The sequence below is a fragment of the Cryptomeria japonica genome, chromosome 7 (genome assembly GCF_030272615.1).
Source record: "Cryptomeria japonica chromosome 7, Sugi_1.0, whole genome shotgun sequence".
Lineage (NCBI taxonomy): Eukaryota > Viridiplantae > Streptophyta > Pinopsida > Cupressales > Cupressaceae > Cryptomeria > Cryptomeria japonica.
In genome coordinates this window covers 500,400,072-500,688,429 of record NC_081411.1, presented here as the reverse complement: position 1 = coordinate 500,688,429, position 288,358 = coordinate 500,400,072, and the positions used below count along the sequence as shown (strand labels likewise).

General features: G+C 39.0%; 1 protein-coding gene across 3 annotated transcripts; it reads right to left on the bottom strand.

Annotated features, from left to right (window-relative positions):
- Nucleotides 1-49,931: 49,931 nt before the first annotated feature.
- LOC131060178 (putative WEB family protein At1g65010, chloroplastic) lies at nt 49,932-284,943 on the bottom strand. Of its 3 annotated transcripts, XM_057993316.2 has the most exons (10): nt 284,641-284,939; nt 284,148-284,445; nt 246,295-246,357; nt 243,942-244,004; nt 216,794-216,856; nt 187,282-187,344; nt 186,957-187,016; nt 98,531-98,695; nt 97,951-98,088; nt 49,932-51,072 (listed from the first exon to the last, which is right to left on the bottom strand). In XM_057993316.2, exons 2-10 carry the CDS (start codon nt 284,403-284,405, stop codon nt 50,476-50,478), a joined length of 1,470 nt encoding a protein of 489 aa, XP_057849299.2. In that variant the 5' UTR covers nt 284,406-284,445; nt 284,641-284,939; the 3' UTR covers nt 49,932-50,475. The 3 variants fall into 3 exon arrangements, with proteins under 3 accessions (XP_057849299.2, XP_057849302.2, XP_057849300.2); XM_057993319.2 differs by lacking the exon at nt 97,951-98,088 and having other exon boundaries at nt 284,641-284,943; XM_057993317.2 differs by lacking the exon at nt 246,295-246,357 and having other exon boundaries at nt 284,641-284,941.
- Nucleotides 284,944-288,358: the final 3,415 nt, after the last annotated feature.

Genomic DNA, 288,358 nt, shown 5'->3' with positions numbered 1-288,358 from the left:
ATGAATGAGCTCACTGCTTCAGACTTTCAAACTAAGGTTAACTACTCTTGGGGCAAGATTGAAAAGAGGACTTGCAAACCTGATGCTAATTACAACATGGTGAGATACAAAAAAATATTTGAAAAGAAGGATATCCTAATCATGAAGTTGTCCTTGAACTTTGCATCAAACGACCAACATCAACACACACAACTCATACCTCATCTATCAATACTTTGTTTCGTACTTTTGCCACAGTCTCAAATAGCTCGCATATCATTTGAACACAACTCTTTTTCTCTTCTCTAAATTTGGCTGACTGTCTTCACATCACATACTTCCTCTCATCCTCTTACTTTATATCCATACAACTTAATCACATACATTCTTTATATACAAGATAGATCATCAAAACTTGAATCAAGTCAGCCTGAAACACAATACACCTTCTAGACCAAAAATACACACACTAATAAACTCCAAGAGAAAGAGGGGACCAAAAAACATCTTCCAAAGATCAATCCACCGATCCACAATCATGGGAACAAAAAATTCAACATCCCAACATGCAATGCACCCATATAGACAATTAACAGTCAAAACAAACTCTAGAATGCAAATTATTCTTATCCAGATCTCCACACACTATGGTGAGACCCATAACATATGAAATAAACTGTCACAAATCATATCCGAACCCAAAGATAGGTTTAAAATAAAATATCACAACCTACTATGAAATATACCACAACTTCCAGAGAACACAAATATATTTATGAAACAAAAAACTAACTTATCCATAATGCCAAAAACATAACCAAAGAAGATAACATCAAACAACATTAGCAACACTTTCCAGACCCAAACACTTTCGGATTAACCAATAGAATATTGCAACATCAACACAGGAAGATATCTCTGCACCATAGACATTCCAAACCAACAACTATCTGAAACAAAAAGTTTGGCATGAAGAACAGCCACATCAACACATACTTCCAACAATAGAGGCATAGTAGTAGATCCTGCAAAAGTGAAAGAAATAATGGATTTGCCCATCCTTCAAATTTAACACAACTAAGAAGTCTTCAGGGAAAATTACATCCATCAGGAGATTCATTACACAATTGCTAGACAAATGTCACCCCTTTCAATGTTTTCTTCATAAGAGGGTGACATTGAGATGGAACAATCAATGTCAACAAGCATTTCAATAGCTTAAGAATTATTTTCTATCTCTACTAGTCCTGATGCCTCCAATTGAAGGCAAACCATTCATCTTGTATATCTCTGCAACAATTGTTATGACTCGGAGGCAACTGAGAGGGCTGGGGGTGGGGGGGGTGAATCAGTTGTCAATTAATTTCAACCCAAATATAACTTAATCAAACTTGATACTTAATACCGGTAAACCAAACTTAATGCTGATAGACAGATTAGCAGGAAATATTAATACCGGTGAAACTTAATGCATAGAACAGAAAGAGAAACAACATCCACAACACATAACACAAAGATTTGTACGTGGAAACCCTATAAGGGGAAAAACCATGATGGGAAACCTTACCCACAATTAGATGATACTACTGTAGATAGTATGTGTATACAAATGGGGTCTGCACATGCAGAAAGGCCAACCGCTTAGAGCTCACTGCTCAATCACAAAATAGGAGTCACACTGACTACAATTGGATGATTAAATCCAATGATAATGTATTGCTCAAAGTAGCATCTCCAATGTTGGATTCAGTACTGGTTAAGCTCTGATAATGACCTTCAAACCTTCCTTGAACCTTCTCTATGGTATTCTCATATGATCTTCAATATTTGCACATACCATGTTACGATACTATAACCATATACCGTCACATTCCTATTACATTATCTCACAAATGAGATCTTACATATATACCAAAACCTAAGACCAAATGTGTAGGTCGGCTCACTAAGAATATTACAATTAAATCAATTACAAATAAGTCAAGATGTGATGCATCATGTTGGCTCAATACATTTACAACAATATCCAATTAATTAAATCATCTCCATAACGTGTCGTGCTGATCTAGAATAGATAATGCATGTTAGTCCATAACCTAGACCAATTTCCCGATAACAACAAATATGCCAACCCGATTAGACCAATAACCAAAATACCAAAACCAAGTGTCCAAACCATGTCTTCGACATAGCCAAGTGATCTCCAGATGATAACAAGTCATCCTCAATGCCGATGAACAATATAACCCATCAGTGAACAATATACCAGTGACTGTGCATAAGTCACTGAACATGCCGGTGAACATAATGTGCCAATTCAACATAACCAAAGATCTCCAGAAGGATACATGTTGACATCAATGACAAAACCAATGCAACATATCCATAATACCAACAATAACAACAATACTAGGAGCTCTCTTAGCACAAAAAAATGAAGAAGGAAAAGAGAGAGCCATTTATTAAATTAGTCAAACACTTGTCAACTATGAATTGAATTATACCTTATTAAGCGTGCATGTCTAGTAGTTGCCTTTGCTGCCTAGAAGCTTAGTCATTACATGTTGAATTATAAGACATTGCTTGTGGCAAAAATAGATCCATTGAAATAAGTACTCACTAAAGAAACCCCTATAGGGTGATTAGCTAAGTGGGTCATGATTTTGAGCAAGTTTGATATTGAGTATGTGGATCTGAAAGCAATAAAAGGGCAAGTCATAGTGGATCAACTAACAGATGCCCTGGTTCAGGATGATCACCCATTGTTGTTTGACTTTCCAGATGAGTCAGTGCCCACTATCGCACCTTCTACCAAGTTGCAACTTTCCTTTGATGGTTCAAACACAAGACATGGATCGGGGGTATGTATTTTGTTTATCACTCCACAGGGAGATGCAATTCCCAAGTCTTATAGAATAAATTTTGAATGCACAAATAGTATTGTTGAAGATGGGGCTTGGTCACATGAATAAGGATTGCAGTTAATGGAATATCACAAACCTTCAGGTATATGGAGTTTCTTAGCTAGTCATCCGTCAAGTGAATGATGACTATGAAACAAAGCATGAAAAATTTCCCCCGTATGAGAAATTGGTTGACTTATTTAAGACCAAGTTTGATATAATCAAGTTCAATTAAGTACCATAGCTATAAAATAAACCATCTAATGATATGGCTATAATTGCATCCATGCTTGATATGGCACAAAATGTTGACAAATGTCAGTTCTTAGTGGAACAAATGCTAGTACCTTCTTTTGAATATTTCCATTCCGAGCTTGTGTGTGAAATTGTTGGTCCCAATTCTCCTTGGTACCAAGACATTTATAATTACTTGAAGACCCAAACCCTAACCCCCAAACCTGTCCAATAATCAACGTCAATCTGTCATTTGCGAAGCCTCTAGATACAATATTATCAGTGACACCATTTACCAATGTTCTTTTGACTAAACCCTCCTCAGGTGCCTTGACTCGAAAGAGGCACAAATGGATTTACATGAGGTACACAATTGTATTTGTGTGGGTCATTTCAATGGTTTGAATCTGGAAAATAAACTTATCAGTGCTAGATACTATTGGCCTACAATGGAGAAAGAGGCTCATAACTTCACAAAGGAATGTTACAAGTGTCAGATGCATGGGGACCTAATTCATGCATCAAAACAAGAGCTACAACCTGTTATATCACCATGGCCTTTCTCTCAATGGGGACTTGAACTCATAGGAAATATACATCCTACTTCTACAAATTCCATAAGTTTATAATGTTGGCATATGTGCAGAGTATGTTGACATGATGATATTGTATGTTGTCATTGATGTCAATATGATGAAGAGTGAACCGGTATATTGAAGTAAGCACTTGCAAGAGAACCAGTATATGTGAAAAAGTGAAGCGGTATGAATGTCCAAGTGAACCGGTATGTTGGAATGTGAACTGGTATATGAAATGTTTTGTATCAAGGTTTCATATGGTATGACTACCGGTTGGTAGTCTTAGCTTCAGGGTTTCTGGTTGAAGTTTTCTATACCTATGTGATTCAACCGATAATATTGCGTGATGTGTTAGCATTGTAATGAAGAACAGATTGTGTTGCCACGTCAGCCTTGTGCGCGTGAAGGATATTGCATGAAGGAGATTGATCCTATCTACCTCAGGAATGTGCGAAGTCTCTGTAAATAGTGGAGAACGCGTGATAGGTTATCAACCTCCTAGAAGCGGTGAAGAACGAACGATGGAGAATGTCTTGAGAACTGTTCAAGACTGTTGTAATCAATGCAATATGATCAATGGTTAGGATTGAACCGACTGAATTGCTTAACCTAAATGTTTAGGGTTTAGGGTTTATGATACCAACCTATCTGTTTCCTATAAGGTCAATGTTGTTTTTCATGTTGAGGTTGTTGGAAAATGTTGTGTGTGTATCTAAGTGCAAAGATATGTGATTCTTGCCAGACCAGATATGAGAATAGATACCTGCAGAGTGTGAGTGCAGAAGGAAGGAACTGAAGTGGATCTGCATTGGTATTGAGTGTTGTTACCAGATCATTGTAATACATGTTGACCTCTAACCACTTCAACAGTTGGAAAATCCCTTAACAGGGTAGCTTTAGCCGGCTTGCTATAAATCCTTTAACAAGGTGACTCAAAATCATTGAGTTCTAAAAATCCTCTAACAAGGTAACCTTTAACAGGGTTTAACCCTTAACCGGGTATGTTAGCCATCCCTTAACTGGGTGATCCCTAGTAGGATCGGTTCCTAACAGAACCTATTGTAAATTCTTTAACCGGACTAGGCTCCTAACAGAGCGGACTTCAAAAGGGTTCAAAGAACAGCTTGTGGGTATTAATACCCACCGTGGTTTTTCCCAGTTGGGTTTCCACGTGAAAAATATGTGTGTTATGTGTGATGCTTTTCATATGATGCTTTGTTATTCTCTGTTAAGCGGTAAAGCATGTTGAACCTGTAAGCCTTTACATTTCTGTTAAAGTATTACTAGTGTATGCATATGGGTGAAGTGGAAATAAGATGTTAGATTGTGTGGAAAGTTGAGTTACCGGTTTATGTCTTTCACTATGCTTAACTGGTAGCAATCTGGTTTAGACCGGTGTTATTGCTTGCCAGTCAAAGTGCAAGGTTCTCAGTCTAACCGGTTCAAGGAAAAGCATTTTTATCAGTACTGATTCACCCCCCCTCTTAGTACCGGTTTGGTACTAACTATTCATCATTGATTCATCATATAATAACTACCACTAAATACTTCACCAAGTAGATTGAGACCTTTCCTATGACATACATCACTAGCACACAAATTTCCAAGTTCATTCTAAATTACATCATATGCCAGTATGGGATCTTGTTAGCCACTGTTACCAATAATGGGCGCCCATTTAAAATGAAAGATGCTAGAGAACTTTGTGAAAAATTCCACATCGAGCACTGATTTTCCACCCCACACTATCCATAGAGTAATGGTCATGCTGAGGCATCTAATAAGACAATTAACAAAATACTAAAAAAGAATATCAATGATGTTGACCGAGATTGGCATATGCAACTAAGTCCTACATTGTGGGCATATCACACTAGCATTTTCACCCCTACTAATGCCACTCCCTATTCCCTATTCTATGGTGATGAGGCCATACTTCATATTGAGGTTGAGATCCCATCATTGAGAGTCTCTTTGCATAACCTGATAGATAAAGAGAACTTAAGAGTATCAAGACTCAATCAGTTGGAGATGTTGGATGAGAGACACCGGGCTGCTCTAGTCCACTTGTAAGCATATCCAAATTATCTTCGTCAAAATTACAACAAGAAAGTCAAAGGTCAACACTTTGACTTTGGAGACTTGCTCCTTAGAGAAAATCCAAAGAATTAGCAAGTCAAGGAAAAGCCATGAAAATTTGAGCCTAATTGGCTAGGATGCTTTATAGTGATTGCAACATATGGGTCTAGGGCATATCAACTTGCCACACTAGAGGGAGAACCACTATTAGATCCAGTGAACAACATGCACTTCCACAAGTATTTCACCTAAAATTCAAAAATATGAAAAAAATTGAAAAGGGATCCTTAAAAAAAAAATCATTGCCTTGATGAAAACCTGGCAAACATGCATCTTGTGAGACAAAAATAATTTGCCCTATAATGAAAACCTGGCAAACATGCACCATGTGTAGCAAGTCATTACTTTTCCATCTTCACTCTATCTACAACACATCTACATTTATCATGCACTTCACATCCACTTTCCTATCTGACCCTATTGTCCTCTTGTGGCCTGAGACTAGTCGATTTTTAGTGTCATTCCTTTTTTAATCCAGTTTGTACATACATAGGTTTTCTTCTGCTTGGTGACTGTATATAGATTTGAACTTGACTAGGGGAAATTTATTGACCATGGTTGATAGATAGAGTCATTCTCACCAATAGATAAGAGGATGCAACATGTACATAGTCTTAAAGTCCTTAAAAACCCTAAAATTTGCATAAAGTCTTGTAAAAAACCCTAAAAATCAAATAAAGTCTTTAAAAAGTCATAAATTTTTTAAATTGTCCAAGAAAAAATCCAAAGACATTAATAAAATGTCATAAAAAAAATATCATTTCATTTCATCAATAAATTGTCTCTTTCAAAGACAAATATTTGAGCAGACAAAAGCAAAATCATGTAAATCATTATTCTTAACAAATCAAGCAACAATAGATAAACTATCCAATCATGTCAACAATCAAACTGATCAACTTGTCAATCAATCAACATTATCAGTCCTCTATCAACTATTATCTATGTTATACATGGTGCGATATGCTCAAAACTAGATTGTCCGTCTTAGATGGGGTACTTCATTCCTAAAAACAAACATCATGATTGTCCTATCCAACACAAACTATAAACTTTGACAATAAGATTAGAATGGTTGTTGACACACTTGGTCCAGTGAGTCTTATCTTTCATTGATTTATCCTTGATCGTGTTCCTATGCTACTCAAGGATATCCACAAGTGATGAGAATGACTGAGATGGTTCATGGTCTTTTGTTAGTGTACAAACATATCATAATCATGCATCTAATAAATTCATAGCATATAAGGAAAAAATCATCTCATCTTTCATATACATGTTAATATCATAATCCATCCAATACATGACATCATTACATCATATCATTGCATCACATCACAACATAATAAAGCATAACATAGCATAAACATCATCATATAGGAAAAATAAAACATGCATGTAACATAATAATCTCATATAGTCACCATCCAATAGTATTCGTATCATATATCAAAAAATGTATCAAAGTAAAAAAATCAGAGTATCCGTATCAAGTGGAGCTCATAGGTTCAATACAAAGCAAAAAGTATAACTGTAACTATTGGGATCACCCAGTGCTACCTCGATTCTCCTGGCTCCTATCTTGTCTTTAGGATGAAGCTCCTCTTGTTCATGGTCCTTCTTGTCCTAACCCAAGTGGTCTCAATGGTCCTATCACTCCCACACTACTTAGTGTCCTTCGGGTGTGTCCTGCTACATGACCTACTTTGTGTTTGATATGATGGTGCCCTCTACTCTGGTGGTACCATGCCCTCATATAAGTCCCTCCAATAGCTGGCCTCCTTCCCTGTCTCTGATAGGGTCCGTGACATCTATCATATGCTGACATTTGTGATACTACCATTGAACTTCTAGATAGCTTCATCTGCTCTCTATGCCCTGGACAAAGTTGTGTTTGAAGAGGCTATAAGAATAGCCCTCTCTACTATAAAGATGTTCCTCTCTACTATCACTAATGCTCTTTGTATCTTAGGCTACCAAGTTCATTGTCAGTTGATCCCTCTCCGCAATCTGATATGCTTTCTCTACCTCCTAGGCTATCTTGTCTACTATGCCTCAATAGGCTATCTGAGTATCCCTCACTGCTGTTAATCTTTCCATATTTGCAATCATAGATGCTTTCTCTACATCCCAAGCTATCTCGGCTGCCTCTAAAGTTGCTACATATCTTTATAGCACTATGATATGCTCCCTCGAAGTCATCACTATGGTTCTCAACGTACCCTCATCTGGGATATCCTCAACCTCCTCACCCATAAATATATCCTGCATAGGCTCATCTTGTGGAGCTTGTGCATCGTCTGCATGATCCATGAACATTGGAATGACACCATGATAGCCTCCATACTCATCATCATCCTCATCTATCTCATCACGTGTCTCCTCATCACCTCCCTCCTTGGCCTTCACCTCTATCTCAATCTGTCCTCTCCTCTGACCCCATCGTGGTGCCACCCTCAGAACTAGTATCTTTGGATTTGTCAATGGTATGGGCCTATTCTCTGCAAAACATCTATCATGCTCTGTTGTGAGTCCTACATCTATCACATCTAGGCCTGCTCCCCACTATCTAGGTTGTAGCTGATCAAACTTTGCATATGCAACATGAGGTCTGATAACTAGTCTCCATGCTCCAACCTCTCTCAAAGATCGAGAAAAATATGTTGTACCTGTTAGGACATCTTGTCGCTCCTTGAACTATCTCCTAACTTTCTCTATCAATTATACCTCTACGATCCTCTGACTGCCTATGGTCTTATTGGTTAAATTTTTTGTAAACTTGAGGAGGTTTACAAAATTGTGTTTTCAAGTACAGTGTGTGAGATAAATCTCTGCTAATTATAAGGGAAGGCTCCCCCTTTACTTGCTATTACTATTCTACAACAAACTCTAATTATGGATCCTAAACTAGACTTCAGTGATACATCATTTCATTCTCTTTTTTCAAAATAAATGTTATTCTTTCTCTCTTTTTAGAAAAGAAGTTACAACCATGAGCAATATTAACCTATGAAACAACTCAAAAGTACATTAACAAAATAAATAGATGAAAGAAGCGAAGTTTCTATGAAAGTAAAAAGTCTCCATCGCTTCTCTGGGACGAGAAAATAGCAATGAAGTTCAAAGTCTTTACTGCTCTCCTATCAACCTTTTTTACAAATAACTCTTTTTGAACCAATATTTTTTGAAATAACAAATAAAGTGCAAAGTCTTTATGTTGTTAATTACATACAATTAATAAAATTTCTCTAAAGATAATAGAGTATGTTGGATATTGCTGAAGAGTTTGTTGGAATGATGTGTTTTCATTGATGTCAACATATTCTTCTGTGTATTCTAGTGTTGTAGTTAGATTGGATGAGTTGGTTTGGCTAGTGTGTTGTAGTTGAGTTGTTGCAGTTTAATGGGTTTAAATATATTTATCTCTAGTTGATTTAGCAGAAGTTTCAGAGGTTCGCATGATGTTGTGATCGAGTTGTGTGATCCGGTATTAAGGATTTTATTTAGTTGTTCGCGTTATTCAGTATTCTGGTTTGTGCTCTGTATTGCTCCGGAATTGCAATATCTTGTAGTGCAAATTTGGCCGAGTGTTTGGACATTCAGGTGTGTCCTCAATTCAGATGGTTCGTGATTTGGAAGTCCACAAGTGAATCTTTTAGTTTGATAGTCAATTTAGCATTTGTTCTTGAGGTTCGGTATATTGATGAAGGAAATTATAGTAAGTGGTGATGTTACGGTTGTTTTTGTGGTGATTGACATTGGTTGTGGATGTTTCTATATCAGGTCCTATTTGTGTTGATGGTCTGCATTGATCGTTGTGCATGTTATTTATCATTTTCTTGATTTGGTGGTGTTCTTCATGTTATGCAACATTCATGATGATTGTAGCGTGTTGAAGATGTTTGAGGCGTAATTGTTGGAGGTGTTGCATGGTTGCGGTATTAATTTAGGTCCAGATTATGTCTTAGCCGATATTGTTTTGGTCCGCATGTATTGTTGTAGTGTGTGAGGTTATTATTTTGTAATTTGCATTAAATTTTTAGCCGACCTTGAAATATAGGTTGATGATTTGTATAAATATATGTAATATTCATTTGTGAGATGTATCTGCTCGGTATTTGCATTGTCTCTGCGAGTGTGTAATTGAGAAAGTGTGCGAACAAGTGTTATGATCTTTCAGAAGTGTGAAGAGAAGTGTGTGGCAAAGCAGATTAGACTGTTCTTAACCAGAACTATAATCAGGCATTAAGAGATGCTATTATTTCAGTTCGTGTAATCCAGATTGTTGTCCGATAGTTGTAAGACAGTGAGTCTTCCTCAAGGTTGTAGCCCTTCTTGTATTTGAGATGTGAGCTCTAGGTAGTGTGCTTGAATGCATGTGCATTCCCCATTGTAATATTCACACTTACTCCTAATAGGGTATTATCTCATTGTGGGTAGGTTCCCATCATGGTTTTTGCCTTAACCAGGTTTTCCACGTCAAAAATCTTGGTGTTATGTGTGTTATTGATGTGGTGTTGATTGAGATTTCACTATTTGTTATCAGATCTAAATTTAAGTTTGAGTTGTGTAGAATTTGTCAGCAAACTGATTCACCCCCCCTCTTAGTTTGCTGCATTGTTGCCAACAAAGTAAAGCTCAAAGTCTTTAATTTATTATCCACATGCAGTTCTTACTTCCAAATTCTCAAAGTAACACAATTTACTTAGCATATCTGAACAACTTCTATTTCACACAACTCACACCAATCAACTCAATCTCTCAAGAATATATAACAAAAATGAACATAAGAACATCTATATCATAAACAAAGATGATTTAACCACAATGTTTGAAAGCCAAAATTTGTCTTATTCTTATTTGACTGAGCTTGCAAAATCACAATTTAAATGCAAAGTCTCAGATTTCTTTACACTCTGGTAGAGTTTAGCTGCATAAAATAAAAGATACCAATTAGAAAGAGCACCCTCATATATATAGGTGAGGTGAAATGAGAAAAAATAGGAAATTTGCAACTAATTTAAGACTAAGTCAAAGAAAGAGTTCGATTTGACTTAGGACTTATGCACCCCTAAATGCAAAACTATATATGCAAAATGACACTAGAAGTGTCAATTGAAATTACAAAATGACACTAGATTAAGAATGCATAAAACTGACTAAGTTGTTAGAGCTTCATCTTGTGTATCATCATCTTCATCTTTCTTTAGAAATTCATCATACTTTTGGAGAGAAGATTTGATCTCTGCATCATTAGGTTCATCTTCATAGCTGAAGATAACTTGTATCTTGGCAACTAAATTTTCTAATAAAGTACATTATTTCTTGGACTTCTTCAAGATAGTCTCCAGATCATTCAAAATGGATTGAATTTCTATAAACTTATCAAGTGAGGAAAGTGAGAAATCTCCTCACTCTACTTCATCCTAGATGAACAAACTGAATACCCGAATAATTGAATCCAGGGGAGATAGATTATGTTCTTCATTGAACATTTTGCAAGGGAATTCTATGATCTTGGCCAAGATTTCTTTGATAGTATTCTCAGTTATTTTAGAAGTTCCTTATGTTGCACATAGAATTTTCTTGAAGGAAAAACACCAATGTCAATTAGACCATCTAAGGAGAAATCCCTCAACTTGATTAAGGATTCAAAGTTATTTTCATGTGTTTCAATCCCTTGTGCTAAAGAATCAAGTGTTATATCAAATTGAGAATCAACACCTTGAATACTATCGATCAACGTGATCACTGAAGTCAAAAGATGTGTCCCTTGAATTTGCATTTTGTCCATCCTCTCTCCTATTTATTTTCCTCTTGAGGTGAGCATCTTAGCTTGTTTGATGGCTCCTTCGTTAGTAGATGAAGTCACTGGCTCAACTATCTCAATAGACTTAGTGATTTTGATGAAAACATTTGTGATCAATTCTACTTGAGCTTTGAGATTATCCTTCTTAACTTTACCCTCATCATATCTGACAATGAGCGATTGGAGGGCCTCTTGAGAATCTTTCTTGGATTCATCATGGGTTTTCTTGCCAAGATCTATTCTTTTTATAGTGTAATCCTCTGTGCAAACTTTATCTACATTTTTATCCAAAGGAGGCTTTGTAACTTCAACATACTTATTTCTGGCCTGATCAATTTTTATCCTTGAGATAGTTTTGGCTTTCTTGGTAGTTTTTGGCTTAACAAGAACTAATTGACCAAAATCAAAATCATCAGAAGAAATTGCTCGTTTCTTTCTTTTGGGATCATTTCAAAGTAACCATGATGGGAGTGTAGAAACAGTTTTAGAACTAGAAACCAGTGTTTGGTAAGTTGTCCCTTGACTTTGAGCTACAGTGGCCACTATAGGTGAAGTAGAAGTTGTAATAACAACAACAAGAGGATTTTCAATGGATGACTCATTAAGCTTAGAACTAGTTTCTACCAAGAATTTGTCAAAGTCATCCAACATGATGAAAGTTAATTATGGTAGAGAGGATATAACATATTAACAATATTGTCCTGGGGATTTTCTAATGCAGTCTCATTAGAAATAATAGAAGGCACATGAGTAACATCACTAGGAGTAACATAAAAATAATAACTCTTGTTGGTAATGATTCAATAGTAGTAGTTGTTACATATGAAATTATAGATCCAAATGGCACAAAAGTAGGAATAGAAACTTGTGAAGATGAAATGACTGTTACCAGATTAGGTGCTTAAGAAAATTGCCCTTGAATATTCTTTGGTTCTTCATCCTTTTAAGTTTCTAGTAATATTTACTCATCAAATTATTCCTCTTTCTCTCCATCATGCTCTCTCTCTATAGGTTGATCCTCATATGGACCTTAATTATCTATTGGTTCATTGTCTAAATCAGGTGGTTAATAATCCAAGTGTTCTCCTAGTACCTCTAGCTCCTTCTCCTCCTAAGCACTTGGAGTAGATGATTCACCTTGATCCTTTCCTTTACACTTCCCCACTATAAATTTGAATGTAGGAACATTAGTTGAGGTAATAGGATATTGTCTGTTCTTTGTTCTCAACTTTTATTTCTTCCCAATAGGTCCCACAATATCTTCTTCTGAACCTGTGGTGAATTCCTTAAGCTGAATACCTTTTGAAGCGAGACACACATTAGTGTTTGCAAGAATCCTTTGGAACTAGGTTTTTATAGAAACAACCTCCTTTTGTGACCATTGAATCAAAGAAAGGGGAGCACTATTAATTTTCTTAGCCTTATACACAGGCTCAACAACATTACCATCATCATGAAGGTCTTCAGGCACATCTGCCAAGTTGAGATTAGTTATTTGTTCTTTGGTAAGACAACAATAGTCAAGTTTTCTAATATCCTTTTCTTTTCTATAGTCTATCCAAATATCTTCAATCCTATGAACATGAGTATATGATCTTTTCAACTTGTTCTTCATACCTCTGTAATCAAAATCCTTTCGAGCTCTAATTTTTTTTATTGTAACTCTTCTCATTTATTCATCCATGGCTCTATCTTTGAAAACTGAATTAATTGAATATCTCTCAATAACTTGAACCTTGGTCTATGTGAGCCTAATTGTTTCTCATGAACATCTACCATTTTCCATGCCAATTCTATCAAAACAATTTTTTGAGATGGATACCTGGGAAGCATGAATGGTTGGTCATCAAAACAACCAACTCTTAGGAAAGTGAAGGTGGGAAATTGGAAGAACATGCATCCATACTTATTAACCATTTCCCAGGCTTGATCTAAAACTCTTTTTCTTTCTAAACTCTTGTCAAACAAATAGAAAAAGTGACCAAAGAAGGCATGATTGATTCTTCTAAAATAATATTGAGTCTGCTTTAAAGTCAACTGAGGATAGTACTTCCAAACAAGAATAGATCTTTTGTCACCTTCTGTAGATAGACCTGGAAAATTCCTCATAGTTTCTGTAGCATATACCAAGTATGAAGTCATGTAGAACTTTAGAGTGGTAGGAACCTTGGTAAACCGATCACAAAGTGCATCACTTATTTTCCTTCCCCAAAAGATTCTTTTGTCATTTTGCCTTACAACATAAATGCATTGATGCAACCATTCATAATATGTATCTAAGGTTGGTAAACCCTTTAACCTACTAAGAAAAGTGATTAGGTCATTCACTTCTTCTTTGAAATCACTCCAGTGAATAGTCTTGGGCCACCTGGAAATGGTTGGCATAGGAGTTTTTATCCAATTATCATTAATGTTCCTCCTATGCTTGTCAAAATTATTCTCATAATAAACTTCAACCAGGACTCTATATTTATGTTGGTAAAAGAATCTATATCTAGACATTTGAACAACGTGTCAAAGAAATCTTCATCCAAAACCAACACCTTATTCCCATCATCATCTTTGACACTTCTAATCGCTGGATAAAAATGGTTTGCCACTGCAAGCACAAAATCAAGATTTTGAACTGATATGGGGAAAGATGCGACCAAATGTATACTAGTATTGATAGTGGCTTCCATTAAATAGTAGTTAAGAGGATTTTCAACCCTTTTGACTGTAGAGGGTGGGATGTCACCCTCAAGGTGATGAACCTAAAGGGACAAACCTACCTTCGCTCTACCTCACTCATACTAGCACTAAAGGTGAGCCAGGGGATGCTAAGCACAAAATGAGATAAATTACCAACAAAAAAAATTCCTGAATGACTTTGTTAAGCCTCTGTCTTGAGGATGAGCACACAAAACTGGGACACTAGCGTGACATATTGTAGTCATGTATGGACAAAGTACAGAGACCTTACAAAAATGACAGATGGGGCTATATTATTAAGTAAATGATGTAACTAATAAATTAAGCTAAGAGTATGAGGTACATGACACTGAAATAAAATAAGAAAGTGGTAGGGGGAGCTTAGAACCGGTCCATGATTGAATCCTCCAACAAGATGATTGCCTTCCCACAACTATAAACCTATACACAAGTAAGAAGGAAAATATTGGGGGTTGTGTTTATAGGCTTGCCTCAGTCAGACCCCCATTTTGGTGTTTCAACCTCCACAAACAACCTAGAAAATGGCAACGATGGAAAGATAAAATGATAAAGAAAGAGAATAAATTAATGAAGATTTACAATGAGAAGATGATGGATGAAATGAAAGATAAATAAAAGTAGGAGAGCACTCTCCTTCAACAACCAAGAAGTTGATGCCTGAAGGATTGAAACTAAGCTCTCATGAAGTTCTTGAAGATGCAACACGGTGGACAATAATCACCAGAGAAACCTATAAATGATGTAGAAAAATCTACCAATAGCTTAGAAACTTGCCAAAATGATCCAAAAGTCCTTAGAAAGTGTCAAAATGCAAGTGATATAGGTGTTGGAAGGAATCTTGATGTAGGCATAAATGTAATGCTCAAACAACCACCCGCGGGCTGACAAATTCTCTAGATGCTAGCGCAGTGCATGGGTGTCTCCACAATGCGCTAGTGTCCATAAGTCAACTGGTCAATATGCTCAATAAAAGACAAGTTCCAAGCTGACAAGGCGATCCATGTGGACAAAAGGACAAACAAGCAATGAATGTTCCCAATCGGCTTGTAGTGAAGATGTGTATGGGACGTGGAATTGCATGGGGTGCAATTTACGATATTACGTTTTACCCCCACTTTAGCGAGCATAACGTTATTGAGAAATGTGAAGCTAAAGTAGAGAGATGATATTCAGATTTGCGAAGAGCAAGCAAAATTCATTGATCAGACATAATTGCCCCCAACTACACGAACTTGAGATAGAGGGATTTTTCTTAGTCTATTTCATGATAAAAATGTCGGCTTTAGTCCAATGTGTTAGACGAAAAAGAAATCAGACATTGAATAGATAAGGTATATAAGATAGCGTGATAGAAAGAAACCCTTCTTAATGGAGGAAAACCCCTATTACAAAAGATATAGGATAGCAGCTGCTGAGATAAAAAGAGATGGCACCAGTATGGGTAGAAAAGTATGTTATGCTAGATAGCCATACGATAGGGCAACGATTTGCAAGATTTCATCGGTATGGGTAGAAAGTTGTGTTATGCTAGATAGCCATGCGATAGGGTGAGACTTCACTGATATGAATAGTAAAATGACAGATAGTCATGCGATTGGGCGAGGTTTTGCTGGCGTGAATAGAAAAATGCTAGATAGTCATGTGATTGGGTGATCATAGATTGATTTGATAAGTAGTGGATTGGCCCATATAAAAGGTGACAAGATAAAAAAGAATAGATCGAGTGGTTTGGCCCCCACCAAGGCAAACAAGATAGATCGAATAGATCAAGTGGTTTAGCCCCCACCAAGGCAAACAAAAATGTTAAGCTAAACAAATACAAACGTTAAATGCAGATTTTGCAAATATGATAGCCCCCCCTTAGAATGGTATGCATGAAAGGCATGCCAATCTAAGGAGAAAAGATGTTGTGTCACATCAACATGACGAGACGTTTTTCATGAAATGTCATATTTGAAAGATGACACATAGGACCCACAACATCGACAAAAATGTAAGAGTATAGGGGGATCCGATTATTTGGTGTCAAAACCCGTAACAAAGAGATAAAATATGTAATAGAAAAGTAGATGGGTGTTTCATCATAAGGCCAAAGTTCTCAGATCAGAAGAAGAGCACATGCAGACAAAGATAAAATAAAAAAATTGGGTCAACATGGAAGAAGGCCTAAATATCTCCAATGCTTTACATCATCCCCGAATTTCAAAAAGCAAGATATGACAAAGAGTAGAAGTAGATAACAAATAGAAGAATTTTTATGATAGAAAATTTCCTATAGTCGAGCACCTACAGAGTAACTCAGGTCCTCCAAGAGAGCACAACAAATAAAGATAGTCAACCTCCCATTTCCAAGCACCAACGGAGTGACTTGGGTCCTCCAGGAGGGAACAAACATGCAAAGAAAGCACAGGGAAACAAAATCATGCTCACATGCTATGCTACAAGATAAAGAGGGTATTGTCCTATAACCCCTCAATTATTAGGTCATCATGTCCCAATATTGATCATATGGGGAAGGTGGGCGATATCAAAGAGGTACGATCACAAGGGAAGCACCAGTTGCCTCATGAGTAGCGAGGGAAAGGGCGAGATTGTGGCAACATTCACATCCACGAGCTTGGAGGAGGGAAGAATCAACAATCGTGTGAAGATCGTAGACAATGTCAAGATATACTCGAGAGAGTTGAACAAACATGCCTCGGTAGAGGAAGCAGGTGACTTAGGCCAAGGAGATGAAATGGGAGCTGGACTGCTGACCTCGACAAGAGGGGCAATGACGAACTCAGGAGAAGGAAGGGACTTCTCAACCACACAAATAGAAACAGGCACAAAAAAAGGCACTAAAGTAGATAGAGAGATAGGAGAGGAGCATATGAGTCAATTTCCACCAACGAAACTCCAAAATGGGGCCCTGCTAAAACTTGCATTTAGATTGGGTAGGAGACATAGGTCGCTTGTCAACCATAGTAGGTTAGATGACCTTTGAAAAGCTTTGATGAAGAAACAATTGCGAAACAAAAGTGTCAAACAAAGCTACGCTAGACACCAGCTACGTGTGCAACATATCCAAAGGATGGGACAATGAAGGAACATCTAACAGCTAGGTGATAAGGGGAGGCTCGAAGGAAGGAGCAATGAAGATCTGCACTCGTTTAGGGGGAGGTTCATCGATAGGCCCAAAAATAGCTAGAAGAAATACCAAAGATGATGCAAAATATGGAACAATCAAAGAGATAAGAGCTAGTGTTACAAGAGTAGGTGTCGAAGGTGCACCATTAGACTATAAAGAAACATCATGCTCTCGAGCCATGGCTCACTAATAGTGTTTATGGTTGCACATAAGTTGATTGTGATGAAGATGAGGACTAGGAGCTGAAGTGCAGGAGGGATCAGGAGCATCGTACTTCATAGGAGAGGCCACTGATACCTTGTTGGGGATAGGAAAAATCCCAACCGATGAAATAGAAGGTGCATCTGAGATAGGTGCTACATTCACAACAATGGGCGCCCTTCCCCACTTCACTCAAGGAGAAACTAGATAGATAGAAGGTGCCAATATGGGCTGTGAAGCAGGAGAAAGTGGTGATAGATCATGAGAGGAATTCTTCCCCTTCTAATATCAAGAAGGCCAAGGTATATCGGCCATGATCGAGAGCTTAAAGGGAGGGTGGGTTGCAGACTTTGATAGCATAAGTGTCTTTCCCTTGTCTACACTAGGTGAAGTTATAGGAACAAAAGACACCACTAGAGGCTGTGTTGTCTTGGGAAAATGAGGAGGTCTATTCAAAGGAATGGGCTTAGCCTCATACCTCGATGATGAGGAAACATGAGGCACTACACGCTCCAACATGTGAATATATAAAGAAAAAGTCAATGTAGGAAGAGGTAGTGAATAACTAGGATAAATCAATTTAGGGGCTGAATCCCCCATCTTGTATTGATAATATGCATGGTACATCAAGTCACCATAGGGAAGTATGGGCCCCACTAGAGTAGGCCAAAAATGATCTAGTAAAAAATCCCCACGAGCTACCAGGGGTCAATATCTAGTATCTTGGACGATATGCACCGAACCATCATGAGGAAACTTCAAGAACTTATGAATCATTGAAGGGACTTCATCCATAGCAATAAAACCAAGAATACCTAGTTTAAATCAAAATAGGTCCGATACATGAATGATGACAAACATGGATGATATAGCCTTGGGTCCCACGAGGACCATCAAGGTGATATTGCCCAAATGATAAAGAGATAACCCATGATGTGTCCTCAAGGTTGCACGACACTCATCATATGTCGGCCTATGCCATCCATTTACAAATAAATTCTCCTTTGTGATGACATCAACTCTGCACGAAGGGTCAACCATCACACTTGTAACAATTTGACCATTTAGCTTTGCAGGGATGTACAAAGGAGCAGGCTCTCCAGAATATGGGGCATCCAGAAGGGTAAATGATATATCAGATACTTTCACCTTTTGACTAGGAGGTGAGATTAGAGTGATAGTAACCATATTAACATAAGGACCATCATCCGACACTGAATTTGATGCAGAGATAAAATTAGATGAATGTGGAGGGAACGAATCTGTGTATATCTGCAACTCACTATTTGTTATTAGATTTTTTTTTTATCACCAACCTTTATAACTCCATTGTCAATGTGGTCTTGGACTATTTCTAAGATGATAACATCTCTCCGTGTCATGACCAGGCACATGGTGATATTGGTAAAACTTTGAACCACCATACCAACGAGGGTATGACCTGTTGTCTAATAGAGGTCTAATCTCAAGAAGAGTGATGATATTGTGTTTCAACAATATTTGCAATATGCTTAGATAAGAGTCATTCAACTTGGTGAAGACCCTACTGTGTTGTGGTTCTTGTGTAGTATCTATTGAAGGAGTAGCTATGACATTAGCCATAGCTTTGTTCTTTCGAGGTCCTTTCAAGGACATTCCTATGAAAGTACCAGTACGAGGGTTCGAAGAGGATTCTCCAAACCGAGTCAACGTATGTTGGTAGTCAATAAGTGCAAAACATAGATTGGCAAAGTTTTGATAGCAATTAAGGGATAGTTTCTCTCTCAATGTCGACTACAAATTTTTTATGAACATCCTTTGCAAATCACTATCTGGTAGGGAAAATGGGATACTAGTAGAGATAGATTGACATTGCGAGATAAAATCTCCAATCTTCTCATTCAGCCTTTTCTTACAATGAACAAGGTTAGCGATGGTGACCCTGTTGCCAATGTTAGCATAGAACTGTCTGAGGAAGAGATCCATAAGCTGATCAAATGTTTGGATATAGTGATTAGATAATTTATCATACCATTCTAACACGGTCCTGTTAAGAGAACGTGAGAATAGTTTAAGCAAGACAAAATCCAGACCGTGGTAGTCACTACACATGGTCATAAATGAGTAGATATGCACATTGGGATCTCCATCACCATTGACCTGATCAAAATTCAATGATTCAACCCCTAGGGAAGGATGGTATTGAGGATGGTGATGTCAAGCGGTCTCTCATGATAATAGGCAAACATCAAAGACTGGCTAGAGGTGTATGCCAAATTCATGAGATGCAATTGCAATTATCCCATGTTCTGTAGAATGGTGTTCAAGACAAAATTAGAGGTTGGTGGAGGAGGAGCACCATGTGTGCCACCACCTCCACCAACACTGACTTGAGGACTAGTACTACCACTAGGGATAACACTAACACCTGGACATACACTAATAGAGGTAGTGTGCACTGTAGAAGAAGTGGTAGTGAAACTACCATACTAATATAACGTACGGGAGTGGTAGAAGCATTGATGCTGAGGATGGTGGGTCTGGGATCAACCATGTGTATCTTCAAACTGAGTATGTGAACATGTACCAAGTTGAGAGCCACAAGTGTCGGACTGGCTATCTTGGGGAGAGGTTCCAGCCAAAGGCACATGACTCTTGACGATCATAGATAATACCCTCAACATCTCTAGGCCTTTTCTGTCTAAAATCAACATGTCTCTCAATGTGATTACAACATTTCCATCCTGGAGGAGGACATTCTCCTAATTTAAGAAAATTTCAAAGTCTCTTAGATTCTTCTCTAACATGTTAATCTATTCAAAGTCAATGGTAACAACATAATCATGATCAACAATAGGAGGAGAAGATAGAGGAGAATTCCTTGGAGAATTACTCCAAGAGTTTGGTTGTGAATCAGGTGGAGAGGGCCCCCAAGTCAAGATAGTCTTAATAGGGTGAGAGGCCATGAAGTCATTAGGATTAGGAAGTAGATCTTTGAACATTGGATTCGGCCTAGGAGGGCTATAACAATTTGTAGGAACACGCTTCCTAGAACTCCTTCTCACAACTCCTGCGACAGTTTGGGTCATAAAGCTCATGGGCAAGCTCCATAACACTTCAAGCACACTATGAGGATGTTGTAAGCCTACAACACTATGTGATAAAGAAAGTTGTTTTAAGGTTTGTTTCAAAGTTGTAATGTGATTATGTTCATCTTTTTATTTTCGCTTTTTACTTTACTTTAAAATTTAAATGGAACTATTAAATGAAGACTAGAAACAAAACGTTGATGGAACTGGTTTACGTCAAATTCACCAAAATGTAGAGGACAGGATTTGTCACCCTCAAGGTGATGAACCTCAAGGGACAAACCTACCTTTTCTCTACCTCACCTATACTGGCGCTAAAGGTGAGCCACGAGATGCTAAGAATAGAATGATATAAATTACCAGCAAACAAAATTCTTGAATGACCTTGTTAAGCCTCTGTCCCAAGGACGAGCATGCCAAATTGGGACACCAACATAGTATGTTGTCATTCTATACGGATGAAGTACAGCCACCATAAAAAAATGATAGATGTGACTATATTATTAAGTAAATAATGTAAATGACAAAGTAAGCTAAGAGTATGAGTTACATGACACTGAAATAAAATAAGAAAGGGGTAGGGGGAGCTTACAACCGGTCCATGATTGAAGCCTCCAACAAGATGATTGCCTTCTCATGACTATAAAACTACACATAAGAAAGAAGGAAAATGTTGGGGGTTGTGTTTAGAGGCCTAGCTCAGTCAAACCCTCGTTTCAGTGTTTCCACCTCCACGAACAACCTAGATAATGGCAACAATGGAAATATAAAATGATAAAGTAAGAGAATAAAGTAATGAAGACTGACAATGAGAAGATGATGGATGCAATGAAAGATAAATAAAATTAGGAGAGCACTCCCCTTCAACACCTAGGAAGTTGATTCTTGAAGGATTGAAACTAAGTGCTCGTGAAGGTCTTGAAGCTGCAACAATTATGGACGATAATCACTAGAGAAACCTACAAATGATGTAGAAAAACCTACCAGTAGCTTAGAAACTTGCTAAAATGATCGAGAAGTCCTTATAAAGTGTCAAAATGCAAGTGGTATAGGTGATGGAAGGAATGGAAACATCGGTAGCCATGGACAAAGGCATTATAGACTCTTCTGTGCATAGGCGTAATGCTCAAACGACCACTTGTAGGCTAACAGATTTGTGGGGTGCTAGCATAGCACACAAAAATCTCCACAACAGACTAGTGTCCATAAGTCAACCGATCAATATGCTCGATAAAAGACAAGTTCCAAGTTGACAAGGCAATCAATGTGGACAAAAGGATAACTAAGTGACGAATGTCCAATCGACTTGTAGTGAAGATGCGTATGTGACGTGAAATTGCATGAGGTGCAATTTATGATGTTACATTGACAAAATCTTCCAAGTCTATATGACCAATCTTAGTATCCTTGATATTATCAATTTTGGACGCCACTGAGCATGATGGAAAGGTAGGATGAGGATATTGCTTTTTGAACTTCATCTTTTTCTAACTTGGAGAAGGTGAAATCATTTGGTAGAAACTATGAATGCAATATATTTGAGAAACACCTCCTGAGTTAGCCAAAACATCTTCATTGGAACAAGAAGACTAAAAAGGCCTTGTGCAAGATGTCTTCAAAGGTCTTCCAAGAGTAAAAATTCCTCTTCATACTTAGAAAAATTCTAAGTAAAAATTGTATCTTATGTTTTCTACACTTAGAAAAATTTCTGAGTGCACTTGTCAATTGGCCCTGTAGGCCTGATTTTCACCTAGGGTAATGCTTAGAAAACATGAGATGCAAATAGACTCTACAGATTTGATTTACACCTTGACAAGGTAAATCAAAATTTAGTGTAAGTCAAGTTCATAGGCTCGACTTACACCAAAAAAGATAACATTGGTGGTGTAGGTTGAGTCTATGAACCCAACTTATACGATGCAAAAGACATGGTGGTGTTGTTTGAGTTCATAGAACCGAACGATACCCTTTATTTGGTGTAGTTTGGATCTATGGATCCGAACAACACCATCTTGGGTGTTTTAACTAATATGATTCAACATTGCTAGGGTTATGGTGTTGTTCGGGCTATTAGATCTGAACAACACCATTGCTAGGTATAGAACGGTGGGGTTCAAGTCTAAGGCCCCAAATGTCATCGTTATTACAGTGTTTCATGCAGATTTCAAAACAAAGGAAAACCCAACTCAAAAAACCTAAATGCAAAATGAAGAACAAAAAAAATGAAAAATGTACTTGAAGAGACCGATGATGATGGTAACGTTTTGCCCAAGAGGTCGTAATAAAGATCAAGGCATGAATGAAGAAAAAGAAATGAAAATAAAACCGAAAAAAAAGATAAATAAAAGGATACAGAGTTTGATTTTAAAATGGACTCAAACACATTAAATGTGAAGTGTGAGAAATAAATGATGTAAATCGGGCTTATAGACCCAATTTGCATAGTTAGGTATGTTTCAGGTCTACGGACATGATTTACACCAAAAATAATAACCCAAGTGCATAATCGGGTTTAAGACCCGATTTGACACCAAAATTAATAAAAGGGAAATAAAACTAACTTAAAAATGAAAGATAAAAAATTTCAAAGAAAATACTTTAAACAAAAATGACTTAAGGACCAAGTCGAGAGAGGGAATTTAGATGAAATTCACCTCTATTGACGAGCTTAGAGTATATAGGCCACAATTCAGAGAAAAATTGTGGGGGGATATCCTATTCTTTCAAATTTAAAAGCCTGATTTGAAAACAAGATAACGATAAGCTCTGATTGGGGAAACATTTTGAATCACTCTTTGAAACGATTAAGAGTGATAGAATAGAACTCTAAGTGCTTTTATCTGCTCCACTGGGCTATAGAGTTGAGTGACAAAAAGACAAAAAACTATAAGACTCAAAATAAACAATTATTTACAAGATGCTATAAATTTCATTGAGTGAACAATTTTAGATATTGTCCACTACATGGTAGTGAGAAAGGAGTCTTGTCATTGTATGCAAGAAAATAGCTTCCTTCTCCACATATTTGATAGATGGTGAATGGCCCTATATATAGGGAATCAAACTTGCCATGCATTCCCTTAGGTTCACACCTCTTATTTCAAAGTAGGACAAGATCTCCAACTTTGAACTCTTGCTTGCTTTCCCTTTTATCAAAAAGAGTCTTGACCCTATTTTGATGCTCTAAAATATGATCCACCATCTCTATGTGCTTCTCTTCAAGTTCTGAAAGGAACATGATGCATTTATCAAAGGAGTCCTCATATGTTTCATCTTCTACAACTTTAGATAATTTCAGAGTTGATAGTTCCAAGATAATTGGAATCTTTGCATTAACACCATAAAGAAGCTAAAATGGAGACATACCAATAGCTCTCTTAGGGGTAACTCAATCTTCCCACAAAGCATCAAATAATGCCTTATGCCATAGCTGCTGATTTTCATCAACTAACTTTTTAATAATAGTCACCAAGTTCTTGTGGCTAGATTCTTCCTTACCATTCCCCTGTGGGTAGTCTGACGAATGGGAAAGAATAATGTGATACTCAAACCAAAATTGAGTTATCTCATATAATGAAAAATAAGTAGCATTATCAACTACTATCTTACTAGGTACACCAAATCAACACACAATGTTCTCTTTGATAAAATTGTATACTACCTTAGATGTAGCCTTCTTGACAGGTATTACCTTTACCCAATTGGTGAAGTAATCTATTTTTGTAAGAGCATAGTGATGGCCAACACTAGAAGGAGGATTAACCGGACCAATGAAGTAAATGCCCCACTTCTAGAATGGTTCTTCAATCAACACTGGCTTTAGGGGAAATCCTGCAAGCTTGGGTTTGCCAACGAACCGCTGACACAATTCACATTTTTGAACCCAATCATATGCATCCTAAAAGAGGGTAGGCCAATAATAATTTTCTCATAGAATTTTATGAGTAGTCATAGGAGCTGAGAAATGTCCACCACAGGCCAAATTATGAAATGACTCCAACAACTTAACTTGTTGAGCCTTGTTTATCCACCTCAAGAAACTTCCATCTATGTTCATCTTGTATAAACCATTATTCTAAAGGACATAATTTACCAATTTCAACTTTAAAAGTCTTCTCTTCCTTGTACATGAGATGGTCAGGACACCTTCCATATGTGAGAAAATAAGTAATATTTCCACACCACTCATCTGTAGCGTTGACAAACAATATTGCGGGAACATCTTCTTGAGATTCCTTTTCAAGAGAAACTGTTTCTTCAGGCTTGTTATCTACTATCACCTGACACAAACCTCTCCCCCCAAACTAATTTTATGGGCCAAAGTTCTATGTCATATTCCTAGATTTTTTCTATCAGTTTCCCCTCTTTGGTCCAAAATCTTGCTGTGTAAAAATCGATTTGACTGCAATGTTTGGAACTAAGCATATGACATGAGAGTTCAAAATGTAGAAACAAAAATGATTCACTGCCTTGATGACAACAAAATCATGTTTATACATTTGAGAATACTCGAGTTCATGATATTTGAGGGGACAACTCATTAATTCTATTGGTGATTCTATTCCCTCTAAATTATTTTGAACTAGAATTACAAAGAGTATATGATTAGAAGCATAAATATACATTATAAAATCTTTGGTATAATCAAGACATACCAATACTGGAGCATGAGCTATTGCTTCCTTGATTTCATCAAAGGTTGTTTTACCTTCTGAACTCCAATGGAAAGAGGACTTTCCTTTCATCATATTCACAATATGATGAGTCTTCTCAACAAAATCTGGGACAAACCTTCTCAAGAAGTTAAATTTACCAAAAAAGGAGTGTACAACAGTCTTGCTTGTTGGCAGAGTTAAACTTTGAATTGCTTTGACTCTATTAGGATCAATTTTAATAACTTACTTGGAAACTATATGCCCAAGAATATTTTTGTTTGTTACCCCAAAAATAGATTTCTTGGGATTGAAGGAAATTCCATGCTTATGACATCTTTGCAACACATCCTCAAGATGAAAAAGATGATTTTCACGATCTTTTGAGAAGACAATTAAATCATCTAAGTACACAACAAGCTACCTACCAATGATACCTTGAAAATATATGTCCATAGCCCTCTAAAATGTTGCACCAACATTTATCAACCCAAATGACATCCTTTGATAAGAAAAGGTGCCCCAAGGTGTTGTAAAAGCAGTTTTATGCTGATCTTCCTCACTAACCTTGATTTGATTATAGCCCAAGAAACCATCAAGTGTAGAAAACATTAGAGATCTTATTACTGATTGTAAAACCTGATCCATGACTAGTAGAGGATACTTATCTTTTAAAGATGCCTAATTCAAATTACGAAAATCCACACATATGAGAATTTCACCATTCTTCTTCCGCACATGCACGATATTAGTGATCCAGGTAGAATGATGAACTGGAAAGATAATCCTTGCATTCAACATTTTTTGGATCTTAGAAAAGATAGTACTTGATATTTTGGGATTATATTTCCCTTTCTTCTATTTGAAAGGTGTTGCTCCCAACTTGAGAGAAATATCATGTTGTATCTCCTTCGACAGAAAGGACTTCAGATCATCATATGAATATGCCAATTTATCAATGTATTGATGTAATAATTTAATAAACCGACCTCTCTCCTCCAGAGTACAACTATTACCAATATGAAAATATTTCAAATCATCATTTGATCCAAGATTATACTTCTCACATCCCATTATAGAATTTGAAGTTACCTGTTGTTGCCCTTTGACGTAGTGGTCATGCTTGTCGAACAATTTCTCAAGTGACACCAGACCTTTAGGGATTTTGTTACCTTTCAATTGCGAGAATTTTGTATCTTATGAAGAATATTTGTCTAACACCGAATCAAAACAATTACTGCCTTCAAAGTACAAATTATTGAAATTATCACTAGTTTCCAAAAAAAATGATGATTTGCTTGTCATCATTGAAAATTTGCCAATGATCCCAGTTATCTAGAACACTTGGCTTGAAAACTAGCTCTATAGTGTACACTTGTCTTGGCAAAAATCCTTAAGAGGGACTAAAAGGGTGGCAGATTATGCAAGAGAATCTTCCCTATCATTAAATTCTCTGGAGACCATCGAAATATTGAAGGCCCCAAAATATTCGATGTTTTCCCATACCAAATTTTGGTAGTGCTTCAACTTGTCATTTTTGGTTTGGTAGATATTCCTGACTTGGCATACCACCAACTCAACATCTCCCTATGCATGAAGGTTCTTGATACCCCACTTACATGAAACATTAATTCCCAACAATAACGATTCATATTTAGCCGTATTGTTAGTGTTTGGAAACTCTAACTTAAAAGAGCATGGGAAAACTTCACTGTGTGGAGAAATTAGAACATCTCTTGCACTAGATCTATTTGAAGTATGACTACCATCAAATTCTAAAGTCCATACTTTATTTGAGTCATCTGAATTGGCATCTTGTGAACTTAAAGCCTCATCACTTGAAAAAAACCGATTTAAAATCCTCAGTTGACTGACTATCATTGTCCAGGTCATTTGAAGAACTTGAATATTCCTCCATTTGTAATATATAAGTGTCAAAGTTGGATGACTCAAAAAGAATTTGAGATTTAAGATCATCTGTTTTGACCACTGAGTACTTCACTTCCTTTTCTTGAAGTAACGTCTGCATTTCACCCTTTACAAGTATCCTGACCTTGTTAGTGTAGCTTTTTTATATTTATTTTTCGTACACATTATTAAGCATACTTAGTTTATATTAGGATAGTTAGTAGGAGGACACGTGGCATAATCCTACAATCACATGTGCCATTCACACCCACATTTGGGTAGTTTAATGCCCCACCCTCTTTTGGATTTATTAGCCACTTCTCCATAATCATTTGTTTGTCTTAACCTGAGTTGGTTTGCCACATGTTTGGCATTTTATAAGTAGGCACAAATCCCACCTAATTTGGTTATTTGGGAGTTATTGTCCTTCTTGGAATTATATGCTCGTATTTTCCTATATAACAAACACTCACCTCTCCCTTATGAGCTAATTCATTTGAGCACATATCAGATCAGTCAGTACAAGGGAGTGTTGATCCATATTGTATAATTTGGAGTGTGATAATATCATTATTCTATTATTGTACCGTATTCCAACATTTCATCCTCTATGTTGCTCTTGTGTAGAAGGTTGACCTTGGTTTTGCAATTGATCCTGGGAGATTGAGTCCATTAGTGACTCTAACAATGGTATCAGAGCTCCCAGATCTGCAAGCCCCTTCTCAAATTTGGGAGAAATTCAATGTTGAGCTTTTCCTAGGAGCATTTTCAGTCAAAAAGGACATCACCATTGAGTCTAGAGGATTGAACAAACAAATTTTGATATAAGATACTCTCTATTTTGCTGAAAGTCAAATTCGAGGCAAAATTTTTATAGAGGCAAAAATTTTTTAGAGGCGAAGCCATTGGCTCCACCTCCATTTAATAAGGTACAAATTTAAAAAATATATATAGATTTTCCCTGCATTGAAAATATATTTATTATCAATCAACTATTATTATTAAAAATGCAGGTTTATTATATTGTAAAAAGTGTATTATAAACTATTAAAAATAAAGTTTTTTTTGAACAAAAAAAATTAAAAATTAAAAAGGCCCCAAAGGACCTGCACAAGCCTTGGGTCGTGTGTACCAAAGGAGGTGTGTAGGTACCCCTTTGGAGCTTGCATCATCCAACCATGTGGGGAACCTTCACAGGGCTCGGGTGAGGTTATGGCCCAATTTTTTTTTTTTTTTGTAAACTTTCAAAAATAAAAACCTCCTCGACCTCGGCCTTGGCCAACATGCAACACCTCCTGCGAACTACAATCTTGACCTTCGTGCTTGTACCAAGCACTACATTTAGTAGTACTGTCAATTTTGGTAGTTAAATAGATTTAGTAGTGTTTTGCAGAGCAATTATTTTTGATTTGGGGTATAATTTTGTGGGCTTGATAGTGGCGGAATCAATTTTTACTCAAGTGATCAAAATTTTCTAGAAATTAAGTTTTTTTCAGAAGATTTGAAGGACAATCCTAATTTTTTCAACTTCAAATGGATGTAACTTTCACATATAACCTCAAATCAAGGTGCTTCTTTTTTTTAAAGTTAATATTTTTTTCAAGAACTACACATTGGTGCTATTTTAAGGTTCTCATTCTAAGATTTTATTGTATCTTCAATATTTGAGTCCACATTTGGACATCGTAAAACTCTAGAAAATAACTATAGCATTGTAAACACAATAATTTATAAAGTGCCACAATCATTTTTTGTTGGGGGGATTCTTGATTAAGTGAAAGGGGTGGGGGGGGGGGGTGGTTTCTCTCTTGGTGTTTGTGTTCCTGATCTACCCGCTTGTGCTCTATCATTTTCAATTATGGGTTCTCCTAAATTTCCACTCTTAACTTCACATAATTATGCAACTTGGAAAGTCAATGCATGGAGTAAACTAATGGAAAAATGCCTAAATCATTATGTTGATGTCACAATTTTAGAACCCACATATTTTAATGATCCTAATCTGAAAATGGAATGGCTCATCAAAAGTTCTATGACTCTTGGAACATTGAGAAAATATATATCTCCTAATCTTATTTTCACATTGATAAGTGCAAGACAATCAAGGAATATTGGGATAAACTTGACAAATCACATGGTCAAGTTGATAAGATTAGAGATTACACACTGAAAAGTAATCTTCTAAATTTGGATCTTAAAAATATTTTAATACAATCCAAGACTATGCCACTAGAGAAAATGAGCTAAGAGCACAATGTAAAGAATGTGGCATTGAGAAGGAGGATACACAGTTGGTTTTCAACTTGTTGGGAAAACTTTCTTCTGAGTATGCATATTTTGTTTCTAGCTTCCAAACCCATCAGTTGACAATGGGTAATTCTTACACTACACCTTCATTTGATTAATTTATAGAATTGTTGATGCTTGAGCAATCAAAGTTGATCACCATGGTGATTCTCAAGTCTTCCACGCCACATGCTTTGGTTGCTAAACAAGGGAATCTAGGAAAGGGTTCTAACAAGAAGCGAAAGCAATCAAAGCCAAAGCCACATATATATCAAGCACAAAATAATTCATCTAAGAAGGAGAATCTTACTTGTGCATATTGCAAGAGGACTAGACATGAAGAACATTCTTGTTATAAAAAGAATATTGATGAGCTAAAACATCATCTTAAGAAGAACAACATTGATCTTCTTTCTAGAATGTCCGAGTCAACTTCTCTCAATTTAAAATATTCAGGATCTACTAAGCTAAAAGGTCATGCGGGAGTTTCTTCTAAAGCAACAAAGAATAAAGGTAAATCCCTTTGCGCTACTACAAGTTGTGGATCAGGGAGATGGCTTCTAGATTTTAGAGCTTCTCATCATATGGATTGTACAAAGTCTATATTCTCTTCATTTGAGCCTTGTGTTATGCCACCTTTTATGATGGGCAACAATGATAGTGATTGGGAAAGGTTCTATTGATATTAGGGATGACACTTTTAATGATGTTTTGTGTGTACCTCATTTGTCAAACAATCTTGTTTCCATCTATCGATCATCCATGAAGGAATAGGGAAGACTGTGGAATTCACACTTGATTCAGTTATCATTCAAGAATTGGAAAGAAGAGAGATAATTGCTACTGGGATGGTTGATCATGCATCTCTACTGTATACCTTTTCAAACTTTTCACCTGAGGATGGTTTTGATCCTTTGTCTATTGATCACACTCCTAGTGTGAAACTTGATTTTGAGGAGACATTGGTTACTTGAATCTAGGTGTTTTGACATCAGACCCGAACCTTGCATTCCTTTTCCTCAATCTATTGTTTCTTCTGAGGATGCTTGTGTTGTTGCATCCATGGTTAATTGTGATTCAGTGCAACAAGATATACATCATCTTCCAGATACAACTACATGGGATGACTACTTGACATACGTTGCAGGTTTGTTTGTGGAGTCTCATATTTCAGACTTGGGAGACACTATTCATGACATTCATCTTCTCTTTGATGAAGTTGATTCTTCTTCAGTTGTTGTGGAGGAACCTTTGGATCCTCTTGTTCATTATCCACATGATCATTCATCACATTTTTACATGAGTGTGGATACTTTTGGGTAGCATTTGGGGGAGGCATATTTATCTTCAGAGGAGATATTGGAGTCTTTGGATCTTGTTCGACATAAATGTCTACAAGGTTCTGGATTGTCATCTTTTGCAGTGTGGCCTTGAAAACCTAATTTGATGATTACAAATTTTGGCATCAACATGGGGACACCTGAGTAGTATTTAGAGACTTCATACATTTTACACTTTCTTCTTGAATCTTCCTTTCAGGAATGGGAAGACAGTCTTCATACACCTTTGGTTTTTCCTAAGGGGAGGAATGTTGTTCAATGATCATGGTCCATCTTATACATTCAATTTTGAGCATCAACCATTGCTATAGTTGGCTACATCGAGGAAGGATACATAGTCTTTCTTATCCTTTCTATTTTAGAGAGCGCTTCTTCCTTCCATGCGATTCTTTCTTGTGTTGGAAAACTTTTTTTCTTTTCTGTCTTTTCGGGAGGAGTTTTATCCCACTGGGTTTTCTCCTTTACTCCATTTGTGAGAGATTGTTTTGTACATGGGTACCTAACATGGCCTAGTAACCGAGACCCATCTTTGTGTGTTTTCACCCACCTTAACTATGCTTAAGGGGGGGTGTTAGTGTAGGTTTCTTATATTTATTTTTCCTACACATTAGTAAGCATACTTAGGTTATATGAGGATGGTTAGTATGAGGACACATGGCATAATCCTACAATCATATGTGTCATTCACAACCACATTTGGGTAGTTGAATGTCACACCCTCTTTTGGATTTATTAGCCACCTCACCATAACCATTTTTTTGTCTTTACCTGAGTTGGTTTGCCACATGTTTGGCATTTTCCAAGTAGGAACAACTCCCACCTAATTTGGTTATTTGGGAGTTATTATCCCTCTTGGAATTATATTCTCATATTTTCCTATATAATCAACACCCACCTCTCCCTTATGAGCTAATTCAAATGAGAACATATTAGCTCATTCAATACAAGGGAGAGTTGATCCATATTGTATCATTTGGAGTGTGATAATATCATTATTCTATTATTGCAATGTATTCTATAATTTCATCCTCTTTGTTGCTCTTGTGTAGAAGGTTGATCTTGGTTTTGTAGGTGATCATGGCAGATTGAGTCCATTAATACTGTAACAAGCCTCTAACCAATCCATATTGATTTCACCACCAAAATCTTTGTAAAAATTCCTTCCTAGAGGCATTCTGTAAGAAGATGGAACAATGGCCACTAAGATGGTCATTTTAATCCTCTTGTCTGGAAAAGAAGCAAAGGCAAATTGAGCATATTTAATCTGGCTGATTAAGGGGACTTTTTTTTCCATTGAAAAACATTTACCAAAAGTTTTGGTAAGGGTAAGACCCAAGGCATTAGCTACCTTGGTTGACATTATATTATCAGAAGCTCAAAAGTCAATAACACAGTTTCTAAGTTTATATCCATTAATCAAAAGGGAAATATAAAAAAGGTTCTATCCTACCTAACACCAAGGATGGAACTGCAACTAAGTCATTTTGGGAAGATGTAGAAGCTTGGGGTATTTCTTTTTCCTTAGCAAATTTAGCCAGTCTATCAAACTGGTCAGGATTAGCTTGTAAATATTCTACTTTTGACATCTTTATTTTGGTTCTCTTGGCATCATGGCCAATGATGTCAAAATACTGATATGGAAATGCTAAAGAGGATGGTAAAATATCGCTAGATGACTTAGAAGAAGTAAGGACTTGGATACATTTGAAATAGAGGGATCAAGGGTACTTACTGGTTTACTTGCACCAGAATCCTTAGGCAAAGTAGGAAGAGGAGTACCTCTTAGCGAGAGTTACCAGTAGTTGTGGAGTATCCTTTGCCTTCAACTTGTCACTTGACTGCTGGTTAGACTGATTTTGTGCATGAGAATGAGTGAATACTGCAAAATCATCACTCTAATTTCCTTCTTTAGGCTCTTGGTATTGTATGAACCGAATGCTAGAGTCGCCAACTAACTCTTGACACAACCAAATGTATACTACTATTGATAGTGGGTTTCATAAAATAGTAGTTAGGAGTATTTTCAACCCTTTTGACAAACTCTTCCAAGTCTATATGACCAATCTCTGTATCCCTGATATTCTCAATGTTGGACGCCACCGAGGACGAGGATCTTGCTTTTTGAACTTCATATTTTTCTGACTTGGTGAAGATGAAGTCATCTGGTAGAAACTATGACTGCAATACATTTGAGAAAGACCTCTTGAGTTATCCAAAACATCTTCATTGGAACAAGAAGACTGAAAAGGCCTTATGCAAGATATCTTCAAAGGTCCTCAAAGACTAAATATTCCTCTTCATACTTAGAATTTTTCTAAGTAAAAATTGCATCTTATGTTTTCTACACTTAGAAAAATTTCTAAGTGCAAGTGTCAATCAGGCCTGTAGGCTCGATTTTCACCTAGGGTAATGCTTAGGAAATGTGATATGCAAATCGGGTCTATAAACCTAATTTACACCTTGAGAAGGTAAATCAAAATTTAGTATAATTCGGGTCTATGGAACCGCCATACACCTAAGGGAAGAACAACTTGTGCAAGTCAGGTTCAAAGGCCTGACTTACACCAAAAAAGATAACAGTGGCAGTGTAGGTTAGGTCTATGAACCTGAGTTACATGGTGGGAAAGACATGGTGTTGTTGTTCAAGTTTGTAGACCTGAACAATACCCTTGTTTGGTGTAGTTTGGATCTATAGATTCGAACAACACCATGTTGGTCCTTTCAAGTAATATGATTTGGCATTGCCAGGGTTACAGTGTCGTTCGGGCTGTTAGATCCAAACAACACCATTATCAGGTATATATTGATGGGGTTCGGGTCTAAGGCCCCGAATGAAACCATTATTATAGTGTTTTATGTGGACTTAAAAATGAAGGAAAACACAATTCAAAAACTGTAAAATTAAAATGGAACAAATGAAACACAAAACATACCTAGAAAGATCGATGATGATGGTAACATTTTGTACAAGAGGTCATAATGAAGATTAGAGCACAAATGAAGAAAAAGAAATGAAAAGAAATCTGAAAAGAAAAGATAAATAAAAGGATAAAGAGTCCAATTTTAAATCAAACTGAAATGCATTGAATGTGAAGTGTGAGAAATAAATGATGTAATTCGGGCCCGTAGATCCGATTTGCATAGTTAGGTGTGCTTCAGGTCTATGGACTCGATTTACACCAAAATTGACAACCCAAGTTCATAACCAGGTTTAAGATCCATTTTGACACCAAAATTAATAAAAGGGAAATAAAAATAACTTAAAAATGAAAGATAAAAAACTAAGAAAGAGAAGAATTTAAACAAAAATGACTTAAGGAACAAATTGAGAGAGGGAATTTACATGAAATTAACCTCTGTTGATGATCTTAGAGTATGTAGGCCACAATTTGGACAAAAATTATGGGGAGTAATCCTATTTTTTTCAGATTTAAAAGCCTAATATGAAAACATGATAACACGTCCATCTAATGAGGTATCTCTCTTGTCCATAGTAAGGGAGATGATCAACATCATCTACCCAACTGGGGCAACCTCTATAATGTCTCCATGTAAAGTCCTTGAGTCAGTCTAGCTTATGTCTCCAATATAATCTATACCATAGTAGTGCTTGTGATGGTGTGTCACTGTAACAATATACATAGGGTAAATCTAGATGCACCTGTCTATTTAGGATAGGTCAACACACTACTATATGCACAAATGCTCAGACCTGTAGTAAAGTCAATTCGTAGTTGATGGCCAACCGACATTTGTAAGTTACCTGATGTAGATGAAAGTATAGCATACCAAGCATACATGGCCCCCATGTGAACACTATCTTGTGCATTACCATGCGCTCCAACACTTGACCTCATCCAATAGGAAACTCGTGGTCTTGTCTGTCTAGCGCCACTGAACTTGCAATGACTATGCTAATGATGGTCACTAATTGTGAATGTTGTATTTCTATTGTTTCCCATCGAATCTCATAATCCATAATCCATAACTTGTCTATATCACACTCAAACATCTTTCTCAAAAACACCCTCCTTGTCAACGGATCATGTATAGCTAGCTCGCTGCAAATCAAAATGCTCAGAATGTGCCATACATCCTAGAGTGTGATTGTTGCCTTGACGATTGGCAAATGAAATGATCATGTCTCTGAATGCCACAGCCCAACTAACACAATGATGAGTCCCCTATTCACCCTTATCTCGGGCATGTAAGTAATGTAATGTAATGCTAGGGCTAGGAGACAATCCCTCTCATGTCTCCTCAACTAGTGGTGCAATAACATACATGTGATCCTACTCTCTTGAGACTGTAATGTAGGGAGCTGGACCTAAATAGAATGGGACAAATGTGACAAGGATTTATTTTCAAGTTACGAGTTCATTAATATTATGAACATGTTATGACATTGCTAAATTGTATCCTATCAGACAAACAAACATGTAAATGCAAAAACCTAGCTATCAACCCTAACTAAGCATCCTTATCAAGTGATTGAGCATCCATATCAGGAAAATTTCACTCCAATACAATAAGATGTACAAGAAAACCCTGACAACCACATAGGGAAACCCTGACAAGTGCAGAGGCAAATCTTGACAACTATGTAGGAAAACCCTGACAACTATGTAGGAAAACCCTGACAACTACGCAAGAAATGCCTAACAACTATGCAGGGAAACCCTGCCAACTACACAACTAAACCCATCAATTACACAATCAAACCCTGCAACTGCGTAGTCAGAGCTACAACTACACACTTTTGCAATCAACTATGTAACATGTGTAGTCAACTACATAAAATGCGTAGTCGATTGCACAACTACATAAGGCCACCAAAAATGCATAAAAAACTGAACAAAAAATCCTATAATTATGTGCATAAATCACAAATTGACAAGTGGGCATATGAGTACATACCTTTAGTCCCACATCCTCTAGTCACCTATAGGTCCGCACAGGCTTTCCACAATGATTTTATCTTAAAATTCGCACCATCCTCGCATAGTCTTCCTTTCTTTAGAGCTCCAAATTTTCTGAAAGAGTGAAAATGAACTCTTTTACCCCACCCAAGCCCTTTTATACTCCTTTGGAGTGCCTAGATGGATATGCATGCTCTCCTCTTTGCGTTGGTAGCGGTCTTTTTTGTCTAAATTGCTTTCTTGTTGATTTCTTGTCATTTTGACCTAGATTCCTCTTATTGTCCATCTGATTTAATGATTTTGTCGATTGCTCAATTTCTATTTCTTTGGCATCAATTTGACCTAATTCCTTTCCTAGGGTTAGAAATTTTTTTAATTATCAATTCCCTCCTAGGGCTAAACAGTCATTTAATTATTTGACCCCCCTTTATGCTAACATATCCCTGTTAGGATATCTATCCCTATTTCTTTGTCACAATTAAATGAAGATTTAATTGGCTAATTAATTTTGGAGAAAATTTATTAATTCCACCTCCATTTTGATCTCGACTTCTAACTCCCCTTTATCTCTTCCACTTTCCCAACTCGCTCCACTTAACTTCATTAACCTTATATTTCACTCTCCACTTGGAAATGACACCTTTCCCATTTGTTTTCACTTAACTCAATCTCTTAATCGATCTTGTCCATTGATTGAAATTGATCTTGTCCATCCATTTGGTCTTCAAATTCTATAAATTGAGGTCTCAATTCTCACCTTCATAACCACGATCCTTCGAATATCCTCACGATCATGTTGTCAAATCATCCTTGATTTCCATAGATGTGCACTCACCCTATTTGAGAGCTACATCATATTAGACGAGAAAGAAGAAATGATGAAGAAACATAAAGCGAATGTGATGGTTTGATTCAAGTTTGAATTCAATGTTGTTTATTTCGATTTACATTTTGTCTTGTTAGCTCTATTGGTTTGATTGGGGTTAGTTTGTTCATGATGTTTGCTTTCATTGTGGTTTATGATATCATGTGTTTGTTCTAACCTCTTTTCCTAGTCAATAGATGGCTTTAGGGTGATGGTTGTGGATGGATTGATTATTACATATAGTAGGATGATCTAATAGATAAGGCTATATTTGGGTAATTAGGAAGTCAAGGATGAATTCTATGTGTATAGCTCAAAATTCTACATGCATAAATAATCAAAGGAAAACCACCAATTCCTTTAATGTATGCTAAAATCAAACTATCCTATGAAGAGCATGAAGATGAGAGTGCATAATGAAGATAAAACAAATCGAAACAAAACACCATAAAACAAATACTCCCCTAATCTCTCCATAATCCTTGAGTCTGTTTCCAAATTGCAATGATAATGACCCTTAGAAATCTACAAGCACAAACAATTAAATAAAAATAAAGCTCAAGAGTAGTTGTTAAAGAGAGCATGGAAGCAAAGATTCTAATTTATAAATTGGGAGATAGATAAATCAATGGTTGAGTTTGAATTCATCCCAGAAGGGATGGATAGTTGAGATCGCACAAGAGAAATTTTCCCAAAGATATGGAGAGAGTGTGAAGATGCTTGGAAGGAATCCAAAGGCAAGTGGAAAGGTTAGAAGAAGAAGGACAAGTGGAAAAGGTTGTAAGAGAGTGGAAAAATGGAGAATTTGGTAAAAGGAATCGAAAGAGAAGTGGCAACGATAGTAAGAAAGTGGAGAGAGTGGGAAAATAGGATTAAAATAAAAATAAAAATTAATTTTATGAGCAAAGGGGTAAGAGTAAACATATATTCATCTTTTAACCGGATTGATGGGTGAAAGAATAAATGAAAGGATAAATGGATTTATTTATTTGACCATAGAGGAATAGTTAGTTAGTTAAATAATAAAAAATATTAAATTACAAAAGGACTTTAGAAGAAAATGAAGGGAATAATTAATTAATTATGGGATAAATGATAATTAATTAAAAATATAAAACTACTTAATTAATATGGAGAGGGGGGATGATTAGTGGGTTGATTAAATAAAATTTATTTAATTATGGAAGAAGATCGATGGTTAGAGGAACGTTAATTTTTGGTCTCTACACCGTGTTTAGTATTGGGGGCACAAATGCATTGTTGGTCATTCAATGGTTGTGTTCCTTGGTAGAGATCACACTTAATTTTTAGACCACGGAGTTGAAATAAAATAAAAAAGGAAGAATGTTGTATTAAGGAAAATGTCCAATGGGTAGCCATCAGTTGTCTCTCTCAAATGCATGGAGAGAATTTTCATTCATGATTAAGTTGAGTGGGTAGCAGAGTTTGTGATTATGCCTACAGTTATAGAGGAGAAGACATCCTATCACCTAGAGATTCGAGCTTTTCTATCCAAGAAAAACAAGGGTTTTAGTAGCATAAATATTGGTAGGACTTCTAATAAATACATTGAGAATGTGATAGACTTAGAGGAGGTGCTAAACCCATCATTACCACTCTCTACAGGCGCCCTAAGTGGCATAAAAATGAGATTGAAAAGGCAATTAAGGAGTTATTGGAGAAGGGACACATTAGACCAAGTAAAAGTCTATTTTCTTCTTTAATTGTTTTGGTAAAGGAGGGAACCATGCATTCACGCATTGATTACATGGCCTTGAATAAGAAGACAATAAAAAATAGGTATCCCATCCCACAAATTGATGAACTTATTGATAAGATGCGTGGAAGAATCTAGATTTCTCTAAGACAGACTTGAGATCAAGGTATCACAAAATTCAAGTTAGTGAGGAGGACATTGACAAGACAACCTTTAAGTGCCATTATGTACACTTTGAGTATTTGGTTTCCTTTTGGGTTGACCAATGACCCTACAAGTTTTTAGTCTTGCATGAATTAGGTTATTCACAAGTAATTAAGGAAGTTTGTTTTGATATTATTTTATGACAATTTTATTTTCAGCATGACATGGGAGGAACATTTAAAGCATCTTAAGGTTTAATCCCTTTTTGCTAAGGATTCTAAATGTGAGTTTGGGATGATGTAGATGTTGTACCTTGGTCATATAATCAGCTCTAAGGGATCTATTGTTGACCCTAAAAGACCAAAGCAATCCTTGATTGGCCTCCACCCACAAATCTTAAACAATTGAAGGGTATCTTGGGGTTTTGTGGTTTCTACAAAACTTTTGTCAAAGGTTTTTCATATTTGGTTGATCCACTCACATATTTGACCAAGTGGGCCTTTACATGGTCCAATCAGTGCAAAAATCATTTGATAATTTCAAACAATTGATGAGAACGTCCTATTTTAGCTATTCCAAACTTCTACAAGCGTTTTGAGCTTGAATGTGATGCTTTAGGTGATGGTTTTAGTGTCATTTTAATTTAAAATAAGCACCCAATTTCTTATGAAAGAAGGAAGATAAGAGGGGGAAAGAAGAGTTATTTGATTAATGGCAAGGAGTGTGTGTCATTATGCATGCATTAGCTAAATTCAGGAAATAGCTTTTGTGAGGTAAGTTTATTATTGAAATAAATAATAACAACCTTAAATACTTCCTAAATCAACAGGATCTCAATGATAGGCAAAAAAATTGGGTAAGTTTCAAGCTTACAATTTTGACATTGGGTATGTCAAATGAAAAGGAATACAGTAGTTTATGCATTGTCAAGAAGGGCACATTTGTGTTCATTAACTGAGATTGTAGATAATTCAAAGGATCAAATCCTTGTTGAGTATTCCAAGAACACCCTTGCCAACAATATTTTGGATATCTCCTTACATGATGACATGTATAAGGTAAGGGATGAGCTAATATTTATAAGGAAAGAATCTTGTTGGTTCTTGAATCAAGACTCAAGATGAAGGTTTTAAAGACATTTCATGATGTTCCTATGACTAGTCACCCAATTTTCTATAAGACATACATGTAGATTCATGAAATATTTTTGTGGAAAAGGCTTAAGAATGAAGTCCTTAAGTATGTTTAGGAGTCTTCTACATGCCAACAAAACAAAAATGAGCATAGTTATCATGTTGGTTTGTTGTTTTCCCTATTCATTCTCAATCAAAATGAGAAAGTATCTAAATGGATTTCAATACAAGGCTTCATAGGGTGCAAGGGAAGGATTGCATATACCTAGTGGTAGATAGATTGACCAAATTTTCTCATTTTTATGTTACTTTAGTAGTATTTACAATGGTGCAAGTGGCATATTTGTTCTTTAGGGAGGTATTCAAGTTACATGGGCTGCCAAAAAACATTGTTAGTAATAGGGACATTAACTTTATGAGTTGGTTTTGGTAAGAGTTGTTCAAATTGAGTGGTACAGAATTAACTCCTAGCACTAGTTACAAAGCACAAACAAATGGACAAACTGAAATTGTCAACAAATGGGTGGAAGGGTACCTACACAACTATGTTTTAGGGCAACAAAAAGCATGAGTTAAATGGTTGCATAATTTGGGTGAGTACTTCTATAATTCCACCTTACATGTGACTATTAAGATGTTTCCTTTCATGGCGTTGTATGGATATGAGGCTCCTATCTTCATTGATTTTCTATTTGGTGATAGTAGTGCCTCAGACCAAAGACTTATTACAATAGATTTTTTAATTTGGTGATAGTAGTGCCTTAGACCAAAGACTTATTACAATAGATTAAGGATATCATGAGGTCTTTAAGAGACAATATTCAATATGCACAAAATCAACATAATTTGTATGTAGACTAGCACCATGTCGAGTGTGTATTTGAGGTGAGGGACGTGGTTTAATTATGTTTACAACTTTACAATTAGTCCACTCTCAAAAATGGTGAGTCAGAGAAGTTGAAGCCATGGTTTTATGGGCCATTCAAGATCTCCAAGAGGATTGGAAAGGTGGCACAAGTTAGAGCTACACATGAGAAAGGCAAATTGGTGTTGATTAAAAGGTAGTGATTAATTACAATGAGTGTACTCAATGGGAGAGAACTATTAGGGAATATTTGGTGAAGTGGAAGAACTTGGCAAAGGATGCTACTAGGTGAGCAAATTTTACAACATCAAAATTTGTAATTGCTTGGAACAAGCAATTTTGGGGAGGGATAATTATAATGTCCCCTTCTCGGACCTAGTCAAATTGTGTTTCCCATCATCCTATTCCTAGGTTTCCATAGGCTATTCGTTGGTGGTTAGGTTAATCCTTTTTCCTTAGAGAGCTCAATTTTCTTGTTTTTTGATAGATGTGTTGGTATTTCTATGGTGACAATTCTTGTAGCATTTTGAGCCTTCTAGGCTATTCTCCATAGTTGTTGGAGAACACTGCTATTTATGGTGAGTGCTCATTTTGACCCCACGCATCTTTCCTTAGCTTTAGTTATGCCTTGTCATGATTATATTTTGTTTCCAATGTATTAGAAGTTTGTTGCAGGTGGTTGTTATTATTTTAACATTTGCGTTAAAATAATAAAGTTATTGTTTGTTATTTACTCTAGTGTTAAATATTATAAAGTGAAGTTGTTCTCCAATTTGGACACGTAGGGAAATGAAATATGGACACTTAGGTTATTTTAAAATATTAAAAGAGCCTTTTTGAGGGAAAATGAGATATCTTAACATTTTAAATTGTCTTATTTCCCTCTAAGTCTATATAAGGGGATTTTTTTCTTTCATTCTCTCATTTAGAGTTTGCACACTTAAGGAGATTATGTCAGAAAGAATGAAGTTCTTACAAGAGTTGATGAGGATGAAAACCATCTTCAATCATACTAATTTGGGTGGTGGGAAATCTACCCTAGTTGGTTTGGTATTTTTACTCACTTCACAAAGTTTTTGGTGATTTAGGGTTTCAAAAAGATGAGGATCTACATGGTGTTTTGATTCTACATTTTGTGGATTTCATTCCTAATACAAATGTAGATAATTTTGGGTGTTTGTGGTGTGAGTTTTGTTGGAGTTTGTCTAGGCCAATTTAGGTTGCATGGGAAGAGTTTGACCCTCTTGTTTTGAAAAAGACCTATTATTATTTGTTATTCCATGAAACCTTGTTAAGTTTGTTCATTCTTGTTTGTGCAACCAATTTAAAATAGGTTTGAAGTTGTTTTCCTGCAAGTTTAATTATACTTTGACTAAGACATTCCTCACTCATTGGCCAAACTGTGCCTTGATCATGGCATGACACCTAAAGGACAAGCAATTGGGTTTTTTGAAGGATTTTTGCTTTTTTAATTAGTGTCTAACCTCTTTATAGGGACTGCAAGTTTTTGGGTCTAATATTTCAAGTTTACAAAGTTTTTGTGGTACTTCTAAATCTTCCCTACTCAAGAACTTAGGGGTGTTGAATGTTCAACGCACTTTCTAAGCTTAAGCAAACTTGAAAGATTGTTAATTATTGGCATTTGGAAGAGTTTAACATTTAAAGTATTGGAAACTTGTCCTTGTCTCCTATTACGATTGGGGTGCCTAAACAAGCTTGAAGGAGGTTCAAAGGCATGTGGAGGTTTCTCATTCTTTTCTATCACGGTACATCAACTCACTTCAATTTTTCCCTGGTTGTCTTGTTCTGGTATGCTCTTCCATAGAATGTTTATCAAGGTACATTCCATATGAACAATTGTATTATGATAACTCAAAGATATGGAGCTTCAAATGTGCATATTTATTGGCAATCTATGGGAATTAAATGATTAATTGGAGAGATAATATAGTATGCATCTCAATAGCATAATCTTCTTACATCGGTGGTATGAGAATAATACTCTAATTCACATGTTTACATGGTGAAATGAAACTTTCTTGGAATGCATTAATGCCACTCAAAATCGAACCAACAGATGAGACATAATGAAAATTAGTACAAATGCATGTCATGGATTAGTAAACAATTTCCAAAAAAAAGGGGGTATTACAAAATTCCATATTTTGTATTATCACCTTTCTATGTTCACATCCTTTAGAAAAATGCATAGCCATGGATGTGTCATAGCCTTTCAATTTATGAATGGAATAAGGCATCCCTTCTGTATAATTCTCCAAACACTAGAGTTAAGCTTTAATAACACTATTTCTATCCTTGCCCATTTTCACCAAGTGACTTTTAGAGACACAACTATCCAATATTTGAACAAGAGAACCTCACAAACTATTTACATAAATCTTTGAAGTAAAATTCAAATCCACAACATCAAAGAACTTACTATAAGCCACCTCTAAGTATTTTTTATTAATAAAATTGACGTGACTAGTCATGGAAATTCAAACATCAAGTCTAATGCTTGAACTATTCATTGAGCAACCACCAAGCATAACAGATTCAAACCCACAAGGCAAGTTACTTTAGATGATTATTAACATCATTAGCAATAAGCATAACCATCTCCTTAGGAAAATAATCATTCATCCAAGTTGAGATCCCTTGATGTTGAACCCATCAATTAGCAAGAAAACCTACCACTTGATTGGCCTCCCTAATGACATGACCCATATTTATACTTCTCATCTTATTCATAATGTCCATAGAGTCTTTTATAAGATTACTAGTCTTGGTTTCTTATTTAGGCAATTTATTATATTCATGGAGTTACTTTGAAGAATATTATTTTGTACACCAATAGGGTTAGCCATTTTTAACATATTATAAGCAATCCCAACTTCAACATATTGGTGTTATTGGACCCCAAGATTGATTGCACAAGCTGAAATCAAATTACCTCTATCATTTGTTAGTTTCCCTTGACCATCCACAAGTCTTTGGTTCACTTTAGCCGTAACATCAAAGTCTAACTTGAACCACTTGGTAGCACAAGAGATTAGAAAATATTGTCTCTATGTTTTACTCCCTTTGAACAGAAGTGAGATGTCAAATTTCAACTTCCAAGTGGTAGCAACATCAAGTTCCACTTTTGAGACAACAATCTTGGAAGATGAGACCACCTTCTCACAAATAATCCCAAGGAATTTTTCTTTGATGGTTGGGAAAATTTATGATCCCTAAAAATTCTATTATTTCTCTTCAAAGCCCCATTGGCTTGACGTAATACCAATCCATAAAAATCCTAAGAAAAAGCTGATAAATGGAGCCTTCCAAAGTTCATACTCTAAATCTTCTTGAGAAAATACAAACTTTGAGTAGGGAAAGAATCCTACCCTACACCTCTTAAGAGAAAGAGCATTAAATTAACAAGTGAGCAATTGATTCTTCTATTAATTCACATAAATAGTATTTATTATGCATAACGAAATCCCTCCTAACCAAATTATTAGTCATTAAAACCTTATTATAGGCTAGTAACCAGAAAAAATCTTGATTTTGGGGATTAGATGACACTACCAAAGATTTGACTAGTAAGGGGTAGGGCCTTGATCAACAAGAGAAACTTAAAGAATTAGAAAGCATCCCAAAGGAAGAAGTTGCCCAAATGAACTCGTCTCTTGCAAGGAATTGAGGGATGTGATAGGAACTCAACAAAGAATCCAATTGAGAGAGCTTCTCAAACCAAGTTAGAGATGAAATCCACATTCTTCCACATTTGAGTCCCATTCATCACTTGAATGTAACCAACCACTTTGATGCCCACAATAGATTTGCAGATTTTTGTTGAAGGGTTCATCTATTCTAAGTCATTCAAGGGGATGCCAAGAATCCAAACATCTTCCCAAAACTCTATGCTTGTTCCATCTCCCAATTTTCACCCCATTCCTTTATTAAGGATAAACTTGCTATTCATCACGTTTTTCTAAATGAAATAACCTTGACGCATCTTATTACTCAAGATAATATCCCCATTTCTCCCCTATAAATACTTAATTGGATATTTGGGAACCCATTCCTTTTTCTCAATGAGTAATCTTCGAGTGATTTTGGCATTCAAGACCATATTAAGCTCTTTAATCCTTCCCAATCCAAAATCCCCTTTATTTTTGGGTTTACAAACCAAATACCAAGTTGAGGATGAAACTTTTTTTCATTGACATATAGAACAAGCTCATGCAATACATGTGAATATTTTGTGAAGAAGCTTAAATATTTAGCACCTTATTAGCTTGACTAAGAAGTGATCCTTTCCAACTAGCCAGCTTGCATTAGAACCAATCCAACAAACCACTCAATAAGGCATCAGGAACACTACCCACAAGTAGTGGTAAACCAAGGTAAGAATGAAGAGATCTATTTTGATGACCTTGAATAGAAGCTATTTTTTATTTCCTAACCTCAAAATTACCAAGAAAGAAAAAAGTGCTCTTTAGAAGGCTAATTTTCTAGCCCAAAGCTCCTATATATGTTATTTATCTCTTAGTATGATTTCAACATCCTCAATGTTGGCCTATCATAATAGAGCAAATCCAAACATCTTCCCAAAACTCTATGCTTCTTCCATCTCCCAATTTCCACCCCATTCCTTTATTAAGGATAAACTTGCTATGCATCATGTGTTTCTAGATGAAATAACCTTGAGGCATCTTATTACTCAAGAGAATATCCCCATTTCTCCCCTCTAAATACTTAATTGGATACTTGGGATCCCATTCCTTTTTCTCAATGAGTAATCTCCAAGTGATTTTGGCATTCAAGACCATATTAAGCTCTTTAATCCTTCCCAATCCAAAACCCCCTTTATTTTTGGGTTTACACACTAAATCCCAAGTTGAGGAAGAAACTTTTTTCCAATACCCAACCACAAAAACTTCTTTTGAACTTTCTAAAAAATTCCCATAAATTTCATTGTCATATAGAACAAGCTCATGCAATACATGTGAATATTTTGTGAAGAAGCTTAAATTTTTAGCACCTTATTAGCTTGACTAAGAAGTGATCCTTTCCAACTAGCCAACTCGCATTAGAACCAATCCAACAAACCACTCAATAAGGCATCAAGAACACCACCCACAAGTAGTGGTAAACCAAGGTAAGAATGAAGAGATCTAATTTGACAACCTTGAATAGAAGCAATTTTTTATTTCCTAACCTCAAAAATTACTGAGAAAGAAAAAAAGTACTCTTTAGGAGGCTAATTTTCTAGCCTAAAGCTCCTATAAATGTTATTTATCTCTTACTATCATTTCAACATCCTCAATGATTGGCCTATCATAATACAGTAACCTTAACCATGATCAATTCCATTCACATTCACATACCAAGAAACTAAAAAATAATATCTTAAGTAGATCACCTCATACAACATAGCAAGGATAAAATGATAAGGACTTGGACCAATTTAGATAGCTCCCACAAATTAGTCTCTTAAAGTAGAGTACATCATATAATGTAGCAAGGATAAAATGATAATGACTTAGAGCATTTTACACAATACACCTTTGATGAATGACAAGAATGAGTTTGACGATTAGAACCACAACTCATCTACCACAAATCAAAACTAATCCTAACTATACAAAAAAATTGCTCACAACAACACATAATTATCATGTCTCTAATTAGACTCTTTTAAGACCTAGCAAGTGCATGTGCACATGATGGTAACTCTTAATTCCTATGCTCCCCAGGGACACGTCCCTTGGCTTGGGACTCCTATCCCCATACAAAAAACGTTTTGGGGATGTCTCGGAAACATCCCCTCCCAATCTCACTTTCTAGCAAAAAAATTTAAAAAATGTTTCAGGTATGCTAACAAAATTGACAGGGGACATAGGGGGGCCAACTCTATTTTGGATGCCATTTAAACAAAAAACATATTTTTAATTGAATAAAAAGGGGTGGATCAAAACCTGAACCTAATCCCTTTAAATAAAATATGAACCTAATCTATCCATCAAAACAAAAAAAACAGAAAAAAAAAAAAAAAAACTCATTCATTTTAACATTTGCAAACAAAGAGCAACAAGTGGTCAATGAGAGAAAATCAGTTCAAAGAGGAGACTAGGGAATCAAATCCACTATACTAGAGGTAAGTTACTCATCTTAATTTGTTTTGGATATTTTCATCTTTTTTTCTAAGTTTTTCAACACAGGGAAGGCATTGTGAGTTTATTTATCTATTTTATTTGAACTTGCAACTCTCTTTGAAATTCTTATAAAGAAAAATCGTGTACAATAGTGGCAGTAGTGATAGTGAGGATGTTGAAGTTCAGTTGCAAGAAAGAAGTAGACCTAGAAGAATAACGACCATTGGGGGGTCTTTAGAAGTGGGAGTGTAATAGGTCCAACAAGCTCAAACCCATTTCAATTTCCTTCCCAACTCCTTAGAACCTATGCAAAATGCCCACTCAATGCCAAACAACCTTTATTACAATTTGCTTCAAGAGTTGATAAAGATAAGAAAAATACTTCAAGGGCTAGTAAAGTATGGGAGTAACATTTGTGCCACAAACAATATAGGGGCAGCTATATGAGAGTTTATTGATATCTTTTGTGGATAGGTTGTCAAGGGGTAGTTGAGAAAAATGAGGTAACTAGATTGCATATGGAGAGGGAGGCATTAAGTAAAGAGATTCCAATGGAGAGTTTGCAACTTAGTGTGCCCATGCCTACATGATACGTGAATGTTGCTTCACATGTGGGAGAGAGTTCTATTTCTACTAGGGAAAAGAAGAGAAGTGCGAATGTTGTAAATTTGTTTAACATACAATCATGAGATGTGGTTGAATCCTCCATTGCTCATGCCATAACATTTCATATCTCATGTTCACCATATTTTAAACAAATGATCAAAGTTGTTCAAGTTGTCGGTCCCTCATTTGCTCCACATGGAGAGATTAAACTATGCACCACCCTTCTTGAGAGAGAGTACTCCAACGTGTCTTGATGGAAGATATGAGATAAACATGGATAAGAGATGGATGCTCCATAATCACGGATGAGAGACCAATATCAAACATTGACTACTCATCAATCTTATTGTCACTAATTCAATGAACTCTTACTTTCTTAGAGCTATGGATTGTTTGGGGAAAAAGGAAGGATGCCACCTTCCAATTTTAGATTTTGAGTGATGCCATAGAGGAGGTTGGAGCCTCTAATGTTGTGTAGGTAGTGACTGATTTAGCATGTGTGTGTAAGTTAATTGGATTGATGGTGGAGGGTGTTTATAAGCACATCTTTTGAATCCCATGTTGTGTGCATGCATTGAACAATACCTTGAAAGACACTGGGAGGATAGATTAGGCAAAGGCAATGGTGTTAGATGCTAGAGAAGTGCAGATGTTCATTTGCAATCATCACAATTCACTTGCTTTATTTAGAACATTTTCAAGGAAGGAATTCCTCAAGATAGAGGAGAGTAGATATGCCAGCTACTTCATTTTATTAGAGCGGATGCTTGAGGTGTAAGAGGCTCTACAATGAATGGTGGTCAATGTACGGTGGGGTAGATGGCACGAGGAAAGCACACCAGACAAAAGAAGTGTGAAACAAAAAATCTTGATGATGATTGGTGTTCCACAAGAAGGTAAGAAAATTGGCATTGCTGATTTTATTGTTTAATTTTTAAAATGTTAATTTAATATATGTTTCTAACTTGTGAAACATGTCCAATGATTGTAAGAAAATTGGCATTGTTAATTTTATTGTTTATGATTTTAATTTTTGTAACTTGTGCGTACTTGCATATATGTTTGCTCCTTCATTGAGCCTATTATGCGAGTGATCAAATATGTTGATACAACCTTGGAGAGATTTATGAGACCTTTGATAGCATGCTTGGACAAATCAAGCAAGAAATTCATAGTAGGGACTCTACTTTGGGATTTTATGAGGAGCATCTTAGGCCCATTGTGATGCAACGATGGAGCATTATTAACACTCCGCTACATATGGCAGTCTATGATCTAAACATGCACTGAGACCTCAGAGAGTGCCTCCATCTGATGATGAAGAGGTGAAAGGCAACTTCATGAGGGCCCTTGCAAGAATGTATACTGAAGAGGAATCTATTATACTTCACACACAATGACTTGCATTTGCCAATCTCTATGGTTTAACCTTCAACAAAATAAGGTCGAGGTCAGATAGAGCTAAGTTAGCTCAAATCAACCTTATTGGATGGTGAGTGTTGCATGGCAAAGATGCCTCAAGTTGAGAGTACTTGTCGTTCATCTTCTTTCATAGGTTTATAGTTCCTCTACTACATAGAGGAATTGGTCCACATATAGCTTCATCCAATCAGTCAAGAGGAACAACCTTACCGTTGGACAATTGAAGAAGTTGGTGGATGTACATAGTGCTTTGTGGCTATAGGATCCCTAGACTCCCGAGTATCATCAAACTCTAACCTTACATTGGGATGCTAATCCTAAAGATCCTATGCAGCTTGATGAAGGGACACTAGAGGGATTGGTTGGGGTTCCACTACTTGAGTCAGCCCCTTATATTGGTAGTGACTCAGACTTGAGCTCCAATTTTGATTTAGATTTACTATCTAGTGACTAGAGACGGCCATATATTTTCTTATTTCTATGTTTATGTCATTTCATAGTTGAAACTTGCCACCTTTGGACATTTTTGTTATAATTTTTATATGATATGTATGCACATTGACAATGGAAACATTTGAATTTTGTTAATTTGTTTGTCAGTTCTCATGTGAAATCTCAATTGAAGCCTAATGTTATGTATTAAGACTCTACAATGTCTATGATGAATGCTTTATCAATGTTATGATAGAGTATTTGAAATTTCTCTATATGTTTAAAATTTCCTTTTTTTTTACAACCATCCCCTAAAAAATGGCTTGAAAGTACCCTATACCCGAAACAAGTTCCACTGCCCTATCCTGTCCCTGTCCCAGAAACGCCATGTGGCATAGTTTAATTCTGAATTAAAAAACCTATTAATGTATTCCCAATAGCTTTTCAATAACTTCACGTTCATTAATCACATCCTCCCATTATAGATTGCCCTTTTTATTTAAACTGGTTTTCAAGTTCCATCTTGGATTTGGTATGTAGCGTTTATTCTCTACCACAAAGTGATGTATGCATAACATATTGTTCTCTATCTGGACCAGATGATCAAAACTTAGGAAAATCGAACATTTTATACTGCAGCAACACAATCACCAATATCCGTTGATTTCTGATCGTATATTCACTATTGAGTGAGTAAACAAAAAAAATAAAATAGGATATAGAATGTTAACTAAGATCTAACATAGATCAAACTAACTTTATATTCCTTGATATCATTTTCACCGTGTAGCTCAAGTTGAGGAAACGATCATTTCATCTGCACATGCCTATAAAGAACACTAGCATTTCCTCGAGATGCACGATTAACGTAAGTTACAGGTTACATAATCTTTTTGGTCAAATTCTGACCAGATTCACGCTTAGAATTAGCTTGCAAGTCAACAAGAAGCGTTCTTCCTACAAAGTCTAACTTTGAGGTATGACCTGAAATATTTAACTAATATTTCAGCCAGGTCAGAAAAAGCTGCATTGGCTGAATAGCAGAAAGAATATTATCTGAATAAGAAATGCCTTGTTGAAAAGTAACACCAATGAAATATGGAGAATGCTTGAATTGATCTATTATCCTCTCAACCACTCTATTTGATCATGTATTAATTCAGCAGGCTAGAAAAGCCCGTGTAACGAACACCAAAGAATCAATTGAAGGAATAATGAAAGAGATGGAATATCAGATCTGTACATATACCCATGATATAGATCCTCTAGAAATTTATTTCATCACCCTCAGGAAATTCCTCTGCTAGAAACTGAATTCTTGGACTTCACCAAATCAGCACCACTCACATAATTTTTGAAAAACGAAAATAAGCGTAGTGGAGCTCCCATGAGTGGAGCATCTGAAAAGGGCACAGTTTCTTCATTATGAATAATAGTCTCTGCAGATTCCCTAACAGCATCTGAGGCAGTTTGTTTAGCTTCCCCAATAACTGCAGCAGAATCAGGCATTGAGAGGCAATTTTGTACATCAGTCATCGTCACAAGATCTTTGCTTAGTGTGCTCACTTCTGTTTCCGAATCAATGTAGAAAGTATCATCATTGTTAGTACTTATAATAGCAGGCTGATCAGTCTCAGTTCCAACATCTTTAGTAACACTGATAAAAGGCTGATCAGTCTCAATCCCACCACTGTTAGCAATACTGATAAAAGTGTCATTAGTCTCTACTAAACTGTTAATCTGTTTTTCATTTTCACTTTTTTCCTTGAATTCCAACTGCAATGGTGTGGTGGCATTTTCTTCAGTATTTGCATGTGGTCTAGATTCTCTAACATTATAGCACTTCTGATTGAGTTGATCAATAGTTGTATGTAGTTGATTGACCTGAAAATATCCACAACACAGATCAGAAAAAACTATTTTCATCGACCTCTATGGGAATCAAAACTAAAAATAATTGAAACTGTTAACAAGTTAAGAATACTCTCTGCATTGATTTTTCACCTAACCTATACATAATAATTAGCACAGGTGCTGAAAAACCTTTCGAACAGAACATGGAATTTTGAATAAGAGCACAAGTCGTTCTATGACAGATGACATTATATCACAAGGATATCACAAGATTTGACAATGTTTATGTGGGTTTGAAAATGGTTCTGTTAGATATTAGGATTAAAATGTAAAGCAAAATTTAAAGAGCATAAAATTGGTTGTATGAATAAAGTCGTAGGGTTGCAATATGTCAAGACTTTTTATAAATTTTAGACAAATAAGAAGTTTTATTGTGTATTGTGAGTGTTCTATAATATGAAAATTCACAGTTGGCTCTAATTTGAAAATCAAGTGCATTGACTTGTTTTGTTTGTCTGTTCGAGAAGGACACACCTCAGATACCTGACTTGTTGATCATCTCATATTGCATATGCATGGTAGAATCATAATTTGTGAATTTTACTTTTCAATTCGTTGTTGTATATTTTATGGTTATAACTTATGCATCAAAAGCTTAAATCCAGCCACTAAACAATATCTGTGCTTGAAGCTTGAGCATGATTCATGAATAAAGAAGATTGTATTCATGGTTAAATTGTATATTGTTTGGCAAATCTGAATCATATCTCAAGTTTTATATTTTTTTCTTTGATGCTAGATTGTCTACTCCCTTACCATTTTCTATTTTATTGCACTCATATGAAGCTTTTCGTATAGGGGTCCTTTTGGCACGATTTAACAACTTTTCTTGTAAATCTGACATGGAAAGTTACTGAATGCCGTTGCTGTTCATCACTTTTGCATGTCATAGGCGAAGTCCATTATCCTAGGAAGTTATTGATTGTTTTGTTAAGCCATTGTACAAGTGTGAAGTTGAGAAGTCAAGATTGAAAGCAGAAAAGTTTGGGGTACACTATGTGAGACATGAATATTGACTGAGCATCAAAAACTAAGTGTAACTCCAAAACAATGTGCTTGTGAGAGTCTTGTCATGGTTAAGTATCTCCAAGAGTGCACTTTGTGTGCCTTTACCAAAATGAAGAGAAAAATAAACAAAGTCAGGAAAAGTAGCTCTAACACAAAAGCATGTGCTTTTCCAATTGAAGTCAAATTAAAGTAGCAAAGGACTCAAAAGATGGCACTTTTGCTTGACAATCAATCTCCAAATGAGTTCTTTTGGCCAAACTGACTAAGCGAAGTGGCAAAAGATTCCCAAGCATGAGATTTTCATGTTGTGACCAAAAGTAAGTGGATGATCTTGCTAAGGCACACAATGTTCATCTCAATGACGAGACTCCCAAAGCATGTGCTCAGGCATGATGTGCCAAAAGACAGAAAAAGCATTAAAAAAAAAAAAAAAGGATTTGGTTATCATTATTGCAAACAGCATGCAAGCAGAAGGGTTTGTGGTGAGGTGTTGAAGGCGAGGGTTGAAGATTCCAGAGTTTGTTTAGGATTTACAGGCATCGTCATAGCAGATTTCAGCAAATTTCAGCATCTTCATTGGAGTCTGAGTTTGGTATTGTTTTCTATGCAAAATAAGTTAAGTTATTCATCCAGTCCAAGTAAAGTTGCTAGGGTTTGAAAGGCAGAAATTTTCAGATTTTTAAGAGCTTTGTGAAATCTTGAATCTTGTTAGGGTTGTTCAAAACTGCAATTTCAGATTGCTATTTGAAAAAAACAGATAGGGTTTATTTGGAGATGGATTTCCAAGAGCAGGTTTGTTAGGATCTCACCTGCAAAATATTATCAAACAAAAAAATAACATGTGAAAAAAGCACAGTGCTCAGAAAATAGCTAGAAATATACTTATATTAATAAATAAAGAACAAGTATGCTGGCTTTTTGAAGGGATAACCTCCTTGAAAGAAAAGCATTCAAGATAATCTTCTCTTTATTACAACATCAATATAAATTCCCGCAAGAAGTGACTTACGAGGTACAGCCAAGGTAAAATTAAATCCATCCACTTAATATGGACTCACTACCTTATTGTAACTTCATGTGATGCATGTGGGATAAGCCCACACAATGTAATATTAACAAATAGCTATTAAATGATTATTACAATGCTTGGAATAGTAAAAAGTCCTAACATGCCTTTTCCCTTGATAAATATTTATCCTCAAGGTTTTAACCATGGAGATTAGTACTAAATTTGGTGGAGAGGTTCCCAAGTGGCATCTCTCAGCTGCAATCCTTCACCACTATACCAAAACCTTGATGTTTGTGTAGTTATAGAGTAAGCACAATCACTGGGACAGAATAGCCTTCAGCATGACAGATCCTCCTTCAACCAATTTTGAAAGTGCTTACATTATATGAATATGTCAACCAAAGACCACCTTTCAACATGAAACATGGAAAATAGCATACATTTTGGAGGATAGAGAAAGATCTAACTTGTAGGCCACTTCACCCACCCGCAATAGTATCCAAAAGATTCCATAAAATATGGGCGCTAGCTTTTGTCTGCTTGTGAGGTTGAGGGACATTGCTTATATGTCTAATGACACAGGAAAACCATGTCCCCTTCAATGAATGTGCACTCAAAACGTTGTTGATAGGCTTTTTGTTTCATACAATTTTGAGCCAAGGCCATTGATAATTTGAAGGAGATGCTTATGGGTGCTAAGAGTGGAATCAATAGCTTGTACCTTGGAACTACTTGGCAAGAAGGAAGTGAGGGAGGGAAAAGGTTGGCCAAGCACAACTTTATATGGTGTCATCTTGGTGGAAGAATGATAGGTATTATACCACCATTCCACAAGGGGTAGCTAGTTATCCCAGTGAGTCTATTGTTCTAAGAATCTAAAGCAAAGCAATGTAAGCAAGTCTCCAAACATTTATTGACTATCACTATATGACCAATTTGTGAATGATATGCTAATTTCATTTTCAATTTTGTTACTTGCACTGGTGAATGTGTCGACATGGTTATAGATAATGAAAGCAGGCATACCATGGAGGTGGAATATCTGATCAAGGAAGACTTGGGCAACAATAGATTTGTGGCATGGATGGGCTAGCAAACAGAAGTGGGCATACTTGGAGAGATGATCAACCACCACAAAATGATTGCTTTGTTGCCTTGGGTGATTCTTCAATAAAATCTATGGAAATGTTAATGCATATTTCTGTCAAAATTGGCAATGGTTGTAGATTGCCTAGAGTCTAGACAGCCTCTCCTTTTTGACATTGGCATGTACCACAACCTACAACAAATTTTTTGATGTAACTTTTCATACCAAACCAAAAAAAAGTGTGTTTTAGTCTTTCACATATCTGTAAGAAACCTAAATGCCATACAGAAGAACATGCATGTAATTTTTGTAACAGTTGGGCCCAAAGAACAAAATTTGTAGAAAGAACAATTAGTCCTCTATAACACAAGTAGCTGCCATCCCAAGTGTATCCAAGCTTAGTTGTGGAATCATTTGCTAGCTGATGAAGAAGTTATTGAATTTGTGCATCCTGCTACCACTACTATTGAGCTGTTGACAACCAATCTAGCATCAATAAGGGTAAAACATATAAGGTTCCCTAGTTATCGAACTTCTATGAAAGGGCATCTACTACCACATTCTCGTTCCCCTTCTTGTAGATAATTTCATAATCATAGCCTAATAATTTTGTGACCCACTTTTGTTGTTGAGAAGAGAAGATGCAGTGCTCTAAGAATTACTTTAGTTAGTGATGATATGTTTTTATATTAACATGTCATCCTACAAGATATGGCCTCCATTTATTGACAACAAGAAAAATTGGCTGGCATCTCCTTCTCATAAGTTGATTTGGCAAGCTTCCACCCAGTTCCTTGCTAATAAAAGCTAGTGGTCTCTTTTCCTATAGTAATATGGCTCAATGCCACTACTTGAAACATCATTTTGATGGTAAATGGTTTAGAAAAGACCAATAGTGCAAGTATGGGCATGGTGCACATTACATTCTTGAGGAAATCAAAGGTCTTCTCTATTGCTTCTAACCACATGAATGCTTTTTCTTTAACATGGAAGCCAACAGGACGACAATTTACCAGTCCTTAACAAATTCCCTATAATGTACAATGGGATCTAAGAATCCCTGAATACTTTTGAGAGTTTTGGGTTTGGGCCAAGTCTTCATATTTTCGATTTCTTTAGGGCCAACTTTAACTCCCTTTACTGATACAATTATGCCCCAAATATTTGACCTCTATCTGGTGACAAGAACACTTGGAATGCTTTGCACATAACTGGTTTGTTGAAAGAAGTCAAAAGGGTTTGATCAATGTGAAAGAGGTTCTCTGCCCAAGTGGATGAGAATGTCATAAAAGAATATCCAAATGAATATTCCTAAGAAATAGCCAAAAAATCTAGTTCAACAAGCTTTAAAAATGTAGATGGGGCATTAGTAAGGCGAAACAACATACTCAAAAACTCAAGTGAATCTCATGAGTTCAGAAGGTTTGAGGAATATCCTCTTTATCCAAATGGAGTTGGTGATATCCACACTGTAAATCTATTTTGGAAAAGAAGTGAGCCCCATGCAATTCCTCAAGCAACACATCAACCATTGATATTGGGAACTTATAATTGATTGTAATGTTGTTTAGTTACCAAAAATCTACACAAACACTAGGGATCCATTATTTACTCAGACAACAAGTGTTAGAGAAGAGTATGAGCTAACACTAATCAAATGACCGTTGCCTAAAACAATTCTTGCATTATTTATTCAATTACAGTCTTCTATACAAAAAGGCATTAGTATAGTTGAATGTTAGGTGGCATGCTACCAAGAATCAACTAAATTGCATGATTATGGGAACGTAAAGGGGTAATCCACATTGCTCCACAAAGATTGAGGTGTGTTGGTGAGAAATTTATGCACCACCTTGGCCAGGGTGGGTGCGCACCTGGGCCATGGTGCGCACCCACCCTGGCCAAGGTGCTTGATGATTGATTTGAGGCACCCAATTCTGTGATCAGCAGAGAACAAAGCTAGGCTGTCAGCCATGAGCTATTTTTTAATAACATTTCCATCCAATGGAAGCTAATGAGGTTTGTGGGAATTGCTTCTAGCCCTATGAGAGTGTATTTTCGGATCATAAATTGTATCCATGTTTCTAAGTAATCCCACAAGAGGGGTTCGAGTGTGCATAATCATTATGCTCTTAGAACCATATCTCAAGCTCCTAAAGGAAGGACAAACATATCTGATTTCAAATTGCAGTCACCCATTGAAATTCAAACCCTCCTAAATTTCCCCTTGCATGCCAATGTCATCCATTAGCTATCATGTCCTTAAAACTAAATTGTACGCTAGTGTCCCCCATTAGCTATCATGCACTCGAAACTAAAGTATGGGTAAAGGTAACAATATGTTTGTTTAGCTACTTAAGGGTGAAAGAAATTATGGTTGTTGTTTGAATCGATGAAGATTGTTAAAGGCTTCTTATTAAAGTAACCCTTAACCTTCATTTTGTAGGGTGTGGTTATTTCTGTCAAGGCATGCATCAAAATCTCTAGGACAAGATCATATTGGGAGTTTGGCATATGCTCTTTGTCCTCAATGGAAGTGACTTCCACTTGCTCCAATTCTTCAAGGATAGGAGATGACTCCACATCCAAGAGTTATAATATATGTTTCAAGCATTTGTGACATGGGTACTACTTTTCATCATAATTGTAGCATAACCCCTTACCACAACAATCTTTCATCTCAACATTGCTTAAATGCTTGATCGATGTCCCTTGTGGGGTATAAGGTATCGGGGACCAAGCAAGCAATGGACTTCGGAATTGTAGAGGCTTACATCATAGATATAAGACTCAGTGACACTCACCCAAACTCAGCAACTCTCAAGCCAAGCCGACCGAATTAAGGCTTCAGGACTCATGAACTAAGTACTTGGGAAGTCTAGTCAAACTCACCAAGTCTACCAAACTGGTCAAACTCAAAATATCTTGATAGGTAGATTTGACCAAGTCTATGAAAATCAAGGGAAAAAAAGAATAAAAAACTGAAAATGCTTAAACATAAAAGCATGAAAGTCGATTTTTTTCGAAGGGTTTAAACTTTAAAGGACTTTTGGAGGATGATTAAAAGTGATAAATTATGAAAAATAGCATGGGCCATGAAGGTTTGTGTGGTTTCAAAGGCTTTAGTTTGGGCTTGGTTCTAGTAGATGTTGCTGCTTTGGTTGTGTGTGGAGTTGTTTTCAGCAGCCCCTACATGTACAAGGGAAGTGATGTTCACTACAAATAGGAAAACAAATACCTCTTAGTCAACGATGGTCACCATTTCATTTTGCATGCCCACAAGGGCAAGTCCAAGTGATCCCAAGTTAACCTTCAAGCAAGGAGGATGCTCGATGGAAGCACCCAAATCATTCCCCTTGAGTGGAGGAAAAGGAAGTTGATACAGCAACTCCATCTAGTTCAAACACTTTGACAGTTCAAACATCTTTGAACTATTTGAGGCAAAGATTTTCAAGTTCTTGGTTAAAGTGTTGGAAGTTCAATGGCATCCATGCCATCTGTTGGGGGTTCATCCCTCATTATCTAAGTCTTCATAGCTTTTGGGGAAAATAAATCTTCGTATAGAGCTGATGTGATCTATAAAACAATCAGAAAATGTGTTTGGTTCTCTATGAGACCATGATGGAGTTACACTTTCGATGAAGTGGGTAGGTGGTGTAGGATAGAGAACAAAAGAGTTTCAAGTATCAATATGAAATTATCAGTTCTGAAAGGGACAATTGTGCAACCACCAGTTCCAAAAAGTATCACTTTTGAAAGCACAGGGGTGATTATGAAACCACCACGGTTGCAAAACTGCTAGTCTACTTCAAGTGGCAGTTTTGTCCCATGTCTAGAATTGTCCTGTGGATTTTAAATTATACACTTCCCATCTTCCTGGTGTCTTTCATCTTCTTTTTGGGGTTGTAAAAGCATAAAAAGACAGTTGTGACTGTAAAGGAAAGAATGAAAACTTTTGATTGATGTTAGGAGCAGAAAATTGGTTGTTCTTGCATGTTGTTGCCCAAGAACCCTAAGATTGCAATGGAATTGGAGATTGTAGTCAAGAATTTCATTATACCTCAACCCTTGATGGAGATTTCTCCCAAAATTTGGCTTCTCCATGGTGAATCTTTGTGACTTTGTTTATTGCTATATTTGATAAATTAAGTACAGGAAATAATAATACAAATGATAATGCATACCTAGCACAGCAGTAAAATATATCTTTATTCGCACATGGAATTAATTGTAGAGAAGAAGACCATAGATGGTCAGCCAAGGATTACAATTAATCCGACTATACCATACTACCTTCCTTGGCGGTACATAACATATTTAAAGGACCGACTGTTGCCAAGAGGAACACAACCATCAACCAATCGACACATTAACTACCCGAGAGTGACAACCCACTTAATACAAACAATTAATACATTGGTGGATAACAAATATTATCAAAAATAACAATAGGCATTTTATGTTGACTACATCATCCCCCCCCCCCCCCCCAAAAAAGTCCTCTTCCAGATGACAAGTAAACATCAAGAAATATTTGGAAAGACTAATGACAAACAATGACTTGGACCGAAACGACCTGTTGTGACGTTTTCACACATCGCCTCATTGCAAATGGGGACCCCCTTGTTTTGGCTTTTAGGGTAGTGTTTTGAGTCGCCAATCTTTGCAAGTCTAGAGTTGGGGGTTTTCAAGAGATTTTCTAAATTTATCAGGTCAATTGGATCAATCATAATCAAATGAGAATTTTGACATCTTAAAAGTGCTAAGATAAGCCAAAGGACAAAAAACACAACAACTTAGGGTCAATTCTGACAGCTTCCCATTTTTTGTGGAATTTTGCTTTTTTGCTTTTTGCTTTTTCATTTTTGGCACTTTGGGACCAATCTGGGAAGCAACTTTTCCCCTTCTTTTTTTGCTTTTTGCTTTTTTCAGCTTTTTTGAAAGTTGACCTAGGATTGAGTCACTCAGGTCATGGTGTTGATGTGTTTTTCAGGCACATGCGAACACAAAATAAAATACCAAGGTATTTTATCCTCTCTTGAACAAAGTCTCAAATGCTGAAGATTAGCTTAAGGATCACTCGAGACAACTACAAGGTTCATGAATGTCGGGTCACGACGTGTGGATAAGCTCAATGGTTGATGTGATTATGCTGGAATCACGAGGGGACTTACGTTGAATTGTTGAATGCTTGAATCGTTGTAACTTGATCATCTGATGTTACAATTTTATGATGCTTTTTATCCTAAAGTAGCTTGAGTTGAAAAAAAAGCAAAAGGGAAAGGGTTGAAGAATTTATCCTAAAGCCTAGAACGCAAGAAGATAGATGAATGATAAGATGGAATCCTACTGGGCAAGGTCTCACCATCAAATTGAATGATTCAACACAAGTACAGTGCAATCTTCTAAGGTGCAATTCAAAAAAGTTCAAATCATTACCATCAAGCATTGATTATCATTCAAGTTAATGCATAAACAATGGATATATAACAATCTGAAGTTAAGCTCATATAATTCCAGTTGACCATGCAAGGCACACTTACAATCAGCAAGAGGCTAGTGGTATGGACTAATGGATTCCACACAAATGCATTCAACAAATTTGTCCATTCAATCTAATCAACATGAAAGCAAATGAATTGAGAAGTAGAGACCATGCAACTTGTTGAAATAACACATTAATTCACCATAACTTCAATGAAATCATATGCTCTTTACAACAAGATTTTAGCAACAATCTTTGCCTTCTCCTAATCTTACTTCTACTCTAATTACTATTTGCTATTAAACTATTCTTGAACTACCAACTATTCTATTATTATTAACCTTTACAAATGAAGAGCTTGAGCTTTATAGAGAGAGCTCATTACAAGAAATGGCCAGGATCAAACCCCATCAACGACCAAGATTTTACAATGAAACCCTAATTAGGGTTTGTTACAACAAACCTTATTTTGGCCAATGAAATAATTACAATGCTTTGACACATGTCCTCTTTAGAATATTCGACCAATAGACAATGGGGGTAGGTACATCAAAGTTTGTGCCCCCATGTGTGAGTTAGGTGCACTAAATCTGGACATGTTGATGTAGGTCTCCTTTGATCGGTGGAGTAGTGACTAGGACGCCATCTCATCTTGCACTTGTAGATTTGGTAGATCATCATGAAAGAATGTTGAGCGACATCTCTTGATACTCAACATTGTCCGGTTTGCTCAATGTGATGATGATGAAAAGCATTGTCATGATCTAACAAACTTTGATTAACTCTTCTGAAACTATCTGCTTCCTTGATCATGTCCGATATAGGCTTTGTGTGATGACCTTGATTGATCCTCCCTTGTTCATGATACATTTGATGAATTGTGCACCTGGTGGGATTAACTCCTTAATGCATTGACTTTGATTCTTGGATTCTCGGAGAGAATTCAAGATTGTAAAACTTTCCTTCATCATCATGCTCCAAGATCTTAACTTTGATCTTTGCATTGCAAGTCTCGAACTTGATCTTGATGTTGAATTGTCTTTGATTCCTTAATCACCTCTTTATAGCGCGAACCTTGTTTTGATATTGTCTTCTTATTGAATCCAAGTCTTTCATCTTTGCGATGTCTTGAATCTTTCTCCATACTCTTGAATTGTTCTTGATGTTGTTTGCAGTTCGTATCTTCATCCTTTGTTACCTGCAAAATAAACGAAGATAGTATTAATCACACATGGATAGGAACCTACAATTTGGTATGTCTTCAAAATGATGATGAAATGGTGATTCTATCTTTCACTCCCATAACTGATTTTGAAGTGCTCCAAGGGCTGAGTCATATGTTTGGAATTCTCATTCCACCTTTTATATGCAGATGCAGGGTTAATCACACTCAGATTTTGATCTAAAAATGTTCTTCAAATCAGAATATTGATCTTCAAAATGGTTCCACTCTCCTTGTGAATGAGTATTTGATCAATGAAATGATCAAATCTATCAAAATCGCTACTTGAAGGTGAATTCGCCTCCCTTGTAGATGAATGTTTGATCAATGTAATGATCAAGCTCTTCTATTAAAATCGCTGTTGCAGAGAGAAAATCGTGATTTTCAGAGGTGTAGATCTGAATATTGAATTGATTTCACCCTTCTTACAAATGTGTGTTTGAAATCACCATCGCTGTTGTGGAGAGAATTCGCCTTCCTTGGTGCTATAAATCAGAAAATTCACCTTAAATTCGCTGATCTCCCTGATTTGCAGAGCTGCTTGTAGGTGAATTTGCCCTTCTTGATTAGATTCTGAATGTTGTCTTATGAAGTTCGCTATCTTCTTGAAATTGCCGAGCAGATTGCTTTGAGTGATGACCTTTGAGTGAAAATTAGAAACTTCTTATCTAGGCGTTGGAGGCAATGAAGATGTGTCTCTTTATCTCAAACCCCTTAGGCCGACTTTTCATCTTATCAAAAAAAACTTTTACTTGTTCTTTGGAGGCCGACTTTGTATAGCCTTGGCGGATTTTTTGCAAGACCTTTGCCCTTCTAACCTTAGTCGGCTTTTAGGGAAGCTTTGCCCTTCACTTAGGATCGGCTTTTGCAATGACCTTTGCCACATTTGCTAGAGGGCGGCTTTTGAAGGAGGCTTTGCCATCTAAGCATCAAATCGGAAATTTAGAAGACCTTTGCCATCATTACTCAAGGCGGAAATTTGGAAGGGCTTTGCTATCTTTGCTTCATGGCGGAAATTTGAGATAGCTTTGCCATCTTAACACCAAGTCGGATTTTTCAAGGACCTTTGCCACTTGACACCATGGTGGATTTTAAGAGTACCTTTGCCAGTCATGATCTTAGGCAGCCTTTTGGAGGAGCTTTGCCACATTTGCTCTAGGCGGAAATTCAAGGTACCATTGCCATCATGGCGGAATTTTGAATGACCTTTGCCATCATGACTCCAAATCGGATTTTGCAATGACCTTTGCCATTCAACATCAAGGCGGCAATTTGAGACCCCTTTGTCATGTTGATCAAGGCGGCTTTTTAAGACCCCTTTGCCATAATGACACTAAATCGGATTTTTGAGGGGGGGCTTTGCCGTGTCATTGCTTGATCAGATTTCTCAGCCACCTTTGCAACTTAACACTTTGATCAGCTAGTTTGAATGTCTTTGTGTCTCTCCATTTAATCAGCTAACTTAGGCAGCTTTGCAAACATGATAGGCCAGATTAAGGGACCTTTGCAACATAGATTGAGGGCCAAATTAACTCCTTTTGCACCTCTCCACTTAGTCAAACTTTTAACTACATTGGGCAGATTTTTGAGCTTCGTTTGCATTTCAGGGATGCTAGGTAGTCTTTTGGAGTCTCTTTGCATTCTCTGACTTAGGTGGCCATTTGATGTTGCTTTGTAGTTGATGATATGAGCAACTTTATTGCCCTCCTTTGCAATTGATGGTGTGATCGGTCAGATTGCTTTTTGTTTGTATCTCTTGATATAATCGGCTTTCTAAGAGGCTTTGCAACATAACATCGAGGCAGAAATTTGGAAGGGCTTTGCCATCTTTTCTCTATGGTGGAAATTTGAGATAGCTTTGCCACTTCATGATTGGGGTGACATTTTAGGAGACCATTGCAAACCAAAACATGATCGGTGAAGAAGATCTTTGCATTGCAAAGCTTTGTCAACTAGCTGGCCTGGTATGTCACACTTCCAAAGGCACAAAATCGTTACAGATGAAGACACCTTGATTGGACTTGGATAATCACTGAAACGATTCAAGTCTCAGACCTGAACTTTATATTGCCACCTTGGGGGTCAAACTTGCTGAAGAGCGACAAATTCACTGCCCTTTCAATCACTGTTTAAGTATCAAAACTCAATATCGTGGTCCTCCAAGCCTGAGTTCAAAACTCAATATAATGCCAAGGTGTATTTATTGAAGTAAAAGATCAAGATTGCTGCCTCAAAATGATCAGAATTTGATCAATATCACAGTTGCTTCTGTATGCACTAGCTGGGCGATCCTCATTAAATGTCCCCAAAAAATGATTTCACCACCTTTGAAACGAATCTTCCATTGTGAACTTGGAGATTTGGATTGTATTTACAGTGAAATGTGCTTTATAAACTCCATCCTAAAGTTTTAGTGGAGCCCAAATATGCCACGGGTGTGAATAGGGAGTGGAAAGGTGTAATAGAAAAGAGGATATTGTGGCAAAGAAGATGGAGTGATGTGGTAAAGAAGTGCCACGGAGGGGATAAGGTGGAAGGGATGAAGGGGTAGGGTGAGGTGGATGTGGCAAGGATGGATAAAGAAATGTGAAGTGTTGTGGGGAAGGGAAGAGTGGTAGGGGAAATGCCACGTGAGGAAGGGAAGGAGAGGATGTTTGGGGAAAGGGAGACATAAGGGGTATGGATGATGAAGGTAGGAGATACGTGGGGTAAGGAGGTTTAGGATGTGGGAGGAGTTAGGAGATGTTGGGGAGTAAAGTGGAGTGGGAGGTAAAAGGGGGTAATGGAAGGGTAAAGGGGGTGTAGGCTATAATAGGATGGGGTTTAGGCTAGGGGAAGGAAGGTGGGTTAGGATAGGATAGGATAGGGGTAGCGGTAGGGTAGTGTGGGTAGTGAATGGGTAGGTTAATGGGTGTGAGGTGGAGGTAAGCTTAGGGAAATAAGGGAGGTTAAGGGCTATGATATGTGGGTTAGGATAGGCGACTTTAGGGGAATAAAGGTAGTAGATGAGGGTAGGTAGATGGGTAAGGAGGTTAGGATGGGGTATATGGGGATAGTGAATGAAGTTTTAGGATATGATAGGACAAATGGAAAGGTAGGGAGTAAGATAGTGGATGGGTGGAAGGAAGGGTGGATGGAGTATAGAAAGGTAGGTAGGGGATGAGATGGAAGGAGAGGTTAATGGATGAAATGTTAGGAACGTGAGGTGGAGAGGGATGAATGATGGAGGTGGAAATGGGTGTGATCGGGTTTGGGCACCCACTGACAGTGTTGAGAGAAGTGGAAGTGATTATGCCTTGGCTGGGCAAAGGGAGTGTTGAACCTCACTTCATCCTTAAGAGAGAAACTTGATCAGCTTTTTGAGCAACTACAAATAAGAGGCTAATAGCAAAGACTTGACAACGACCAACAACTAATCTAAGACAACCAACCTAGAAAGCGAAAAAGAGTGGAGGTCCCCATTTGCAATGGCGCGATGTGTGAATACATCACAACACATTGCAGTAAGGTTCCTGTCTTCAAAATGAAAAGTTTGTATCTCCAAGTATGAAAAGCAAGGGGAAATCTCCAAAAAATGCATTGATCCAGAAAGTTCCAAATGAACATGACGATGAGCAAGAAAATCCACTAAGTGTTTATGGCAAAGAGAAAGTTTCTAAATGAAGAAGGCAATGTCATGTGCCAAAGAGAGTTTCTAAATGGAGAAGGCAATGTCTTGTTAAGTGGTTAAAGAAAGTGGTTAAGTGTTGGCATTTTTGAAGGGAAAAGTCAGAATTTTGGCTAAGTATAAAGAGATGAGAAAAAATTATAAAGTCAAGATGAAGTTCGCCTTGGAAAATTTAAAAGTTTCTTATCCACACTTGAAGTCTGCCCTAGGTGGATAAATGATAAGTTTGGCTAAGGGTGAAAGCAAATGTGAATAGCATGAGGAAATTCGCCTAAGGAAAAGAGTTAGAGAATTTTGACAAAGTAAATCAAAAAGAAATTCGCCTAAGTCTTGGAAGGGAAAGAATTTGAGAAAATTTGGCTAAGCGTTGAAAAAGTTCAAAATTGCAAGTTTCCAAGACATCTTCCGAGAGAATTTCAAAGCCAATTTCCATGCTTGAGGTCAAAGTTGCAATGATTTAATAAAGAATTTTCCAAACTTACAAAACAGATTTCACTTCAAATTGTCTTGCTTTTTTATACTTTTTAGGGGCAAATGCTTCAATTTCTAAAACTTTCATGTTAAAATTAACCTTTGAAAATTTCTTCAAAATTTGCACTCCAGGATGGGAACAAACATCCAACCCCCTTATTGTATTTTAACTTAGAAAGTTTTCATGATTTTTAGGAGGTAGATGACAGCTCAGGAAGGGATTTCCAGAAAGGTGCAAATGAAGTTTGCCAACAAGGGAGCACAACCAAAATCCAAAATCACTTCAAAGTGGAAAAGGGTTGGTGATACCAATCTTGGTCATGTTGACTTCAAAGACAATCAAGGAAAGATTGAAGAGATAAGTAGAAAAGAAAGAAGAATTAAAGAAAGAGAATGAGCAACTGAGAAATTATCTCCAACACTTGATCAATCCTATTGCTCAAGGAAATGCAGCGGTTCCCTTGCCTTTGGCTCTTCCACAGGAAACAGTTGGAGACTTTGAAGATGACAGCTAAAGAAACTAAGGAATGGATGGCAAACATCAATAAAGAAGTTGTCACGTTAGTGGAAGAATTGATATTAATTAGCATATTGGCAAACTTCTTTGTTACTATCTAGAATTCAAGACATCGCGGATTGTGGCACTTGATGGAAGGATATTGGCCTACCTCGAAGAAGTTGCTATCAAAGGAAGCAATTCAAGAAAATGAAATGAACATGGAAAATCTGAAGGTCAAAGCTCAAGAGAATTTCTTTACTTTCACAAGACCGATCCTTAGGCAAAATTTGACTAAGGCATCCACCTTCTTTTCCATCAAGGATGCCCTTCAGAAACAGGAACTAGATTGGGAGAATGTTTTTGCCACTTATGTTGATGACTTGGACATAATCAAATTCAAGATAAACATGGTGCCCCATGTCACAATGGAGGAGGTTAATCCTCTTGTGTCCAAGTTCATCGCATATGCTGCCACAAAGAGAGGATAAGGATGCATTCTTCTAGAAGAAAGCTCCTTGTGCCACATGTCTTTCTTTTGTTTTCTCTTATTGGATAACTCTTGTAAACCCTATTCAGGGTGTATGTGTTTTGATCACGGCCGTTGATCTATGGTTGATCTGGGCTTTTTGTTCATTTTCAAAACTCTATATAAACCCCACTACTCTCATTTGTATGGGAGAGATTGGTGAAATTGTTGCTTAAGATTACTAAAATAATAAAGTTCATTTACATTGCTTTGAATTTCTATGTTATCTTGTGGCTGCATGGTTTCATATTTTCTTCAACTTAGAGTAGCATTTTCTTTACAAAGTTGTTAAATGAATGCAAGATTTGATAGTATTGATTGGTGAAATTGTTGCTCATACTTTTGATGAACATATGATTTTTGTTCATTGTGTAAAGTTAGCCTGAGTGCATTTTGTGGATGTTTAACTTTTGTTTTGGATAAATATTGTTCATTTTGATGGTATTATTCATAGTATGAAAACCTTAAGCACAACCCTAGAAGATTACACCTACTTTGTGTAGTTATCCTAGTGTGGCAAAGCAAAGCATGGTTATTAGTTTCACCCAATCATTGTCGTCTCTTAAATTCCTAGGAGTAGTATAGAATTCCTAAAACCCTTTCTCTTTTTACCTTTTTTAAAGTCCAAAATCGAAAATCCCCAAAAATAGTCTTTATAGCAAAAAGTTTTCATTGTGAACGAGATTCCCAAGTCCCCTTGGATTACTAGCATACATCACCAAACAAGCTATATCCAACATTAAAGTCCTTAGTTCGCAGTGTAAACCTTGGAATCGCCATATGATCTTCTTTGCAATCTTAGCATATGTGGTGATTTTATTCAAGAGAGGATAGAGTGTCTTTTGGGCATCTTTATTTTGTGTTCGATGTGTGTCATAAAACACGCACCAACACAACCCCAACTTGTAGTGTACCTGCCAAATCAAATGGAGGTTTGGGGGCAATACCCCCTTCGAGGGTCTAGGAGTAGTGCCCCCAGAAGGGTCAACGAGTAGTGCCCCTTGCGAGGTCAAGGGGTAGCACCCCTCGTAGGGTCCATGGCGCACATCATTTTTTTGATTTTTTAAGATGCTAGAAGCAATACTGATGAAGCCAAAGAAGAGCTTTAACCAACGTATGCAACATGTTGTGAAGAACCCACTTTGTTGTACGAAACGATGGCATTGTGGGGATTGTACGACCTTAAGCAGTACGAAAGGATGGCACTACGAGGATCATATGAACGACACGATGAGAACTCCACACGCTGGCTAAGGCTGATGACATATGGCTGATTTGCATGCCCGTACAGGGTGCAAACATTGTTGTACGATGCTAAAGAAATACTTTGGCCGTACGAGATGAAGTATCTGACATACGGTGTGGACAATATGCTCGGCCCATACAGGATGAAGTATCCATCATACGGTATGGACAATATGCTGTGTTCATACGAGATAAAGTATCCTTCGTACGGTGTGGACAATATGCTCTGTCCATACGTGATGAAATTGACATACAATAATGACCCCTTGGAATTTCGAAATTCGCACTAGCAGTACGGAACAATGCATTGGCTGTCGTACGAGAAGGAGAAACCGCACAAGGGTCCGTACGTGAGGATGAATGAACTGTTGTATGAGAGAATGAAAATGTCGTACGTGAGAGTATGTCAAGCAGTGTTGTATGGTATTGCCGAGCTGTACAGAAGGAGCATCAAGGTGTCGTACGAGAAACATAAAGGACTATCGTACGATATGAAATGGAGACCACACATGAGCAAGACGATGTCGCCGTATGGTGCAAAATGTGAAGTGACACTTTCATACCCGAGGTGTCGTACGGTAATGAGCAGAAGTTGTACAGACTTTAGAAGCTATCGTACGGTCTGGAAGTACTCCCTACATGGCACGAACAATACATGTTGAAACTATTGTCATTTTATGACACCCTTGGTCCATCAATGAGAACCGATCAGAGATATGTTCCATGGACCAGCGCTACCCCAGTTGATCGAGGACAAAACCAATGGAATCATGAAGTGTTATGTGTTGTCTTGTCAGGAGGCCAGTTCCCAAGCCTTTTCCTTCTTGATCCTGAAATTCCTAGTTCCCAAGCCTTTTCCTTCTTGAACCCAGAATTCCTAGTTCCCAAGCCTTTTCCTTCTTGAACCCAGAATCTTGGAATTCCCAATTTCTAAGCCTTTTCCTTCTTGAACTTGAAATCCTGAAATTCCCAGTTCCCAAGCCTTTTCCTTCTTGAACCTGTAATCGCGAAATTCCCAGTTCCCAAGCGTTTTCCTTCTTGAACTCGGAATTCCGAAATTCCTAGTTCCCAAGCCTTTTCTTTCTTGAACACAGAATCTCGGAATTCCCACTTCCCAAGCCTTTTCCTTCTTGAACCCGGAATCCTGAAATCCCATAATTCCTTGTTCCCAAGCCTTTTCCTTCTTGAACACAGAATCCTAGAATCTTGGAATTCCTAGTTCCCAATCCTTTTCCTTCTTGAATCCAAAATCCTAGAATCCCGAAATTCCTAGTTCCCCAGCCTTTTCCTCCTTGAACCCGAAATCCTAGAACTCTGGGGTTCCCATTTCCTCTCCCCTTGTAGCAGGGCTTGATGTCCGACTTTCGATGACTTGCAACACTTCCAGATGATGTGATCAACACTCAAGGCTCTTAATGCTCCACCAACCCTTGTGACTTGTCTACTTTCATTGATGGAGCTACAGGGGCGCATTTAATGCTTTTTGCAAAATTGACATCAAGTGGAGTCCAGGGCCATGCTTATTTATGGTTACTTGATGGTCTTCATGTCAAGACTGCATGCTTTGACTTTCGAATGTTAGGCAATCCATCTTCTACAAGTACTTTTCTTCTTGGGATTGCCTTGTCAGAGTATGGCCAGGTTTGCTTGCATACACACCATGTCAGTTCTGTGCACCTCCCTGTCTTCCCCGACTGACATTTCTCTATGCACGCCAGGGTCAAGGCTTCCTCTCCTTGACCATTGGTCTCTCCTTTACGACCATTTTGCTATATATAGGCCGTTAAGCCTCATTGTAAAGGGTTTTCTCCCGATTGGCTTGAGCTACTATCTGCTCTTTCACTTCTCTTGAAGATTTGTTTTATTTCTTGCATTTCTGCAACTGTAAGTTTGGCCATTGACTTGAGAATGAATTGAAATCATCATTCTTGCCTCTATTCAACTTATGCATGTTGTGTATGTTTTCTTACCTTCATTATAAGTATATGTTTTGTGGCTTTCTCTCACGTATATGCTATGTTAAGTTGTTTATGAGTGTGACTTGTGGGAAACCTTCTCCCCTTTTGATATTCAGCAATTTCTAACATCCATAAATGTGTTTGGGGTCATTCATGCAACTAAAGTTTGTGCATCTCCAAGGTATTTTGATTGATTCTTTGTGTCATCTCAGGATGGGGAGAGGAACATCTCTTATCTTGGTGCATCACCTCCTTTCATTTTAGCATTTCCTTTTTCCCTTTTCCTCTGTGGGCTATTAGGATAGGTTTAGAAGTAGAATTTGGAGTGTTGAGTTGGTTCAACATTTGCACTTGGATTGAGAAGGAAGTCGGCTTTCTCCGGAGATTCAACCCCTTTGTGCAGCGTCCGATACTTCGGGGTTGTTTCCATGTTTCAAGAAGTTGTTGAGTTGATAGCTCAACAAGGGTGCAAACTTTTGTGACAATAGTTTCTGGCACGCCCAGTGGGACTGACTTTCAACTTACATGCTAAGGATTCAATGTCGTTCTTAGTATCTCAGCCTTTGGAGGTAGTCATCATTCAAGCACATGGCAACTCTGTTCACAAATCCAATCTCTTGTTCATGACCTATTGCTGATTTCATGCCCGGAATTCATACAAGGGTATCTTCTAGAGGTAATTTCCAATTTTCAGAACTCTTATTTTCAAGTTCTAGAAGACGGAGAGGTAGACCTTCATTGTCACTAGTCAGGGGTGTTAAGGTTGTAAGCACTCCATCACCCAGGTCTCGTTCTACCCCTCCATTTACAAGACCATTATAGTCTAGGTCTCCCACCACTCATATCAATAGACCATTGTTTCACATGGCTAGAAATTAAGTTTTGTTACTTTCAATGGGGGATGTCGTCTCATTTTAGCCCAAAGAAATGATATACCAACGGTTGCATTATAGAATTTACCCTATTTCATTGGTGAAACAACTACTACTCCCATAGAGCACATTCAAGACATTGCAAGCATATGCTATGTCCATAATGTCACTGAGGATGATGTTGCTATTAGGCTCTTGGCCACTTCCTTGAAAGGAAAAGCCTTGCAATGGTATAGAGGGTTACAACCTAACTCCATTCACAATTGGGACGAATTGGAGGAGATATTGTGTGACCATTTTGAAGACAAAAGTCATCACCTCACTTGTTGAACAATTAACTACAACCTCATGAATTCATGGGAGACTTCAATTTCAGATTCCAAAAGACATGGAATAGAATCCCTGCTCTAGTGAAGCCATCTCGAAAAACATGCTTTCTTCTATCTCTAAGAGCTCTCAATAGTGATGTAATTGCCATGATACAATCAATGGGCGAAACTTCTCTACCAAATGCATATGACATAGCCATAAAGGCAGAAAATTGTTTGATACAAGCTAGGAAGATAGCTCCAAGGCCGCCAATGCCTCTATTCCCAGAAGCTCCTATCAACAATCCACCTTGGCTCCTATCCCCATGGTGCCCACAAGCCATCCATCCACATCCACTTCATCCTCAAATGAGCTCCACGAGGGCAAGGCTTTGTTGCAAAACTTTGGCAATGAGCTGGTGACACTAAAGAGGCATCAAGCTCAGCATAGCATGCCTTATCAAGCAGAAAATTAGAATTACCAACAAAATAGGCCACCTTTTCAAGGGCAAAACCAATGGAGTAATGCCAGGTCCTTGAATAGTTTGAATCCTACAGCTGCAAATAACTCAAAGACAATAGTTCTAATGCAAAACAATCTCGCCCACGAGCAAGATTGGTGTAAACCATGCAATCAGCCACACAACCAAGGTGCATGCCAAAATGGACTATTTGTCCAAACTCTAGTAGTGCAGAATGAGCAAACCACCTCCGGCCAACAGTATGATCCAAATCAGCCAAGTGTTGGTGATCAGAGTCACATACAAGGAGATTCTACTTTCATCAATTGGCAAGAGGCAAAATTTTGTGGTATAAACCAGACAAATGGTGATAGTATGCTACAATACACAAGGTCAAAAAGGAAAGCGGTAGAAAATGGCTCACCTTCAACATTAGCCCAAGCTCCAACGACCAAAGTAGCTGTCTAGGATACAAATCAAAATACCATTCAAGGGAGGAGGACGCAAGAGGAGGCCCAGGTCACCCCAAGAACAAAGATAGACCTTATAGCTTCAAAGGCGCCTTCAAAATCAGCTGGTGTTCCTTTGAATATAGTTGACCAAATGAAGAAGGCCAATCTCAATGTCACTATGTGAGAGGCCCTTTCCATCCCATCTCAAAGGGATTTGCTTAAGGAGGCATTGAAGGACATGAACCAATCAAGTGATGAGGCAACGGTCAACAAGAAGACAATTCCAACTAGTTTGGTACAGCCTGGGGAGGAAGGAGATTCAAGCAAAATCAGTAAACCTCCCCCCTTGTATCTCTCTTTAATCATAGGAGATAACTTAGTTCACAATTGCATGATAGATTCAGGAGCTAACAGTTTAGTCATGTCCAAGAAGGTAGCTGACCTTCTTGGTATAAAATATGAACCTGTGACTAAGGATGTTGTCCAATTGGATGGCACTTCTATTAAGATAGTAGGGGTTGTTAAAAATTTGAAGCTAACCTTGCATGCATGCATGCCCGGGTTGCACTGTCTTACAAGACATATCAATCATTGACCTCCCTACCTTCTTTGCCATCTGTCTGTCTAGAAACTTCACCCCCAGATAGGTGGATACTTGTCTTCTGATTGGTCCCACATGCTATTTCGAACAAGGTATGGTACCAAGGTTACCATAAAGGCATAACCCATTGTACAAAACCACATTGAGCCCTACACCCCCAACCCTATAAACATGAATTGCACCTTGCGTGAAGAGAGGGAGGAGTGTATTGTCCGTGGGCCTGCTACTCTTCTATAAGAGGTTCCTGATTGCTTGCTAGATGAGTGGGGCAACACTTTCCAGTTTGATCCATTAGGTGAGAGTGAGGAGACTAGGCTTGGTACCTATTGTATTCAAGAGGAGGATACTCCTATTCCTAACCTCATCAAGACTCAAGAAGATCCGAAAGGGTTATGGAGCATGTTTTTTGATGCTTCAAGAAATAGGAATTGTGTAGGTGCTGGTGTGATGCTTGTTTCCCCTGAGAAGGAGAAATATTTCTTCTCTTTTAGGCTTTATTTTGGTTGCACTGACAATGTGGCTGAGTACGAAGCCCTAGTCCAAGGTCTCCAGCTTGCACAAAAAGAAAGATCAGATCTTTTCAAGTATTTGGAAATAGTGAGTTAGTTAATCATATCAGAGCTCAAAGCATAACAAAGAACAACTTAAATCATACAAACAACGGGTTTGGGACTTGATTGAAAGATTTGAGGTCTTCACAATTCAAAGCATTCCTATGAGTTAGAATAAGCATGTTGATAGGCTTGTAGCGGTTGGTGCTCAGTTTGACATACCAATGCATGTTGCAAACAAGAAGGAACAACACATCAGGCTTGTTGTGAGGCTTGTTGTCCTAGACAATCAAGCAAATTGGCCAGTATACGAAAGTAATCAGCAAATTGTCAATTTCTTGCAAAATGAAAAAGAATCTTTTGCTAAAAAATAGTCTATGCTGCAAGACCAATATGGAGATTAGATCATGCAACTCAACTCCAACAAGTTGCCTAAAGGTCTAGTTACCTTGGAAGGCATTTTCAACTCGAAAGATCAATTGAAGAAGAGGATGAACTTGGTTGCAAAGAGGGGTGATTATAAGCCAATTGTTGTTGCCAAGGGCAGGTCACTAAATTTGGGAAAGGTATGTTCCTCAATGGAACAAGAGGCTTTTGTTAAGCTTTGTCAAAGATATGAGGACATAGTTGCTTGGACCTATGAAGATTTAAAGGGTTTTGACCCTAGCTTAGCCCAACATACTATAGAACTAAACCCAGATGGAAAACCAGTTAGACAAAAGCAAAGGCCAATAAACCCCAAAATTGGGCCACTAATGAGGAAGGTGTTAACCAAACTCATAAAAGCCAATATCATCTTTCTTGTCAAACACTCCTCTTGGGTGGCTAACCTTGTCCCTGTAAGGAAGAAGAATGGGGAAATCAAACTATGTGTAGACTTTAGGGACCTCAATAGAGCCTCCCTTAAGTCATTATCCCCTTCCCTCCATGGAGCGAATTCTCCAAAAGGTCGGTGGCTCAAAAAGATTTTCATTCTTGGATGGGTATTCAAGCTACAATCAGATTTTAGTCCAAGAGTCGGACCAATACAAGACTGCATTTACTACTAAGTGGGGTACTTATGCTTATTGTGAGATGCCTTTTGGGCTAACCAATGCAGGTGCCACATTTCAAAGAGCAATGGACATGGCTTTCAAGGGTGTATTAGCAAACTTGGTGCTTATATACCTTGATGATATAACCGTATATTCAAAGCATGTAGTTGATCATTTTGATCAGCTTGAGCAGGTATTCATGAAATGCAGGGAATATGGTGTCCTTGAACCCAAGCAAATGTGTATTTCCTACTAATCAAAGGAGATTGTTAGGACATGTATCTAAAGAAGGCTTAGCCATTGATCCAGAGTGAGTGGGGGCTATTCTTTCTCTCCCACTCCCCAGTCACAAGAAAGGATTACAGAGTTTCCTTGGTAGGATCAACTTTGTGAGGAGGTTCATTCCCAACCTTGCCACCATGGTAAAACCCCTCACCTCCATGCTAAAGAAAAATTTGGCTTTCAGTTGGACCAAGGAAGGGAAGGCCGGATTTGAAGAAATTAAGCAAGCAATTTCTCAAGCCCCTAATCTTGCCAATCCTAACTATGAAAAGGATTTTATCCTCTATACCTTCAGAGGAGAATCCAGCATCTCAGTTGTCTAACACAACTGAACAATGATAATTTGGAGCAACCTATTGCCTTCTTCGGTAAGGGATTAAAGGATTATGAACTTAGGTATAGCTATGTAGAGAAGTAGGTCCTCACTATTGTAAGAGCATTGAAAAAGTTTAGACACATGTTGTCTAACAACAAGATCCATCTATTAGTTCCACATGCAAGTGCTAAGGATTTCCTTCTAAGCAAGGACATCAACGAGAAGAGGGTTGGGTGGATAACAAAGGTCATGGAATACGACATCAATATCAAGATCACCAAGCTTGTAAGAGGCAAGGGCCTATGTGAACAACTTGTCTCATCTTCTGAGACTACTTCAGAGGTCGCCCTTGTGTTACAAGAGGATCAACCAACTAGCAACGACACTCAGGTCAGTTGGGTGAGCGACATGACCATCTTCTTAATGGAAGGTAGATACCCCCAAGGCGTAGATAGGACCAAAAGAAGACACTTCGGGTTGTAGTCCATCCCCTATGTTTTAGTGGATGGCACCCTTTTCTGAAGAGACTCTAATGGAGTCTTGTTAAGATGTATTGAGCAAAATCAAGTCAACATATTATTAGAAGAATTTCATGATGGCTCTTCAGGGGGCCACTTCTCTGCAAGGACTACAACTATCAAAATAATGAGGGCTGGATATTACTGGCCAACCTTATTCAATGACTCACTAGATGGGTGAAGAATTGCAAGAAGTATGGTTTCTTTTCTGGAAAGCAAAGGTTAGTTGCACTTCATCTCCATCCTATTCAAGCGGACCAGCCATTCGCACAATGGTTTAGACTTCATTGGCATGATAAATCCACCTTCTAGTGCTGGACACGAGTGGATCTTGGACGCTATAGACTACTTCACCAGGTGGACAGAGGTAGTTGCATTGAAGGACACCACAAAGGCCTCAGTGTTGGAATTCCTTGATGGAATTGTGACAAGATTTGATGTCCCCTCCACCATCATATCAGATAATGCCAAGGCATTTGTTGGAACCCAAATCAGTTCTTGAGCAATTAAGCATGGTATATACTTAAAGACATCATCCAATTTTTACCCTTAGGGTAATGGCTTAGCTGAATCTTCCACCAAAAACTTCATCAGGATAATCAAAAGGACAATTGAAGACAAACAGAGGTCATGACATACTAAGTTGAGGACAGCCATATGGCCTGACAGGATCACACCCAAGAGGGCAATTGGTAGCTCCTCTTTCATGCTAGTATATGGGAAGGAAGCAAAACTTCCATCTTCCCTAGAGTTACTCTCTCTTGAACCAGCACATCAGCTAGAATTGACAAAGAATGATGCCATGACAATAAGGCTAGTTGAGCTAATGGAGTTGGAAAAGGTTAGAAGTCAAACTATGCATATGCTTGAGGCTCATCAAGAACAAGTCAAAAGAAGTTTTGCCAAAAAGGCTACTAATAGGGTTTTCAAAGAGTTAGATCTAGTTCTCAAGTGGGATGCCGGCAGAGCCAAAGCCGGACGTGTTGATGTGTATTTTGTACACGACCAAACACAGAATAAAATACCGAAGTATCTTATCCTCTCTTGAACAAAGTTCCCGACTGCTGAAGATTTCATTGAAGGATCAATCGGAGTCGGGAACTTTGTTCAAGAGTGGATAAGATAATTCGGTATTTTATTCTGTGTTTGGTTGTGTATAAAATACACATCAACAGAATTGGCGCTAGAAGGAGGGCTTGATCGCAATGAATGCGTAAACAGTTGGATTTCGAAATTTTATCAATTTATGTTTGCAAGAGTTACCCAGGACTTTTGTCCCTCCTCCCGTGCTCAACAGAATTGGCGCTAGGAGGGCCTGATCACGATGAATGCCTAAACAGCTAGACTTCAGACTCTATCAATTCATGTTTGCGGGAGTAATCTTAAAGACTTTTTTTCACCCTCCTCCCGTGCTCAACAGAATTGGCACTAGAAGGAGGGCTGATCATTGTCAAGCCGCAATCATTGGAACTTATCAAGTCACATTTAGAAAAGATATACAGAGCTTTTTACCCTCCTCCACGCTCGACAGAATTGAAACAAAAGAAAGGTGAGCGAATACGAACTCTTGAATCCAAGGAAGATCAGTGGAAAGCCTTTTGTCAAACACTCGACAGAAGTGATACAAAGGAAGGTGATCGCTGGGTCGTCAGTTGGACTTGCGAAAACAAGGAAGCAAGCTGGAACCAGTTGAATGTTCAAGTTGAATCCGACATATTCAAGATCTCTCTTATTCCAAAAAAGACAACAAAAAAAAAAAAAATAAATAAAAAAATAAAAAAGAAAAGATTTCTCATGGAGCAACAACAGTTTCACGATGAGCAACAAGTTGATTTTCCTCAACTTTGGTGGAGATTGGATACACAACTTTATCCACGAAGATTGTCTGAGTTTGCAAGACCAGGGCAGTGTCGAGTCCATGAGACAAAAAAACATGATGAAATGCATTGCTTGAAGTACTTGTCAAGAATGGAATCGGCAGCACAAGGAAAGATCTTTTTTTGGGACGTCCCCAGACCAGAGGCAGAAGAAAGCAATTTCAGTATCCCAGAGAGCAAGGATCCTCTTCTAAGCTTCTTGTGGATGATCGAGAGTCAGCTCATTTTGAATGGTGAAATGCGTTTAGAGAACACATTACTACTATTGTGGTGTAGAATTCACAACTCACCTCACTCTGAGTTTACTTGCTCAGTATGTGAAATGGCTATCAATCAAGTCAGAAACCAGTTTGGAATGCCAACTTTGTCTGAGGAAGAATGTATTATGAACAGATCTTGGGGTGCACATCTTGCAGTTGAATTCAGGAGAACCTATGAAAAGGACATTGCTCCAGCATCTGATTATGAGAAGGACCAGTTGCAGGTTGACGATACAAATACACCTGATGATCAATGTATGGATAGCTCGCCATGCCTTGCACCTGAAAAGGAATACCATGAAACAAAAGTTGGAGAATCAGTTGAGAATACTCAAGCAGTGATAAAGGAAGATCCGAGAGTTGAACAAGCAATCAAAGAAGAAGATGACTCATTCCTTGAAGAATTCTCATTTATACTACAAAACGAGATCCTTGAGAGTGAAATACAAGAGGTTTCAAATAGCATCCTTCAAGAGGACAATCAAGTTGACATATTGAACAGAGAGCTACAAATTATCATAAGTGAGCTCAAATATGAAGGACAATTTGAGGAGGCACTCAAGGACATCCTCACTCTCATGATATTTGAAGGAGCACTGAAGGACCATATAGAGGAAGCACAAGTGGAATCACTGCCAAAAATTTTTCAAGATAAACAAGCTATGGTGAGTGATGCAATCCATCATCAATTGCAACCTCCCGAGACATTGCTCGAGAATGAAACATCACCTGAGATTATCTTTGATCAACTAGAGGAAATGTTTGAGGCTCAATCCATCAGGGAGTGCTTGGTTTTTGAGGATATGCTAACAAAATTTCATGAAGATACCTGGTTTATGCAAGATATTTCAATGAAAACAAAGAATGTTGAGCTATTCAAAGGGGCGCTAAGCTTGTTTCAAGAGGAACTTCCTAATCAAGATCAACACACTGTGAATGCTCATGGAATAGTTCATCATCAATGGCGAGCTCCTGAAGCAGCTGGTGACCTCGCTTTCGACAATACAGTTCCGTCTGAACCAGAAATGTGTCAAGTTGTCTCTTTCCTTAATCCTAGCCTTGAAAGTTATTATGATTTTGATTAAGGGGATTTTGGGAAAACAACTTGCATCTGGATTGATCATGGTCCTAACGAATTACCTTAGTTGATCATTTTAAGTGAAAACTTGCTTGAGTATGAGAGATGCATGGTGAGATTTTGCTTTTCTGTGTTTAAGGATGAATTTGCTCGGTTGAGAACCATCACGTTTGCCATGCTCCTGTTGCACAACCTAAGAAATCATGTGAAGGCATGTACATATTTTGCTTCTTTGAGTCGTGTTGAGTCTAGGAGTCTTGTATATAGGTTTGGAGTAGGTTTTCTTTTCGTGTCTTTAGTTAGAAGTTTTTGAGCCTTGTTCTTAATTTGCCTTGAGTCATTTGACTCATGATCTAGTGTAGCTCAGGTAGTTTAGTTGTTTGCTTTCTTTAGTTAGCTTTTGGTGTGCGCTTTAGCTTGGTTTGCCTTGGGTTAGTCTGTCGGTCGTTTGCTTTAGTTTAGGTGTCTTGAGTGGGAGCCTCCATCTTGTGAGAAAGGCGCCTATGTTGTTTCTCGCGCACTGGCTACATCTTGGATCTTATGTTAGACTCATTTCTTAGATATCTATTCATGAAGTGCTTGGAATCCGAGGTTGTTCCTCTCCAGCTTTATCATCTGATCAAGACCTGTATTTGACTTGGAAGGGAATCATTTTTTTTGTATCTCGATGCTGACATTTGTTGATTACTATATCTTCACACATTAATAGACTCCGAGTCATTATAGTTTTCAGGCAAAGCTGTGGTTGGTGAAAAATCTAAAATTTGACTTCAGCGCCACCGCAATCCTCAAACCCTAGTAAGCTTCACTGCTTACGAGCCAAAGGAATTGACGGAATGAAAAAAGCAATATCAAAAGGAAAGAATGAGAAAATGAAAGAGAAAAATCAAGAAAAAATGAAATGAAATACCAAAATTGGCTAACGAGAATATACGGATAACTCCATCGGGGCTATGGACGCCTGGCTGGCAATGGAGCAATGTTCGTGAGCTTGCGGCGATAACCTCGTCGGGACTATGGACATCTGACTGGCAGTGAGGCTCTATCCAGGATGCTTTTGAAGTTCAGATAAACTACGTAGCTAATCACAGGGGAACTCAGAGATCGTAATTGTCTTGTCGGGAGGAATGAATACACTTGCACACACATGCGTAATCAAAGACTAAGCATTTTGATCTGGTTAAGGATTCTTCTTCTTCTTTGAGTATACTTTCTAGTCACCTGATAAGTTGGGTTGAATCTTATGGAGCTTCTATGTGTCAATTGAGTCTTTATCTCTGAAATGTTCAGGAACATTTATTCAAGGTGGCGCTAGATGTTGTGACGTATTCACACATCGCCCCATTGCAAATAGGGACCCCTACTTTTTTCGCTTTGTGGGGTGTGTTTTCTAGGTCTTTTAGGGTTTTTGTCTTTTAGCCTTTGCTTTTCGAGTGTCGCCAGGGGGATCACTAGGATGGCAGGCTCTACTTGAGCCGAGGTGAGTCTTTGGGGCCCCAGAATTAGGGTTTCTTTGAGAGTCTTACTTAGGGCCTGGTTTTGCTCTTGTTGCTAATTGAGTCTTGCTTGGTGAGTGAGTGCCATTCTTGAAGGTCCGAGCTAGGTCAAGTTGGTGAGTGATGAAGTCTGGAATGTCATCAAAATCTTCAAATGCCCTGAAATTTGGCTAAGTTTGGAATGCCCTGATCCTGAAATTTGGCTAAGTCTGGAATGTCCTGATCTTGAAATTTGACTAAGTCTGGAAAATTGAAGAATCCTCCAAAAACTAGATTTTGCAATATAACTCCTGGAGGTCCGAAACCACTCTCAAACATCCTGACAGTATATATGGAATATAACTTAAAGTATAAGAAAGAAGAAAGATATAAGGAAATGTCACTTATAACTAAATGTTATATTCCATAAAATGATCCTCACGAAGAGTCCAAAATGTCAAATTTCGCTCTTGACCCTTCCAAAGGGTCTAGAGCGAAATTCTCCATAAGACATTCTACTTTGACCAAAACCTAGAACTAACGCATTCCCAGGCTTGAATGAAGGTAAAAATGCTTGTTTGAATGAAGAAATGTGAAAATGAAGTCAGGATCTTGGCCAAGAATAGGGATTTCGCTCCTGACCCTTCCAAAGGGTCCAGAGCGAAAATCCTTGAAGACCTCAAATTCTCACTTATCAAGGCCAAATTTCTAGGTCCTAAGGCATGTTTGGAGGTATTTTTGAATGTTCTAGCCTTGTCAAGATTGAAAGATGAAGTATTTTAGTCAAGAAGATGAATTTTGCTCCTGACCCTTCCAAAGGGTCCAGAGCGAAATTCTTGAAAACACTCATTCGTCCTTTAGCAAGAGTCAAGACCAAGGTGGAGATGCATGAGGAAGGATCTATGTTTGCCTCCAAAAGAGGATGAAAATAGGAAAAGTCAAGGATCCAACGCAAAACATGATTTTCGCTCCTGACCCCTCCAAAGGGTCCAGAGAGAAAATCTTTGTAGCTCTCATTTCCTTTCAAATTTTGACTAAGTGTTGGTTTCTAGGGCATGTTGGGGAATGAATTGGTATGTTCTTGCCTTGAGATGGAGTTGGATGATTTTGAAGAGCAAGATTTTAGCCTAAAAGAGAATTTTGCTCTTGACCCTTCCAAAGGGTCCAGAGCGAAATTCATCATAAACTTCATTTGCTACCTTGTTTGAGCTTGAAACCTTGTCCCTTAGGTGGAAAATGATCTAAGTTTGCTTCTTGAGATGGTTTGAAGTTGGAAAAGTGAGTGATCAAGCCTAGAATGAGATTTTCACTCCTGACCCTTCCAAAGGGTCCAGAGCAAAAATCTTCCTAAAGCTCATTTCCTCCCTAGTTTGACCAAATTTTGATTTGCAGAGCATCTTGAAAGGAAGGATGGACGTGTTTGGACTTTGGAAATGTGTGAGAGCTTTGAAAAAATGAAGGATTCTAGCCAAGAAGGTGAATTTCGCTCCTGACCCTTCCAAAGGGTCCAGAGCGAAATTCCTTGGAAGCCTATTCTTTGGATCTTGTTTTGGCTTAAGACCTTATCCCTTGGGTGAAGAATGATGTCTAGTTGTCTTCTAGAGTGGATTGGAGTTGAAGAAATGGAGAATCAAGCCAAGAATGAGATTTTCGCTCCTGACCCTTCCAAAGGGTCCAGAGTGAAAATCCTCCTAGACCTCATTTCCTTCCCTATTTGACCAAATTGTGATGTCCAAATCATGTTGAAAGGGAAAATGAACATGATCTTGCCTTTGAGAGTGTTTGATAGCATTGAGGAATGAGGGTTTTAGCCAAGAAAGGAATTTTCGCTCCTGACCCTTCCAAAGGGTCCAAGGCGAAATTCCTTACAAGCCTACTTTTTGACCTTTCTTAGGCTTAAAACCTTGTTCCTAGGGCGAAGAGAGATGAGATTTTACTTGCAATGAAGTTTCAAGTTGAAAGAATGGCGATTTTTGGTCAAGAAAGAGATTTTCGCTCTTGACCCTTCCAAAGGGTCCAGAGCGAATTTTCTCAAAACCTATCTTTTCCCTCAAATTTATGCCAAGTCTAGTGTGGGTCAAGATTAGAGGTGTCTTTAGGCATGTCCTTGAATGGTCAATAATTATCAAGTTTGAAGGAATTAAGCCAAATGATGAAAATCACTCCTAACCCTTCCAAAGGGTCTAGGGCGAAAATTCTTCAACCACCTATTTCCCCTTGCAAAATCATGTCAAACTTGGGTTGGATGTGAGAGGAGAAGTGTTTTCTAGCCTTTTGAGGTGAATTCAACTTGAAATGATGGAGGGATAAGCCTAAATTAAGAAATTCACTCCTGACCCTTCCAAAGGGTCCAGAGCGAATTTTCTCTAAATCACCTTTTTTTACCAATTTTGTGCCAAGCCAAGTGCTGACTAGGGCAAGTTTTGATGGGAGAGGTCCTCAGGAATGACTTTGACTCAGCAACGATTATCAAACTTGAAGGAATTGAGCCAAAAAGTGATTTTCGCTCCTGACTCTTCCAAAGGGTCCAGAGCGAAAATCTTAAAACCACCCATTTTCTTTGCAAGTCTAGTCAAACGTTAGGTTTTCATGGCTTGGATGGGTGCGAGGAGACATGTTCTTGCCTTTTGAAGTTAATTGGTGTTGAAAAATGATAGAAATTAGCCCAAACCAAGGATTTCGCTCCTGACCCTTCCAAAGGGTCCGGAGCGAAAATCCTAGGATCACCTACTTTCTTTGCAAGACAAGTTAAAATTTTGATTTTTATGGCCTAGATAGGAGTGAGGCAATGTGTCCTTAGTCTTGGAGGTGAATTGAAGTTGAAAGGATGGAGGAACATGCTCAAAACTTGAAAATTGCTCCTGACCCTTCCAAAGGGTCCAGAGCGAAAAACACTAAAACTATCCTTTTCTCCAAATTTTGTGCTAAGTCAAGCCTAGACTAGGGTGAGAGAAGCTATTGGAATGCCTTGGAAAGATGTTTGACCATCAAAAGTGTGAATTTTGAGCTAGAATGAGAATTTCGCTCTTGACCCTTCCAAAGGGTCCAGAGCGAAATTCTGGATAGGTCATGTCCCTGGCTAGTTTTTTTGAGCGAATTCTCCTTTTTGGACCTTGTGAAGATCAAACCAATGTTGCCAAGTTGAGAAGTGGATTCAATATGAGGGAGTCCAGATGGAGTGAAGTGAAGAAAGTGAAATTTAGTGTGAATAGGCAAGCAAAAAGTGAATTTCGTTCCTGACCCTTCCAAAGGGTCCATAGCGAAATTCTTCAAAATCACTATTTCCCCTTTGTGTCAAGACAAAATTTTGATTCCTAAGGCATGAAAAGACTAGAGGGAGGTTATTTAAGCCTTGCAAGATAAATTGTAAGTGAAGAAGATGGAGGAATAAGCCTAAAACAGGAATTTCGCTCTTGACCCTTCCAGAGGGTCCAGAGCGAAATTCCCAATTTCACTCAAATTGCTCATGATAGAGGTCAAGGCGTGGATCCCTGGGCTCTGGAGGAAGGAAAACTAGTGTGTGCTTTCCTTGGAAGGTATTTTGGAGTGGAAACATGATAGATTTTGTCCTAAAAGCTGAATTTCGCTCCTGACCCTTCCAAAGGGTCCAGAGCGAAATTCTTAAAAACCTCTCTTTTGCCCCAAATTTGCATCAAGATTGGTGTTGGTTGAGAATGAGGGTGTCCTTGGGCATGTATCTAAGCAAGTACGGTTGCAAAGTGAGAACAATTTGAGCTAAAATGAGAATTTCGCTCCTGACCCTTCCAAAGGGTCCAGAGCGAAATTCTGGATAGGTCCTGTCCTTGGGGAGAACCTTGAGCAAACTTCATTTTGATATCTTCTTGTTGATGATTTAAGGTGTAAAATACTATGTTGAAATGAATTTATTATATGTCCTTAATCATCTTATGGTTTGTCTTGCAGATGAAAGAAGACCAAGCCAGATCAAGGACGACCTCCACAGGACCAAGCCAAGACAAGGACAACCTTCTCCAGTCCAGCATCATCAGGGACGACATCTTCCAGTCCAGCATTCCAAGGAAAGGTACATCATCCATCCTGCACATCAAAGACAAAGGAGGTTAAAGCAAGGGTTCATTGAAGAAGCAGACAGTTCTAGAAGAGTTAATTAAAGTTAGCTTCTCAGCATCATCAAATTGAGCATCTACCAAGTTACAAGTGTCAGACAAGGTGCCATCCCAGTCATCACTCCTCCAGTTGGATTGGTCCACCTCAGCATGTCCAGATTCAATGCACCTGACTCATCAAAGATGGCACTAACTTCGATTTACCTACCCTGGTTATCCATTGGTCAAATATTCCAAAGAAGACATGTGTCTAAATAATGCAATTATTTCATTGGTCAGAATTGAGTTTGTTGTAACAAACCCTAATTAGGATTTTCATTGTAAAATCTTGGCCATTGATCTCAAGTTGATCTGAGCCATTGAATTGTATTGAGGGCACTATATAAGCCCTGACTCCTCATTTGTAAAAGCTAATAGACAATAAGGAGAAAATAGTTGATAGTCTGTGAATAGGTAGTAGAATAGCAATTAGAGTAGACTAGGAAGAGAAGACAAGACATTCTTGCCTCAATTATAAAGACTTCTTTTTCATTGAAGATATGGTGAAATATGTCGTTTTGTTGCAATATGCATGGTCTCTTGTTGAATCTTCATTTTAGATGATAGATAATTAAATTGAATGAAAGAAGTTGTTGAATGCACTTGTGTGGAATCTGTCTAATCCATACCACTAGCCTCTTACTGATTGTAAGTGCCCCCTCCGTGGTCAACAGGCATAAAATGAGCTTAATCTCAAGTCGTTACACGTCTATCGTTCATGCATTAACTTGAATGATGATCAGTATCTGATGGTGTCCGATTTGAATATATTTGAAGCATCCCCCAGAAGATCGCACTGAGTTGGTGTTGAATTGTTCAACTTGATGGTGAGACCCAGCCCAGTAGGACTCCACCTAGTCATTCATCCATCTTCTCGCGTTCTAGGTAGTAGAGTAGACTTCCTGAACCCTGCATCTTTTGCCATTTGTTTGTCTTCCAGTTAGTTAATAGGACTTGTGATTCCAACAAATCAGACGTTTAGGTCATTGAGTGTAAGTCCCCTTGTGATTCCAGCAAATCACATCATACCGCGAAGAGCTTATCCACACGTAGAGATCCTACATAACAGAACCTTGGAGTTACTCTGATTGATCCTTCAATGAGATCTTCAGCAGTCGAGAACTTTGTTCAAGAGAGGATAAGATACTTCGGTATTTTATTCTGTGTTTGGTCGTGTACAAAATACACATCAACAGGACGACACTCCAAATTTGATGCTATCTGAAGTGGTTTGTATGTCATCACCAATTGCAAGGAGGCTAATGCATTTAATCTCTCTAGGCTTAATGGTGATGTTCTCAATCCCAGTAAATGGGATTCATCTCAAGCCTTGCTTCTAAGCAAGGTCTTGATGACAATGTAAATATTAGATCAGAGGTTGTTTTTCCTTTATAAGTGCTTTTGCACTTGCTGCATTCTCAGAGAATGTATGCTCTAGTTTCCAACTTCCCTCCAAGTGTTGGCACACACATGCTTTGGGTCCTTCCAGAGACTCAATGCCCAATGGATGCTTAAGGCTTTTGGGATTCATGCTTAGCAGGCAAGCATCCCACAGAGGTCGCCAAAATTTTGTCATTTTATGACATCCTTGGTCCATCAGTAAGAACTGATCAAAGATATGTTCCATGGACCAAAGCTGCCCCAATTGATCAAGAACAAGACCAATGGAATCATGAAATGTTAAGTGTTGTCTTGTCAGGAGACCAGTTCCCAAGCCTTTTCCTTCTTGAACCTGGAATCTCGGAATTCCCAATTCCCAAGCCTTTTCCTTGTTGAACCCAGAATCCCAAAATTCTCAATTTCAAAGCCTTTTCCTCCTTGAACCTGGAATCCCAGAACTCTGAGGCTCCCGTTTCCTTTCCCCTTGCAGTAGGGCTCGACATTCGACTTTCGACGACTTGCAACACTTCCAAATGACATGACCAACACTCAAGGCTCTTAATGCTCCACCAACCCCTGTGACTTGTCTACTTTCATTCATGGAGCTACAAGGGCGCATTTAATGCTTTTTGTAGTATTACCATCAAGTGGCGTCTAGGGCCATGGTTATTTATGGTTACTTGATGGCCTTCATGTCAAGATTGCATGCTCTGACTTTGGAATGTCAGACAATCCACCTTCTAGAGGTACTTTTCTTCTTGGGATTACCTTGTCAGGGTATGGCTAGATTGCTTGAATACACACCATGTCAGCTCTTTGCACCTCCCTACCTTCCCTGATTGACATTCCTCTGTGCACACCACAGTCAAGGCTTCCTCTCCTTGACCATTGGTCTCTCCTCTGCGACCAATTTTCTATATATAGGTTTTTAAGCCTCATTGTAAAGGGTTCTCTCACTACTAGCTTGAGCTACTCTCTGCTCTTTCACTTCTCTTGAAGATTTGTATTATTTCTTGCATTTTTGCAACTGTAAGTTTGGCCATTTTCCTACGAATGAATTGAAATCATTATTCTTGCCTCTCTTCAACTTATGCATGTTGTGTATGTTTTCTTACCTTCATTGTAAGTGTATTTTTTGTGGCTCTCTCATGTACATGTTGTGTTAACTTGTTTATGAGTGTGACTTGTGGGAAACTTTCTCCCTTTTTGACATTCAGCAATTTCTAACCTCCATAAATGCGTTTGGGGTCATTCATGCAACTGAAGTTTGTGCATCTCTAGGGTATTTCGATTGACCCTTTATGTCATCTCAGGATGGGGAGAGGAACATCTCTTATCTTGGTGCATCACCTCCTTTCATTTTAGCATTTCCTTCTTCCCTTTTCCTCTACAGGCTGTTAGGATAGGTTTAAAAGTAGAATTTGGATTGTTGAGTTGGTTCAACACCTGCACTTGGATTAAGAAGGAAGTCGGCCTTCTCCGGAGATTCAACCCCTTTGCACAAGGTCCCACACTTCAAGGTTGTTTCCATGTTTCACGAGGTTGCTAAGTTGATAACTCAGCAAGGGTGCAAACTTTTGTGACAACAGAAACCATGTTTGCAACTGTGGAGTCCGTACGGGATAGCATACCTCAGGTCGTACGATGGAGATTGGAAGTCGTACGAAAAGAAGAATAGGCTTCCTTGGCAATGATATTGTCATACAAATAGGAGGAGAACCCGTCGTAAACCATGTGCATTATTTTTCTCACTCGCTAGCTCCCCTTTAAATTTGATAATTTTTTTGGACTCCATTGTTTTTTGTGTTCTCTTTCCCATCCCTCTTAATTCCTTCTTCCTTTTCCTGTGAATTGCCAATGAAGTTGATTTCCCTTGACAATTATCTATATGCTCCACATTACACATTTTGTTCTCTGTACTGTCGGATGTATCGTTCGTAACTTTACATGCTTCCATCGGTTGCTCTTGATGCAAGGGCATCAAGAGCATCATAAAATGCATTTTTGTCATTTTGGTTTTTAGATTGTTTTGGTTGTGTTTGGGTCAAATAAGGTCATTTAAGACCATTTGGTATCATTTTGATCCATTTTGAAATGATTATATGTCAAGTTGTCAAAAATTGTAACAATTGTCAAAAGTTGTCAATGTTGTCATGACAAAAACTTGTCAAAGTTGTATTTTTGGTTATGGGCAGTTGGTGGTCAGTTTTAATAGTTGGAAATGATTGTAAATGCATAGATATGTTCTTCCAACTCAAATTTGAAGGTTGGAGAAGGATTGAATGATAAAAACTTCATTGTAGCATACTTTAACTTGCATTTTCTGTGTGTTACAGTCTGCAAAAACCTTTGGTACAGCCTTGTACATTACAATATGGCCCTTAAACCAATGGGAAAAAATGAAGAAATGAATCTAGTTTCACATGCTTTTTGTTTGATCAAATTTCACTAAGTTTTGAAGGAGTTAAGCCATTTTTGGTGAGTGCAGGTCTGTTCAGAAACTAGGATTTTCATCAAGCATTAAAACATCATATCTTTGTTTCCCACCATTGAAATTTGTTAAAAATTGGTGGGAAGTTCTGTTTTCATGTTATCTACAATCCCTCCAAAGGAAATGGCCTAATATTTTGTTTTGTAGAAGTTATCCTTGACAGAAGATCTGAAATTGCTGGTGTAACAGTCAAGAACCCAGTTCATGAGGGTTTTAATGCAAATATTGATGTTTTGGGGTTAAGATAATGGTAGTATTGTTGTGAGAAGTTCTTGGCGTGACTGTAGAAGGACTTACAAGCCTATTATTTGAAAGGTTGAATCAAGTGGTTGGTTTGCACTTATATTAGGCCTGAAAGGACATGTTTGGCTTAAGAAATGAAGGAGCATCCAAGTGGGAAAGGTGTTATTGTGTTGTTTTCTTGAAGTGAATGTTTGTAAACCATTAAAATATGTTGAGAGGGAATTAGAACAGTCCAAGGTTGGGTGTGTTGCATTGAACTTGAAGCACATGTGCTCACTACACTTGTCTAGGGTGTATTAGGATGAACCTAGTTGCGGCCATTGTTGAACCTGTATATGAGATGTGTCCATTTAAAAACTGATTAAAGTTCTTTTCTTTGCATCAGCTCTTCACCAAGAGTTGCAGCTTCACGAAAATTACACATCGAGGAAAATACCTCATAGTCCTCCATTTGCCAATGGAATAGTCCATTCAGGGACCTCATCTCATCTTCAAAGCAGTCTTCAACTCAAGCACCCCTTCATTGTTGGGTTCCATGCCTTTCCTCCCTTCATTTGTACTTAACTCTCCCCCCTCAAACTCTTAGTCGAAGTATGCTAGTTCTTTACTCACTGCCAGGTTCCTCAAGTCAATGATGTAGTTCCTTCCTTGACTCTCCATAGAGAGTGTGTTCCGCTTCCAATTCTAATTTGCCTTCGCATTGATTAACCACCCTCCCGAGGAAAGCCAGGAATGCCTTCTTCTATGGTGGGATGACAACGAAATCTAGGAAGAAGGGCTGTGTGCCAATTGTTACCTTCTGTGCTATCAAAGTCCCTAATGGTTTAATGCCATGTTGGTCAGCAACCATGAAGTTGAAGGTTGCCGGCCAGAGCATAGGTTTTCCAAGGCTCTTCCAAGTTTCCTCCGGTAGTAAATTGACACTTGAGCCTCCATCAACAATAGTGTTTGTTAATTTCATTCCCATAATTTCCATCTCGACGATAGGTGGCTTCCTACCAATGCTCATTGTCAACAACATTTGGTCACTCGCCCCGTCCCCTTCACATGGTCATTTCTCTGTTGGTTTCTCTTGTGGCTTTAACTGTTTGTAATGACTAGAGTTGTCGTCGCCGACCATGTTGGTAATTGCCCTTCCTAGTTGCGACATAGTTTGAAGAAGGCCTACCACCTTGATGGGTACGGTTGTTTGTAACACTTGCCAAATTATGTTTGACTCCAATTGCAATGACGTACTTGCAGTTCTGTTGCAAGTTTATTCCTTCCTTCGCTAGCACTTGTTCTACTTCTGCTCTGGCTTCTTGAAGTCATTCCTTCTCTGTACATGGGTCCAAGTACACCGCCTTCTTCGTTTGTGCTCTCGTGATTGCCAGAACTGCCTTGTCTTGTTCCTCTATGTCCAGCATATTAATACCCTTTTGCTTCGGGCAGTCAGTGTCTTCATGATTCCCTGGTCCACACCATTTGCACAATAGTTGTACATTGTCCTTATTTTGGCAATATCTCGCAAAGTGTCCCCATTCGCTACATTGTTGGCATTGTATGATAGGATGTCCTGTGGAGTCATACTATATTTGATTTTGCCCTTGTTGGCTTTGATAATTGCCCAGCGGTGCATTTTGTGGTTTCGATGGAGTAGATTCTCCCTATGTGAAGAGTACTTGTGTACTTCTCGTCTTCAAATTGTATGGGCACTCATTGCTTGAATGACCCATCACTTGGCAAATCTCACAAAAAGTCTTTTTAGGATAATTATCTTTCGTGTGCCCATCAATTTTGAACTTAGTACACCATCGTTCATTACTTTCTTTATTGGTCCCTTTCTCGGCCTTCAATTCTTTCATCATTCTCAACATATCTCGTCGAAGGACCTAAATCATTTTGGATTCTTCATCACTGCTACCTTCGATGCTCTTGTCATTGTCGATATTCCCTTTCCCTCGGGAGGATGTTTTGTTTTCACTCTCGATGTCAATCGCCCGATTATAAGTATCGACGTACGAGGACAGAGGCACTACTTTCATCTTCATGTGTAGCGAAGGGATCAACCCCTTAATGAACCACCTCTTCTTCAACTTGTCAACTGGCTGGTTCTACATCTTGTTTAGTAGTTCTTTGATCCTATGATTGTATGCTCGCACGTTCTCGTTCTTCCCTTGCCTAGTGTTGTAAATTTCTGCAACAATCTCATTGTCATCTCTCAACAGATTGAATTCTTCTTGAAATGCCTTCTTTAGTTTAGTCCATCTCGCCTTGTGCTTAGCCTCTAGGTCTCTATACCAATCGATGTCAATTCCCCGTAGGGTAGTGAGAAATGCCTTCAGCTAGTAATCCTAGTCATCCTGACCATTTGCCTCCCATATAAATTTAGGGAGTTTTTGCTTCTCTTGGGTGTTCATCATTGTTTTCACTCAAAAGGTATCGTGTGTATTCGACCAAATTGGACTACCTCACTCTCGCCCACGTTCCTGTGCCTCTCTTGTACTCTTGGCCATTGAAAGATCCCAAATGGATCCTTTTGTTGTTGCTGCTGTAAATTCTTAATTAAACATACTATATTTTTGTAATTTTCCAGTGATCTTATAGAATAGACAGAAGTTGCAGAAAGGGATTGTTTCTTTTTGGGTTTTGATGTTATAAGTAAAGTATGTGATAAATAGCGACAACTATGAAATAAAACAATAAAGAATGTTCATATGTAAGAACACTTAAGCAATCTGAAAATATTGCAAATCATACCAGGCAAATAACCTAGTTTTGTATTCAGCAAGAATCCATACATTTATTTGGAGTTGTTCTCAATTTGGATTGATGCCAGATGGAGGAATATTACTGGCAACGAACAAGGAAGACCAAATAAGCTGAATACAACCCTTAAGCCAACATACAAACAAGGCGTGGTTGCAAAGGAGGCGTGGAAGCTGCTGCAAATCACGTGCCAGCTGAAATAGACCAGCCGCCCTGTTGAAACCCCCAAATATGCACGCTGAATCTTTAGGCCAAGAAGATGTGTCTTCTACCTCTGACAATCTCTGTGCAATCCTGGATAAATCCACTGTCAACTCCTACTGAGGGCTACGTCCCAGCAAGCTCAGACCTGGGGTTTGCGTCCCAGACCAAAATCACTCTTCCAGAGCAATTCCCAAATTCGCAAGTTTCAAAATGATCAAAGATGCTATCAATTAGGTTTTCATCTCCTTATAACTCCTTTCCCTTTGCAAGTCGAACCCTAAAGAATAATAAAGCTTGCGCTTTATAATTAAAGTGAAACTTTCCCAATTATGGCATCAAACTATAGAAAAATATCACTTTATTGCGAATAAATAGCTTCAAGCATCCAAAAAGACTCCGAGAGGTGAGAATCATGTAGCAAAGTTCAAGACCTTTCCAATGAGCTATAACACATAGGCATATCAAACCAGATGAAGCCAAAAACCCCTTATTACTCCAAAATGGCTATATACATAGCTTTATTTTAATTTATTTAATCGCTAACTTAGGAAATATTTAAATATATTAAAACATTTCCATAGATCCAATAATAGCCCAAAATAACCAACCAAACATGAATCTGACTTTGTCACCTGTTTGTGACTAATGCCGGACAAGATGGGCCAACTGGCAGTCCCATCCCTAAAATCTAGGGATACTCCTAGAAACTAGGAAACACACCCAATCTTCCTGAAACTGAAACCATGGTATGGTCCCATGGAACCTCAAATATGGAAACTGCCACAACCTCCTAAAAAGTAGGAACCTCTCTCCAAACACCTGTAACTGCTCAAAAGGATCCTGCTCTACTCCTTGGTCACCTAGGTGGTCATTCAGTCAACTGCCAATTCTCCCTAAAAAATAGGAACTGTCGTCTGAAGGTCCAAAATGGCTCACAGAGCCCCTGCAAAGCTCCATGACCCTCAGAATGAGTCCCCTAACCATGTCTTTGACCTACGAGAACTCGAATGGTAGGTCAACCCCTGCTCATCTCATGTCACCTAGAAAAGGGGACATTACAGCCATGCACGAGTTCTCTACTTGTCCACCTTCTGCGTCTTCTACACCTTGGTCACCTTCTTCGTTTCTATACTCTCTCCTCCCTGGAGTCTTCAACTCATGCCCCCCTATTCTCGGTTCCTCGACGAGAGACAAGTTCTCGATATAGTGCAAATTGGTTTCTCGTTACTCCCTTGTGTGCAGGACCTGGGTGGACTATTCTGACCGCTATGTTCCGGTGCTTTCCCTGCACTCTCCGTCATGTGCGTGTGCTCTACATGTCCACCTCCAATGTCCCCAACAGTCTGGATACTTTTAGGTGTGTTGGACCTGGGTGGACTCTTCTAACCGCTACGTTCCAGTGCTTTCCTTGCACTCTCGACCACACATGCGTCCTCTACGCGTCCACCTCGAGCGTCCCCAACACTCCAGGTACTTTTAGGCTCTAACTCGTCCCTATGCTCCCTTTGGTTGAGGGTCGACGGATCACCTAATCGCTTGGTCTTGACCACCCTATGGCCTCTTCTCATCTTTATTAGGGTCTAAAGGCACGAATCACTCAAGGCTGACCCGATTTCTTTTAAGGCAACAACACCAAATGTTTATTGCTATATCTGATAAATTAAGTATAGGAAATAATAATACAAATGCTAATGCATACCAAATACAATATAGTAAAATATATATTTATTTGCACATGAAATTATTACAGAGAAGAAGACCAGAGATGGTCGGCCAAGGATTACAATTAATCCGACTATACCATACTACCTTCCTTGGCGGTACACAACATATTTAAAGGACCCAATGATTCCGAGAAGAACACAACCGTCAACCAACCGACTGTTGACGTGTATTTTGTACACAATCATACACAGAATAAAATACCAATAGGTATCTTATCCTCTCTTGAGAAAATAGTCTCTAACTGCTGAAGATCTGCAAAAAGGATCAGTTAGATGGACTCCAAGGTTCTTTTAGTGGGGTCTCCACGTGTGGACAAGCTCCAGTGGTATGATGTGATTTGCTGGGATCACAAGGGGACTTACATGTGATGATTGAACTTCCGATCTGCTTTGCTAGAACACAAGCTCTTACTAACTTAGATTAAAAAATGGAAAAAGGATGGGGGGTGAAGAGAGGATCTAATCCTAATACTAAGAATGTAGGAGCAATGATTGATTTTTGATGAAACTCTAACTAGGTCTTGTTTTGACATCAATGGAACATCTACACAAGACTAGTGCGATCTTCTAAGGGAAGCTTTATGATGTTCAAATCATCACCGCAGGCATAGATACCATCCAAGTTGATGCATATCAATGAAGAGGCGACAAATTGAAATTGAGCTTAAGCTGAACGATTCCAGTCGACTACACAAGGCAAGTTTGCAATCAACAAACTGCTAGTAGTATGGATGTACGAATTCCACCATCAATCAATCACATTCCCTCCATTCATTTAATCATCTACCATCTAAGATTGAAGACTCAACAAGAAACCATGCAAATTGCAAGAAAAACGACATATTTCACCATTACTTCAATGAAAATGGAGTTTGTTTACAATCAATGGCAACAATTTCTTGCCTTGTCCTCCTATTCTACTCTAATTGCTTCCAACTATTCTCTAACTATTCTAACTATTTACAAACTATCTCTAACAATTGCTAATTTATTGCTAATCTTTTTTTACAAATGAAATGTCTGGGCTTATATAGTGCCCACAATACAATTTGATGGCTTTGATCAATTCAAGATCAATGGCCAAGATTTTACAATGAAAACCCTAATTAGGGTTTGTTACAACCATTACATAACATTTAATGCTTGACCAATGATAAAATTGTATTGCTTGGACACATGTCCCTTCTAGAAAAATCGACCAATGGATAGCCGGGGTAGGTACATCGGAGTTTGTGCCACCTTCCATGAGTTAAGTACATTGAATCTGGACATGCTGAAGTGGACCACACTGACTGGAGGAGCGATGACTAGGATGCCACCTCATCTGACACTTGTAGCTTGCTAGATATTCAATTTGATGTCGTTGAGAGGCTATCTTTAATTAACTCTTGTTCTAACTCCTTTTGTCCTTGATGTGCAAGATGATGATGTACCTCGCCTTGGAATGCTGGATTGAAAAAGGTCACCCTTGTCCTGGCTTGATCGTCCTGGCGAAGACCGTCCTTGATCCGGCTTGATTTCCCTTGATGAGATCTCCATTTGATGCCTACACAACATTTCAAAATTAGTAATATGATTTAGCAATACATAGCGTAAATTAGAGAGCAAATTTTAGGAAACTTAATGATAAGTCCTTTATTAATCATTTCCTAAAAACGATTGAGCTTAGAAATTCAAAATTCAAAACTTCAAAATTAAGGAAATGACGACGATCAACAAAATAAAGCAATAATAATTAAATCGCCATACCTCGATAGAGAGCTAACTCTAAAATGCAAAAAGGAAAAGATCGCCTAGGCAAAATTGGAGGAATAAACTAGTCTTCAATATGATCTCCTCAAAATTGACTTCGCCACCTTTGGAGTGAACGTGATCTTCAAGTATTGCCTTAGACGTGGTCTTAAATGATCTTCAAATTTGCCCTTGACAAATCGCTCAAACAAATCCTCCAAGTCTTTAGCAAATTCGCCTTAATGTATCCTCAAGTTCGCATTTGGTGTGGTCTTCAAATTCGCACCACCCTTGAACACACTTCGCACTATATTCGCCTCTCCTCAATTCGCATGAAGAAAGGTAAAAATGATTATGTGAAAATGAAAATTTCCACTCCCCTTATATAGCGCTTCACACCTTTTACCCACTTTGGCCGACTTGAATAAATAAAACCATTTTTTAAATGATTTTCAATAAAATAACAAGGCCGACTTGCTTAATTGAGCGCTCCAAATCGATTTTTATTAATTAATTAATTAATTATAAATGCCTTGCGTTTTTTAAATGTGAATTTCGATTTTTAAATAAAGGCAAAAAATAATTAATAAAAGATAACGCCATATTAAATGCTAAATAAAATGGATATTCAATTTTTAAATCGATTTAGCATTTGAGGAAAAATCGAATTGTTTATTTTGACGCCAAAACTGGAAAACAAAGGGACGTACCTCATCGCTCTGGTCCCTTGGAGAGGGACAGGAGCGATCCATGACTTTGGTCTCGATTTTTGCATTTCTTACGTCCAACTCCTTCATCTCCACGTTGAAAATCGATCATCTCGATGGTCTTTCGAATTTGATTGCCTTGTGTGCGCATATGGGTGTCTTTTAAGTGCATATCGCCCTGGTCCTTGTCCAAAGGACAGGAGCGATCCATGTTTTTCACGTTCATCTTGCATCTTTTAATTTCGATCTTTCATTGTTGGCGAATAACATACTTTACTTGTTCCTTTTGCGCTTGATTCATTTGTCTTCATTATGTGTTTGGTCATTTTAAGGGGTCATCGCCCTTGTCCCTTGGAGAGGGACAGGAGCGATCCATGTCCTTTTCCTTGACCTTGGCAACTTTACACTTTGATCTCCTTTGCAATGTCTTCTAGACGCCGTCCTTCGCTCTTCCTAACCTCGCTTTGCTTTGATCTTGAAGGAACGTAAGTGTTTTGATAAGATCGCCCTGGTCCTTATCCAAAGGACAGGAGCGATGTGAGGTTTTTACATTGTTTGGCGATGTTTGGACGTTGAAAACCCTTGCGAATTATCTTCATATGATGCCTTGGACCCTCTAAAACATTGCGAAGTCTTGTCCTTACGTAAATTTTGCACGAAATGGCCAATGCATTCAACATCGCCCTGGTCCCTTCCTGAGGGACAGGAGCGATCTAGGCTATAGGGTGCGAATTTCATCATTGCGACGACCTTTGAATGTTTGTGCTTGCTAAAAAAAAGTCTTGAAGTGTCCCTCGCCACCTTGACTTAACTTGGATCGTCCTTGAACTTGCGTAGGAAGCAACATCATCCTTGTATCGCCCTTGTCCCTTGGAGAGGGACAGGAGCGATCCTCCTTTTGTAGCCTTTATCTCACCTTGCCAGGTTCCGAGTTTATATTCAACGAACTCGTCCTTCTTCACTCTATTCGTTCATGCCTTGACATTGTTTGTAACTTTGCAAGAAAATCAATTATATCAAAAATCGCTCTGGTCCCTTCCTGAGGGATAGGAGCGAACTAGGCATTTAGCACTGTTATGGACGTCCCAAAAATCTTCAATTTATATTCAACGCATTTATCTCATGTTTTTCCTTGTTTTTGAACGTAAACTTGCCTTGACCTTTGTCTGGATTTTGCATAATGAAGGAAATCGCTCTGGTCCCTGGGAGAGGGACGAGAGCTACAAGGTACCTCGCCCTGGTCCCTTGGAGAGGGACAGGAGCGATTTGGGCATTCTAGGTCATTCTCCTTCATTTTTGCATCTCAAATTATATTCATTTGGCAAAGCATCTTCCTTTGGACCCTTTCAAATTGCTAAGTCATCAAAATCTTGCAAGGACAAGGCGAAATTGAATTTGTAGCTCCGGTCCTTCACTGAGGGACAGGAGCGATTTTCCTCCTGGAGGCATTTCTGTGCTCATGAAAATCTTCAATTTATATTCAATGGAAAGATCTCGCCTTTCTCCATCACTTCCAACTCGAAATTTGTCTGGACTCTGCAGGGACGATGAGATATTTGAAAATGGGCTCCCGTCCTTCACTGAGGGACAGGAGCGATTTTGCTCCTACAGGCCAAAATAACATGATTTTACACATTTTAACACTTCACAAGGCGAAAACAAATCATTTGAGATGCCTAGGATCAAAAATCAAAAAAGTCAAAATTTGGTCAAAATTACTCAATTGGACAAAATTCATGTTTCATCATCAACACTTAGACAAATTTAGACTCTGCGTCAACATTCCAATTGAAAATTAGACCATTCTGGCGAATTCATTGCATTCAAAATTTGCATTCTAGAAAAGGAAATTCAAAAAGCTCTCAAAAACGACTGGATTCTGGCCTGAAAAGACAAAATTTAAAACCCTAAGGCTTGACCCTAAATCCAGACGACTAACTGACTAACAAAACCCTAAAAAAAAGCAAAGCGAAAACGAACAAAACGAGCAAAAAAACATGGGTCCCCATTTGCAATGGGGCGATGTGTGAAAACGTCACAACACCGACACATTAACTACCCGAGAGTAACAACCCACTTAATACAATCAATTAATACATTGGCAGATAACAAATATTATCAAACATAACACTACATCCTTCCATTTCTTGTGTTGCCAGTTCTAGTTCCTTTCTGTTCAATTGATAGATAGAACATTACAATAATTCAATTCTTCTTATTAAATTTGTAATTTGCAGACTATACAATAGACTAAACATATCCAGCTAATTATGTTTCTGGCTTCTATCAATGCCCTCATATGCTTTAATGTTATGCTCTATAATGACTTTGGATCACTCTAATCATAGACTGCCGTATAATTATCCTTAGAAAGCATAATGTTTGATTAAGGAATTCCATTAAGTTCCAAATTTATTGAAAAAAGTAGCAACAAAAGAAATCTCATCAAATACTTATGATGAAGTAGTAAGTCGAGAAGTACAAGTCAAAAGGCAAATGATATGGTAATCTGATTTTTGAAGAAAATGAGAGGTAAAATAATAGTATAAAAATCTAATCAGTGATTTCTAGGAAACTCCATTTTTGTTGAATATACATGATTCCTCCAATAGGGCAAATTGCATTCAAATTGTTGGCACCATTGGAACACTGTTAAGTTAACAATGCCCTCCTTGGAGAAGAAGGATCCTAGTATATCATTCAAAAGAAAATCAAAATTAGACAAGGCCAGACTTAAGAACAGACATTTTGTTTGTGATACAAGCTTAATCTTTACGTTGCCACCTGAAGCTATGATGTCCTTCCATCCAATGGGCTGTAATAAATACACTCACATGAAGTCTAGCACTGGACTCTACCTCTTCCTATGCCTAGGGTTTTATGGTATGGAAATGTAGTCAACTGTCAAGCATCATTATCTGTTGAGAAAATGACACTAATAATATGACCACTTGGCAATAAAGAAAGGAATATGTCAGAGGTTTAGTTGGCCATAGCATGTCATTACGAGCATGTCCCTTAGTATATTAGTGCTAGATGATAGTTCATTATTTACTTTTGTTGCTTGAGGAGGTTTCTGTTCTTGCTTACTCTATAATAGCATGTAGTTGTCATGCTCCAAGAATCAAGTGAGAACTAATTATTAACGAATTTCAATATATACACATTTTTGTCGAAGTGTACTATTTTAGAGAATCTAGAGACAATTCATTTTGAAAAGGCCTTCTATACCTTTTCCATAAGTTCTGCATTTTCACAGACAAGCTTCTCAACTATTGCAGCAGCAGCCTCCTTCTGCATGCATGACTCCTCAGCAATAACAACTGCCTCAGCTACTGGATCCTTAGAAGAACCCCAGACAAGCCATCGCTGCAAAAATAGTGAAATACCAATAACTAGAAAATGTTAAAGAGTTTCAGCAATATAAGAAAAACATTGACAATTTTGTCATTTCACTGATGACTCAATAGGTTAGAGTGCACATTAGTCTTATCTATTTGCATGCTTCTCAACCTTTATACACAATCATTTCCAAAGTTTAATTATTCAGTAATTTACAAAAAGAAATAAGAGTTAAATAACTAAAAATATTCCATATATAAAACAGCATTTCCACATCCCAGTTAAGAATTTCAGTAATAAAATTGCAAATTAAGTCATGGCATGTGTAAAGTGATATCCCTAATCAAGAGAAAGCCTCAAAGAGAATAAATATGCACAATTATCACTCTTTAAGAAAATAAGTATGCACATGGAGCCAAGCATGAGATGGAATTTCATAGAATGAAAGATAAACAAGAAGAAAATGAACCTTTGAAACTCCTTTAGTGGCCACAGAAACGTCCTGCTCAACTCGAGCACGGACTCTAGCTTCCATCTCAAGCTGTTGAAAGCCAGTTTGAACTGCAATCAATTTTGTAGATAACTGTCGATGATCTTGTGAAAGATTTTCCAAAGATTCCCTCAACTGCTCAACCTGTCAGTTTTGCATTAAATCCTTCAATGATAATCATTATCAATTAAAAACAAATCTATATTTTCCAAAACAAATAATATCTAACTACAAATTACATCAAAAATCATTAGAGCTCAACACTGATTTCAGGAAAATCCCCTTTTCCACCCAGACTTTTGAGGGGAGAAACTTACAGTTCATTTAAACAAGTACATTTACCAAGCTTATTGATATAATACTATAGTTCTCCAGAACCGTCATAACCCCTCCCAAGATATTGATTATTTTGAATGATGATACATGTTGAAAATATTGTCATTGATGTCATGAATGTCACAATATTGTCATTAATGTCAAAGGAGAGAGTATTATCAGTCCAAGTTTGAAAGGGACTACTCACTTGATGAAGTTTATGAATACAAGGTTTTTGCTAGACATTTGAAGATCTTGATCAAGTCATAGATAGGTATGTGGATCTGCTCATTAGCAGTTGGCAAGCAATCATATAAATATATGTATCAGATAACCCAAGAATAATATATATATGTAAGAAAGATGTGAATCATTAAGAAGGAAGCAATTACATTATGATTGAATATAGCAGCGGTTAAATACATGGTGAGGAGAAGATTTCCAAGATGAAGAAGCAATTCAAACAAGGCAGCTATGAATAGATGAGGAAGGATCACTTTATATGGAGCAGTGACTACATTGTGATTATATAGAGCAATGATAAATGACTATAAAGGCAGTGACTATCATTTAACAAGGGTAGAAATAATAATTCATTTAGAAACAGAAATTTTAATCTATTTAAAAGATCGACTTCCCTTGCATTATGGAAAAAAAGAATTAAATTAACTTCATATTTCTGGCTGACCACCTTTGCCAAGACAAATACAAAAATTCTTTATGCTGGCTGACCCTTATGTTTGGCGCCTCATTCTTGGTGATATCAAAGACAAATAAATCACTTTATTTATGGGGCCAACCCCTTAATGAAGCACCCCATAATAAGGACAAAATGGTCCCATTAAATTGTGAAAATAAAAAAGTGTATATTTAAAATCTATTGCCTCCTTTGTGATTGGTTGTCTTTCGAGTGAAATCGCCTCCCTCAACGAATATAGAATAAACTTAAGATAATTAATTGAGGCTGACTTAACTTGAGCAGCTGCCACATGGTTTAAAGTTATCTCTTTTTATAATTGGTGCGATGGGTATAGAAGCAAGGTGAGATGGGAATTAGAAATGCAAGCCAAAAAATGAAATGTCATTCCTAGTTTGAGCAATATTAAGAGCAGACCTTTAAGGGAGAATTGGAGCAGATTTGTGAAGCAATTATTGTGATATACTCCACAATAAGAGCAGTTTTAGAGCAGACCTTTAAGAGAGAATTTGAGCAGATTTGTAGAGACATATTGGGGTAGATTTGTGAAGTAATTAAGGCAATATCCTTCACTATAAGAGAAGATTTAGAGTAGAAATAAATATGAAGAATGTTGCAGATTCGTGAAGCAGAAAACAATGATTTATCAGTCCAATAAAGAGCAGACCTATAACAAAAAATATGAAGGGTGTTGAAGAGTTATATTGAAAGAATTTATGCATAGAGTATGAGAATGAGACTTATGTAAGCTTCAAAGATGTTGTGTGGGTGAGAGAATCTGTATAATCAGATCTTGTGTATGCATAGAAAGAGTTTGTCATCCATTGAAGAAGACATAATTTGAGAAGGAGAATGGTCATTCATATGGAAGTTGGTGCTTCCATAAAGTGGAGATCGGTGTCTCTCATTAAGTTGGTGCTTAGCTGTGGACGTTCGTGCCCCCAATTGGTTGGTGTCTACAATTGAGGGGATTGGTGTCTCTTGTTGGTTGGTGCCTACGGAGTTTGTAAAGGAGAATTTATATATGCAATATTTTCCTGTGATTTTCTCCTGTAAGGGTTTCCACATAAATTGAGTGTTCTACTTCTGTTGCATAATTTTTTGCATCTTATGTTGTTGATATTGTGCAATTGATATGCTTATGGTATTAAGTTTGAAAACATAGAAAATAGTATTATAATGATTCGGCTTTCCTCTCCATATAATTGTGTGCTCATCACTCCCACGCTAGTTGGTGGAACAAAAACATTTGCGAGGGGTTCAAGACAGTTTTGAGTTAGTTTTCGGTAGTTCGGGTGAGATTTAAGGGGTCATATAGTCCAATGTACATACTGATTTGACTTCTGTTCATCATTCTAAGACCTCCAACTTCATTTCACAAGGCTATGATGATTATGGAGTGAATATAGAGGCGTTATCAAAGTTCTATCTGCTTTGGACAAAGTCGGGTGTGTTGGCTATGACATGGGTGAGTTAGCTGGGCGAAATTCATAGCTGTTCTGATTATTACAGTGTGTTCACAATCTATTTCAGACCTGCATGATGTCATTCAGATCATCCATTCAAGGTAAATCATCATGATTTCCTGTTGGGCGTTGCATTTTGTAATGTCCCCTCTTTCTAGTCAGGATCAGTAATCAAGAGGTAGTCTATCAACGAGTCCTCGTAGACTAACGAGATGGCTAGAGGACATTTATGATGGTGTTTTCCTTGGGATTCAGGTGCCATTTCAGAGTATTTTGGGATTGAGCCAGTTCTTGATTATGTCACGGCCTTCAGGATGCCAACTTGAAACTACATTAAACATCATCAAAAAGTGACAAATCCTAGAAAGAGAGTGAGGTGCCTCCTTGCCAGGTATCCATGAGGAGAGAGAGAAAAGAACAAATTAAAAGAGATAATAAAGTTCATGCATAGATGAATTATAAAAGGCGAGTGAAACAAGAGCTTATCTAGAGGTTTCATTAAACTTGTTAGGGCATTAAGCATGATCACCTTAGTCAAGTATGCATAGAACTTCATAATTTCCCCTTTGAGTCACTTAAAACACATTTATAATATAAAGTTTTCACTCGTCCTAAGTACCTATTCTAGTGAGAGAGTGAAAGGGGAAGTGAGAGATAAAAGGTTGGATTAAGTGGAAATGCATATAACATAAAGTGAGTGCTCCTAAGTGGAAGAGTTGTTAAGTGGGGAAAGTAATCATTAATTAATGTATTTATAAAATCTTATTGAGGTGTTAGGGTTTCAGCACTAATTAGGGCGTAGCTTTGGAGATTGATGAAAGGGCAAACTTGGAAGCTAAGAGGCATGTTATGTTGGATTTTATTTTCATTCTTGCCTCCCTAGAGGAGCTTGTCTAAACCTTAGGGTTTGAGGACTTTGGAGATGAAAACCTCCATTGCTTTGCACATCTGCAGCTGTGTGAGGAAAAACTCCATTTTCAAGGGTTTCCATTGAGCATCAAAGTTGAAATTTTTTTTTGTAGCAAATCTGAAGTCTGCTACTTGTTGTGTGTCTGTACCATTCTTGGATTGGAAAGGCTTGGTAAATACGTGTTTTGGATCATCTTTGCAAAAGGATTGTAATCACACATGAACACAAGCTGTTTGAAGATCTTGCAGCAATTTTGAAGGGTTTCTTTGGACCAGTGGAAGATATTTTTACAGTGGCTATAGTGAGGTGGCTTCTTGGCAGGACGACCCCCTTTACAGCTCTTTTGGAGGTCATTTCAGTCTCAAACTTCGCTCTAGGTAGCTGTTAACTACCGTACTGTCATCTCCAACACAACAGTTCAGTCTACAAGGGTTGCAGTAGTCAAAAAGGGTTTAATACTCATAAAATCATACCCATATCAGGCCGTACCAGCTGTGGGATGTGGAGTCTCTAAGCATCCAAACATTGAAGGTTGGCCATAGCATGTTTTCCCAATATGAGCACCTACATCAGACCCCTGTGTGACACCAGTTTGGAGAGGAAAGAAGCAGATTTCTAATCACTGTGAATCATTTTCTGAGTGTGCACCTTGGCTGTTTGCTTACCTTCAAAGTTCAACTCATTAACTACTCAAGCTACTGGGTATGTTTGGTACTGATTCGAAAGACATTGTTTGCTCTGTAATAGCACCTTTATCATAAGATTCATGTACCCGTCTACAATAGAAATCTGATAGAAATAAAAGCTTGACTGTGATTTCCAAAACAGTTTTCAGTTTACTTCATTTATTACAACAAGAAAGCATTTGTCTTTTCTCTATCAAAACTTCAAAACAAATAAAAAAAAATATCTTCTGCAACTTCTGTCTAGCTCTGAAAGACCACCAAATAAATAAGGAAAAATATAGTTTATTAAATTAAAATTTACAAGCAGGTTACTCAGTGGCAGATTCTACTGTTCCACCCAGGGTGGGACATTACACATTTAGCATGGTCGTCAAACATGAGAAGTGCATTATATTTAGTGCCATTGGATCAGCACTTGAAAACAACATTGTAATTCTTATCAGCATTTGAAACTCATTAATACCATTATTTGTTTGGTTTTATGTCAAGCTCAATACATTGTCAAAGAATTAGAAAAAAATTGGAGGGTGCTTATTATAGTGGTATTAGACCTGGATCTTGCCAGACCGTGCCTTTGATCCATTTTGCAACTCCAGCTCTCTCCATGAGTGACAAAGAACTTCATTATTACACTAGAGAATAGAAAAAATCAATTCACAAAACCCACAAACCCTAGTTCAAAATCCCTTTTCAACAGTCAGAAAGTGCAAGGGGGTTTTGTTGACTTGGCAGTCAGCACCTCCTTGGGGACTCGTGACATGGCTTAACCACCTCCCATGGGTCGGGTTCAATCTGGAGTTTGTATCGAGCGTTGATAGTTTGAGCTCTTGGCGCAATAGCAAACAATTCCAACAATTGGTATCAGAGCCTTGGGTCATGGGTTTGAGTCTTCCTTCAGTGGGTGTTGAAGGCTCAATTGGTGCTGAGGGGGAAATTGTTGACTTGGTGGTCAGCACCTCCTTGGGGACTTGTGACAAGGCTTAACTGCCTCCAATAGGTCGAGTTAAATCTAGTGTTTGTATCGGGCGTTGATAGTTCGAGCTTTTGGCACAACGGCAAACAATTCCAACAGGTTTGACTACGGAAAGCGACGATCTTTACACTCCACAAACACGGACCATCTAGAAAATTGACAAACAGAGATAAGGGACAAGCTGGTTCAGTTAGTCCAAATACCAAAGCAGAGAGGAAATTTGATACTATGTTAGATATGATGTCGCAGATATTAGCTAAGTTGAATCAAGGTAGGCGTCAAGTTACTTAGATGCAGAGTAGTGAAACAAGATCATCAAATCAGCATAACACTAATGGACATATTGTTGCAACAATAATAGGGTTTGTTCATAGACCATTTCAGCCTACCTTTACTTGTAGGGAGCAGACTCCAGTTATTCTGAAGGCCCAGATTCCTTTGGTGGATAAAGTGAGGGTTGGCTATAAAGGGTATGCAACATTTCCAGCTGAGATTTGTGACAATTTTCCTCTGCATCAGTTTTTGAATCAAAGGAAGAAGAGGGGTGGTGGAAGAGTAGAGAATGCCGAATTGTAGGGCGAGCCCATTTAGAATAGTAGGGGGCTAGAGTAACAATTCCCCCCTACAATTCTATGGGCGATTCTAGAACTATTTTAGGGTTTCTCGCCCTACAATTTTATGGTACCCCTACAATAATTCTATGGCCCTAAAATTCTATGGTAATGCAGTCAAGCCCTAAAATTCTATGGGCCGGCCAATTGTGTAGAGAGACTACTAGTATGCATTGCAAAAGGTCACTCTAGCACACTTTAATAAGTGTACTGCTAGAGTTTAGGTACAAAAGTTGGATAATTATTCATTCAGACCCATGCTAGAGGAGGATGGCATTAAGTTTCCTATGCTACATTTGGATGGAGTAGCACATGAGTTGTGGCACCATGGCTTGGTGACACTAGGCCACAATTTGATAACCACCTATGATGGGTTTACTAACAAGCTCATCAAGAGATTTGACAAGAAAGACCTTGAGATGTAGTTCAAAGAGCTCGCCAAGTTGAGACAACATTGTACTTTGGATGCTTATATCTCAAAATTTCATAGACTTTCCATTATGATTCCAAACATAACAAAGAGGACGCTTGTGGTCCTTTTCAGTAAGGACTAGTGGAGCCAATCAGCTGATCAGATCTTGTGTTGGATTGGAATTCAACCACCAAACAGTTGTTGTTTCTTACCTTCAGCTTGTATTTGTGGTTTGGGCAGAAGACTATTGTTCAGTTGTGACTACAATGGTGGAGTTCAAGAGGTTAAATATGAGAGAGATGATAGTAACTTTCTAGAAACTATCTAAATGGTGCAATGGAATTAGATTAATGAGAAGCCAATCTCCAAGGGGCTTGCTGATGACTTGCAAAGAGTTGTTGCTTCTGGGTCAAGAAGAGTGACGGAGGTTTTCATTGATAGTGAGTTGCAGCCAAAAACATCAAGCACAAGGAGTTACAAAATTTAGGTTGGTTTGGGATCCAAGAATCTTATTAATGATTTAGGATTGATTCGTTGATTGAGACTAGCAATTGCTTGAGGGAAAACAATTCTAAGGAGGGAGGATTGTAATGTCTCCATTTTTAGCAATATTGTTTTATGCACTTTTGGACAGTTTATGAGTTTTCCCATAAGCTTTTAGATGTGTTGGGAGAAATCCAAACTTCTTGGAGGATGAAGATTCAATATTTCAGGATTCCATTTTCGGCAATGAGCACAGTTGGCAGTGTGGATTATTATGACTCTTTAAAAAGAGTTTTCGGACTCTTGGGATGTTCTCCAAGCTTCTTGGAGATCTCATCTATTTTTAGTAAGTCACCTTATTGGCTCTGATCATCATCCTACATCTTCAGTATCATCCCTAAGTAATCAGAGTTTGATTCCAATTCAAATTCAGTTTTTTCTGCAACTTGTGTGAGATTGAATAATTAACTAATATTAAACTAATGTTGTCTAAATTTGAGAAATAATTAAAAAGACAACTTCGTGTAATTGCTCGTTGGAAAGGCAATAAAGTGTTTTAAAAGTTGGATGCCTAGTTAAGGGGGCTTTTGCACATGAAATATTATTATTTCAAAAAGGGTCATTTTTGAGGGAAACGGAATTATTATAATTTTAAGATTACAAATTCCCTCCAAGAAAAGCTATAAAAGGAGGTGTTGGAGCTCACTTGTGCATATGCTGAAAATTACACATACTGTTATAATGTCGGATTGAACCTACATGTTCTTCCTTCCTTGAATCTTTTGAGGACAAAAACACTCATTGGATTTCTAATTTTGGATTTGGAAGACAATCCCTAGGTGTTTGAATGATTCTATTCAGGAATCACCATGGTTCTTCATCAAGTATTCAGTTTTAGGGTTTCAGCATGAAGATTTTTTAGGTGTTCTGAGTTTGCAAATATTTTGGAGGTTTGTTGTGGATTTGCAGTGTTGATGGTGAGTTTGGTAGGCAATTCTAAAAGTTTGCTGGCTGTACCATTCCCAATTTATTTGATATCCGTACAAATTTAAGGATTTTTTTGGTGCCCTAATTACTAGTCGTACCTGTACTTAGCTGCACCAAGTTGACCTCTACTGGGCATGAGAATTCAGGGTCAAAGTGCTTCTTGTTTGGTGGTCCTCCCATGCTGGTTAATACAGTCGAATATACCTGGTTTGGTGATTTGGATGAGATTTAAGGGGTCGTACAGTCCAATATACGTGCTGATTTGACTGCTGATGATCATATTCAGACCTGCAATTTCATTTGATAGACCTAAGATGCTTATGGAGTAAGTATAGAGGTGTTACAAGAGTTATATCTGCTTTGGACAATGTCAGGTGTTTTGGCTATGACATGGGTGAGTTAGCTGGGTGAAATCCATAGCTGTTCAGATCGTTACAGTATGTTAAGAGTCTGTTTCAGACCTACATGATGTCATTCAGATCATCTATTCAAGGTAAATCAACATCATTTCATGTTGGGAGTTGCATTTTGCATGGCAGTCAAACATGAGAAGTGTGTTATATTTAGTGCAATTGTATCAGCACTTGAAAACAGCATTGTAATTCTTATCAGTGTTTGTAACAGCAGTAATATCATTGTTTGTTTGGTTTTATGTTAAGCTCAATACATTGTCAAAAAAATAAAATAAAAATTGGAGGGTGGTTATTACAATCAACACATCAATTGAAAGTCTGAGAAAACACCAAATTTACTTAGAAGCAACATCAATTTGTGTTGTTTAGGTAGGCCCTTTAGATACATGAGTTGGCCTAGAGACGAAAAGGATAGATTTACCTCCAAACAAACAATTGTGATCCATTATGTAGGTACATCTAAGCAAGGGAATTCTAGTAGATTATTGAGGCCACAACTTGTACTCACACCAAAAGAAATTCCAGCAGCTGAACCAAACTTGCTAAAGTGTGTGATAGAACCTCTTAAGGTGCCCTTTGAATCAGGTGGGTAACAAACTAAGAGCCACAGTCTGTAGCACGTGACTTAACCATTTGTGGAAGATGAAGATAGTGAAGCTGAAATACTAATTGATCCATGGATGAAACCATTAAGTCCTTTAGATCCTGATATTCAGGCTTCCTTTTGAGCCTCTTATGCATTATGAAGGGAAATTTTCGATGGATATGACCGAGACAGTATAAGCATCAGTCCTCTTCATTCACTATTCATTATAATCCTTTTGGAAAACTGCAGAATCAAGTACAGCAGCAGATCGAGCAACAAAAAAATGAAGAAAAATGAGCATTAACCAATAATGCTCCTATTAGCTTGGAATTTTCCATTGAATTTCCTAGTGGGGATCCACCCATGCAAAATATTTTGCATTCAACTCTTCCAAACTTTCATGGACTTTCAATAGAAGATCCTAGTATACTTTTATTTGAATTTGAAGTTTTGTGCCACACAAATGACTATCAATCTGATGCCCAGAAACTAAAATGGTTTCCTACAAAATTATGTTGGTGCATGGGACTTGGTCGATGCACTATTTTGTAATGTCCCGATTTTGAGCAAAATTGATTTGTGAGCATTTAGCTTAATTTCCAAGTTTTCCTATAAGCTTCTTAGTGAGTTGGGGATAACTCCAAACATTTTGAAGTGCTCAAGGTTGGTTAGCAACTTAGTAGTGACTCTGGTTCTTGGCAATGAGCTCAGTTGATGGTGTGGATCATCATGACACTTTCAAAAGTGATTTCCAACTTTTGGTAGGCCCTCTAAACTTCTTGGACGAGTAATTTATTTTTAGTAAGTCATCAATTTGCTTCAGTTCATCATCCTATGACTCGAGTATCCCAGTGATACAATCAAAATTGCATAATTATTTCATTTGGATACTTTCTACAATTTGGGTAAGCTATTGAGTTATTTATTTAATTAATTGGCTTAAGATGTGTTTTAAATTGGATGCCTAGGCTTGGAGTACTTTGCACATGAAAAATAATATCAATTCTCCTAAAAAGTCTTTTTGAGGGAAAAAAGAAATTATTATATTTTAAAATTGGTTACTTCCCTCCAAAAAAGATATAAAAGAAAGTTGTGGGCACATTTAGGAAGATATTCTTATCAATGATATTGCTATGCTATTAGAATGAACTTGTTACTTCAAATCTTTTGAGAACAAAAACCCTCTCAAGTTTACTAGTTTTGGAGATAAAAACTCTCCTAACTGGTCTGGTAATTCCATCTAGGGATTACAGTTGTGCTACAATTTGGAGTTTCAGCTTGAATGGTAAATTTTAATGTGGCTTGAATTAGTTTTGAGTGTTGTTGGAGTTGTGATAGGTGGGCAATTGGAGGAGATTTACCTCTGTTGGGTTGTGCCTTTCCCATTTAAGGTTCTAAAACTTGCTGATTATTTCATGTGGTAATATATTATGTGTTTGGTTTCTCTTACATGATTGTTTGGAATCACCCTTTCTCCCCTTCCAGGCCATTCAATATCGAAGAGAACTACTGCTAAATAAGCAGGCCATACCAATTGACTTGCTAGGCCATACACCACTTGGAGGGGTGTGGGAATTATTGGTTAAAGCACTTGGTCTTTGAGGTAGATATTACTTGATGTTGAGTCGCCTAGGCCTACTTGGAAGTCTACATGGTTGCTTTCGGTGGAGAAATGTTTATATCAGGTGTTTTCTGTTATTCCTTGCTGCTGTACCTGCTGAACCAGCAAAGGAAGATCTTGTTTCAGACTTGCGTATATCTGATTTCTATATCAGACTATTATATCTATCTTGTATTCATGTTCGGCACATGTTTTGGGGTCATTTTGAAGTGATTTTAGTGAATTTTCAGCTTGTGTGCATGTTTGAAGTGTGTTGGTGAGGTTTCTGGGTGATATATTTGCGGTTCATTCCTGTAACAGCATGTCATCAGTGCATTTGCAGACCTGCACCAGGGTTCTAATTCTTATATTCAAGGTATTTCATTCTTGTTTCATTGCTGGGTTGTTGGATACATGTTATTTGACATCATTTTGAGGTGTAACAGCAATTTGTTTTACATCAGCTCTTATCATCACCAACTAATTCTCTTATGATGATATTTATGATGCAAATATACTAACATTGTAATGCTTTGGATGCTCAAACCACCGAAAGTTATATTTCCACGCATTATAAATTGTAATATCAGATGGTATGTTAGTTTTATATTAAACTTAGCAATCAGATTGACAGTAAAGAACAAGAAAACACAAATGCACACATAACACAGTGATACTCTGGGAAAACCTCCCTCTTGGAGGAAAGACCCAGCAACAATAATCTCACATCTGATTTGATTAAGCAGATTACAAGTTTACCCTTCTAGGGTATAAATCAACTATAACAAAACTTATCTTAATCTGCAAGTCAGGGTGATGTGCAGATTGCTGTCAAACTTAGACAGCCTTTGGGCAGCCTTGACCAGCTCCAGCAGACCTAAGGCAAATTCGGCAGCCCGGAGGATCTTCGCCCAGCCTAGTAGACAAATCGCTGACTGATAAGCATTCACTGCCCTAGAGTGCAGCTCCAGATTTGCTGATCACGGATGCTGATCAATGAAGGAAATTGCAGATCACATACAATAGAAGTTTGCTAACCATGCAGAGGTGGTTCACTAACTGTGTATATGTTATGTTAATGCTTGCATTGCCTTGAATATATATGAGCTTTTACATCTTATTTGACTTAGGTCAGCCTTTACAGTAAATTTATAAGGCATCTAAAATTGGCGCACAAAACAATGTCTGACCCATTATAATTACAAGTTACACATTATAGGGTCAGCCCTATCACATCAACAAGTTACATTATATCACCCATTTAGGGCCCAGCATGAATCACAAGTTACAATGCCCATTTAGGGCCAGACCCAATTACATGTTACACAAGTTGAGCGCCCAAATAGGGCCTGCCCTTTAACATTCACAAGCTAAATAATATAATCACATAAGTAGGCCCATAAAAAATTTACCAAGCTAGGTCGGCCCAATCAAGGGATACGACCTAGCTATATTTCAAAACTTCCTCTTAGCTAGGGAGGATCCCTTGAATAATCAAGTTACATCGTGACCATGCATCATGGACTCGTTCCATGATATCCATCATGCATTCCCATAGAAGATGGTTCCAAGATGCATCATGGATTCCTTCCATGATATTCACCATGCATGCCCGCAGAGGATGAATTCAATATACATCATGAACTCTTTCATGATACCCATCATGCACACCCGCAGAGGATGGATACACCTTGCATTGCCTGCAGAGGGTGGAAGAGGTCTTACACCTCAAAGAAACTACAACCTTGCACTCCGCAGAGGGTGAGTCCACCATGCCTACTTGCAGAGCGTGGAACAAGGGCTCAAACCTCAGACTTCTCCCAGAGAAGAATGCCTTAACCGAGGGCTTTCACCTCAATCTTCTCCTGGAAGGTTGCCTTAACCGAGGGCTTTCACCTGAATCTTCTCCCGGAAGATTGCCTTAACCGAGGGCTTTCCCCTCAATCTTCTCCCGGAAGATTGCCTTAACCAAGGATATGGCTTCCCCTGAAGCTGAATCAACAAACAAGCTCCCTCTGAAGCTAAATGCAACAAGCTCCCTCTGAAGCTGAACACACCAAGCTCCCTCTGAAGCTGAACCTGATCCTAGTATCACCAACTAAGCTATGTCTCTTAGTCTTCAGCCTGTGATGCTTCCTCACAGGATGCCTCAAAACCTTCCTCTCTTGAACACAATCATCATCTTTATGCTCCTCAGTCCATCCTGAAAGCATTTATGAGAGGTTACTAATAGTTCAAGACTATCATACATGATTCACTATCCAATGAATTGATAACAACATGAAAAATTCAAAAAATACTTCTCTTATAAGTTAGTTTTCAACATAACAATCCACTTAGATCACACTGAATCATCTGATGATGGTTGTGTGGCCTTCGGCCCTCGCCATCACTCAAAATCCATTCTCATCCATAAGCACTTCATAAATACCCTGGCCACAGGAGCATGTTGATTCGATTTGAAGTCTGGACACTGCATGACATTAGCAATCAGTTGTTGTGAATCGTTTCCCAGTATGTATGAGTAGAGAGATAAGCCTGATAGAATTGCATTCATGCTAGTCTTCTTCAACAGTTCTCTGTGCTACCTGCTCTAATCTCTCAGTTTGCAAAAAAACAATACAGGATCTAACTTCAAGCTAATAGGCTTTATAAAAGGAACCCTCTCTGATACCATGTTAGTTTTATGTTAAACTTAGCAATCAGATTGACAGTAAAGAACAAGAAAACACAAATGGACACATAACAAAGCGATACCCTGGGAAAACCTCCCTCTTGGACGAAAAACCCAGCAACAATAATCTCAGATCTGATTTGATTAAGCAGATTACAAGTTTACCCTTCTAGGGCAAAAATCAACTATAGTAAAACTTATCTTAATGTGGAAGTCACGGTGATGTGCAGATCGCTGTCAAACTTAGACAACCTTTGGGCTGCCTTGACACGCTCCAGCAGACCTAAGGCAAATTCGACAGCCCGAAAGATCTTCGCCTAGCCTAGTAGACGATCGTTGACTGATAAGCACTCACTGCCCTAGAGTACAGCTCTAGATTTGCTGATCACGGATGTTGATCAATGAAGGAAATTGCAGATCACATACAATAGAAGTTCGCTGACCATGCAAAGGTTATTCGCTAAGTGTGTATATGCTATGTTGATGCTTGCATTGCCTTGAATATATATGAGCTTTTACATCTTATTTGACTTAGGTGGGCCTTTACAGTAAATTTATAAGGCATCTAAAGTTGCTGCACAAAATAGGGTCTGACCCATAATAATTACAAGTTACACATTATAGGGTCAGCCCTATGACATCTATATCACCCATTCAGGGCCCAACATGAATCACAAGTTACAATGCCCATTTAGGGCCAGACCCAATTACAAGTTACACAAGTTGAGCGCCCAAATAGGGTCTGCCCTTTAACATTCACAAGCTACATAATATAATCACATAAGTAGGCCCATCAAACATTTACCATGCTAGGTCGGCCAAAACAAGGGATACAACCTAGCTATATTTCAACACTTCGTCTTAGCTAGGGAGGATCCCTTGAATAATCAAGTTACATCGTGACCATGCATCATGGACTCTTTCCACGATATCCATCATGCATTCCCACAGAGGATGGTTCCAAGATGCATCATGGATTCCTTCCATGATATTCACCATGCATGCCCGCAGAGGATGAATTCAATATACATCATGAACTCTTTCATGATACCCATCATGCACACCCGCAGAGGATGGATCCACCTTGCATTGCCCGTAGAGGGTGGAAGAGGTCTTACACCTCAAAGAAACTACCACCTTGCACTCCGCAGAGGGTGGGTCTACTATGCCTACTTGCAAAGGGTGGAACGAGGGCTCAAACCTCAGACTTCTCCCAGAGAAGAATGCCTTAACCGAGGGCTTTCACCTCAATCTTCTCCCGAAAGATTGCTTTAAACAAGGATATGGCTTCCTCTGAAGCTGAAACAACAAACAAGCTCCCTTTGAAGCTGAATACAACAAGCTCCCTCTGAAGCTAAACACAACAATCTCCCTCTGAAGCTGAACACAACAAGCTCCCTCTGAAGCTGAACCTGATCGTAGTATCACTAACTAAGCTATGTCTCTTAGTCTTCAACTTGTGATGCTTCCTCACAAGATGTCTTAAAACCTTCCTCTCTTGAATACAATCATCATCTTTATGCTCCTCAGTCCGTCCTGAAAGCATTTATGAGAGGTTACTAATAGTTCAAGACTATCATATATGATTCACTATCTAATGAATTGATAACAGCATGAAAAATTCAAAAAATACTTCTCTTATAAGTTAGTTTTCAACATAACCATCCACTTAGATCACATTGAATCATCTAATGATGGCTACGTTGCCTTCGGCCCTCGCCATCACTCAGAATCCATTCTCATCCATAAGCACTTCATAAATACCCTTGCCATAGCAGCATGTTGATTCGGTTTGAAGTTTGGACACTGCATAACATTAGCAATCAATAGTTGTGAATTGTTTCCCAGTCTGTATGAGTAGAGCGATAAGCCTGATAGAATTGCATTCATGCTAGTCTTCTTCAACACTTCTTTGATTTTGCAGTCTGCAAAAAAAAGGATACAGGATCTACCTTCAAGCTGTTAGGCTTTATAGAAGGAACCCGCTCTGATACCATGTTAATTTTATGTTAAACTTAGCAATCAGATTGACAGTAAAAAACAAGAAAACAACAAATGCACACATAGCACAGTGATACCCCGGGAAAACCTCCCTCTTGGAGGAAAAACCCAGCAACATTAATCTCAAATCTGATTTGATTAAGCAGATTACAAGTTTACCCTTCTAGGGCATATAAATCAACTATAGCAAAACTTATCTTAATCTAGAAGTCAAGGTGATGTGCAGATCGTTGTCAAACTTAGACAGCCTTGACACGCTCGAGCAGACCTAAGGCAAATTCGGTAGCTTGGAAGATCTTCGCCCAACCTAGTCGACAAATCGTTGATTGATAAGCATTCACTGCCCTAGAGTGCAGCTCCAGATTTGTTGATCACGGATGCTGATCAATGAAGGAAATTGCAGATCACATACAATAGAAGTTCGCTAACCATGCAGAGGTAATCGTTAAGTGTGTATATGTTATGTTGATGCTTGCATTGCCTTGAATATATATGAGCTTTTACGTCTTATTTTACTTAGGTCGGCCTTTACAGTAAATTTATAAGGCAACTAAAGTTGGCGCACAAAATAGGGTCTGACCCATAATAATTACAAGTTACACATTATAGGGTCAGCCCTATCACATCAGCAAGTTACATTATATCACCCATTTAGGGCCCAGCATGAATCACAAGTGACAATGCCCATTTAGAGCCAAACCCAATTACAAGTTACACAAGTTGAGCGCCCCAATAGGGCCTGCCCTTTAACATTCACAAGCTTCATAATATAATCACATAAGTAGGCCCATTAAACATTTACCAAGCTAGGTCGGCCCAATCAAGGGATACCTAGCTATATTTCAACAGGTAGCACTACCAGTGAGTTGCTCTTGTTATTTGTTGATACTTACCCCACTAAACAATTGGTAATTTGTAATAACTCGCCACAAAATAAGTGGAAGAGTTGTTTATATTTGTACTTCCTCACCGTTGGATGAGTGGAAGAAGCTGTGTTTTAATTTCAGTAATGTATAACTTTTCCCACTTTAAAGTGGAAGTATCCTTGTAAATCCCACTGACTAAGTGGATGTTTACTTCTTTCAATATTGCACATGCACCCCACTGAATAAGTGGTATTCGCCGGCTTTGCTACCCAGTGTTTTCCTTTAGTTGCTGTATTTCAGTTCATTTCAATCTTGACACCGTATGTTCTTACCTTGTCCACTCTGAGATTTGGGTGATCAAAAAGTGGGAAGGAAATTACTTTGCATTTCAATTTCAGTTGATAATATTATTCAAAAAAAAACTAGGGGTGTATGTTACAAATTCATTCATGGAATGACATGAAAGACAAGTTCCTCAAGAGATTTCATGACTTTGGAATGTCAAAGAAGTGTGGGACAAAATTTTCAAGTGACACAAAAAGATGCTGAGTCATTGAAAGGCTTCTTGCGACAGTTTTTTTTACTGGAACCAATGACATTCAAGAAGCTCTTTCTTTAAGGAGTTCGTGATGATTGTATCAAAGCCTTAAATCTCATTGGGGGAGGTAATATTTCTTTACTAACCTTTGAGAAAGTCTATGACATTCACAAGAGCTATTCCAAATCTGGGAATGTCGCATATACAAGAAAACAAAGACATAATTCATCTATAGGGTTCACTAAATAGGAGTTAGGTAATCTAATGGATGAATGTAAAACTAATCTTTTGAATCATATAGTAAAACAATAGACACTTTGTACACACATAAGAAGCACGAACTTGTGGAGAAAGCTCTTGCAATCTTTTGTCCCACTTATTGGAAGTGATTTTTTCTAAGGAATCTTCTTTCAATAGGAGAAAAATATCCTACCTTGATGAGATCAATCAAACAGCTAGTTTAAAGCCTTTAAATTATTTGGATGGTCTGGATTGTAATGATGAGCATGTGTGCTACATGGCCAAAAGACTTTCTTGGAAGCACCATTAAGCACCTCAAGCTAAGCCTCTTAATGCCTTTAATTGGAACAATATGCACCCCAATCAAATGGGTATGGAAGTTGGCAACAGCCTCCTTATTATCAACAATGATCAAGTCAATACGTGCAACCTCAATCTCAACCATGACAACATCCATGGCAAACTGGATCACAATCTTATCCATCCTATCCACTTTATCCACCACAACAACCTGATATATATCCAGACCCACAGCAACAACCACAAGTTGTTTTTTAACTACCACCATTTCAACCTAACCATCCGCCATCTACATCTACACAACCACCTCAACCAATAGAAATGCCTAATCAACCAACTCCCTGTCCTAATAATAAACTAGCTCAGCCAGTTTACAACAATGAAACTAGGGAATATCAATAGTATCTATCCACATTACCATACAACTAGATGAGCATGCCACCCAACTTGTTGACCCTCAACCTCCTATTTCAAAAACAATTCATGTTCAACCCTCAACACCTCCATATTGAGAAAGGTTAAGTATTCAAAAGATTGAACACAAAATTGAATTTGATTTTTTGGATGACTTACAAATGTACATGTTAAGATCCCACTCTTTCGAACTTTCAAGCAGTCAAAGATGTTCCTATTTATAAGAAAACAACTAAAGAGATTTGTTCTAAGAAACAATCAAAGAAACATGATCCGCAAACTATAATGGTGGTTGATCAATTGGCTGAACTCGAGCTAGGGAATGTTGTCCTTCCTAAATATTTTGAGCCCAAGTCCTATTGTCAGTGTTTGTATTGGAGAAACTTTAATACAAAAATTTTGGTTGATTTGGGAGCTGCAATAATTGTAATGACCAAAGAAACAATGGAAAATTGTGTTTGTAAGGATTATGTCAAACTCCAATAATTCTTCAAATAGCTAGTTGGTTTACCGTTGAAACAGAAGGGATCATTGAAGGCATTATCATTTTCCATATACTCATGGGAGTAGCCTATGAAATTTATGGTGTTTGAACCGAAAATAAACTTGGGGAGGCAGGGCGGGCAGGTTACCTCTTAATACTTTGGCAACCATAGTTGGCAACAACTGATGCAAATATTAATTGCAGGTCTGGTAAAATGGTGATTTCTGATGGTAATCAACCTAAGAAGCTTAGACTATATCCTCCAATCCATTGGAAATGCAAGAGCCTTTGTGGATTGATGCAGAGAATTGGAATCACCTTCTAATACTCATTATTGATAGAGAATTGGTTTGAAAGAAGTATTTGAGAGCATTATTACTTCCAACTACTATCAAAACATTTATTCTTTTAGTGATACATTGGAAACACCGAGTTCATGAATATAAAGAGGATCCATATCCATTTTCTGAATTCTCTTTATTTGCCATTTGGTGATTCTAACCATGTTAATATTTTATAACTTTCCATCAGTTACCTTCCCATGATTGTTAGTATAGTTCATTAATTTCTAATGAACCAACCACCTCATTTTAACTCTAGGTTCATCAAGGTCTTACTTCGTAAAACATTAAACATTAACCCACACCTTAATTGTTCTCAATTTGGAAGAATTACTGTCCATATTTCAACATCATCACGATGCATTAACATGGGCGTATACAGATAGAGAGGGATACATCCTAACATCTGTATTCATCACATTTACGTAAGGGATGGTTATTTACCAACATAAAAACCTCAACAATGGATAAATCCAATCATCCACAGGATTGTCAAAACATACTTGCAAAATTTTTAAAACATTAATTTTATCTATCCCATTTCGGATAGTCAATGGGTTTCCCCTTTAGTAACTATCCCAAAGAAAAATGGTAAATGGAAAGTTGTGTAGATTATTGAGATTTGAATAGTGCTACTTGTGAAAACCATTTTCCTTTAACATTTATTGAACAAGTACTGGATACTCTTGCAAGCAAGAAATTCTACTCCTATTCGGATGGGTTCAACGAGTACAATCAAATCCAAATTGCCCTAAAAAGTTAGGACAAAACTACTTTTACATGTCCTTTGGGAACATTTGCCGACAATGTTCTCCCTTTTGAACTTTGTAATTCTCCAGCAACATTTCAACAAGTACTAAATATTTTTTTTTGTCTAATCCATCATTGTGTTGAAATATAGATGATTTCAAATTCATTTGAAGAGGCAAAAATTAACATAACAGAATCCTCCAAAGATGTCAAGATACAAATTTATCCCTTGGTCATAAAAAGTGGCACATGCTCACGACTAAAGGAATTGTTCAAGGGCACTACATCTCTGAAAATGGTATTAAGGTGTACCCAACTAAAGTACATTTAATCAAGGAACTTCCTACACCACAAAAGGGATAAAGATGTGATTTTTCTAGGACGTGCAGCATATAGCTATTACTTTATGCAGCATTTCAGCAATATTGCCTCACCTCTCTTTTCTTTGTTAACAAAAGATGCAAAGTTCATTTGAACAACAAAATATCAACATGCCTTTGATTTTATACAACAAAAGCTTGCATCTAGACCTATTCTACAAGGACCTAACTAGACATTACCTTTCCATATTTACACTTATGTGTCAAGTACAACTATGTGAGCTCCCATTGTTCAAAAGGAAGGTAAGGATTCTTAGAATATTTACCACATAAGTAAAAATTTGACTCATATTGAACTCACCTAAACTATAACAAAAAAAGAATTATTAGTAGTTGTTTATTCCATCAACAATTCCAATATTGTATTACAAGCTATCCAATTTATGTTAACATGGATAATTCTACCATACGATTCCTAATGAATATGCCAATCATCACAATTTAGACTATGAAAAGACTTTTGACCCAAATGCAAAGATGGTGACCTTTTAGTTGGTTATTTCAGTTATTGCTTAGCTGGATGGAAGGTATATCAAATGGATACGAAAAGTGCCTTTCCAAATACAAACTTGGCAAAAGAGGTCTACATGGTTAAATCAAAAGGTTTCCAAATTTCTTGGAAAGAACATTTGATTTTTAAGTCATTTAGGTACAGGTATGAACTTAAGGAAGCTTCTTGAGAATGGTCTATTAAAATTGATAAGCAGCTTGGATATCCAACATTCAAAGAAGTTATTATGATCCCAATATCTACATAAAAGTCAATAATGATAACATAGTGATTGCAATTAAAAAGGATGGGATTAGTTGCTCACTAGTCTAAAAATGCAAACTAGGAATCATTTCCAATCCTTCACAATTCATTAGACAATAATCAATTCGGCCCAACATTTCAATCCCTTAGGAGAGTTGGGCATTGTGGTTGCTTGTTCTCTTTTCATATTGATAAGATTGGAAATGATAAAGACAAGCAATGATGCAAGAACTCAGTTAAATGATACGAAATTGGCAATATTTGGCATAAACAAATAGATACAGAACTAAAGGTCAACTTAAAGGTATAGATTTGGAAATGGTGCGCAGAGAGAAACCTATCATTGTAATCTGAGCCTAAAAGTGTCGATCTATGGAGCCAGGTGCCCTAGACCTAGGGGTATTGTTGTGCGTAGTCCCCCTTCCTTTTTCGGGCCTTTCTGTCTTCGCCTTGTTGAGTTCCGCGAAGAGCCTCTCGCGTCCTTTCAAGCGAGCCTGCGATCAGTCTGTGAGAGGATGATGTTGAGCGAAGGAGCCGGTGATCCGTATGGTCAGTTGAACCCTCGGGCATGAATTCCAAGAGATTGTTCAAGCTTGTGAAATAGACTTAAATAGGCGTGGGATGATAGAAACTAGCTAAGTCCGCCAAGTAAGGGATAAAGCATTTGAAGGTCGCATGAGGACCCAAAGATGCCAATTTTCGCATAAGAATAATGGGAGAGATTACATGATGTTTTTAGAAGTTTGCACGATTTGTATGAATGTCGATTTTCGCCATCCGAAAGGTAAAGGAGGGGAGAAAGCCTTAAACACGCCCAAGTGCCAAAGCTCGCACCTTTCAGCCAAAAGGGCCGAAATTCGGACCTTAAGACCGAAATGAAAGAAAATGAGAAAGTTGACAAAATGGCCAAAAGGGCCGAAATTCAGACCTTTAGGCTGAAATGTCAAAAGGAGAAAGTTTGCAAAATGGCCAAAAGGGCCGAAATTAGCAAAACGTGAGAAAGGTCCGAAGTTGCCAAAACGCGCCCAATCGCCGAACTTCGTGCAATGGAGGAAAATCGCAAGGATTTAAAAGGTTGAAAGGAATCATCAAAACCCCGAAGTTTGCCATGGAAGGGTAAACGGCGAAGTTTTAAAGTTTGCAGGTAACTTAGAAATGCCGAAATTCGCCATCCACGAAAATCACGATTTTTCATTAACTGGCGAAATCAACCTAAGTGTCGAAAATGCGTGGTAGGAGAAATCGAGTGAAAGTGTGACCTTGCAAAGCAGCTTCAACTGCCGAAAATAGCAATTTTGAGGCAAATTGCGCAATAAATGTTTCCCACAGACTCCTTTCTCCTTCGCTGAAACTTCGCGTAGGGTCGAAACCACGATTTCTAGAAGAGTAAACTTGCAAAGACGCCTCGTCCTCCGAAATTCGCCATTTGAAGGTACCACCGTAATTCTTCTTTAAAGTATTGAAAGTCAAAATCACCAGAATCGCCAAGGTAAAAATCGCTATGTCCAAGTGTTTAAATCTGCATTTACCTTTCAAACCATGGACGCGAAAATTTGGATTAAAAGTTAACTGTTAAAATTCAAAAAATTGCAGAGCTCTCCCATTCAAATTTGCAAATCGTGCAATTTTTCGCCATTCATTTTCACCAGGTAAGTACGCTTTACCTCTCTCGATCATCTGAAATATTTACAAATTGGATGGATGTCTATGCAAAAAATTGATTAAAATGCTTAAGCCTTCAAAATCGCATCTTTTTCCGTTTGTAAGGCATCATGCAAAGTGATTGAAATCAGAACTTACTCCTAAGAATCAGTTAGAAAATGCATTTTCAAACTTAGGAAAATTTCTCAAGCTTTATCCATTTTGAAATTAATGCCTAAGTGTAAGTCTGCAATTGAAAAGCTTCATAAATATTCATGTTTAAATCAATCAAGCTTTCGGATAACAATATCATGTTGTTCTTTCAATTCAATTTTTGAATTGATCCTGGTATGCTGGTATATCCTTTATCTAACCCGCTTTACTTCTTTTTTATTGCCTCGTAATCCATGTCCGACTGTGTAGGATAAATGCCTAAATCGGCGATAGAATCATCAAAGACGCCTGCTACAACCGAGACATCACGAGCATCCAAATCAGATATCCCTCGCAGAGTCGAAAGGATGAAATACCAGTATCAAAGAGGGGGACTAAGGGAGTCAAAAGTTCAGAGTGTCTGGGACAATGTCGATGATACTGACCTAGGCCATATCGATATCCCAGATTTCAGAAGCCGAGTCTTCTCCCCTGATGCCTATGGTAGGCCTAGGCAAATGATAGAAAGTGGCATCGCCCAAGCAGCGGCATTTCCCCCAGCAGTGCAAAACTATGAGTTAGTAGTGGAGGCTGCCCGACATTACCAACCAGGTTCCAGATTGGTGCTCCCCGAGGACATGGTCCTCGCTAACTTCACTCCTGAGGCCATTGGCGACGCATTTAATATTCCCTTCCCAAACAATCCCACAACCACGACTATAGATGAAGCGCAGGGGGCGTATGATATGAATCCTGCAAGATGCAGAACACTGATCAATGAAGAGTGGTACAGGGAGAGAAGACCTCCAAGCATCAGAATTGGTAAAAAGACCCCAAGAAGTGACTTTCACAATGAGCATGGGGACATGGTCACATTGCTCAGCAGGGTTATGGGACTCCCCAAATCCAACTACTTTGAAGAATGGATGTTTTACTTCACAGAACATGTCTTCGTTGGGAAATCCAAGTTTGACTGGGCCCAGATCATAAGCGACAATATCCACACCCAGCTGATCGAACTTGAGGCAAAGAAGTACTTCACTATGACATCCTATTTAGTCTACATGTTTGCCAGGAACCAGCCGTTGCCAGGTTTGATAATGAAAGGTCAAATCGGGAATGGACCTGATCAAGTAAAAGTATACGATTGTTACCCACAGCTACACTATCAGGATATAGCTCAGAGGGAAAAGAACAGCCCGGCCTATGCAGTTGGCCAGTATGAGAGCGTCAATGATGCGTTCACAATGCGCTTAGTCAAGCTTATGCAGGGAGGATTACACATAAGGCTCTCAGAGCAAGCTACTATTCTAGTACAGAGATACGGAGCCTGGTTCATCCAGTTCCCAAGGTTCTCCTACATCTGAATAGCTGGCTTCGATGGTGCCCCTCTCCGGCTTCCACGGTACCCAACCGACAAGATAGTTCTCATGGAGGTCGCAAGGCAATCATGTCCGGCCGGTAGCTTACTCAGAGACAGCAAGCAAGTTGGATTCGCATTCCCCATGATTATAGGCAACCAAGATGTCCATCTAAAGACCCCATCCCAGGCGGAGGAATCCTTTGCAGAGCTGGCCTCCTATGGTCTACAGGAGCATTTTCCAAGGAAATGCTTCGATCACGACAATCTGGCGAAGAGAGCCTATGGCAGGTGGTACAGAGCAAAAGAATCAATTGAAGATTATTGGAAAAACTGCTCTGATGACTATGAGGTCCGAAGGCGTGAATATTCAAGGCTGAGTGTGTAGCAAATGCGACTCTATGAATATCGTCGGGTCCCAGATCAACTCGCAGATTCAGGAAATTGCCTGCAAGTCCGGGAATTTGAGGCAGTAAGGCATCTTTTGCCAGCCGTTGATTGGTCGCAGGACCTGATCACTGATTTTGGGGCAGTCATGGCAGCCCCGGGAAGATATACTGACCAATGGTTGCATCAGCAGATTGAGGGACTAATTCATGAAGGAGTCCAATTCACTTACCACTTAATGGGTAACCTTGATTCTCAGTCCTCCGAAGATGAGGGAACTTCTAGTGCACCTAAGGAAGAGATTGAAAAGCCTGAGAAAAGGAAGAAGGCTAAGGCCAGCAGAGGAACTCGGGCGTCCAAGAGAACAAGAAGGGAAAAGATTCCCATTAAGAGACCAAAGGTCACTTCATCGTCAAAGGACCCCAGTTCGTCCGACGATGTAGTAGAATTGGATTATATACCTGCTCCTCCTTCCCAGAGTGACATCGATGTATTTGGAGTTGATGATCCTCTCGCACCCGACATGCTAGACGCCAAGCTAAGAGTAATTGGATCAGCTGAACCACATGACCAAATTGAGGAAGGAGAGATTCCATCCAATCAGGGGATCGAAGTACATGAACCCACCCAACATAGCCGCTATGAATTGCTGCTCCATAACACTACCAAGGATGACTCCAATGTTGAAGGAGAGCAAAAGACAGATAATACCCGCGGGCCTGAAAAGACTAAAGAGCAACCGTCACACGACGGCACCGGGCAATTGTTCAGTGAAGTGGGGGAAACTCAACTGCAAGCAAAGAACTCGGCACCTCCTCTACTCCTCCTATAGCGGAACAGCTGCAAATTTGTGATGAGATGGCTGAAAACGTCAAAGAACAGAGTGCAAACTTAACCATAGCATCAACCCAGACTGTACCTCAAGAATGGTTAATTGTCTGAGCCGAGCGCAAGGCCGCCACAAAGCCACCCATTGATTTGGAAGACATCTTCTCACGTATAGATCAAGCTAAAGCCAAGGGGAAGAAAAAGCCCAAGGCATATTCTAGAATAAGCAAAGATGAGCAAAGGAACCGTATTCTTCACATCGCCACCCCGCTTGTCGACAAACCAGTAGATCAAATCACACTGGCAGATTATAGCATCACAACCGTCCCCATCGGACGAGCCACTAAGGAACAGGAAAAGGAGGAATTCAAGGATTCAGTACAGAACATACTCAGGCAACTTGAAGAAATAACAACTGAAAAGGACATGTATCGAGCTCGTGCTGAGCAGGCCGAGGGATACATCGATCAACTCCTAAGACCATTACACAATGCTTCCGAATCCCACATTCCCCCAACGACATTGGCATAGAGGACCACAACAAAATTTGAAGGAGTACGGGATACTGCAAGGGCCGTCAGAGAATGGATACAAGGTATCAAAGGGAGGGGAGAACGAATCCTCGAAGAAGTAAAAGAGATGGCCCACCATCGAGAGACCACCCTGGTCAGGCTATTAGAGGTGAAAAGGGAATCCCTTAGAATGCATGAAGTGGTTGCCACTACTCTTCCCCTCATAAGAGCTCTCTTTTGGACCCAGGCACAGATCCCCACACTCTCCGACATCCTTCATCCCCATGAGATTGGCATTTTCAAAGAATGGTACTGGACTATCACCATGAAGAATGACACAAGAGAAATCATTGATAAAGAACACGATGCATGCGAGACAATTATGAAAACCATGCAAGAACTCGGCAAGACGATCCTCCGATCAATGGTCTCGGGATGGTAAAATGACCTGTCCGATGAAGTGATACAGCCAAACTGGGAGGAAAGACTAGGGACGGATGGGATCACATATTCCGCCAGGGACCTGAGTTTTGTTGGTCAATTCCATTCAGACATGTTGTGCTTCGAGCATAATCGTTCTAGCTGGAAGGATGGTTTGAAGCACGTAGACCAGTACCTTGAAAGCATGCAGTATAAAATTTGTCATCCTACTATGCCTCCATTCAGTTTGCTATTCCAATTGTGCCTCAGGTTCTAGGAATATGTTCGTGAGGAACGTACAGCAGGTCGGGACCTTTGGCAAGAATATTTCCATAGCGAGGATGAATTCCTAGAAAAGGGATATGAAGCTGAAAAGGAAAAAGTGCTATCCTAAAGTGCCTTTTTCCTTTTGATTTTGAAAAGTGCACTTTTTGGCCAGAGGGTCATATTTGACTTCCAAGTCAACTAAATGTAAACTTTGTGTGTGCACCTTTTTGGATTATTTTGGATAACTTTCAATTATCTTTTTTGGGTAGTTATTACTCCCTTTGGGGTAGTTGCTGATATTTACCCTCCATTTATGGGTATGGGTACTCTTTTGTAAGGATGAATCTGGGCCTCTTGTTTAGATTAGATCTTGGCCATTCATCCATTTTTGAAGCCTATTTAAGAGACTAGTTTTCCCTCATTTTGTAAGAAGTTCATGGATTGTTGCTGAAGCTCTGGCGAAATTTACAAGATTTAATGCAAAGTTAAGACTGTTTCAAGTTTCCTTGTGAGTGCATGGTCTCCTTCTTCATTAATTTAGAATTTTCAGTTATGTTTCCTTCCTTAATATAGCATTTTCTAAGTAAACATCTGATAGAATCCTCGCTGTTCATACCATTAGGGAATGGCTGATTGTCTTTCCTTCTGCATGGTTAATCTGAACCCTTCATATGCTTAGTTTGGTTATTGAATGCTTACTGAATGAATGTTAAAGTTCTGATGTTGTATTTAATAGCATGAAAAGTCAGTTTTCCCTTGAAGATCGCACTAGATTGATGCAAGTATTGTGCTTAAATGGTTGGTAATGCTTAATCTAATTATTTGGAGGTGTCTGTCTGTTTACTGAATCTGCTATCTTAGTTAAATAAGTTATATTTTTTGTACCTCTCTCTCTCTCCCTATGTCTCCTTTTCCTCCTTTTTTTTACCAAGAGAATCCACAGTCCTACTGAAAACAGTATCAACCCAACTTAAACCATTCGATAAGCAAGACCATTAAAGTCCTAGGGAACTCATCCAACAATTATTCATATCACTATAAGTCCCCTCGTGTTTCCAGCAAAAACACATCAAACCACTGAGTAATCCCGCAGTCAAGACCTGACAAACAAAACCTTGAGGTTGTCCCCTTTGATCAAACGTGAGAAACAGCATTAGGGATTTCCTTATCTCAAGAGAGGATAGGATACTCAGCGAGTGCATTCTATTCTGCGTTGGCCATATGGAGTTTGCAGCAATGCGATTTCAGACACGTCAACAGAATTGGCGCTAGAAGGAGGGCTATGATGAATGTATAAAAAGCTAAATCCGCATCATATCAGTCTATATTTGTGAAGAGTAACCTTATAGCTTTTTCTTTTTTTACCCTTCTCCGCGCGCAACAGAATTGGCGCTAGAAGGAGGGCGTAACAATGCAGTATGGTTTTGCTGCATGAATTCTCGCTCGACCTTCCCCTTGAACAGCCTGGTCAAGGACTGAATCAGTCATACATTGCAAAGCAGTTACAAACATTTGCTTGGAAATCAGAAGCAAATCACCCTCATTTTAGACAAGTAAGTCGCCCTATTAATCAAGAAGAAGAAAGGGGTTTGCAAATAGAAATTGTGATCAAGAAAAATTTAGATAGACAAAGGATCGCTGCCCTTCACAAGCAAGTTCTTAAAGAGGTCCGGTAGTTTTCCCTCCAGTCTGCAAACATGGTAAGTGATGGACCTACCCATTAATCCTCCTCAGCCAAGAAGAGACCCCGAAGCAGTGATACAGGCAGATTTGGATTTCAGCGACGAACAAGAGAACCTCATCACAGAGCTGTACAGTTTGGCCTGGTCCGTGAAGAAATTATCCAAGCTAGTCTCGGATGCATTTTATCCTTGAGGAAGAATAGGAGATCGATGATTCCATCAACGCACAGAATCGAAGAGATCAGGAAGAGGCTAATTTAGCTCCTGCACTGCATCAGCGGAATTGACATTGGAAATAACTCACGCTAGAACGAATTGGATCTTTGTCTCCGGAGAGATTCGAAAGAGTCCTAAAATCTAGCTCGGTTCGGGAAAGATTTGCTGGATTTCACTTTTACAAGCGCAGAAATTATCGTCAAGTTGCAGACCCCAGTGAGCCCAGTTCTTCAAATCAGCAATTTGTTGTCCCAGCAAGTGCAGCCTTCACAGCTCCAATTCAAGAAATCAGCCACAGATGGCGCACAACCCACTTGCTCCAAACGGTGCTACTTGGTTGGTGGACAATCCGTCACACATCATTTTCCCAGCTTACCATGATATGCCCAAGAGCCCAAATAGGTTCTGCTCTATTTTTCATGTAAAAGATCCAAATAGAACAGCAGAAGAGCATATTAAAATATTTGAGGATGCATTACGCAATAGACAAAATGAGTATGCAGACTTTTCCCTTATTCCTTGGGGGAAGACGCATTTTACTGGTTTATCCACTTGCCGGTATCTTCTATTGACTCATGGGAGAAGCTAAAGACAGCTTTTACGGGAAAGTATGGTATTCCTATAACCCCCACAGAGCTATACCAACAGTTTGTAGAAGTCAAAAGACAAGGACATGAGCCAATCAGTTCCTTCAACAACAGGTTTCATAAAGCCTTCACCCGATTGCAAGACCCGTATCTGGTAAGTGATGCTTCAGCAAGGGAAATCTACTATTCAGCTCTAGACTATTTGACAGCCATGTTTGTCAGATAGTCGCAACCCGCACCGACCACGTTAACTGAAGCCTATGCCAAGGCTATGGAGATTAGTAAAGGATTAGGCCAAAACATCGTCGGACCATTGGTGCAATTAGGACCTCCCGCTATGCCTAACCAAATTCAAGAAATCAGTCAGGCTTTGGCTCACCAAACGCCTATCATGAACCCGATTCCTCAATTGGCATATCAGCCCCAGCAGCCTACAAATCAATTGGTGCTCCACCCAGGACCGCCTATATCTCAAATCCCTCCTAAACAACCCATCTATCTGCAAAATACTATAGTATCATCTAGAACTCAAGAGGAGAAGGATGAGATGCGGGAATTGACCGAGCAAATGAAGAAACTTTCCTCTGAAGTCACTTATCTGCGAAATCAGAATAACCAATTGCAGAGTAATCAAAGAAATCAGCAGCAGGGTCAGCACCAAAGTCAGTACCGAAACCAAGGATATCAACGGCCCACAAGGACATGGAACACCCGTCCTAACAACGGAGGAGTCCCCACTCCGCTAGATAACCCACCAGCATCCGAAAACAGGCCGACAGATAGGGTATTTTTGGGAAAGGCAGCCCTATCTAATTGGTGCAGGTTGCATAATACTAACCAGCACTCAGAGCTGCAATGTGACGAGTTTCAGGTGGCAGCAAATATATTCCAGCGAGAAGTTGAGAACACAATGCCCCAACCAGTGCTTCCTCCCACCGGGTTTGAAATAGTTCCATCACCGAGGTGCGATACAGCACTCGTCTTAGAGACCTACATTCCCCCATTTTTCTTCCCTAATCAGGATGAAAATGAGGTGGCAGACCCAAACTAGCCCACTAATGTGAATGCATTTCAGCAGTACCAACGTGGCAATCGGGGGTATTACAACAATAATAACCAGAACAACAATAGTGGCCCTTATACTACTTCCACGCCTCCCACGGATATTCAAGTCCCTCCAGATCAGAATGCCAACAACAACCCAAGTTATCCTAAGGCATCACAACAGTATGCGAGCCAAAGTCAGCCGCAAAAGACGCAAGCCCCTCCAAGAGTACTTCTTCCTCAAAATCAGCCGACTGTTGCCACAAATCAGGGCTCCGGCGATAAGCCATCTAGCAATGTAGAAATTACTAAACTAGGCCAGTTGGTAGCAAATGAATTCAAGTAGATTAAAATCAGTTTATCCCTTGCTGAACTAATGAAAGTTTCCGAGGTTAGGGACATGGTCTTGGGCAGCCTTAAGGAACCCTCGCCGATTTAGTCTAAAGGGACTGATGAGAACTCCGGATAGAGAATGCCACCAGGGCAACCCCAGAAGGTCAGCAATGAGGTAAGAGGACCAACAAATCCCAAGGGTGCAACAGTAAATTACGCCGCACCGCTTGAGTTCTCAAATGATTAGCCCATGGAAGCTGGTTTTGGAGTACGTGCACAAGGAAGAACTCATGATATCTCAATCATGAACAATGACACCCTCATCCGAACCTACTATCAATTTGTTTGCTGAGAAGCTAGAACCCCCACCTTTCCTATTAACTCTCAGAATCTTTGGTAAGAACTTGCACAATGTCTAATAGATTTAGGAGCTTCAGCTAATGTTATGCCTCTATCGGTATGCACTGCTCTAGGCCTAACCCCCACCAAGACTAACCGAAAAGTTACTCAATTAGATAAATCTGAAGTGACCGTAGTGGGAGAGTTAAATAATATCCACATGCAGTTGACAGCAGATCCGCGTATCCAGATGTATATTGACATTGAGGTAGTAGATATCCCAGGAGCATATGGCATGTTGCTTAGCCGAGACTGGACCCGTGTCCTTAACGGTTGGCTGCATTCCAGTTTCACTCATATGTGGTTACCATGGAGGGGTGTAGCAAATCAAATCCCGATTGAGTCCGAACCTAGACTCAAATTGATGATTACAGAATATAACCAGGCCAATGAGGCCCTGTTTCTAGAGTCAGACATGGGCACATATAGGGCTGACATAAGCTCAACAAACAAAGTTTTGTTGGTACAATGTTCAAATCTAGTTCAGACCCTGGAAGGAATCACAAAAAATTATAATAAAATGATGCCATCCCACGAAGAAAATGAGTTGTTCAGCAGTTTTAAAAACTTTTTCTGCAAATACACAGAGCAAATGCAGCATCTAGACCACCAAGATTCTGTTAAAGATTTACTTTTAACCAACTGGTGCGAGTTCACAATGCCGCCCATTCAGAAATAACATGTTCATTATGCAAAACAACATTAAATCAAGTGTGGAAGAGACACTCAGAGGTGCTGGAAGCCCACACTCGTAGGCCAGAAGGTACCACTTTCCCCGAGATTCCTGAAAAAAGGCCTCCTGAGCACGAAAAGAATGAAATAGTGAGCCTAACAGTCACGACCAATAAGGCTGTCGGCCTAAATCAGACTTGGCCTTTAAGGTTTGATGGTTCGAAATCCAAGCGAGGAGCCGGAGCTGGGGTAGAGCTTATAAGTCCCACCGGCGAAACCTATTTGGCTTCCTACCGACTACAGTTTCACTGTACTAACAACATAGCAAAGTATGAATCTTTGATTCACGGTTTGCTGCTAGCCATCAAGAAGGGAGCTCAAATCCTACACTATTTCGAAGATTTAGAGGTGGTAGTCCGGCAAGTTCGAAAGCAATATACATGCCATAATAAAAGACTCATCGTTTATCGCAACCGCGTGTTGGATATAATTGAGAGTTTTGATGCTTTCAACATCAAAGCCATCTTCAGATCACAGAATCAGGTTGCTGATTCACTGGCACAGGCTGCAAGTTCGCTCGAGCCTCGGTCGATGCAAAGTTTGAAGAAATTTACAGTGGAGTTGACATCAGTCCCATCTGTTCCGGACAATGTCATTAATTTTCAGGTGTTCGATGATGATAAGCATATCATTGACTTCATTACAAGCTCAAATGTGTTCGCAACACAGATTATTGATGAAGAAGAACCTCAAGAAGCCGAGATCGACATAGAAGGAGTCTTAAATCTCAGGACAAATACTATTCCCAGAGGTATGGTCCAGTTAGAAAGGATCTTCGACTGGGACCAGCTCAAATCTCACAAGGAAGGTACTTTCGAAGGAGGCGCCTACGATAAGATCAACATTGGCACGCAAGAAAATCAAAAGAACGTGCTGATTGGCAAGGTATGTACATCTTAGGAAAGAGATGGAATTCTCAAGAACATGAGGGAATTCCCAGATATCATCGCTTGGGGGTATGAGGATCTCAAGACTTATGACACTTCAGTAATAACTAATACCATACCCCTTAAGCCAGACTCAAAACCTTTCAGACAGAGGCAGCGGCCAGTGAATGCCCTCCTCGAACCTTTGATCTATCAAGAAGTAAAGAAATTACTAGCTGCTCGCATCATCTTTCCAATACGACATTCTACCTGGGTCGCTAACCTAGTTCCTGTGAGGAAAAAGAGCGGTGAAATCAGATTGTGTGTCGATTTCCACAATTTGAACAGAGCATCAGAGAAAGATAACTACCCGCTACCTTCACTTGATGAAGTCTTGCAAATGGTCAATGGATCCCAGATGATGTCTTTCCTAGGCGGTTATTCCGGGTACAATCAGGTAATGGTCGAGTATGAAGATCGGCTGAAGACCGCATTCACCACCAAGTGGGGGGAGTTTGCTTATAGAAGGATGCCCTTTGGCTTGATCAACGCAGGAGCCACATTTCAGCGCGCCATGGATATCGCCTTTAAGGATCTTGTAGTCCGGTACATCATTATCTATATGGATGACTTGACAGTTTTCTCCAAGCAAAGAGCAGACCATGTGCTTGATCTGCGGAAAGTTTTTCAGCGCTGCCACCAGTTCGGGATATCTTTGAATCCCAAGAAGTGTATGTTTGGCGTGACCGAAGGTAAGCTTCTCGGTCATGTGATTTCAGGAAGGGGCATTTCAATCGACCCCGATAGAATAAAAGCCATATTGCAAATCAATCTCCCCGCAAGCAAAAAGGAACTCAAGTCATACTTCAAGAAGATAAATTTTGTCAGAAAATTTATAACTGGATTTGCTGAAATAGTTCGCCCGCTCAATGACATGCTCAAGAAAGATGCTAAGATAGAGTGGACCCCAATAACCAAGAAGGCGTTTGAGGAGATCAAACAAGCCATTGTCCAGGCGCCGGTTTTGGTCAACCCAGACTATCTAAGGCCATTCTACATATATTCTTTCGCTTCTAAACACACCTGTGCAACAATTTTAACTCAGCGAAAGGAAGAGGAGGGAGAGCACCCGATAGCATTCATGAGCACTCCGCTGAAAGAGGCTGAATTGAGATATCCAAATATTGAGAAGCAAGCTTATGCGCTAGTCAAAGCTATTAGGAAATTTCGACATTATATACTAAGGAGTAAGATATATGCCATAGTGTCGAATGTCACAGTAAAGACATTGTTGATGCAGAATGAGCTAGGGGAAAGGAGAGGAAAATGGGTAACCATTATTCAAGAGTATGACATTGAAATTCAGCCCATGAAGCTAGTACGAGGTCAAGCTTTGATGCAGACTCTCGCATCTGAATGCTCAGGAATTGTACACCAGCAATACCTGATTGAACAAGTCTCGCCAGACGAGTGGTATGATGACATAACTTTCTATCTTCTTAATCAAAAATGTCCATCACACCTTAACCCAATACAGAAGAGGGCTTTGAGAATGAAGAGCAGTCGTTTCATGTTGCAAGGTGTTGTCTTGTATCGAAGAAACCACGAAGGCATCTTCCTAAGATGCGTAAATAGAGATGAAGAGCGCCAAATTATAGAGCAGTTCCATACTAAGTTTGGGACAGGTCATGGGTCAGGCTTAGCAACAGCCCACCAAATCCTCAGGGCAGGCTATTATTGGCCTACCTTATTCCGAGACACCCATGAACATGTGAAGACCTGCCATGTTTGCCAAGTAGCCGCAACTAAGGAGCGAACCCCAGCCATGCCACTCTGACCAGTCATTAGAGGTAAAACCATTCGGCCAGTGGGCTCTCGACTTCATAGGTACAATCAACCCGCCCTCCTCTGCGCAGCACAGGTACATTCTAACCGCTTCTAATTATTGTACGAGGTGGTTTGAAGCACAATCTTTAAAACAATGCAATGCTGATGCTGTTATTAAATTTTTATAAGAGAACATTATTACACGCTTTGGTTGTCCTCATGCTTTGGTTTGTGATAACGGTTCTGAATTTGCATCATTAAAATTTTCTAATTGGGCATTCAATTATGGGATAACATTAAATTTTTCATCTAACTACTATCCCCAAGGTAACGGTTTGGCAGAATCCACTAACAAAAACCTACTGCAAGTAATTAAAAAACTTCTGGACAAGAATCTGAAAGGTGATTAAGGACACATAATAAATTCATTCTAACATAGCATTTTCTACCTTAAATCTTCAACAAAAGGCATTAGAATGAAATTCGCTCAAGATCCTCCCCAAGGACAAGCCCTATAAGAATTTCGCTCTGGACCCTTTGGAAGGGTCAGGAGCGAAATTTGCATTTTAGCTCAAATTTCATCATCTCCTTGCCTTGAACTTCACTTGACCTTTGAATTGCTTTCTCCTGAAGACATCATTGATTTGACCCCCAAAAAACCAAAAAAGAGGATTTCGCTTAGGACCTTGGCCAAGGACAGGACCTATAGGGAATTTCGCTCAGGCTTGAGTGCTTCTTTGTTAGTCTTGCTCCTAGTTGCTCTCTTTGTCTCTCTCTCTCTCTCTTTCCCTCTCTCTACTTTACCATGAAGTATGAGTGTAAGTTCATACTCCTTCCAATGATCCAAGATATTGTCAGCGTGCGAGAAACAACACAGACGCCTTTCTCACAAGATGGAGACTCCCACTCAAGACACCTAAACTAAACAGACAACTGACCCAAAAGCAAACTAAGCTAAAGCGCACACCACAAGCAAACTAAAAAAAGCAAACAACTAAACTACCTGAGCCACTAAAGGTCATGAGTCAAATGACTCAAGGCAAAATAAGAACAAGATTCAAAAGACCTCTAATCTAAAACACACGAAAGGAAAATCTACTCTAAACCTATATACAAGACTCCTAGACTCAACACGACTCACATGACTTTACTTGATTTCTCAGGTTGTGCAACAGGAGCATGGCAAACGTGATGGTTGAAGATCAAAGAAGCACTCAAGAAAAAATTGAATCAATTGTTGAACAAGCTAACACCAATATACAACAATAGCAACAAAGGAGGCAATAGAAATTCATTCATTCAAACTCCAACTAAACACAGGCCTACAACAGATTCAAGTCAACACCACCATTTCTATCTAAGGGAGGACATCAACAAAGCAATGAACACATAGTCTATCTACATGAGCAAATTCGACAAGATTGGGTAAAAGGTGGATTACATCATGATATGTCCCTAGAAGACTACAGAGAGCTAAGGATTAAGTTTTCACCTAGGGAACGAAGAAGTCACCACTTGGAAGGTATAAACACTTTAATGAACAAAGGATGGATGATCATGATCCAAAGGTTGCATCAAGAAATTCACCCATGTGCTCCTCACAACAAGTGTTATTAAAGACATAAGAAATGATCACACCAAAAGAAGAAAGTGCAATTGCAAAACATGAAACCATAGAAAAGGCCAAAGCAATAAATGATCATCAAGCATCACAAAAAGCAGTAGGTTCCTAATGTGACTCCTCTATCACAAATAAAGTGAATACTTGGATTCATGAAGATCATAAGATTATACTTACTCCACCTCAAAGGTCATGTGTTCAAGATAACCTATCTAGTGAATTCAGAAGGCACAATGGCATTCATGATTCTTCCCTACATCCTCATGAGTACATGGCATCCACTACTAAGTCAAGGATTATAGAAGAGACTTCACCATCAAGAAGACAAGGCATGATAACTAGAAACTTCATGGAACATAGTAACAACAAAAGAGATAAGGATGACATGAAATACTGTCCGAAGAAATCAGAGAGGAAGGTTGGAAGAAGATAAGATTGATTTTAGAAGCAAAAACAATCTTCAGCTTATTCATAACTCCTTGTTTGAAATTAAAGCGGACAAAATTTATGACAACCCACTATGTGAATTGAATGAAGAGACTATGTTGAACTCACACAACAATGAAGATGAACATAAAACTTGGGACCCCAATGTAACTCCTTTAAGTAAAATGAGGAAACAAGTTTGGACCAAAAGGACAAACCTGTCCCTGAGACAAAAATTGAGGTTCATGAGATCACATTTTAGGACAGGATTCCCTCCTTCGTAAATGTTTGAGCTTGGTAGAGACAAGGGGTAACCTTTCCAATATGCATCCTACACGAAGCAGTTATTGTTGCACAATAATGACATTGATTGATGAATAAATGGTTATTGGATCACAGCACACTTTAGGGAAGATAATTAATCCTGCAAGTACCGTTCCGATATCCACCTCCATCACAATGAATGATCATTCATATCAACATTCTAAGAGATTGATATACAATTCCTTCTACAACATTGTGGTGGATACAATAGCTTGGACAATTCAAAATTCTTCTCGACATCTTGAGAGTAAATTCAAGGCCTTGGGGTCTATAGTTGAACAATGTTCTTTTATCATCAATAAGGGTTGAGTCCCTGAGTTTAGACATTAAACACTCCCTAATATTTCCAAAGATGCATTTAGAGTCCAGGCATGAGAATCAGATTCTTAAAATTAGAGTAGCGCAGCATCAGCTTGCTGATTGGCTCCCAAGATTAATTCGGAAACCGGGAATCAAGGAGTATAGTAAAAGTAATCTTATAAGCCTTGAGGTTTTTGACGGACAATCTTCTAAAGGGTGTATACAGCATCATTTAACCCTAGAGACTACTCAACAAAACTATGTTATGCATAGGGGGCACTACCAAGTTTGGGATCCAGGAATCATGGTTTGAGAATGCTCGTGGGCAAACATTTTCGAGGGGAGACTGTAATGTCCCCATCCTTTTCATATAAGGGCAACCAAGTAACTCGATTTTGTTAAGTCTCTGGAGAGACAAAATTATGATAATGAATAAAAAGAACATACAGGAGTCAAGTTAGAGTTGATATAAGATAACTATAATCCATTAACATCATCATGGTCAATATATGGATGGTCCACCTTCAGTTGCCTACAACCATCTCAAGGAAGGGCATCAATATCTTAGATCGATATTGACCCACATGGTGTGGAAAATATCTTCTGAAGACAAACATTAATATTTTTAGAAAGTAATAAGGGAACCACTCGAAAGAACCCATCGATACTTCATAGCAATCATCATCGATATTTTCAAGACAACTCTAGTGTTGAAGTAAGTACGAAGTCTATGATCAGCAAAGACAATGCAATCAAGAATGCACTCTCGAATAGTAATCGACAAGACAACTAGTCTAATATCAATATGGTTCGCAGCAGTTTGATAATATCGAACAGATTAAAATATTGATTATAATGGATCGACGTGCAAAGTACAACTATAATTAGCGACTATCTCATTGCAGACAATGTTTAATAACATCGATTGCAATATCGATTTAGACAAGGAGATGAACCAACATCTAGTCGATATCATCATGAAGAGCCAAACAGCGGCGGTAGTCCATGCGAAGGCAGCTATCGATTATTAGTAAGAATCAGTAACTAACCGATTAAACGGTGCAATTAAAGGATCGGATACCAATTAGGAGGACAGCGATTAAGACAGGTAACGGTGTGCATTGAATAAATTAAACTGGTCGTTATCAAGCAATACAATTTGCGTAAGGGAGGCATAGTTATGAAGAAAGCAATCAAGAAGAGATGTGACTAGTCAAACCTCAAAGGATGCCAACCCTTTGGTTTTGCAGATATAAGAACAAGATCAAAATCATTCTAATTCATCATCGATTTGCATTTTATCTCTTTTACTTATCCCTTGTGGATCTGCTCTATATTGAGTGCTTGCCTTTGGCATTGTTGGTTGCATACACTTAAAGGAAGATCAAAGACAACACCCTTGTTGCAAGCATTATTCGATCATATCATACATCACAGCATTTCAGAATTGCATAAGTATATCAGCATATCAGGTACAACAATTATTGTTATAAGCAATAAGTAGAATTGTTTGCATGGCTTGAAGGATTGCATTAGAAAGAGCAATTATATCGCTATAAGCGATAATTAAGGATCAGACTTGCATGTGATAAGAGCTATACCAAAGACAGCAATTCGTATTTTGTAATGTCCCCTTTCTAGCACATGCTGTATGAGGTTGTCGTTAGCCTATTTCTACATGGTCTCGTAGGCTAACCAAGACATTTAAGGGATCTTGAGGATATTTGGCCTATGCAATTTCAGTTGTGAGCAATTCTGATGTGTTTTGATGCGTTTTCGAGATACTTACTATTTATAGTAAGTCAACGGCCAGGTCGGTGATTTAGTATTTTTAGTGAATTCTTGGACGGCTCTTATGTCAGTGGTAATGGTTAATTACCGACTAGAGATTTAATAGTTATTTGGTGCATACTTGCAAAACTCGGCGAGCAATTCAAAAACTCGCGAGTAATCGCGATCCATAATGCCGCACGAGTTAATCGCGGAAATACTCGGGGCGATTTTTTTATATACTCGCCGCGATTTTTTTGGCAAATACTCGTCGTTAATGGCCAAAACCTACCCGAAACGCGGCACAAAATGCGAGAAAAATGCGACTTAAGTCGCAGGCAAAAAAAAAAACCGAAGTCTTTATTCCATTTCGCGGCTCGCGCGACTCCGGAAGGCAAAAAACGCCACGCGATTTGCAGTAGGGTTTGCATTTGCACGCGCGACCAGGTTTTTACTTGTTTATTCGTGATCTTTTTGTATTGTTTTATTTTGAATACATAGTCATCTTGACTGTGTAATACACAGTCATTTGAAATGACTGTGTATTACATAGTCAAAATGACTGTGTATTGTTTGCATTTGCACGCACGACCAGGTATCTTTTTGTATTGTTTTATTTTGAATGACTAAGACTGTGTAATACACAGTCATTTGAAAATGACTGTGTATTACACAGTCTTAGTCATTTCAAATGACTGTGTAATACACAATCATTAGTAATTACAGTCATTTCAAATGACTGTGTATTACACAGTCATCAATCATTTGAAATGACTGTGTAATACACAGTCATTTGAAAATGACTATGTATTACACAGTCACAGTCATTTCAAATGACTGTGTAATACACAGTCATTTCAAATTTTCAAATGACTGTGTATTACACAGTCATCATTACACAATCACAGTCATTTCAATTTTCAAATGACTGTGTAATACACAGTCATTTCAAATTTTCAAATGACTGTGTATTACACAGTCATCATTACACAGTCACAGTCATTTCAAATGACTGTGTATTACACAGTCATCATTACACAGTCACAGTCATTTCAAATGACTGTGTAATACACATTCATTTTCAAATGACTGTGTATTACACAGTCATCAGTCATTTGAAATGACTGTGTAATACACAGTCATTTCCAAATGACTGTGTATTACACAGTCATCAGTCATTTGAAATGACTGTGTAATACACAGTCATTACAGTCATTTCAAAATTTCAAATGACTGATGACTGTGTAATACACAGTCATTTTCAAATGACTGATGACTGTGTAATACACGGTCATTTGAAATTTTGAAATGACTGTGTAATACATAGTCATTTTCAAATGACTGATGACTGTGTAATACATTAATCATTAATGTACATTGTAATTAATGACTGTGTATTACACAGTCAATTGTGAAATACTCATAGTCATTTCACTCATAGTCATTTGAAATGACTGTCAACTGTGTAATGTCAATGTGTATTAAAGTATTTCATTTAAATTTAAATTTGAAGTTAAAAACTTAAAAAAATACAAAACCAATTAAAAATTTTTATTTTAGAGAGTCATCTATTAATAGATGACTGTAAATAAAATACAGTTATACAGTCATTGTAATTTTTGGATGTTTGTGATTTTTTTTGGTAACAATGTTATTTATCTCTAAATGTTGCCTCTCTTTTGCTAGGTTCTTTTCCACATCTTTTTGAAAGAAAATGGATTCAGCTTCTACAGTTAAAGTTGGTGGCAAAAAGAGAGACCCTTGTTGGAAACATGGGAGACCAGGTCCAAAACGAGATGTTTTTTGCAACCATTGCAAAAAAATTGTAAAAGGTGGCATTAATAGGTTCAAATATCACCTTGCAAAAATTCAATGCCGAGATACCACAAGCTGTACGGAATGTACTGAAGAGGCTACGAGAGATGCAATAGCAACGCTTGAAGCATATGATCAAAGGAAGGCAACAAAAAAGAGAACAGCAGAGGCAATGGCAGCCCCAAGGGCAGATTTGAGTTCCATGGGGTCACATACAGATGTGGGGACATCTGGTTCTTCCCTTGGGCCACGGATACGAGCAAAGGGAACTTTGGACAGCAACATGGAAAACTTCTTTATTCCACGTAACACTCCTGGTGCACAACCTGGATTGCTTGGCACTGCATGGAATAAAGAGGCTCACCAACAAGCCAAGGTGGTGTGTGCTAGATTTTTTATCTACAACGATGTTCCGTTCAATGCTATTTCTAGTCCATCTTGGGACCAATTGGTCACCGCGTTGACTGTGGCAGGTAAGGGGTTCAAATCCCCAAGCCGTTACGAGGTAAGTGGACCGTTATTGCAGGATGAGGTCCAAAACACTCATGCATTAGTGGAAGAGCCAAGGACTATTTGGGAAAAGAATGGCTACACCATTCTTTCTGATGGATGGACAGATGGTAGGAACAGGACACTCATCAACTTTCTAGTTGCTTCAGGAGGACAGTTAGTATTTTTAAAATCAATTGATGCCTCCAATGAAGTGAAGAATGCGGAGACCTTGTGCAACATGTTGGATGAAGTGGTGATGGATGTGGGAGTGCAGAATGTCATCCAAGTTGTGACTGATAATGCAGCTGCATATGTGGCAGCCGGCAAACTTCTAATGGCTAGACATCCGACATTATTTTGGAGCCCTTGTGCTGCCCATTGTCTTGACTTGCTCCTTGAGGACATAGGGAAACTAAGTTGGGTAAAGAAAGTGGTTGAAGATGGAAGGAATATCACCAAATACATCTACAATCACACATGGGTCCTGAATCTTATGAGAGAGCACACTGAAGGTAAGGATCTTGTGCGGTCGGGGGTCACACGCTTTGCTACCAATTTCCTCACCTTGCAGAGCATACTTGCTACATTGCCCAACCTGAAGCGGATGTTCGTGAGTGAAAGATGGTTGGGGAGTCCTTATGCTACAAAGCCTGAAGCAGAGAAGGTTGTGATTGCCATTTTTGATACTAATTTTGCCAAGATAGTGGAGGAGATCATCAATGTAAGTTTTGAAACTTTAATTGATGATTTATTATTTAATTTTCTAATATTTCAATCTGCTGATTTTGTTAGATTTTTTATATCTAGGTGTCGGAACCGTTGGTGAGGGTGCTACGAATGGTGGATGGGGATCATAACTCCATGGGGTATCTATATGAGGCCATGGATAAGGCCAAAGAGGCGATTCAACACTTGTATGGGTCAAACAAGACCAAGTATGAACCCATATGGCGCATAATTGATCGGAGGTGGAACCATCAACTCCACCAACATATTCATGCTGCTGCCTACTTCTTGAATCCCAAGTTTTTTTACTCTCCGAGTTTCAGAGCAGATGCAGAGGTTAGAATTGGCCTTGACACATGCATTCGGAGATTAGTTGATGATGAGATCCTTCGAGACCTGATACTTGATGAGTTGCAGAGTTATAAGAAGGCCTTAGGGGAATTGTTTTCTTCACCTGATTGCAAACGTAGGAGAGCCACCTTACGACCAGGTAAAAAAAAACATATGTTTAATTTTTACCATTTATTTCTCTCTTTAAGATTATTGAAATCTTTACAAGTTATAAATCACATTTTGTATCCTTGCAGATTTGTGGTGGGAAGATTATGGTGCCACAACGCCTAATCTTCAAAAGCTTGCCATCCGCATATTATCACAGCCTTGTAGTGCTTCTGGTTGTGAGCGCAACTGGAGTGTTTTTGAGAACATCCACACAAAAAAGCGCAATAGGTTGACTCAACAACGCTTGAATGATCTTGTCTATGTGCGGTACAACATTCGATTACATGAGAAGAAGGTGCTAGGGCAAGATTCACATGAAGCACTTGACTTGGATGACATTGATCCATATGCAGCAGAATGGGTTGCTTCTCCTGATGATGTTGATAATGATTTGGATCCATTCCTTACTAATGAGCAGCTGAGTGAGTTGGAGAGGGCAGGAGAGGAATGGGATGCGGAAGTGGCAGCACGTGAGGAGGAGCAGGAGGTTGATCATGCAGCAGAGGCACCTGTTAGTGTTGAGGATGTTCCCACCCAGCGGCCACAATCTGTTTTGAGCTTTAGTCGTAGACGCAATTTATGATTTCTTATTTTCATTGATACCAAACTTTGAACTTGATATGTAATCAGAATTTCAGAGGTTCTTGTTTTGTGGTCTATGACTCTATAACTCTATGAGACTATCACTATGATACGTTGATATGTATTGAACTCTTATACATATGTTGCACTTGGTTTTTGGTTTATGCTATGATACTTGCATTTGTTGCTATGTATTACCAAAAAAATTTGATTTATATATCATGGAAATCATATATGTTATACAAATTTGGTGTAAATGTGTGCTTTTGAATTATATATAAAAAAAAAATGTATTTTCAAATGTTCGATAAAGTTGCCGAGTTTTGCCGAGTTTTTTGCCGAGTTTTGGCGAGTCCCGAGTTTTTAAAATTTTTTTGCCTTGCCGAGTTATTGCAAAATCCGAGTTTTTCAAGCTTGATTTGGTGTTATTTATTATTTAACAATAAAGTTGAATTATAAAGTTAAAATTAAGTTATTAACTTTATGGTTATTTAATACCTTTAGTGGGGCACATAAAGTTATGTGTTTTAAATATTAAATGTTCCCTTTCACTTAAAGTACATGGCTGTCCATAAAGACGAGATTAAAATATTTGAATAAAACGGAGCTTCATTTATCCCACATTTGCTAGGCAAGATGAGTCGACCTCTTGAGGAAAGAATATAAGGGCTTTTTGTATGCTTTTTCCAGCATGCTTGGTTGAATGGATAATTGGTGAATTAACTAGAGAGTTCATCTTCAGAGGTTTGTGAGGACGAAATCCCTCATGAATGACATTCTTCTCGCTGTTGCCAGACATAGTCAGGAGGATTAATGGTGTTTTCATTCAGGGAAAAACATTGGGCTTACAAAGTATTAGATTTTTCAAATTGAGAAGGGCAGATTTAAAGAAGATTGATAGAGCAGATTTGAGGGCATTTGTGGCAGCCAAAAAGGAAAAGAAAAAGAAGTTGCTACAGTAATGCAGCTACAGTGTCGCTGCTACAGTGATTTTGAAGATTTCAGTTCAAAATCAAATTTATGTATTTCCAAATGAATATTTTGGGGTATGCGATTCCAACTTCTTGATGTATTCAGTTTTGAAGAGACATTTCTATATTCCAATCTGAATCAATTTAAAAGAATAAGTTGTGTTCCTATATTGTCTTTGTTATCTATTTTTGTTGTATTTATCTTCCTTTCAAAGGAAAAACATTGCACAATACCATAAACTTCTGAAACAGAAAAAACAAAATCAGAAATCAGTCTAAAAAATGAATGCATACCAAGTGTTTGACATAATGTCAAACCACACAAACTGAAAAAACAAGCGCAGAAAGGACAGGGATCTTTACATATTTCTATAAACCATACCATTACATCTCAATTGCAAAGTTATATTGCCCTATTTGACTTCGAATCTGCATCCCTTATCAATATAGGTGAAAGGGAAAGTTTATTGACATATCGTTCACTTAGCATATATTAATTGTATAAATCAGAGATAGCAAGTGGCATTAATGAGTGTCATTTAAAATATATTTGTCTGTATATTATCAATTTTATAAGTTAATACGAAAATCAGATATTGAAATTCATATAAGGAATTCAAATAACTGTCCCATAATACCAAATTATTAAATAAAGGGATATTACACAAAACACGTAGAAAATGTCAGAATGATAGAGCGTAGCCCAATATATATACTGTAATGTCCATATTCTCGACCCAGACATTTGGAGAGAATAATTTTATTAATTAAATAAAGTTTTCTAAAGTAAGGTTTTCGAAGCAACTTGTAATCAAGTAATTATGTTTTTAAGTTGAATTTTTTATTTTTATAAAGTGACTTTACCTAGAGCCAAGGTAAAATAAAATACAGTGCTCCCTGGGGATGTGTCACCTACCCAGGAAGCCTCGTTTCCTACAGGGAAATTTTGGGGATGCATAGATGCCTAGGAAACGTCCCCTCCCCGTCCCCATTTCATGTTAGTTTTAGGAAACATTTCAGAAACAACATTGAGTGTGCAGGGGACATTAGGGGATAGCTAGCCCTCCCCAAGACTACTAAGGGACATCAAGGCATCTCTCGACCATCCGAAGGATGGCTAGCAATCCCCTACAGCCCAGCATATTTTGACATTACTTTTTAAAAAGAGAAAAACACATTTTTATATGAAGTGATTGAAATAAATTATCTAAAGCATGAGAAATTGGTTGTATTATCAGAAGATCCACAAGCAACAACAAAGACAATAGTTATACTTTCTAAAATGGACTGATCTTCCATGATAATACTGTAATCCTTAGCTCGAAAAAGAGTTCAAATCTGAAGTCGCAGCTGCAAGCCACTCTATGTCATCAATGTGAAGCATAGGATTTATCAAAACCTACTCAACGGTCAGAAAGACATACAAATGGAAGGATTTAAAGGAGTACGATAGTTCATGTCATCATGTGAACAGTGCCAACAGAACAAGGATGAAACTGTATGTAACCCTGTACTACTTCATCTTCTTCATATTCCAAGTGAAAATGGAAGGCCTTCAGTATGGATTTCATTACTAGTTTATTGAAAGTCAATTGTAAGGATTGTATTTATGTTACAGTCAATAGAATAACCAAATACTCTTACTTTGTTGACATTGATTCTACTTAGAAGACATATCAGAGTATACTAACAATTTTTCGGGGAAATTATTTCAGCTTACTAGTACCATATTATCCTTCAGCAACAGTTGTCATCCTTGAACAGGTGATATAATTACAAGGTATAACAGTTAGCAATTATTTTTATAGAGAACACTTACAACTTGAATGAGTTACTGTTATCACAAAAGCTTGCACCCTTGCTGAGCTATCAACTCAGCAACCTTGTGAAACATGGAAACAACCCCAAAGTGTGGAACCTTGCGCAAGGGGGTTGAATCTCCGGAGAAGGCCGACTTCCTTCTCAATCCTAAAAACTAACTCCTAGGTTTATCCTAACAAATTGCAGAGGTAAAGGGAAGAGAGAAATGCTTGAAATAAAAGGAGGTGATGCACCAAGAAGAGATTGTTCATCTCCCTACCCGAAATGGAACAAAAATCAACTGAAACACCCAGGAGATGCACAAACTTCACTTGTATGAGTGACCCCAATGCATGTATGAAAGTTAGAATTCACTGAATGCCAAGAGGGGAGAAGGTTTCCCACAAGTCACACTCAGAAATAAATTTAACACAGCATATATAAGAGAAGAACCACAAAACATACACCTATGATGAAGGTAAGGAAACATACACAGCATACATAGGTTGAAAGTAGGCAAGAATGGTGATTTCAATTAATTATAAGGCCAATGGCCAAACTTACAGTTGCACAAATGCAAGATAAATACAAGAGAAGTGGAACAGCGTGGAATAACTCAAGCCAATAGGGAGAGAACCTGTTACAATGAGGCTTAACAGCCTTTATATAGAAAAATGGTTACAAGAGTGATCATGACCCCTGTATGTTAGTCTGGGAGTGCAGGGAAGTGCATGCACTTGACTTGTACATGCAAGCAACCTAGCCATACCTACAAAAGGCAATTCAAAGAAGGGTGGATTGACTGACCTTCCAAAGTAAGAGTATGCAAACATGACATAAGTCACCACAACAAGCATGGCCTCGTACCTCCCTTGATGGAAATCCTGCGAAAAACATTAAATGCACCCCTATGGCTCCACAAAAGAAGGTGCATAAGTCACCAAAGTTGTCAAAGCATTTAAAGCTTTCAGTGTCGATCACTCCATCCGGAAGTGTTGCAAGCCAGAAGTAGTTTGGAAAATTTCAGAGACCTGCGTCACCGAAGTTGGGGAAACTTCGGAGACTTGGGTCACCGAAGTTGGGAAGACTTAGCAGCTTGGGAACTTCGGGGTTGCGGAGTTCCGGGGTAGAAGAACTACGAACTTGGGAACGTGGGGGTTCCGGAGTTCCGAGGTAGAAGAACTAGGAACTTGGAAACATGGGGGTTCCAGAGTTCCGGGGTTGAAGACTTAGGAACTTGGGAACCTGGGGGTTCTGTTGTTCCGAGGTTGAAGAACTAGGAACTTGGGAACTTGGGGGTTCTAGAGTTCCGAGGTTGAAGAACTTAGGAACTTGGGAACCTGGGGGTTCCGGAGTTTCGGGGTTGAAGAACTAGGAACTTGGGAACCTGGGGGTTTCAGAGTTCTGCGGTTGAAGAACTAGGAACTTGGGAACCTGGGGATTACGGAGTTCCGGGGTAGAAGAACTAGGAACTTGGGAACCTGGGGGTTCCGGAGTTCCAGGGTTGAACAACTTAGGAACTTGGGAACCTGGGCGTTCCGGAGTTCCGGGGTTGAAGAACTAGGAACTTGGGAACTTGAGGGTTCCGGAGTTCCAGGGTTGAAGAACTAGTAACTTGGGAATCTGGGGGTTCCGGAGTTTCGGGGTAGAAGAACTACGAACTTGGTAACCTGGTGGTTCCGGAGTTCCAGGTTTGAAGAACTTAGGAACCTGGGAACCTGGGGGTTCTAGAGTTCCAGGGTTGAAGAACTTAGGAACTTGGGAACCTGGGGGTTCCAGAGTTCTGGGGTTGAAGAACTAGGAACTTGGGAACCTGGGGGTTCTAGAGTTCCGGGGTAGAAGAACTTAGAAACTTGGGAACCTGAGGTTCTGTGGTTGAAGACTTAGGAACTTTCTTCTAACAAGACAACACTTCACACTTCATAATTCCATTGCTTTTCTCCTTGATCAACTAGGGCAGCGCTGGTCCATGGAACATATCTTTGATCGGTTCTCACTGATGGACAAAGGGTGTCATAAAATGAGAACATTTTTGGCGCTTTCTGCGGGATGCTTTCCTGCTAAGCATGAAGTCCAAAAGCCTTAAGCATCCATTGGGCACCGAGTCATTGAAAAGACCCAAAACATGTGTGCGTCATCACTTAGAGGAAAACTGAAAACTAGAGCGCACACCCTCTTAAGGAGAATGCGGAATGTGCATAAGCACTTGTGAAAGCAAAACAACCTCTAGTCTAATATTTACATACCCTCTTTAGAAGCAGGGCTTGAGATGAATCCCATTCACTTGGATTGGAAGAACTTCGCCATCAAGCTTGGAGAGATGAAATGCATTGGCCTTCTTGCAACTAGTGATGACATATGGACCGCTCTAGATAGCATCAATTTTGGAGTGTCGCCCAACTTTGCCTCTATCTGCATCCCACTTGAGAACTAGATATCCCTCTTTGAAAACCCTATTAGTAGCCCTTTTGTCAGAAACCTTCTTGACCTGCTCTTGATGAGTCTCAAGTGTATGCATAGCCTGCCTTCTAACCTCCTCCAGCTCCATCAGCTCAGCTAGTCTTACTGTCATGGCATCATTCTCTATCAATTCCAGTCAATGTGCTAGTTCAAGAGAGGGTAACTCTAGGGAAGTTCGAAGTCTTGTTTCCTTCCCATATACTAGCATGAAAGGGGAGTTACCAATCGCCCTCTTGGGTGTGATCATGTCAGCCCAAAAGGTTGTCCTCAACTTAGTGTGCCATGCCCTCTGATTGTCCTCAATTGTCCTTTTAATTATCCTGATGAGGTTCTTGTTGGAAGATTCAACTAAGTCGTTACCCTGAGGGTAATAGTTGGATGATGTCTTCAAGTATACACCATGCTTAACTGCCCAAGAACTAGTTTGGGTTCTGTTGACGTGTATTTTGTAAACAATCATACACAGAATAAAATACCAATAGGCATCTTATCCTCTCTTGAGAAAATAGTCTCTAACTGCTGAAGATTCGCATAAAGGATCAGTTAGGTAGACTCCAAGGTTCTTTTAGTAGGGTCTCTACGTGTGGACAAGCTTTTTAGTGGTATGATGTGATTTGCTGTTTCCTCCAAGGGGTCTTACGCATTCTAAAGCTCGAAGATTTTACTAAACTAAAAGGAACTTTCAAAAAAAAGAAAAAGAGATAGGGTTTAAAGAGGTCTAATCTAGCCTAACCCTATGAATGACTTAGTATGGACGAGATTTGGCAAGACTCAACCAACTTCAATTTTGCCATAAGCTAACAACTCAATTGAAATTAGTGCGATCTTCTAAGGTAATATAATGGTATTCAATGCATCAAAAGATCAAGGACACTACTACGAAGGTACATATCCAAGACACAATGATAATTGAAGATTAAGGACTCAAAGTGTTCTCCAGTCGACCACAGAAGGCGTTCCTACAATCAGCAAGAAGCTAGTGGTTTGGATTACGAATCCTACCAAATATCAAATCTCACACTTAGTCTTTCAAATTAACAAACTACTTCGATTAAGCACGATTCAAGTGTATCAAACAACCATGAAGATAACTCAAGAAATTTGCAACAAAACACCATAACTTCAATATTTTATTGATTTCCAAATCATCATGTACAACAATTGCTTGAATTTCTCTCTTCAAGACTCAATCTTGCTACAAAATAAAATTGCTTACAACTCTAATCAACTATTGACTCTCTATTACACTATTAACTATTTCCAAATGAAATGAAAAATGGGGGTATAAATAGCATCCCCAGTTACAATGAAAGGTCCAGATTGAAAGTAAATCAACGGACAAGATCATGACACCTAAACCCTAATTAGGGTTTGTTACAAATGACCTCCTTTTTACTGAACAATATTAAATACATAGCCAAATATTAAATTTGGCACAAAAACCTAGGAGGTATCAACCAATGAGAAATAAGATGTCATGTCATCTGTAACAACCTTTCATCTAGAATCTTATTCCCTTTCCAATTCTCCTTCTTAGCATATGCAATGAATTTTGTCACGATTCCTTCGATTTCTGTGATTGGAATCTCGAGAAGATTCTTGATACTCTCTTCTAAGTGGATGATCTGATCGAATGCATCTAGAAGAGCTGCGTCCCAAGTAGGTTCAAGTTCCTTCGTTCTATCAATCAGGAGCATGGTGGCGTACATCTGATCATACTGTTCATCTGTAACATCTGCGTCCTTGCGAAAGATGATCTTGATTCTATCCTCAAATTCTTGTATATCTACATCTGTCTCGACCTCGATCCTTCTGCCAAGAATGGTACGAAGTACCTCAAATACTCTATCCTGGATCGGATTGATCACCTCCTCAACTTGACCACATCTAACACTGATGTCCTCGAAGAGAACACTCTTTATATGGAGTAAGGTTGACCACTGAAATAAACTGTGAGAATCACCTTCCAAGATCCTCTCCTGCGCTAAAATTCTTCTGGATGTATGTCTTATTACTTTCAAGACAGGGATGATAACGTCCTTGGTATGAGCAAATGCAGCTACTGTTACCATCAATCTGTGGATTATCTCAAGAACTTGGATAGCCTGATGAATAACCTTCGTCATCCTTGAAACAAACTCTATGGCCACTGTATGAGATCTATCCATCCAACTACATGTACGCTGGACCAGGTTCCTGAATCTTTCTGCTTCATTGATCGATTGAAGGGGCAATGCCTGCACTGGTGATCTAACTGGATCCTGACGTCCCAAAGGTTCATTGATGTGACTGAAATATGTCCTCCATGCACCGACCTCTCTCTCAAGCTTTCTATTCTTTTCAACTTCTTCTCTAAGCTTGTCCTTCAATGCCTCAAATGTGTCGGTGGCATCATCTAAAGTCTGCTCTGCTGTGGATGGTCCTAACTCAAAAGTCTGTATATCATATTCCTCTGCTAGGATCTCACCCTCATATTTGTCTGCTGCCGGTGTAGCTATCTGCAGTTTTCTGGATCCAGTCTCATCTCGAATCATCTTGGACATCTTGGTAGCCTTCTTCCTTTCTGTTACTTCATGTGAGCGTCCAACAAGGCTCTCTAAATCAATTGCATTGTCCTCGTCCTCTACTACGATCACCTTAGTCAATCTTTCCTTCAACCAATCTGGGATATTCGATCTTGTTTCTTGAACTTGAATCTCTTTATGCACTATTTCTTCTTGTCTGGGAGGAGATGTCATTTCATTGTCTTCTTTGTCTTCATCCAACTCATAGTCTTGGAGAGATCCATCTGACGAAACATGCTGTGCCTGTCCTTCCTCCTGTCTGTCATTCTGTACCATAGACTCCATGGACTCTTCCACTTGAATTGTTCTATTCTCTGATCTAGAAGAAGTACCTGGTACTTGATCTTTGTTGGCCCCCTGCTTTTTCTTGGAAGACTCTTTCTTTTCTGTTCTTTCCTTTCTCTTCGAACCTCTCGGATGGAGATTGCCCTCACTGGCACATCGAAGGTTACCTTCACCTGAATTCCTAGGATTGGGATTGCCTTCACTCACACTGGCTCCACCTTCGGCTGGTTTCTCTTCCAAAGTAAAAGACATAGCTATGCCTTGTTCTCTCAACTTCTGATGCTGAACGTCTACCCATCTGCGAGTACAAGACAAGACTGGTGCCATCAAAGCATCTAAATCCACGACCTCGGGCTCATTCCAGTCCAACCTTATTGTTTTGCTTTCTCTATCATAGGAAGACTGGACGTGCCTGCCATTGTCCTGAGCTTGGTCGGCCACTCTGTAAATCCTGCATTTCCTGATGAAATCCAAAGGCAATCTAGAATGTATCTTTCGTTTCACTTCAAGATCATCTAGGAGGTTCATCATAAAATCCTCAATCTGATGCTCATGTCTAAATCTTCTACCGACCGTCTCCTCTAAATGTCCATGTGGATCAAAGCTATTTCTCCAAGCAAAATATGAAAAAGAATACAAGGCTAACTCCTTCTCTGCGTCATCCATGGCTAAGACATTAGGACATACCTCAACTGAATTACCCAAAATAATAGGTACTTGGACTCCATTCTGATGTCTGTGTCTGAATGCCTTCACATATGCTGCCAACTGCCTTGTTACCTCAAGTAACACAATTCTGTCTGTCGGATACCTCGGCAACATGTATGGAGGTAAAGGACATCCATGCACTCTAATGTAAGTGAATTTGGGAAACTGAATGAACCAAGCACCGTACCTTTTGATGAATTCCTGGGCATCCTGAGATAATCTGTTGTGAATCCCACCTTGCAACGTCCTTGTGATGTTCATCGTGAAAGTATCATTAACTAACTTGTAGTTTTTCCCTGGCGGATGATGCAAGTAGGTATAGGATTCACAAGCTCTGACCTCGCCGGGTCCTCTTCCAATCACTCCTCTGTGAGGTAGTCCTGCGTACTCAACACTCCTGATCAAAGCATAGATGACGTATGAACTCATGTGGAAGGACTTAGTAGCCCTGAGTCTCCTCAACTGTACGTCTAAGCAATGGCTAATTATCCTAGCCCAATGTATCGTACCCTTTCCTTGAACAATCACCTGGATGAAGTAAAACATCCACTTCTCAAAATAGAAGGCATGAGGTGCTCCTGTAACTCTGTTGAGCATAGTAATCAAATCTCTGTACTCCTCCTGGAAATCAATCCTGTGCGGTGTGTTCGGTACCTTGCTTAGACGGGGACGACTCTTGAGTAGCCAGTTCTTATTGATTATGCTTAGGCAAGCATCTGGATCATCATCGTACACTGACCTGGCTCCTTCAATGCTCTTATATATCATGTCCCTGTGCTCTGGAAGATGGAAAGCTTCACTTATAGCTTCCTCTGAAAGGTATGCCAAAGTGTTTCCCTCATTGGACACAATTGTCCTAGACTGTGGATTGTAGTGACGAGCACACTCGATCATCAACTCGTGGCACTGAATAGCTGGAGGAAAACCGGCCGCCTTGATGATGCCACTCTCTATTATTCTCCGGGCGACAGGTGATGGCTTGCCAATGTAAGGGACCTCTCGAAACTTCTTCGTGCTAAAGTTCCCCAAGTTGGTATCTCCAATGTTGCTCCACTTCGACACGATCTTGGTCTCCACTTCTTCGGTCCCCTGATCTTCTTTCATGAGAGCTGAGCGACTGGTGGATGCTCCCGCCTTCGGGGTCGCCATACCTACACAACATTTCATTATGAGGACTAGATTTTGCAATAAATAATATAGATAAGAGAGAGAATATTTTTTAGGAAACGTCATGATAAGTCTCTAGAGTTATCATTTCCTAAAAAAAAAGCAACGATTGAGCCAAGAAAATCAAAATTCAAAACTTCAAAATTTAAAATATGACGATGAATGAATAAAGCAATAAAATCAAATCGCCATACCTCAATAGAGAGCTAACTCTAGAATGCAAAAAGACAAAATTCGCCTAGGCAAAATTGATGTATAAATGGTCTTCAATGTTATCTCCTCAAGAAGTCAACTTCGCCACCTTTGGATTGAACGTGATCTTCAATTGCACCTTTGACGTAGTCTTCAAATGGATCTTCAAGTTCGCCCAAACAAATCTTCCAAGTTTCGCCCCTTTGACGTGGTCTTCAATCCTTGGCAAACTCGCTCCAATGAAGTCTTCAAATATCGCACCACCCTTTGATAGACTAGCGCCACCTTTGGTTTGAATTCGCACCATACATGAAATACTTCGCACTATCTTCGCTTCTCCTTAATATCGCATGTAGAAGGCTAAAAATGATTATGTGAAAATGATAGTTTTCACCCTCTATATATAGCGCTTGCATTGCATTCATCCCTTAGGCCGACTTGAGGATATAAAACAATTTTTTAATGATTTTAAATGATTTAAATAAAACAAAAAGGCCGACCTCCCTTAAATGAGCGCTCCATGCGATTTTTATTAATTAATTAATTAATTATTAAATGCCTTACGTTTTTTAATTTGCAAATTTCGATTTTAATAAAGGCAAAAATAATTAATAAAGGATCAACGCCATATTAAATGCTAGTTTAAATTAGATTTTCAATTTTATCGAACTTAGCATTTTAAGGAAATTCGAATTGTTTATTTGGCGCCAATATTATGAAAATGAAAGGGACGTACCTCATCGCTCTGGTCCCTTGGAGAGGGACAGGAGCGATCCATGATTTTGTCATGTTTCTTGCAATTTTAAAGTTCATCTCCTTCCTTTCCACGTTCAATATTGATCATTGATGAGTCATTCGAATTTGATTGCCTTGTGTGCGTTCATAGGTGCCTTTTGGATGTTTATCGCCCTGGTCCCTGTCCAAAGGACAGGAGCGATCTCCATGTTTTCACGTTCAATATGCATCTTTGATCTTCGATCTTTGATTGTAAAGCAAATAGTATCTTTGCTCGTTCCTTTTACGCTTGCTCCATTTGTTTTCATGACGTGTTTGGACGTTCTAGAGGGATCATCGCCCTTGTCCCTTGGAGAGGGACAGGAGCGATCCATGTTTTTCTCCTTAACTTGGTAACTTTAAACTTTGATCTTCGTTGTGATGTCTTCCAAACGCCGTCCTTTACCATGCCCATCCTTGCTTTGCCTCGGCTTTGAAGGAATATGAGTGTTTTTGATGGGATCGCCTTGGTCCTTGTCCAAAGGACAGGAGCGACGTGAGCCTTTAGCTTGACTAGCAACGTTTGGACGTTCAAAACTTCGGCATGTGGTCTTCAAAGAACGCCTCGAACCTTGCATAACCTTGTGAAGTCTTAACTTAGTTTGAACTTGAAGCAAAATAAAGAGTCCAAAGCAAATCGCCCTGGTCCCTTGGAGAGGGACAGGAGCGATAGGGTCTCCATGTTCAAAATGATGATCATTTTACGTTCAAAATCTCTATATACCATCTTCAAAAGGCACCATGGACCCTCTAAGACCCTGCAAAATCTTGTCCTTATGTAAAACTTGCATGAAGTGGCCAATATATCCAACATCGCTCTGGTCCCTTCCTGAGGGACAGGAGCGATCTAGGTCTTAGAGTGCAAATCTCTTCATTATAACGACCTTCGAGTGCTTGTGCTTGATGAAGATGCCTTGAAATGTCCTTTGCCACCTTGTCTTGACTCGGATCGGTTTTAACTTGAGTGAGGAGCAAAATAATCATTGTATCGCCCTGGTCCCTTGGAGAGGGACAGGAGCGATCCTCCTTTTGTGGCTCTTATTTCACTTTGTCAGGTTCCAAGTTTATATTCAACAGACTCGTCATGCTCTACTCCATTCGTCCATGCCTTAACATTGCTTGTAACTTGGCCAGAAAATCAATTATAACAAAAATCGCTCTGGTCCCTTCCTGAGGGACAGGAGCGAACTAGGTCTTTTGGGACCCTTGTGGACATTTAAAAATATTCAATTTATATTCAATGAGTTCATCTCACCGTCTTCCTTGCCTTTGAACGTAAACTTGTCTTGATTTTTGCCTGGATCTTGCTCAATGAAGGACATCGCTCTGGTCCCTGGGAGAGGGACGGGAGCTATAAGGTACTTCGCCCTGGTCCCTTGGAGAGGGACAGGAGCGAACTTTGCATTCTGGACCATTCTCCTTCATTTTTGCATCTCAAATTATATTCATTTGGTAAAGCATCTCCTTTTGGACGTCTTCAAATCATCGAGTCAACGAAATCTCGCAAGGATAAGGCAAAATTTGATTTGTAGCTCCGGTCCTTCACTGAGGGACAGGAGCGATTTTCCTCCTGGAGGCGTTTCGGTGCTCATGAAAATCTTTAATTTATATTCAATGGAAAGATCTCGCCGTTCTTCATCACTTACAATTCGAAATTTGTCTGGACTCTGCAAGAATAATGAGATATTTGGAAAAGAGCTCCCGTCCTTCACTGAGGGACAGGAGCGATTTTGCTCCTACAGGGCAAAATAACATGATTTTTCACAATTTAACACTTCACAAAGCAAAAACAAATCATTCCCAATGCCCAGGATCAAAAATCAAAAAAGTCAAAATTTGGTCAAAAATATTCAATCGGACAAAAATTCACATTTCTCTCTCAACACTTAGACAAATTTAAGCTCTGCATCAACATTCCAATTGAACATTAAACCATTCTGGCGAATTCATTGCATTCAAAATTTGCATCCTAGAAAAGGAAGCTCAAAAGCTCTCAAAAACGACTGGATTTTGGCCTGAAAAGACAAAAATAAAAACCCTAAGGCTTGACCCTAAATCCAGACAACTAACTGACTAACAAAATCCTAAAAACGAAGGCGAAAAACGAGGGGAAAACAAGCAAAAAGAGGGGGTCCCCATTTGCGATGGGGCGATGTGTGAAATGGTCACAACATCTGGCGACACCACTGAGAAATGTTGCAAAACATTTGGGAATCAATCCTTCTAAAAGAAAACTCAGAAAACCTCCCTCAACAAAACCAGGAGTTAAGAAACACTTACAAGAAGAGACCATCATATTGAGACAAAAGTATCAAGTCCACAGTTACCCATGTGTGTGCAAATGCGTTAATTCCCCTCAACAAGACAATCATGGTCTTCAAGTTCCCCTGTGATAAGCTACATAGTTCGTCTGAACTTCAAAGCATCCTGGATAGAGCCTCGCTGCCAGTCAGACGTCCATAGTCCCGACGAGGTTATCGCCACAAGCTCACGAACATTGCTCCATTGCCAGTCAGGCGTCTATAGCCCCGATGGAGTTACTCGTAAATTCCCTTTAGCCAATTTGATATTTCCTTTTAGCTCATTTCTTACTTTTGATTTTTCTCATTTTTTCATCTTTTCTTTTGATACTGCTTTTCAGTTCCGTCGATTCTTTGGCTCGTGAGTATTGAAAACTCACTAGGGTTTGAGGATTGCGGTGGCGCTGAAGCTAGACTTTAGATTTTTCACTGATCACAGCTTCGCCTTGTTGACGTGTCTGAAATCGCATTGCTGCAAACTCCATACGGCCAACGCAGAATAGAATAGCCGACTGATTATCCTACTCTCTCTTGAGATAAGGAAGTCTCTAATGCTGTTTTCTAAGTTTGATCAAAGGAGACTACCTCAAGGTTTCTTTTGTCAGGTCTTGACTGCGGGATCTCTCAGTGGCTTGATGTGTTTATGCTGGAAACACAAGGGGACTTACGATTTGTAACAAGCTAGTCTGCTGTGATTCTCGAATTACGCAATAAAGAGCAAAAGGAAACGTTTAGGAGATCTAAAACTAACAACACGGGTATGCGGGTAGACAGATTCAACATAACCAATTCCTGCTTGGCCAGAATGGCTCACAACCTTGCAGGAACGATGCAATTTTCAAAGGAACTTGGAAGATTTTCAGATTGGAGACGCACGGCTAAGCACCCAATTCTGGCGCAGCTCGGACGGACACCTGCAATTGAACTAAGCAAAATCGAAGGCTCAAGTTAACCACACAAAAGGATATACAATCAGCATATCCTCAGTGGTATGAGCCCGAATCTATCAAATACCTGCACACCCAAAACATAAAGATCTATCTAAAATGCTGAAAGAAACCATGCAAACAGGATGAAAACAAGACAATAAACACCAAATCAATGTTTATATATTGATCTCATCTGCCTATTACAACAATTTCTGCAGCATCTCTATGCTACTGCTAAGATCTAACCTATTCCAACTCTAAAATCTAACTATCTAACAATCTCTCAATCTCTAACAATCTAACCCTTTACAAAAGAAAGGCCTCTGCCTTTTATAGGTATTACAATTTTGAACTGAAGGCCAGGATGGACTGCATCCAAGGGCCCTGATTTGTCTTCCAGAAGCTGACAGCTTTGACCCATGCCGAATTAATTCTCAGTTATCCAACTAGCAACTATCTCCACTACCTGCCACTATTTGGCTTTAATTCAAGCCTATCCAATTTTCTTGCTGGTTGGGAATAGTTATCCACAAAAATATCTTGCATGGGACCCATAGGCAGTTTACAATAAAGCAATTTCAGCTTTAAAACTGAATTTCTGGACTTAAATCCAACTGTGTGCCTTCTGAGAATGCATAAACTTGCAGCATTCAGAGTGTTCTTTTGCCTTTTGCCTCCAATTCTGCCAGTGGACTTCATCTTTGTTCAACGGCACGGTTCCCAATGCTCGGTTGTTCTTGCGCTCCTGCATCTTTTCTTTTCCAATCTTCAGCGCCTGGCCTTGAATTGCAATCCTTCCTCGATTTGCGTTTCAGGTCTTTCTCCTGGTTCTTCGATGACGTCCTGCGATCAATCAATTTCACTTAATTAAATCAATTTGAAAAATTAAATAATTTAATTTAACAAACATTAAATTTAATTACGATGTCTGGCTTGAGAAGCTCTTTGCGGGATGTATCTTGAAAATGCTTCTCTTTCTCTTCGATTGTGAAATCTGATCCTTGGTTTTTTATTTCTGCGTATTTTACCTTTGGAGTCTTGGACGTTTTAAATGGGTTTATGGCATGATTTTGGAGGTTTGAAGAACTTCTGCAGATTCTAAAACTCTAACTCTCATGCTTTCTGGTGAATTTTGGAGAACGGAGGGCACCTTTTGAAATTTGCAAAAACTTCGGACCCTTGCCATCCTTTTGCAAATTTCGGAGCTTACATATATTTCGCAAAATTGCGATTTTCAAACATTTCGCCCCTAGGGTACGAAAATGGACACTTAAGTGTATTTTAAGAGCTTTTCACGTTTTTGGCGAACTCTCATTTTCGGAGCTAAACCACCTTTGCGATATAAGTGAACTTCGGACCTTCGGACGTTAAACGTCTTTGGCGAATTTACCCAGATTTCGGACCCGAAAGCGAGTTTGGAAATTTCGCGATTTTAAAATGAACTTCGGAGGTAGGGTCCGAAATTGGGCGTTTAAGTGTTTTTCGGGGCTTGAAGCGCTTTCGTCAGTTTTCGGACCTAGTGTGTCCTTTTATATTTCGCGTTTTTTAAACCCAGGGGTCCGAAAATAAATATTTCTGGTTTTGGGACCTGAAGCGTCCGTTTTAAAACTTCGCGCTTTCTTTATTTTCTTCCAAGGGTCCGAAAAGAGGGACTTAAGTGATTTCGGACGTGGAGGCGCTTTTGCAAAATCGCGTTTTTAAACATTTCACCCCAGGGTCCGAAAATGGACACTTAAAGTGTTTTTCGGACCTTGAAACACTTTTTGCGATTTCGTCATATTTAGAGATTTCGGCCCCAGGGTCCGAAAATGATGTTTAAAGCGAATCTCGGACCTTGAAGGTCGTTTGGCAACTTTTAACCTTTTCAACTTTTTGGCTTCTGGGTCCGAAATTAAGCATATGGAATATAACATTAAAGTATAAGTGACATTTCCATATGTCTTTCTCCTTTCTTATACTTTAAGTTATATTCCATATATACTTTCAGGATGTTTGAGAGTGGTTTCAGACCTCCAGGAGTTATATTGCAAATTCTAGTTTTTGGAGGTTTCCTCAGTTTTCAGAGTTAGCCAAATTTCAGGATCAGGGAATTCCAGACTTAGCCAAATTTCAGGATCAGGACAGAAAGGCACAAACTGGGGGTCCCTGTCCAAGACGGGGATGGGTGTGCGATTCGCACAACACGCCTGTAAACCATAATGACTCGGAGATTATAAGTGTGTGAAAATATAATAACTGGAGGACAAAAATACGTGAGTTCAATAAGCTAATCTACCTCAATGCAAATACGTCCTGGCTCAAAGCTTCATTAAAAGAAACTCCCTTTGTAATTCCAAAAGACCTCATGATTTTCCAAATGCACCCAACAACCTAGCAAGAAGTCAGAGCATTACATAACAAAATCACCCACTATCAAATGGATACCCCTCAGGACAAAACAACTAACCTAAAAAAACAAAAACGCCTAAACTAAGAACGAAAACGAGAAACAAAACAAACGAAAACGAGAAACAACGAACGCAAACTAAACTAACTATGTACAAGGGAAGGCCTTGGCATTTTAGGATTGGAAATAATGTTTGAGATATCTCCCATTGACAGGCAACGGGATGTCCTCTCCTGTTAAAGTCTGCAACCTAAATGCATTTTCTCCCAATATCTCTGAAATTTGATAAGGGCCTTTCCAAAGCTTATCAAACTTATCATGTTCACCTCGTTTCTCATGTGCTTTGTCCCAATACAGGACGAGGTCTGAAATTCGGAACGCCTTGACTCTTGCTTGTCGATCAAACCATCTCTTCACCACTCCTTGGTGTTTAGCAAAGTTCTCTAGTGCTTGATCTCTCTTTTCTTCCAAGTTCATTAACTGTGTCAATCTAGCCTGCACTGCATCAGTGTCTTCCATGTACTCCTGTATGAATTTCAAGGTCGGAATCCTGAGTTGCATGGGGAAGACTGGGTCTTGGCCATAAACTAGAAAATAAGGCGAAATGCCTAATGCGTTCTTTGTTCTGATTCTATCTGCCCATAAAGCAAATCTCAATTGGGTGTGCCATTCTCTTGGACTTCTCTCTAATAATTTCTTGATGACGCTGAGCAAATTTTTGTTTGTGGATTCTGCTAACCCATTTCCCTGAGGATAATAATTTGATGAAAACTTGAGGGTTATTTCGTACTCAAAAGCCCAATTTGAGAATCTCAATGATGTGAATGCCGATCCATTGTCGCAAACCAACGCATAAGGGCATCCAAACCTTGTGATTATGTTCTCCTCCAGAAATTTGATTACAACTTCAGTAGAACAAACTTTAAGTGCTTGTGCCTCTGACCATCTGGTACAATAATCTGTAGCTGTAATGATGTACTTGTGTTGTGCTGAGGATGCGGGGTTGATGACACCAATAAAGTCCATTCCCCATTTAGCAAATGGTCTGGCTTCAATCACTGGATTCAGTGGCATGGCAGGATTTCTTTCTCTAATAGCTGCAACTTGACATGTGTGGCAAGTCTTAATGTGATTGAAAGTATCTTTGAAAAGCGTAGGCCAATAATATCCTGCTCTTAGGATCTGGTGAGCTGTGGCGAGGTTGGCTCCATGTCCGGTTCCAAACTTGGAATGGAAATGTTCAATTATCTGCTTTGCTTCGTCTTTGCCAACACATCTTAGGTATACTCCTTCATAGTTTTTGCGGTATAAAACAGATCCTTGAAGCATGTAATGTTGACACTTTAATCTTAATGCTCTCTTTTGTGTAGGTGTCATATGAGCAGGACATCTGTGATTAAGCAAATATGTCACAATATTTTTGTACCATTCATCATGAGTGACATCTTCTTATTCATAAATTTGCTGGACTAATCCTGGTCCATCAATTGCCAATGTCTGTGCCAAAGCTTGTCCTCGGACAAGTTTCATGGGCTGGATCTCAATATCAAATTCTTGGATAATGGCAACCCACTTTCCTCTTCTTTCTCCTAATTCATTTTGCATGAGAAGAGTCTTGACGGCTGCATCGAGCACTATTGCATAAATTTTGGCCCTCAGGAGGTAATGTCTGAATTTCTTCACTGCCTTTACTAATGCGTATGCTTGCTTTTCAACATTTGGATATCTCAGTTCTGCATCTTTCAACGGAGTGCTCATGAAAGCAATTGGGTTTTCGTCCCTCTCTTCACTTCTTTGGGTGAGAATGGCGGCACAAGTGTAATCGGAGGCGAAAGAATATAAATAAAAAGGTTTGAGATAATCTGGACTGATCAACACTGGTGCTTCTGAAATTGTAGTCTTTATTTCTTCAAATGCCCTTCTGGCTTGTGGAGTCCATTCAACCTTTGCATCTTTCTTTAACATTTCATTCAATGTTCTGACAATCTCGGCAAATCCGGTAATGAACTTTCGGACGAAGTTGATTTTGCCGAAAAATGACTTGAGCTCTTTCTTGCTTGCTGGCAAATTGATAGTAGATATGGCCTTCACTCTTTCAGGATCGATAGATATTCCTTTTTCTGAAATGACATGTCCTAAAAGCTTTCCTTCTGTGACTCCAAATATGCATTTCTTTGGATTAAGGGAGACACCGTATCCTCTGCATCTTTGGAAAACTGTTCTCAAGTCGTCCATATGATCTTCTCTCTGTCTGGAGAAAACTATGATATCATCCATATATATAATAATGCATTTACCAATTAAATCTCTGAAAGCGATATCCATAGCTCTCTGGAATGTGGCCCCGGCGTTTATGAGTCCAAAAGGCATTCTCTTATAGGCAAACGTTCCCCATTTGGTGGTGAAAGCAGTCTTCAGTCGATCTTCAGGCTCGACTAGAACTTGATTATATCCTGAATATCCATCTAGGAAGGACATCATCTGTGATCCATTGACGATCTGCAATACTTCATCTAATGATGGGAGCGGATAATTATCTTTCTCTGACGCTCTGTTGAGATTTCTAAAATCAACACACAATCTGATCTCTCCATTTTTCTTTCTAACAGGTACCAGGTTGGCGACCCATGTTGAGTGTCTTACTGGGAAGATGATTTTGGCTGTGAGTAACTTCTTCACTTCTTGGTATATCAGCGGTTCTAACAAAGGGTTGACGGGTCTTTGCCTTTGCCTTAATGGCTTGCTTCCTGGCTTCAACGGGATTGTGTGAGTGATAATTGCAGTGTCGTAGGTCTTGAGATCTTCGTAGCTCCATGCGATGACATCTGGGAAGTCCCTCATGTTTTTCAGGATTCTATCTCTTTCAGTCGCCGTGCAGGACTTTCCAATGAAGACATTTTTAACTTGTGTCTCATCACCTAGATTGATTGCATCACACATATTGCCTTCTACATTGTGATTTTTCTTTTCTTTCAACTTGTCAGGATCAAAAATCCTTTCCAATTCTACCATTCCTTTTGGAATACTGTTTGTCTTTAAGTTCAGGACCCCTTCAGCATCGAACTCAGCTTCACCTACTTCATCTTCATCTATGATCTGTGTTAAGAAGACGTCTGTGTTGGTTAGGAAGTCTAGAATATGCTTGTCGTCTTCGAAAACTTGGAAACTGGTAATGTTATCTGGGACTGAAGGGACTGATACTAATTCGACTGTAAACTTCTTCAATCCTTCCATTGCTAATGGTATCAGTGAGCTTGCGGCCTGTGCAAGTGAATTAGCCACTTGATTCTGATGTCTATAAATTGAATGGATATTGAAAGCATCAAAACTTTCAATTAGATCCCAGACTCAATTTTTGTACTTGGTTAATCTTTTGTCATGGCAAACATATTGCTTCCTGATTTACCTTATTGCAATTTCTGAGTCTCCATATACTTGCAGTATCTTTGCCCCCTTTTGGATGGCTAACAGTAATCCATGAACCAAAGATTCATATTCTGCTACGTTGTTGGTGCAAGGGAACTGCAATCTGTGAGCGGCAAGGTACGTTTCTCCTTTAGGACTAATCAATTCATATCCAGCTCCAGATCCTTGTTTGGATTTAGATCCGTCGAACCTTAATGTCCATATTTGATTTTCTTGATTTTCTGTTTTTGGACTTTCTTGACTTTCAGATGATGTATCGGGTAAGACTTCGTTTTCTGTAGAGCTCTCATCTTCTGAATCTTGAATTTCTTCCATAAGTAGTGTCTGTGGGACTCTTTTGTATATTTGCTCCAATGCGGTCTGGCATAAAGCACAAGATAATTCTGAGTGGACGGCATTGTGAATTCTACACCAATTCGGAAGAAGCAAATCTCGAACGGATGCTAGGTTGCCAAGTTGCACACTTTGTTGGATGTTTCTTTGTACGAACGTTCTGAAATTTTCAAACATCCCTTCATCCTCTTGATCGGATCCTTGATCGCTTTCAATAACCATCTCTGTCGATTCTATGACCTCTTGCTGGGTATCTTCATCTTGTACATTTTGTATCATCAAGACTTCCTCCACTTTGGGCTTGTACGTTCCTAGATCGGACTCTAAAAATAGGACTTCATTGTCTTCCCCATATTCAATTATCATCAACCTCAACCTTGGGGTGCTATCAATCTTAATCTAGTTCGGGACTCCTCTCCATGGTAGCCACATGTGTGCAAAATCAGTCGATACATATCCATTCAATTTTCGTGACCAATCTCGACTTAGGAGCATCCCATATGAATCTGGAATATCCACTACTGAAATATCTATAAAATTCTGGACTCTTGGATCCGCGGCCAATTGCATGTGGATGTTGTTCAATTCTCCCATGACTGGAACTTCTGTCTTGTCAAGCTGAGTGACCTTCCTCTTGGTAGGTGCGGGAGTTATTCCAAGTCTTTGACAAACGGCTAGAGGCATCACGTTGCTTGAGGCTCCGGAATCATAAAGGCAATTGTGCAATAATTTTCCAAATATTCTAACCGATAACAAGAACGGGGCCGGTTCATCTTTTCCTTGAGAAGGAGCTGAAGTTTCCTCACTTAATTCTTGATGTTTGACTTGATTAATCTTTGAATGATCATCCTTGGTTGGGCTCTCCTCTTTCGAGTGACTGGCTTTGCTTATAGATTTTCCCTTTTTAACCACATCTTTCTTGATTGCGACTTCCTTTTCGGGAAGAACCTGGTTAGTGGCGAGGTTCTCTTTGACTGTAGGCTGAGCTTTCCTGGTCTCACCCCTTTTTAGTAATACTTTTCCTTCCAACATATCTTCCTTTTTAGCTGGGAAGGTTATAGTTTGAACCATGCACTCATTTTGTTCGGATTGTTCTTGGGAATCGCCTTCCTCTTGAGTCATGTTGATAGTGGCTTGAACATTTGGCCTTGTTGTACTAGGCTCACTTAGGCTATTGATCACCGCATCTTTAATTTCTGACACCTTGAGCAACTCGTAGAGTGGTAGACTTACTTTGACTTTCTTGAGTTCATCCAATACCAAGGCGGCCAATCTTTTCATTTCATTACCCGCGGGAGGTGAAATATTCCTTTGCCTGTATTCTTGCGCGTTCTGCGGGTACTCTGGAACGTTGCTGGCTTGGGGGTCTGGTGGAGTTGAGAAATTGTTTGGAGGGACCGACGTTGTTAAAGGTTCAGGATTCCTCTGATTCCTGTGATAAACTCTTTGGTTCACTCCTCCTGATGATTGATGAAATACTTCCTTTATTCCTTCTACTAGGACATTGTCGTTCAATGGTGGGAAGTAGTATTCTGAATCCTCAACAGGTCCATTTGCAGATGCTGGCGGAAACTGGGATCCTGGTGGTACCATCGGTCCATTGGCCGACTCTGGAGGAAATCCCCCATTTTGTACTTGACTAATTTCTTCTTGTGAATATCTGCAGGTTTCAACGATCATGGCTTGACCATATTGCGTGGTTGGAACAATTTCGTACCCTGTGGTGGGAGGATTTTCAGGTGGATTAGAGGTACGCATCTCTTGTTGGAAAATGTCGGCTGCAATCTTGAACTCAGGACACTGCAACTCAGAATGTTGGTTCGTGTTGTGGAGTCTGCACCAACTGGACAAGGCTGCTTCAGCTAAAAACACCTTGCTTGAAGAGGGGTTCTCTTGACTTTGCGCATTTGGTGGATTGTCCAAAGGCGTCACCACATTTCCATTGTTTGGAGCTGTATTCCATGGTCTTCTCTGGAAACCTTGATTGTTATTTGCTTGATAATTGTTTCTAAATCCTTGATTATTGTTTCCTTGGAAATTTTGGTTGTGATTGATCCTTTGCATGCTTTGGAGTTGATTATTCTGGTTCCTCAGGTGGGTCACCTCAGTTGATAGCCTCTTGACTTGCTCAATCAACTCTTTCATTTCGTCCTTTTCTTCTTGTGTCCTTGACGAGCTTGTGGCATTTTGCAGGTACACAGGTTGTGCGGGTGGAGCTTGAGAAATTGGGGCTCCAGGGTGAAGGACCAACTGATTTGCCGGTTGTACGCTCGGATAAGTTGCCTGCGGAATTGGATTCATGACTGGAGTTTGGTTGGCCAAGGCCGTACCAACCGCCTGCATCTGGTTCGGTGCCGCGACAGATCCCATGTGTAGTAATGGCCCAGTTATATTTTGCCCCATGTGCTTACTTACTTCAATAGCCTTTGCATAGGCCGCATTTAGATCATTCGGAGTAGGATGCGTCCTTACAAACATAGCTGTGAGATGATCTAAGGCTCCATAGTAAATTTCTCTTGGATCTGCAATAAGATAAGGAGGACGTAACATTGTGTATGCGCGGTGAAATCTGTTGTTGAAGGAAGTAATAGGTTCATGTTCTCTCCTTCGAACTTCAACAAATTGTCTATATAACTCTGCTGGTGTAGTTCGGATGCCAAATTTAGCAATGGATGCGTCCTTCATCGCGTCCCAAGTCCTGATGGACCCTGTAGGCAAGTGAACGAACCAAAAGTATGCCTCTTCTCCCAATGAGTAGGGGAAAAGCCTACACGCCACATCTCCATATTCAATTTGTCTGTTACGAAGCAGGTCCTCGAACATCTTGATGTGATCTTCTGCCGTGCGATGGAAATCACTAACATTGAACTTGGAACAAAAGTGTTCTGGATTCTTCGGCATATCATGATAAATCGCGAATTCCAACGGTGATGGATTGTTGACTAGCCAAGTCGCACCATTAAGTATATGAGGAGGAGGAGGTGGAGGTGGAGCACGTTGAGCCATCGTACCTTTTGAAGCTGAACTTGATGAACTAGCTTGGCCCTTTGTTTGTGAAATTGCCTGGATACTAGATTGGATCGCCGCTTGTACTTGCTCTTGAAGAACTTGTGATGACTCAGGAGATCCTTCCAATCTTAGTTCGAATTCTTTGGGAGTGTCTTCTCTTTTAACTCGCTTTGCTTTGGAAGTAAACTGAAGTTCACTTAGATCCTTGATGCCTGGTGTGGACCTCAACAACCTTTGATGTTTCTCGGGCGAGAATGAACCAATGCGATCCAGCGTGAAGTCTTGCAAGGATTATTGTAGGTTCCTTTGATTGCGAAGATCTCTAGCTATGACCCTTTGATGTTCTTCGGCTCTATCTTCCTCTTGCTCTAAGATGATCCTGACTCTATTATATTCAACTTGACTTCTCCTTGCGTTCCAAGCTACTTGGTTCAATTCGGAAATGATATCCTCTTGGGTATTGCCTACTTGCAAATTGGGTTGCACCACTTGATTCAATCCTTCATTTGGCAACACCATCGTACTTCATGATCATGCACCACTTGATTCAATCTCTATATACCATCTTCAAAAGGCACCATGGACCCTCTAAGACCCTGCAAAATCTTGTCCTTACGTAAAACTTGCATGAAGTGGCCAATATATCCAACATCGCTCTGGTCCCTTCCTGAGGGACAGGAGCGATCTAGGTCTTAGAGTGCAAATCTCTTCATTATAACGACCTTCGAGTGCTTGTGCTTGATGAAGACGCCTTGAAATGTCCTTTGCCACCTTGTCTTGACTCGGATCGGTTTTAACTTGAGTGAGGAGCAAAATAATCATTGTATCGCCCTGGTCCCTTGGAGAGGGACAGGAGCGATCCTCCTTTTGTGGCTCTTATTTCACTTTGTCAGGTTCCAAGTTTATATTCAACGGACTCGTCATGCTCTACTCCATTCGTCCATGCCTTAACATTGCTTGTAACTTGGCCAGAAAATCAATTATAACAAAAATCGCTCTGGTCCCTTCCTGAGGGACAGGAGCGAACTAGGTCTTTTGGGACCCTTGTGGACGTTTAAAAATATTCAATTTATATTCAATGAATTCATCTCACCGTCTTCCTTGCCTTTGAACGTAAACTTGTCTTGATTTTTGCCTGGATCTTGCTCAATGAAGGACATCGCTCTGGTCCCTGGGAGAGGGACGGGAGCTATAAGGTACTTCGCCCTAGTCCCTTGGAGAGGGATAGGAGCGAACTTTGCATTCTGGACCATTCTCCTTCATTTTTGCATCTCAAATTATATTCATTTGGTAAAGCATCTCCTTTTGGACGTCTTCAAATCATCGAGTCAACGAAATCTCGCAAGGATAAGGCAAAATTTGATTTGTAGCTCCGGTCCTTCACTGAGGGACAGGAGCGATTTTCCTCCTGGAGGCGTTTCGGTGCTCATGAAAATCTTTAATTTATATTCAATGGAAAGATCTCGCCGTTCTTCATCACTTACAATTCGAAATTTGTCTGGACTCTGCAAGAATAATGAGATATTTGGAAAAGAGCTCCCGTCCTTCACTGAGGGACAGGAGCGATTTTGCTCCTACAGGGCAAAATAACATGATTTTTCACAATTTAACACTTCACAAGGCAAAAACAAATCATTCCCAATGCCCAGGATCAAAAATCAAAAAAGTCAAAATTTGGTCAAAAATATGCAATCGGACAAAAATTCACATTTCTCTCTCAACACTTAGACAAATTTAAGCTCTGCATCAACATTCCAATTGAACATTAAACCATTCTGGCGAATTCATTGCATTCAAAATTTGCATCCTAGAAAAGGAAGCTCAAAAGCTCTCAAAAACGACTGGATTTTGGCCTGAAAAGACAAAAATAAAAACCCTAAGGCTTGACCCTAAATCCAGACAACTAACTGACTAACAAAATCCTAAAAACGAAGGCGAAAAACGAGGGGAAAACAAGCAAAAAGAGGGGGTCCCCATTTGCGATGGGGCGATGTGTGAAATGGTCACAACAGGTTCCAACAAATGCCCTGGCATTATCTGATATGATGGTGGAGGGGAAACCGAATCTTGTCACAATTCCCTCAAGGAATTCTAACACTGAGGCCTCAGTGGCATTCCTCAATGCAACTACCTCTGTCCACCTAGTGAAGTAATCTGTTGTGGCCAAGATCCATTTATGGCTAGCACTAGAAGGTGGGTTTATCATGCCAATGAACTCCAAACCCCATTGGGCGAACGGTTGATCTGCCTGGATGGGATTTAGAGGTAGGGCATCTAGTCTTTGCTTCCCAAAGAAGAGAGCACATTTCTTGCAATTATTCACCCATCTATGTAAGCCACTGAATAAGGATGGCCAGTAATAACCAGCCCTCATTATTTTTATAGTCGTAGTCCTTGCAAAGAAGTGGCCCTCTGAAGAGCCATCATGAAATTCCTCTAACAATCTGCTGACTTGGTTTTGCTCGATACATCTTAGTAACACTCCATTGGAGTCTTTTCGGAAAAGAGTGTCATTCACTAAGACAAAGGGAAAGGACTGCAACCTGAAATGCCTTCTTTTGGTCCTGTCTAAACCTTGGGGGTATCTACCTTCCATTAAGAAGATGATCATGTCACCTACCCAACTGAATTGAGTGTTGTTGCCAGTTGGTTGATCCTCTTGTAACACAAGGGCAACCTCTGAAGTAGTCTCAGAAGATGAGACAAGCTGTTCACATAGGCCCCTGTCTCTTACAAGCTTGGTGATCCTAATGTTGATGTCATACTCCATGACCTTGGTTATCCACCCAGCCCTCTTCTCATTGATATCCTTGTTTAGAAGGAAATCTTTGACACTTGCATGCAGAACTAAGAGTTGGATCCTGTTGTTGGAAAAAATGTATTTGAACTTTTTTAATGCCCTTACAACAGTGAAGACCTGCTTCTCTACATAGCTATATTTAAGCTCATGGTCCTTTAGCCCCTCACTAAAGAAAGCAATAGGTTGCTCCAAATTGTCATCATTCAGCTGTGTTAGGACAGCTGAGATGCTGGATTCTCCTCCGAAGGTATAGAGGATAAAATCCCTTTCGTAATTAGGATTGACAAGGGTAGGGGCCTGAGCAATTGCTTGTTTGATCTCTTTGAAACTGCCCTTCCCTCCTTGGTCCAACTGAAAGCCAAGTTTTTCTTCAACATGGAAGTGAGGGGTTTTACCATGGTGGCAAGGTTGGGAATGAACCTCCTCACAAAGTTGATCCTACCAAAGAAACTTTGCAATCCTTTCTTGTGACTGGGGAGTGGAAGAGAAAGAATAGCCTCCACTCGCTCTAGATCAATGGTCAAACCCTCCTTGGCTACGATGTGTCCTAGCAATCTTCCTTGATCAGTAGAAAATACACAATTGCTAGGGTTCAAGGACACACCATACTCCCTGCATTTTATGAAAACCTACTCAAGATGACCAAGATGGTCAGCTGCATGCTTCGAATAAACAGTTATGTCATCAAGGTATACAAGCACAAACTTTGCTAATACACCCTTGAAAGCCATGTCCATTGCTCTTTGGAACGTGGCACCTGCATTGGTTAGCCCAAAGGGCATTTTACAATAAGCATAGGTACCCCACTTAGTAGTAAATGCAGTCTTGTATTGGTCTGATTCTTGGACCAAGATCTGATTGCAGCCCGAATACCCATCCAAGAGTGAATCTTTCCAAGCCACTGACCTTTTGGAGAATCTACTCCATAGAGGGAAGGGGATAGTGATCCTTGAGGGTGGCTCTATTGAGATCCCTAAAGTCTACACATAACCTGATTTCCCCATTCTTCTTCCTTATAGGGACAAGGTTGGCCACCCAGGAGGAGTGCTTGATAGGGAAGATGATATTGGCTTCTATCAACTTGGTCAACTCCTTCCTTATTAGTGGCTCAATCTTGGGGGGTTTATTGGCCTTTGCTTTTGTCTAACTGGCTTTGCATCCGAGTTTAGCTCTATAGTATGCTGGGCTAAGCTAGGGTCAAAACCTTTCAAGTCTTCATAGGTCCAAGCAACTATTTCATCATATTTTTGACAAAGCTCAACAAAGGCCTCTTGCTTGGTGGAGGAACACACCTTGCCCAAGTTTAAGGACCTACCTTCGGCGACAACAACTAGCTTGTAATCACCCCTCTTTGCAACCAAGTTCATCTTCTTCTTCAACTGATCATCCGAGTTGAAAGTGCCTTCCAAGGTAACTAGACCTTTAGGCAACTTTTTGGAGTTGAGCTGCATGATTTGATCTCCATACTGCTCTTGCAGCTTAGGCTGATTTTTAGCAGAAAACTCTACTTCATTTTGCAAGAAGTTGACGATCTGCTGATCGCTTTCGAACACTTGCCAATTTAGCTGATTGTCTGGGACAGCAGGCCTCACAACAAACCTGATGTGTTGCTCCTTCTCACTTGCAACATGCGCAAATATGTAGAATTGAGCACAAACCGCTGCAAGCCTATCAGCATGCTTGTTTTGACTTCTAGAAATGCTTTGGATATTGAAGGCCTTGAATCCTTCAATCAAATCCCAAACCCTGCGTTTGTATGATTTGAGTAGGTTGTTTTTGGCTACACTATGGGCTCAGATGTGGTTAACAACCAACTCACTATCTCCAAATACTTGCAAAGATCTGATCTTTTGCTTAGTGCAAGTTGGAGACCTTGGATCAAGGCTTCATACTCAGCAAAATTGTTGGTGCAACCAAATTGAAGCCTAAAAGAGAAGAAATATTTCTAGAGCTCAGGAGAAACAAGCATCACACCGGCACCTGCACCATTCTTGTTTCTTGAACCATCATAAAACATGTTCCATAATCCCTCTAAGTCTCCCTGTGTCTTGATGAGGTTAGAGATAGGAGTATCCTCTTCATGGATACAATAGGTGCCAAGCCCAATCTCTTCAGTCTCAGCTAATGGATCAAATTGAAAAGCATTGGCCCATTCATCCAGCAAGCAATCAGGAACCTCCTGCAAAAGAGTGACAGGCTCACGGATAGTACACTCCTCCCCCTCTTCATGAAAAGTGCAATTCATGTCTATAGGGTTGGGGGTGTAGGGATCAATGTGGTTTTGGGCAATGGGCTCTGCCCTTATGGTGACCTTGGTACCATACCTTGTTCAAAATAGCATGTGGGACCAATCAGAAGACAGGTACCCACCTATCTTGGCGGTGAAGTCTCTAGACAGGCAAATGGCAAAGAAGGCAAAGAGGTCGATAATTGATATGTCTTGCAAGACAATGCAACCAGGGCATGCATTCAAGGTTAACTTCAATTTTTTTACCACCCCTACTATCTTAATAGAAGTGCCATCTAAATGGACCACCCCTTTGGTCACAGGTTCGTATTGTATGCCAAGAAGATCAGCTACCTTCTTAGGCATGATTGGGCTACTAGCTCCTGAATCTATCATGCAGTTGTGAACCAAACTATCTCCTATGATTAAGGAGAGATAGAAAGGGGGAGGCTTGCTGATCTTGCTTGACTCTTCCTCCTCCTTGGGTTGCACCAAACTGGTGGAGACTGCCTTTCCACTAACTGCTGCCTCATTACCTGACTGATCGACGTCCTTTAGTGCCTCCTTAAGCAAATCCCTTTGAGATGGGATTGAAAGGGCCTCCCACATAGTGACGTTGAGGTTGGCCTTCTTCATTTGATCAACTATGTTGAAAGGGACACCAACTGATTTTAGAGGACCCTTTGAGGCTACAAGGTCTAGTTTTGCTCCTTGGACGACTTGGGCCTCTTCTTGCCTCTTGCTCCCTTGCATGGTACTCTGGCTTTTATCATGGGCGGCTACATTGGGTGTTGGAGCCTGTATACTGCAGCATAGCCTCACCATTTGTTTTGTTCAAACCACAGAATTCTGCCTCCTGCCAATTGACAAAGGTAGAATCCCCTTGTAAGTAAGCCTGAGTACCAACACTAGGCTGATTTGGGTCATATTGCTGGCCAGAAGTGGTCGGCTCATCCTGCACCACTAAGGTTTGGACAAACCCTCCATTTTGGCATGCACCTTGGTTGTGTGGCTGATTGCATGGTTGACACCAATCTTGCTCTTGGGCGAGGTTATTTTGCATTGGAACTATCGCCTTTGAGTTGCTTGTGGTTGTGGGGTTCACACTATTCAAAGGCTTGGCGTTGCTCCATTGGTTTTGCCCTTGAAAGGGTGGCCTATTTTGCTGATAGTTCTAATTGTGTGCCTGATAAGGTCTGCTATGCTGACTTGCTGCCTCTTTAGTGTCACCAACTCATTGCTAAAGTTTTGCAATAGAGCCTTGACCTCATGGAGCTCATTGGAGGATGTGGAGGGTGTGGATGGTTGATCTGCGGGTGCCATGGGGATAGGAGCCAAGGTGGGTTGTTGAGTGCCCTCTTGATTGTAGTCAACTGCTCCACAAGTGATAGGTGGTCACTTTTGTCTTCAAAATGGTTGCACAACCTCTCCCCAATTCATCCCAATTGTGAATGGAGCTAGACGACAACCCTCTATACCACTGCAAAGCTTTGTCTTTCAAAGATGTGGCTAAAAGTCTGACAGCAACATCATCCTTTGTGATATTATGGACGTAGCAGATGTTTGCAATGTCTTGAATGTGCTCAATGGGCGTAGTAGTTGTTTCACCAATGAAGTATGGTATACTCTTCAACGTAGCCACTGGTATGAAATTCCATTGAGTCAAAATAAGGGGACTCCCCCCATTGAAGGTAACAAAAACCTGATTTCTTGCCATGGGAAACAATGGTCCATCGATATGAGTGGTGGGAGCCCTTGATAGTAATGGTCTTGTAAATGGAGGGGTAGAATGAGACCTGGGAGATGGATTGTTTACAACCCTGACCTCCCTAACAAGTGAAATGAAGGTCTACCTCTCTGCCTTCTAGAGCCTGAAGATGAGAGTTCTTCGAATTGGAAACTACCTCTAGAAGACGCCCTTGTATGAATTCTGGGCATGAAATCTAGAGTTGCAACAAGTCATGAGCAAGCAGACTGAACTAGTGAGCAAAAGACTTCGGAACCTGGGGGTTCCGGAGTTGAGCACTTCGGAACCTGAGGTTTCTGAAGTAGCGGACCTAGGAACTTCGGAATCTGGGGGTTCCGAGGTTGAGAAGGCTTAGTGACTTCGAAACTTGGAGACCTCGGGGTTCCGAAGTTAGCAACAAGTCATTTACAAGAGACTAGTCTTGTGAGCAGAGTCGCCAAGTGCTTGAAGATGACTGCCTCTAAAGACTGACATGCCAAGAACAGCATTGAATCCTTAGCATGTAAATCAAATGGAGTCCCACCGAGCGTGCAAAAAACTGTTATCACAAAAGCTTGCACCCTTGCTGAGCTATCAACTTAGCAACCTTGTGAAACATGGAAACAACCCCAAAGTGTGGAACCATGCGCAAGGGGGTTGAATCTCCGGAGAAGGTTGGCTTCCTTCTCAATCCAGGTGCAGGTGTTGAACCAACTCAACACTTCAAAACTAACTCCTAGGCCTATCCTAACAAATTGCAGAGGTAAAGGGAAGAGAGAAATGCTTGAAATAAAAGGAGGCGATGAACCAAGAAGAGATTGTTCCTCTCCCTACCCGAAATGACACAAAAAATCAACTGAAACACCCAGGAGATGCACAAACTTCAGTTGTACGAGTGACCCCAATGCATGTATGAAGGTTAGAATTCACTGAATGTTAAGAGGGGAGAAGGTTTCCCACAAGTCACACTCAAAAATAAAGTTAACACAGCATATATGAGAGAAGAACCACAAAACATACACCTATGATGAAGGTAAGTAAACATACACAGCATACATAAGTTGAAAGTAGGCAAGAATGGTGATTTCAATTAATTATAAGGCCACTGGCCAAACTTACAGTTGCACAAATGCAAGATAAATACAAGAGAAGTGGGAGGCATGGAATAGCTCAAGCCAGCAAGGAGAGAACACTTTACAATAAGACTTAACAGCCTTTATACAGAAAAATGGTTACAAGAGTGATCATGACCCCTGTATGTTAGTCTAGGAGTGCGGGGAAGTGCATGCACTTGACTTGTACATGCAAGCAACCTAGCCATACCCACAAAAGGCAATTCTAAGAAGGGTGGATTGTTTGACCTTCCAAAGTCAAAGTATGCAGACATGACATAAATCAGCACAACAAGCATGGCCGTACCTCCCTTGATAGAAATCCTGCCAAAAACATTAAATGCACCCCTGTGGCTCCACAAAAGAAGGTGCATAAGTCACCAAAGCTGTCGGAGCATTTAAAGCTTTGAGTGTCAATCACGCCATCCGGAAGTGTTGCAAGCCAAAAGTAGTTTGGAAAACTTCGGAGACCTGGGTCACCGAAGTTGGGAAGACTTAGCAACTTGAGAACTTCGGGGTTCCGGAGTTCCGGGAGTTCCGGGGTCGAAAAACTAGGAACTTGGGAACCTGGGGGTTCCGGAGTTTTGGGGTTGAAGACTTAGGAACTTGGGAACCTGGGGGTTCCGGAGTTCCGGGGTTGAAGAACTTAGGAACTTGGGAACCTGGGGGTTCCCGACTTCCGGGGTTGAAGAACTAGGAACTTGGGAAACCTGGGGGTTCTGGAGTTCCGGGGTAGAAGAACTAGGAACTTGGGAACCTGGGGGTTCCGAAGTTCCGGAGTTGAAGAACTAGGAACTTGGGAACCTGTGGGAGAAGAACTAGGAGCTTGGTAACCTGGGGGTTCCGGAGTTCCAAGGTTGATGAACTTAGGAACTTGGGAACCTAGGGGTTCCGGAGTTTTGGGGTTGAAGAGCTAGGAACTTGGTAACCTGGGGGTTCTGGAGTTCCGGGGTTGAAGAACTAGGAACTTGGGAACCTGGGGGTTCTGGAGTTCCGGGGTTGAAGAACTAGGAACTTGGGAACCTGGGGGTTCTGGAGTTTCGGGGTTGAAGAACTAGGAACTTGGGAACCTGGGGGTTGCGGAGTTTTGGGGTAGAAAAACTTAGGAACTTGGGAACCTGTGGGTTCCGGGGTTGAAGACTAAGGAACTTTCTTTTGACAAGACAACACTTTACACTTCATAATTCCATTGCTTCTCCTTGATCAACTAGGGCAGCGCTGGTCCATGGAACATATCTCTGATCGGTTCTCACTGATGGACCAAGGGTGTCATAAAATGACAACAGTTACCAACAACCATTTTTAGTGATCATAATCCAAGATTCCAAAATATACTAATGATTTCTGGAGGGAATTATTTCAGCTCCCTAGAAACACTTTATCATTCAGCAGCAGTTACCATCCTCAAACTGCTGATGAAATTATTTCAGCTCACTAGTACCATCTTATCCTTCAACAACAATAGCAGCTGATGCCCTTACCAAAATTTCAGGCCTTAATTCTATCTCCTGAGGCATTTTTTTATAATTCTTATATAATATGTATGCACATTGACAATGAAATAAATTTAAATTTTGTTAATTTGATTGTCAATTATCATGTTAAACCTCAAGTCAAGTCTAATGTTGATTATTAAGTTTCTATAATGTCTATGATGAATGCTTTATCAATATTATGATATGATTATTTGGAATTTCTCTATTTTTTTTAAATTTTCCAAATTTTTTAATAGTTGTCCCCTGTCGACCCCTAAAAAAGGGCCAAAAAGTACCCCCAAACCAAAAACACATCTCGCCATCCCCTGTCGTCCTTGTCCCCAAAACTTGGGGGAGCATTGGTGATTTTAAAAAGTGATTTATAATCAATATTTCAAAAGTTCCACGGGGGTTTTTAAAAGGAGGATGTGGAAACTCATTTAGTTCAATTCTTGGTTCTTCATTTTGGTGAAATCCTCTTTAGGAGTCTAATCTATTGTTCCGCTATTCAACATAGGGCGAGAACCCTAGAGCAATACTAATTTCGTGGATGAAAACGCAACCAATGAATCCTTAATGAATTCATCTAGAGTTCACATGTGTGCAAATTGATGTAGATTTGTAGGAGATTGTGTGATGAATTGTTTTCAAAGAATCATCTTTCCAAGATACAAATTTACAAGTTTGCCAGGTTTGTAGGTCCAAAATTATTTATAATATGAAATTCAGTGCTATGTGTACAAAGAAGAAAGAACAAATAATATTATGCAATGTGTTGTGAGGAAAAGGATTAAAAATATTATGCATTAATTCATAGCAACTGGGAAATACCTCAGCCGTCCCTTTTTGTGAAGCTTCCCCGAAAGGATCCGTATCCTTGTTACATGACTAAGGAGGTGGCATGACATTTTGTTAGGTTGAATAGTCTTATTTCACCTTGGTGCAGCTGATAGAAGGGAATAGTCAACGCAGTCTTGAATATACATTAACAAACCTGTTGCTGCCTATTTGAGGATATCGTGGCTTATAAAGGGGTTATCCGTTATCGTACCATTCAAGGGAGTTGTACACCTTGCTTTGGGAATGTTGTACAGTCAACAAGGGAACCAAGTATAACATTTGGAAGCTGATGTGGATTGTTTACTGTCTACAATGAGGTCAGCCACTAGTTTCATGAGGACTTATTTATTTTATAATATCAGATTTTGTAAGGAATTTGTGAAGTAACATTGCATAACAGCAATTCATATATTTCAATTGGAGAATATATTTTTTCAATACATATGTCAAAATAATATTGTCAAGAGAATCTTTGACGAAATGCCCATGTTATTTCTGTGAGCAATGCTACGATTTTATGATGGTTTCATGATTTAACATGCTAGTAGCAGCAGCTCCCAGTGTACTATCTCAAAAATACCTCATATCTGATCATATGTGTGTTTAAAGAAATGCATGCTTTGCAAAAATTGTGAAAATTGCAAGTTTGGTTAAAATATTCTTGTAGGGATTATTACAGTGGTATCAAAGCAGTGTACCTTGCCGACCTGTGGGTTTGATAGTGTGAAAATCAATTTCAGATTGCGTCTAGGAAGTGACCAGAACTTTCATATCTATATATATATATATATAGATATACACCAAAATTGCTGATCAGTATAAAGAATTACTTCATAAATTCAGAGACCAAGTTTCCTTTCAGGAATTTTTGAAGTTACTTGAATTAAAGCATCCAAGAAAAAGGGGACTTATTAACTACATAAGAAGATTGAGAAGTAAAGAAGAAGAGACTAAGGTTCCCAAGGAGAAAAAGAAAATATGCTCAGGAAGTTGGAGCCAGAATCTTCAGTGTCAAAGACCAAACTCTATTCCAAGACATCTTCTATCAGCCAACAGGGAAAAAAAATTTCCATTGCAAGGGAGAATGATGGCATAACAGCTTTGATAAGAATGCAGAAGGAAAAGATGAACTATGAAGAAGAGGCCACCAAATTTGCTGATCAATATAAAAAATTACTTGATAAATTCAAAGATCAAGTTTCCTTTTACAATTTTTTTAAGTTACTTGAATTAACGAATCCAAGAAAAAGGGGAATTATAAAAAACATAAGAAGATTAAGAAGGAAAGAAGAAGAGAGAAAGGTTCCCAAGGAGAAAAAGAAACTATGCTCGGGAAAGTCAGAGCCAGAATCTTCAGTGTCAAAGACCAAACTCTATTCCAAGACATCTTCTATCTGTTGATTTTAGTGATCAGATTTAGATATAACTTAGAAATAACACAAAGCAATCACACAAAAGAGACAAGACACCAAGAATACCCTGGGAAAACCTCCCTCTTGGAGGAAAAAACCCAGCATCAAGTCCAGATCAAAATCCTTAATTATGAGCAAATTACAAGTACAATGAAGATAAGTGATAATCATGAGCAAATTACAAGTACAATGAAAATCAGATCACTTATCTGATTAAGTTATCAACCTAGGGCAGAGCTTTGCCCAATCCAAGTCACTGATGTGCAGGCCCTAATTCGCTGATCCCACAAGTAGGGTTTCGGCACCACATAAGAGGATCATCGCTGCTCTTAAATTAGTGAGTTAGACAACTCAATATCACCCAACATAGTCGCCCATAATCGGCACAAGTCTGCTCCACAGTGGTGATCAGATTCGGGTCTGGAATGGAGCTCAGAATGATCAATAGTTCACCCAGATATAAGGTAGATTCACAGCTCAGATTCCATACTAATTCGCCCAGCCACAAGAACAGAAATTCGGCAGAGTATATGAGGTTTGGATACCCTAGGACAGATTTGCACTCCTAGATCAGATTCGCTTCAACAAAAAACCAATTCACTGAAGTTCGCTCACCATTGATGAATATCCTTTTGCTGATGATGATGATTGCAGCTGGAAGCAGATCACATAAGGTAGAGAGATATATATTTGCTTGTGATTGATGATTTGTGATCCTCAAATCATCTTACTTATATATGAATTCATGTCAACAAAAAACCTTGGTCGGCCTTGCATATTTTGGCGCCAAGATATAATTTTGAATTTACAAGTTACATATGGGTCAGGACCCATATACAATTTACAAGTTAAATCAATTGCCCAAATAGGGCTTGCCCTTTTTATTACAAGTTACAGGAATTGTAATCACTTAAGTTATTACAATATATATATTTGCCATCAAATAATTCGAACTAGCTATTTAATTTCAACACTATCAGCCAACAGGGAAAGAGTTTCTCCATTGCAAGGAAAAATGATGGTGGCAAAAATGAACTCAGAAGAAGAAATATTGGCTTCTTATGCAAAATAACCTAGAAGCCTAGCCACCGATGCAAGAATAAAGAAGGGAAGCAAGAATTGGAAGTCACAAAAGGAGAGGCTGAAAAAGAGAAGATGGAACACGAGGAAAGTCAATATTTCAATTGCATTTAAGTCGATGAGTTCAAGGTAAATGAATTCATGAACTCCAATAATGAGGAGAATGTTACTAAATAAGTGAATTATCAAATTGCCCTTCCAAGCATTTCAGTAGAAGAGAATGTTAATTTTGAACCTACTGAAAATTTCAAATCAGCAACCATTAGTACGCAATTCGAAAATAATTATGGTTCTAGAATTGGAGGTATGAAGTGTCTTGATGATTCTTTGTTTGGGCATAGTGCTTTCATGCCATCTCTTCAAAAAGTTTGCAAGGAAACACAGAAAGAGGAATCAGATCTTGAAGGCTACGTTTATTCTAGAAATGAGGATGAAGTTAATTTTTCAAGTGTCTGCAAGTGAAAAGTACATGAGTCTTCATGACAACGATAAGATTAAAGGATATGCTGATTTGGAGTTTGCAAAATCAGCAACTATTGATATTTAATATGAAGGTATGGATGTTTTTGATGATTCATTGATAGAGTATAATGCTATCCTACCATCTATTCAAAGCAATTGTTGTGCAACACTTAGAGAGGTTGCTAATTTTGGAAGTACAAATGAAGATAATTCAGAATCTGGTTATGAGAAGGGCCAAATCCCTTAGCTGATTTTGATGAAAGGCCTATTGAATTACAAGTTTTGAAGAACCAATTGTTGGTCACTGAAGAAAAGGTTGTGCAAACCTTAACTTTTTTTTATAGCACACACCAATTCATTGAAGATCTCCTTTGGAATGCTCAAGTTGAAAAAAACAAAAAGGCTTAAAGTTTGGAGTCACTTTATCAAAGCCGCAAACTATCAAAGGTACTTTAGAAATAATAAGATCAGATTATTTGCATTTTCTTTCAGACAAAGATCATGCCATTAAGTTTGCAAAAGAGAATTTAAGTGCATTCACAGAATAAGAGAAAAAAGCTAAGTTGCCAGATTCTTCCCTAGCAGCCTGGGGTCCCGGTGTTTGCCCTCTCGGGTAAACGGTTAAATGCAGAAAGTAAATGCACAGAACATAATGGAAATATATTAAATAACCAGTCTCTGTATTAATTCAACAGTCCATGTACATCAAGATCTTATAACAATACATTTGACACGACTATCATGATCCACTTCGAAGGAAAGGTACGTAATATATAATACCTGAAGGGCTGCGACCAACCGTCTCGTCCAATTGCCCTTCGGGACGACTAACTAACCGACCGCCGTAACTCATTATTATCGCCGAAAACATAAACATAATATGACAACATAACATAATGATTATTCCCGGCAACATCATCCCCCCCAAGAAAAGAAGTCGACTCCGGACGACTTAATACAAAATAGAGATGAATGGCAAGAACTACTGACGCCAGTCCCCGGAACTTATACACTTGCTGCGTCCTCCCCTAAAAACCCTTTTTCTGCTACCATTCAATGCTCAAGTGCGGATTCCACCATTATTGCTTCCTTTGACATCACAGTCCTCCTGTGCCTAAACCAAACTTGTCTGCAAAACACACTCTTCAGTCTCAACCTCCACCAACTGCTACGCAAATGATACTGTCTCCCTAGCCAATTTATCCTCGATAGCCACCCGCGCTACCCTCTCAGCATCCAACTCCTGGGTACGCTGAACTAAGTCTCACGCGACTACTGCCTCCAACCTGGTGGTCAGCTCCTCCCGAGCCCTCTCTGCATCCACCAAGGCAACCTCTTGTCCAGCCGAGACATACTCCGAGTTCCTCAAAGCGTACCATTCCTACCTGGAGGTGGCCACAACCCTCTGGCACAAAGGCTAGGAGACACCTCAAATCCTCCATCACACTCCCCAAAGTTTGATAACTGAACTGAATAACTCCCTGGTACTGTACGACTTCGTGTGTCAGCAATGCCTTCCCTCAGACTCTGTTTGTTCGCAACCTCCAAATCCGTCTCCCTCTACAGCTTATGGCTTCCCCGCCAATGCTTAGCTACAGGCTTCTTTCTCACAGTATGGGACAACCACAACACTTACCGTGACATCTCTAATGCCCTTCGCCCAACGCCAACAAGTGTACTGTAGCTCAAAAATAAACTGGGGGTCTGGGGGCAATGCCCCCAATGGGGTCGAGGGGAAGCGCCCCCGTGGGGTCTGGGGCAACGCCCCAACGGGGTCGAGGGGCATTTTTTCACTCTGGTCGTCATCGTCGTCGTTAATTTTTTATTTTTTATTTTTTTAGTCCATTGTAATGTCCCCGATGGCACCCCGGCCATACAACCCCCCCCCGTACAGTCAACAACAACACTGACACCTCCAATCGTACGGCCACCTTCCCGTGCGGTCAACACCCCTCCACCGTTTGGCTGTGTTTGTTTGTGCGGTGTTGCGTTGTTGTGCTCGTCTCTCCTTTTTTTTCTCTTCGTCCGTTTTTTGTTTGACGTGGTGCAGGGTTTCCTTCTCCTTCTTTTTCCTTGCGTGGGCTGCGTGGTGCGGGGGTTTGTTTTATGTGCGGCGTGCGGGTGTCCACCGCACGGTGGCATCCACTGCCGGTGGCCCCACCGTCGGTGTGACCATCGCACGGTGGTTCCACCTTCGGTGGCCCCACCGTCGGTGTGACCACCGCACGGTGGTTCCACCTTCGGTGGCCCCACCGCCGGTGTGGTCACCGTACGGTGGCCCCACGACTTCTCCTCTTTTTTTTTCCCATGCCGTACGGTCACCTGAGGTACGAGTTTTTTCTTCTTTTTTTTGCAAGCCGTACGATCACCTGGCGTACGAGTTTTTTTTGTTTTTTTTTTTTAATTGTCCAGATTCGGCTCAGGTTTCATGCCTTCGGGATCGCCTTTTCTCGGTTTGCCTTGCCCGAGGGTCTCCCGTTGTGGTCCTGTGCCTCTCAAGTCACCTGCCCGGCCTCTCGAGTCCCCTTCCATCCTCTCGGGTCCCCCTCCGGCCTCTCGGGTCCCCTGCGCGCTTCGCGTGGTAGGGTTTCAATTTGGATCCGTTGGTGGCAAGTCTATTTTCAATGGCCATCCGAAGACCTAGACCACAAATTCTGCAGGGACCACGGTCTCCTTCCCGTACATAAGAAGAAGAAGAAGAATAAAGATTTTGAAGGCTGCGGCCTTCCACATAGGGTTCCAATCATTGCCGACACAATTGATCTTGGGATTATCTACATCACCGAGATTTGGGGCATCTCCCTTCTAGTATTCTCTGTATTCTGGCAGGTACACCTCTGTTACTTGCGCTGGTTCCTCTACTTCAAGCCTGTAGCTCTGGAACATTTCGTAATCCTCCATCTGCCAGTGGAAGAGCCCATTCAATGACCCCGTCTCATCCTCAGAGCACTCTCCTAGTTTGAGAATCCCTTCGTCGTTGGGCTCCCTGCAGCCTCGTCCTTTGTTCCTCAGGTTACCTTCTCCTTCACCCTCCGATTCCGAAGATGATGCTAGTTCCTCACTAACTAACTGTGTCCCGAGGTCTATGATAAACTTCCTTCCTCCATTCTCCGTAGACTGAGTGTTCTTCTTCCAGTTGTGGGTGGCCTTAGCTGCCACCAGCCACCCTCTCCCTAAGATCGCATCATACCCTTTTTTCTTTAGTGGGATTACCACGAAGTCCAGTATGAAGGGTTGCGTCCTGATGGTAACTTGTTGGCCCATCAGTGTCCCGATGGGTTTGATTCCATGCTGATCTGCTCCAAGCAGATTGAATGTAGATGGCCACAGCGTCGGCTTCCCCAGCTTCCGCCAGGTTTCTTCTAGAAGAACATTCACCCTTGATCCACCATCGACGATGGTATTGGTTAGAATGGTGCCAAGGATACCCATCTCCACAATGGCCGGGTTCCTTCCAGTGTTAACTGCCAGCAGCATGGGGTATATTGCAGACCCCCCAGGAACATCTGTGCGGTGGTTGGTATCGGTGCGTGGTTGGGAGAGATTATTTAGCAACGCCGTTCGTAATTTAGGCATCGTCTGGAGGAGGTCGTGTACCTTCAAAGCACCTCCAGTTTTAATTTTAAAATTTGATTTAGTATAGCATCCTCCGCCTCCGGTCGGCTGGAAGTACTCGCCGTACCCTTCGCCTTCACCCTTTCTTGTATCTCTTTCTCAACTTCTTCCCATGCTTCCCATGCCCTTCGCTTCTCCATCTCCGGGTATGGCTTGGGCGCGGGTTATGGCCAGCACTTCCTCTTCTTTGGTTTCCTCGACATTGAGCAAGTTGACGCCGGACTTCGGGCAGGTGGCGTCTTCGTGGTCTCCCGGTCCGCACCATTTGCACAAATATTGTGTGGCCTCTCCCTTCGGGCAGTCTTGGCCGAAGTGCCCCCACTGGCTGCACGCTCTGCATTGTACCATCGGTCGACCTTTGGAGTCATATTGGATCTGGCTCCTTGTGTTGTTATTGTTGTTGTTTCTTCCGCTGTCGCGTCTGTTATCCCGATATCCTCCAGGGATTGCATTTTTGTTCGCTTGTTGGCCCGTACCTACTGGTGCGAACGTTGTGGCCTACTCCGTGAACAACACCTGGTTCATTTGCGTATTCCGGGTTTTCATGTTGTATGGGCACTCCTTGGTGAAGTGTCCCATCACTTGGCAAATCTTGCAGAATGCCTTCTTCGGGCAAGTACCCTTTGTGTGCCCCTCCTCTTTGCACTCAGTGCACCATATGTCCCCTTCGGTCCGACCGGTGCTTCTCATTGTTTTGAATTCTCTCCTCATTCGCTCCATGTCTTTTTGGAGCACTTGCATCCGTTTGCCAGCCTCGCTATCGCTGTTGCTTTCCTGTGACGAGTCATCCCCCTCGGACGAGCTATCCTTCTTCTTCTTCGATGTCTTGGTCTCACTCTCGAGATCCATCGCTCTATTGTATGCCTCTTCGTACGATGTAGGTGGAACGATTTTCATCTTCTTTCAGAGGGAATGCTTTAGTCCCTCCACGAACCATCGCTTTTTCAACCCATCTACTGGTTGACTCTCCATTTTTCCCAATAGTTCCTTCAGCCGCCGACTATAGGCTCAGACAGTCTCGTTCTTGTTCTGCTTCATTCCATAGATCTCGGCGTCTATTTCATTGTCATCCCTCAGGAGGCGGAACTCTATCCCAAACTCCTTCTTCAGGTCGGGCCATGTGCCGACTTTGGCCTTATCCATGTCTGACTACCAGTCTATGGCCACTCCCCTTAAAGTTGTTGGGAACTATGTTACCCATTCATTTTGGTCGGTAACACCGTTCGCTGACCATATGGTTTCGGACGTTCGACAATGGCGGACGAGATCTTCCTTCCCGTCGCCATTGAACTTCGGCAGTTTCTGTTTACTCCACATCAATGGCGGTCGTCTTCCTGGAGGTGGCTATGGCTGTGTCTATGCCCCTGCGTCGCTCCCTCCGGTGTCGGTGGTGTGTCCTGCGTGGATGACTGGAGGTACGGTGTTTTGCCTGCCGAGTGTGGCACCTACCGTACGGTTATCCTCCCCTTCGTTGTCACCCACGCCCATTCCTGGCTCCCTTTGGTGATCCTCACTTTGTGGTGTAAGGGATAAGTTTCTGAACCGATCCCAGGTCTCTTCGACTAGATCTCTCCTAAACCTTGTTTCCTCCAGAAACTCTTCGTGGCTCCACACCCTACAGTGTTCTAGCGACGCGTATAATTTTCTGTCGGCTTCTGCACCCTCCGTGACACCTCCTTGGTTCCCCTCGGGCCACCCTTCGGCAAGTCGTCCTTCGGCAAGTTGCCTCAGCCTCCGTCTACGTTCTTCTTGCTGCTCCAGAATCAAGGCCCTCTGCGCGGCCTCCCAGTCGTCCGTTTCTGCTTTTTTATTTCTATCTTTATTTAATACATTGGGCATAAATCACTTCCGTACATAGCAAGCGCACGCCATGTACCAAAAAAACTTTTATTATTTTTCCTTTCGGCCACAATTTATCTCAACATTGTGCTGGGATTATTACAGGGTTCAATTTCCCCTTCACCTCTTGCCATCACGCTCTGCGTCCCACGACGGGTAGGCCCATCGTGTCCGTGCACCATCCACGTTTTCCGTTCCCGAGTACGTCTAGGCAACGACGCCAAATGTTTGCCCTCTCGGGTAAACAGTTAAATGCAGAAAGTAAATGCATAGAACATAATGGAAATCTATTAAATAACCAGTCTCTGTATTAATTCAACAGTCCATGTACATCAAGTGCTTATAACATTACATTCGACACGACTATCATGATCCACTTCGAAGGAAAGGTACGTAATATATAATACCCGAAGGGGTGCGACCAATCGTCGTGTCCAATTGCCCTTCGGGACGACTAACTAACCAACCGCCGTAACTCATTATTACCGACGACAACATAAACATAATATGACAACATAACATAATGATTATTCCCGACAACACCCGGTCCGGCATAAATACGGCCAAGGTCCTGCATTTGGATTGTGGGTTCCCTGTGAAGGATGAAAAATTGATTGCTCAAATAATTGGATAATTAATTTGAACGACATAAACGCATATATAGAGAGCCTACAAGACGATGTTCTATAAATAGAACTAGTCGTTAAAGTGAAATCAAGTAAGCTAAAAAACTTAGAAAGCTAAATAATAAAAAGCTAACTAAACAAACTAAATAAGTCAACTAAAAAGCTAAATAGCTAAATGAGTCGACAACTAAGATGACCACTAAGAATAGAAGATGACCATTATAGAAGATATTAATATTATTTTAACACCCTCCCTAATGGTCATCATACTCAATACCCTATAGAAGACACTGCAGGTGCTATGATCACAAATGCAAAGACCATCTGCTACGGAGACCCTCCCAGGATCTGCAGAATGTAAATGACCAAGAGTACCAAAAGCCATCGAAGCTAATGTAGCCTTCACACGCGAATTAGGGATCTGGCACACGCGAATTACTGAAGCTTGAAACCATGATTTTGAGGAAAAATCAGCAAACCCTTTTGCAAAAGAGTACCAACTCCAAAACTAACTGCAAGATACCACGGTTGCAGATGTTCGCCCTGGCAAGTGCGACCCAAACTGACTGCAACAAAGCACAATTTTTGAGGAAAAAAAAACGACCAAAACCAAAGAACTTCACGAATCACAAACCCCACGCGAACTTCGCGTATTACAAATGATTTTTGAGAAAAAAATCAAAAAAACCTTGCAAACAATTTTTCAGGAAAAAAGCATGAAAACCCTGAGATCTGAGGTTACAAATCATTGTTTTGTGGAAAATACGGTAAAACCCAAATAACCAAAATCTTATGCGAACATCACGGATTACAGATGAGATAATTTTTGAGGGAAAATTATAAACCCTATGAACAATTTTTGAGGAAAAAAATCATGAAAACCCTGGGACTTGTAGGACGAGAGGTCTGGCCTAAATCAATCTGATCAAGGCAACAAGCTTTGTTTCCAGGTGTGTTGCAGCTTTTGATTTTTTGTCTGAGTTCCAACATGATGTTGGTCAAAGATGCCATCACAAAAACCAAGGTTGAACGAAGTCAACCTAGTGAAGACACGAGACAAAATAATCTGATTAAAAATCAGAATAGAAGCAGCTGCACAAAAATCAGAAACCCTGGAGTGGAATTCGAGGCACGAATCCCAATGTGCGAATTTCAAGGTTTGCTGAAAAACCCAAAAATTAAAATTTCCTGCAAATTTGAACCTTGAAAATTTTCTGAAAAAAAATCAAAAAATAATGTTTTTTTTTTAATTTAAAAAAAAACAGATTTTTTTGATAAAAAAATACGTAAAAAGAATAATAGGGAACAGAAGCCCTAGGTCGCGACAATGCCCTAGCTGCAAAAATCAAGTCTGTTACAACCCACAAATTGCTGAAAATCGTGAAAGCCCACAAAACTCAAGAAAAACGCGAAATAAACCCAAAAAATCACGGAAAACGCAAAAAAAAATTCACGCAGTCTGGGCTAATTCGAAAACCCTAGCCGCCGTCGGTAGAACAAAAAACAATTTCGGAAATAGCCGACGCTGGGAGAAATTATAGAAAAATCGCGCTGTAAAATTATTGATTGAAGATACATTTATTATTGATGTAAAATTATCTTTTGACAATCAAATTTATGAGATACCTCCTGATTCAAGAAACACACATGGCGAGAATAGTAGAATATGGCATCCAAGTGATTGTTTGGGATACCCAACACTAAAAGTCAAAATGAATCAAGAAGGTGAATTTCACATTGTTGGCATGGTGAGCTATGGTTATCTTTTTGCTTTCAACCCACTAGCAAATAATCTCGCCATTTTTCTCATGACGCATAAGAGAGGCATAGATAAGACATTTCATAGAACATTTTGGTATGAGGTGTTCTATTTTACAATGAAAGAATCCAAATTCTATACATCTCTCGACTTATTTCTATAGGATGTTTACTATGTTGGCCTATAGGAAAAGAAAACGAAGACTTGCCACATTAGTATTCAAGTTTTAATCAGAGTGGCACATCAAAAGCCATCATGTATTGGGAATGGCAAATTCCCAATTTGGCTCTAGGATCCAAGAATTTATATGAGTGGTGGATTGCTTCACAATGTTACTTAGGAATGACAAAATTGCAGAGTTCAATTGTATAAAAATGCTGCAATGAAGACACGGTGGAGCATTCTACAGGATTATTTGAGATATTGATATTGACATACAAGTTCAGATTACTTGAGGACAAGCAATATTTGGGAAGGGAGGAATGTAATGTCTCCATTTTTTGCCCAAACGTTTGGAGGGAAAAAAAAAATTATATAATTAAATTTAATCATCTAAATTAATGTTTTTCAGCCAAATTGTATTTAATTCATTGTGTTTTAAGTTGAAAATTTTATTTTTATAAAGTGACTTTACCTAGGGTCAAAAATAAAGTAAAATATAATAAAGTCACTTTTATGGATCAAAAAGAATAATTATTTAAAAAGTGGTTTTTCAATAAATTTTCAAGTAGTTCCACAGGGGGTTTTAAAATGAGGATGTGGAAACTCATTTGATTCAGGTCTTGGTTATTCATTTTGGTGAAACCCTCTTAGGGAGTCTAAGCTTTCGTTCAGCTATTCAGCTCAAGACAAAAACCCTAAGGCATTATTGGTTTCATGGATGAAAACCCACCCAACCAATCCTTGGTGAATTCATCCAGAGTTCACAAGTGTGCAGATTGATGCACATTTGAAGAATATTGTGAGACAAATTATCTGAAAAGAATTATCTTTCCAAAAGAAAGAGTTACAGGTTTTCTAGGTTTGCACTTTGCAGATACAAATTTATTAAATTTGTGGGCAAATAATAAATTTGAAATTTAGTGTTGTGTGTGCAAAGAAGAAAGAACAAGTAGTATTGTAGCGTGTGCTGTGAGGAAAAGGATTGAAAAAATTATACATTAATTCATTACAGCTAGGAAATACCTGTCATTCTGCTTTCAAGTTTCCCCAAAACGAGTCATACTCTTATTACATTGCCTAAGCAGGTACTGTCAAATTTTGTATGGCTTAATAGCCTTATTTCACCTTGGCGCAGCTTACAAAAGGGTCTTTAATAGTCAATGCAGCCTTGAACATGCATTAACAAATCTGCCACAGCCTATTTGAAAAGGATGTAGCTTATAAACGGGCGGTCGTACCATTCAAGGGATTCGTACATCTTGCTTTGAGAGTGCCATACAATCAACAAGGCAGTCAAGCATAACATTTGGAAGCTGATGTTGATTGTGACTCTATATAATGAGGTCAGCCACTAGTTTCATGAGTAATTTATTTTATAATATCAATAAATTTTTATAGAATTTGTGAGAGTAACATTGCGTAGCAGCAATTCATATATTTCAGGTGGAGCATATATTTTTTCAGTAGATATATTTAAAAGAATTATTATCAGCTACTGGAAATTGGGAAAAATTAAATTTTTTAACTACTGTTATGAATATATGTCAAAATAAGGTTGTTGGCAAACTCTTTGATGAAATGTCCATGTATTTCTAAGAACAATGCTATGATTTTATGATAAATTCGTGATTTAACATGCTAGTAGAAGCAACTCTAATTGTACTCTCTCAGAAATACCTCATAGCTGATCATATGCAAAGTGTTTGACAAAATGCCTGTTTTGAAAAATTATGAAATTTGCAAGTTTGGTTAAAATATACTAAGAGAGGTTATTACATATACCTACAGAAGTTGGAATAAAACTTTCAAATTGCAGTAATTCAACACCTATCAATGAGATTAGCAGCATATCATCAATTGGTGGTAAACAATGACTTGTGCATTCAATATTATTATATTCTTCAATTATCAAGTTTTATTTTCAATTACAATAATATATCTTCTATAGTACTCAGCCATTGTTGATAGCGATATCTTATAAAACATTGAATACTAAAGAGTACGAGTACATGACAAATATCATGTGCCTAAAGCTGCTTAGATGGCAGAACAATCTTCTGCAGCACCAATGATAATACTTAAAAATTATTGCATAAGCACATCCCATACTGTGATATTGACTTTCATATAAGAAACTACGCTATAATGATTTTTATCATTGAGTTAAAAGCTGGCTCGAGCTTCAAACTTCAATAAAATCAAACATTATACTATAAAAAAATTCAAATCCTCAAAAAAAAAAATAAAAACTGCATTAAAGTTCTAACAGACTACCTCTTTCTTAAGGCAAACATTTTCATATCTCAGCTTTTTCAATTCACTGTCTGTGGTAACCTACAAAACAAAACCTGATAAAAAATCAATTTCATATGATACAAAACAACAAATAGATGATATATGTATATCAGATATGTAAATATTATCTGCTATATAGAATTTTCATCTAAAGCATACAATGAATTCAGCCACAACCTGAAAGTGCTCAAACATTTCAAACAGATTCAACTAATACATAGATCTCAATTCAGATTCAAACTGATCTTCAATGGATTTTTTGTTTTTTAAAAAATGATTTGTGGAAGGCTGACATTATTTTTACCTCTTTCTGTAGAAGTAAACTTTTTTCATCTTTTAGTCTTTCAATATCTTCATCTTTGCAATTCTGCAAAAAAAAAATCCCAATCAAATACCATTATCAACTAGAAAAAAATACTAGTAGAAGGCTATTAGAAGTTTTGTAAACGAGGGGAATCAATAAACATGGAAAGAGCTGCATAGCTCAGTAATGATACAGATAAAAGAACTCCAAAATCAGTCTTTTAAATAGTAGCAACCTTCTAAAATGCAAAAGACTCAAAAAAAATCTAAATTTCCATTATATTCATATTGTGGACTTAAGAAAATTATTATTCAAGTAACATTAAAAAGGATTTCTAAGACTTCAAAATTATTAACAATGTATCAATGTTTTCCTGCAGATGGAGTGTGCAATAAGAAGATTAACCAATATCATTTGTCTCCACCTTAAGCTAAAATTTATTAAGTCAAATCTTGATGAACCTTCTGAAATGACCCCCTTACTTTTTCTTTCAATTTTAAACACCACAATGTACCCGTTAAGGTTATGAAAGAGAAATACAATACTGCTGAAAGGTAACCCTTCCACTTTTTGATCACCAAGAGCCCAGTGTGGGTGAGGTGAGAGCATACGGTGAATAGGGGATGGTTAGCTCCAAAACAAACTGAAGTAGAATGTTGGGCGACAAGCCAGCCCCTTCCGCTTGTCTAGTGGGCAAGAACAACTTAATGTAAATCACCCTGCCACTTTTCAGCAGGAGGACAATTATTACAATACTGAAAATAAGATCACTCAACCACTTTTCAGCGGGGGGACAATTATTACAATACTGAAAATAAGATCACTCAACCACTTTTCAACGGGAGGACAATTATTACAATACTGAAAATAAGATCACTCAACCACTTATTTAGCGGGAGGACTATGAAACCAACAGAAATTAAAAGATAGGCGGCTAGGCAATCCTCTTCCACTTTTTCAATGGGAATACAAAATGTAAAATGCAATTATAACAAAGGCTGATCAGTACTAATGATTTCAGCGTTACAATGAGAGCATTAGCTTGCAGATTACAATGGGAAATTGATATCCAAACACACCAAAATGTTAAGAATTGATCTTCTAACAAATATGAGCTATCCAGCATATGAAAAGTATCCAAAAAGGTAAATAACTCAAGTCTGATATGAAGAACAGTATACTGAAATAACAGACCAGCAAGAATAGAAATCACCTAAATGCTCATAACTTTCTCCACGCAGCTCCGAATGATTTGAAATCAAATGCAAATGGTCCCTGGAGAGGAGACATCCAAGACAAGACCAACTGCTCGCTGCAAATCGGATCAAGAAATCAATGCACGTTTTCCAAGGCAACCTCCAGCATGATACGGCTTGGGAGATAGGGCAATTTTGTCTAGAAATTCCAAATCAGCTCCAAAAATCACGAAAGTTAGTAAAATGAATCGCCTAGCCATGAGGAAAACATTGGACGAATACCCAGAAACGACAACTGAACTCTCAAAGACTTATGAATGAATTTCACTTTCAGCACCATACACACAACAAACTCCAAAATCTGAAAACAACACTCCAAAACTGAAAACAATACTCCAAAATCAAAAAGCATCAAATAACTTCATCTTCATTGAGCTCAATCTGCTCCTTTCAATGAGAAATAGTCACAGCATTCAACTAGGGGCTATCTTTCAAGCATGAAACTGAAGGAGGCTAGGAGGTATGCATTCCTCGAAGCAAGAGTCTGAAATAATTTCGACAACGCTTCGTTATATTAAGCAAAGATAGTCTCTAATGAAGGCCAAGGCACTTATTTATAACTTTCTCCCAAATCGAACCTCCTTTTCCCTCCATTGTGGGACTTAACAATGGAATTCAAATTTACTTTTTTAATTTGCATTTCATTCCATTTCATCCTTCACCGAGGTGTCACATTTTGCCTAGACAAGACACTATATTAAAATGTGAACAATACATAATATGAGCGCCCAACATATAATTGAGAAAATGACTTTAAATATAACTTAAGCAATCCCTTAATAAATCATCCATTAAGTTATAATACAACTTTAAACACCATTTTCTATCAAATACTAAACTCGCGAAAACAAGCTCCAAGAATATGGTGTTTGCCCTCTCGGGTGAATAACTTAAAGTACACAGATAAAGCACGTAATGCAGAATAATAATGCCATAGATATTAGATGCAATATATCAGATGTTATTCCCTTCATAATTGTTCCCTTTGCAAGTTACATTCCGAAGTATATAAAGATGCCGAGGGGGTGCGAGCGCCAACTGTCGCACCGCAATTACCACCCCTCGGCTGCCAACTAACCAACACAATTACAACTTAATTAACTAGTTTTATTTCCGTGTACAATATTGCCGCCAACATCATCCCCCCCAAAACAAAAGAAGTCGTCTCCAGACGACTTAATACAAAATAGAGATGACATGAAACTGAACTGTTGATGCCAGTCGAGCCCGAAACTTATACACCTGTTGCGTCCTCGCTTAAAAACCCTTTTCTGCTACCATCCTATGCTCAAGTGCAGATTTCACCATTAGTGCTTTCTTTGACATCACAATCCTCCTGTGCCTAAACCAAACTTGTCTACAAAACATGCTTTTTGGTCTCAGCCTCCACCAACTGCTACTCAAATGATACCGTCTCCCTAGCCAATTTGTTCTCGATAGCCACCCGCGCTGCCCTCTCGGCATCCAACTCCTGGGTACGCTGGTCTATGTCTCACGCTAGTACTGCCTCCAACCTGGTGGTCAACTCCTCCCGAGCCCTCTCTGCATCCACCAAGGCAACCTCACGTCCAGCCGAGACATACTCCAAGTTCCTCAAGCATACCATTCCTACTTGGAGGTGGCCACAACCCTTTGGCACAAAGGCTAGGAGACACCTCAAATCCTCCATCACACTCCCCAAAGGCTGCTAACTGAACTGAATAACTCTCTGTTGTCATACAATTGCGCGGACCTGCAATGCCTTCCCTCAACTCTGTTTGTTCCCAACCTCCAAATCCATCTCCCTCTACGGCTTATGGCTTCCCCGCCAATGCTTAGCTGCAGGCTTCTTTCTCACAGTACGAACAACCACAACACTTCCCGTGACATCTCTAATGCCCTTCGCCCAACTCCAACAAGTGTACTGTAGCTCAAAAATAAACTGGGGTCTGGGGGCAGTGCCCCCAGCGAGGTCGAGGGGCAACACCCCCGCAGGGTCTGGGGCAACGCCCCAGTGGGGTCGAGGGGTAGCGCCCCCGCAGGGTCTGGGGCAGCACCCCAGCGGGGTGGAGAGGCAACGCCCCTCGCGGGGTCAGAACCACACGAAAGTCCACAGCGCGCATCAACACCAATTTACAACCTTCAGAACCAAACGAAAGTCCCTCGCGCGCATCATTTCTGTGATATTTTATGATGTCAAAACCCTTCTTCTACACTCCAATATTTTCAGTGTCCAGGCTCCAGATGTCATCGAATAATTTTTCAATCTGGTCGTCGTCGATTTTTTTTCTTTTTTTTTTTTTTGTCCACTGTAATGTCCCCGATGGCACCCCGGCCATACAACCTCCCCGTACAATCAACAACCTCCTTACCGTATGGACACACCTCCAGCGTACGGACAACTTCCCATGCGGTCAATATCCCTCCACCGTATGGCTGTGTTTGTTTGTGCGGTGTACTTGGCGTGCGGGTGTGTGCAATCTCCTTCCTCCGCGTTGTTTCCCTTTATTTATTTTCCTCTGTTCGCCTCTTCGATTGTGCGGGTTAAAATAGCCACCGCATGGTGACCCCACAGTGGACACACGGTGCCACCGTACGGTGGGCACACGATGCCATCACACGGTGGACCCGCGGTGCCACCGCACGGTGGATGCGTGGCCCCACCGTACGGTGCACTTTGCCTTTTCTCATTTTTTTTTATTTTTTATTTTTTTTTGCAAGCCATACAGTCACCTGGCGTACGAGTTTTTTTTTTTTTTTTTAATTGTCTAGATTCGGCTCGGGTTTTGTGCCTCCAGAATCGCCTTTTCTCGGTTTGCCTCGCCCGAGGATCTCCCGCTGTGGTCCTGTGCCTCTCAAGTCACCTACCCGGCCTCTCGAGTCCCCTTCCATCCTCTTAGGTCCCCCTCCGAGCTCTCGGGTGCCCTTCCGACCTCTCGAGTCTCCTGCACGCTTCGCGTGGTAGGGTTTCAATTTGGACCCGTTGGTGGCAAGTCTATTTTCAGTGGCCATCCCAAGACATGGAACCACAAATTCTACAGGGACCACGGTCTCCTTCCCGTACATAAGAAGAAGAAGAAGAATGAAGATTTTGAAGGCTGCGGCCTTCCACACAGGGTTCCAATCGTTGCCAACACAATTGATCTTCGGATTATCTACGTCACCGAGGTTTGGGGCGTCTCCCTTCCAATATTCTATGTATTCTGGCAGGTACACCTCCTCTATTACTTGCTCTGGTTCCTCTACTTCGAGCCTGTAGCTTTGGAACATTTCATAATCCTCCATCTGCCAATGAAAGAGCCCGTTCAATGACCCTGTCTCATCCTCGGAGCACTCTCCTAGTTTGAGAATCCCTTCGTCGTTGGGCTCCCTGCAGCCCCGTCCTTCGTCCCTCGGGTCGCCTTTTCCTTCATCCTCCGATTCCGAAGATGATGCCAATTCCTCGTCAACAACCTGGGTCCTCAGATCAATGGTGTACTTCCGCCCCCCTTTCTCCATAGAAAGGGTGTTCTTTTTCCAGTCGTGGTTCACCTTTGCTGTAACCAGCCACCCTCTGCCTAAGATGGCGTCGTACCGCTTCTTCTTGAGTGGGATTACCACAAAATCTAGTATGAAAGGTTGTGTGCCGATGGTGACCAGCTGGGCCATCAGGGTGCCGAGTGGCTTGATGTCGTGTTGGTCTGCACCTACCAAGTTGAATGTGGGTGGCCATAGTTTTGGGTTCCCCAGCTTCTTCCACGTATCCTCTGGCAATACATTCACCCCCGAACCTCCGTCCACGATGGTGTCTTTGAGGATAGCCCCAAGAATTCCCATCTCTACTATAGCAGGATGTTGACCACTATTTAAGGCCAACAACATTGGGTCAGCCGAAGGGCTGACCGGAACTTCCGCCCGTGTGGCACGCAAAGGTGCCTGCGCAATGGTTTGTATGGAACTAAAAATGGCGGTTCTTAACTGTGGCATTGTTTCTAGAAGGTCTTTTACCCTTATAGGTACTTCCATCTGCAGTACTTGACCAATGATGTTATTTTCCGCTTCCGTACGGGATGATGTACTCGCCACCTCGTTGTCCCGTCGTTCGGTCATCATCTCACGTTCAATATTGGCCTTTGCATCCCGTAATCTCTCCTCCATACGAGGGTCGGGATAAGTGGCTTTTTTCGTCTGGGTGCGGGTGATCGCCAGTACTTCTTTCTCACCAATCTTCTCAGCCTTCTCAATGTTGAGGAGATTAACCCCTGCCTATGGGCAATTTGCATCCTCATGGTCGCCTGGCCCACACCATCGGCAGAGGTGCTGAGGGGTGGCTTCCTTCGTGCAATCACGGGCGAAGTGCCCCCACTGATTACAAGCCCTACATTGGATAACTGGCCGACCCTTGGCATCATACTGGATACGGCTTCCGTTATTGTTATTGTTGCTATTCCTTCCGCCGCCGCGTCTATTGTCCCGGTAACCTCCAGATGATGCCATTGTGTTGGTTTGTTGGGCCGTACCCGCTGGTGCAAATGTTGTGGCCTGCTCCGTGAACAACACTTGGTTCATTTGCGTATTCCGAGTTTTCATGTTGTATGGGCACTCCTTGGTGGAGTGTCCCATCACTTGGCAAATCTCACAGAATGCCTTCTTCGAGCAAGTACCCTTTGTGTGCCCCTCCTCTTTGCACTCAGTGCACCATATGTCCCCTTCGGTCCGACTGGTGCTTCTCATTGTTTTGAATTCTCTCCTCATTCGCTCCATGTCTTTCCGAAGCGCTTGCACCCGTTTGCCAGCCTCGCTGTCGCTGCCGCTTTCCTGTGACGAGTCATCCTCCTCGGACGAGCTATCCTCCTCGGACGAGCTCTTCGATGTCTTGGTCTCGCTCTCGAGATCCATCGCTCTATTGTATGCGTCTTCGCATGATGTAGGTGGAACGATTTTCATCTTCTTTCGGAGGGAATGCTTTAGTCCCTCCACGAACCATCGCTTTTTCAACCCATCTGTTGGTTGACTCTCCATTTTTCCCAATAGTTCCTTCAGCTACCGACTATAGGCTCGGACAGTCTCGTTCTTGTTCTGCTTCGTTCCATAGATCTCAGTGACTATTTCGTTGTCATCTCTCAGGAGGCGAAACTCTATCCCAAACTCCTTCTTCAAGTCAGGCGATGTGCCAACTTTGGCCTTGTCCATATCTGAGTACCAGTCTATGGCCACTCCTCTCAAGGTTGCTAGGAATTGTGTTACCCATTCGTCTTGGTCAGTAACACCGTTTGCTGACCATATGGTTTCGCACGTTCGACAATGACGGACAGGATCTTCCTTCGCCTCGCCGTTGAACTTCGGCAACTTCTGTTTACTGGCCAACCCACCGCTCGGTCTCGCTCCTCTGGTGCCTTGTGTGCTTGTACCTGGTGATCCTCCGCCTCCACCTCCTGCACCTGACCCTCCACTCGTGGGTCCTCCGGAGAAGGTTGTTGACCCCAAACCGAACAGATTGCCTCCCGTACGGTACCCTTGTGCTCCCTCGGCACCATCGGTCGTACCGTCACCTTCGGTCGTCTCCCTCCGGTTGTCCTCCAAAATGGACAAATTCTTTAGTAGGTCTCTGGTAGCGTCGATCAAGTTTAGATTTCGCCTTGTTTGTTCCACCAACTCTTCGCGACTTCTTACCCTACGGTGGTGGTATTCAAGCGAACTGTAGAGTTCGCCTTCGGCACCCTCCGTGACTCCTAGGTTCCCTTCGGGCAACCCTACGACAGTGTAGAGAGTGTACTTCTCTCTGTCTATCTCTGCCTCCGCAACCTCCGTGACACCTCATGGGTTCCCTTCGAGCAACCCCTCGGCCGGTCGTCCCTCGACAAGCTGCCTTAGCCTATGCCTTCGTTCTACTTGCTGCTCCAGAATCAAGGCCCTCTGCGCGACCTCCCACTCATCCATTTCTACTTTTTTATTTCTATCTTTATTTAATATATTGGGCATAAATCACTTCCATACATAGCAAGCACACGCCATGTACACAAAAAAAAAACTTTTATTATTTTTCCTTTCGGCCACAATTTATCTCAACATTGTGTCGGGATTATTACAAGGTTCAATTTCCCCTTCACCTCTTGCCATCACGCTCTGCGTCCCACGACGATTGTTCCGTTTGCGCGTTGTCGGCCTCTGGGTTAATCTCACCGACGGGTAGGCCCATCGTGTTCGTGCGCCATCCGCGTCTTCCGTTCCCGAGTACGTCTAGGCAGCGGCGCCAAATGTTTGCCCTCTCGGGTGAATAACTTAAAGTACACAGATAAAGCACGTAATGCAGAATAATAATGCCATAGATATCAGATGCAATATATCTGATGTTATTCCCTTCATAATTGTTCCCTTTACAAGTTACATTCCGAAGTATATAAAGATGCCGAGGGGGTGCGAGCGCCAACCATCGCACCGCAACTACCACCCCTCGGTTGCCAACTAACCAACACAATTACAACTTAATTAACTAGTTTTATTTCTGTGTACAATATTGCCGCCAACATATGGGAGATCAAACCTAGAGAATTGCCCTGCCAGATATAGTCACTGAACTGAGCTGCAGAAACCCTGTCAAAAATAGCACTGCTATAAATAGCACTTACTAAAAATAGCATACTGCTACAAAAACTAATTAAATACAAGTTGCTCACAAGCTTAATTTAAGGCAACTTAATTTTATTAATTTAATTATTCCTTTTTTAATTCTCTGAATTAGTCTACAAGAATAAAGTAGGCTAATGGAGCTTCCTCGAACATCTAGGTCGAATATGGGGACATTACAATAATATAATGAATGCTGGAATAAATAATCACTGAATGGCAATAGAATTAATGGTATCATTTAAAGAATATCTAATTGAATATAATAAACTGATAAGGGTACAGAGTATGACCAAGGGGGATAAGACCCACACCATGTTAGTAAGACCCAGTGGGCTTAGCATGGGTTGGTTGGGCAGCCCGATCATAACTCCATTCCCAAATAGAGTATGATTTGGGGGATAAGACCCACACCATGTTAGTAAGACCCGGTGGGCTTAGCATGGGTTGGTTGGGCAACCCGATCATAGCTCCATTCCCAAATAGAGTATGATTTGGGGGATAAGACCCACACCATGTTAGTAACACCCGGTGGGCTTAGCATGGGTTGGTTGGGCAACCCGATCATAGTTCCATTCCCAAATAGAGTATGTTTGGGGGATAAGACCCACACCATGTTAGTAAGACTTGGTGGGCTTAGCATGGGTTGGTTGGGCAACCCGATCATAACTCCATTCCCAAATGGAGTATGATTTGGGGGATAAGACCCGCACCATGTTAGTAAGACCCGGTGGACTTAGCATGGGTTGGCTGGGCAACCCGATCATAACTCCATTCCCAAATAGAGTATGATTTGGGGAATAAGACCCACACCATGTTTATAAGACCCGGGGGGCTTAGCATGGGTTGACTGGGCAGCCCAATCATGACTCAATTTCCAAAGCAATAATTTGCAACAAACTCTCTTACAATTAATCAAACTATAAATACCTATAGATCAATATGTATGTATGTATATATTTGTATTTTTATCTGTTTTTGTTCATGCATTCATGTGCTTTCATTCCCTACGGGGATACTTTATGCCCGAGTGTATTCATATGTCTTATGTATATTTCTCTCAAGTGTATGTTTCATGTGTCTCGTGGCTTGCAGATATTTTTGTGTTTACTATATGCATAATGTGTCTTTAACATGATTGCTCCATTATATATGTATGTCTTGTACGAATACTTATGAGATTGCTCAATGTTGTCATGTTTTCAACATGATTACATCTTGTACCTTTGTAATGTACGTTTCATGCATTCTTTACAACATGTATTCATGTGATTGCTTCCTGTCTGATATGTTTTTCAGCATGTATGCCTTGTGTCTTTATGCGTCCACTCCATGAGTGCCTTTCTTATATATGCTTTGTACATTATGTGTATTTGTGTATTGCTTCAGGCCTTACATGTCTTATATGCATACTCCATGCCTAAGTGTATTGGTATATTGCCTTGTGCTTTACATGACTTCTCTATCTGTGTTCATGCCTTATGTATGTTTACATATGTACTACTTCCAACTTCATGCTTTTGCACTACATGTCTGATATGTAGTATTGCTTCATACCTTACATGTCTACTATGTATTTATTGCTTCACCCCTAACATGTATACTTCACGCCTTACATGCATGCATATGTCTACATGCCTTACGCATGATTTATGCCTCGTGTGTATTCTTGTGGATGATTTGCATATAATTCCATATATGATTCATGTGTTTTTCATGCTTTGTATGCTCTATGATTTAAGTGAATTTATATGTGCTATGTGCTTTCATATATATGCTTCTTGACTTAAGTGAATTCATGTGTGAACTTCATGCTACTCAACTTAAGCAAATTTAAATGTATAATCCGTACCCTATGTACTACATTTATTTCACGTGTAAGTTGCATGCCTTAATTGTGTTACACATATGCTTCATGCCCTGTGTATATTAATGTATACTTCATGTTTTACGTACATGTAGTATCCCTTGCTTATGTATGGAAGAATTGATGATTTTGATTCAAGGAATATTGTCCAACAAGTTACATACAATCTACAACTAAGCACTTTACTGATTTGCAAAGTATATAGGAAACATATATCAATTTAACTACCAAGGGAACAACTCAATTTTTCATCAATACTAGAATTGACATTATGTCAAATAGATGTCATACATGCTTCAGAAATATGGGAGTTTGAAGTATACAACTGTTGCAATTAATTTCTGATCATTATTTCAGACTTTCTAAGATAGACAATGACATTCATTGATACATGAACAAAGATGTAAGTTTGCAACTGATCTCTAAATCGAACCCTGACAAGATAGTATTCCAATTAAGCACACCTGAAATTGGCTGAGTACCAATTCCGAAGAGCAACCCTTCAGAGGATCTTTCACCCCCTCAGTTATGCAATCACTTGGGAGGTATCGTTCCCAATGATTCAACTGAATACTTGTAGACCTTCAAGCTCCACAAATGCTCAAGTAGATGCACTAGAGAAAAATAAACTTGGATGCCAAATGAGAGACCCATGGGGTCTATTTATACACATAATAGAATCTTCTAGAAGCCTCTTAGTCTTTCTAGAAGTATCCATAACTTTCTAGAAGTATCCATAATAGAATCTTCTAGAAGCCTCTTAGTCTTTCTAGAAGTATCCATGACTTTCTAGAAGTATCCATAATAGAATCTTCTAGAAGCCTCATTGCACTTTTTAGATAAAAAGTTACTTCATAAAATAAAAAGTGCACCTCAATTTAAAAATATAACATCTTGGCCCCAAATAATAAAATATAATGTCTCCAAGAGCATAATGAGCCATCCATTCACCAAATAAACGCCAAAATGACTCTCTCACCACAACCATCTGCCTACGAGAGTCTGGAATAGGCAAATCCACATAAAGTGTCATGTCATACTAAAGAGGGGACATGACAGTACATACTTTTTGCGTTATATGCTTTGGATTTACATCTTATGTTTAGTCACATGTATGACCATATCTTATGTATATGCTTGATGTATTGGGATTGTGCATAGAGTGTTTACTATGTATGTCTTCATATACATGCCTTGCACCCCATGTGACATATACGCTTCATATTTTACGTATATCTGTGAATATTGCTACTTGCATTACCTATGTATACTTCAAGACTTCTATGTATTCTTCAAACCCTGCATGTGTTTGAATGACTTAGTGTGTAATCCTTCCATGTCTTACATACTCTTAATTCCTCATGCTCCATATGTATGAAATGTATTCAGGGCTCTGTTGTGACCTTTTCACACATCGCCCCATTACTAATGGGGACCCCCTCTTTTCCTGCTTTCTGTGTGTTTACGTTAGGGTTTTGGCAGCTTAGTGGGCAATTTTGTGTTTCCCGTGCCCGAGTCTTAGAGTTTTGGTCATGCCTAGTGTCGTTTAGGGTATTGAAGTTATGGGATCAAGCGCGTGAAAATTGAGTTTTTTAAAATGATCCTAGTTTTGTCCAAGTGTTGACCCTTTGGAGCATTAGTGCGTTTTTTGAGCATCCTCATCAGTGATTTTAAGTGCTAAGGTGTTTTTAAGACCTTTTGGAGGTGTTTTCTCGCTCCTAGGAAGTTATTCAAGTTGATTTCACACTTTATCCTGATAGATTTCCTTGTGTTACGCTCCATTTTTTGGTAAATTTACCGGAGTCCAGTTGAGTTTTATCGAGTTTTGAAGTTTCCTAGTGGTTGAGTGGAAAAATCATCATTTTTTGGATGAAAATCCATATTCTAAAGGTTAAAAGGTCAAAATTCCATACTAGAGGCGCTTTTCCCCTCATATTCCTGACTACCCATGGTTTTCCCCACTCAAAATCCAAACTGGACATGGATTTACCTTGAAATCCACACTTGCCTCATTTTTCCACCACTGTGAATCCATACTAGGATCGATTTTCCCCTAGATGCATTAAATTTTGACGAAGTGTCAGGATTTATCCTGACTACCCACGTTTTTCCACTGAGTATGGATGGGATTTTGGATGACAGTTGTCTTGATTCCACACATGGGTCGACTTTCCACCAAGAATTTTGTGACAAGTTTTGAGGATTTTTGTGCAGACTCTCAATCCTGACTCAAGTCAATTTTCCACTGAGAGAGATTTCTAATGTTTTGAGTCCGGATTTTCATCCAGACTAGGGTCGTTTTTCCACCAGAGGGGTATTTTTGTGTGATGACTTAATTTTGAGTGGAATATTTCATTACACACTTAGATCGATTTTCCCCTATACCCCATTTTATGTGCATTTGATGATTTTCAATGGGATTTTCCCATCCCTACGAGGATTGATTTTCCTCTAAGGGGATATTTTGATGATTTTAAGTGATTTTTGTGAGGATTTTTTAATCTTTACTAGGATCAATTTTCCCCAATTGGCCATTTTTGGATTTAAATTGAAATATTTTAATAAAGTGAACCCCATTTAATTGTTTTTTAATGAAAGGCAATGATTATTTTAAAATAAATAAAAACAATTAATGATTTGCAATGAGCATTTAATGTTTTCAACCTTCTAGAAGCAAATCAGTTTCACCAAGCAAGTATAAGAACAAGTATTTTATCCCACATTGCTTGTGTGGTGAGATTTGATGATGAAAGTGAGTCAAAAGGAAAGAGAGCCAGCATTATTTTATTATCAAATTTGCCAGCTGTCTCCATGCAAGGATGATTTTCTCTCTTATTGGCGATTTTTGATGAAGTGTTTTGGTGGAGTGGTTGATTGAAGACTTCCATTTTTTCCTCCATTTTTCCCAAGCTTGGCAATTCGCTTGATCGCAGCCATTGGAGTTTATTGACTCCATTGTTTCTAGATTTTCGATTTTTGGGAGATAGCGGTTTTTTCAATTTTGGCGATTTTTGTTGTGATGGCGATTTTCTTTGTTGAGGTTTCCACCCTCTAAAGTTGGCGATCTTCCTTGCTCACTTGCTGTTCTCAGATCTAAGTTGGCAGATTGCGTGCACATCGAAGACATTTTTCAGATTTGAAGGTGATGCCATAGTTGGGGGAAGTTCGATTTTGTTTGACAAGGATTTTGTGGCATATTTTGGTGGATTCCTTTCATGCTTGGTGTCGCCATTGCTTCCTACTTGCTGTCATTACCTCAGATCTGAGCCGAAATGCCATTATTGCAGCTAGTTCGACCTCCATTGTTGGCAGATCATCAGTTTTCAGACTTATACTTCATGACCCAGCCAACCACAACTTCAGCGATTTACATTTGGAAATATTTTGGGGGCATTTTGAAATCATTTTCAGACCATTGGAGGGCTATCACAAGTCTGCAACTTTGTTTTGGCTGCTTGTCCTCAGAAATTTAACTTTTACCAGCCATGCCTATGTTCCTGAATTTTGATTACTTTTGTCATCATGATTGATTTTCATCAAATTTGTGCATATTTTGAATGATTGCAACATGTTTTGAGAGGTTAATTTATTAGTTGCAGGTTGTCTTCAGATTTGTTGGCAGCCATTGTTGACAGTGGAAGGTGTCCTCAGACATAATTTTGTGTGAAAACACAATCTTTCACGCCTTTCCTTAGTCACCATTGATCTGGCATACTCCTTTGCACCTTTAATTTGCACAAAATTTCTAAGTATAAGGTGTTAATTTCATGAGGGCTTTCATACCCTAACCTTGTCACATTTTGTTTTAAAATTGTTGAAATCTACCTAGAGTGTGGATTATTTTCCTGATTTCCATACCCTAATTAGTCTAAATCATTAGGTCAGGAATTTTATTAAGAATATTTATATTTTTCTAAGTTCTAACTTCAAGCTTCGTACAGATGCGATGTCGAAGTCCGGACTTAAGCAAAGGAGAGAACAACAGAGGATTGTTGAGACTGGATTCTACACTGAATCCAAGATGTCATCCAGATGGAAGGAGATAACGGACACGAACATGCATTTCCTGAACCTGAACCTAATGTGAGAGCGGATGTTCGGAGTTGGAAGCCATATTCCTTCCCCAACGTATGTGAACATTACGAAGAGTGGTATTTTTCAAGCCGCTGGATTTCCACTGTCCATATAGTGCAGTGAGCTTATCCTGGAGTGTGCACGATGTTATGATCCTCACTCCCGAATGATCAAGACTCCTAAGCACATCGTCATTGCCTACCTTGCTGAGGATGCGATTGCTGAAGTGTTTGGAATTCCACGTGGAGAAGACATGAAGGATGTAACTAAAGAAGAACATGAAGATCGATATACGAAGAAGATGGATGCGTGCAAGTGGTGAATAAGGAGTGGATGATCGAGCCTAGGACTCATCATTCCAAGGCTCCCAAGACACTCATGTGCACAGACTTCAAAGAGGAATATAGTGATTTAGTATTCCTGCTTAACTAAGTGATGGGGATGCCGCAGGGTGCAATATACGATGGATGGATGTTCTATTTCATCCAGGATTGTCTTAGAGGAACGTTGATAAATTGGTCTAGAATCATAAGTGACAATCTGGACTTTCAGTTGAGGAATGTAGAATGGTCCAAGACATTCGTCATGACTTCCTACTTGGTATACCTGCTTGCACAGTTTGTTACATACGAAGAATTGATATGCAAAGGTGAAGTCGGGAATGGGCAAGGACGATTCAAGAGCTATGAGTGCTATCCACTGCTGAACATGTATAGAATTGAAGATTATAAGAGAGTGAATGATGTATTCATAATGTGCATCACGCAGATGTTGCAGGGCGGAATCCACAGGAGGTTGTCCAAGGAGGCAACGGAGCTGATAGAGAAATATGGATCATGGTATATTCAGTTTTCCCACTTTCATGTACCTTAGGATTCATGGGTTTCAATCCGAACCCTACAGGCTTCCTAGGTATCCTTCCTACAGAATGATCTTGTTGGAAGTGGTGAGACAGCTTCTAGAGTTTGATTCCATTCAGAAAGAGAAGCATACGACAGGCATGACATTTCCTATTTCAGTTGGGAAGACGTTGGAGGTTTTCCAATCTGCCTTAGCCGCCAGCACTGCGAGTGAGGAGCTTGCATTCTATCGATTTGCAACCTTCAAGAAAAGAGAAAGATTTGATCCAGATAAGAAAGTTGGAAGGATCGAGGGAGAGAAGTTCATCCACAAGGCAGACATGAAGATTATTGGGCCAACCTGATGGACGAGCAGGCAGTGAAGAGACGAATGTGGTCCAAGATGTCAGTAGATTTCATGAGGAAGTGTGGACTTTTCCTCATTCCTGATCAGGTGTTAGATGGCAGAGATCATACACATCCACAGTATGAAAATCAAATGAAGAAAGCGATCTTATTGCCAAATTGGTCAGAGTCAGAAGAGATAGATTTGAAGATATTGATGAGAGAGGTCTTGAGTTTCTCCCGTGCATGGGTAGACATTCAGATGAATAAGTTAGTTGATATGGGTGTTTCCTTCACTTCTGAAAAGATGAAGCAGGAAGAATCCTCTTTCGAGGATGATCAGAGGACTATCAGTGATGTCAGGATTCGTGCGGATGAGGAGAGTCAATCTCCCAAGAGAAGGAAAAACACACCAAGAGGAGTCAAGGCCAAAGGGAAGAAGATTGAAGAGGTCAAGAAGAAGAAACAAAAGAGTATCATTCCTTCGCCTATCATTCCTTCACCCCCTCTCAGTGTCTCATCAATTAAGGAAGTTGAGATGCCAAAATAGAACAATGAGACCCAGCAATGTTCCAACACAGTGATACTACCAAAGAATATTCAGGATTTACATGCCACAGCGACATCTGCTCCACCGAATGAGAATGATGATCAGTCAGGATCCCCTATTGTCCTTTTGGAAGTTAGTTTGGGAAATGAGGTATATGATTTGACTAGGAGCAATCCTGATGATGATGATGATGTTATCTCGGCATCGCGAGATGTCTCTATGATGGTATGGAGATGTCCGCTATTCCTGATTGGTTGATTGAAAGTATGGAAAAGAGTAAGAAAATGATAGAGGTACAGCCTACAGATAACATTGATGACTACTTAGCTAGGAGCAATAAGGAGAAAGAACCCAAGAGAGCTGAGATCTTGTCGCACATAGCTAGAGATGAGACAGGAATGCAGATTGCACAGGTGGTTGTTCCTATTGAAGGTGTGACGGCGGACATTGCTACTCCTATGGATTTCCAGATTACTTCAGTTGCCATTGGTCGTACTACAAGAGAGCAAGAATTTTAGGAGGTTGGTGATAACCTTAGGGTGATCAGCGCAAGGTTGGATAGAGAGATTGAAGAGAAGGAGAAATACATAGAAGAGAATATCAAACTTAGAGAGTACATTGCAAGGATAAGGCGTGAGAATCCCAACCTTATTTCCCCTATTGCAGTTGATCATGGACTACATTCACACTATGAGGCAACGAGAGATACACTCTCAGAGGTGGAGAAATGGATTGAAAGTGCAAGAAAGCAGGCGGATGATTTCCTTACTCAGTTTGTCCAGGCATATGATAGGACAACAGGGCTCATGTTTAGAATCCAATATTTGGAGGGAGTTTAGGAAGAATTTCGGCCTATCCAGGACAGGACTATTCCATGCCTCAGAGCTTTGAAAAAGATTCCCAAGTCCACATTGGTCAAGGAAAATATTGTGCACAATGGAGACATACGATTTCCATGGCTGATATTGTTCATTGGCCATGAAGAAATCAACTTATGAGAACGCCTAGCTGAGTTTTATAGAGATGGAAGGATCAATTCAAGATATTCAGTTGAAGATCCTTGCCTCAATTGAGGAGTTATTGGGTGTTGATGTCAGTGATGCTAGTGGTTTACACTTAGCCGAATTAAGAGACAAGATGAAACTAATGTATTTTGTCAGTTGGACTGTTTGAAGAAGAGTCAGATGGATGATTTGGTCTCTTTGTTGATTCATGTTCATAGTTCGCAGAAGCTCATGCCAAATTGGGAGAACACTTTGGATGCTTGCTCGGACACATTAAATGTGATTGATTTACAGCAAGATACCTTACCTAGCATTTCCATGGAGGAGTTAGATTCTGTATTGGCTAGATTCTTGGAGTATGCTAGGAGAAAGAGAGATGCAGGGAGGAATCTTCTAGAAGATTCCTTATTTGATGACTAGGTATCTTTCTATTGGGCCATATGTTGGTGGCACCATTTTTTATGTAAACCCTAATTAGGGCAATTCTAGGGTTTCGTTGGCATGATATTGGCCCTTGATTTAGTTTTAATCTTGGCCATCCATTTTGTATGAGACTATATATATACCTCATTGTCCCTCATTTGTAAAAGAGAGTTTTTGTAGAATTGTTGGTATATGCTGCAGCTATTTGAATCTAAATCATTGTTCAGTTTGTTGGTGATTTTGCTCTTCAAATGTTGTCTTTGCATTCATGGTTCTCAATTCCTCCAAGTTAAATTAGAATTTTAGATTAGAATTTGTTTTCATTTTATTAGATAGAGTGAAAGATTTGTTGAATATATTTGTGTGGAATCCTTAATCCATACCACTAGCCTCTTGTCGTTGGTAAGTGCGCCTTGTGTGGTCAACTGGAAATTTGAGTAAGCTTAACTTCAATTATTATTCGTCCCTTGACAAGCCTCAACTTCGATGGTGTCAATGTTTGATGGTAATAGACTGAAAATACATAAGTATACCTTAGACGATTGCACTAAGCTTGTGTCAATACTTGTTTGTGAGACCTTGCCTAGTTTGATTCCATTAATTTTGTTCACCATTTCCTACATTACTAGGCTTAGATTAGATTTCCTAAACCCTATTCCTTTTGCCCATTTTTTTACTAAGAATTAAGTCTGGAGCTACATTGCTAAATTCTAAGTTGTCAGCACACCTATTCCGCATATTTCATGATCAAAGAAGATAATCCGAACATTTATGTAAGTCCCCAAGTGAACACAGCAATTCACATCGACCATTGAGTTACCCACTCGTCAAGACCTGACATGTAGAAACCTTGGAATCATTTTAGTTGATCTTATCCTTAGAATCTGAGGTGATATTGTTCAAGAGAGGGTAAATTATCTTGGTATGTTATTCTGATATGTTATGTGCATAAAACACACATCAACAGGTTCATGCCTCATGACCTTACATGTATTGTGTGTATACTCCATGCTTCATATCCTCATATATACATATGCATACCTTGTATTAGGAGGTGACTTAGTTTGAGAAACTTGCCAATTGCTTAATGACAAGCAATTTTGAGAAGGGCGGACTATCATGACCCCCTCCTTGGTCATTATATATAACCTAAATGAAGTAATTATAATTAATTAATATAATAAATATCAACAAATGATTACTTGGAATCATTAAATATTTATTAAATATTATATTTTTAATATTTATTAATTAATATTCTTGAAATATTTAAATAAAATTATGTTATATTTGAAAATACTATAAATAAATATTACATATAATTGATAAATGAATACTAACCAAGAAAAGTGAATGAAATATCACAAATATGTCAATTGTTACTAACTTTGAACATCATTGATAATAATCATTTAAACATTAATATTAAATACAATATGATACAACAACCTTTATTATTATCGAAAGAATGATTAATCAGACCTGTTCGGATCATTATAAGCATTTCTAAAGTAGCATCGGTCCTTCCAAGCTTACACTAAAGAAGAGGCAACAAAATAGCACGATATTAACCAAACAATAATTATTTTAACCAAACGAGAAGCGGATGATATTATCAAGGAAAGGATACGATTAAAGGCAGGTATTAATTATTGGCAAGTATTATGAAGGGAGGTAATCACCAAGAGGCATGAGACATCTCTTCCCTGTGACTTTTCATCCCAAGTGTAAGATATAAGTAGGTAGTCATAATCGTTCAAAGGGATATAGAATATTAAAAAAAAAAAATAGTGGTAGATGAATATGCAATTTGAGTATTGACTATCAACATTAATTAAGGGAAGACATCCATCAATCAGAGTAGATCAGTATTATTGTTAAGTGGCAGACGGTAACATCTGTGTTCTTGGTGGTATGCATGAGATGTGCTTAATATGTATGCTTAATTTATGAAACTGATAATATTCTTATGCAGAATTTATATAAATACTAATAATAATATAATTATTATAATAATTTCTGGAAACAATTCTGTAGTAATATATAATAAATCATCTAATAGGTAGTTAATTAACAGGTAACTAATAAATATATATATGATTTATATAATATAAATCATTTATTTGCTTATTTATATTTTCAAATCAGAATATGGATAATATATTTATATATATAATAATATTGTATTATCAATAAGATTATATGCATATGCATATACGTATACGATATATATATACATATACATATATATATAGAAACAATAATCTGAATGAACAAGTAAGGCTGAGATTATAAATCAGATTGGATTATCATCAATTCAACATCAGAAAAAAGATTACGTTATCCCTGATTTGAGTCATGTTAAGATAAAATTGTATCCTAATAAATTTAGTTTAAGTCATAAGTCTCTTGAAATAGATTAATTATGGTTAAAACAGTCCTAAACCTAGTAGGGGACATTACGCATATCTGTCACCGCACTTCTTGTATTGATTGCGCACTTATGGATGCCTCGTGTCTCCTGCGGTTCATCTCCTATTCCCTTCGTATTCCTTCCGAGGAGAGATTCATTCATGTCATCATCTATCTGGCTTTCGTCGATGTGAGCTCATTTGTGACAACGCGTATGTGGCTCATGTCAATGCGGTAGTATGCTTCGGTTTGCTTTGTAACTGTGGTCGAAGTTATGGCGTCGTGGCTTTCTACCTTCCTCTGTCTCGAGATATCTATTCGAGCCCTTTTTCTCTTATAAAGTAGAGTCTGCAATTTGTCTGGTGCGCGTGTGAAATCCATAAGGAAGACAATCAATTTTATATGCTTCAGCGTTCTTCTGTGCATAAAGTGTTTTTCTATTTGTATATTCTTCAGCGACTCTAAACATTATGCTCTAGTCGCATTGAGGAAGATTCAGTCTTCAGAAGATATAATCAGCTTCTTCTCTTAACCATTAAGTGTTAGCAATCAAATTTAGAGAATTGCTTATTCAAGCTTGAGAGCTTTGTATTCTATTTTGCATCTTCAATAAAACTTAATTTTTGGTGTGGCTGGGTTTTTCACCCTCAGGTGGAGGGTTTTCCCAGGATAAATTCTTGTGCTTCTTGTTCTTGTGTTTCTAATTTCTGAGTTTTAATTTTTCCGGTTCTATTCTTAACACTCAGTAGTTGCATATAGTAGATTAGCTCCCATTTTGGTTTTCGTCGTTTGGAAGACGACTTCTTTTTATGGGGGGGGGCTGATGTAGACGGCAAATATGCCGCTCATAAATAAATGCGACGTGTTGTGTTTTGTTAGTAAGGGCAGTGTAATTAGCTCTGAAGAGTTGGGTCAGTTGCCAATGGTTTGCAGTCTCAACCAACCGTCTGGTACTATTTATATTGTTGTATTGGGAACGGTTCATTTTGTTGATATACAGAATTACACATGATAATAAAGAAACATCATTCTGCCATATGTTGTGTTTAATATTCATTTATAGTTATTATGTTATGTTGCTATGTTCTGTTTATTTTTTGTAAGTGAAAACTATTCCATTTTTTTAAGTGAAAACTATTCCATTCGGAAGTAAACACGTGTACAATATCAAAAGAATAAATAGAAATTATGCTCTATAATTGGACTTGGAAACCGTCGCTTGCAATAAGAACACAATCAACAATCTGTCTTCTTTTATTTTCAAGACCAAAATTTAATACCATACACATGAAAGAAAAGAAGTTTGGAAAGCTTATGATTGAACTAGTTGGAGAATGAGGACGATAATGGGGAACCAAAAAAGGAGTACAAATTCATTCTTTTAAGATCCCAGATCAGTGTCCTGCTTCTAATCCTCGTCTTAATATATGGTCTTGTGTTAACACAAAGAGATATCCAAGATGTTGTGCATACAGTGGGTCAATCCAAATCAATCCTTACATTTTCAAGTGACGAAAGATAGATGAGAGAAAACCTGTCTTAAAAACCTTGCAAATCTTCATTGCCTTGATTAAGCAATTCAAATTGACTTATGTTAAATTCAGAGTTGCGCAACAAAAGCTAGTTACACTCCATGGAGGATCTAAAAATTACAAATCTCCGAAGATTAGTTTAGCGACTTTCACAAGTGAAAATATTTGAATAAAATTAACATTGCTTGAGGACAAGAAATTTTGGGAAGGGTGGACTGTCATGCCTCCACCTTAATAACATCGTCCAAGGATGAATTCAAAAAAATTGTCTTATTAAGACTTCACAATTTTTCCTAAGGCTGGAGTTCAGTTGTGAAAGACTTCAGTATTCACCAAGAGAATAAAATAATTCCTAAAGCTTTGCAAGACTTTAGTTGTCTAAATCAACTCCCGCACTCCAGAAAAATTGTAAACTCAACAAACCCAGGACAGGCGGTTGTCAAAGGCCACATAACAAGAAGAGGCACGTAATCGAGTGGAAGAAAATCATCATGCCTCTGCCTTGAGAACAGTCAGTAATCAAAGGAAAAATCTTTCCAAGACTTCACAATATCATACTCTAACACGAGTGACAAGGAAACAAGTTAAAAGGATTAAGTGATTCATTAACTATGAAAAGGCACGTGTGACGATGACAAGGCAGTGACTGAATGAATGAGGCCACGATCACAAATAATGAGGCACCACCTTTCAGAAGGAGGACATGGCTATGAAAAGGGGTGACCTTCCAACACCGGTGGAGGGGTATATATTGCCAATCAATAGTCAAAGGGAGGCAGCCAGTAATCAGCATGGAAGTAGAGAGATAAGCATCGGTTAAAAGCCAAGAATCAGTCTCAGCTGTATCAAATTAAGACAACAGTCTATATATCGATCTGAGTATTTTGGTATGCATAATAATATAAGACATTCTGATTAGATTGAACTATAACTGTTTTTCATGGATATGAAATATGCATATTATTTGGATAATAAATGATTACTGTTGTATATATGTATATTTCAATATGTTGTAATTCTTGTTAATGTGTGTAATCACTGCATAATAAAATAAATACTTCGATTCCTTTAAAGCTTCATCCAATCTGCTGTCCCATTATGGAGGGAAGATGTGGGCATATAAGGAAAGCAAGTAGCCGGATGGTCGATTCGAGTGAAGCCAGGAAGCTGAATGACGGATGTACTTCCAGGTCCCTGAACTTGACGGATAGGCTCGAGGCACCTTGTATGATCTCCCGTGAGCTTCATAGCATGGATGAGTCATTGGGAAAGCCTCAAAGGAAACCCACATGTATTTATGATTATTAGGATGATGAATACAGTTCTATTTGTAACTTGTTGGATTATATGTTTATCTTTTGATAACTAATCTGATTGCAGGTTCTAAATTAAGAAACTAAATAAATCTCCATTTCCAACACAATCCGCACCCTAGTTGGGAATTTTAGGGTAAATCAAGTACGTCTCAATAGGGGACATTACAAAATTGGGGCATAGAACAGCCGCAATAAATCAGTATATGATAAACCAACTGTACAGCTTAAAAGGCAAGCCAAAATGTTGCCAAATTGCTGTACGTAAGTGAGAAATGAGGTGCAAGGCTGGAAACAGCCAAAGACAATAAGGCTATGATGATGCTGATAAAGGCTAGAAACGGCCTAAAAACCCTTGGTGCCACAGTACGGCCACTGAAAAGAAGCTACAGAAGCAGCTTATAAACCATACAACTGGTGTTAGGGCCGCCAATAGGGCTGTGAATGATGTCAAATCCACGTGTGGCAATAAAGCCTTAAGGCACAGCTAATATGAAGGGGAAGACTACAAGAAAAGATGATGTTTGCTTCCAGAAACCTTGCATAAAAACTGGTTTGCTGATATAGGGTAATTTGATTCTCAAAATGAGCCAAAATGCTTGCAACAATGAAGACCAATGCAATCCTTGATTAGAATCACCACAAATGGATATGAGGGTTTTGTCCCCAAATCCATTTAATTTGAAAGGGTTTTGTCCTTTAGAATTCGCCCACCAAGGGTTTTCATCTTTGAGTGTTCAAATTTGAAAACTGAATCAAGATAAATAATCGATTTGGATGCTTGCCTTTCTTATATAGGCAACTCACTTCAGTCCCTATAATATTTCACTTTTTCCCTCTAAGTCAAATTTTAAAAAGTACTTTTTAGATAAAGAAATGCATAAGCCTCATAATGTCTCTCTCAATAATAACACTTAAATTGCCCTTTCAAACAATGATTAGGCCCAAATTACAATGCTATTATGAATTCATTTCCCTCACTGTCTCCTAGCCTATGGAAAATAGAGATAGGCTACGGGTCTTCAATAAGTCCTTCATTCTTGTGAAGCGGAAATGACACCTAAGTTCCTAACCCCATACCGAACCTGGCAACTTAGGTGCCTACTTATGATCCTCCGGTTGTGTAGGTATGGCATGATTATGTGAAAGTGTGATGTTTACAATATTTCTATTTCATGTGGTTGAATGTGTTTGTTTTTACATAATGACTGAAAACATTGTTTGTATGAGCCCCAACAACACTAAGTTGATCTATTATTTTGGTGCACTGCCTCCTTTTCTTTTGTTTCTTTAACCTATATGATTATCCTATCTCTAAAAAAAATTAGTTTGGTACATCACCTCCTTTTTCTTTTGGGTTTCTCTAACTCTTATCCTATCTCTAAACCTTTGAATTCCCTCTATCCCTTTCCCTTGGCAATTATTACATTATGAGTAGATTAGCACAAGAATAGGCAAAGGAAGTCGGCCTTCTCCTAAGATTCCTCCAAGTTTAAGTGAACAGTTGACTCAAGTGTTTCCATAGCAATCCCTCATTGGATTCGCAAAACACTTCATAAGGACTTCTGAGCCTCCAAGTTCTATCAATAGGCTGAGCAGGTTTACTTTCATAAAAGAGACCTCTCCTTCATCACTCTAGATTGGTCCCTCACGCCTCCCAAAGAAGGCTCACTCTGTCAGAAGATGCAAGCAGTTAAATCATTTCAGAATGTCTACAATACAAAGATGAATCACTAATATAATAATATAACTGTTCTAAATCCACGAAAATATCTGGTGGAAAACACTCTTATTGATATAAATGAGATATTTTCTATGTGGAGGTAAATATTAAACGAGAATTTAGAATAAAAATAGCTTTCGAAACTGACTCATAGGAAAGATATAAAATTGAAACAAAAACTTTATCAATCGGTCTGTTCTGTACCTAGTATTCTCTCAGAGGAGATGACCAGCTTATTATCTTCTTGCTTTCTAACTGCTACTTAAGTATATATGAACAATGTCATGGAATGAAAAGAACCATGAAAAATATTCAACAGATATTCTTCCATGATTGACACTTCACCTTCTAGTTATTGAGGTGGACTCACATCAAAACGTAGGGAGAAAGAGGAAAGGGATACGAGCCGACGCCGTACTCCCGGCAATTAATGCCCCTACGGCCAAACAAAGACAAACGTACCACTACCACCGAAGAAGTAGACAAGGAAACCGTAAGGAGATCCCTCCACATAAAAGAACAGGTCGATTAGAGACGACGGCTGAGGGAAGTTGCTGACTCAAGGAGCCCAGAGAGTCATAGTAGGAGCCGGACTGTGAGTCGGAGTCATAGTCGGGAGAGACAGAGACCGTGTAAGTGGAAGGAGTTGGAGGAGGTCACTAGGAACCTGCCACTTACAGACGTAGCGGAGGAGGATCTCGCCGACCAGGCCCCACACTCAACGTCGAGTGAAGACTCTGAAGCCGAGTCGCAGAGTAGTCCGTCAGAGTACTCTGAACAAGGAGAGGAGGCGGTACGGGATCTTCACGAAGAGATCACCAATATCTTTGAAATGACATTGTTCCACATCGGGAATTTGTCCAGGATGGAGGAAAACAAAATAGGAGGGTCAGACCCAGAAATTCCGAGAAGGAGAGACTATAGGAGCGAGGGTGACCAAAGCGCAAAGGACGGGGGTGGACGCGTAGAAGGCTCGTGGAAGATGCAAGCAGTTAAATCATTTCAAAATGTCTACAATACAAAGATGAATCACTAATATACTAATATAACTATTCTAAATCTACGAAAATATCTGGTGGAAAACACTTTTATTGATATAAATGAGATATTTTCTATGTCCAGGCATATAATAATTTCCAGGCATTACACAAAACCCTCCAGACGAAGACAATGGCACACACCCCAAAGAAACAGAAGCTTCCAAAGTTCATGGGCAACGGGTCAGAGGACCCCGTACGACATTGCAAAACATGTGTAACCATCTGGGAGGCAAACGGCCAAGACGACCACGATTACTGGTTGAAGGCATTTCCGACCACCTTGCAAGGAATAGCAATTGATTGGTATATGGATCTGGATGCGCAATATAAAACATCATGGAACAACTTGAAGAAGGCCTTCCAGGAGGAGTTCAAACTCCTACGTGATGACAATGAAATCGTGGCAGAAATTTACAATACCAAGCAGGGAAAAAGTGAAAGTGTGTGGGCTTACAACAAAAGGCTAAGGGAACTACTGAACAAAATGGAGAACCAGCCGGGTGATGGCCTGAAGAAGAGATGGTTTGTCGAAGGGTTGGTACCGTCCGTCAGGCGGAAGATGAAGGTGGTCCCTCCGCCCTCATATGACGAAGCATACAACCGTGCAATGGATATTGAAAGTGAAAATAAGACATCCCGAGGGAAGCGTCGGGTGAGTGATGGCGATAGTACGGATGAAGACAGCGACAGGGAGTCTAAAACCGTACAAGCACTCTGAAAGGATATGATAAGAATAATGAAAGAACTAAAGGCTGACAAAGAAAATGACAAAGAGGTAAAGGAACTATGGTGTACCGACTGGAGGACAGAAGGGCACACTAAGGGGAGTTGCCCTCGTAAAGCCTTTTGTGACATCTGCCAAGTAATGGGACATTCCATCAAGGAATGCTCGTACAACCTGAAAGCACGGAGCACCCAAGTGCTCTTCACCCAGCCCGACCAAGTCACACCGCCAGCGACACCTCTAAAGCCGGCAGCAAACTCGGACGTCTCTCCTGGAGGGTACCGTAACAACCGGTGGGGTAACAACCGGTCCAACAATAACATGCCAAGGAGTAGAATTCAGTACGACGCAAAAGGACGACCCATGATTCAATGTCGGAAATGCAACGAATGGGGTCACTTTGCGCGGGAATGTCAAAATGGAGACAGTGCGGGGAGTTTGTTGTGCAAGTGGTGCAGTCCAGGGAATCACGAAGACACAGAGTGTCCAAAGCAAAAAGGGATGAATGCGCTAGAGGTAAAGGAACCGGAAGAAGATGTACTGGCAATCACAAGATTGCAAAGTAAGAAAGCCACGTACCTTGACCCTTGCACGGAGAAGGAAAGACTCCGGGAGGCCAAGGAGGACATTGAACGTGCGATGGGAGAAGAACAGAGGACCTCGCACCAGGCTACCAGTACTCCACTTCGATCGAGACCAGAAAAAACTACCATCAAGCCGATGTTACAGACCACTATTCTCGTGCAGGTATCCGACCTTCAAACTATGCCGCAACTGAGAATGGCAATTGCCAACACAGTCAGTTACAAAATAGTCATCCAGAAACAATGTAAGCCACTCGAGGAGGAACTGACAGGAAGACCATCACCTGAAGGGAATGAGTCCAGTGATCCAATGTTGCTGACGGTGAGCATCGGGAGGAAGTCAGCGGTCGTCAAGATGGAAATAATGAGGAAGAAGTTGACAAACACCATTGTCGATGGAGGTTCGGGAGTAAACGTACTGCTAGAAGACACTTGGAAATGCCTGGGGAAGCCGACACTCTGGCCGCCAACCTTCCATTTGGTAGGTGCCGACCAACACGACATCCAGCCGTTGGGAACATTGATGGCACAAAAAGTAATGATTGGGACACAACAATTTTTCTTGGACTTTGTAGTTATCCCATTATAGAAGAAGGCGTACGACGCACTCCTCGAGAGGGGATGGTTGATTACTGCCAAGGCAAATCATAATTGGAAGCGCAACATACTCTCGATTGAGAGTGATGGGAGGAAGCACGTCATTGACTTGAGGACCCAGGCGGTGAGTGAAGAGCTGGCATCATCTGACTCAGAGTCTGAGGGTGGAAACGGTATGGAACCCAATCATGAAGTGGAAGATTGCTCTAAAGATGAGACGAGTTCCCTGAATGGACTATTCCACTGGCAAATGGAGGACTATGAGGTATTTTCGCCAACATGCAATTTTCTTGAACCTACCACTCTTCGTGAAGAGCAACAGATGAAAGCATGTAAAGTTATGAATGATACATCTGGTAGTACGAAGATGGAAAGTGGAAGGGAAAAGCCCACTAAGGAAGAACAAAGGCAGTACGAACAAAGCACCCGGAAGGAATTACAAGTTGTCAAGTACCAGAGCACCCTAAAGGCCATCCAAAGCCAAGTACACAGACAAGAAGCAGGGAAAAATCGAAGCTGGTCCAGAGAAGAAGTACTGTACACATCTCCCCAGTCCGTATGAGCAACAAAACGCATCGAAAGTTCGTACACATCCGTACGACAAGAGGAAAGTGATCCATACACACCCGTACGGCAAGGGGAAAGTGACCCGTACAAACCCGTACCCGAGGAAGAAAACATTTTGACGGAGGCAAAATTGAGCAAAGAGGGAGGACAACCTACGAAACCACACAGGTCAACGCAAGGAGGAGATTAAAAGACCGTACGGAAGACATCCGTACACAAGGAAGAGAAATTTGTACGGAGGGTCAAACAAACCGTACGAAGGCAGGATGGGTCGTCTATACTAGGAGAGCAGTGTTTTGTGCAGGAGTCCGTATGAGGTGTGTAGAGTTTCGTACGAGGGCGAACGAAATCCATACGGTGAAGAGCAAGAAAATCCGTACCAAAATTTGCATGAGGATCAAGGAAATCCATACGTAGCTAACAATGGATATTGGCGAAGTCCATACAGAATTGGTAGAGAAATTTAGAAAAATTTGGAACTCCGTACACAAAGTTGCAACATTGAATTCATACGAAATCTATACCATAACAGAGGAAACAAGTCGCGCGGGAGGGAATACGTACAACCAAACACAGGAAAATCCGTACAACAAAAAAACTCCGTACGGCCGAACACAGGAAAATCCGTACGGCCAGACACATGAAAATTTGTACAGCCAGACACAAGGAAATCCGTACGGCCACACACAAGAACTCCCGTATGAACAGATAGGAGACATCTGTACGAAGTTTGGAGTTGTCCGTACAGAGTTGGCAGAGAAGTTTGAAGAGATCCGTACAGAATTGCCAGAAATCTGTACGGAGTTGGAGGGTAAATTTGGAGGAATCCGTACAGAATTGGCGGCTGAGGAGATCTCATACGGTAACAGTTCGAGGCATTTGTACGGACAAGGGAACGGTTGCTCCAACCTTTTGGCAGAGTTGGCGGTCTTGGCGAACATGGCGAAGTTGGCGGTCTTGGCAGACACGGCAGAGTTGGCGGACATGGCGGTCCTGGACATGGCAGAGTGGACTTGAAATCTGGCGATCGTGGTGGAGTTGGCGGTCCTGGACATGGCGGAGTGGACCTACCATCTGGTAGTTGTGGCGGAGTTGGCGGAATGGAATTGCCATCGAGCGGTCCTGGCGGAGTTGGCAGAATGGAACTATCTGACGGTCTTGGAGGAGTTGAACTTTCGTCTAGTGATACGGAGCCCCATGGCGGGATGGAAATTCCATCTGGTGGACAAAACTCCAGAAGGGCATTGCAGGTACAACACGATCAAGGGGCACTACCCCTTGACCCTGGTTAGGGGCGTTGCCCCCAAACCCCCTTTTGACTTGGCAAGTACACTACATGTTGGGGTTGTCCAAGACAAGTCTTGGCCTACACTCTTGTCATTAGTCTTTCCAAATATTACTTGATGTTTCCTTGTGGTCTGGGCCAAGGCGAGACATAGCATAGGGTTGCTCCTATCATAGATCAGGTTCAGGATGAGATGATGTCTGAAGAAGAGCAAGACAGGGAGACTGGGGGAAGTGGACATGATCAAAAAATCATTGATGTAGAGGATAGTAGGTCTGGAGGACCACTGGCAGGCTACATATTTACATCAGCAGATCCTAAAGACCCAGCAGGCTCCCTTCAGCGATTCCTTGGGGAGTTACTATAGAACTAACTTTTTAAATATATTAAATGTTCCATGTAGAACTAACTCACTATGTATATATATCAAATAAATAATTTATCTGCAAGCTTTTTCCTTGTTTTTCTACTATAGACTATAAGACCAAATCTAATGAAGAAGCAAACCATTGGAATATAAAATCAAATAACACCAAAGAAAGGTTCAATAGTGCTAGGATAATTAACACTAGTAACACAATGATGTTAATTTAGAAAAGTAAAGCTACACCAAATTTGCCATAGTTTCTATCTATATGGATGCTTGTGTGGCTATGTAGAAAATTTCATCTACTCTCCAATCTTAAATTTTCATGCTTAACTATGTTTGTGATGCAAGCCACAATAAATTAGGGTCTTGTATTAAAAAACAATGGACTAAACAACTTGTTACAAATTTATACATATATCTACCTCTTTTTGGAGCCATGAATATTTTTCTTCTTTCAGTTGTTTGACCTCTTCCTCAATGCTAGCCTGCAAAACAAAATGAGTCACCAAATCAAGTTAGCGAAAACATGAAATTCACCAAACAGCAGACAGCAGACAGCTTATAGAAAAGGTATTATAGGCAAAATAGTAACATAAAAAATAATCAAAGCTGCCAAAATATTTAGCTCAGCACATAATTAAAAAAAAGATGGCATACATTTATGGATGAGGTTAGATGTGAAAAGTTTCCCAATGACTGATTTTATGAGATAAAATTAGAAACAAAAGGATATCTAACCTTTATATGGAATTAGATCATTATTGATATCCCCAACTATTCTTATTCAGATCTATCAATTTATCTCATGATTGGTTTACGAATAAATCTTGACACAAAAGCTTCAAGTACAAGGGTATGATCTATTCCATACTCCTCCAACCATAAAATTTGCATCAGCCCAATCCAAATTCTTATAGCCAGCCTTCTAAGTTACAACAAAATGGACTCTAGTGCAGCATCCTTATCTTCGAGCCATTTTATGCTAATATCTGGGAGGAATTGTCACAAATTGCCACCTAGTGATGACAAGGAACCTGTGTGGGATGAATTTCCCTTTGACCCTGATGAGGCTCAAAAAGCAGATTGTGTTGTAGAGTTAGAGGACCATATGGTTCTTGATGAAGGAAAGCTTAAAGAAGTTTTGAAATACAAATCTGATGTACCCATTCATGAAGTTGGTAGTAAGCAAAAACTTGAAATCTAGTACAATCTAATCCTCTTCATGATATTGAGCAATTGCAGCTCGTGGGTGGTGAAGAAAAGGAGTCTTGGAGCAGCTTTGCAGGCAGCAAAAACAAGAAACAATGTTCTGATTTTCAGTTACAGCCAATGACCAGTACACCACATTTAAATGTTCACGAGTGGAAGGATAAATTCATGAGGTCCTTTGAGAATGAGGTGCGAGTTTTATCTGGGTTTGACCATACACATAGTTGGATAGATGAACTCTATTGGAAGGCTCAAATTGAAGAGAGACAGAAGGGAGTTAAGGATGAAGTTGCTCTCCCCAATCTGCAACTCATCAAAGACTCTTTGGAGACATTGAAATCAGAGTGCATACAATTGATCACAGATCGTGGTTAGGCCATCGAATCTGCAAAGAAGATCCTTAGTGCTTTCCAAGGAAAAGAGAGGAAACTTGAAAAGTTTACTCTTGAGCTTGAGTCAACAAAGGACATGATAAAAAATACTCAGTTGATTGTAATGGAGGTAGAAGATCAGTTTGCTGATTTCAAACATTTAAGAGAGCAAGAGAATAGAGAAATGGCCAAGGAGATCAATCATGTAATGGAGGAGTTTGATTGCATTCAGGAGGAGTATGATCTTGCTCTTTGTCCCCAAAGATCAGAAAAAGTGATTTTGGAGCAAAAGAATGTTTGGGTGGAACATGACTGATAGTAATCAGCACGTTTATAGTCCGTTGTTTGATACAGATGCTGATTGGACATTTGTTAATCCACTTTTCAAGTTTGATGTGAAAATTCCTTTTGACTTCAGTGATGAGGGTGGATCACATTGCAGAGTCTGGGATCTAGGTGCAATTTGCAACCATGAGACATTGTTTCAAAATTGGAGCATTGATCAAATGCATACTCTTGGGCATCTTCTTTGGAAAAGAATGGATCAAATTTTCGGATTTGGGCTTGCTGATTGGTTGCAGATTAGCCACTTCACTTTATGGTTTGCTCTCATTTAGGGGAGTCGGTGCAATTTATTTGGTCATGCAAGTAATGGTTTTCAAGTGGAGTTTGCTTGGAGGTGGTTTCCAGCCTTGGACATGAGCAGATGTGTTGTTTGGGACGACAATTTCCTGTGTTGCAGCAGTTGTTCATCTTCTTGGATGCTGATTTTCCTAAACTCAGATCTAAAGACAATCATTTCAGACTTGGTGGGCTACTGGTGTACAATTTTTCAGACTTTACAGTCTCCTGGCAAGACGGGTTTGTGGTGTCAAGTGAGAGGTATGGCGAGTTGGGGCAATCAGTATCCGTGTATGGGAAGTGTTCAAGCTCTGACTAGAGGTTATCCGTATGCCCTTTCTTCTTCTTATGGTTGGGACAGCGAACCTTTGCTTTCTTTGGTTCACTTTTTCGAGGTGCTTGGAGTGGGAACTGTAAGAGTTTTCAGAAATCTCCATGGTTGTATCAGAATAATTCAATTGAGGCTAGTAGATTCATGTGCAGATATGAGTATGAGTTTGTTGAGCTCTTCCAAAGGACTGCTTTCCTCTTTGCAAGAAGATTTGGAGATGTCACATTGACAGTTGTGGCTCTGTTAGATACCATATGGAGATGTGTTGTGGAGTTTGATCGTGAGTTGAGTAGACCTTATTTTCTATCACCCAAGCTTGTGATAGATAGTGGCACTGTTGATGTTGATTACTTAGAGCCTTATGGGCACAAGATGCTGCATGATATTGATTTCAGTCCTTCAGGGATTTTCAGTTTGAGTATCATGGATGGTAACATTTTGGAGTTACAAGGGAGGTTAGTGCAGTTTTGGCGTGATGTTTTCACTGATGTGATCAGAGTGGCACAGCGTCGGCATGGTGCGTTCTTCTTGAGACGGATATGGGATCCTGGGCTCGTACTTGCTTGGGTGTGGATCAGTCTAAAATTTTCTGGAGTTGTGGTCGCATTGCTTGAGGACAAACAATTTTGGGAAGGGCGGATTGTAATGTCCCCTTCTTAGTGATGTGCATTCAGTGGTCCATTGGCCTATTCCGAAGACCCGTAGACTATTTGGAAAGGAGAATTAAGGTTTCCAACTTTTGTGGAGTTCTACACGAGCTTTTTAAGGTTTGTTAGGAGGGAATTCTTCAATTCTGCTTATGGTTTCCTTCAGGGTTTTCCATGAACTCCAGAGTGGCATACCATGCATTTGATTCTTTGGTTAAATGTCTACCCCAACTATAATGACAATAATAATACCTCTAATTGAAATCTCAATCCGAAGTTTGGACATTCATATGGTAGAGTTTACTATTCTCATGGCTGGTGTTCATTTAGTTGTCAAACCAGGAACGTAAAACTTGAAATGGGTCTGCAATATATATGCACTAAGCTCCTTAACTGATTATTCTGAATTACTACAGGAAAGGTAGGAATGGAAATCATAAAGGCTAAATGAGAACTTTACAAAACTCTGCTGAAATGATCTAATGAAAATAACAAGAATCACACCATTCTGTCTTGGCTGCAGGAACAGTCAAAGGATCTGTTTCCAGTGGCTACAGGAACAACCCAGTCATGAACTTCTACTGCAACTAAGTAAAAACTAACTTTAATAATCATAAACACGGGATCACTCACCAAGTGGGCCCCCCTTGGATGAGTGCTATCAAACTCTCAGCAAAGAACTATTAATAGATCAGAATAACATATTTTTATTCATTTCTTCCTGAAAGATGATTACATATTCAAAGAGAGAAAATTCAGAATACTTGACAAAAAACTCTGCTCAATCCCTTTCCATTCTGTCTAACTCTTAGAAAAGAAGGAAGAGCTTATTATAAAGAAAAGACAAACTACAATGGACAATTCCAGTTACGCCCAGAAGAAGAGGCGGATAGCTGTCAGATGAAGGGGATAACAGAGAGCTTGGCTGCAGGAACTGTGGATCTAAAACCGAACCACAGTCTATGCACGCCAAAGAGATATTTTGCAATTTAAACATGCACCGAAGTTAAACTCCAATGGTGAAGTACAACTGCTCCGATTATGCCATAGATTGCGCTCGCTTGAATCTCCTTCAACTTGACCTCCAGCTATCTGAACGTGGTTCTCCAGTCCTTAGGCGCGAAAGAGAATTCTCCACCGCAACATCAATTATTATCTACACTAAAACAGAAACAATATACAAGGACATGCATATGTATCTTACTTAACTAATACATTCATTAACTCACATATGAAATCATCCTAAATAATCCGCATATCACAGGGACAAACCATTTGGATGCAGGAATAAATTGGCATGGCTGCAGGAATTAACAGACAAGGTTCAAACATGATTTCTTAAGTTCAGTTTTAAAACATGGATTACATATAGTCAATTCACAATATTTTACTATCACAATGCAACCCAAAAGATACCAAAAACCTAAGAGTCCTGATAAAAAACAAGTCAATACACCGACTTATCATGCCCCCCAACTTTAAGGAAAATTTCTGATTTTTGTTGAAACTCTGAAATCACCAACAGTGTCCTGTCTAGTTCCCTTGGAAGGCAAATTCCAATAAAATCCCTTCATTTTCTCCAACCTGGACCATCTAGCTGTTTCTTCCACATCTACATCATAATTCTGTTATGTTGGTTGGCATGCCAAAAGTGGCCACATAAGGATAGGAGGCTGAAAGATTAATGGCAACCAATTATTGGATTTCTCCCTTCCTAGTTGTATGTACTTGAAGGCTCTCTGTATAGCTGCATGAAAATTCTGTAATGAGTAGGGTTCTCCCAGTTTTAAATGATCTGGTAGATGATTCCAACGTTGAGTTAGTCCCTCTAGTGCTATTGTCCTGTGGGTCTGAACCAATTGTTCATACGCTTGATAGACTTCCTCTCTCATTGGAAGTACTATCTTTCTAACATCATCTCTTATTAGCAACTTTTGCCAATCATAATACAGAACCCTGGGTGCTTCTGATTCCCTCCTCAATGGCAATGGACAGTCAAGTTCCAATTTTTCAAACTCCCTGGCTTGCGGTCCTATAATCATTTCATTTTGTATCCAAGACATTAGAGCTCTGAGATGGATATCCCCAATGTACAACAAAGGATTCCATTCTCTGTCCTGGGGTACAGCATAATTATGTAAATATAATTCACATAACAGGTTCCTTACAGAATGTGGGGAGGTTTGATAAGCATGATAGAATTCCTCAAGTGTTTCCAAGGATGGATTAGGGTCCCTTACTATGCGATTTAATCTGAAATTCAGATATCGTTCTTTCAAGTGCACTGCATAAATTCTTGGGGGAGCCCTACACTGCATTATCTCAGGAACCATACCATAAATCTCTTCTACCTTAGTCTCCAATTCTTTAATTCTATCATCTTTTTTCTCAATCTCTTTTTGTTGTTTATTAATTATCCCTTGCAACCTATCCTTCTCTATTTCCCATTGCCTAAAGAATGTTAAAGCAATTGATAAGCTAGTTAGGGATGAAGGAGTTCTTATGGGTCCTACCTTAGACCGTGGGATTTCTTCAATAACTTCCTCATTCTGGATTGGCATATTTCCCACGTTTTCTTCAGGTTGCTGTGGAACATCATCAATAATCTCCTCACATTGCAATGCCACTGAAGCCAGATTTGCAAGCTTATCCATTACAACTTCTTCCTGAATTTCTTCTTGGATTTCTTGAATTTCCTCTTCTGTAGGGTTTTCTTTTTCTGAAGTTTCTACTGCAATCACCTCTACTGGATTACTCACCGGTTGAGTCTTTTGTGTTCTTCTTCTCGTTCTCCTCACATACACTTTTGAAACAGACACAGGAATTTTTGTTTTTGTTCGACACCTCTTGGCTGCAGGAGGGATATGCACTTCCTGTAGCCGGATAACAAATTCTTCATCTGACTCCTCCTTTTCCAATTCTTTTCCTTCCCTCTGCAAAACAGGTGAACCTCCTTGAAGAGAGGTAGAGGGTTGTCCTTCGATTGGCTCTGCTTCAATATTTTCTTCTAAAATAATTGCAGCTCCTTCAGCAACCAGCAAACCCTCATTTTCACCAGAAAGATCTTCTGGAACTATCTCTTCTTGAACTGGCGGATTATTTTCAATAGGGGCTTCATCTACCCTAAATTGCAGAATATCTTCAAACACACCCCATTCCATCTGTGAAACATCTCTCAGGGACCGTTGTACCAGCAACTTCACCAGTCCATGATGGCTAACAGAGCGATTTCCATATTTTTTAGTCTCCTTAGCACTTATAGAAATGAGATGATACAAGAAATTTGAGACATTAACTCGCCGGTCATGACGCAGATGACTAAGTAACTTGAAGTGAGGTGAATGGAGATTTGAATACCGTCCTTTACAGGTAATATATTTCATAATATACAGAGCTACCTGAGGCCAATGTGTTGGCAAAGAAACCCTTCTAGTCCCTTGCCTATCCACCATTAAGGGTCTATCAGTAGAAATTGTGAACTCTGCCTTGGCACTCCTTGCATCCTTCGATTCTGGAAAGAGTTCTCCTTCCTGCAGCAACCCTGTGACCTCTGCAATTCGCTGCTCTGTAGCAATTACCCTCAACCCCTTAACTGTAGCTTCTCCTTCGTCAAAAGAATGCATAAATTCCGCAGCTATTTCGTCATTGAAATCCCTCAGCTATTTCGTCATTGAAATCCCTGATTCTCAAGAAATAATCCAGCCAACCATGGTTTTGGAAATAATGCACACAGAAAACATCCTGCAGCAACCCTTCATGGACAGTTGGTTCATGGCGAATCAGATCACCACCCATCTTTTACTCTGATGCTTCCGCAGCTTCACCAAAATGTTTGACAGATTCACAAAGGCTAAAATCTACATATCTTAAATTTGGCGACAGAACTTATTATTCACTCGCGTGAAATAATAATCATCACAAGTAATGTCAGTTAGGAAATCAGTACGGGATAATAAATCTTACTGGGAAAAAGGACCATAAAGTACCCCCCCCCCCCCAACTTAGCCTAGCACGTGTCCACACAAGCTGACGAGATTTCGGGTTTGAAGCGGATTAAAACAGGATTAAAATCAAAATGAACTAATTAATGCATAATTAAAATAAAGTACAATATACACGTACCTGCAATTGGGCGAAAATGATGGCGAAATGAAATGAAGTGACAGGTAATAAAGTGGGATGGAATGTAGTGGATGGAACTTTATGTTCGGAGAACAATATTTCACATGGAAATATCTTATTATGATACAGTAAATAAATTCACTGCAGAGGCTGCAGGAACATCACCTTTATCATCATGCTTAAGTGCAACAGGAAGCTCATGAATTGTTGCTGAATCATTGCAGTTGCTGCAGGAACAATACCAGTTGCTGCAGGAACTTGTATTTCATTTTGAGGAGCAAACTGCTGCAGAAACTCTTCTCTAATAGCTGGCTTGTGATAAAGTCGTAGTCGGTGTCCATTCACTAAGAGTTTAAATCGAACAAGATCTATTGTAGACAACCGAACTACTCCATTGTGAAAAACTTCTTCTACCTCATAAGGACCCAACCACCTTGTTTGGAGTTTTCTCATAGCATCCTTATATCTAGAATCATACAAGAGTGCCCAGTCACCAACTTTGAATTTCTTTTCTCTGATATATTTATCATGCCATCTGGCTCTTTGGTTTTGAATCAACTCTGTCTGTTGAACAGCTATCTTTCTCCATTCATCAAGAGCATTTAACTGCTGAATGCGTTCCTTCTGTGCTTCAGACAATGTCATATTCAGTTGTAGAGCTGTTCTCAAGGTTTTATGCTCAAATTCAATAGGCATCATTGCTGTTTTGCCATAAACCATCTCAAAAGGTGTGAATCCAATTGGTGTTTTCCATGTTCTATATGCCCAAATTGCCTCTGAAAGCCGATTAGACCAATCTTTCCTGTGGATAGACATTGTTTTTGTAAAAATAGCCTCAAGCTCTCTGTTGGTAACTTCTACTTGGCCATTAGACTGTGGATGGTATGGAGTAGATTTCCTATGTCTTATATTATATTCATTGACCAAAGCTTTTATCAATGTTGATGTAAATTGAGGTCCCTGATCTGAGACAATTTCCCTGGGTACTCCATACCTTGTAAATATTTTTTCATAGAGAAATTCAGCTACCTTATTATCTCTTGCATGTTGCATAGCTCTAGCTTCTACCCATTTTGTCACATAGTCTGTACATACCAAGATATAAGATTTGTCATTAGAAGGTGGATCAATGGGGCTAACAAAATCTAATCCCCATTTGTCAAATGGTGTAACAGATATTTGAGGATATAGTGGCATCTCATCAGATTTTGTAGGTTTGCCCATTCGCTGACACCTGTCACACTTCCTTGTATACTGAGCTGCATCCTTGTGTAGTGTAGGCCAATAATAACCAGTATTGAGTATTTTCAGTGCTGTCCTTTTGGCAGCAAAATGACCTCCACATGGTTCATCATGACATGCATGCAAGATGTCATATGTTTCATCTTCTCTGACACATCTTCGCATAACTTGATCAAGTCCAGTATAAAATAGACAATCAGCAATCCATGAAAAGTTAAAACTTTTTTCAACTAGCAACCTTCTTTCCTTAGGAGAAAAAGAAATTGGCATCTTAGCTGCAACTAAATAGTTGGCAATATCAACATACCAAGGAGTATGAGCCTGTATGCGAAACAAATGCTCATCTGGAAAAGTGTCATCTATCATTGTAGAGTCTTCCTACAATTGAAGACGTGAAAGATAATCTACAACAACATTAGACTTCACTGGCTTATCAACAACTGTGATATCAAATTCCTGCATCAACAATAACCAGCGAGCCAGTCTACCGGTGATGGATGGCTTATTCATAAGATATCTAATTGCAGTATGATCTGTATGCACAAATATTGGATACCCTGTAATATAGTGTCTAAACTTGTTAAGGGCATATATGACAACTAGCATTTCTTTTTCAGTAACTGTATAATTCAATTCAGGTCCTTGCAAATTCTTGCTGATATAATATATTGCATTTTCCAACTTGTCAACTTTTTGTCCTAACACCGCTCCTATAGCATAATCAGATGCATCAGTATGGATTTGGAATGGCAGAGACCAATTAGGTCCTTTTAGAACCGGTGCTTGAGTCAAAGCATGCTTAAGCTTTAAAAAAGCTTCATTGCATGCTGAGGTCCATTTAAATTTTGCATCTTTAGTAAGCAATGTATATAAGGGACTTGCAATTTTGCTAAAATCTTTGATAAACCTTCTGTAGTATCCAGCATGGCCAAGAAAACTTCTAACATCTTTCTGCTTCACAGGGTCATTAATTTGCTGGATAACCTCAATCTTTGTTGGATCCACTTGTATGCCTTGTACAGATATATGATGACCAAGGACTATTCCTTCTTCCATCATAATGAAACACTTTTAACTGTTTAGAGACAAGTTGTAGTCGTCACACCGCTGCAAAACTTTCTTCAAATTACCCAATGCTTGATCAAAGTCAGAACCATAGGTTGTAAAGTCATCCATGTAAATTTCCATTATGTCTTGAGAAATATCAGAAAAAATACTGATGACTGCCCTTTGAAAAGTGGTTGGAGCATTACACAACCCAAAAGGAAGAACAGAATATGCATAAGTGCCTGTTGTGACGTTTTCACACATCGCCCCATTTAAATGGGGACCCCCTCTTTTCGCTTTTGTTTTGCCTGTTCTTCTCTCTGCTTTTAGGGTTTTGAATGAGTGAGTGGTCTGTTTGGGCTAAGGCTAAACCTTAGGGGTTTCTTTTAGATATTTTTCAAGCTGAGTCCAGTCAAATTTTGAAAGTTATTAAGCATCCTCCCGAGGATTGAGATTGACTCAATAAGATGAGTCTGTCAGGAAGTCAGATATGTCTCAGGTTAGGTCTAGTCAGGGTTTTTTGAGGGAAAATTCAAATTTTGTCTAAGTGTTAGCATTTTGAAGATGAAATTGTATATTCTTGCCTAGGTAAACTTTGATCAAATTTTGGAAGCAAGATGATGCCGGAAACAGAGAAAGTGCTCCTGTCCCTCACCCAAGGTCCAGGGCGAATTTCATTCTAAGTGCAATTTCTTATTTTGCGAGGGCTTGCTAACTGATTCCTAGCCTTGAAGATGACCTAACTCTGCCTTGTGAAATGATTGGAGACTTAAATTTTGAATATTTTAGCCAAAAAGGACGAATGTGCTCCCGTCCCTCACCAAGGGGCCAGAGCACAAATGTTATTTTATGCATATTTGTCACTGACTTTTCTATTTTGTTTTGTGCAGGGTCTTCCGGAATGATAATTGGACATGACTTGATACTTTTGAAGATTTTGAAGGCACAAAAATGGTGAATTTTGAAGGTTGAAGGAAAAAGTGGTCCCGTCCCTCTCCAAGGGACCAAGACAAAAGTGCTCTCGTCCCTCACTGAACGACCAGGGTGAAATGACTTATTTGAGCCATTCCTGGCCTTGTTTGGTTAAATTGAGACATCAAAGGCATGGTGAAGGACGAAATGAACATGATAAAGCATCCAGACTTGATTGAAAACAATGAAATGAAGTTTTTGCCTAGAAGGTAAAAAGTGCTCCCGTCCCTCACTGAAGGACCAGAGCACTTTTCTTTATATGCACAATTTTAGACCTTTTTTGGACATTAACTTTTATTCATAGCATGAAGTAAGAGGAAATCTTCCCTAGCAAAGGAATTTCGAGGTGAAAAGTGAGACAATTTGGCTTAGAAGGCAAAAAATGCTCCTGTCCCTCACTGAAGGACCAGAGCACTGAATTTCAAATTCGCACTATCTTTGCAAGGTTAAGGTGATTTTATGATTTGAAGAGGTTAAGGGAAGCATGTTTTGTCCATTGAATATAATTTAAGCGGTCTACAAAGGAGTAAATCAACCAAAATGACAAAAAGTGCTCCCGTCCCTCACTGAAGGACCATGCCACTTTTTCAAGTTTCTCTTCTTTGTTTGATATTTTATGGCAAAACTTGACTTGGATGGGAAAGACGAATGATGTTTTATGCCTTGGACGCAATTGAGAGGTTTAAAGAGCAAAAAGTATGCCAAAATGACAAAAAGTGCTCCCGTCCCTCACCAAGGGACCAAGACAAAGTGCTCCCGTCCCTCACTGAAGGACCATCCCACTTTTCTAAAAATACAAATTTCTTGCAAAGGCAAGGCAAGTTGCATGATTGAAATGAATGAGAGAAGGCAAGATTCATCCATTGAAGATAATTTCGAAGGCTAGCAAAGGACAGATAAGCTTGTAATTGCAAAAGTGCTCCCGTCCCTCACTGAAGGACCATGCCACTTTTTCAAAGTGCTCCCGTCCCTCATTGAAGGACCATGCCACTTAATATGTTATCTTGCCTTTCTCACCAATTGTGGACAAATTGAGACCAAGGCGCAAGTTTGAAAAAGTGTTTAAAATGCCTTGAAGTTGAATTGAGATGCGAGAGTTGCAAATTTTGACGACAACTGGCAAAAGTGCTCCCGTCCCTCACTGAAGGACCGTGCCACTTTTTCCAAATATGACCTTTTACCTTGCATTTTGAAATAATATTTTTATTACCAAGGCTCAAGATGGTGTGAAATGTGATATTCTACGTCTTGAGGGTAAATTGAAGATTAATATGATCAAGAATTCATGCAATGGACTCAAAAGTGCTCCCGTCCCTCACTGAAGGACCAGAGCGCTTTTTATGAAAACAACAAATTCCCTCCGAGATTATGCTAAGACAAAGTTGTGTGAAATAGGAAGGAACTCCTAAAGCATGGTGAACAAAGGTTTGACTTTAAAAAATTGAGAATCCTAGCCTAAAAATGAAAAAGTGCTCCTGTCCCTCTCCAAGGGACCAGAGCGCTTAACATGTGCATTCTTTATTTTTTGCCATATCCCAACGTTGACATCCTCCAAATCGCATGAAATGCCAAAATCATCAACTTCGAAATATTTGAAAAATTTTAATTAAATTGGCATTTAATAAATTAATTTTGGGCCTCAAAAAATTGAATTTCTATTATAAAGGCATTTAAAATTAATTTTTGTGAAATTAAAAATTAAATGTGGAGCGCACAAGGCATTATTTGCCTTTATTTGACAAGTCGGCCTACTCCTTTTGGGTTTTTATTTATTATTTCACCTTTTATTTGCTAGGTCGGCCTCATGGGTAAGTGGAAGGTGAGCGCTCTATATATTGGAGGTGTTGTTTCACAATTCAAATCATTCAATCATCCTTTCAAGTGCGAGTTTGGAGAGCTAATTGAAGGTGCGAAATCTAGCTGGAGTGGAGCGAATTTCTACCAAGTGTGGAGACTAAGGTGGGCGAAATTCATCTTGAAGGCTATTGGAGAGGCGTATTTCTTGCTAGTTTGGAAGATAATTTCCAGATTTTTTGAAGACATTTGAAGGCGAATTTCCAGATTTTTGAAGAAGCTAGTGGAAGGTGGAGTTCTTTTTCAAGCTAGAAGAGGTGTAATTCATCCAAGGGAGGACTATAATCTAAGCTTGTTCATCAAAATCCGGTTTTCTTTCATCTTTTGCCAAGGTTTTGTAGTTAAGCAATCAAAAGGAAGGTATGAAGAATTACTTTTTTGAAGTTCTTATTCAAGACTTATTGTGATCCCATTGCAATTTTGGTAAAGTCTAAGTTTTGAAGATCCAAATTCCATTCATTATTAATTTGAAAATGTGTAATTCTTGATTTAGCATGACTTTTTTCAAATTAATATCTTAAGTTTTACCTTTGAAAGGTCTTAAATTTCATGCTTTGAGGGTTTGATGCTCAAAAGACTAACTTTAATATTTTGTGTAGGCATCAAATGGGGATCCCGGAGATGGAAAATCAAGCCAGATCAAGGACGGTCTCCTCCAAGAAGATCAAGCAAGGACAAGGGCGACCTCTTCCAATCTAGCATTCCAAGGCGAGGTACATCAACATCCTGCAAATCAGAGACAAAAGAAGTCAGAGCAAAGGGTTCGTTGAAGAAGCAGATAGTTCCAGATGAATTAATTAAAGCTAGCTTCTCAACAACATCAAGTTGAATATCTACCAAGTTACAAGTGTCAGACGAGGTGGCATCCTAGTCATCACTTCTCCAGTCGGATTGCTCCACCTCAACATGTCCAGATTCAATGTACCTAACTCATGGAAGGTGGCACAAACTTCGATGTACTTACCTGTTGTGACCATTTCACACATCGCCCCATTAAAATGGGGACCCCCTCTTTTTGCTTTTGTTTTGCCTGTTCTTCTCTCTGCTTCTAGGATTTTGAGTGAGTGAGTTGTCTGGGCGAGGGCTAAGCCTTAGGGGTTTCTTTTGGATATTTTCAAGCCGAGTCCAGTCAAATTTTGAAAGTTATTACGCATCCTCTCGAAGATTGAGATTTTTGAAGTAAGGTGAGTCTATCACGAAGTCGGATATGTCTCAGGTTAGGTCTAGTCAGGGTTCTTTTGGAAAAATTCAACTTTTGTCTAAGTGTTAGCATTTTGAAGATAAAATTGTACATTTTTGCCTAGGTAAATTTTGATCAAATTTTGGAGGCAAGATGATGCCTGAAACAGAGAAAGTGCTCCTGTCCCTCCCTGAAGGACCATGCCACTTTTTCAAAGATAACTAATTCCTGGCCTTGAAGATGACCTAATTATGCCTTGTGAAATGATTGAAGACCTAAATTGTGGATATTTTAGCTTAGAAAGGTGAAATCGCTCCTGTCCCTCTCCCAGGGACCAAGGCGAAAATGTTATTTAGTGCATATTTGTCTCTGACTTTTTTAAAATTATTTTGTGCAGGGTCTCCAGGGGAGATAATTGGACGTGACTTGATGATTTTAAGGATTTTTGAAGGTTTGAAAATGATGAAATTTGAAGGATTAAGATAAATTCACTCCTGTCCCTCCCTGAAGGACCAAGGCGAAAAGGCTTATTTGAGTCATTCTTGGCCTTGATTGGTCAAATTGAAACGTCAAGGGCATGGTGAAAGATGAATTACACATGTTAGAGCATCCAGGCTTAATTAAAGGCAATAAAATGATGGAGCTTTTGTCTAAAAAAAGATAAATTCGCCCTTGTCCCTCCCTGAAGGACCAATGCGATTTTCTTTATACACACCTTTTAAGACCTTTCTCGAACTTGAACTCTTGTTCATAGCTTGTAACGGGATGATATCTTCCTTAGCAAAGCAATTTCGAGATGAAAAGTGAAAAGATTTGGCCTAGAGGGCAAAATTCGCTCCTGTCCCTCACTGAAGGACCGGAACTTGAATTTCAAAATTTGCATTATCCTTGCAAGATTAAAGTGATTTTACGATTTGAAGAGGTCAAGGGAGGCGTGTTTTGTCCGTTGAATATAACTTGAGTGGACCACAAAGGAGGGAATCAACCCAAAAGACAATAATCGCTCCTGTCCCTCTCCAAGGGACCAGAGCGATTTTCTAAAAAGGCAAATTTCTTGCAAAGGTAAGGCAAGTTTCGTGTTTGAAATGAATGAAAGAGGGCGTGGTTGGTCCATTGAAGGTAATTTCGAAGGCTAGCAAAGCACAGGTAAGCTCATAATTGCAAAATCGCTCCTGTCCCTCTCCAGGGGACCAGGGCGAAAAACCTAAAAGACTATCTCTTTTCTCCAAATTGGGACGAATCCAGGCCAAGGTACAAGTTTGGAATGATACTTAAAGTGCTTCAGGGTGGAATGGAGTTGCAAGGACCACAAATTTCAATGACAATTGGCTAAAGCGCTCCTGTCCCTCACCAAGGGACCAGGGCGAAATCCCCACATATGCCTATTTGCCTAACATTTTGAAATGCTATTTTTTGTTTCCAAGACTCAAGAAGGAGTGGGGAATGATGTTTTATGCTTTGAAGGTAATTGGAGGTTGATGTGATCAAGAGTTTGTACAATGAATTAAAGAACGCTCCTGTCCTTCACCAAAGGACTAGGGCAATTTTTATAAAATCAACAATTTCCCTCCAAAATCACGTCAAGGCAAGGTGGTGCAAGATGAGAAATGCCTTTTTAAAAAATGGTGAACAAGGAATTGCTTCCAAAAATTGACAATCCAAGGCTCAAATGCAAAAATCGCTCCTGTCCTTCACTCGAGGACCAGGGCGAAAATCTTGGGAGAGCCTATTTTGCCTTGAGGAAACGAGTTAAGCATGCATAGAATGAACAATGGGGATCATTGCTTACCCCCACAACATGAATTGGCAATTTAAAAGATAGAGATCAAGGACAAAAGTAGAAAATTGCTCCTGTCCCTCACCAAGGGACCAGGGCGAAAATGTCCTAAGGCACAATCCTTCTAAAGATCAAGTTAATTAAACTCAAAGATCCAAATAACAATGCCATTTTGGATGCCAAGGATGAGGTTTTGAACGTGAAAGCAAGGAATACAAGGTTTAAAATGCAAGAGCGCTCTTGTCCCTCTCCAAGGGACCAAAGCGAGGTTATTGACATTCGTTATTTTTTACCATGCTTGGGCGTTAATATCCTCCAAATCGCATTAGATGCCAAGTTCGCTAAAAACTTCGAAATATTTTAAAAATTTTAATTAAATTGGCATTTAATAAAGGTGCATGGGTATTTAATAATTAATTTGAGCCTTAGAAAATCGATTTTTTTTATTAATTGAGGCATTTGAAAATTAAAATTAAAAGATAGAGCGCTTGAGGTATCATTTTAATATTTTGTCAAGTCGGCCTTCTTCTTTTATTAATTTTTGTTTATTTTGGGTTCTATTTTACCAAGTCGGCCTATGGAAAATGAAGTGGTAAGCGCCTATATAGTAGGGGTGTTTTGAGCAATTTTAATCAATCATTCATTCATTACTTCAAGTGTGATTTGGAAGAGCAAGAAAGAAGTGCGAAAACTGGTCTAGTTGGAGCGAATTTTGTTGGAGGCTAGAGGTCGTGGAATTGATGCTTGTGAAGACTAGAGGAAGTACATTTTGCTAAAGGGAGGACTTCGATCTATCTTTCGCCTAGCAAATTCTCCTATTTTTGCATCATTTCTTAGAATTAATTCTCAAGTGGAGGTATGGCGTGATCATCTTTGTCCCAATGTTGAAATTTTGAATTTTGAACTTCAAGTTTTTTTGAAATTGCATAGTTAATTAGGAAATGATAACTCAAAGATTTATCATGAAGTTTCCTAATTAAAAGCTTAAATCTTCCTTTCTGCTCTATATTTCTACGTTGTAAAATATATTGCTCATTATGAAATGTTGTGTAGGTGTCAAGATGGCGACCCCAAAGGCAGGAACATCCACTAGTCGTCCAGCTCTCATGAAGGAAGATCAGAGGAATGAAGAATTGGAGACCAAGATCGTGTCAAAGTGGAGCAACATTGGAGATACCAACTTGGGAAACTTCAGTGTGAAGAAGTTTCGAGAGGTCCCTTACATTGGAAAGCCATCACCTGTCGCAAAGAGAATAATTGAAAGTGGCATCATCAAAGCGGCCGGTTTCCCTCCAGCAGTCCAGTGCCATGAGCTGATGATCGAGTGTGCTCACCATTATGACCCACAATCAAGATCAATCGTGTCCAAGGAAGGGAACACTTTGGCTTACCTTTCAGAAGAGGCTATAAGTGAGGCTCTCCATCTTCCAGAACATAAAGATATGATTTACAAAAGCTTAGAAGGAGCCAAGTCCATGTATGAAGATGATCCAGACACTTGCTTGAGCATCATCAATAAGAATTGGTTACTCAAAAGTCATCCTCGCCTGAGCAAGATTCCCAACACACCACATAGGATCGACTTCCAGGAGGAATACAGAGATTTGATAACTTTACTCAATCGAGTTATAGGGGCTCCTCAAGCCTTCTATTTTGAGAAGTGGATGTTCTACTTCATCCAGGTAATAGTTCAAGGAAAAGGAACAATTCATTGGGCTAGAATTATTAGCCATTGCTTGGACATGCAGTTAAGGAGACTAAAGCCTACCAAGTCATTCCACATGAGCTCGTGCATCATATATGCCTTGATCAGGAGTTTCGAATATGCAGGACTACCTCACAGAGGAGTGATCGGAAGAGGACCCGGGGAAGTCAGAGTTTGTGACTCTTATGTTCATTTGCATCATCCACCTGGAAGTGACTACAAGTTAGTCAATGATACCTTCACGATGAACATCACCAGGATATTGCAAGGCGGGATTCACAATCGGCTATCTCAAGATGCACAAGAGCTTGTAAAGAGGTATGGTGCTTGGTTCATCCAATTCCAAAAGTTTACATATATTAGAGTTCATGGGTGTCCTTCACCTCCCTATATGTTGCCGAGATATCCGACAGACAGGATAGTGCTACTTGAGGTGAATAGGCAGTTGGCGGCTTATGCGAAGGCATTCAGACACAGGCATGGAAATGGAATTCCTGTGCCTATCATACTAGGGAATTCAGTTGAGGTATGTCCTAATGCTCTAGCCTTGGATGATGCAGAAAGGGAGTTGGCCTTATATTCATTTTCATTCTTTGCCTTGAGGGAGAATTTTGATCCTTATGGGTATATAGAAGAGACAGTTGGTAGAAAGTACAAGCATGAATTTTAGGTAGAGGACTTTTGGATGAATCTCTCAAGTGATCTAGAAGTAAAAAGAAAGATGCATTCCAGATTGCCTTTAGATTTCATCAGGAGATGCAAAGTTTACAGAGTGGCCGATCAAGTTCAGGACAGTGGCAGACATCTCCAATCATCTTATGACCGAGAAGACAAAGCAGTGAGGATAGATTGGAACGAGCCTGAGGTTTTGGACTTAAAAGCTTTGATGGCTCCAGTTTTGTCATGTACTCGCAGATGGGTAGATGTACAACATCAAAAGTTGAGAGAACAGAACATACCAATGACTTTTACTTTGGAGGAAAGGCCAGGAGAAGGAGGAGCAAGCGCAAGTGAAGGCAATCCTCATCCTAGAAGCGCAAGTGAAGGCAATCCTCATCCCAGAAGTGCAAGTGAAGGCAATCCTCATCCTAGAGGCGCGAAGAGGAAAGAAAGACCTGAGAAAAGGGAACCCTCCAAGAAGAAGCAAGAGGCCAATCGAAATCGCTCATCCGGTACATCTTCTCGACATGAAAAAAGGACGAGTCAAGTTGTAGGACAAGAAAAGAGGGTACCTGAAGTCGAGGAATCTATGGAATCAATGGTACAGAATGATAAACACGAAGAAGGGCAGGCATCTCAACGTTCATCAAGTCAATCTCCCCAAGTCAATGAGCTACATGAAGACAAGAATGATGATGAAGTGACATCTCCTCTCCGAGAAGAAGAACCATTGCCTAAAGAGATACAAGTTAGAGAGACAAGATCTGCCATTCCAGATTGGTTGAAGGAGAGACTAACAAGGGTGATTGTGATCGAGGATGAAGATACTGTGATCGACTTAGAAAGCCTTGTACGAAATTCTCAGGAAGGAACAGAGAAAAAGAAGGCCACTAAGATGACCAAGATGATCAGAGATGAGACAGGATCCAGGAAGTTGCAGATAGCTACACCAGCAGTGGACAAGTATGAAGGTGAAATCCTTGCAGAGGAGTATGATGTAGAAACATTTGAACTTGGTCCACTCACCGCTGAGCAGGCACTAGATGAGGCAACCGATTCATTTGAGGCACTTAAAGACAAACTTAAGGAAGAAATGGAAAAGAATAGAAAGCTTGAGCGAGAGGTCAGTGCTTGGAGAGGCTACTTTAGCCATCTCAATCAGCCCTTGGGACGTCAGGATCCAGGAGTGTCTCCTGTGCAAGCACTTCCCCTTGAATCAGTTGGCAAGGCAGAGAGAGTCAAGAGCTTGGTTTAGCTTATGAGCTCTTGGATTGACAAATCCCACACAGTTGCCGTTGAATTTGCAACAAGAATGATGCAGACAATCCATCGAGCTATCCAGGTCCTTGAGATCATCCACAACCTAATGATAACAGTAGCCGCCTTTGCCCACACTAGAGATGTTATCATTCCTGTTCTACAAGTAATCAGGCAAACACCAAGGAAGATCCTAGCACAAGAAAAGATAATGGATGGAGGAGCTCATAATTTACTCCAGTGGTCAACTCTACTCCAGATGAAGGAAGTTCTTTTCGAAGACATCAGCACCAAATGCAATCAAGTTGAAGAAGTCAACCATCCAATTCAGGACAAGGTGTTTGAGGTGTTATGTACTATTCTTGGCAGGAGGATTGAAGTTGAGACAGATGTGGATCTTCAAGAGTTGGAAGAAAAGGTCAAGGTCATCTTTTGCAAAGATGAGAATGTTATCACAGATGAGCAAAGGGATCAAATGTTCGCTACTATGCTCCTGATTGAGAAAATCAAAGAACTCGAACCTAGATGGGATGCGGCTCTTCTCAAGGCCTTTGATCAGGTTATCCACTTGGAGGAACGAATGAGGAATCTTCCCGAGATTCCTATTGCTGAGATTGAAGGAATTGTGTCTAGATTCATTGCATATGCTAAGAAAGAGCATTGGAAAGGGAATAAGGTTCTAGAAGAGAGATTGTTGTAGATGATGTGGCACCTTAATTATCATTAGTCTATGTTTCCTAGATTTTTGTGCCAATTAAATATTTGGCTATGCATTTAATATTGTTCAATAAAAAGGGGACTTTTTGTAACAAACCCTAATTAGGGTTTAGGTGTCAAAATCTCAGCCATTGATCTTCTTTTGATCTGGTCCGTTCATTGTAATTAAGGATGCTATATATACCCTCACTCCTTTTCATTTTGATATAGTCAGATAGTTAGAAGTTAGAAGATTAGAGCTTTTGGATAGTCAGAAAGTTATTTTGTAACAAGATTGAGCATTGAAGAGAGAATTTCAAGCAATTGTTGTCTATTTTGGCTTTGAGATCAATAAAATATTGAAGTTCTGGTGTTTTATTGCAATTCTTGTGGCTATCTTCATGGTTGTTTACTTTCTTGAATCATTCTCAGTCGAAGTAGTATTTAAGTTTGAAGGACTAAGTGTTGGGCTTGATCTTTGGTGAGATTCACATTCCAAACCACTAGCTTCTTACTGATTGTAAGGACGCCTTGTGTGGTCAACTGGAGATATTTGGATTGCTTAAACTTTCAATCATTATTGAACTATTGATATGTACCTTCATGGTAGTGTCTATGATTCTTGATGAATTGAAGAAATCATTAGTCACCATAGAAGATCGCATCAATTTCAGTAGAGTTGTTATTCCTTGGCAATACTGAAATTGGTTGAATCTTACCAAGTCTAGCCTACATTGAGTCATCTTTAGGATTAGATTAGAATACATCTCTTGCAAACTCCACCTTTTGATCTTTTTGAGAACTTGTTAGTTTTAGGAAATTCTGTTCCTACAATTCGGAAACGTAAGGCCCCCTTGATGAAATAGCATTCACAACGACCACTGGTGCTTATCCACACGTAGAGACCCTATATCGGAGAACCTTGGAGTCATCCTGATTGATCCTTTTTCGCGATATCTTCAGCAATCAGAGGCTTTATTCAAGAGAGGATAAGGTACCCTTGGGTATTTTATTCTGTGTTTGATCGTGTACAAAATACACGTCAACACTACCCCGGCTATCCATTGGTGGAATTTTCCAGAGAGGACATGTGTCCAAGCAATACAATTATTTCATTGGTCAAGCATTAAATGTTATGTAATGGTTGTAACAAACCCTAATTAGGTTTTTCATTGTAAAATCTTGGCCGTTGATCTCGAATTGATTTAAGCCATCGAATTGTATTGAGGGCACTATATAAGCCCTGGCATTTCATTTGCAATAGGCAATAGATAGGGAATATATAGAAGCAGTTAATAGAAGACAGATAGAGAGTAGTTAGAAGGTGATTAGCTAGTTGATAGAATAGCAATTAGAGTAGAGTAGAGAGAGAAGGCAAAGATTGTTGCCAAGATGTTGTTGTAAAAGACTTGTAACTTCATTGAAGAAATGGTGAAATTTAAGGGTCGATTCAACAATTTGCATGGTCTTTATACTTCTCATATTTGATTTCATGTTATTAGATGAGTGGAAGAAATGTGCTTGATTGATGGTGGAATTCGTATATCCATACTACTAGCAGTTTGTTGATTGCAGACTTGCCTTGTGTAGTCAACTGGAATCATTCAGCTTAAGCTTAACTTCAATTGTCGCTTCTTCATTGATATGCATCAACCTGATGGTGTCTATACCTGCGTTGATGATTCGAACATCATAAAGCTTTCCTTCGAAGATCGCACTAACCTTGTGGAGATGGTCCTGGGATGTCAAAACAAGACTTAGTTAGAATTTCATCAAAGATCATTCATTGCTCTTACATTCTTAGTGTTAGGATTAGATCCTTTCCTCGCCCTCATCTTTTTTCCTTTTTTTTTAAATCAAAGCTAGTAAGATCCTGTGTTCCAGCAATATTCAAAGCAGATCAGACGTTCAATCATCAAATGTAAGTCCCCTTGTGATTCCAGCAAATCACATCATACCACAGAGAGCTTATCCACACGTAGAGACCCTACATACAAGAACCTTGAAGTCATCCCGATTGAACCTTTTCGCGACATCTTCAGCATTCATAGGCTTTATTCAAGAGAGGATAAGGTACCCTTAGGTATTTTATTCTGTGTTTGATAGTGTACAAAATACACGTCAACAGTGCCCCATGGACAAGTAAATGTTGTTTTCTCCTGATCCTCAGGAGCTATTTGTATCTGATTATAGCCACTGAATCCATCCAAAAATGAAAAATATCTCTTACCAGCAAGAGAATCGAATACCTGATCTACAAATGGTAGTGGAAAATGATCCTTCCTTGTGGCTAAGTTCAAGGCTCTATAATCAACACATACTCTCCATTTGCCTCCCTTTTTAGGAACTATCACCAAGGGTGATACCCATTGACTGTCAGAAATAGGATAGATAAATCCAGCTTTCAACAATTTCTGCAATTCTTCTTTAACTATCTCCTTCAGGGCAGGATTGACTCTTCTTTGAGGTTGTCTGAAGGGACAACACTCATCCTTTATGTAAATGCGATGAGTACAAACTGCTGGATCAATTTCATTCATATCCTTGTAATCCCATGCAAAGACATTTCTATGGAGTTTTAGCAAGTCCACTAGGCTATCCTTCTGAGTATCTGCTATATTCTTGTTGATGTTCAAACATTTATTCAATTCAACCTCTATCTTGATAGTAAGATCAATCTGATTTATATTAGAAACATGAGAATGTGACAATTCCTGCGGCAACAAGGTATGCAAGATATCAATGGCTGCAGGAAAATCCAATCCTGCAATATTCGGAACCAATTCCTGCAATTCTCGGTCTTTTATTAATTTATTTGTCAAAACCTTATAAAGGATTGATTCTTCATCATATAACTGCATGAGTGGCACTCGATTAATCATCATGAGGTGATTAATAGAGTCAATTTCCTCAGATTCCTCTCCCAAAATAGGCCAAACAGCCTGCTGCTGCTCAAACTGAGGTTGTGCAGGGGAATACAAGGCCAATGTTTTTGTGGAACTGCCATCTGAAATAGTCATGTCTCTTGATCTACACCCAATATATGCATTAGCTGTTGCAAGCCATGGTCTTCCCAAAATGACTGGATATCCCCCCAGTGTTGCTTTTGGGGATAAAATCATAAAGTCTGCAGGATATTCCCAGGAATCTAGAATGACCATTGTATCTTCTATCATACCATCAGGTTTCACTGCAGAGCCATCAGCAAGTTGAAGAACTGTGGGTGTAGCCCTTAAACTATCTATCTCTAGATGTTTCATTACTTCCCTTGTCATTACATTAATGGCTGCCCCTAGGTCAACTAAAACATTCTTTATTTGACTGCCATTAATGACTATACTCACAACAGGACTGCCTGGATCAAAATACTTTGGAATAGCAATTTTTCCTAACATAATATCAGCCAATTGACCCATAACATGAACTGTTTGTGGATCCTTTTTCTTTCTGCCAGGTTTCTTTAGGCATGCCTCTCTCAATGCTTTACCATATATTGAAACATCCTTTATTGCTTGCAGCAATGGAATTTTAACATAAATGTGCTTCAATTGATCAAGAATATCAAAGCTTTGTTGTGGATCAGTTGAAACTTCTTTGTCTTTCAATCTTTGAAGAAATGGTGGTAATATTTGATTCTGAGGTATTACATCATTAGGATCAGAGATTGGTTGCTCTTCTTGTACCTCAGTAATAACTAGCTGAAAGGGATTAGATAATGTTGTTCCAGATCAGAGATGAATATCATCTAGTGATAAAGAATAGGCTGGGTATTGATTAGCATCAGCTAAATAAGCTTGTTGTTGTTGCTAAGATTTAATATTTGGATTAGGCAACGGTTGAGTAGGCAGTTGTGTTGGCTTGGAAGGTGGTGTTGTGGCTACAGGAGGTGGCATTAAAGCAAGAGGTTGTGGCTGCTGAGCAGAAGGCTGATATCCAGAAGATTGGGATGACCATGATGGGTTTCCCCTCCATTGAGAGGTAGGTTGCCAATTCCCTTGAAACTGGTTCCCTGCACCTTTTCCCTGTGGCTGTTGCCACTGGGGTATTTGATTAGCAAATTGCTGTCATTGGCCTTGTGATCCATACCAATGTAGATAATTACCAAAATTTTGAGAATATTGTGGTTGCCATTGGTTATTTGGGGCATAAGAATTACCACTATAACCAAAAAAGGAAAGTGGATCAGGTGGCATACCTTGTCTCTAAAAATTTGGTCTTCTCTGAGCAACATAGAAGACTTGTTCATCCTCCCCTTGAATTGGTTTGAAATCAGGTACTTCAACATTTGCAACTATCTTACATCTGCAATCTTTATTCCATTGCTTACAATGAGGACAGAATTCTGCAAGAAATGCATCAGCTTCCTCATGCTTCTTCTTAGCTGCCAATGTATCCAACTAAGTAGCCATATTGTTTATAATGTCCTCCGTGAAATCTTTTAACAAATGACTAAGTTCCAACCTAGAAACTCTAGTTCCAGATGATGATGATGATGCTCCTGGCTTAAATCTCCTATTCTTCTTAGAAGTAGATCTGGAATACTTCTTACAAATTTGTCCTATTTCAGCCCAAGTAGATTGTGTAATGTCACCCCCCCATTAGATCTAAGGAATCGGTGCATTCATCACAGATACCCCTCAAGAATATCAATTTGAGGGAATCTTCATTCAAAGTACTATGCTTGGACTTCTTGACACTAAACAAAAACCTTTCCAGATAATCCTCAAGGCTCTCATCTTCAGTTTGTGTCATTCTAAAGATATCATCCCCATGCCGATCAGTGCCTCTACAATAATCTTTATATTTTGCAAGAAACAACCGTTTCATCTCATCCCATGTATTTATTGTGCTACTACCCAAGCTCATGAACCATCTCAAGGATGACTCCTTCAAAGTGATTGGAAAAATTTTGAATCTATGGGCATCTGTAGTATAGTCAAAACTCCTACAGAGAACATCAAACTCAAACAGAAATGTATCCGGATCCTCTGTGACCAACCCATAGAACTTAGGAAGTGAAGATGCTGGAATGTTCTTGAGGTTAGCATTATCATGTTGGTCAGAGATGGGAAACTCAAATGTTGGACCAGGTGGTGGTGGTGGTGGATTATTTCCACCAGGAGGTGGGTTCCCTTGCATTGGACTTGTAGGGGTTATTACAATAGGCAATTCTTCTTCTTGTGAACCAAAAAGGAACTGAAGACTACCTTCTAGAAATTCAGACTCAGGGTGATTCAAATTTTGTGGGACTTCATACAGCTCAGAAAAAGGGTTTATATCTGGAAAACTATCTTCTGCATGAGTAGTATGAGTGGGTAAAAATCTACCTCTGGCATCTCTTCTTCTATTATGCATGCAAATTCATGAAATTCAAACAATTAACCATGAACTCCAGAGTGGCATACCATGCATTTGATTCTTTGGTTAAGTCAGAACTTACTATTTTTAGTAAGTTAGGATTTGGCTGTTTGGATGATGCAGTTCTACTGAGCTTTCCAAGCTCTTTCTCTGGTTGTCAAGATTATGTTTTTCGGAGCAGTATTTCTTGACTTACTATTTTTGGTAAGTGGTTGTGTTCAGCATTTCTATTTTTAGCAGTCTCGGATAGGGTCCTGACTCAGCACAGTTCAGTGGTCTTCATCGCATAGCTTCATCCTTGATTTTGGTATTAATCAGTATTGGAGTTATAAGTTATTTAATTAAATATTAATTCCTTATCCTAAAGTTTGATATTTAATTATTTTTATTACTGATTAATTGTGTTATGGGCAACTTAGGAAAAATATCTATCTGCCAACAATATTGTTATTTTCCTAAGTCAGTGGCATTAAAAAGGTGGCATTGAGAAAATTGAAATATTCATGTTTATATTATTTTATATTGCAAAGTTGTCACCTAGGAAAAAGTTTACACTTTGCCTAGGGAATTTGGGAAAATTAACACCATGTCTAGGGGAGGCTATGACATGAAATGAAATTGAATTTCAATGGTTTTGGGCGCCATTTGCATTTGAATTTCAGAGGGAAAAATCTATAAATACAGGTGCTTGGCCTCTCATTTGGTATCAAAAGAAAATATAATGTTATGCTATCGGATTGATTCCAGACAATCTTCGAAGGTGAATACCTCCTAGGGCTCTTGACAAACTTTGAGAGTGAGACATCACTCCTAGCTGTGGTTGGATCTTCTGAATGTGTGGTTCGATTTCAATGTGCATTTTCAGATTTCCAATGTGGTGTGGTATTCAATGTGGTGCGGATTTCAATGTTGTTGGTTTTTGGTGTGGCTATAGCACGTTTTAGTTCATAACTCTCAGTTTGTGTGTCAGATCATTCTGGGTAGTGGCTCGTTCTCTTCCTATGCCATAGGCGATCAAGTCTATAAGTTTGTAGAGCTTAATTGTTGAGTATTTAATTTTTAAATGCAAATCATACTTCTTTCCTAGTCGTACTATGATGGGTTGCCTAGGAAAGTGTGCATAAATTCATTTGGGGGTTTTGGGTGCAGTTTGTTGGTTTTAATCTCGTTGCCTATCTTGTATCTCTCATTTGCATCCATTTGGGGGTCATTTTGTTGAGTGTGAATAGAGTTACAAGCATTTTTGTGAGTTTCTAGGCTGCTGGTCTGTGTTTCCAGAGCATGGGTTGCATATCAAAATCTGAAAAATTGTTAGTTTGGAGTGTTTCCTTGTGTGAAGTTGGTTTTAGAGTGTGTGGGTTTCTTGCAGTGTATTTAGAGATAATTTGAGCATGTGGGGAGTGATTTAGAAGTGTTTGTGAGGATTTTAATGTTGCTGGTCTGTATTTCCAGCTTCTTGTTCATTCATATCAGATTTAGTTTTGGGGGGTTGAAGCTGGTTTTCAGGTGTGTGTGTCTATGTGTGTGGTGTGAAGAGTCTTGGTAATAAGTTGCAGCTGTTAGTTTGGGTTTTGGCATTTGAATATCCATGATGAATCATATTGTAATGCTTATTAGTAGTACTAACACCAATTTATTTGAACTCTCTTAGTCCCACTGCATAAGTGGAAGAGGTTGGCCTTGCCACCTAGTCTGGACAATGATTCTAGTAATTTTGTAATCCATGTTTGCATTGTAAAGTTGATTAGTAGTACTAATAGCTATATACTTGGATTGTTGTTCTTGCCGCCTTCTTATCTATTGTAATTTTGTCCTCCCGTTGAATAAGCGGTGGAGTTAATTACTATTTCATTTCTAGTCCTCCCGCTGCATAAGTGGTAGAGTGATTGTTTTTCAGTTTCTTGCATCATCCTTGGCTGGTTTACCACCAAGTGATTTTTAACATTCTCCATATCCCACTGAAAAGTGGAAGAGGTTGGCTTGCCACCCAAGCATTGTACTATTTCCAGTTATTTAAAGCTAGTGATCCCCTCAACACCGTATGCTCTCACCTTCCCATATTGGGCACTTGGTGATCAGAAAGTGGAAGGGTTACAATTTCAGCATTATTGTATCTTCATTTCCTAACCTTAACAGGTTCTTGTTGTGATTGTAATTGGAAATAAATTGAAAAAAATTGTGGGGATATTACACAATCAAAGTAAAATAAACCTAATGAACACATGAATAAGGTCACGAACGAAATGCTTAGCTGTAATTGTTTTAAGTAGATGGGACTGAACAAATATGCTCAATTTACAAGCTCAGGCTTTTGAACAAGAATCAATTCAAAGACCTCAAGTTTCACTGTTATGAAAGCTTACTGCAGCTATTGTTAGTTATATATATAAAACATAAAAATCAAAGAAATATAAAAATTAAACAAAAGATATACAAGACTAAGGCCAAGAGAAAAATACTTAGCAATAATGGTTTTAATAGATGCACCTAATTCATATGGTTTAGAAATTTCACTATCTACCTCTTTCTGCAATAGTGTTTGGTTTTCATGTTTTAGTCTTTTAATTTCATCATCCTTGCTAACCTGGAAAAAAAGAGCATAGAAAATTTCAAATTGGTAGAACAGGATAGAAAAGTTATCAATGGAAAGATATTCTCCAAAGACAGAAAAATTCCATAATTATTCAACCTCTGAAACAAAACCTGGATAGTATTTCAAAAAGTACACATACAGCTTGAAGCTGATAAGTTGGTATAAGTGTGACAACCTCCCAGTTAGCCCAAATCTAAAACATATACTGAGTTCTTAAAATTATCTTAGATCAGCACAAACTTCAATTAATAATTATTCTTAGTGTAAATGGAAATTAAGAGGTCTAATTTTATTTGCTAATTGGAAGTTATTATCGGTGCTCATTGTCATGCTTTACTTATCTAGAATAAGGAATTAGATTCCTAAAGCTGATCAGCAATCATTTTCATTTTGTTGACAAAATTATTGAATCTCAACGGAAGAACTGGCTTTTATACCGTTTTCATTTCCCTGTATATGTGCATTCCTCTTCAAAAATACAAGATGACCCTGAGCCACCTAGATGTCACAGTTTGTAAACAATAGAAAATCTATGAACTCGCCTTTCTCGACTGTATTGAGCTATTTGCACTAGGTTTACAATGAGATTATCTTTGATCATGCCATATAAGTGATATTAGAATGCAAAACATCAAATTGTTAATGAGTTGTATGTATTGACTGTTTCTAGAAAATTGTAGAACCATCAGGCATTTATCATTTATCTTAACTAATTCTACTAAAAAGATAACTATGGATAAAAAGAATCATACTAACCTAATGGCAATAAACAGAATACCTATATTTAAAACAATGTACAAGCTTGATGTTTGTGTATTCATACAGCATCAAAGTCAAACATCTGCATGTTATAGAAACAAGATGTAAATGCTTTGAATTGAAAAGAGAATTCCAGAAGAGTGGGTTGCTACATTCTCGATCTCATCACAGCACTCCCACAAGGAGGCATTGTAGACACCACTAAGGAGTAATACTGTGATATGATTATAGTAGTTATTGTTGATGATACTCCACAGTACAATTCAACCTCCAGAGAGCAAGTTCAGCCGGTTAGGAGACTTTTTTTTCTTTTAGGGAAAGAACAGCAAGAGGAAAGTATTGTACGAGCATAAGTGGTTCCTAGTGATATTTGTATAGATATTAGCATCAAGTGGGCTTAGTAGATTATGCTATCTAAACAATTCCATACTTAAAAATTAATTATGAGTTTATTTTTATCAGACAATCACCAATTCAACAGGGTTGAGATCAAGTGGCTTAAGCTTTGGGTTCTCATTTTGGAGACCCAAATTTAAATACTCAAAGTGACATCTAAATTGGAATTCTAAGTAGTGACTCAAGGTCTTCCACTGTTTGGCTTCTATTAGTACCTTGAAGTTGTTGCTATTGTATGTTGGATTGGATTCCCATTTAAACTGTATTTTCCGACTATCAAAAAAAAAACTAAATGAGTATCACCAAAGACTTTACCTATCATTATTAGCAAAAACAACATGAAGTGAATGAAAGCATCTGATATTGGTAATTTAGACATGGTATTTGCTTCATTCTGATATTTGATTCACCATGTTATTAGCTTGTTTGTTATTGATGTTATATTTCTGCATGTGTATGTTAAAATATCTCTTAGCTGTCAAAGAATGCAACTCAAACTTGATTCAGATTCATACATATCTGAATCAGGTTTAATTTGATATCTTTGCCAAGCACGGTCCATGTTTTTGCAAAGCACACCACAATCTTCATGTCCAGCCTCATCGAGTCATTCCCAAGTTTGGGACACGTTACATTATTACTGCCCACCAAATTTTTGCTTCGGGACCTTGGGCTAAACAGTTAAATTTCTAGGACTCGATTTACAAGCTCACAGACTCTTGAATGAGAATTGATTCAAAAACCTCAAGTTTCACTATTATGATAGCTTATTGCAGCTATCGCCAATTATAAGACAAAGCAATCAAAGTAACATAAACCTAAGGAATACATGAATAAGGTCATGAGCCAAATTCTTAGCAATAACTGTTTAAAGTAGATGGGACTGAAAAATACACTTAATTTATAAGCTCGGACTTTTAAACGGGAATCAATTCAAAGACCTCAAGTTTGACAATTATGAAAGCTTATTAAAGCTATCGTTAATTGTACGTATAGAACATAAATATTAGAGAAATATAAAGTTTAAACATGAGAAATACATCACTATTGCCAAGAGCAAAATGCTTATCACTGATGGTTTAAATAGATGGACCGAAATCATAGCTTTAGAAGTTTGACTATCTACCTCTTTCTGAAATAGTGCTTGGTTTTCATGTTTTAGAGTTACAATTTCATCATCCTTGCTAGCCTGCAAAAAAAGAGGATGGAAAATATCAATTTTGTGGAAATGGATAGAAAAGTTATAAATGGAAAGATATTCTCCAAAGATAGAAAAATTCCAAATTTTTCAATCTCTGAAACAAAACCTGAATAGTCTATTTCAAAAAGTACACATATGCAGCTTGAAGTTGATAAGATGGTAGAAGTATGACAACCTCCCAGTTAGCTCAAATCTAAAACTTATCTTGACTTCTTTAAATTACCTCAGATCAACACAAACTTTAATTAAAAATTATTCTTTGTGTAACTGAAGACTAAGAGGTCTAATATTATTTAGTAATTGGCAATTATTATCAGTGCTCGTTGTCATACTTTATCTAGAATATTAAATTAGTTTCCCAAAGCTGATAAGCAATCATTTGCATTGTGTTGACAAAATTATCAAATCTCATTGGAAGATCTGGCTTTTTATACCGTTTTGATTTGCCTGTGTATGCATTGCTCTTCCAAAATACAAGATGACCCGGAATCACCTAAATGTCACACTTAGTAAACACTAGAAAATCTATGAACTCACCTTTCTTGACCGTATTGAGGTATTTGCACTAAATTTACAATGAGATTATCTTTTATCAAGCCATATAAGTGATATTCGAATGCAAAACATCAAATTGTTAATGAGGTGTATGTGCTGACTGTCTCTAGAAAATTGTGGAACCATCAAGCATTTATAATTTATCCTAACTAATTCTACTACCAAGATAACTGTGGATAAAAAGAATCATTTTTACATGTAATGTCCCCTTTCTAGCACATGTATGATGTTGTTGTTAGCCTATTTTTCCATGGTTCCATAGGCTAACCAGGACATTTAAGGGATCTTTAGGATATTTGGCCTACACAGTTTCAGTTGCAGGCGATTCTGAAGTGTTTTGATGTGTTTTTGGGAAACTTAATATTTATAGTACGTCAGTTGGGCCAAGTCTGGGTCATCAATGGTAGTATCATATCGATGGTAAATGCTCAATATCGACTAGAGATTTTAATATCATTGATATGATTTATTTATGCATTGATAAAGTTAAGTTCTTAAGTTAAATATAAATATTTAACTTTATTAGTACAGCCACACGGACTATAGTTAAGTGGGAAATATTTAAATATTAAAGGTCCATTTATTTAATAACATAATGGAGACATAAAGTGTAAATGGGATGTTGTAATATCCCTATTTTGAAATATAATTTAATAATAAATAATAATAAAATTAAAATACAAAAGAAACAATTATAAATAAAAATTAAATCTTGGACAGAATAGCAAAAATGCAGCGAAAAAACCGAGCGAATTTCTCATCACAATTTTTGCTGCAGAAAGTGCCAGACTTGGCCCAACAGAAATGGTTTTTCGAGTGAACCAAATATGCGTTCAAGGTTTGCAATCCGGGGATTAGGGCAACCCTTCCTCAAGAGCAGTCGGATTGGCAAGTGGTGAAACCTAGGAGGTCACGCAGGGCAGCTATGATAAACTCTCTTGAGGGTTGTGAATGGCAATGTCCGATTCCATGGAAATACTGAGTCGGCCATCTCCAATAGGTATTATCAGTTGCAGAATCTTGAGGAAGGTTTCATAAAACCAGCTCCCCGGGTTAGCTCTCACTCCAATAATGTAAGAAATAGAAGGAATAATAATTATAGAAGACCGGCGGATATTCAACCTAGGGCTTTTGAGGGCAAGGGTAAGATAGTTGCGACGCCTCCTAAACCCACAGTGGTCGAGCCGGTTATAAATCGGAACCCTAATTCATATGCGGCAAATATTTTAGAGATTAATGATAACTTGGTAAAGAGGATTCAACAGTCCTGTAAACCTTTTGGGGTTTTTGCCAAATGGCAGGGACTCGGAATTCCGCCAGAGGTTATTGCAGACTGGTTTATGTCTTCCTTCACATGGATAGTAAGTATAGCTATCTTGACTGAAGGCTTTCTATATATTGATTGTGGAAATTGAAGACATAAGGAAGAATTCTTAACAAGTAAATCTCCAACTTTCAAAGATTTTGATTTTAGTTTTCTAGATTGGCATTCGGATTTTAACCCTAACAATTTGAAATCTTTTAAGATAGATAGACAAGTTTTAATCCCTAACTTACCAGTAGAATTAATGGACATTGAAATTCTTAGGAAAATAGGTAATCACTTGGGAAAATTTGTAGAGCTTAGCGATAAGAATAGGAAATACTCGAACTCTGTAATGATAATTAACATAGATATTAGTGTTAAAACTTTAAAACCTATTGAAATTAAATCAAGGATGTCGTCTTTCCTTATCTATCCCGAATTTTACAAAGGAATTCTGGACTTAGACCCTGCTCCCGCATTGACCCCAGAATTCCCCTCTTCTCAACCTAGATCTAGCAAGATCCCTGGGGTAGACATTAGTTTCAATTTGGAGCAAGGAGGGTTCGTAATTAGGGAAGTTTCTTCGCCGCCTAGGCAACCTGAGAAGATAGAAGAGGGGGAATTTATAGCAGACCAGAGCAGCGATGATCGGCTGATCCCCTCCTATCCTTGCCCCCTTGAGGAATCTCCGTTGGAAAAGCCAAGTATGCCTATTAATCCAACGATACCCTGTGTCAAGAAGGGTGATCCTTCTCCGACTTTTAAAGATGGGATCGGTAGGGAGATGGAAGCTCCTCCTCTTTCCTCGAAACAGGCTACAAGATTGGATGACCGAAACAACTTTAATGCTTCTCCTCATCTAAAGGATGGGGAGAATATTGAGGAAAGGATTGATCAAAAGGAGGATCTAGCCCGCAAAGCAAGAAGAGGTTAACTGCGTTATTAACTATCTATGTGACTCAGTTACTGAGGAAATCAAAGGTTAGTCAAGAGATGTCTATCCTCTTTCAGTCCAGAATTGGCTTTGTTACAGGAGACTAAATTAGGGAATGAAGATTTAGTCTCTTTTGGCAAGCGATTAGGCTTTAGACAAATTACAGGGGCCCCAGCCAATGGGGCCTCTGGAGGACTTGCTATAATCTGGGATCTACGCAGTATCCTTTTTTCATTTATGGAATCTCACAATAATTGAATGAGTGGGAGGGTAACTAACCTCAAAAACAATCTAGATTTTGTCATAATTAACGTGTATGGGCCTATCCTTAATGAGGATAAAAAAAGAGTATGGGAGGAAATTGAGAATTTCACAAACACCCTTAATCAAATATGTATCTTAGGCAGGGACTTTATTGCAATTTTGCATCAACATGAGAAGCGAGGAGGCTTAGGTATAAATGCTCATGCTTCTCTTGACTTTGCAGATTGGATCCATCATAGTGGCATGAGTGAGATTAATACGGTTAAGGAAGCCTCTACCTGGAATAATCGTAGGTTAAGGTTTAGTAACATTGCAGAGAAACTCGATAGATTCTTTGTTTTGGGTAGTCTCATCAACTTTCCCTATACCTTGGATGCCTCTATTCTACCTTTCTCAGGATCAGATCAGATAACTATTCAACTTGACATTCAGGGCGAGGTTGGTCCAAAACGATGCTCGTTTAAATTCGAGAATGTGGTTGGAAGATGACAACATCCTCGAGCTTCTAAAGGAGTGGTGGGATGCGGCCAAGGTCTCTGGGTCCAGGATCTTTAACATTGTTAATAAACTTAAGATTATTAAACAAAATCTCATTCATTGGAATAAAGAACACTATGGCAATATTTTTGACAATAAACCCCAAGTGGAATCTGAGTTGGCAAAAGTTAACGAGTAAGTGTTGAGACATGGGATGGACGAGACCCTGTTTCTCAGAGAAAAGAAACTCCTTGCCGATCATGAATCAATTCTTGCCAAAGAAGAAGTCTTCTGGAAACAAAAATCTAGAGAGACGTGGCTGGAAGAGGGTGATAAGAATACCAAATTCTTCCACAATAGTGTGAGGATGAGAAGAGTCATAAATCATATCTCCAAGATTAAGTTAAGTGACAGCTCTGTGGTGACTAATCCTAAATCCATTGCGACAGAGGTTGTAGACTTCTTTTCTCTTATCCTCAACTCTGATTGGAGCCCTCATGGCTCTATCCAGGACAAGTTTATCAAGTGTATCCCAAAGCTTCTGAATAAGGACCAGACTGATTCTCTTACTGCAAAATTTTCTTTAGCAGAAGCAGAAGCAGCTCTTATGAAGATGAGCCCGGATAAATCCCCGGGGCCAGATTGCTTTCCGACTAGCTTCTTTCAAAAATGTTTGGCCTTCTTAGTTGTGGAAGTAACGATAGCTCTGGAAGGAATGAGAAATTCAGGTAATATCCTCAAAGAAATTAACAATACTTTTTTGGCCCTTATCCCTAAAATGGATAAACCTGAGCGTTTTGATAAGTTTCGACCCATTGCCTTGTGCAATACCATCTATAAACTCTTTTCTAAAACTCTAGCTAATAGGCTTCAGAAACTCCTTCCCCTGTTGATTAGTGAGGAACAGACAGGTTTTGTTCCTGGAAGATCTATTTATGATGGGGTTATTATAGCTCAGGAGGCTATCCACTATGTCCAGAAGAATGGCAATCCCAGTATGCTCTTAAAGCTTGACATTAGGAAAGCATATGACAAGGTGAAGTGCAGATTTCTATGTAGATGCTTAGCAGCTTTTGGTTTCCCCCCTGTCTGGATTAATTTGCTTTTTGAATGTATCTCTACGCCTAAATTCTCAGTACTAGTTAACGGCACTCCTGAAGGTTTTTTTAGTTCCTCTAGGGTTTTGAGGCAAGGAGATCCTCTATCCCCTTTTCTCTTCATCATTATGGCTGAATCCTTGGGGAGATCGATTTCTAGGGTCAGGGAGAATAGTCAAGTGTCGGGTATTAGAATTACTAGCAACCTTGACCTTATAACGCATCAGCAATTTGTGGATGACACTATGCTATATGGGCTTAGCAATCTAGGTGAGGCTCAGGCGTTTAAGCAAATCTTGGACTCTTACTCAATGGCTTCAGGTCAGGAAATTAATCCGGCTAAATCGGAAGTCTTCTTTTTTAACACTAAGTTAAGTATACAAAAAAACATCTGTGGCATTCTGAATTTCAATCTAGGAAGCCTTCCCTGTAAGTACCTAGGCTTGCCCTTGGATAAAGGCTCTAGATCATCTAATCTGTGGGATGGAGTAGTAGAAAAGATTAAAAGTAGGGTAGTAACCTGGAAGGGTAAGTGGCTATCCTCTGCAGGCAGAGCTACTCTGGTTAAATCGGTTCTGGCTGCTATGCCTATCTACCAACTCTCATGTTTCGAACCTGCCCCAGTCCAAAAAGGAAATACCAAACAAACATCTAAGATCTTTCTTTTGGCAAGAGGCGGAAGAGAAGAAACGGATCTCCCTAAAGGCTTGGGACAAGATTTGTAGGCCTAAGTCGGCAGGGGTATTGGGATTAAGGACATTAAGGTCCAGAGCAGGGCGTTAGGGGCTAAATTAGTATGGAGAATGTTCAGATCTCCTCATCTTAAGTGGGCCCAAATCCTCTATCATAAATATCTCCGTGGAAGGGATCATATAAGCATCTTTAGGGACTCATACCCTCCGAGAGGCTCGCGTATATGGAACTTTATGCTGGACTCTAGGAAAATCATCTTAGATAAATTATCATGGAATCTGGGTAAGGGGGACAAAGCCCTCTTCTGGTAGGACTCTTGGGGAGGTTTTCCAGTCCTTTAGCCAAAAGTTAACCTGGAATCATTAAGGGTAGAGCTTGAATTTGTATGGGGTAGGTATGTCAAGGACTACAGCACGCCTTCTGAGGGGGACCTACCTAAGGGTTGGTCTTGGAAATCCCTCGATCAAGTAAACATCCCTGCCAGGGAGAAATTGTCACTTCAAGACATCCTTAAGAATAGGATGGTCACCTTCAACTTAGGGTCAGATACTCTTGTCTGGGATGGGTTGAAATCGGGAGAATATAACTCAAAAGATGGTTATAATCTCCTCCTGAGTCAGCACCTTTCCTCTTCCACCCCTATCCCTGAAGCCTTGAGTTGGGACAAGATGTGTCTACCAAAGGCAGAGTTGTTCTCATGGTTAGCTCTCCAAAATAAGATGTGAACAGCAAATAGATTCAAAAAGATGGGTTATGCATGCCCTAGCAGATGTCCCTTGTGTGAAGAGGCTGAAGAAGACAAAGACCACATCCTTTTGAATTGCAATTATGCATCCAAATGTTGGTTGTGGTTGTGCAACAAATTAGGGTGGTCCTCTACCTTTCCCAATACCATCCTTGGGATGTTTCAGGCATGGCCAATCCTTTTTAAGAATTCCCTTTATGGGGGACTTTGGAACCTAGCCCCCTCTTTGGTTATCTGGGAACTCTGGAAGGAACGCAATAGGAGGCTTTTCAAGGAGCAGGAAATGGAGTGGACCCTTCTGGTGAATAAAATTGAAGCCTCAATAGTGGAGACTTTAAATAGTAGAACCTTTATATTTCCTAGTAATCTCTCAGAGATGACCTACTGGGATGAGAAGATGAGGGGGAGGTGGTTTGGTTTGAGGATCCCTCCTTTTATTGGAGTTGGCAACTCTAACAATCAGGAGCTGAGAAAGGCCTGCGAGTGGAGAGCCCCTAAAAAGAGTTGGGTTAAACTAAACTTCAATGGTGCTTCCCGGGGGAATCCAGGTCCTGCAGGCATTGGTTGTTGTCTGCATGATGAGGATGGGCGGGAATTGGCCAAGGTAGAAAAACCCATAGGGTTCGAATCCAACAACAAGGCTGAAATCTTAGCCCTAATTGAAAATCTCCTCCTTTGCCAAAATAGAGGTATCAGCAAACTGGCCATTGAAGGAGACTCGGCCATTATTATCAATGGCCTTAGAAAAGGTTCTCTGTCTGATTGGAAGCTGAATGCGCTCTTATCTAGAGCTCTTGGTCTCCTTTCAAGAAAACGACCATCAACCATATATACAGAGAAGGAAACACTAGAGCGGACGAATTAGCTAATGCTGGAGCTGATGGGCAGTTCATTAGTTAGGAGGGGCTTACCCGAGATCAAAGAATTTAGTAAGCCTGTCTCTGAGCTCTCAGTTTTCTGGCTCTCTGGTCTTTTAGTGGAAATCTTAAGATCATCTCTAAGAGCCTTACAAAATTTTATTTCTATAAGTAGGCATATGTATATATGGATATGCATATATATACAGACATACATGTATACAATTATAAATATATATATATATATATGGATGTATATGTATTAATATTCATATAGATATAGTGTATACTAACAGGAATAAGAGATTATGGTGCTTTAAGAGATAGCTCTATCTTTCATCTATAAGAGCCTTATAAGATTTTATTTCTATTAGGATGCATATGTATATATGGATATGCATATATATATAGACATGCATGTATACAATTAATTATATATATATATATAGATACATATAAGCATGGATGTTTATGTATTAATATTCATATAGATATAGGGCATACTAATAGGAATAAGAGATTATGGTGCTTTATCATTCTATTTTTAGCATCGATTTAGATCATATTTACCTATGGCTTTTAGCCATTTTTAGTGGCAGCCGATTCCTTTTTGGGGATATCTCTTGTCAATAACCCCCCTCGATTAGTACTAACTGGATGGAATTATTATGATGTTGATGTGATCCTTTCTACGTTTTGCAAGCAATTGCTTAATTGTTCGTTCGTGTAAAAGCGGCAGTAATAATTACCATGATCGTGGAGATTACTTTCATCATATCTTGACCCTCCGATCTCTGTCACCCATTAGTATCTATCGTCCCTCTATGATAAGATGAGCTGTATTTCTCGATACAATTAACTCTAGCTCTATTTAAGTTATTTTGCCTGGCTTTTGCCTTACAAATTTTTCTTCAATTGCTCTGATGGATACGCCGCTAAGACTAATAGGGCTCAAGCGGCAAATGGCTTTCATAGGAGAAGTTAAGGAGAAGAGACTGAAGGGCATCTTGGTCCATCCGAACCCTCTGGTTATCGGGGCAGTTTTGAAAACCCTTGGGAATGACTATATTATGAATGAAGATCGTTCTAGAGCCAATTCAGACATTGCTGCAATGTTCTTGGCAGTGGCTATGCATTTTGAGAATGACAGGAATGTGGTTATGAAACTTTGTAAAAAGGTCTTCAAGAAGGAACTGCTTGGTGAATTGGAGAGGGTGGTGGTCAATATCGACAAGGAGCTCACTGCTCCAAAGCCTCATGACTATGATACTCTCATCAAGATGAATAATCCGGTGCTGAGATACCCAATTCTGTCAATAGAGGACCCAATAGCTTATGAAGCCTACAAACCAATCAGGCGGAGGAACCTCTTCTTCCTTATGTGGCTACTACAGGCTAAGAAGTCGACGTGTAATAGATGGCTTGCTAACTATCTAGACGCAGAGAATATCGAAGTGGTTCCGGACGATGTGGCAATTCCTCCTTCCCCTGCTATCCCCCCTGCCAATTTACCAGCTAGCTCTGGAGAAAAGGCCCCACAGAAGTAGGTTGGGAGAAATTGGGTTGGTTAGAGGCGCTCCTCTTTGTTTCAAGCTCCCCGACTCCTTTAGTCTCTTAAGCACTTATAGTTTGATTTCGTCCTAAACTAGTTAATACTTTTTTCACACATATGACTGTTAAGGAAGTTATTTCGCTCTAAACTATAGTTTTGCTTTTTCCTTTAGTTGGGTCATTCCTTCAAAAGTCGGACTTAGTTTTTTGAACCTAGTTGTGAAAAAGTTTATTGTGTTTTATTGCAGTAATTTTCTTAGCCTAGATAAATTGATGGCCTTGATGTCTAATAGCTCGTTTCTGCTCGTTCCAAGCTTTTAACAAGTTGATAACTTTAAATTTAATTTGATTTTGTATGATATATATATATATATATATACTCACATATATATATTCTCCGGCATATTTCTATATATTTATGTATATATATGTATACATATATATATATATAGATAAATATATATATGTATACATATATATATAGATAGATAAATATATGTATATATAAAGATATATATAAATCAGTATTTCTGGAGATAGGGTTGTTTTAGTAAAATTTATAATATAATTGTAATGTGGTTTCTGTCTGGTTCCTAGCCTGGCTTTCTTTCAAAAGTTATCGAATTATTCAGTAAGATGATTGTCCTTATTTGCTATTGTAAGCATCTATGGAGATTATGTGAGCTTCTTCCTATAAATCAGCATTGGGTCTTTAGCTTTCTATGTCATGAGCTTTTATTCTTAACATCTCCTATAGTCTCTGAGGATGTTGCAGATTTATTGCAAAGGTTTGGCTCTACTTGTTGTAAGGTTTTTTGGGCTAACTTCTCGTTAAGTGGTTGTTGTAGGATCTGCCTAGTGATTTGTATGCAGGTATGGTCACGATTAGCCTTGCAGAGGCCTCCCCTTGAGGTTTCAGGTTTTCGGTGCCTCATTTCTCATTCAGGGAGCTTTGTAGAGTTTTCTCTTACACTGATCTTGGTCGAAAGATCTTTTGCAGATCATTTGTAATTTGCTTATGAGGATTTCATTCCGGCTATCATAGGCGAAGCAGTTATCATTTTTTAGGTTGAAGCAGCTCTTCCAGAACTCCTAGATTTCTAGAATGATATCGCTCTGTCATATAGCCCTGACCGGATGGGATTTCCCAAGGGCCATTGTATCTGGTTCTCTTTCTTGTTTTTAGGTATCATTAGATTCTGATCTCATGGGATCTGGGCGAGACCGGAGGTTTTCTTCCTCCATTCTTTCCTACCGATGCCCAAAATGAATGGAGTTTGTAATCATTTTCTTTAATTAATAAAAAAAAATTCAGGCTTCGGCCTTTTACTGATCAAAAAAAAATATACAACAGAATAAGCATAAAAATTAAAATTAAAATATAAAAGAATATAATTAAATATAATTAAAATTTGATTAAAGTTAATGAAAGGTCAAAAGGCATGAAATGATAAATTGTGACTCCCTCAAAAGTGAGATACAAAAGGGAGAAGAGAAACTCATTTGAGGGGGGGAGGATTTGAAAAATAAGAAGTGCAGATCTGATTATGAAAGGTTATGTCGCTTTCAAAGAGCAGAAATAATGAAGGGTTGCACTCTTTCAAAAGGTGCTAATGGTGAAAGGGTGTGTCTCTTGCCAAAGGGCATGCATGATGAAGAGGTGTGACCTCTCCCTCACATTGAGAGATATAAAGGAAAGGAAACAAAGCATCCAATAACATCACCATGGATTGATAAGATCAGAACTGTTATTAAGTTACAGGCAGTAACAACTTTGTTCTTGGTGGTATTCATGGGGATGAGCTCAGAATGTATGCTTAATATATGAAACCTGATAATGTTCTGATGCAGAATTAATAGTAATATTAATATGGACTGCTATATGTATGACGATCATACTTAGTTTCATATATATATTCATAATGCATAAGAAATTAGTATATTTATAGTCTAAATCATGTTATTACTGTCAGTATTTAAGATGGGAATGCGATGTTCAAAAGAGGGGCAGTCTAAATCCAAGCAATAGGTTAAGTCCCAAGATAGGGTGGGGATCAGCGACCCATAAGCCTTGAGGGTATAGACCCAAAATAGGTAGGGGCTTGGATCTGTAAACTTTGAGGGAACCTACTATATTTGGTCTCTAAGCACTTTGGTAACATACATAAACCCTTCTCCCTTAAAACTGAAGTAGTAGCAGGATCTGATATCTATATTTAAAACTATGAATAGTGAAATTAATCATCTAATGAGGAAAATAAATAAGAACTTGTTAATAAATAATTGAAGAATATCAATCAATTTTAGTGTATTGAAATAGATCAAGTAGGGGACATTACAGATGTAATGTTTATTTATCCCACATTGGTAAAATGAGTGAATGAGCTCTTATGAGAGCATTATAAAAGATTTCCAAGAGCTCACTTCAGGCATGCTGGGGTGAATTGGTAATTTGTGAATTAATTGGAGAGTTCATCTTCAAGGGTTTGTGAGGAGGAAATCCCTCATGAATGACATTCTTCTCGTTGTTGCAAGATACAGTCAGAGGAATTAATGGTGTTTCTACTTCTGGAGACACGTTGAGCTTGAAATGAAAGGTATTTTCAAGTTATAGGTTGTATTTCCCGGTTGAGCCTATTGTTGCATTATTTCAGTTTGGGAGGGACGACTTCATAAGGAAAGAGCTGAATTATATACTATGAAATCTCCCATATCTGGACCGTACATTTTGGTGCAGGAGGTTGTCCCAAATGCAAGGTCGAATTGACCATAGGGCTGAGTGTTGCTGATATCGAATTTGTTGAGTGATGAAAGGTATTTGAAGCAGAGGAACCGGAATCGTCCAAAATCGCCTGGACTCGGCGAGTCCCTAGCCGACTAAGCCTCGGTGAGTCCAAGGGGCTCGACCTCAAACTCGGCTGAGTCTGGGGTCCAAAATCGCCTGGACTCGGACTCAAATCGTCGAGTCAAGCGAGTCCCAACTCCCAAACTCAGCCGGCAGCAATGCATTTTAAGTTTTAGAAAAAACAAATTACAATATGTTTTCAATTGACTTTTTTTTGTTTATATTATGCTTTTAGCCTAAAAGTGAACTTCATTTCATTCATTTGGCAAAATAGGAGGAGAAAGGTGAGTTGTGAGGAGAAACAAGGGTTCATTGAAGGAAAAACAACAAGGAGGAAACTCAAGATTTCGTCCATAAATCACATTGGGGCTGCATTATACTTTCATTTGGTGCATCAAGAGTTGGAAAGGAAGAGTTTGCATCTCATTTCAAGCTTGTTGTAAGAGGTAAGATTGATTTTTTAAGTTTTTTTTTTGTTTCTTGTAAGCAAAAATTTCATTGTAATTTGTTTGATTAATTTTCTATTCATTTTATTTGAAAGTTTCACATTTTCTTCCAAAATCTAATGTAGGTAAGCCATAGGGTTTGTAAATTTCTTATAAAAAAAGGTAGGGTTTGAAATTTTGATCAAACCCTACATTTCTTTAAAAAAAATTTACAAACCCTACCTTAGTACTGTTGGTGTACGCTTTATCATATACCAAACACTTAGAATAAAATACCACAAGTATACTCTATCCTCTCCTGAACAAAATCACTACTTGTGCCAAGATTGCGAGAAGACCACAAGGCGACTCCAAGGTCTATATGTGCGAACGAGCGACTTTAGTGGGAGAGCTTCTTGGGTAGTGTGTACTGAAAATCTCAAGGGGGACTGTAATGTCCCCTGCCTAATCTATTTAAATATACTAAAATTGATAGATTTTCTTCAATAAGTTATTAACAAGTGCTTGTCTATTTTCCTCATTAGCTGATTAATTTCATTATTCATAGTTCTTAATATAGTTATCAAACCTTGCTACTACTTCAATTTTAAGGGAGAAGGGTTTACATATGTTATCAAAGTGCTCAGAGACCAGCTACAATAGGTTCCCTCAAAGTTTACAGATCCAAGCCCTTACCTATCTTGGGTCTATACCCTCAAGGCTTATGGGTCGTTGATCCTCACCCTATCTTGGGACTTAACCTATTGCTTGGATTTAGACTGCCCCTCTTTGGAACATCTCAATCCCATCTTCTTAAATACGGAAAGTAATAACATGATTTAGACTATAAGTATATATATTTCTTATGTATTATGAATATATATATGAAATTAAGTATGATTGTCATACATATTGCAGTCCATATTAGCATTACTATTAATTCTGCATAAGAACATTATTGGGCTTCATATATTAAGCATACTTATTAAGCACATCCCCATGCATACCACCAAGAACACAAATGTTACTGCCTGTAACTTGATAACAATTCTGATCTAATCTGATCAATGGTGATCTTACTAGATGCTTTTGATTCCTTTCCTTTATATCTCTCAATGTGAGGGAGAGGTCACACCTCTTCATCATGTATACCCTTTGGCAAGAGATACCTTTCACCATTAGCACCCTTTGAAAGAGTGCAACTCTTCATTATTTCTGCCCTTTGAAAGGGACACAACCTCTCATAATCAGATCTGCACTTATCATTTAAATCAGATCTGCACTTCTCATTTCCAAATTATTCCCCCCCTCAAATGAGGTTCTCTTCTCCCTTTTATATCTCATTGTTGAGGGAGTCACAACCTTTCCTTTCATTTCTTTTGACTTTTCATTAACTTAATTAATTTTTAATTAATCATATTTAATTATATTTAATTATTTTATTTTATATTTTAATTTAATTTTAAATATTTTAATTTTATTATTATCATTTATTATTGAATTTTATTTCAAAGTAAGGACATTACAGGGACTTACGTGCGAACTCAAATCATTCACAAGTTGTGCCTAGGCAGATTTAAAAATCTATGCTCAATATTTTTTGATTTTTTGGTTTAGGACTAAAAAGATAAAAAGATGAGGGTTTAGGGATTCTGTGCTACTTCGAAGCTATTCCTATGAACTCAAGAAATGGTAAAGATTGGGTGAAACTGGTAACTACGCTTTGTTTCAGCACACTTAGACAACTACGCAAAGCGGGTGCAATCTTCTAGGGTTATGCTTAAGATTTTCACACTTGGGAAAAATACCAACAACTGAACAATATCATTCCAAGTAGAAATTAAACATCCATATTTAAAATAGCTCAGACTAACTTTTGCACATTGAAAGGAAATCATCCATCCAACAAAGTATGAGCAAGATTTCACTAATCGATACTATCAGATCTATCATTCATCTAATCAACTTGAAAACAAATTACTTAAGCAAATCTAATCTAATTGTTGGGGAGTATGTAACCATGCAACCATTTAGCAATAAAAATATTTCAAAACAATATTGATAATGAATATTTTATTACTCAAATAGCTCTGTGCAACAATTTCATAAATCTCTCCACAACAATGAAATGAGAGAAGGGGGGGGGGGGGGGGGGGCTATATAGAGTTTTGAAAGAAAAATAAATGGCCGAGATCGATTTAAGATCAACGGTCAAGATCTAAACAACACAACCCTAATTAGGGTTTCCCAAAATAAAATCTATGATTAACTACACATAAGACAAGTGGCACGAGATGCTATCTTTTAGGATTGCACCCCCTTCTTCTGATATTCGATGAACCTTGACACAATCTGGTCAACCTCATCCATGGAGACATGTGGCAATAGGTTGACCTTGAATAATAATCCTTCCAAGCCATCAGCACACAAAGAAAAGGTGATTTCCCAATCCAATTCTTGTTTGTGGAAGGCATCTTTAATGGACATGAGTCTTGACGCCTTAGCCAAACTATCCTTCAAGATTGGTCCTGTGGTAGCAAAGAAGATGTTCTGAACTCTGACCTCCAAATTCCCCAACTGCATAACATTCTCTCGGAGGGTATCCTTCCCAATCATTTTTGTCACTACAAGGAAGATCTTCTCTTGAATCACCTTTATCTGCCCTTCTATCTATCAGCATCATCTTTCACCTTTTCCAAGACCTCATTCTGTGCGACCAGTGTCCAGTGCCAACTGTTGAAATCATAAACAGCCCATGCTTCAATTATCTTCTGATTAACCAACTCTTGAGATGAGATTCCTTTCAACTCTCTAAGGGATGGAATGATTCTATCTTGGACATCCTGGAAGTCAGCCCATATTTCTGCCATATTCTTAATCCTGGAAAGCAAAGAAGAAGTTTGATCATATGTTGATGCGATCCCTTCTATGAACTTGGTTGCTTCTTCTTTTATACTTTCTATCCAATCTCTAGTTTCTTTGCCTGTTACTGCATCTTCCTCGGAACCTTTGACCACCTGTTATGAATCCAAAAGTAGGAGAGCTTCTGGATTGGCTTGACTGAGTAGCTTAGTAGTTAACTGTCGAATATACTCTTTCAGACGCTCTACTTCTCTCTTATGCTCATTCTTCTTTTTTGTCTCCTCATCCAGTTTTGCCTTCATAGATGCAACTGAATTGTCTAAGTCTTCCTTTACCTGGGACTTTGTGCTTGGGCCTAAGTCAAAAGTGGTGATTTCAAACTCACGAGGAGCAATGTCTCCTTTTGCTTTGTTCACCTTAGGTACAGCTATATGCACTGTGTGGTTGCATGTCATCTCTCTGGATGGTAGAAAATCTCTTGGTTGGTTTCCTCACAGCAGTTTGTTCTAACCTGGCCAAGAAATTTGTCATGTCATCTTCTTCTTCTTCTTGTTCTTCTACTACTGGTGTATCCATCTTCAATCTCTCCTTCAGCCATTCAGGAACAATGTCACGTGCAATACCCCGGAGAGCAGAAATCATCCCTTCTTGATTCTTCCTCTTCCATATCTGTTTCTTGCTCTGATTCCAAGATTTTTGTGCCAGTAGGAGATGGTGGTTGTTCATCTTTCTGATGGACTGATTCGGCATTTTCTTCATGAACTAAAGAGGGAATTTCTATTTCAGCCAATTATTCATGAATATTTAATATATATTTCTCATTCCTTAATGTGGCAGAACGAGATGGTTCTATCCTCTGCTTCTTTTGAGCAGGTTCTTCAATCTCAACTGCCTTCCCCTTCCTTTTGGCATTCTCGCTTGGTCTGACATTCTGTGTTGCTTCTTCATTTGAAGAATATCCTTTTGCTACTCCCATCAGATTATAAGTCAAAGTTATATTCTTTTGCTTCAGCCTATGACACTGGTGATTAACCCACCACCTAGTATATTTCATGATTGGTTGCATTAGGGTGGTTAAGTCTGCATGATCTGGCTCTGACCACTTGATAGGAAAAAGAGTGCATGCTCATCAAAACCGGGTTGAGTATGCTCTCCATTATCTTCTAATTGATCTGGTACGAGAAAAGGTTGAGTTTCTCTAATGAAATTTACAGATAGCCTAGAATATAACCTTTTCCTCACTTCATACTCATTGGCAGCATTTGCCCAAAAATCTTCTATATCTACTTTGTGTCTGAATCTTTCCTCCTTTACTGATCTGATGTTATTGTGAGGATCATAATTGGTTCTGGATTGGTAGAAGGTGAAAGGGTACCACTGCATTTCAACCCTGGCACTTTCAGCTGTCTGCACAGTTCAACAAGATTCCTCCATATTTCCAATGAAGAATGGGAAAGATATGGCTGCCTTTTGCCTTACTCTTTTGAAACTTTGATATGTTTCAAACTGTCTGAGAACTTCCAACAAGACCATCCTATTGGTTGGGTAGATTGGCAATCGGTAAGAACGGCCAGTGAAACCTTGGATTTTGATATATGTGAACTTCGGAAACTAGATAAACTAGGATTTGTACCAGCTGATTAGACTTTTCGATTCATGAGAAAGTTTGTTATGAGTACCTCCTTGCAATGTTCTTGTTATGTACATCAAGAATGCGTCATGGGCTCGAAAACTTTTCTCCTTGAGTTGCAGCGGAGTATAACAATCATATGACTAGAATTCATTCTCACCAACTCCTACTATGCCTTTGCAAACCAGTCCTAAATATCTGTAAGTTGCAGCCAGCATATAAATTATGTATGAACTCATGTGGAATGTCTTTGTCCTTTCCATGTTCACCAACTATTCATGAAGTGATGCAGAGAGTCTTGGAGCTTTTTCTATTCACCTTCTTGGTTTCTTGGCTTACTCAACCCTCTAACTCCTTAAGCCCATCCAATGGCACTTGGTTAGTGTTTTGTTGTCTAGACCTCCAAGATCTGATCCATTTTGGCTTGCCTCCAAGGTATAGCCACTAATCTTAGACAATCAACTCCTCCTATTGAGGTTGCCACCTCAATCTCTACACACCACTCCGATGGCACCAACAACTCTTGCAAGGATCACAACACACCAACTCCTACAATGGCTTCAATATGCATTTAGATAGTGTCTTTGAAGTATTTTAGGGGATTTAGCACCTTTGGTCCCATTGCCAAGCTTTTCCAACCTCATTTTGACTCTACCGGTTACAAATAGGCCTAATTCAATTAGCCCTCCTATACCGGTTTTCAGGGCTTAGTTTACAAACTTCCCACACAAGGCCACAAACAAATTGCAGATTCGAGTACCCTTTTCAAAGTTGCATACAATACTTAAGAATTGCATCTGGGTTTTCCGTACAACTGTGGGAACCAAAACTGCCATATTTTTAAGGGTTTAGGCCTACCCGGGTGACTGGAAAAGATGTCTTTGGAGTTCTTGGCAAGCCTAACACAAAATCCATGCTCAAACATTCCCAAGGCCTCTGAGGTATGACCAAGGGTTGATATAGACCTTCATTACTTGATGATCCTTTTGCTCTTTGGCAAATTGTATATTGCTCTACAAACCTTCTCACTATTGATTGCAACTTGGGCAAATAGTAAAACCCACCAACCTGCTCCAAAGTCTTATCTATGCCAAAATGACCTCCTAGACCTCCTTGATGCTTTTCTTGGATAATGTTTTGTCTCATGGAACATTGGGGTATGCAAAGAAGATGTCCTTTGAACAGCAAACCCTCTTGTATCATATATTTTGAATAAGAGACATTAGAGGTGTTAGAGAAATCAGAACAAACACTATATATCTCTGCAAAATCCTTATCATCCTTGTAGAGGTCTTTTAACTCACTCAAACCCACACTTTGCAATTGTATCTCATGCATAGTCATGACCCTCCTACTTAATGCATTAGCTACCTTGTTTGTTGTGGCCTTTTTGTGCTTAATAGTGAAGGTATAGGATTGTAGGTATTCAACCCACTTTAGGTGTCTCTGATTCAACTTCTCTTGCCCATTGAGGAAACTAAGGGCATGGTTGTCAGTGAAAACTACAAACTCTTTGGGCAGCAAGTAGTGACACCACTTCTTCAATGCTTGTACCATTGCATACAACTCCAAGTCATATGTGGAGTACCTTTGCTTAGCTTCATTTAACTTCTCTGAGAAGAAGGCTATAGGATGACCCTCTTGGCTTAAAACTGCCCCTATTGCCCTTTGGCTAGCATCACATTCTACTGTAAACAACTGATTGAAATCAGGCAATCTAAGGGTTGGCAGCTCTGCTATCTTAGCCTTCAACAATTCAAATCCCTTATTGGCTTCCTCTGTCCACTTAAAATGACATCTAATCCCTCCTTTGATGGTGTTAAGTATAGGAGCACAAACATGGCTAACGTTTCTCACAAACTTCCTATAAAAACATGCCATTCCATGAAAACTCCTAACATCACTTGTGCCCCTAGGTATAGGCCAATTAAGTATTGCTTCTACCTTACTTGGATACATCTTTAAACATCCTTGAGAAATAACAAAACCAAGGTATACTAGCTCTGTTTTCAAGAACTCACATTTTTCAAGGTTGATTTTGAGTTGGGCCTCCTTCAACTTCTTCAAGACCATCTCCACATGCTTAAGGTGTTCCTCCTTGGACTTGCTGAAGATCAAAATGTCATCAAGATACAAAATAACAAATCTACCAATAAACTCAACTAAGACTTCATTCATGAGCCTTCGGAAGGTACTAGGTGCATTGGTGAGACCAAATGGCATCACCAACCACTCATATAGGCCTACATTGGTTCTAAAGGTTGTCTTCCATTCATCACCAGATCTGATTCTTATCTGATGATAACCAGACTTCAAGTCCACCTTTGCGAAGTAGCTTGCTCCACCTAGATTGTCCAATAGGTCCTCAATTCTTGGCATGGGAAACCATTACCTTATAGTGATCTTATTGATTGCTCTTGAGTCAGTGCACATTCTCCATTTTCCTCCCTTTTTAGGCACTAACACAGTAGGAACAGCACATGGACTCAAACTCTTTTTAATAAACCCTTTGTCCAAGAGTTCTTGCACTTGTTTGGCGATCTCTTCATTTTGACTAGGTGTCATTTTATAAGCAGCTTTGTTAGACAGATTTGCCTCTGGTATCGAGTCTATTTGACGATTTACATCTCTCATTGGAGGCAAAGAATCAGGCATGTCATCTCCTATAACTTCTGCATATTGCTTTAGTAGACCTTGCACCTCTTGAGGCACTTCACTCATTGGATCTGCCTTAACTTCATCTTTAGGCTTCAACACTATAGCATGGCCTTGATGACCTTCTTGCTTTAACACCTTAAGGAACTCTTTTCCTCTCATCAGCATCACGCTTGATCCTACTTGCTTTTCTTCCTTTGGATCAGGTAATGGATCCATCTGATACTTCTTGCCATTCGGTGATGAGATAGCTATTCTTTTCTACATCATGACTTAGATTAGATTTGCTTTCATTCTCCATCATAGCTATTTTGGTCTCATTCTCTTCATAGATTAGATTTGCTTTCATGTTGTTAGATGAACTGGATTTGATAGGATCACTTGTTGCAAAATTCGTGCTCATACTTTTGGTGTGCAACTGATTGTTGCATACTGTGCAAAGTTAGCCTGAGCCTCCATTATATGTGTATGTTTAACTTCAATTATCAGAAGAGATTGTTCGATTTGATGGTTTCTCTTGATGAATTGAAAATCTTTAACACACCCTCTGAAGATTGCACCGCCTTCGTGTAGTTGTGCATTGCTGGCAAAGCGAAGCGTGGTTGGATTTTGCGCAAGCTATCCCGTCTCATTATTCATAGGATTAGATTACTTTTAGTCTAGTTTTCTCTACCCTGCTCCTATTTACTTTCCGCATAATTTAAAATCCAAATGATCCAAAACTAGAGCTTTCATTGCAAATCACCTGTACAAAAAATCATTGAGCTTGCATAAGTTTTCTTCAACACACGTAAGGCTCCCTTGGGTTATCAGCAAACCCATCAAACAACTGAGTCACGTCCACGCACTGAAGGAACCTTGGAATTAGCCGTTTGAACTTTAAGCAATCCTAGCATACAGACTAATCTTGATCAAGAGAGGATAAGGTGACCATTGGTGACTTTATTCTGTGTTAGACACGGTCATAAAAAACACGTCAACGGGTACCAAAACGAAGATTCATCACCATTTGCAAACAAATCATAGGTATTGGGAACCAACTTGGTACGCATTTATGCAAACAATTGTTATATCTTTGTATTTAAAGAATTCTTTAAAGAATTAATTACTTTTCCCATCAATATTTTAAATCGTAGGCATCCAAGGAGCATTAATAGGAATATTTCAATTTGCAGCTTCAAAAGGAATCAGTACTTGCATCAAAATCATCACATAGATCACTTGCATGTTTTTTGTAATGTCCCCTTATCAGCAGTGATCAATTCAGTTGGTCGTTACCTATTCTGGGGGCCTGTAGGCTAGTCGGGAGTAGTAATTAGGGTTTCCTATTTTCTTGGAGGTTGTTTTGGCAGTTTGGTGGCTTGCATGTTGGAATTTTACAATTCTGAATCTGGATTCCTTATGGGTTTTCAGAGAGCTTCGCGATGGTGTGACATGCAAATGAATTTGAAGACTTTTCTAGACTTACTATTTTTAGTAAGTTGCAACGGTTGCTCAAAATGTAGTTAAAATGCATTTGGACACACTTACTATTTTTAGCAATATGTTATTTTTAGTAAGTGCTATTTTTAGCAGGGTTTCAACAGGCCAATTCTGATGGCTATTTCCGACAGGTCAATTTGAGCAGATGGTCTTCCAGCATTCTTGGGGTTATTTTTGGCAGTTCAGAGCTTATGTTGGGCGCTTCATTGTTGAGGTAAAATGTTTTATAAACTGAAATAATATTTAAGGCATGATGGATGCCTAAGGAAGAATAAGTTGATTTTATAATATAATGCACTTTATTACCTTTGGATGCCACATTATACTTTATTGATATTTTTATAAAGTATATTTGCCTCTTTGTGAAGGTCGATTTGGGGAAAAGGAGAAATGAAATGTAAATTTCCAAATAATGTGAAGTGAATGTGCATTTGGGTTTGGCGTCCATTTGAAGGGAATGTGAATTTGAATTTGGAGACACGAGGCTATAAATAAGAGTGTTTTCAAAATAATGTGAAGTGAATGTGCATTTGGGTTTGGCGTCCATTTGAAGGGAATGTGAATTTGAATTTGGAAACACAAGGCTATAAATAAGAGTGTTGGGCTCTTGTTTTGATCATCCATAAATAATTTGTAACGAAGTGCTGCCAAAATTAAGATTGAGTTGCTTCGAGGAATGCATAACTCCTAGCTTGTTCTTGGCTTCTTGCTTGAGAGATAGCAACTAGTTGAGATTGTGAGGTTGTTCTTTACTCTGAAGAACAGATGGAGATCATTGTAAAGGTGTCTTTTAATGTTTTCTGATGTTTTGTGGGGTGTTTGTGAGTTTCCAGGTTGCTAGTTTACTGTGGAGTTGAAAGAGATTTTCAATCATAAGTCCAAGAGGGATTTTTTTGTTGCTTCTAGGTAATCTCTCATTATTTTCCTATGGTCTAGGCGCCCCTTCCTACTGATTTTCAGGTTCTAATTCACAGATTTGAATTTTATATTGAAAATCGCCCCTTCCTCCAAGGTCGTACCATGCATGTAGCTGTCTTGGGAAGCGTGCATTAATTGTTAGATCAGATTTGCAGTTGGGTTTGGGTCTTGTCTTGGTCGCCTCATCTCTAGGCGTCATTAGCATTTTATTCCAAGTCAATCCGTTGTGTTTTGGAGGAGATAGGAGCATTTTGGTGTGTTGTCTTGTGTTGCTGGTCTGTATTTTCAGTTTGCTGGTTAAGTGTATCAGACTTTAGCGTTTGGAGTTTTGGGGGTATTTCCTTGGTTGTGAGCCTCTTGAAATTTGGGAAAAAACATTGGATATCATTTGCAGCTCTTGGACAACAATTATTACTTGATTTGCAATTCATGTTTCATATTGTAATGTTGATTAGTAGTACTAACAGCAAACATCATTCTGATTAGTTCCTTATTACCCATTGCATCATTCTGCTTAATTATCTTATCTTTCCAGCATTTTGGTTATCAGCTAATAATGTATTGCTCCCACTGCATAAGTGGTTGAGCCTTCCTTTTGAGTTTGTAATTCTCCCACTGAATAAGTGGAAGTGGTAGGTTATACCGCCAAGTTGATGTTTAATTTTCAGTTCTTATCCCACTGTAAAAGTGGAAGTGGCTGGTCTAACCACCAACATGTAATGCTTTTTAATGTTTCATCTTTGCTAATGCTAATGGGTGAAATTGTTGTGTTGAACTTGGGAAAAAACTAAGGGGGTCATTTCAGTTTTCCTGTTATCTACCAATCATTTCACAGCCATAAAGTCACTCTTTCAAGGGGCTGACCTAGGAGAACTTCACCCTAGCCATCCAGCAATCTCTACAAGGTATTTTGGAATACCACCAGTCCTTGTCAATTAGCATTGACCAGAGAATTCAGCAAATCGGAGAGCAGAAGTGTAAGTGCATCAGATCAGATCCACAAGGCACAAAATTGACTTAGAGTCTTAGGATTGACCCACACAGAATCCCAGACCTACACAGAATTCTAAGACAGTAAGCACTTTAGATTATCCATTTCCAGTACTAAGGTGAATCATCATCTTTCATTTTCTTTTCTAGGATCAAGAGCTAAGTACAATCTTCCATCACAATTAATTTCCTAAAATAGCAAATTTCAATTATTCTGATTTACCATTCCCAATTGGAATTTTGTTTAATCTATGTTAATTGTGCCTGATTTGCTTGCAATTATTTAATCAGCCTAGATTAACTTAGGAAAAGATTATTTCCCTCTACACACACATGCATACATAACTTTGGAAATGTGAAGAGAACAAAGAGATTATAGTATCATCAAGAAATGGGGTGATGCTGGGAAAATCTTAATAAGGACAAATAAGGCATTTATGAACAAATAAGGCATTTGCAATTATGTATCATGACTATGAATTTTGATATCTTTAAAAGAAGATCCTACAGAAAACTCTTCAACATATTTTGTATTTATCAAATTGATGAAGGAAGGATCTACATTCATGTACAAAGAAAGAATGGCAATACTTGCATTGATTTAAATCAACTAATTGATTGATAATGAGCACGATATTAATTAATTAATGCCCAGCCTTCTATTGTTTCCCACTTTGTTACCAATTACTTCTCTAGCTTGACATTGAAATGATAATTTATTGTTGTAATTAGTTAAGGAGAAAAATACTCCTTATATAGAAAATTACATTACAGAGTTTCTAAAACAAAAAGAAACTATGAAAATAGAAACTACCTAAACAACTGGCCCATTAATGGGCTTTTAAGGGTTGATCCTAAGGAATGCAATAGGCCAAATGTGAAATGGATTCCTCCGAATAAAGACTGGATTAAGGTGAACTTTGATGGAGCGACAAGTGGTAACTTGGGTCGATCAGGTGCAGGGTGTGTGGCAAGAAACCATGAAGGTGAGGTTTTGGCGAGATATGGGCAAGGCTTAGGCATTACTACTAATAAGTTAGCATAAGCAAATGCAGCCCTCTTGGCAATTCAGATGGCAAAAAGGCTTGGAGTCAGATATCTACAACTAGAAGGTGACTCCAAAATATAACTCAGGCAATAATGAAGGGGAGAGCAATTCACTGGAAAATAGACAAACTAATTCAAATCATAATTAGACAGTTAAAGGATTTTCAAAAATTTAAAATCTCTCACACTCTACAAGAAGGAAATGAGGAGGTTGATAGACAAGCTAAGGAGGTTGTGGAATTCCGACAAGGTGAAATAAGGTGGAGTGAAGAAAGGATGACACAAGCAAACCAGAATTAAGAGGTGGTAGTTGCAATCTCATCATTGCCAGCAAAAAACGGAGTGATGAAACAAGAAGTTTGGAGCGTGGGAGCAGGCAGGGAGTAATATGGTGAGACTTTTGACAAAGATGAGCGTACAAAGGAAGTATTCCTTCGTACCCACAATTGAGCAGATATGCGGTGGTAACGGTGGCCATCGCCTCCAAGAAATAAGGACAAGCCAAACGAAACCTAAAGGAAAGATATAATGCCGCAAGGTGGGAAAACCAAAAAAAAATTCTTCCCAAAGCAGAGTTGGATCCTATTGTGAGGTATTCACAAATCGCCCCATTGCAAATGGGGACCCCCACTTTTTTTGGCTTTCTAGGGTAGTGGTTAAAGTTTTTCGCTATTAACCTTTACATTGGAGGGGTATAGTTGGTTAAGAGGCCAGGAGTCGAGAGGATAGCTCTTGTTGTGAGTTGTGAAATGAAGTGTTATGAGATGAGTAAGTGGTCATGAACTCAATTGATCAAGACCTGCAATGGCAAAATGGTGAAGAGGAGAGGTCAAATTGAGCATAGTGAGAAAGATATTTGATGGAGGATCCCTCTATACCAAGCCTAATCAACTTTGCATGTGTTTCCTTCATCATTCAAAGTAATCCAATTGCACTTCAGTGAGACGTGAAGTAAGAGAGCAAAATTTGACCAAGTATGCTAAAATTTCCTTTGCTTCAGTCTAGGAGCGAATTTTGCTTCCATTGCTCCCCTTTGGGAGCGAAATCCCTCTCCAGGCTTTCCAAATCACCTAAAGTTGCCTCTAATCATCATGTGACACCTTAGTTTGAGCAAAGGATTCAATCCTTGATCAGGAACCTTGAATGAGGTTAAGTGTGGAGGTCATTTCCATTGCTCCTCATTAGGAGTGAAAACCACTTCCTTTGCCCTCATCTTGGAGTGAAATAGCTTTCCTGAGCACATTTGAAGAAAATGAGTGAGTTTTAATGCCTTTGACACCATTTTGATCATAAAAGGAGTGAAGTTCATCGTGATTTTGGCTAAGTGTTGATGTGTATTTTGTACACGACCAAACACAGAATAAAATACCCAGAGGTATCTTATCCTCTCTTGAATAAAGTCTCTGAATGCTGAAGATGTCGCAAAAGGATCAATCGGGATGACTTCAAGGTTCTGCTTTTTAGGATCTCTACTTGTGGATAAGCACCAGTGGTATGATGTGATTTTGCTGGAATCACAAGGGGACTTACACTTGACGACCTAAACGTCTGATTTGCTGGAATCACGAGTCCTATTTACTAACTAGAAGACAAACAAATGGCAAAAGATGCAAGGTTCAAGAAGTCTACTCTACTACCTAGGATGCGAGAAGATGGATGAATGACTAGGTGGAGTCCTACTGGGCTGGGTCTCACCATCCGGCTGAACAATTCAACACCAACTCAGTGCAATCTTCTAAGGGATGCTTCCAATATGTTCAAATCATACACCATCTGACAATGATCACCATTCAAGATAATGTATGAACAATAGACGTGTAACGACTTAAGATTAAGCTCATTTTATGCCAGTTGACCACGCAGGGCGTACTTACCATCAGTAAGAGGCTAGTGGCATGGACTAGACAGATTCCACACAGGTGCATTCAACAATTTTCTTCACTCAATTTAATCATCTATCATCAAAAATGAAGATTCAACAAGAGACCATGCACATTGCAAAGAAACAACATATTCCACCATATCTTCAATGAAAAGAAGTCTTTACAATTAAGGCAACAATGTCTTGCCTTCTCTTCTTAATCTACTCTAATTGCTATTCTACTATTCTGGCCTCTATTACTAACTATTAACTATTAGCTATTATTGACTAACTATTAGCCTTTTACAAATGAGGAGCCAGGGCTTATATAGTGCCCTCAATACAATTCAATGGCTTAGATCAATTTGAGATCAATGGCCAAGATTTTGCAATGAAACCCTAATTAGGGTTTGTTACAACAAACTTAATTTTGACCAATGAAATAATTGCATTATTTGGACACATGTCTTCTCTGGAATATTCGACCAATGGATAGCCGGGGTAGGTACATTGAAGTTAGTGCCATCTTTGATGAGTCAGGTACATTGAATCTGGACATGCTGAAGTGGACCAACCCGACTGGAGGAGTGATGACTGGGATGCCACCTTGTCTTTCCTTCAAATGTTGGACTGGAAGAGGTCATCCTTGATGAGGTTGGGCTGGAGAAGGTCGTCCTTGATGAGGCTGGGCTGGAGAAGGTTCTTTGTCCTGGTCTTCTTTCATTTGCCAAAACACAACAAAAGATGATTAAGGACACATGATAAATTCATTTCAACATAGCATTTCCTACCTTAAATCATCAACAAGAAGATATCAAAATGAAGTTTGCTTAAAATCCTTTCCAAGGACAGGCTCCATAAGAATTTTGCCCTGGACCCTTTGGAAGGGTCAGGGGCGAATTTTGCATTCCTGGCTCAAATTCTTCTCACCTTGTGATCATACTTGCTTAGATACATGCCCAAGGACGTCCTCATTCTCAACCAACACCAAGCTTGATGTAAATTTGGGGCAAAAATGGAAGTTTTAAGAATTTCGCTCTGGACCCTTTGGAAGGGTCAGGAGCGATTTTCTCCTCTTGTAGCTCATTTTTTATCGCTCCAACTTCAATCGACCTCACAAAGCTAAGAAATATCTTTCTTCTTTCACCCAATCTAAGTTTGATTTCGTTTTGCAAGGAAGAATAGGAGATTTTAGGATCTTCGCCCTGGACCCTTTGAAAGGGTCTGGAGCGAAAATCCTCCTTTGGCCTAAAATCATCACTTTTGGAAACCAACATCAAGTCAAAGGTAGTCTCAAGGGCATTTCTTACCTTAGTCAAACCTTGTCTTAGCATAAATTTGAAAGGAATGGGTAGGTTTAAAGATTTTCGCTCTCGACCCTTTGGAAGGGTCAGGAGCGAAAATCTTGTTTTAGGGCTATCTTGCCATCCTTCCAACTTCAAATTACTTCCAAGGCATAGAACATCTTGTCTTTCTCCTTCCCATGATATAAAAACCAAAATCTTGTCTTGAATTTGCAAGGAAAAAGGGGAATTTTAGAAATTTCGCTCTGGACCCTTTGGAAGGGTCAAGAGCGAATTTCCTATTTTGAGCTTGTTTTGGCTACTCCATTACCTCAATCCAATATTCAAAGGCAAGAACACATCAAAGTCCATCTAACCATGCCATAAAACTCAAGAATTTGACCATCTCCAAGAAGAAAAAATGAGTTTCCAAGAATTTCACTCTGGACCCTTTGGAAGGGTCAGGAGCGAAAATCTTGTTTTGAGCTTATTCCTCCATTATTTCAACTTGAATCCACCTCACAAGGCAAGAAAACACTTCTCTCCTCTCATCCAACCCAAGTTTGACTTGATTTTGCAAGGGAAAATAGGTGATTGAAGAATTTTCGCCCTGGACCCTTTGGAAGGGTCAGGAGCGAATTTCTTCATTTGGATCAATTCCTTCAATCTTGATAATCATTGGCAATTTGGAGTCATTCCTAAGGACATCTCCTTCTTGATTTTACCTTAGCCCACACTTGATCTAGCACAAAGTTAATAGCAAAGAGAGGTTTTGAGAAAATTCGCTCTGGACCCTTTGGAAGGGTCAGGAGCGAAATTTTCATTTTTGACCCAAAATCATCATTTTCTAAACTTGAAACTTCTTTGCAATGTAGGATTTCGTCCTTCATTACCCTAGGAAAAAGGTTTTGGGCCTAAGAAAGGTCAAAAAAGTAGGCTTGTAAGGAATTTCGCCCTGGACCCTTTGGAAGGGTCAGGAGCGAAGTTTCCTTTCTTGGCTAAAATCTTCATTCCTCAATGCTATCAAACACTCTCAATGGCAAGATCATGTCCATTTCCCCTTTCAACATGCTTTGGACATCACAATTTGGTCAAATAGGGAAGGAAATGAGGTCTAGGAGGATTTTCGCTCTGGACCCTTTGGAAGGGTCAGGAGCGAAAATCATGATTTGGGCTTGATTCTTCCTTTTTCCAACTCAAAATCACCTCAAGAGGTAACCAAACATCATCCTTCACCCAAGGGATAAGGTCTTAAGCCAAAACAAGGTCAAAAGAATAGGCTTGCAAGGAATTTCGCTCTGGACCCTTTGGAAGGGTCAGGAGCGAAATTCTCCTTTTAGGCCAAAATTTTGTTCTTCAAAATCAATCAAACTCCCTCTCAAGGCAAAAACATACCCATCCATCTCCCCTCAAGCCAACGCCTAGCCAAAATAAAGAAAACAAGAGTTATAAGGATTTTCGCTCTGGACCCTTTGGAAGGGTCAAGAGCGAAATTCCTCTCCCAGGCTAGAATCCATCATCCCAAGGTCTAAAATCTCCTCTCCAAGGCAAAGTTGCATCAAATCTTCTCAATTATGCCTCAAAAGTCTACAAACTTGGTCAAGCTAAGGAGAAAAATAGAGGAAATAAGAATTTCGCTCTGGACCCTTTGGAAGGGTCAAGAGCGAAATTCACCTTAGGCCATGATCCTGACTTCATTTTTTCGCATTTCTTCATTCAAACAAGTGCTTTTGCCTTCATTCAAGCCTAGGAATGCATTAGTTCTAGGTTTTGGTCAAAGTAGAATGTCTTATGGAGAATTTCGCTCTGGACCCTTTGGAAGGGTCAGGAGCGAAATTTGACATTTTGGACTCTCCGTCAGGATCATTTTATGGAATATAACATTTAAGTATAAGTGAAATGTCACTTATACTTTAAGTTATATTCCATATATACTTTCAGGATGTTTGAGAGTGGTTTCGGACCTCCAAGAGTTATATTACAAAATCTAGTTTTTGGAGGATTCTTCAGTTTTCCAGACTTAGCCAAATTTCAGGGCATTTGAAGATCAAGATGACATTTCAGACTTCATCACTCACCAACTCGACCTAGCTCGGACCTTCAAGAATGATACCCACTCACAAAGCAAGACACAATTAGCAACGAGAGCAAAACCAGGCCCTAAGGAAGACTCTCAAAGAAACCCTAATTTCTGGGGCACCTACTGACTCCCCTGGCTCAAGCAAAGCCTACCATCCTATTGATCCCCTGGCGACACTCACAATGCAAAGGCTAACAGACAAACCCTAAACACCTAGAAAGCAAAAAAAAGTAGGGGTCCCCATTTGTAATGGGGCGATGTGTGAATACGTCACAACACTAAGGAATGGTGAGATGAAGACAAATTGGGGTCACTTCCTTTGCTCCTCTCTAGGAGCGAAAAACACTAACATTGCTCTCCCTTGAGAGCGAAATTCCTTTCCATTGCCTTTAGTTGAGAGCGAAATCACATTCAAAGCAAGCATTGAGGTCTTTTGGTGCATGAGAGCTAAACCCTAGGGTGCAAGTTAGTGAGATCGAGCTAGAAGGTGAGTTTGGAGATCATTTCCATTGCTCAAGGTTCAAGGCGAAAACCACTTCCTTTGCCCTTGGTTGAAAGCAAATTTGCCTCTAGAGCCCTACATGAGCATAATTTGACACACTTGAGTTGGTAGAATGAAAGGTTGATGAGTAAAAGGGAGATAAACTTCAACTTGAATCATTTCCATTGCTCCTCCTTTGGAGAGAATTTCACTTCCTTTGCTCTCTTCCAGGAGCGAAATTCTCCCTAGAGCTTTCCTTAAGGCTAATTTGACACATCTACACACTAGGAAGGCAAAATCACAAGGTCTAAGTTGATGCAAAGGCAAGAAATTGATAGAATCTACCTAAGAGGTGAGTTTGAGGTCTACTTCCTTTGCTCCCTGACAAGAGCAAAAATCTCTTCCATTGCTCCTTATTGAGAGCAAAATTTGCTTCCTTTGCTTGATTTTGAGAGCGAAATTGCTTATAAGAACCTTCCTCTAAGTTAATTTGATGCCTTCACTTGCATAGATAGCAAAAAACCCAAGCTTGAGTCGATGAAGGGCAAAATTTGATTAAGTGTGAGATTATTTCCATTGCTCTCATTTTGGAGCGAAAAACACTTCCTTTGCTCCTCATTAGGAGCGAAAATGCCTTCCTTTGCTTGAGATTGGGAGCGAAATTGATCTCAAAACCTTCTTCAAGGTTGAATTGACTCCTTCAAGTGCATAAATGGCGAAGTACTCAAATATGAAGTGATGAAAGGCAAGTTTGAAACCATTTCCTTTGCTTCCTGATTGGAGCGAAATTTACTTCCTTTGCTCCTTCTCAAGAGCGAAATTTGCTTCCATTGCTCTTGGTTGAGAGCGAAATTGATTCTAGAACCTCCTTTGGGATCAACTTGACATGTTTTCACGCATGGATGGCTAAAAAACTAAAGGTTTGAGTCAATGGAATGAAGGTAAGTGAATGAAATTGAGCTAAGTATCCAAATTGCAATAACTTCCTTTGCTCCTTGATTGGAGTGAAATTCACTTCCATTGCTCCTCATTAGGAGCAAATTTCACTTCTATTGCTCCAATCTCAGAGTGAAACTTCAAGACATTTGGTGGAAGAAATTTGACAAAGCTTGCATATGAAGAGATGAATTGATGAATGAAGAGCAAAAATTTGGCTAAGTACCAAAAAATTTCCTTTGCTCCTCTCTAGGAGCAAAATTTACTTGCATTGCCTCCTTTTGAGAGCGAAATGCTCTTCCTTTGCCCATGAACAGGAGCGAACTTGATTTCAAGACAATTCTTGAGGTTATTTTGAGCTATTTTCATCTATGGATGATTAAAACCTTAAGTTTAAGTCAATGAAATGGAGAGAAGGAATGAAGTTTTTGACTAAGTGATCACTTCCATTGCTCCTTAAGTGGAGCAAAATTGCCTTCCAATGCCCTTCTTTGAGAGTGAAAATCCTCCCAACGCAATTTTGATGATAATTTCAAGCATTTCACATGGGAGAGATGGCAATTTTGAGACATAAGAGGTTGAAATTTTGGCTAAGTATCAAAGAAATTTCATTGCTCTCATTTAGGAGCGAATTCTTGTTCCATTGCTCCACTGTAGGAGTGAAAAGTCCTTCCTTTGCCCCCTTTTGGTAGCGAATTCCCTCTTTTGGCCTTTGGAAGCGCAATCCAAACACTTTTGGTGCCAAAAACAATATTTTTAAGTGGTGAGTCGGCCATCTTTAGGGAGAAAATTCAATTTTATTTGCTCAAGATCAAGTCGGCCTCACCCTAAAGGGACACATCACCTCATTAAGACACCTATATAAGGAGACTTGAAGCAATCATTTAGTCACCAATTCAAAGCAATCCTTTCTCCTAGAGTGAACTTGATCAGCAGATCAGCAGTCCCCAAACTTCACTAATGAATTTGATCAGCAAGGCAAGGAATCCAATCAATATCAACAGCAAATCTGATTCAGGAGGCATATCATCAGCATCAACAGCGAATTCAGTCAGCATCAACATCAAATCTGATCACAAGCAGTGGCTCCAATCAAAAGTGACAGCAAAATTCACAAAGGAAGAAGCGAATTCATCAAGGAGACAACAAATTTGCTCAAGAGGAGCAACCTCCTCTTATCAAACCTGCAAATCACATAAAGTCAGAGATTATGTCAAATTAAGAGATTATAAAGGTTATATATCATGTGTGTTTGATGCCCATTTGTTTGTTTTGCAGGAGGTAAAGAAATAAATCAAAAGGACCAGGTTGGAGGAAGATTGGAACAAGTCAAGTTCCTAAGGAGGAAATTTCAACATCAAGGTCAAGATACAAGGAAGATGTCTTCAAGAGGACTTCACAGGCAAACACAATGGTATCAAGGAAGGGAGAATCTCAAGGTATCCAAGAACTCTCACCACATCATGACGAAATGAAGAAATCAAGACCTTGAAATAAAAAGGAGAAGTCATAAAATCACCTCAAGGCAGTTATGACATCAAGGGTTCATTCCAAGGCAGTCACAAGATCCAAAACTAAGAGGAAGTCAATATCTACTCCTTGCACCTCCATGATTGAGATATTCAAGAAGATAGTTTCAAAAGAGTTAATCAAAGTTAGAAGATCATCATCATCACTGCTGAAGCTAGATAATGTTGAGTATCAAGAAATGTCATTCAATATTCCTTCATGATGATCTACCAAGTCTACAAGTGCAAGATGAAGAGGCATCCTAGTCATCATTCTACCAATCAGAGAAGTTCCACATCAGCATGTCTAGATTCAATGAACCAAGCTCACCCATGGGGGCACAAACTCCATTACACCTACCCCCACTATCTATTGGTCAAATATTCTAAAGAGGACATGTGTTCAAATGTTGTAATTATTTCATTGGCTAAGAAGAGTTTGTTGTAACAAACCCTAATTAGGGTTTCATTGTAAAATCTTGGCCATTGATGGAGATTCAATCCTGATCGTTCGTTGTAATGAGCTCTCTATATAAAGCTTAAGGCCTTTATTTGTAAAGGTGAAGAATAGAAGGTTAATAGAATAGTTAAGAGTAAGAAGAATAGTAGAATAGTTAGTAATTGATCAATAGATAATAGCTAGTTAGCAATTAAATAGAAGTTAGATTAGGAGAAGGCAAAGATTGTTGCCAAAATCTTGTTGTAAAGAGCATATGATTTCATTTAAGTTATGGTGAATTAATGTGTTATTTCAGCAAGTCGCATGGTCTTTACTTCTCAATTCATTTGCTTTCATGTTGATTAGATTGAATGGAGGAATGTGTTGAATAATTTGCGTGGAATCTGTTTAGTCCATACCACTAGCCTCTTGCTGATTGTAAGTGTGCCTTGCGTGGTCAACTGGAATGATATGAGCTTAACTTCAAATTGTTATATGTTCATCATTTATGCATTAACTTGAATGATAATCAATGTTTGATGGTAATGATTTGAATATCTTTGAATTATCCCTTAGAAGATTGCATTGAGCTTGTGTCAAATTGTTCGATTTGATGGTGAGACCTCGCCTAGTAGGATTCCATCGAATCATTCACTCTTCTCTTGCATTCTTAGGAATAGCGTAGGCTCCCTAAACCCCATGCCTTTTGCTCTTTTTTAATTCTCCCAACAAATAGTTAGAATCTAAGTTCCAGCGATTCAAGCATTCAACAATTCAACATAAGTCCCCTTGTGATTCCAACATAATCACATCGACCACTGAGCTTATCCACACGTCCCGACCCGACATACAAGAACCTTGGAGTTATCTCAAGTGATCCTTAAGCGAATCTTCAACATTTGAGAGACTTTGATCAAGAGAGAATAAGATACTTTTGGGTATTTTATTTTGTGTTTGCATGTGCATAAAAAACACATCAACAAATCCGTATACTGATATGTTGCTAAAATTAAATGAGGAATGCCAAGTTGGAAAAGCATTAAAGACGTAGGGAAAACAAAACAGAATTTAATTCCCCCAGGTTGTAATGTCATTCATATTTCTCGTTGCACACCCACAAACAGCAGGTCGCCTTTTGGGGTCAAATTTTCGATGAAAGGCTAGCGAATCTCTTCAACTTTGAAGAGAAGACTTTCATCACACGAGTGAAGATCATGCTTGGGGAGGAATATCTAAACGGAGATTTTCGAGACCGCACCAATGCGGATATTGTCTCGATGTTCATGGAATGGTGTTTAGAGTTGGAGCCAAGGAGCAAGGTGGCGGAAATAATGCACAGGTGTGTGAGGAAAGAATGGTTGGTGGGGATGGAAAGTTTCCTGGAAGTGACTAGACAAGGAGGGGTTTGCTTGCCCAAACTGAGTGTGGATTCATGTTAGTGATTTTGCACCGCCTCTCAGACCATTTCTCCTGTGGAGTGTGAATTGTAACAAAGAAGTGAGGAGGGTGACAGCCCAAATTGGGATGCAGGGGGTGAAAGTATACTCAGACTCTGTGATCGCTTGGGAAATCAGAGTGGAGCAGGCGAAATGGTGACCTTATGAAAACTATAGAGCCCTGAAGGCAAAGAAGGCTCCTCCCAAGCACAAAAGAGGACGACCTGTAGGCTCGAAGAAAACAAGGAGGGTTCGAGTACTGCTGCAAGGTGAGTCTTCGAGTGTTAGATGTGAACCAGAGATAGTGGCTCAGAGCGCGGCTACGTTGGTGGAGATGGATGACAAAGGGAAGGCAGTGATGGATGAGGATTAGGGGGAAGGATGATATTGCACTACATTTTGTGATTTTGTATTTTGTCGATTTGAAATCTAAAGACTGTTAGGGGTTAGGGTTACAAATCTGTTTTTTGATGTATGGTATGTAAATACTACTGATAATTTTTGCAGGGGCCATCCACAATGAACATTATGATACTATGGAATGTAAATCTCTTTTGAAGTAATATAAAATCCAATTACCGATCAAAAAAAAGAAACTACCTAAACAACTAAAAAGAACTCAATGACCATTATAGCAATATTACAATAATACTTTAATACCCTCCCTTAATGGTCATTTTACTAACTACCCTACAAAAGACTTGACATAATCTGTAGAGACCCTCCCTAGTTGGACTTCGGATCAGCCAACCACTTTCTATAGAACTTCTTCATATGAACAAGAAACAAAAACCATCCCTCCAACATGATGTTGAGCAACGAAGCCATCCCTCCCGCCATCCAGAGACACAGAAATCAAGATCAGCTTATCAAAAAAATTCACAATTCTGAGTGAACACAATTTCGTCCAAAAAACCGTCAAAAACTTTCGCAAAAGAACATCATTCGCCCTAGAAACCCTAGGTGTGACCCAAAACAAACTGCAAGAAACCATGATTTTATCCAAAAATCGTCAAAAAGAGAACCACTATTTTGTAGAAAAATTGGTAGAAACCTTTGTTTTGTGGAAAAACAATAAAAACACACAATTTTGTGAAAAAATCAGCAAAAACCATTGTTTTGTGGAAAAACAATAAAAACACACAAACTCAAAAATCTAGAGAAAACCCACGAACTCATAAATATGGAAAAAAACCACGATTTTTGTATAAAAAGATCACACAAAAAATAAAAAACCCACCATGATTCTTTTTTGAAAAAAATCAAAAAACCCAAAAACAAAAACACCCTTCATAATTTTTTTTGTGGGAAAAAAATCAAAAAACCCTCCAGCAAAGAAAGAACCCAAGATTTTTGTGTGAAAAAATCATGCAAAAAATGAAAACACGTGATTTTAAGGAAAAAATCGTGCAAAACTCGTCCAAAACATCTACAAACCCTAGTAGAGATTCAGACAACCACAGCCAAACCCATCACAAGTTTAATCAGACCCATCGCGGAAAACGCAAAACACAACACTAAGGAACTCTTCCATCGCAAGCAACTCTCATTGCAGATGATAAAATGAACCTTCGAAAACAAAAATCGGGCAAAAAAACAAACTATATTTGTTGTCTGGAGCCAAAAAAAATGTCACGCGACAGACCCTTCGTGGAATTAGCAAAGATGGAAACGGCGCCCAAAAAACCCTTTGACATTGCACGATTTTCAAACTTCGTGAGCAGAAAAATATTCCACATTGATTTGCAAAGACCTGCGTGATGAAAAACGCCCAGAAATCCGCAATTTCCAGAAATCGACAACCTGCGATTTTCAGTATTTGAAAATCTATGATGTTTACCAGAAAACCATCGAATTTTTCCTTGTTGGAAACCCTCACGCAAAGAACCCTTCCGCAATTTCAAACAATGAACCACGTTTTTTCATATAAAAATGATTCAAAAAAAACAATTGGAAAAAATTTCAGGTTTTTAGCCATGAAGAGCAACCTCTATGCTCTGATACAATGAAATGATAATTCGTTGTTGTAATTAATTAATCATTCGTTGTTGTAATTAATTAAGGAGAGGAATACTCCTTATATAGGAAATTACATTACAGAGTTTCTAAAACAGAAACAAACTATGAAAATAGAAACTACCTAAACAACTAAAAAGAACTAAATGACCAATATAGCAATATTACAATATTACTTTAATAGACATAGGCTCCTCAACTGTATATTTAACCCCTCCAATCTTAACAATTTTATGTGTGTCTTCTATTGGAATTCTTCATTTATACTATAATATTGACATGGGAATGTGTTTCTAGTTTGTCTCACTTGGGCCACAAATACTAAATCTATGCCCAGAAGTAATGAACTTGATGTGGCTGCTCTTGGAATGGAATGGCTCATGTTCAAGTCTTTATCAAGGTTGCCATGATCTCTATTATAAGCATTCTTCAGCACTCCACTTCTTTACCAAGCTCTTGGAAACAAACTTGTAACAGTCTAAACATATTCTCCACACCAATCCCAAAGCCTCATTTCACAAACTCTTTCTATAACAAAAAAGAAAAGTTAGTTGTGGCTTTGTGTTACAAATAAGCATTCACAGGTCACAATTTTGGGTATTACACTTTGTTAAAGAACTTACATGCTTCTATCATTTGCTTCTAACCACCACAAAATCAATGCCATGACTGTGGCATCTGTGTGCCTGTAGCATTAATCCTTATCTGGTCAAAGGCTCTCCTGCCCCCAAAACTATATCCATTTTACAAAAGAATGTGCCAATGTCTGATTTAAATGCTTCCTTCAAAACATTCTCTTTAAAAAAATCTAAGATAAACTTTTGTACACATGCTCTTCAATATTATGCTTTTCCCTACAAAATCAGTGATACCATTTTGTGAAACCACACCAGGGTTTATGAAGCAACTTTATGGTGAATTGCATTTGCTCACATGTCCTCCATGCTTACAGTCTTACATACACAAATGTTATTCTCAATTATTCCCGCAATGCTGAAATGAATCTACATATTCCTATGACTCAGGAGTAACATTCATTTAATAATGTCAACCATAGTTAGCAAACCCAGCGAGTTTATCCAATGTTAACTTGCCAAGTTTTTGGTGAGTACTCGCCAAGTTTTTGGCACCAAAAAAATTGGCATGTTTTTCCATTCAATTCAGCAACATGACAAAATTGATGAAAAAAGCATGGGTTAGACACAGTGAAAACTCCAATTTTTTTGGCTTTATAAGCATTGTTTCCAGACCCCCATGAAGGACTCGACCCCACTAAGGGCATTGCCCCCAGACTCCACCAAACTCATTTGATACATTTTATAGCTACATTTTGCATAAAATTTATATTTATTAAAATGTTTTTTTAAGTAATTAATTTATTTTTTAAGATACTGAGTTTTCCCAAATTTTTCCCATTCTCCGAGTCAATTTTTTTTTGGCTTGCCGAGTATTCTTCGAGTCCAAGTTTGCGAACTATGATGTCAACTGCCATAATGGCATTAGAAGATATTTCGTTTCCACTCTGTGTACACAAATCAGGAAATAAATTTATTCTGCTTTCCAAATTACGCTCCAAACTGATTCCTACAATTTGTTTACAACACAACATTCCCCACCACCTTCTTTAGATGTACTGCTGTTGAGATAAACATGTGATTTATAGATTTGACACAGATGCAGATGCCAAGATGTCGCTGTCAAGCCTGCAGCAAAGGAATTTTCAACTAGACAATTTACTAGATCAGCCTAGCAGGGACTTTTCTGAAATGTCGTTTCCAGATTTTGACTCACGGATCCGACTATAAACAGCCGTTGGCAGTGCCAAGAGTCATTTTGCATTGACGAACGTTGACTCGACAAGTACTGATATAACAGACATTTGTTGTAACTCAACAGATAACCATTTTTTCCTAGATGGACCAGACAACGTCCAATACTTTGTGCTTACCATGATTGCAGTCTATAATATTCAGATTTCTGTTTAGAAATATTTAGTTTTCAAAATATTTGGAAATAGGTTTTGTTTTCAGAATTTCATATCTTCAAATTTTCAAATTTACAGATTTCTATTTGGTCATACTTTTAGAGTTCAGTTTGGATTTTAACATGCTGTGACTTGCAGTAACGATGACTATGGTCGATTGTTTACGGAAATTGTATTATGCCCCAATAGTTGATCTTTAATAGTATATAAATAAACTACAGTTTTTCCACGGACCACTGCTCGTAGTGGACCGAAAGATATGAAATTTCAAAGTAAGGCATTGCATAGAGATTCATAAATGGGTAAGCATCTAAGAGTGAGAAACCCGACGCTAATTATCTTCTTTGAAATGACAAATCCACTAAAAAAGAGATCCTGAGTATAACGAGCGAAACAAGATTTTAAAAAATGTGAAACTTACCTGGATGACAGCAAATTGGGCCAATTTCTCTTGCAGAAGAATCTCAAAATCTTTTCTTTCTACTGCATCTTTCCCATTGGAAACTTTCTCGGCTACAGATTCAGCATTGCCATTTTTCTTTTCAAGAGCTCTGGTATCCTGCTCAAACGACTCTACCTCCGCTTTGTTTTTGTTATTTGAAACTTGAATTTCCTCTGTGGATGTGTTATTTTTGTTCTTCTTCTTCTTGTTCTTCTTTTTCCGTTTTTCTTCCTCCATTATTACCGCTGCCAAATCCAATGTATCATATACGCCCTAACTACAAATCAACATAAGAACAATGTAGCATATAAGTTTCATTAACTGGCCTGTCGTTGAATCGATTTCTTGTTTAATTTGGGATCGAGAGCAGTACTTTCGACAATTGACGAAACATATAAAAATTTCACAATTCTACCGCAGGTTTGAAGAAAGGGAAATAGAAAAGAGAATTATATTGGGGGAAGGTAAATACCCGTCAAATTTGTTCTTTATTCCTAAGCAATTGCTTACTTTCGCATCAACAATCGATGCGTCTTTGTTACACGGCAATAACATAATTTTATTCTTCAAATTTGTTTCTTGCTTCTAAAAATAACTAACTACGTTTTTTAAAAACGTCCCTGATAAGAAACCATACGAACTGATCACTTTGAAACCCTAGCATGTTTGCTGGTACGTAATGTTTTTAAGCTTGCAATTCAGAGTGTTATTAGTTAATTGCCTTCAAGACCAATATAGTCCCTGAAATGTTGTAGCACAGAAAAATTAGCAATTGTTGGTGTAAGCAGGTCTTTGTTTTGGTGTAATACGTTTGTTACCTAGGTAGTTATTTTATTATTATTAATATTATTATTATGGAAGATTATTTATTCATAAAGTCTTTTTATTAGTACTTGCCATTAGTAAATACTATTGTAATGAGTTTTTCTTTTTTACAGTTAACTAGTTATTAACAAATTTAATTTGAACCAAGGTTTTATTTTTGTTTTTAAAATTATTTTTATTTTTTAAAGTTATTTGTGCAATTTTTAAGTTTACATATTATAAAAAAAAAAAATTGTATCTTGATTGGCCAATACAACTTTTGTTGTTATAAGCGGATTTTTAGGTACTTATGCCAATACATTCATATTCAACTTTGTTTATATTTTATGATAAAATCACTTATATTGTAAATGATTACCAGCTTTAGGTTGGAATTTAATTTATGATTTATTCATTTAAGAGAGCTATATATTTTTACACTAATCTATGGATTATTGTTCAATCAATCAACTAATGATAGAATAGAATTATTATATCCTTCTAGTTTTATAAATATTTAATAGGCATTAAGTTTGTGTTAATTTTATTTATCATAAAATTGAACATGATATTAGAGTTATGTGGTAAGATTAGTCTATTTTTCATTTTCAAGAGTGCTAATAGGTTTGGAGAGTTTTTTAGTGGATCTAAATTTTAATAAATGGTAAACTATTTTTTGCCTCACCATTATGTTTGGAAGGATTAAGATAATCAAGGTAGTCTTTTGTACAAACTCACATCCACCAAATAAATATTTAACAATTAATTTTGGTAAATCTTTTAAAGCTTTATATAAATAAATAAACATATATATAATATAAAAAAACATAAACTAATAATATAATTTTAGTTATCCTCATATGCAATAAATTAATAATATAGTATTAATATATAATAATAAATTAATAACTAACAACAACATAATAATAAATATATAAAAATTTATACAATAATATTGTAATATATTAATAATATAATAATTAAAATACAATATTATAAGAATCCTAATGTTTGTCTATATGAATATCTCTAAATGAACTTTAACATATTTAACCTAAGTCTAACCTAACACCAACTTTAAACATAACTCTAATTTAACCATAATGCAAACTTAATTAGTATATCATGTATTTATTAGTATATAATTAACATATATTAGTAATATAAGAACCCTAATGTTTATTTATAAAAGATAAATTTTGTAATAAAATAAAATTATTTTTAAATAATAAAAATAATATAATATCTAAAATAACAATATTATTTATTTTAATTTAAAATAACAATAGAATTAGATAATTTTTTACTATATCTTATTATTTCTAATGCAATCTCATTTCTCAAAATCAAAATTAAAATCAAATTACAACATATAACTTTAATCTACAATGCATATATTTCTAAGTTTCACTTATAATTCAATGACTATTTATATTTTTAAAATCTTATATATTTATCTTATTATATCTATTACCCTATTAAAATGGCAAGTACTGGCCACTACGTGGCACTTTTTTTTCATAAAATTGAACATGATATTAGAGTTATGTCTTAAATTTAGTCTGTTTTTTTCATTTTCAAGAGCACTAATAGGTTTGGAGAGATTTTTAGTGGAGCTAAATTTTAATAAACGGTAAACTATTTTTCACCTAAGCATTATGTTTGGAAGGCTTGAGATAATCAAGGTAGTCTTTTGTATGGTTTGAACCTAATACTAATATGTTGATTAACCTAGGTTTTTTATGTGCATGTTTTCTAGCTTTTTCTTTAAGGTAATACATTGTTTTAAATTATAAATTGATTACCAAGAAAACCAATAGAGTGAGTACATGTGTGGTGTTAAGCACCAAGTCTAGTTAATAAAACTAGATCAATAGTATGAGCAAAACATAACAAAAAGGTTACAGCCAAGAGTTTATAGCCAAGTATAACACTAAAAGCTCAACGAGAATGGCAAGTTGTCCAAAATCTATTCCCAATTCAACAATTTTGATTGTCGTCATTCTCATAATAATCCATTTCAAAAGTCTCAATCACTGGTTATGCCTCATTCTCTAGAGTCAAATCTTCAACAATGGGTTCATATCTATCCAACTTCCTAGTGTTTCTCCTCATATCAATCTTCTCTTCTTTAACACGTTTCCTTACTTTATTCTTGTCCATGTACTCTTCCCGGATCTTAATCTCTTTCTCATCCAACTTGTTCAGGTTTCTTAAGGCCAAAAGTGAGTGTTGAAAATCTCTTTTTTTATACCAAGGTCAATCCTTTTATCAAAATTATGAACCTATTTTTAGGAATTTCTAATATCATTGACACCTACCACATAAAATTAAAAAAGGTAAGCTTGAGATATGACTTATTAAGACTCCTTCTCATCCCTTGAAAATTTATTAATTTCTTACTTTCCAAAAATGCCAAAAGATTTCATTAGTAAAGACAAACCAAAATTTATTGAGCTCCATAAGAAAATCAAATCAAATCAAATCAAATCAAACAAAATATTAGCCCAATAAAAACCTTTTTCGTTATGTCAACTTAAATAGTTACCTAAAAAAATGGACTACATACTAGAAGCAAAAGGATTTTTAAAAATAAATGATTAAAAGTTTCATTTAATAATATAGGAAAAAAATAGGAAATCCAACATTATTAATCCCATTGAAAATAGAAAGATTTTTTTAAAATAAGTTGTCATCTAAAACAAATATTTTTAGGTTTAGTAGGAGAAGACCACATAAACTTGAGCAAACAAGATATTTTTTTAGCAAATAAATTTGAACTTCAAGCCTCTCTAATTTTACTCAAGATTCTTCTATGCCAACTAGCAATTCATATAGTTGTTTTGCATTCATATTGTTAAACATGGTGTCATCCCCCCCATTTAATCTTGTTCTAATCTCAGTATCGAACTTTATCTCAATTAAATAATGAAAGTTCAAAGATGTTTTCTTCATAATTGATAGTGTCCTTCTCTGTGGGCTAAGGATCCCAAACACATTGTGAAGTATCACCCATCCTTTATCTTCCTATTCTAGAGTGCTACCAAAAGATTCAATTTCTTTCAAAACTTAATCCAAAATCTCAACTGATTTTTTATTTATTTTACTTATTCTCATTTGTGTTTGATTCATTCGCATACTCTGGGCATTTATCCAAATGGGATAGGCATCCATCCAACCGAGATGGGCATCTAACCATACGGGTTAGGCATTTGTCTATATGAGACAGGGATTTCATATATCCAATTCGGGATAGGCATCTACCCAAACGGGGTAGGCATCTATTCATAAAGAATAGGGAGTGCTCTACCCAGAGACTTTAGACTCGTCTGGACCATTTGAGTCCTAAGTCACTCACTAAAGACTACACTCCTCTACCACGAGTG

Bases quoted from the DNA above. Each gene is read 5' to 3' on its own strand.
- LOC131060178 (XM_057993316.2), bottom strand. From the start codon at position 284,405: ATGGAGGAAGAAAAACGGAAAAAGAAGAACAAGAAGAAGAAGAACAAA. The intron at 244,005-246,294 runs GTAGATAGTCAA...CTTTTTTTCCAG, and splicing joins AAGCACTATTTCAGAAAGAG to GTTAGCAAGGATGATGAAAT. The intron at 216,857-243,941 runs GTAGATAGTGAA...TTTGTTTTGCAG, and splicing joins AAACACTATTGCAGAAAGAG to GCTAGCATTGAGGAAGAGGT.